The sequence below is a fragment of the Notamacropus eugenii genome, chromosome 2, assembly GCF_028372415.1.
Source record: "Notamacropus eugenii isolate mMacEug1 chromosome 2, mMacEug1.pri_v2, whole genome shotgun sequence".
NCBI lineage: Eukaryota > Metazoa > Chordata > Mammalia > Diprotodontia > Macropodidae > Notamacropus > Notamacropus eugenii.
Window position 1 is genome coordinate 301,847,841 of NC_092873.1, and position 278,439 is coordinate 302,126,279.

The window sequence follows — 278,439 nt, forward strand, 5'->3', positions numbered from 1 at the left end:
TTGGGGTCATGTCTAGGTAGCCTTGACAGTAAAACAATAGCACAGTTCAACCTTATCCAACCAGGTTACTTAAGACAAACGGCAGTGTGAATTATTGAAATGCCCAAGTTATAGACTGGATTTTTAAAGAAAACCAGTTGCATTGCCTTCAGGTAGAATACTTTTGGATTCCTGGTTTCACAGTGTGCAGTTTTCATATACTCATGATACACAGGTCCAAACCAGTAGCCCAAACCCCACAGCTCATTTTTCTTGTTAACATCTACTTGGTAGTTTGGTCCAGAGCCCAGAAAAGCTGGGGGAATCTTCTCTATCCATCACACAGACAATACATTTCCAAATTACAATAGAATGTGTTTTCTGTGGAGAGGGTGGGCTTTCTAAACATAGACTGACTGACACTAGGTAAATAAAATGTCTATGACTTTCAAGAAGACAAAACTGAATGGGGAATCTGATTGCTTACTGTCTCAGTGAGAGGTTGGGTGGAGGGATAGAATTTGGAACTCAAAACCATTTCTTTAAATTGTTTTACCATGTAATTGGGAGGAAAATAAAATATTAAAAAAGAAGATTTTAATGGTCACTAGCAAGATGGTCAAAAGAAACAGTATGCTACAGCAGATAGGGGGTTGGATTAAAAAGAATTTAATGGGGATAAGTTAAAACTTCAGATTTAGTTTAAAAAAAATTTAGTTGTTTAAATATAAAGTGAAGGAAGACCTGCCTTGAGAGCATTTCACATAAAAAAGTTATAGGGGCTTAGTTGCAACAATGTTAATATGAGACAGAATTGTCTACAGCCTTATTATTTTTCCTCACACATCACACTCCATCTCCCATCTGTGCCTTTGCAATGGTTGTTCCATATGCCTGATGTGCATTCCCTGCCCACCTTTACCTATTGAAATCTTAAGTTTCCTTCAAGGCTCAGTTTATAAACATGAAGTCTTCTAGATCCTCCCTGAGTGGCTGGTGCTTTCTCCCTGAAATAATCTTATCTATTTCATGATGTGGTAAAGTCAGGGAGGGTTGAGTTCCAATCCTCTGAACATTTACAAACTGTGTGACCTTGAGCACTTGTCTAAAATGCTAAGTTACAGATTGGCATTAGTGGCGGTATGGTCATATTGGGAGTTCCCTGTGTGAATGAAATCACGAATCTGGGTTTAAAAAAAAAAAAGTGAAGATGGATTACAGAAGGATGATAGTGAAAAGTGTGTTTAAACAGCACTTAGTTTTATTCCCTTATTTTATAATGGGAAAATAAGAACAGGAAGTTAGAGAAGGTGTATTGCAAAGATGATGAGATGAACTAGGTATGAACAGGGTAAGATTTGGAGGAATTGATAGGGAAGGACAACAGGCAAAAGAGATGAAAATCTGTATGGTGGGATGACATTTAGCCTAGAGAAGACTGGAGTTGAGGGGCAGGGTGCATTATGGCTGTCTTTAACTACAAAGCTGTAATTTGAAAGAGGGTTTAGACTTTGTCTTCCTGACATTAGAGGGTAAAATTAGTGGCAGAAGAGAGAAACTGAAGGAGGCAGGTAATGTGGCAATGGAATGATGATCTCCTGGACACAAGCAGCAATTGGTTGATCGGTTGTTGATCTTCTTTCCTTGAAGATGATCAAAATGACACCATGATGTTAGAGTGAAATGACAATGCATCTGGTTATGAATGATCAGATCAATACTAGCTCAGAATGCTTATAGTTCAAAAGAAGGGATAGAAATGAGACTTCTCAAAAAGAAAATGACTAGTACTTAATGACACCTTGCATACAGGAAGGGAAAGAGAGGAATGATGGATATAAAGATGACACCAAAATTTCAAGCCTTCAGAGGCTGGTGTCAATATTGGCAGAGATGGTAAGGTAGGGAAAAAGGGAGTCAGTTTGGAAGGGTGGGGGAAGGTGGGGAGTTCTGTCAGGAGAATGTGACTCCACAGGAAGTTAACAAACAATTCCACAAATCTGTCCCTTGATCTTCCAGCTGGGACATCTATCTCCAAGGGCCTCTGAGCAGTGACTTGAGCACCCTCGTGGCAGAGCTTAGGCTCTTCAAAGTCACCTGGAAAACAGCAGCCAAGTGAACAATTCCCTACAACAAGAGCTGGAGCAGAAGCTGAAGGGCAGTCCTGGCAGCAGTTCCTGCATGACACAAGATTTCCCAGCCACTAGCCCTGGGAACAAGTGGCAATTTTTCCAAGGTAGGGGGAAAGAAACCTCACACAGACATGCTGAGAAGAGTTGGGAATACAGTGGGGCTGTTTTCAAAGAGTCTGTGGTGGAAACTCCTAAACTGAGCCCTTAAGGGCTATAGATGACATCATCATCATCCATCATTCATTACTATCCATGTGGAAGGTGGTCCAGCCTCAGTTTCCTCAACTGTAAAATAGGGATAATGGGGAAAATAATATCCCCTCTCTCCCATGGATGGTTGTTGTAACAGTAAGCACAGGGTACCTACTATCACAGATTCTTAGACCTGCATTCATAAAAGGAAAGGCAACTTTTGAGGGGTTAACAATCACTTTAATCAAGCACATGTATCAATCCTTTGGTGAAGCACATATGTCATTCCCCTAGTTCAGGGATCAAAACCCTGAACCCTAAAGAAATCAACAGACATGGCTTCCTCTGATCATAATTCAAGAGACTGATAGCTGTCTGGAGAGGGAGTTCTCAAATGCAGGGGGCTCCTTAGCGACTTCTCAGCGTCCTCCTCTGGCACTCAAACTTTCTTACCAAAACTAAGCCCCAAAATAAAACTGCACCTCAGAGTCTTTATACACTTTTTAGAGTCAGAGGGCAGCACATCCCTAGAGAACCAGTGCCTCAGTAACAAAAGGCTTGGACCTTCTTACAAATCTTCCCAGGCCTGATAATGGGTGGGAAAGATCCTCCTCAATCACATTCAAATAGAGGCATTATACTTTTTGATTAGACTAAAACAAAAACAGCAAAATATCCAGCTTTACTTGCCTTTACAGTTGTGGTGAAGCTCAAATGAGTTTATAATTGTGAAATGCTCAGCACAGTGCCATACATAGTAAGCACTATAGCAAGCACATATTAAGCACTATATAATATTACTATTATATAATTATTTGATAAACAGACGATATTGTTCTTTTCACTGCAAAGTAGGTAGACTAGTATTATTCCAGATGTTTCACAGATGAGGAAACTAAGGTTAGAACAGCAGGGAGTTTTTCAAGATCAGTCTCCAATTAGTAAGTGGTAGAGGAACAATTAACTAGCTGTGGGACTGTGGGTGAGTCACTTAACCTAAGTTTTCTCATCTGTAAAATGAGTTGGAGAAGAAAATGGCAAACTACTCTAGTATCTTTGCAAGAAAATCCCAAATGGGGTCATCAGACACAACTGAAAATGACTGAATATCAACGATTCCAAATTCATAGTCTTCTCACTGCACCAGGATGTCAGGCTCCAATTTAAATCCAGGTAGAAGGACTATAAATTGATGTTGAGTCCTAAGTGGTTTTCTTTTACCAAGGAGTTAATTTTACTTTTTTTAAATTATTTTTCCAGTTCCACATAAAACAATTTTTAACATTCATACTTAAATATTTTGATTTCCAAATTCTCTCCCTCCCTCCTTCTTGCTCACCCTCCCTGAGGCAATAAGCAATTTGATATAAGTGATTATTGTGCTATCATGCAAAACTTTTCCTTGGGACTCGGAGCCAAGATGGCGAAGTAGAAAGATGCACATACACATAGCTCCGAACCCACAAACCACAGAACGGCTAGAGGGGACCAACCCAGGGTGAATTCTGCACCCAGAGACCATGGAATATTGGAGCGAGGGAGATTTCTGTTCCAGAGAGACCTCCAAACCTCTTGCGGGGGGTCCTTCGCGCTGTGGACTGGGCGCTGGGACGGGGAGCAGAGGGCAGCCCTACTGTGGCCATGACACCGTGAGGAAAAGATCCGAGAGGGCTATGGGGACGGGATCTCCAGCGGCCACGCGGGTCCCCCCACCCACAGAGGGACCTGCAAACCTCTCGCAAAAGGTCCGTCGCGCTGCAGACACGGAGCCCAGCCAGGACCTGCGGCGGCGGCGGTGGCCGCGGCTCTGAGAGGTGCAGATCTGAGAAAGTTCCAGAGACGGGATCTCCAGCAGTGGCACAAGCCCCCCCACCAACAGGTGACTGATGGGGGTACGTGAGAGAGTCTCTTTGGCGGATTGAGAGAGGAGTGGGGTGCCCCCATGGCTTGGGCCCCCCCAGGAGATAGAAGCTGAGAGGTGGCTACAGACAGGGGCTCCCCAAACGGGCAGGAGCCTGGATCCATTGTGGAAGGTCTGTGCATAAACCCCCTGAGGGAACTGAGCCAGAGAGGTGGCCCTGCCCCTGACCACCTGAACTTAATTCTCACACTGAATAGCAGCCCTGCCCCCGCCAAAAACCCTAAGGCGGGAAGCAGCATTTGAATCTCAGTCCCCAAACGCTGGCTGGGAGGACCAGGAGGCGAGGTGGGTGTGAGGAGAACATTCAGAGGTCAGGTCACTGGTTGGGGAGAATGCCCAGAAAAGGCAAAAGAAATAAAACTATTGAAGGGTATTTTCTCGGAGAAAAGACACTTCCTCCCTTCCTTTCTGATGGGGAGAAACAATGCTTGCCATCAGGCAAAGACACAGAAATCGAGGATTCTGTGTCCCAGCCCACCCAGTGGGCTCGGGCCATGGAAGAGCTCAAGAGGAATTTTGAAAATCAAGTTAGAGAGGTGGAGGAAAGACTGGGAAGGGAAATGAGAGGGATGAGGGAGAAGCATGAAAAGCAGATCAGCTCCCTGCTAAAGGAGAACCAAAAAAATCTTGAAGAAATTGGCACCTTGAGAACTAGCCTAACTCAGTTGGCAAGGGAGGTGCAAGGGGCCAATGAGGAGAAGAATGCTTTCAAAAGCAGAATTAGCCAAATGGAAAAGGAGGTTCAAAAGCTCACTGAAGAAAATAGTTCTTTCAAAATTAGAATGGAACAGATGGAGGCTAATGACTTTATGAGAAACCAAGAAATCACAAAACAAAACCAAAAGAATGAAAAAATGGAAGATAATGTGAAATATCTCATTGGAAAAACAACTGACCTGGAAAATAGATCCAGGAGAGATAATTTAAAAATTATGGGACTACCTGAAAGCCATGATCAAAAAAAGAGCCTAGACATCATCTTTCATGAAATTATTGAGGAAAACTGCCCTGAGATTCTAGAACCAGAGGGCAAAATAAGTATTCAAGGAATCCACAGAACACCACCTGAAAGAGATCCAAAAAGAGAAACTCCTAGGAACATTGTGGCCAAATTCCAGAGTTCCCAGGTCAAGGAGAAAATATTGCAAGCAGCTAGAAAGAAACAATTCAAGTATTGTGGAAATACAATCAGGATAACACAAGATCTAGCACCCTCTACATTAAGGAATCAAAGGGAATGGAATAGGATATTCCAGAAGTCAAAGGAACTAGGACTGAAGCCAAGAATCACCTACCCAGCAAAACTGAGTATAATACTTCAGGAGAAAAAATGGTCTTTCAATGAAATAGAGGACTTTCAAGCATTCTTGATGAAAAGACCAGAGCTGAAAAGAAAATTTGACTTTCTAACACAAGAATGAAGAGAAGCATGAAAAGGTGAACAGCAAAGAGAAGTCATAAGGGACTTACTAAAGTTGAACTCTTTACATTCCTACATGGAAAGACAATATTTGTAACTCTTGAAACATTTCAGTATCTGGGTACTGGGTGGGAGTACACACACACACACATGCACACACGCACACACACATAGAGACAGAGTGCACAGAGTGAATTGAAGAGGATGGGATCATATCTTAAAAAAAAAATGAAATCAAGCAGTGAGAGAGAAATATTGGGAGGAGAAAGGGAGAAGTTATATGGGGCAAATTATCTCTCATAAAAGAGGCAAGCAGAAGACTTATTAGTGGCTGGATAAAGAGGGGAGGCAAGAGAAAAACATGAGGTCTACACTCATCACATTCCACTAAAGGAAAGAATATAATGCACACTCATTTTGATAGGAAAACCTATCTCATAATACAGGAGAGTGGGGGACAGGGGCACAAGCAGGGTGGGGGGGAGGATAGAGGGGAAGGCATGGGGAGGAGAATGTAATACGAGGTTGACACTCATGGGGAGGGAAAGGACCATAAGAAAATAGAAGTAATGGGGGACAGGATAGAATGGAGGGAAATATAGTTAGTCCTATACAACACAACTAGTATGGAAATCATTTGCAAAACTAAACAGATATGGCCTATATTGAATTGCCTGTCTTCCAAGGGGAAGGGGTGGAGAGGGAGGGAGCTAAAGAAGTTGGAACTCAAAGTGTTAGGACCAAATGTAATGTTCTTACCACTGGGTAACAAGAAATACAGGTTAAGGGGTCAAGAAAGCTATCTGGCCCTACAGGACAAAAGAGAAGACGGAGACAAGGGCAGGGAGGGAGGATAGAGGAGAGAGCAGATAGGTCACAGGGGCAATTAGAAAGCTTGGGTCTGGGGTGGGGAGGGGATAAAAGGGGAGAAAATTTGTAACCCAAAATTGTGTGAAAATAAATGTTAAAAGTTAAATAAATAAAAAAAAAACTTTTCCTTATTAGTCATGTTGTGAAAGAAAACACAGACCAAAATAAACCTATGAAAAAAAACAAAATGAAAAAAATAGTAAGCTTTGCTCTGCATTCAGACTCCATCAGTTCTTTCTGTAGAGGTCCCTTGGAATTGCCTTGGATCTCTGTATTTCTGAGAACAGCTATGTCATTCATAGTTGTTCACTGTGCAATATTGCTGTTACAGCATACAATGATCTTCTGGTTCTGCTAATTTCAATTTTCATCAGTTCATCTCTCCAGGTTTTTCTGAAACCCACCTACTCATCATTTCTTATAGCATAATAGTATTCGATCACAATCATAGACCATACCTTGTTCAGCCATTCCCCAGTTGATGGGCATGCCCCTGATTTCCAATTCTTCATCACCACAAAATGATGCTATAAATAATTTTGTACAAGTGGGATCTTTTCAGGGAGATCATTTTAAACAAGAGAGTGGCTTGAAGTTGTTCAGAATCATCAAATAAGCTGAGATCCAGAAAAGCACAGAGATTCTTTGGACATCAATGCAGTCTTATTTGAGGTGCGCATGGCCAAGGAAATGGTAGAGCCACTCAATCTCTTGTCTTCTCCTTATAAGCATCTTCTTTTTCCAATAAAACAACATAGCAGTTGCTTTTCTGGAGGGACTGGGGCCATTCTATACAGAGTCCCTCAACTCAGAGCTCATGTATGTTCCAAGGTCAGTCTTGAAGGAAGTCTGGCTTCTAAGCCCTGAGGGGGGTCAGGCTCTTGTTGCCTTTGGATCTCTGCGTCCCCTATCCCAGAGCTCTTGGGTAAATCACCCTAAGGCTTAGATTTGACTTATCTCAAGGGTCTACCCAAAAGGAAGAAGAAAGGTGTTCAACATCGAAAGTAGGTAAGGTACAGGACAGGAATTTATTTCCACTTCTACAAAAGAATTGCCTGTCAAAACACAAAAGACTCATAAGCATACACTGACAAAAGTTAAAACCAGAATCCATAACCTATAAATCCCAAGAGGTTATATTTAAAACATTTTTTTAAAAAGCAAAGTATTCTTTATTTTTTGTGTGTATATTTGCATATTAATAAGATACTTCTATTCTTTAAAGTAAACTCATTTAGGACAGTGATTTATTAAAAATTTGCAAAGGTTCTGTCTCATACAGGATCTAAAACTCTGTTTGCCTTCATGAAATGTTTTCTCATTGCCAGACAGAAAGTGAGTCCTCCCTCCTTTGAAGTCTGGTATTACATTGTGGTTCTTTTATACACTCTATATTATATTCATTTGAGTTTATGTCTTATCCTTCCTCCCCTACTGGAATATAAATTCCATGAGGAAATGGACAATGGCTTTTACCTTTTTAGATATCCCTCAAGTCTTGACGCTGTAAGTTCATTCCACATAATTCATGCTCAAGAAAAGCTATTTGAATTTAATTATTTACTTGAACTTCAGATATCTACATTTCACAGTTTACTTTTGACCTTAAGGGGCCACCAAACAAAAGCCATTTGAGAATCTTGATTCTTACTTAAGGTTGCATTGTGGAGAGGAAATTTTCAAAGTAGGGACCTTTTATTCATCTGATCTTTCTCCAGGAAGGATCCTTCCTCTATCCCACTTGAACCATTCTGAACCATTTGTGCCTAGTAAGCCCTGTGCTATCCTTTACTTAGAGTTGTTGAATAGCTATTTTATCTTCACTTTGACATGGCTCTCTCCAAACAAGTCCCTCAAGGTCCATATCTTTTGTCCAACCAGGGCATAGCTTGGTTCTCTTTTCTGGCAGTAGGCATCTTTGCTGAGAAGAGTGTACATGTTGAAATTCCTTTTGCTACTAGTTAACTCCAACTGAGGAGTCAATGAAATCCTAGATTCTTAATTCATAATGTTGTTTCTAAAACCAAAAATGACCATCTCTAGATCACTGTTCAATCACCCAGGCTCAGGAAAGGAACATAAAGCAGTATCAGCCCGAGGACTGGGGTTCAGGCTCCGGTTTGCCATATCCGAGCAGCTATCATACTCACTTTCTTCCCCCAAAGAAGTCCAAGAGAGAGAGAGAGAGTTTCCATAGAGTTCCCACAAGTTCAATAAATAGGGAGAAAGTACCAGAGGATGGGAGTTACTTCTTTTAAGGTCTACTCTCCAGGATCTCATCTTTGATGCAGCTCCTCTCCTCTTGATGCCTTCATGCGGATCAGAAAATTGCTTTGAAATCCTTCAGCACTAAGCACATATGTGATTGAAAGTGTCTGGGGAACCCAGGTCACCTCTATATAAGCTTCAGCAGTGTCTGCTCCAAACAGAATGTAACAGGGTGGGGCGTGACCACCCTCATTATACTCAAGTCCCCTGCCTTTAAAGGGAAGTGCTGGCTAATAAGACCTAGAACTGCTCAAGTGGCTATGGGCCCAGCCTTATTCTTATAAGGAAAAAGTTCCTCTCAGAATTCTCTACTGCTGACTTTCTAATATTTCATTCCAACTTTTCCTAGGTCACATTCTTAATTTGCTCCTATTTTCCATGCTTGTCCCTGTCTTTCCAGGACTGTCGGGATCTCATCTCTCAGAAGATCTGTTCCCTGATTTCCCCTTAATATTGTTTTATTCTCTAGGGAAGACCAGTTGTCAGGTTAGATTCTCCGTTCTCATCTCCTGTGCACTCATTCCCCCTTTCCTTTTGTGCCAGGAAGTAGCATGACCTCATATCCACTTTCTTGTTTATTTCTGCTTCAGCTCACATGTCACAACGAACTTTTGTAGGAGACTGGGCTTCACTCCATTTGAATGCCAGCAAATTGCTATTTGTTCTGTGGCTTTTTGTTACTGATCAGCAGTAAGCCTCCATTTTGGGTCCTCAATTAGACAAAGTGATGCCCATTCTCAGCTGAAATTCAAGGAGACTCCTGCTGTGATGATACCTTCTTTGAGGCATCTCCATGTTTGTTGGACATAAGTGTGTATGTGTATATGCTGCCACAGTGGTGTGAGCCACAAGTTAGACAGACAGGCGGGGGCAGGAAGGAAGCAGCAGGTGAGAGATGTTCCAGTCTCCTTACTAGGTTGTTTTGTGAATAAGGGGAGGATAGATAGTATGTAAGAAATAAAAGTTTTAATTTTCACTTGAACTTTTGTTTCCTGCTGAATTAGACACAAGTTAAATATGGAAACTGTGCCTCCTTTCTTGAATTTGCTCATTTCATGGTGTTAGAGACCCTCAGCCTTCAACTTTAGGGTACCCTAACTATAGGTCTGAAATGGTGGACTAGGTTTGAGAAATACTCTGTTTCAGTATCTCCATATCCTCATTAAGTGTGCCTTATATACATACCTCATCTCCTTTGGAACATACAAAACAAAACGGTCATCATTTCCCTTCCTTTTCCCCAGAGCCATTCAACAAATGGAAATTTGTGCTTTGGGGTACACCCAAACAATACCCTAGTTCAGGGAAGTGTCCACAGAGATAAAGATGGATTACCAAGACTTAAAAATACTTAATATAGATATCCTTCACTAGTTAATCCTCGAGATAAACAAAATTTACTGGATTCAGCACTTGTCTTAAATTTCACTTCTAGGAATACCTCTGTTAGCCAGGGCTCTCTTGGACACAGTGATACTGATACCACCTCATGTCAGAGTAATTAAATTGGAATTTATCCTTGGCCTTCAGACTAAAGAAAAGTTCTTCTCTAAGCAAAATAAAACCTTGCTGGAAAGCAATACCTCTGGAGGGGCAGAGCCAAGATGGCAGAGTAGAAAGATGGACCTCTCTGTCCAAAGTCCATAAAATACCATTAAAAATGACTCTAAACAAATTCTAGAGCACCAGAAGCCACAAAACAAAAGACTGAAAAAGATTTCCAGCCCGACAGCCTGGAAGGCTGACAGGAAGTGTCTACTGCACTGGGATCAGAGCAGAGAGCTGCCCAGCCTTGGCAGAGTGACATTGGCAGGTACAGGACTGGAGCAGGCATCAGGGCACGGAATCTCGGGTAGCAGCTGCAGTTCCCATATTCCTGAACCCACAAACTCCAAAGACAGATTCAAAGGTCAGTGAGAAAGCTCTTTCACCTGGGTGAGAAGGCAATGCTGTCTGGCCCCAGTCCCAGGGTGGCTGTGGTTGCTGAGGAAGCAGTATCCATTTTAGGAGCCCTCAGCATAAAGCCCCTAGGGGAATCAAGCAGGGGATCTGGATCTCAGTGCTGAGTGGTGGCCCTGGGTTGAGGAACAGCACTGGCCTGGTAGAGTTGGAGACAGTTGTGGAGAGGGAACCCTATTCACAGATCCTGGGCAGAAAAGCTTATTTTTGTTTCCAGACCAGAGCACAGGTTAGGAGCAGAGTAAACTCCTCTCCCTTGATTGTGCCATCTTTGAGTAACTGAGAACTTACAGGTCCCCAGAGTAGACCCTCCACTTGACAAAGGTCTCAAAAGTCAAGTAATACGCTGGGAAAACACTCAAAAAATGGGAAAAATATGACTTTAAAAGGTTACTTTCTTGGTGAATAGGTATATCCCTCCATCCTTTCAGGTGAGGAAGAAGAAAGAATACCATCAGAGGAAGACAACAAAGTCAAGGCTTCTGCATCCAAAACCTCCAAAATAAGTTTCCAGTGGTCTCAGGCCATGGAAGAGATCAAAAAAGATTTTGAAAATCAAATAAGAGAAGTGGAGGAAAAACTGGGAAGAGAAATGAGAACAACGCAAGAAAATCACATAAAGTGAGTCAACAGCTTGCTAAAGGAGACCCCAAAAAATGCTGAAGAAATAACACCTTTAAAAATAGAACAACCCAAATGGCAAAAGAGGCCCAAAAAGCCAATGAGGAGAAGAATGCTTTAAAAAGCAGAATTAGTCAAATGGAAAAGGAGGTTCAAAAGCTAACTAAAGAAAATAGTTTTTTAAAAATCAGAATGGAGCAGATGGAAGCTAATGACTTTATGAAAAAGCAAGAAATTGCAAAACAAACCCAAAAGAACAAAAAATTGAAGACAATGTGAAATATCTCATTGGAAAAACAACTGACCTGGAAAAAAGATCAAGGAGAGACAATTTAAAAATTATGGGGCTACTTGAAAGCCATGATCAAAAAAAGAGCCTAGACATGCTGGAACCAGAGGGCAAAATAAATTTTGAAAAAATCCACCAATCACCTCCCGAAAGAGATCCAAAAAGAAAAACTCTTAGGAATATTGTAGCTAAATTCCAGAGTTCCCAGATCAAGTAGAAAATATTGCAAGCAGCCAGAAACAAAAAATTTGAATATTGTGGAAATACAATCAGGATAACACAAGATCTAGCAGCTTCTATATTAAGGGACTGAAGGGATTCTAATATGATATTCCAGAAGTCAAAAAAACTAGAATTAAAACCAAGAATCACCTAACCAGAAAAACTGAGTATAATACTAATGGGGAAAAAAATGATCATTCAATGAAATAGAGGACATTCAAGTATTTTTGATGAAAAGACCAGAGCTGAATAAAAAATTTGACTTTCAAACAGAAGAATCAAGAGAATCATGAAAAGGTAAACAGGAAAGAGAAATCATAAGGGTCTTACTAAAGTTGAACTGTCTACATTCTTATATGGAAAGATAATTTTTTGTAACTCTTGAGACTTTTCTCAGTATTTGGGTAGGTGGAGGGATTACATATATATATAGACAGAGGGCACAGGGCAAGGTGAATAGGAAGGGATGATATCTAAAAATAAAATAAAATTAAGAGAAGATAGAGGAATATATTGGGAGGAGAAAGGGAGAAATGGAATGGCACAAATTTTCTCTCATAAAAGAGGCAAGAAAAAGCATTTCCCATGGAAGGGAAAAGGTGAGAGGAAAATGTGAAGCTTACATCACATTTGGCTCAAGGAGAGAATAACATGTACACTCAATTTGGTATGAAAATCTATCTTACACTACAGGGAAGTGGGGGAGAAGGGGATAAGCGGGTTGGGGGAGGATGATAGAAGGGAGGGCAAATGGGAGGAGAGAGTAATTAGAAGTAAACACTTTTGGGGAGGGACAAGGTCAAAAGAGAGAATAGAATAAATTAGGATAGGACAGGATAGGATGGAGGGAAATATAGTTAGTTTTTCACAACATGACTACTATGGAAGTCTTTTGCATAACTACACGTTTAGAGCCTATATTGAATTGCTTGCCTTCTCAGTGGGGATGGGTGGGGAGGGAGGAAGGGAGATAAGTTGGAACTCAAAGTTTTAGGAATGAATGTTGAAAATTGCTTTTGCATGCAACTGGTAAATAAGAAATACAAGATAATGGGGTATAGAAATCTATCCTGCCCTACAAGAAAAGACAGAAGATGGGGATAAGGGAAAAGACATGTGTGATTGAAGGGAGGTGTGTGTTTGTCCTTCATTGCCAAAGAAGGTCATGACATGACTTGCACTTGACTTTGTTTTGAGTGAGGGAGGGCTGTGCAGGTCACCAGTCTCACTTCTCCTTCAGAGCCATTTGAATCCAGTGACCAAATATTCATCAAGGATGAGGCAATTGGGGTTAAGTGACTTGCCTAAGGTTACACAGCTAGTGAGTGTCAAGTGTTTGAGGTGACATTTGAACTCAGGTCCTCCTGACTCCTGCACTGGTACTCTATCTACTGTACCACCTAGCTGTACCTGATTGAAGGGAGGGCAGATTGGGGGAAGGAGTAATTAGAATGCATGGTGTCTTGGGGTGGGGGGAGGGGAGAGATGGGGAGAAAATTTACAACTCAAAATCTTGCAGAAATGAATGCTGAAAACTAAAAATAAATTAATTAATTAAAAAAAAACCCAGTACTTCCTTCCCCTCATGCGGCACACTAGGATAGCAACTCAATTCAGTCTAATTTACAAAAGATTTCTCAGGACCTACTCAGGACTGAAAGTCCCAAATCCAAGTCCCAGAATGTCTCTTTCAATGTTAATTTAGGTCTTCGTGCTCCAGAAGGCCTCTTTTTTCTTACAGAAGGACCATATACCCTGCTACCTTGAATAGTGTAGCTGTCCCCTTTGAAGCAAATGGCCTGACCCATCACGAACTACTTTGATACTGTGAATAACTAGTTAGCAACAGCTGATAAACAATGGCAGGCATTTAGCTCTTAAGTTATAACTAAGAATAAACTCATGACCTACTCAGGCTCATATCCTTGTTGATTTATACCATCCAAGCCACTGAGGATTCAGATTTAGAGAAGGTGCTAGAATACTGAATAGTTTATAAACACTTATGTCCAGCATCTGTTTCCCCAAAGAAAACAATGGCTGAAAGAGGCTTCCTAAACCAATGCATTCATTTCATTCCCCCAATTTGACTCTTTCTAAATGTCAATCTTAACTCAGCAGCAGCAGATTCTCCCATGCAGGAAGCAAGAACTTAAGAGCCTCCAATGCACCAGTCTGCTAAGAAAGGAGAAATCTGGAAATGATCAGAGTAGGAAAGAGACTAAAAACCCCCTAGGAAACATGCCTCCTTCCTAAATTTCCATTTGGAAACGTCTAAATTCTTTGTCATGGGGATGGAAAGCTAATTTCTGTCTAAGTCTATGTTAATGAAGGGAGATAGTCTAACATATTTCACCAAACTCCGAGGAGCCATCTAATTATTTTATTGCTTCCATTATGGCTTAAAATATAAAGTCTGTTTTAAGTAATATTTGAAGTGAGTGACCCTGTCTTTAGGAAATGAGTATCTATAGGGAACCCAAAAAGTGAGGTTAATGCACACACAATAGAAGAGAATGTCTCCTCCTAGGTATCACTAAGATCTGGCCTTGGTTTGGGAGTCCGGGTTTCTAAGATTGGCTGAAGATCCACCCGCCCTCGAGCCTCTCATGCCCTTAGGTTGTACACCAGAGGAACCCCAAACTCTTCTGCTCTCCCTTTACCCTACTGTTCCTATACCATGTTCTGGATCTTTCACAGTCCTCCCTCCTTGAAGGACAACCCATTTTGTTAATGTGACAGTTTTCCCTCAGACATTCTGTAATGAAAAAGCTTAAAAGAACCTTCCATTGCCTTTTGCAGCTCATTTCCAAACCTTTATCAGAATCTCTAAGGCAGAAGATAAAGCCATCATTTAAAAATCAGAAGAGGTCATGCTCTAGACCCTTTCTCTCAGACGGCCAAAACCATTTTTGTGCATACTTCTCAGATTCAGGTAAAGTGTTCTAACCATGGAGTAGAGAGTAAAGACGTGTAAAGATAATGACCATGCCCCTCCTTACCAATTCCATTCTAACTAGATGGCTGGCTTCCATCTTCCTTGTGGCTGAACATAGATTTATTTCCTCCAACCTTGGCAGAGTGGTAGCACACACATCACCCAGAATAGAGAATTCTGAACAGAGGACACCACCACAACCCACTATTACTGAGCCTCAGGCCTCTGACCTGAGAGAGAACATGAATATCCCCTTCCCTTCCTCATTTCAGTGCTCTTAGGACTTGTTAGGAATGAAAAATTTAATACATGAATACAGAGATCATTAGATAGGACAACAACTTTGTTCAATCCTATCACAACAAATAACCTGGCAACAGACATCACTGTGTAACAGAAAAAAAAAATCCGAGTTTTCCTTTTCTGACCTATGCAACACTCAATTTATGTTATATTTTACCAAACAAAATTTCAAAGTGTCATGTGATTTTACCTGTTTAAACAATAATACTCCAGGCAAAGGGCATCTGGGCCCAAAGTAGGGTGTCCATACAGGAGTTTTGGTGCAAAGGTAGAAAAGTTTTCAAGTGTCCAATGCTACATAAATTAAACTCAATAATTAGCCAAGTCCCTAATGAGTGAACTCCCATTACCAGGACATACCTGCCCTCGCCACCAAGCTAAGATTCACCCTGGCCAGCATGCTGGGAATGAATAAGGCTACACTCCCAAGACAACAGGTCTTTTCCAAGCTCAGCTCAGCTCAGGATAAGAAGGAGGTAGTCAAAGTGACCTGATGGTGCCCTGTTAGTGTGACAGGGTCCATCCTGCGCAGTCTGGGAGCCCCTCAGTCAGAACAGCTTTGGCTTCTTTGAATGCTAGACAGATGACCTGCATGTCTCTGTAAAAAGGAAAGGACCACTGATACTTGGCAAAATTTCAAGCCTCAACAATATCTTGTGAAATTGGCTCCAGGATTTATGCTAAGCCAAAGTCAAGTTACTTTTAAAATGAGGAGTAAAAAAAAAATCAAGAGTTCAGTGCACTGTTTTTAAGGAACCAAGGGTGCCATCTTCTGTCTTAGCTTCAGGGCAAGAGACTTGGGGATGAAGGAATTCCCTTCTCTACCCAAGGAAGACAGAGTGAACTTACATCTAGAGCAGCATGGCAGAATGGTCAGAGGACTGGACTTAAGGGTTAGGAAGACCTGGGTTCAAATCCTACCTTGGACACTTATTAGCTTTGTAACCATGGGCAAGTCACTAAACTACTCTCAAACTCAGTTTTCCTCATCTGCACAATGAGGTAAATATATACAATACACACTTCATCAGGTTATGAGTCAAATGAGAACAGGTATGTAAAATGCTCTATAAACTCTGAAGCACTACAGGAATGTCAATTATATAATGACATTACATCTATTACACTCTCCCCTCCACCCCCACACATATACATATATATATAACAGTAGGCCAGGGAAGGCTTTCCAAATATAAGTACTGAGGAAGCTAGGCTGAACAACAAGATCTCCCTTTGAGAGCTTTCTCTTGTCTGCCACAGGGAGCTGAGAGTGAGCCTCCAATGAGGCAGAACACACTTTTAGGAACCCTGCCATTTTCAGGACCTTCTGAATGTGCTTCTTCACGCAGAACTAAGGCAAGCCAAGACAGCATCTTGGCACATGGTCTAAAGAGAAAGGGTATCTCTGGACAATCCTATGCCTAAGGCGAGAAACAAGGTCTCCATACCCACTGCCCTTCACAGGGACCCTCACCTGTGTCCCTAAGTTTTGTCCTGAAGTGAAAAGAGTAAGGAATGAGAGCTGGGGAAGGGATCAGCAAGAATGAAGAGTGTGGTATGGGGGGAAAATCATAGCTTTGGGAACTTGAGAAAAGACAAATCCCCTTAAAGAATTACATGATTAAAAGAATTTGTTCTGTGAAGTTTGGATTCAGTCAAAGATCCATACTTGAGGATCTAGAGGGCCATATGTGTCCTTGAGGCCATATTGAGGCTATGTAACACTGTTCTCTTACTGAGTCTGTGGTCCAATAAAACCCTCAGGTCTTTTTCAAATAAAAAAGTCAACATTACCCCCCAAACTTCTACATGTCAAGTCAGTCATTGTAGAAGAATCCCAAGAGTAACCGTTATATCTGGCCTTTTGGGAGACCCTAGCCCCTCCCCCTCCACCCCTTGGATTTCAGAAAATCAATAAACTTGTTAGAGGGGAAGGGAACAGAACCACTTTTGACTTCTCATTAACCTTCAACTGAAATTCAGCATTTCCTTCAATTATTTAAAAACATTATCTTCAGGCAAGAGGTCCATAGTCTTGCTTGTCAAAGAGGTTCATGACACACACAAAAACTAGAATTCCTGATTTAGACAGGCAGTTCTAATTGATGCATAGTTTTCCCTTGCAATCCTCTCAGTCACCCAGGCTTCCAAGTCATCTTCACTTCCACACATCCATCCAATCTGGAGCTAAGCCTGCTCGTTTCTACCTTAGAATCAATTCTCCTATATGTGCCCTTCTCTCCTGCAACAGTCACCACCTGGCTCATCAACTCATGCCTGGACTATTTCGACAACGTGCTGTATTTTCCCCTAAATCTGCAGCCAAAGAGACCTTCTAAAGCCCTCCCCTACTTAGTAAAGTACTCTTCTTCTCACTGTAAGAAAAGACTATCCAACAAGTAGGTCAATTTTTTAAAAAAAATTAATACCCCCTATCACTTCCAGGATATATGTGTATGTGTATAATATATATTATGTGTGTGTATATATACACATATACATACACATGTGTGTACCTGTTTGGTTTTTAAACCCCCTCATAACCTGGCCCTCCCTACCTTTTCAGTCTTCTTACACTTTACCCCCTTCCACCCATTCTGTGATCTAGTGACATTGGCCTCCTTGCTGGTCCTCGAACAAGATACTCCCATTATTCTGACCTGGATGTCCAATACTCTTTTCTACCACCTGGCTTTCTTTAAGATTCTGGTCAAAACCTATCGTTTGCCAAAAGTCTTTCCCCTCCCCTCCACCCTGCTCCACCTCTCCTCTGACAAGACATCCCCTTCAGTTTTCACATTTTGTCCGTACATAGCTGTAAGTACGTTCTCTTCCACTACAATGGATGCTCCTTGAGGTCAAGGCCAACTTTGGGCTTCCAGGATGGCCCCTCCAGGCGCTTGGCTTAAGAGAGTTGATTGAGCCGGCCAGTTCTTGCTCTAATTCATTTTCCACCCATAACAGTTCTTCAGACACTAGAAGACCGCTCCCACGGAAGCCTCGGCAGACGCCAAGGCCGAGCACACCGCGGAAGGGCAGCGCGTCCAGCTTTCTGCTGCAACTGACCAGAGTAGAAATTGACCAGTCTAGAGAAACTTCACAGACTGGAGAAACTATGTACCCAGAAACTGCGCAGCCTCTGAGGCAGACAGCCCGGGGAGCGGGGCGGGGCGGAGGGGGGGCGGGGCGGGGGAGGAGGGGGAGCGGGGCGGGGCGGGGCGGGGCGGGGCGGGGCGGAGGGGGGGGCGGGGCGGGGCGGGGCGGGGCGGAGGGGGAGCGGGGCGGGAAGCGGAGCGGGGCCCCACGCCCCACACCTAGGAGTCTGCAACGCTGAAAACGCTGCGGTCGTCCGTGCTGTCCATCCTGATCCTGTGCGGGAGCTCTTTGCGTGCGCCTGGTCACCTGCGCCATCGGTGCGGTGGGACTTGGAGCCGTGGCGTTCCCCTGGCACCCGCTCGCTCCTGATGTTGCCCATGGGGGCTCTGGGGTCCCCAGCGAGGGGGGTGTGTTTGTTCTCCGCCGCCCCTTCCCGGACCTCCTCAGGGCACCACCCCTTCCTTCTCCGAGGAAAACGGCGAGCAGGAGCCCGGGATCCCTTGCTTTCCTACGACTGCTCTCCGGAAAACCCACAGGACAGCCCCCCCCTCCCCCAAGATGCCGCCCCATTAGCCTCGGCACTTGCCGTCCTCCCGGTACGGGGAATGGTAGGAAGGCAGCCGCACGTGCGCAGAAGTGGTTGCTACACTGGCCTGGGGGCTCAATAAGATGTTATTGAAACACCCGGGCTGTGGGTTCCCGTTTCCTCTGAAAATGGGGAGGGAGCCGACGAAGGCCCTCCTCGCCCTTCTCCCGCTCGTGACCCTCAAGCTGGTGGTACGGGGTGGGGCTCTGTGGGCGTGGCTCTGGGGGTGGAGCCCGCGGAAGGGAGGGGCAGCCTCCGCAGCCTCACAGTCTGAGTGTGGAACCTGGTGAGGTCGTAGGGTCCAGGCCGCCCCTTGGACAGAGGGAGAAATTGTGGCCCCGGGGGAGGGGAAAATAGGCGACGGTGGCAGTTCTGTTACCCTTGTCTCGTTTTTTTATTTTCTCGATCTTGCTTAAAAAGTCCAGGGTTTATCTTATGTACTACCACTACTTTTATTTCGTTAACTACTTCCCCATTACATATAAAAAATATTTTTAACATTCTTTTTTTAACTGAATTTCAAATTCCTTCCCACCCCTTTTAAGAAGGCAAGCAAAGTGGAACTGTTTATACGAGTGAAGTCAAGCAAAACATTTGCACATTAGCCACGTTACAAAAAATAATAACCAGAAGCAAGAAACAATGAAACGTAAAAAGTCTGCTTTAATCCGCACTCAGTTCGCCAGTTCTCTCCCTGGAAATGGAGAGCATTTTTCACAGTCAGTCCTTTGGAATTGCCTTAGATCAGTGTATTGCCATTTTCAGCTAAGTCTTTCATGGCGGCTCCTCATACAGTGTGTGCCAGGTTCATTTTCCCTTATCTTTCTTTTCACATTCAAAAACGTGCCAGGATTAAGAATGCAGAAAGAAAGGGTTTTTTTACTTCCTTTTCTTTCACTTATTTCCCCCCAAGTTTAATAAATTCTCTCTCATCTTAAACATATTAAGAGTGACACATTTCACCTTTTTACAATTCCTACCTGAAGGCTAAGTATTCTACCAGGTTGAGGTGAGGGTAGCTAGAGAAGGAGAGGGATCCACCTGTGCTAAGGCCAGGTGAGGAAATGTCACCTGCAGAGAACAGGTACCTGGTCAGCTTGTAACAGAGAGTGGGAAGGAGAAAGATATGAAATCAAAGTGAAAAGGTAGATGGGAATCAGACAGTGGACAGGTGCATGTGTGAGGCTAAGTATTCCATACTCTGTCCTTGAAAGAATAGGGAGCCACAGTTTTTGAGTATGGCCAGATGGATCAGATCAAGACATTGTTAGATCTGTGTTTGAAGGCTGACAGTTTGGAAGCTATGGAGAGAATATATTCAATAAATAAGAGACTGGGAGCAAGGTGGGGAGGGTAACTGTGGGTTCTTCCTAGAATCCAGATGAGAGATGATGAGAACCTGAACCAGGGTGGAGGTTTTGAAAGTGGAGAGGAGAAGAGAGAAAGGTTGGTTGGGTAGAGATGAAAAGGCTTAGCAACTACTGGGGTCTGGGAGCTGAGGATGAGGGAAGAGTCAGGAATAAGGACAGGGGCAGTTTCCTTTTTGTCTCTGCATTGCCAGCACCCAGCAGGGCACCTGGCACATAATAGGAGAGCACATAGGGACTGGACCTGTGATTTCACTAGTATAGGAAATTCTTGTGGTCTCCTTCCTTTTATTTTCCCTATGGTGCAGCTAGGTGGTGCAGAAAATAGAGCACTGTGCCTGGATTCAAGAAATCCTGAATTCAAATTCTGCCTCAGATACTTACTAGTTGTGTGACCTTAGGCAAGTCATTTGACCCTGTCTGCCTCAGTTTTCTCATCTGTAAAATGAGTTGGAGAAGGAAATGGCAAACCATTCTGTTGGGGTGTAAGCACGTGAACAGTCTCGGGTCAGGTAAAGGTGAGGGCTTCTAAACTGCAGAGCTCTCACGAGGCCCCCCAGGGAACAGCTGGGAATTGAGGAGTGAAACATGAGCTATCTTGTTTTTCCACCTCTTTTCAGTGGAAACTTGCTGGGGAGAGCATCCCACCCTTGAGATTGGCCCATGGTCTGAGCACACCTGTTGTTATTTGGCTAGGGGCTGAGAGCATGCACGAAGTCCATGAGCGAGCAAACTAAGCAGCTGGGAGAGTTTAAATGGGGACAAGAAAGCCTGGAGGTTGGGTTCCTCTCTCCTCCAGAAGGAGGAGGGGGCTCCATGGGGAGAACTTGTCCTGTATGTTGACATGTAGCTGGTATCTGGAATAAAGCCTACACTTGTTTGACTCTGGAGGTCTCTTCTCTCGTACATTTATCCGGCTGATCACCGAAGACCTGAGTTAGGTAAGAAGGACCCAGCAGCCCACGGCAGTTAGGCCGGACACCATTCTAGTATCTTTGCCAAGGACACCACAAAAGGAATCACAAAGAGTGGGACATGACTGAACAAAGTTCCCTCCTAGGCAGTAAGTAAATGCAGTGCATTGTCTTTGGAGAACCTGTTCTTTGCTTTTGTTGTTTTATAGAATGACAGACTTCCTGACAATAGCAGCAGCAGTCTTTTAAAAACGCTTATTATGTGTAGGACAGTGGGCTAAGCAATGGGGGTGGTGGTGGGGAATATAAAGTTTAAAGAACATATAGACCCCACCCTCTCAGGGACCTGACAGAGCACTGCTTCTCAGCAATCTGCTGTCTTGTGTTTTCTAGTGACACTAAGATGATTTAGCAGGACTGCCACTTACCTGGAATTCCTGACAATCTGATCATAACAAGGCAGGTGAGTCCTCTCAGGTATTCTGTGCTAAAGCTATGACTGTCTTTCTGGGTATCATTTAGCCCTCTCACAAATCCAAGGCTGAGATCATTGAGAAGTTTTGCAATGTCGATAAAATTTTTCCAAAAATTTCTAGTAGTGATGACTTAAAACCTAGACACACTCTTACCTCATGATAGTTCTCTGAGGGTGGCCAGTGCTTCTTTTTTGCCCTCCAAGGTCAGAAATTACTCATTATTGTCAAACTGTGAGATACCACTCATTCGAAGATATTGGACAAAACTGAAGCATCTCAGTGGATAGCTTTAGACTGGTCACCTCCAGTCTGCCTTATGCATTCAGGAGTCTCTCCTCTGGCTCGAACAACTTCTTTTCATCCAGGTAGGGTAGCCCTTCTAAGAAGCTCATATTGCCAATCACTTTTTCCCATGAATTGTTGAAAAGTAGTCAGTGTCTGAGAATTCTTTTACTTGAAGCCATTGCTTAAATCAGACCCCCTTAACCTGGGGTCCAAGGACCTCTCTAGGGTCTATGGATGGATTTCAGGAGACCCATGAATTTGGATGAGAAAATAATTACATTCTTATTTTTACCAACCACTAAAATTTGCATTTCATTCTATTGTGACTATAAGCCACAAAATATTATTCTGTGAAAGAGTTCATAGGCTTTAGTATGCTGCCAAAGGGCATAAAAAAGGCTAATAACCTTTTGACTTAAGTAGGTAGAAGTCTACTGGGTCAACATAGTCTTCATGTCATGAGATTCTGAAGGCTTTCTCTCTGGAAATCTAGTATGGAGAATCACTGAAAACCTAATAAGCAAACCAAGGCAAAGAGGACTCTGTGGCATAGTGACTGGTCTATCTTAGTACAAAGTATTGTTCTTCACCCTATCATGGCTCATTTGTACTAAGGTCATGAACCTTTTCATCAACAGTATAATTTATTTTCCAATCTTTCCATGTAACTGGAAGATGTTTTTTACTCACTTCTTGGCCTGTAGTTTAGAATTCAACACAGAGGTCTTTAGCATGGTCCATGTCCCCCAAGACACAATTCAGGATCCTCAAGCAATCATGTGCCATACCAGAATAAATGGCTTTCCATTTTGATTATGAAACACATCAGATTCAGGTCTTCTGAGATTCTCTAGCTGTTGGCTTAGCTTCTGCTTTTGACACCTATGATTTCCTTAACTATTGGAAATTCGTATTTCTCCACTCTTTCTAGGATAATAGTATCGCCTAAATAGAATGACCATTTCCTGGGGCCATCCATTCAGGGTACAATTATCTGCCTCTATGTCTGTCTGAGGACCTGTCTATGCCAAATGGGGAAGAACAGTAAGTATACCATGCCTCACACCTCTCTCTTTCAAAAATAGTGTAAAAGTATTTTTGCAAGATCCTAGATCAAAGCCTCTGGATCAATCAGCACGAGAAACCTTCTCTGTCTTTAACTATCAGTTCCTAAAAAAATACAAATCCCTTTTCCTCCTAGTCAAAGTCCTAATCCTTTCCTCTGAAGAAATTGAATAAAAAGATCAGAAATTCTGTTCTCCAGGATGACAAAAATCAGGCCCTTTATAACCTTTCCAATCTTCTTAGGCCCATCTCCCTTTCCATGTTCTATGCAATCCAGTGACACTGTGGCCATACCCCATTCCTGCGCTTCCTTCCCTCCTCAGCTCTGCCTCCTAGCTTCCTCTCATCATTAGGAAGCTGTTCTTGACATTAAGCTTCAATGTGCTTCTTTATGATTTCCCTCCTCCTCATTCCTGGTTCTACTTTCCATGGCTTAACGTTCTCTGCTCTCTTCTGCACAAACTTCCTTCCAGTACTTGAAGACAGTTCCCATATTCTTGGGTCTTCTCTTCCCCAGGCTAACCATTCTCAATTCCTTTAAGTGAGACTAATATGACATAGATTCAAGGCCCTTCCTTATCCTGGTTATCATCCCTCACATAGTCCATCTCATCAACGTCCTTTTTCTACTTTGGTGATCAGACTGAACACAATACTCTAGGGGTGGTATTACTGTCACTGTCTTGTTCTGGGAAATGTTTTTGCCTTCTATATCATAATGCTGACTCATACTGAGCCTGCGATCTACTGAGTCTCCAAGGTCATTTTCTGACAAATTCTTGTTCAACCTTGACTCCTTATACTTACATTTCAGTTTTTGAGCTTAGGTAGAAGACTTTACATTTATCCCTATTGAATTTTATCATGTTGTTGCTGCTCAGTAGGCCTGACCCTTTGTGATCCTGTGGGCACGCCAATGCTGTCCAGGAGATTTTCTTGCAAAAATGCTGGAGTGGTTTGCCATTTCCTTCTCCAGTGGATTAAGGGAAACGGGTTAAGTGACTTGTCCAGGTTCACACAGTTAGTAAGTGTTTGAGGCAAGGTTTGAATTCAGATCTTTCTGACCCACCTAGCTGCAACTTTATGTTATTAGATGTAACTTTTCAAGATTTCTATAGATCCTGACTCTGTCATCCAGTATGTTAAGTATACCTTGCCATTTTGTATCACCTGTAGATCTAATGAACATTCATTTCATCTATGCCTTTATCCAAGTCATTGATAAAAATACTCCACAGGACTCTCTCTCTGGCGCTCTCTACTGGAGACCTCCTGCTAAAGCAACAATAAACTATTAATGAAAACTCTTGGAGTCTGGCAAGTCAATCAGCTTCAAATCCATTGAATTGCATTACTGTCTAGTTCATGTTGATATTCTTGACTCTTATATCCCTACTCAGGAAACCTTAGGAAAATCTGCATGCCTGACTCTCCAGTAATCTGAAACCAACTCCCCACTTGTGGGTATTCAGTTTATAACTTTGGGACAGAGTGTTGTATTTAGAGTCAGTAAAACTCATCTTCCTGAATTCAGATCTGGTCTCAAACACTTCCTAGCTATGTGACCCTGGGCAAATCACTCACCCCTGTTTGCTTCCATTTCCTCATCTGTAAAATGAGAAGGAAATAGCCAATTATTGCAGCATCTTTGCCAAGAAAACCCCAAATGGGGTCATGAAGAGTTGGACACAATTGAAAAACAACTGAACAATGAAGTTTGTAACATTATAGTACATAACATGTTGAAAAGAAAAAAGGGGATGAGAAGGAAACCTGTGAATGAATAACTATTGATTCCAAGTAGTTATGTAAATCCTCACTCCCTTATTATCCCATAAATGGTCTTCCACTAGATGGTTTTGAGTGTGACTCTCTGCTGCCCTCTCCTGTCCACCTAGTGCTCCTTTTAATTTTTCTCATTGATAAGGTTCCTTTGGCAGTTAGGCTTTGCCCCTAGCCAGGTATGACTCTTGCTCAGTGGCCCACTTGTCTGTTGACCAAGGAAGCCCAAAAAATGGTTTTGAGGAGGCCAAAATTCTCCTTTTCATTGGGTTTAAAAACTACCAAGTTCTTAAAATATTCCTTGCAGCTCTATCTATGTAGGGCCAGACCCAGAACTGTTTTGCCCCTGCCTTCTTGCTCAGAGGCAGGGTTTGCCCCTTGTCTTCCACCTTCTGGAGAGTTTCAATCCCATCACAAATTTGATGTTCAGATAGGTGCAGAGGTATGCTGATCAGTGTTTAACAACTGGTTTTCCCCCACCTCCAATATACCCAATTTACTTTTAAGTTCAATCGGCATTTTAAACATTTCTTGCATCCCTTTCTTAAGTTAAGACAACTAAGAAAACAACAAATCAACTTGTGGCAACTTCGGATTTCTAAAGTGCAAATGCTTTCACTTATAGTTTAATAATCAACTTTTGATAAAAGCCTGGCTCCAGCATACCCCTAGATGGGTAACTAGGTGTTGTTTTGTTCTCTGCTATCCCAGCATCATGGGGTATTAGGAGTTATAAGGAAACTGAAGCCTAGAGAAGGGAAGAAACTTTCCCACTGTTTTATAGATAGTAAGTAGCAGAGCTTAGATTTGAACTCGGGTCCCCCCAAAACCAGAGCCAAACTATGTAGCCTCTCATCATACCATCACACTAGTCCTGGCCTGTGGGTGTGGCTCTGATTTTGTTTTTTCTTCACAGCAGAACTAAAGATGTGGCTATATAACTTCTGGCAAGGTACAGGCACGGGTGGAATGGGGGACAAGGGGGAGGGGAATGGCACATGTCCCCAACCCAATGAACTCGCTTCATTTTCTGTATTCTCACTGAGTAGCTGGCAAGCCCACTGGCTTCCACTGACTCTCCTGGATGTCTGTCATCCTCATGCTCCTGCTAGGAAGGACCCATAAGCTCGATCACCTGTTGGATACCTTCCCCAGAAAACCTCCCAGCTCTTGCACCATGACTCCAATCTTGAACGAACCTCCATTCCTAGACTCCCTGTCAATGAGAGCACCATCTACCCTGGCTCTCTTCACTTCTCATCTGAGTCTCAGCTGAGAATCTTGTCTTATCTTTCACTGGAACACTGAAACCACTTGCTGAGTTCCCCCTTCATCTCACAAGATTCAGATACCTTCTACCCCTCTGTCTTACATGAGAAGGTGGCCCTTCTTGCCATGGCAAACTCTGCTAAAGCACACACGTGATCCTATCTCATCCCATCCCATGTTGTCTAGCAGATTGTTGCTGTTTCTGTCATCTTCACCGTTACTTATTTTCAATGTCTCCTTATTTAATAGCTGTTTTCCAACTTCATATAAACATGCTTATGTCTTCTCCATCCTCAAAAACCCCTCACTGGATTTGTTCATAACTCCTGACTGTTGTTCCAAATCTCTCTCTTTTCATGGCTAAACTTCTTGAGAAGACTATCTGCAATTGATGCCTTTACCTCCTTTCTTCTCAATCTTTCATAACTCTCTGCAGTCATCATTCAACTGAAACCACTCTTTCCAGTTATCAAATCTAATGTTGTTGTTGTTCAGACATTTTTAATTGTGTCCACTTCTTCATGATCCCTTTTTGGAGTTGGCAAAGAGACTGGAGTGATTTTAAATTTCCTTCTCCTATTCCTTTTACAGATGAGGAAACTGAGGCAAACAGAGTGAAGTGGCTTGGTAGTCATACAGCTAGTAAGTGTCTGAGGCCGGATTGGAACTCATGAAGATGAGTCTTCCTGATTCCTATTGGAGGTGCTTTATACACTGTACCAAGGGAGATATAATGGTGTTCACATCTGTGTAGGATTGTCCCAGGGAAGCGGTCTTTGACTTGTTCTATTTTGGCCCCAGAAGTCAGAAGAACTAGGAGTAGTAGGTGGAAATTGGTAAAGCAAAAAAAAAAAAAAAACCCGAAGTAAACAAAACCAGATTTTTGACTGGATCTAAGCCTAAGGAAGCATGCCCTAACCCAGAAAGCTGTCCAAAGGTAGAGTAGGCCACCTGAGAGATAAGGTACCTGAGGCTGCTTATCATTAAGGTCTTCAAGAAGGGGAAGGCAGAATCACCTGTTTCGGGGATATTGTAGGGTTGTGTGTTCAGATAGGGATTAGGCTCTGAGGTCTCGGCCATCTTGTAAGCCCTTTCCAACTCGGAGATTCAATAACAGTATTTTTCTTATCATGTTATCTGTGTACGTGCCACAGTTCCCTCTTCGACTCACTGGTCCACAGTGACAGTAATGGTAACTTCATTTAAACTGTGGACTTCCCTCCAGCTCCTGGCACCACGCTCTGTACCCAGAAGATGTTTAACAAGCATTATTGAACAGGATTTCATAGATGAGAAGGGAAAGAGAAGAGAATAAGCATTTTCATAGTGTCTACCATGCGCCAGGCCTTGTGTGAATGCTTTACAATTATTGTCTCATTTGACGGCCACAATAACCTTGTGAGGGAGGTGCTGTTATTAGCTCCATTTATAGTTGAGGGAAGTGAGATAAACATTGCTTAAAGGACTCTCCCAGAGTCATACAACTTACAAGTGTGTGAGGACAAATTTGAACTCAGGTCTGTTTGATTCCAGGACCAGCACTCCAACCATTTGCATTTATTTCTTGTCTGTCAAAGTTCCCCAGTTCCACCTAGCTTTAGGAGGAGGTTTGTGATAGAGTGTTATTCATCAAAACGAACAAAAGTACCAAATAAATTGCACTGATTTATTTATACAGTTTGGATTAAAGGGGGGAAAAGACATAGATCAAATGTCTAATGTATCTCATTCACAGAGGAAATTGTGCTGGTGTTACGACTCTAAGGCAATTCCAGAACAAAATCTAGGCACTCACTTTTCAGCTTTAATCAAACATATCATGATTGGGTAAATAACAAAACCTCTCCATGACTAAAGTAAACCTCTACATGATTTGATGAACAGATCATATTAATACTCATTATTCCTACCAGTACAAAACTATAAAAGTTCTATCTATGATTAAAATACCTTTGTTGCCACATTATAAGCATTCATTACTTTAAATCTTCATGTATAACTTGAATTGAGTTCTAGGAAGACGGTGGTCTCTTACTCTGAGAAGATAATGAGTTAATGGATCCTCCAGAAGAAACATCTTTCCTTCAGAGCAGTGGTTCTCAAATTTTTTGATTTCAGGACCCATTTATACTCTTGGAAAATTATGATCAGCCCCATCCAAGAATTTTTATGTGGGAGATATATATATATATATATATATATATATACACATATATATATATGTGTGTGTGTGTGTGTGCGTATACACACACATATATACATATACATGAATACATGTATTACATATTTCTAATTTTTAATGTGGTAAATTTCTAATATGGTAAATAGTAAGATATATACACAGTATACATGTGCATAAACATGTTAGAGACTGTGTATATTATACATACATATGTGTGTTTGTTTCGTTGTTCCATTGTTTCAATTACGTCCAACTATTTGTGAACCCATTTGGGGTTTTCTTGACAAAGATACTAGAATTGCTTGTTACATCTTTCTCTAGCTCATGTTACAGAGGAGGAAACTTAAGCAGATAGGGTGAAGTGACCTGCCCAGGGTCACACAGCTAGTAAGTGTCGTGTAAGGCCAGATTTGAACTCTTTCTCTCTCTCTCTGTCTTTCTTGCTCTCTATGTATGTATACACACATGTATAAGCACACACATGTTGCATATAAACGAAATCTCAGTATTTACTATATTAGAAATTAAAATGTCTTAATTTTATTATGAAAATAATTTTTAATCTCATAGATCCCCTGAAAGGGTGTGAGGACCTTCAGGGTTCCCCAGATCATACTTTTAGACTTTGAGAACAGCTGCTTTGGAGAAAATCCTTAGAGAAGGAATTCTGAGTAGTATTTCAAGTAAGAAAGGTATCCTTTCCCTTGGGTTATTAGCACAGCTAATCAGGCTAATTTACTTACTAAAAGATAGCTTCAGAAATGTAGAACAAAGGTAAACAGAACTAAGGTGCAATTTGTTTCCTAATTACATAAATCAGTCAATAATCTAAAGGTCAGCCTTGAAGATTATTACATAAGGTAACTGAGAAAGGCCATAAATGGATTAGGAAGGATGGTGGAAATGACAGATCAGCTCTGATTCCAAGGAAGTTGTAACTCTGCCTTCCAGTAATCTTCTGAACAGTCATCTCTTCAGCATTTACAAAGTGTTGTTTATTTAACCAGTCCAGTGTTGGACGCTGATCCCAGAAGTTATGTATTATTGCACAAGAGTTTTTTGCAAACAAAAAATCAGCTCACGATGGGATGTGGAAGGAAATCCTTTCTTAAGGGAGGCCCATGGATCTTTGAAAGATCAGTTACCTCCTAAGGGAGGCAGAGAGACGGAGGCTTAGTGATGAAAATTCTGCCTAATGATGGTGAATAAATGAGAGGCAGTGCTGGGACTCAAATCTGGGTCCCTCATTTATATACCTCACCTCTTTATTCTTGGGACCACATAGGACATCTGGGTTGGAATGGGAGACAAGTAAGCCAAGGTCTTACATTCTCCTCTGCACTGGCTAATTCTAATCACCGAATGTCTTTCATTTTCCTCCTGGTTAAATGAAACTATGCAATTAGCCTGAAATGGTTCAGGCAACAGTTTGTCCCAGTCATCTTTGTTAAGCCTGTCAGAAAGGTGCAAAAGGTCTGACCTGATTAGTAGAAAATTTATCTTAGAATCTCAGGGGCTTCAGCAATGCTAGATGAAGCTTTTATTTGGGTTTCAACAAATTCCAGGACACAACTTACCATGGTCCCTTTCAATTTCATGGTCGCACCTGACACCTGGGATAGTTTGTTGCTGTGCTGTCATTTTTCAGTCATGTCCACTTCTTTGTGGCCCCTTTTGGGGTTTTCTAGCACAGATACTGGAGTGGTTTGCTATTTTCTCCAGTTCATTTGACAGGTGAGGAAACTGAGGCAAACAGGGTGAAGTGACTTGCCCAAGGTCACACAGCTAGTAAGTGTCTGAGGTTGGATTTGAACTCATGAAGAGGAGTCTTCTTGACTCCAGGCCTGGTACTCTATCCAGCATGCCATGTCACTGCCCTCTCAGACAGTTACTGACTGTATTAAGGACAAATCATTTTGGCTGAGCTCCACTAACAACCTGCCAGGTTGTCTCAGCCAAAGTAAGCATAGGGGCTCTGCCCCAGAGCTTTGGGTCAAACTCAGAATGGGGTAAACAAAAAGAAAGGAATCTGAACCAACACAAATGGGGGAAAGAGGAACAACAGGGGGAGAGGTTGTGGGAGCCATCGGAAGGATAAGCCCTGAGGGGAAGACAGGAGAGGAGCTCCCCAAGTTCTTCTTTTGGCATTCTGAAGGCACTTTTGGATCCAGCTACCCCACTAAAGCTGCAGCAATGAGCTCCAGTGCTAAAAATATGCTAAGATAATGGAAAAGAAGACTACAGCCAGCATCCATTTGCCAACCACCATCGTTATCGAGGGCCTGTGGCTATTTTTTCCCATCTCTCTTGTCTTCATTGGCTTCTTGATACGGTCATTCACTGTAAGGATGGCCTCTCGGGCTCCATCCCACTTTCCCCGGCCCTGTAGACGATACTGGACCGGGGTACATGGTCCAAAGAACATATGAAATGCCAGTTTGGGATCAGTGAAGACCAGGGGCAGCAGTTTGGGCCTCACACCCACCAATTCAGCAAGGTCCTCCATACATTCCATGTAGTCTGTCTGGATAGTATGGCGGGGGCTCTCCACATACCTATGGGGAAGGAAGACAGAAGCAGTGGCCCTTAATCAGTCCAACCAGTCAATCAACAGGTACCTACTGTGAGCTCAACCCTGCTCCTAGAGTTGTGGGAGATACATTAGTGATCCCACCATCTGGGAGCTTATCATCCTTGCTGGGGAGATAGAACTGAGACATGCGAAACAGACAACAGCACCCAGACACCGATAATGGAATATCAAATGCTGCTTCAGCTATGCCTCAGGATATCCTGCTGTAGCTTAAGCCCAGAATGCCTGCCCTGCACGCTCACTTTTCTCTGCCTAATTCCTAGATATCTTTCAAGTCTCAACTTGAATTCTCTCTCCTATTAAGCATTTCTTGATTTGGCCCTGCATGAAGAGATTTCTCTGCTCTGAACCACCATTGAATTTGTCTGAATCTTACTGCTCATTTATTCATAGTCCATTTCATATTAATGTTTGATCATTCATATCAGTCAGTAAGCACTGAGGCAGCTAGGAGTCATGGGGAGCCTAGAATCAGGAAGACCTTAGTTCAGATTTGGCCTCAGACTCTTAGTAGCTGGGGGACGCTGGAGAAATTGTTTAATCTCCATTTGTCTGTTTCCTCCTCTGTAAAATGGGAATAATAACAGCACCTACCTCCCAGAGTTGTTGTGAAGATCAAATGAGACAATGTTTGTAAAGTGCTTAGCATGGTGCCTGGCAAATAGTAGGAACTCTATTATTGGTGGTGGTATTTGTTAAATACCTGCTATGTGCCAGGCTTTGTGCTAGGGGTACAGAGATAAAGGACAGTCCCTGTCCTCAAGGAGCTCACCATCTCATGGGGGAGACAACATGCAAACAATTACGTACAAACAAACTATATCCAGGAACAATGGGAAATGTTTGACAGGGGAAGGCACTAGAATTAGGAGGGACTGTGAGAAGCTTCCTGTAGGAAGGAGAATTGTAAATGGGACTGGAAGGAAGCAGAGGAAGCCAGAAGGTGGAGATGAGGAGGGAGAGCATTCTAGGTATGAGAGACGGCCAGTGAAATTGCCTGAGAGGTAGTGTTTTACTCACACAACAGCCAGAAGGCCAGCATCACTGGACCAAAGAGTACATGGGGGTGCATAAGATGTAAGAAGACTAGAAAAGGAGAGAGAGGAGAGCACTGGGTTATGAAAGACTTTGAACACCACAGGACTTATATTTGATCCTGCAGGCCATAGGAAGCCATTGGAGGTTAGTGAAGAGGGAGGTGATTTGTGTTTCAAAAAAAAAAAAAAATCACTACAGTGCCTAAATGGAGAATGAACTGATGTGGGGAGAGGCTTGAGGCACCCAGCCCCTGACTTTTGCTATAGTCCAAGCATGAGGTGACAGGGGCCTGCTATGGTGGGGGTGGCTGTGTGAGAGGAGAGAAATGAACATGTAGGAGAGATGTTATAAAGATAAAATTGTCAGGATGTAGGGGAGTCGGGGGGTGAGAGAGACAATGAGGAATCAAGAATGACTCCTGGGTTGTGAGCTCCCTGGGGACTAGGGAGGATGGTGGTGTTAGTGATAGAGAAGTTTAAAGTGGAGACAGTTTGCAGAGAAAGTAATGAGTTCAGTTTGGGACATGTTGAGTTTAAGATATCTAGAGGATATCTAGTCAGAGATATCCAATAGACAGAGATGACCCTGCCACCAGTTCTCCTTTGGGCTAGATGAACACACCTGTAAATCACAGAGGGGAGGCCCTGCTAAATTAAACCCATCAGACTTAATTCTTAAGCCCACACTTGCTTCCTGGCTTACCCTCCCAAGTAGCATGTCAATGGGGAAGACCAGTGCCAGAGATACTGATGAAGATTTGGAGATTACTTCTTACTGCCTGAGGCTTTTCGACCTGCATAGAGCAGTATTGCTTCAGGCAAAACATAAACAGAATTACAGGCTTCATTTCTTCCTCTCACCCTTGCTTGTGTTCATGAATTTCAGGTATAGGATTTGAAAAACTTCTCTGACTTGTCTTCCTTTATCCCTCATCAGTTTGTTGGTAATTATACCAGACTTTTCTTTGTTCAGCAACCTGTTGTTTTGTCTATATTTTTAAAAAACCAACTAGGTTTATAAGGGACAACATTCTGGACTATAAGGTCATCAGGAGCCAACTAAATATTGCTCCTATGAGATCTAAATTACATATGTAATGAAATGAATAAATACCCTATAGACTCATAGGATATTAGCATTGGAAGGATCCTTAGAGATCATTTTGCCCAATCTCCTAATTTTAAAGATGAAGAAAGTAAGACCCAGAAAAGTTGTTGCTTGCCCAAGGTCGGATAGCAAGTAAGTGACAATTTTTTTTTTTAATTTCTTACCTGTTGGCCATTTCTTCCTTAGTTTTAGTGATTTCTTCCATCATTTCACTTTTTGAAGGCAAGGTCTTTAGTCCTAAATCATAAACGAATAAATCCTCAGACCCCCAAAGGTCAGATTCTCATTCAAGATGAATCAGTCAACAAATATTTACAATATTTGCTCCCTCCAATACAAGAATATAGTAGCCATGCTTCCCAACTTCAAAGAGTTTATCCTGTAATAGTTCAAGTTTGAACCTAATTAACTCTCTCTTGACTTTCACAGGGCTTCTCTGAAAGCAAAAAGTATAACAGTGTTTTACTGGGAACAACTAATTACCTATACCTGTACCTATACCTGTCCTGTTTGAACAGGTATTTCTTTTTATAGTTAATTGCCTGTAGTATATATCATTCATATCTTATTTTAATTGTTTATGCCACATATCATGTATTCTTTTTTAAAGTGGATTTTTTTTTTTAAATCATGAATTTATTTTTCTGTAGTTTCATCTATTCCTTTACCTGAGAAGGCAGGTGGCTCTAGGCCTGGAATATTGGAAGTGAGGAAGATGTGCCTTGGAAGTGTTAGCTATGTGACCCTGGGCAAGTCACTTAACCCTGATTTCCTCCTCCCTCCCCTACCCCCAATGAAATAAAATACTCTACAATAACGTGAACTGTCATATTTGGTTTCAAGAGGAAATGCAAAGAAGCAAAATCAGCTCTCTTACAGGAGTCCACCTCATAACAATGGGGCTTTACATCAGTGAGACAAGGAGCAGTTATGTAAAACCACAATCTAAGCCTAAATTCTCAGGAGACTGATAACCTTCACCTTACAGCTCATTCTTCAGGTGAAAGGCCAAAAGACCCCTCACAGGACATGCACTTTGGAGATGGAAGTCCCAGAGACCAAGGGGGCAAGGTCAGAAAGAAGTCAAGAGGATTCTAAAGGAAATGGCTTTAAGCATTTTAGCTTTGAACCCATATTTCTTGGTATTCTACCATGTAGATTTTACCCCTTCAGAGTTTACTGCTTGAAAACACTTATGAAATACAATGCTCCCACTCTGTGTGGTTATGAATTTCCCATAGTACCTGAGGAAGAGTGTAAGTTTTATGACTCAGTCAATTCACAAGCATTTGTTAAGTGCCTGCTGGATGCCAGGCCTCCAGCTAGCCTCTGGGAATATAAGAAGTGAAACAATTCCCAATTTCAGTGAGCTTTCATTCTGACCCAGCAAAACAACACAGAAGTCTAAAGATGCTCCATTTAGGATTTATTTAGTAGCAATGGAACCTAAAAGCCTCCCTTCCCCCATCCTAACCCCAAACTCACTCCATCTGAACTCCCCTCTTATTATTAATGGCACCTAAAAATAAATAAATTTTATATATATATATATATATATAATGTATATGTTTATGTGTGTATATATACATATGCACATATACACATACAAACACATGCATATATGTATATAGACATATAACAGGTTTATCCATTATATTTTTAATTAAACATTTGAAACAAATATACTCAAAGCACCACGTCATAAACGCTGTGGCATTTGCACTTTTGTTAGACATGGATGGCCCTGGGCCCTTAGTCAAGCAGGAATACTAGGCCACCTTTACAGTTGTTTTGCAGTTTTCTAAATGCTTTCCTGTCAAAGAGGCAATCAAATCGTGTTCCTGTTTCGTAAGAGAAGAAACGGAAGCCAAATAATTTATGACCCACCCAAGGTCACACAGCCTGTTCATATCAGGGGCAGAGTGCTTGTGGACTGCTAGCAACAAACCACAGACCGAATTCGATGTCATGGCAGAGGAACTTGCAGTTGATCCTTGGATTGAGCCAGGCCACTTCCCAGGAAGGGAGGCCTTCTCTCTCTGCCTTGGCCTTTCACTTTTATTTTTATTTTCCAAATCACAGTGTGGTGTGGCCACTAACCAGCTTCCCCACCCTTCCATTCCCTTCTGCATGGATAACCACTGCATAAAGTTAAAACTGTGAGAGGCACTCAGATGCAAATTTCCTTTCAGAGTATAGAGAGTACACATCATTTCACTTGCTCATAGATTTACTGGCATTTTAAAGACATATTCCTCTGACTTGTTCTCTACTATCTTAGTCTCAAGTGTGGACCTCTTCCTGGACATTTAGACAGTTTTCCCATTCCTACCATCAATTCAGTTTATCTCAGAGGTAAGGTTCTAGACAATCTAACAACCTATTTAAAATTGGGATTGTTTTAACCCAGGTGTTCTTAACCTGTGTTTGCCTTTTGCAGTTTTGTGAAGGCAGATCTCTTTTTCAGGATAATGTTTTTAAATAATTGAAGGAAATGTAAATTTTAGCTAGAGATTAGTGAAAATAACAATGTGATTTTCCCCCACCCAAGTTCACAGACCCCCCACCCCCCCAAAATCTAACTGCCATCCATGAAAACCAGGTTAAGGTGCCCTATTCTAACACAGTGCTCTCTTTTTTTATCAACCCACTTGAAAAAGTTGATTGTCCAACAGGAAACTGGACTTCCAGGTCCATGCTATTGGTGGAGAAATGATCCATCATATGATTGTACTTTAGGGGAATAAATCGAATCTTGGAAAATCCTTCCCTACCACCTGCTACTCCCTTTTTTGTGTGTTACCACAGACAACTAAATGGGGGATGGGAGGAGGAAGAGAAGGCTTTTCTTAAATAGTCCTTCCCAGAGCTGTTCCAACCCCAATTAGGGATCCCTATGGTGGAAGAATTCAGCACCTCATAGGAACTCTGTAGGTGATGAGGTTTTATGAAGTTAGCTAGGTTTCTTGGAAACCAGATAGTCTCCAGGCCTGTACAAAAAGGATTTCTAGCATCATAGACCCTTCCCTAGCTTAGGCTCTCTCTAGCAAAGACTTTGTGAATGCAGGTCTATTGTCATACCATGATGAGATGTGGTCTTCATGTGAATAAAATTTTGTTGTCACCGATTTTTAATGAAGGATGCAAAGTCATTTTCTCAATAAATGACTTAAGGAAATATGGCTAATACAATGATAATGATCATTGTGATGATATTAATAATAACAAAGGTGCAGCTAGGTAGTGCAGTAGATAGAGTGCTAGGCCTGGAGTCAGGAAGACACTTCTTTGTAAGTTCACATTTACCCCAGGCAAGTCACTTGACCCTGCTTGCCTCAGTTTCTTCATCTGTAAAATGAGATAGAGAAGGAAATGGCAAACCACTTTGGTATCTTTGCCAAGAAAATCCCTAATGGAGTCGTGAAAAGTTGGACATGACTAAAATGCCCAAACAACAACAAGAAAATAATAATAAAAGGAAAGTGATAGAAAAAGGAAAATTTAAAGACTGGAGATCTAAATTCTTTGAACTTTTGCTCCTGGCTCAACCAGGTTTCACTCTGTATTTGTAGCAAGCCTCTACTTTGGTTTTATATACTTGTAACATTGGTTAAATAATACCGATTTGCTTTGCAAGAATGTTGTGAGATATAACCAGCTAAGCTGGGTCATTATTACCTTGGAGTTGATTAACTTTAAAAAAAAATCTTGATAACAGTATTTCATTATAATTGCTTTCCTTTGTAACTCCAAATATTTTATTTTAGGCATTTAAAAATATTATTCTGAGAAGGCACAGGGTCCACAACACAAAAAAATGGGTAAGAACTCCTGAGCTAAGCAGTAAATAATCGTATAGCTTCTAGCTACTTCTAGGCAGAGTCTGAAATAGAATTAAATTCAAACAGTTTCTTGCTATTGTACCTGAAAAATCCATATAATAAGATTCCTTCCCACAAGCCTGTTATCACTTACCCTTAAATACCTGTGTGGCCCAGCGGCCCTGGAGTTCCGAAATGGGCATGATGGCTCCGAGGGGCTGGATCAGGCCAATAATAGCTAGTGTTGGTTTCTCTAGGTTGGGAGGGAATACATTCTTGTACAGGGAAATCTTATTCTTGACCACTCTGACAGAGTCTTCAAGGAAGGGGAAGTCAAAGCTATAGCCCGTGGCAAAGATAACAGCATCAATATTATCCTCTCTTGTGCCATCTTCAAAGATGGCGGCTGTTTCTGTGAATTCCTTTACATTTCCCTTGATTATCACTCGGCCAGAAATAATTCTGTTGGGCAAGTCATCGTTGACTGTTGGGTGCTGGCTCAGAGCTCTGTGTGGATGTAACAAGAGGACAGAAGGAAGATAAAGGAAAAAGAAAAACATGAAAGAGAAACATTATTTAATACCAAGTAGATGAGATTTTGCTTGAATTGAGGGGGTTTCACTAACATTCTAGTGCATCTCAAGGGACATGGAAATAGTGTGTGCTATTCTGTCATCTGTCCAGTAAGAATATACCAGAATGACATAAATTAGAGCTTCTTGGTAGAAAATATGAGGTTACTGAAGCCCCTACATGGTCTAGAACCTGAATACAAAGCGGGGAAAGTAAGAGGAAGACTTGAAATGAAACAGTCTTACTTAAGAGACACAATAGAACTAACCTGGGTTTGAATATCACCTCAGACACTTACCAGCTATAGGGCAAATCACTTAATCTTTTAATTTTCTTATCTATAAATGGGGATAATAATACTTGCATTATCATTCTATTAAACAGGGTCAATGTGAGGAAAGTAATTTGCAAAATTTAAAACATTATATAAGGGTAAGTGGTTATTATCGGAGATTGTTTATGGGATCTGCCTAGAAGGCAGACTGATATTATTCAACTCAGATGCAAAAAAAATCAACTGTACAACGTGCAGTGTTGGGAGGATATGACTAGAAAACAATTTGCTGTGGAAAAATCCTGGAGGTTTTCATCGACTGTAGTATTATGAGTTAATTGAGCTACCAAAACACACGCATGCACACACACACACACACACATACACATACATACTCACACACCTCATGTGATTGATTTTGAGCTGCATGAACTGAAATAAAGTGTCCAGAAATAAGGAGGTGATAGACCCACTGGACTCTGCACTCCAACACCTGGGGTACTGTATTATACCTCAGTGGAAGAGGTCATTGAGAAGCTGGTCCCTGTTTACTCATCACCTTCCTGGTCCACTGTTTACTTATTAACTGGGCAGCACAGATGGTCTGATCATTCTACTTCTGGGAATGCCTCTTGATTCCATCTACTCAGCTCCTACCTCCTGTTTAACAGGCTAGGAGCATACCTGTGCATAGGCTTCAGGCCATACATTTCATGGTCAAACCTTGCATTCATCTTCTTTTCCATATATGAACTCTTTGAAGATAGGCTGAAGAACTGTGCAATAAAGTTCAAAAATCGGCGATTGAAGATAGCATCAAAAGGATATCCATTATCTCCCACACGATTGAGTATCCATGCACCTCTCCTAGTGCTGAGGAAGACCTGGGGAGACGAAAACATCAGTTCTATCAAGTCCCTGCTCAAAGGCATTCAATGACTCCCAACTGCCTACTGGATAAAATCCAGACTACCTTTCATTTGATAATCAAGACACTCCAGCAGTCTACCTCCAACCTATCCATCAATCCTAATTTTTATTTACTTATCTTTCCAAACTTCCCAATTCAGCCACAGTGTTCAACTCACTGTTCTCCCATCACAAACTCTACCTCCTTGATTTTACTCATCCTATCTCCCCTGCTTAGAATCTTCTCCTTACCAATCTCTGCCTATGCAAACCCTAGTACGATCCAGCTCAACATGGAGGAGAGCCTGCTGATGTCTTCCCAGATCACTATAGGCTATAGGGATTTCTCTTTCTCAATAACTCCCAAAACATTTATTTTGTTTAAATCATTTGTCTGGGAATTGATTATGCATTTCATTATAATATCTCTTATAGTGCTGTTTTGAATGATTATCTTTTGTACAAATGTATTTATATTTTATTTTCCCAACTAGACTGAAGGTCTTTGAGAGCAGTGTCTTAGACTTCTTTGTGTCCTCTACAGAGCCTAGCACAGTAGCTCGCACAAAGCAGATGTCAAGAAATACTTGTTGATTGATTGTCTGATGGAAAAATCAAATTTCTAGTAGGACCTCAGGAAACTAGTTAGGTTGTGTGTGCCCACTATTATTCTGCCTCTGTTATCTCTGTCCCTGTCTGTCTCTGTCTCTCCATTTTTCTTACTACTACCCTAATTCAGTCCTTGTTACCTTCCGCTGGTCTCCCTCCCTCTCTCCTCTCTCCAATCCCTCCTTCATTACAGATGCCAAAATAACCTTACTAACACTCAGCTCTGAACATTGACTCCCATCTTAAAAAACCTTCAGTGGCTCCCTATTGCCTTTCATATAAAATAAAACTCCTCAGCCTGGTCCTCTATAACATGGCCCCACTCTGCTCTAATCTCCCCCTCCTTCCATTCTTGTACTGTACATTCCAGACAAACTGGATGACTGGCTATTCTCTAAACTGTTTTTGCCTACTTTTGTGCACTCATACATGTCCTCATTCCTGGAATGCCCTCCCTCCCTTCCTTCTTCCCTGCCTATTGAAATTCATTTCCTTCCCAACTTGGCTCCTACATTGTGTTCTCCATAAAGCTTTTTGTGATCCGTATTCCCTCTTTGAATGTTTTCTCTCCCTGCTCAAATTTTTCTAGAGTGGATCTCTCTTTTGCTCATATCACAAGCTACCTTCTCTACCTTCTTTTCTCTCCAGTCCGTTGCCCTTTTAACTTATCCTAATCTTGTTCTGCTAATATCCAGCATTCGACTACTCCAACCCATCCACTTTGCTCTTAGTCACATGCTGCTGAAAGAAGCTAGAGAAAACCATGAAATCATGTTGACTGAGCCCATTATGTATCTTCTACACCATCTCATTTGGAGCATGGCAATCCTTTTAGAACTCCTTCATCAACTCCCTATTCCACCCACCACAGTGGCCCTCCTTCAACTTCTCATTGCCTCCCCTTCCCTCATCCAAGACCTTAGAACTTTGTCTCATATTTTGCTGAACAAAGTCAAAGCTATTTGCCAAGAACTCCCTCTTCTCTCATCCTCCTCATGTCCCATCACTCAGATGCTTCCCATCACTATGTTCTCTTTCACTCCTGCCTCACATGAAGAGGAAGCCTTTCTCCTTGTCAAGAAGGATCTCTATGTGCACAAGTGATCCCATGTCTTCCAACAGTTTGCTTCCTCCATCATTTCATCTCTCTCCCTTCTCTTCAAAGTTTCTTTGTCTGCTAGCTGCTTTCCCGCTGCTCCCAAATATGCCTTTGCCTCTCTTACCCTCAAAAAACCTTTCCCCATTTTGTGACTAAACTCCTCAAGGTGATCTATCATAGAAACCTCCACCTCCATTCTTCTCACCCTCTTCTTACCCCTCAGCAGTCTATCTTCTGACCTCATTATTCAACTGAAACCACTCTTTCCAAAGTTACCAAAGATCTCTTAATTTCGAGATCAAATGACCTTCTCTTAATCCTCATCGTTGTTGACCTCTTCTGTAGCCTTTGCCTTTCAGAGACCTGCTTCTCCTTGCTACCTTCTGTGGTCAAGGACACTGGCCTCCTTGTTGTTCCTCACATAAAACACTCCATCTCCTGACACCATGTATTTTCACTGGTTGTCCACCCAGCCTGAAATCTCCTCCTTCCTCAGATCTTCACCTCCTGGCTTCCTCCAGTATAAAATTCCTCCTTCAGTGCAAAATTCCACCTTCTACAGAAACTCTTTTCTGGCCCTTTTTCATGCTAGTACCTTGGGTCATCTCCAATTTATTCTGAATGTTTTGTATGTACGTAGTTTGCAAGTCATTTCCCTCATTGAAATATGGACTTCTTGTATTCCTCCACCCCCACCCCTGGGCTTAGCATAATGCCTGACACATGGTAGGTGATTAATAAATGATTGACTTAACTTTTCATTTCAGTCTACCATTTTAAAAAATCTACATTAGTAGACTTTACTTCAATACAACCCAATACATGAAAATCTGGATTTAGAAAACATAGGAATTAGGAAATTATTATTACTTTTTAAAAAAAGATTTTTTTAAATAAAAGCATTATGCCACCAGATTAAAAAAAAAAAGCTTTTTCCTGTGTATAAAGTATGATTTTATGATGGAAAGTCAATATCTAGAATGAATGTTCATTTTTCATATTTCTTATTACTTATCTACAGTATTCATACTGCTATATGCCCTCCTTATGAGGCCTGAAGAACTATGAAGCTGTAATAATATTTTTTCCCTGCTTTTGAAATATTTTGACAATATGGTTAAATATTCTTTAGTCACTGCCTGGTATTTAAAAACACTGATTTGCATAGTTTTTCAGGATCTCCTCTGCTATAAAAGTAAGGTATTATCACTGACTTGATGTCAACCGGATTCCACATATTGTATCCATTCACAGGTGACTATGCTTGACAGCTGCCTGATGACACAGGTTTTGCCCTTTTTGTGTGTGATGATGGGTGGGGTCAAATAAAGCAAATGATTCATTGACTCAAACCTGTTTGGCTGTGTGGCTGATCTCCACTGCTAGATCTCCTCCAGAATTCCCAATGCCAATCACAATGACTCGCTTTCCAGTAAATCCCTGTGGGTCTTTGTAGTCCCGGCTGTGGAAGTATTGACCTCTGAATTTCTCTATCCCTGTGAACCAAAGGCAGAGTGATTCCATGGAGGGGGGCAGAGACCATCCAAGGCTTATTTGATATTATTACTCTTGTATGTAAGAACATTGGCCAGTGATACATTATCCTCTTTCTTCCCATCTATAACACAGCTACTCTATAGAACTTTTTGCACATTCCTTCTAGCTCTACTTTCCATTAGCCTCAGCCCAGAGCTCCATAGTTTCCACATCACAAATAGGTTACTTAAACTATCATTCGTCTTCTGTGGGAAACTTTCTTCCCTCATCTCTTTTCACTTTACTCCTTATATCCCTTTTGCCTTTTTTGAAGTCCTTTCTCTGCAGATCTTCAGAAACCTCTTACCTGAGGCCAATGAGGGATCACTCAATATTTTCTTCTGGCATAGAAGCTTTTTTTCTTCATAGCTGACAAATACTAAATTTCTCTACATTCCTACAAACATACATCTGTGGCCACATGTGTTCATAAAGATTTAAAGTTGAGCTGGATTTCAAGTAAGAAGACCTGGGTTCAAATCCCTTGCTCTGCCACCTACTACTTATTTGACCTTGGGCATCTTATGGGACCCAGTGATCTCTATGATTCCTTCTAGTTCTAAATCTGTGATCCTATGATATTTCATAGCCCCAATATCTCAGTGGGAAAGGCAATTCTATAACATCTTCTCACTACTTTTTGTTCCTCAAGAATGTTAAGGTAATAGTGAGATAATATAGGTCAATTTCTGATCTTCCTTGCTCTTGATAGTGAAAGCCTTGACAAAGGCAAGGGGATAGTCATCTCACTAAGGTCAAATATAGAAAATCAGGGTAAACTGCAGCTTCCTTGCCTTAATTCTATTTCTACTCATTGGCACAGGAAATATTGCTTGGTAGAATTTGGCCACAATCTTTTCAGGTCTGTACCTAAAAGGGTCAGGTAATTTACATAGAAAGCTCAAAGTCCTTTCTTCATAGATGACTTACCAGGGAAGCACTCCAGGGGCATATGAGCATTGGTGTGATGGCCAGTGCAAACCATGACTCCATCAAAGACCTTCACTTCCTGCTTCCCATTAGATTCAGTGACTATGTCCCACTGGCCTGAAGTGGGAAAATCAGGTCGCTTCTTCACACTGCACACAGTAGTCTGGAAAGAAATGGGATATAAACTAGTAGTTAGACTTCCACCCTGAAAAAGGATGAATATCCAATCACAGTGTTAAATTCCTTATTGCAGAGAGCAAAGGCATCCCCAGTACAATGGGGAGCCTTGAACAGACAGCATCATAGGCCAAGAGTTAGAATCTCATGCCTTATTCTGATGAATGTTTTTCTTCTCTAAGGTCAAAATGAGACAATTTCCATAAAGGAAGCTGTGTAAATTCTGATAGCACTAATCCGCTAGGTTGAATTTCTAGGAAGAGCAGACTAGTGTTGCTCCTTGTTCTTTCTTTTCTCACTTAATTTTTAAATTATTTTTTATTTTAAAACAATTTATGAATTACTTTTCCAGATATACCCAACCTGCACTTATCCAGTGAATTTTTCCTTGTTAAAAAGGTAAAGCTAAGAAAATGAGGAGATCATATTTGGAGCCTTCATGATTCCAAGTCAATCAAATCTACCTACTACAATTAGTTTAGCCATTCCCCAATTGATAGGGATCCACTTTGTTTCTAGTTTTTTGTTCTCATAAAAACTGCTACCATGAAGATTTTGGCACACATAGGACTTTTCTTTCTTTGACCTCCATGTGGAACATGTTTATGAACAATTTCATCACTTTTCTGTATAATTCCAAGTTGTTTTACAGAATGGTTGGGTCAATTCAAAGTTTTTAATGACAATGCATCGATGTTCCTGACCTCCTTCAATCCCTCTAAATGAACTATTTCTATTTTTCGTTATTTTTGCCAAATTTCTAATTGTGAGGTAAAACCTAATATTTATCTTATTATTAGGACTCTGGAGCATATTTTTACCAAGTTGTTGAAAGTTAGCAATTTTTCTTTTGAAAACTACTCATATTGTTTGGCCATTTATCTATTGGGCAATAGCTCTTGGTCTTATATATTTGTATTAATTCCTTACATATTTTTGATATTAGAATTTTATCAAAGATGACTGATCTAAAAATTCTCCTCCAAATTAGTTTTCTTTTCTATCTCAGCTATATGAATTTTATTTGTGTAAAAGCTTTTAAAATTTTATGTAGTGGAAACTGTCTATTTTCTCTTTTAGGATCACATCTCTCTCTTGTTTGTTTATGAATTCTCTATTTTATCATAGTTGGGAAGGATATATTCTTCTATTCTCTATTTTAAATGAAATATTCTTTTATATTTAGGTCTTGTACTCAATAATATAGGATGCTGATCTGAACTTTTTTTTTTAATGAACTACTTTCCAGTTTTCCTAGTTAAATAATGGGTAGTTTATGCTATTGAATTTATTGAACCCTGGGCTACTGAATTAATCTGTTTTGTATTATTTCTACCTCATTTAATCTATTTAATTTAATTTATTTAATCTAGTGATCTACTTTTCTGTTTTTAAACTAAGTAATGTTGATAATTACTACTTCATAATATTGTTTAAGGTCTAGAAGTCCCCATTTATTCATATTTTTTTCATTTTTCCCACTGAGATTTTAGAACTTTTGTTCTTCTAAATCACTGCCATAGCACTACATTCATAAATTATTTTTATCACATTGGCATAGTCCCTACTACGAACAAAAAAGATTCCTCTAATTATTCGTCTTTTTTTTCTGTAAAAAATGTTATGTAATTTACATACAAAACTTGACAATATCTTCATGGATTCTCTGGTATTTTATGCTTTTTTAAAAATTTACTTGACTATTCTCCCACTGCTGGAGAGAAGACATTTGCCCACACTCTATAGTCTTCCTGCCAGTGTCAAGGATAAATACAGGAAGAATATTCTGGCAAGAGGACTAGAAGAATGTCTTTGGCAGTCATATTTATCCCATGCAAATACCTGAAAATATTATATTACTTCTAATCACAAGTACCTCCTACCTTGAAACGAATATACTTTAAGAGATCAAAATCTCTGGCATACATCCTGTAGTACTCCATGATTTGAGAGTTGTGCATGAAGTTAGGAAAGTGTTCAGGGATGAGATAGTCACTAAAACACATCATTTCCTTGGAGGTGTTGATGATCACCGATTTGTAAATACTGGCTCTTCCTTCTTCTGGATTCTCCTGCAGTAAAGATTAAATACACAAAATCTTTAGCATTTATTTCATGGAGGAAATTTTCCTCTGCAGTTAGTAGGGATGCCATCTTTCCTAGACAGTCAATGACACCGGGGAACAAGTAAAAGGTCAGAAAGATCAGACATTGGGATCCATGGCTGTGTGCCGGTAGCTAAGTGTCCTATTTGTTCCTCAGTTTCATCAGCTATTATTTAAATTTTAGCCAAAAGGAGGAAAGGGTAGTAAGAAGAAAGGAATGATTCTCTCCATCCTATAGAGTTTTATAAAGATGCCTACAAACAAAATTGAACTTCTTGAGAAACAGATGTTATATCAGTATCAAAATGACTGATGACTGATGTTCTGCAATTTTCTGATTGGTCATAGTAAGAAGAATAAGGAAAAGTGATCAGTTGGTAATGTTGCCATTACCAGGTATAGGCTAATGTGGTTTGACAGGATAAAAGTACTGTGCATGGGTGACCTTGGGAAAAAGTGAAATAAGGTTTTTCTCTGGTCTTCAGGATCTTCTTTATACTTTTTTCCCCACAGTGACTTCCTGTCACTTATCAACAAGCATTTATTAAGCACTTACTATATGCCATGTACTCTGCTTTCTACTGGGGATACAATGACAAAAATAGAAATATCCCCTGCCTTCAAGGAACTTACATCGTATAGCGGTATAGCATATGAATCTATGAGCATATACACAATAGACATGGTAGTTTGGGAAGGAACACTACAGGCTCTCCACATCTGAAATCACTCAACCCTTCTAGCCCCAACTTACACTGCCTTTTGTGAATTACACACTTCAGTCAAACTTAGCTATTCTATACCCTGAAGATGTCCTATGCTTTCCTGACTCATGCCTTTGCTCACACTTCCCTTTGTATGGAATGTCTTCCTTGCCTTTCTGTAACTACTGAATTCCTTCCCATCTTTTAAAAGCTAGTATAAATATCACCTTGATTATGAAACTTAACAATGAAGATCTTTCAATAAGAAGTATCTCCCCTACAAAAATCTCACATAGCAGTTTGTTATATAATTCTCCAATGCATTTGTCTATTATTGTCCATTATAGTTTTCTATCTTCTGATGCCTTGTTGTAGCATGGGAGGCAATTCTGGGTTCTTAAAGTCTATGCCAGCTGAACATGAGCTCTGATAGGTCTTACTAAGCTAGAAAAATTTTCTGAATTTGTGTCTGGAAATGGATTGTCTGTCTGTCTGTCATCAGGGGGCCATCCTAGCTAGGTTCGAGGAGGCTCATCATCAATTTGTCTATAAGATGATGTTTTGGTCACATGAACTCACAAAAATCAGTTTGGTCTGTGTCACAGAATCTCAAGAGAATTTCAGAAGAATTCAGAATTTATCTAGTTTAATTCAGACCTAAATAGAGCCCAGAGACCTGAGCAGGCATATCGACTGATAGAGGCAGATAGGGGCAAAAGTCTGAGCCACAGACAACTCCTGGAAGATGGAGCCATGAGAAGTGTTCTAGCTGAAATGAAAACCTAAGGACTTGAGCTATCTGTGGAATGTTTCCACTCCTCTAGGTGGTAGATCTCATCACTTTTCCTATGGAGATAAAAGTTCTCTTTGCTATTTTGTGATTTGATGATGTAAGGTTCTTGATCTATTCATAAAAGATATAGTGGATAGAGGCTTGAGTGATATTTACATAACTAGTATTACCCCAAATACTACATAACAGAACTTGAAGATTCTATAATCATATGGGGCCCAGGCTACATACTTAAATAGGAGTGTCTTCTAAAAAATACAGTTGATAGAGCACCATTCCTGGAGTCAGAAGGGCCTGAATTCAAATCCAGCCTCAGACACTGTTTAGTCATGTAACCCTGGGCAAATAACTTAACCCTGATTGCCCCTAATACATACGTACATGCATACACACACATACATACACAGACACACATGTCTATGTATGTATACACATATGTGTATACACACACACATCTTATTGACAGTCATCCAGCTTTGATTTGAAGGCCTCCAAAGAAGAAGGACCTATTATGTTCCAAAGTAGAATATTACAGTTTTAGAAAAATGTAAGCATTAGGAAGTTTTTCCATAAATTGAGTCTAAACCTGTGCCTTTATGATTTCTACACCTTGCTCCCAGTTCTGTCTTTTGGGGCCAATTACAACAAATGGAATCCCTCTTCCACAGAATAATATGCTTAGACTTTAGCATCAGGGTCCTGGCTGTGTGATATGAAGAAACATGAATGGTGTGGAGTGAAACAAGGAAAAAGTGACTGAATGACAGTAATATACACAGAGAAGGTCTGTGCTGGTGGTAATTCTGAGTGCACTGAGGGATCAGTTCTCAAGATATACAAAAGAGGGGATGATAGCAAAGATGAGGAAAGAACTCTCATTCTTTATTATTTTTAAAAAGATGATAAAAATATGAGTTCCTACTGACTCACACATTCCTATTTTATCATTCATATAACATTTTTATGAGAATAATCTATACATAAATCTAGGGCATCATCCAAACACATGTAAGAATCATACACGTTTCCTTGAAAGATAAAACAACTCTGACTTTGTTCAATGAACCTCTGATTATTAAGTGATGCATAAAGTAGGAACATGTCGTCACTAAAGGTGTTTGCCATTGACAAGGAGAAAATTCAACAGAAATACAAGTTGAAGAGGAATTGATTCCCTGTAGAAGGGGAGGTCCTCCAATCCTATCCTTTGTGGATGATATAACTAAATCCTGAGCATTTCAGAGCACCATGGATAAGATCCACCGGGATTCACCTAGGTAACTAGGTAGTACCGTGATTATGGGGCTGGAATTGTAGTGAGGAAGACCTGAGTTCAAATCTGCCCCCAGACACTTAGAGTAAATCACTTCACCTCAATCTGGCTCAGTTTCTTAATTTGTAATGCAAGGGTAACAGCATCCAACTCCCAGAGTTGTCATGAGGATGAAATGAGATAAGATTTATAAAGTGCTTTGAAAACTCTAAAGCACTATACAAATGCTAGTTACTATTACTGTAAATAGTGGTCAAAAGAATTGGACTTAACTCTCCACATGGGAGAAAGCAAGTGGATAAAGACTGAATGTTGTCCACACTCTGATATACAGCTGGATGGACAGCCCACAGAGCTAGTGACTCAGTATACATATCTTAGATAGGTACTGCAAAAGCATAATGAGCTGGGCTCAGAATTGACCAGGCAGAGAGAAGTAGGATAAATTGCCTTTGGTAAAGGACATAATTTTTTTTAAAAAATGACTTCAAGTTACTCCCTTTAAACACCAACATTTTGTCTGGCTGAGAGTCATAGAAAACTAGAGATACCAAGGATCTGAGGTGGACGACTTGTCAAAAGGCAATGGAGATTTGCACAGTGGAGATGAGCAGGCAGCCACATGTTGCAGAGGGATAATTATGAAGCTGTATAAAGTTTATCAACAGAGAAATGTATGATTGGAAAAAATGGGCCAAGTAATTGATGTAATGAGAGTGAGGAATAACATACAGAGAGAATTCATGTTTCCATTGGTAAACATGCAGTGCCAAGATAATGTAGAAGGCCTCTGGCATATTGATGAATGTATGGGAGGACTTGGATGAGATTGGTATGAGATGTGTGATATGGATCAGTTGTAATCTGTGTTAGAGAGAATGATGACATTGATGAGTTCAGAGAGCCGTTGGAGTAATTGACATTCATATCATTCCCTAAGGTTTGAAGGCACTTACTCCACAACTCTGCAAGGCAGGTAGTGAAATTACTATACCCACATTTTACAGATGAGGAAACTGGGAGCTTCTGAGAGACTGTGATTTATCTATGGGCATACAGGTGGAAAGTATCTAGGAAAGGAATCAAAACCAGGTTTCCAGATTATCACTCTTTCTTATTTCTTGTCTTGTCCTATCTATTTATTTGCTTATTCATTCGCTTGTTTATTTTACTGTGTATTTCTCTACTAACAGATGATAATTCAAAATCAAATCACTGTAGAATTGAACACAGTATGGTTCAACTAGGACAGAGTACTCTCAGTTCCCTTATTTTGAGTACAATGTCTCTCAATGCCAGCCTAAGACTGAACTCATTTTTTTTTAGCTGCTAAGTCACATCAGTGACTCTGATTGATCATAAGATTCACTACACCCTCACTCCTCCCCATTGTTTTGACATAAACTTCTGCCTAGCCATGGATTCCTACTTTTATTTGTGAAGCTGATTTTTTTGACTCCCATGGTAGGATTGTAAATTTGTTTCCTCTAAACATCATATTATATGACTTATCCCAACAATCTAATTTTTCTGTACCTGACTTTATCATCCAAAATGTTAGTTTTATTTCTGCTTTAAACTGACTAAAATTTGATAATCATGACATCTAGACTATCTCTGCTTCTAATAACAATTTTCAACTGCACAGGGTCAAGGGAAGCTTCCTGGGACTCTACTTTAGAAACTTTGCTCCAAGAGGAGATCAACCCACTAATGACTATGCCTTTGGTCCAGGCATTCAGAGAGTTCTCAATCTATCCAACCGTACTATCATTTAACCCGCATCTTTCCATTGTGCCCATAAAGACAGTACAAAAGATTCTACAATTGTAAGCCCTGAGCTTATACAGCATCCACACCTTCATAAAACACTAAACATAGGTCTTAAATTACTGCTGTTACCAACACAAGTTTTGAAAAGCTTTTGCCTTTCCCTAGTCCCAGATGAGAGCACCATGCTGGGATTGCCTGCTCATCTTGTTTCCTCCCCTAGTTCCCTTTTTTTCTTTACCTACCTACCCTCAAAGCATTCTCTCCCTTATCAATCCTCCAAGCTTGTTTGTTTCTATTAGTTGTTAATAGAAACGACTCTCTGATTCCCCAGTAGGAAACACTAAGGTATTCTATTCATAGGAGGTATTTATAGGAAGTTGTAGCCAACTAGAAGGCTGGGACAGCAGTGTGCTCTTGCTGTTTTTCTCCAAGGAATCCATGCAAGTGAAGAAGGGGAAACCAAAAGGTGTAACCTGTGCATATATGTGTGCTGGGGAGATAGGCAGGGTGAACAGAGGAAGGAAGCTAGGTATTTACCTGGTCAGGGGAAACACTTTTTACCTGAAGTTATTATCCAGGTGAAAAAGTTATGGCATCGAGGAAGCTAGATGGCTGTGTGTACAGAGTATAGGACCTAGAGTTGGGAAGACTTGAGTTCAAATCTTGCTTCAGATACTAGTGCTGTGACCCCACACAAGTCCCTTAGGTTTTCTCAGCCTCAGTTTCCTCATCTGTAAAGGGGATAATCATAGCACCAATCTCAAAGGGTTGCTATGAAGATCAAATGAGTTAACATATATAAAGTTTTTTGCAAACCAGAAAGGGTTAGATTTCTTCTTTCTCCTTCCTCCTCCTCCTCCTCTTTCTTCTTTTCTTCTCTTCCTACTTCTACTTGGTTGGTTGGTTATTGTCTTTCAGTTCTTGCAGAAGACCAAAAGGATATCACTGTGTTGGAGTCAAGGTACAGTGAGTCTGACTGTGTCTGACCAGACTAATGCGAGCTCGGAAGGCTCTACCACAGGGCAGGCACAAATAATACTTCTCCTTATAGCTCAGTGCTACAGAGGAACTATATAGGGCTGGAAAGCTGAATTTAGATGATGCAGAAGGACCTAGCTGCTGAAAACTGGGTCTGTCAAGTGGATAAATCAGGTATATTCCAGAAAGAGCTAGAAGATCACTAGTAAATGGTCTTCTATCATTTCTGACCTGGCTACCTTCCTGGACTTCATGACCTCCAGAAACTTGTCATTCTGAAAGATGAAATAAACTCTGAAACTCACATGTCCTCAACTCCCCTTTACCCCTGGAGCCCCTCCCTCTCTCTGATTGGAGAGAGCTCCTCCCTGATGCTCCCCCCGTTTCCTAGGGCCACTATCAGACCCAAGAGGACTAGTCATGATCCAATATGGATGAAACAGCTACTGTCTTGTAAACTGGTACAAAATATCACCTGTGATCTACTAAGAGTCCAAGACATTTCATTAATCTTTTTTGCTCCTAAATGGTGTTTAACACTGATGCCTGCCAAGTACTTGTATTATTGTTTGTGGGTAAGATGTCATTGAGTCAGAGGGCTGAAGCAGAAAAGGGGTTACTGCTACTGGGTTTAGCAATGCCTTATCTCTGTTGTTGCTATTTGGACCTGTCTGAACCTAGATGATCCCATGGACTTTGTCCATGTACTTTTCTTGGCAAAGATACTGCAGTGGTTTGCTATTTCCTTCTCAAGTGTGTCCCCATTTTATGGATGACGAACTGAAGTAAATAGGGGTTAAATGACTTGCCCAGGGTCACAGAGCTAGAAATGTCTGGAGGCTGGATTTGAACTCAGATCTTCTTGATTTCAGGCCTGGTGTTCTCTCTACTATACCATCTAGATGCTTTACTGGTGAACCCTTCAGCCAGAACCATAATGTCATTTTATACCTAGGCATAGGGACCCTATTTGTGGACAGGAAGTCAAGAAAGTAAAAGGAGGCAGGATTGGTAAAATCAGTATAGGAAAGTGGAAAAGAACTGTTAAGAGGATGAAGGTCCTAATAAGAGGAGAATGGAAAAGAAAAACAGAGACCTCCAATCAGAGGCCTCAATGTGAATGAATACATGTGTGGTCTGTTTCACCTCCAGGCAGATTATCAGAAGGAATGAATAATCACCACTGACTTTCTTTTCTCCTAGGGTGGGAAATTTTCATGGAGGCAGGGGATTTGCCACAATTTTAGTATGCTTTTATAACAATATATCACCTCTGAACACCTTTCAGCCTGAAACCTCAAGCTTTACAACTGTGCTATTAATTATTTCACCTGGGAAAACTGAAGTAGGAGCCTTAGAGACATGGTACAGCTCCTCCAGCAGCCTAATCACTGCCACTGTCTCTTATGCATTGGATGGGAGTATTGACCTTGCTGTGGTCAGCTGAGTCTGATGGGGTCCGCACTCATCAAAGGGAGTTGAAATGTTTTGGAAGAACCTCTCTGAAGGGATCTTCCCTGACAATCCACCTGAGTTAGTGGCTGAGAATTAGGTAATTACTTTGGGCAGAGGATTCTTTAAGAGAGCTATTGCAGGTAGCTGGAGTAGCAGCCACCACTGCATTATCATAGTAACTGTGTCCCGATAAAGGAAACTTTTCAAGGATTAAGGACATGGGCAGTTTACCTGAAACCTCCAGAGTCCTCCAATGTCATTGGTCCTCTCAAAGCAGACTGGTTCTAGACCTTCATCGAGGCAACATTTGATAGAGCTGAGCCCACTCACACCTGCTCCAATCACTGCAATTCTCTTCTTGGTCATTTTCTCTGGAGAGATGCTCTGAAGGAAGGCAATTCCACCTGTCAGGGAGAACAGGAGAGGAGTCACTAACCCCATTAGAGAACCAAAGGATGCTGGAGTTGCAGTGGGTCTCACTGTTGTAAATCAACAACATCTTAGCGTGGGAGAAAAATCTATCTAGAACACTCTCTACTTATCCCCTTTGCAAATTCCCTTTTATTTAACCGTTTTATTTAACCGTTATCAGACACTGAGGAGGGCAGCAGATTTGAGAGGCCCTCTTTAGTCTATGGCAGATGAAAGAAGCTGGACTGTGGGGACATGGGGCCAGAAAGCCTCTGAACTCACCTCCTTTCAAGATCTGGCCTCTTCTGGTCTCTAGGCTGAGCTCTTGTCCTCTGGTACTCACTGGTGGTGAAAAGGAAGGACATAGCCCCACTGCCAATGCCAAAAAAAAGGTTGGGGTGGAGCTGCTCTGCCCCACCTACCTATTGATGCCTCCCACTTCTTCAGTCCAGGGGAGAAAATGATTGCTTCCAGAAAGGAAAAAAATCCCAAACGGTAAAAAAATGTGTTTTTGGTTTGGTATAAGGAACTCTAGTGAGTAAACTGCCTCAGTAGCTGCTCTGAAATGCAGAGCCTAGACAGGATGTCCTGAGTGCTGAAAAGTTTGGTGACTTGCCTATGGAATGTAAATGTAAAGGCACAACTTTAACCCAAGTCTTCCTGACTTGGAGGGTGGCTCTCTGTCTCATACCTCATACTGCCAAGTTGGAGAGAGGTAGGAAGCGGAAGACCTTTTCAAGCATAAGGAACAGCATGAACTAAGTCAAACAATGAAGGAAAGTGCTATGTGTTTACAAGGGACACACTGGATCACAGTGAACATGGAAAGGAGGGTGAAGAAAGACTCAAAAGGTTAAGAGTGGCTTGATTATCTGGACTGAATTCATTCAGTAAACAGGCACCAGAGGGCACTGAACTGACTAGATCTGCTTGAAGGACAAATGAGCCTGGCAAAAAGGTGTGAAGGAAGAGTGAGGGGCTAGATCAGGAAGCCTAGTTGGGAGACTGCTACAGTAATTCAGGGAAGTGATGATGAGGGCTGACACTAGGGTGGTAGCAGTGGGTACCACTGCCAAAACAGGGAAGATTCCAGATATATTGCAGATGCTGAATTTTAGAAGAATCCTACCCCAACCTAGCGCCTCTAAATTTGTCAGTGAACACCCAGAAAGGTCCTCTCCCTGGGTGGTCTTAAGCAAAAGTCTGAGAAGTGAAAAAGTCATAAGATTATAGATATGGAGCTTGAAGGGACCTTAGAGACATCTAATAGGACCCCCTTAACTTACAAATGAAGCTCAGAGAGGGTAAGGGAATTGTCCACTGTCACACAGACAGTTAGCAGCAGAATTGTAATTTGAACCCAGGATCTTCGCCTCCAAATTCTGCACAACTTTGACCGGCTCACCCTTCTTCCCTAGCTTTCCCTTTCTGTATCCTTTGCTCTCTCTGCCTCCTGCCCTCTGCTTTCCCTTTTAAGCACCCAGTGTCCTTGTTGTATCCCTTTCTTCCTCTCTTATTGCATCTTCTCTCAAGAAAAAAAAAGTTAAAATTGTTCTTTTTCACACCTTACTGTGGCAAGTTTGATAGTTGCTCTAGAAGTATGTGTATTTTACCCTCCCCCCCTTTTTTTCCTAATTAAAGGAAGAAAAACAGTTACTATTTAAGGAGATTTCAGGTATTAGCGAGTAAACAGGAAAGTGGCAAGGGAGCCTTCTTGGAGCCTTTGAAATTATACTACTTAGGCAATAACCAGTTAGTGAAATCATTTAAGCCTCTTGGCTATTTCTTCATCTGTAAAATGAAGGGGTTGGATTAAATAATGTTTCTCAAACTGCAAAAGTGGTGTGGAAGAATACCAAAACCAGCTGTTTTTTGGGTTGGTAGGGCTTAATGTAGGTGTCCTCCAATCAATACCTAGCTCAGAAATCAATAGAAATGATAAATTTCCATGCTGTGATACACAAGGTTGAAAAGTCAGCTGCTTCTTGGTCTAGAATCAACAAATGAATTTGTCTAAAAACATATGTAAACTAGGTTTACAGCCAAGTCTAGAGCATTTTGCATAACACTCTTCTGTGGAAATCTGGGGTTTCCTATGACACACAATTGTGGAATCACAGAATTTAAGAACTGGAAGAAATTACATCAGTCAATTATCTAGCCTAACCCAAGAAAAGATCCCCTAAAACATACTCAACAAAAGGTCATTCAGTATTTGCTTAGAGAGTTCCAGTGAAGAACATCCCCATATCTTCCCCCACGCAATCCATCCCAGTTTTGTAGATTCCTTGGCTATTCATGCACATGTGCAGAGAGAGAGAGAGAGAGAGAGAGAGAAACAGAGAGACAGAGACAGAGAGACAGAGAGACAGAGAGACACAGACAGAGAGATAGAGACAGAGTGAGAGAGACAGAGACAGACAAAGACAGAGAGACAGACACAGAGAGACAGAGACAGAGAGAGAGGCACACATCTAAATCTGCCTTTTTGAGACTTCTAGCCATTGCTCCTGGTTCTACTCCTTGAGTCTCCTCTTCCTCAAGGTAAAATCTACAGTACCTTCAGTTGATCCCTACAAAGTATGGCCAACCAGTTGATTGTCAGGCTGGCTCAGCAGGTTGCCTATTAAATGATTTGGGTCCTCGTATAACAATGCTAGATTCATAAGAGTATGTGTATGTGTGTTTGTGTTTTGGATAAAGAACTTTGAAGGATTGCAAAACTTTTAAAATACATTATCCCATTTGATTTTTACAACAACTGTGTGACACAGATACTGTGGATATTCATAGACCACAGCACTCAGGCTCAGATCTTTGCCAAAATCACATTGATCTGGGAGTATGAGAGGTGTCACTCAAAACCAGAACTTCCTAATTCCAAGCCTAGTACACTATCTGCTAGGTCATGTTGCACTCGTATTGAGACAATATCCAAAGAGATGCTAAATCTTGTTGTTTCTGCCTTTCACCATGTCTCTTCACTCAGCCACCATCTAAGATCAGGCTTTCATTACCTTTCACCTAAACTATTGTCATAATTTTTTTTTAATTGGGCTCCCTGCCTCAAGCCTCTCCCCACTCCAGTAACTGTCAAAGTGATTTTCCTAAAGCACATGTTTGATCACATCACCTTCAACTCAACAAATGCCAGGGGCTCTCAGTTGCCTCTAGGTTCAATAGAAACTCCTCTGTTTGGCCTTGAAGGAACTTTACACCCTGGCCCCTTTCAGTCTTTACCGTTATCCTTATACACCACTCTTGTCCATGTCCCCATGGTCCGGCCACACAGACCTACTTGCTGTTCCTTACAGAGAATCCTCCATATGCTGTCTCTGTTTCTTAGAACTGCCACCTCATATGTCTGGAATGCTCTCCCTTCTAACTCCTGTCTCCTAGAATCTCTGGCTTCCTCCAAGACTCAGCTCAAAAGGCACTTCTCACAGAAGGCCTTTCCTGGTTCACCCAGGTGCTAACTTCCCTCTAAGTTTACTTTGGACCTACTTCATAAGTATCTTGTATGTATTTATAGTTGTACATGTTGTACCCATTAGAATAGTAAATTCCTTCAGGATAGGGTAGGCAGACCTATTTTCCCTTTTTTCTTTGTAGCCCCAGTGCTTAGAACACTGTGTTGAGTAGTGCCTGACTCTGTGACCCATGGACTTTGCGCATGGGATTTTCTTGGCAAAGATATTGGAGTAGTTTGCCATGTCCTTCTCCAGTATGCCCCCATTTTACAGATGAGGTACTGAAGCAAATAGAAGTTAAGGGACTTGCTTGGGGACACCTAACTTGTCAGTGTCTAGGGACAAGATACGAACTCAGATCTTCCTGATTCTAGGTTCTGTCCACTGGTGTTCTATCCACTGTACCACCTAGCTGCCCCAGTAGTAAGTATTTAATAAGTGCTTTCCAATCGATCAACTGAGCACTACTCTTGAAGCTAGGAAGCTCTGAGTCCAAGTCCTTCCAGGGACAAATCACTTAACGTCCTCACTACTTAAAATTACAGATGTATCTATGGAGGAGTTTCCAATCAAGAGCTTCTTACAAATTAAACCAAATTAAAAGACAAACCACAACTCATCCTCCCATAAAAAGTGAACCCCCAACTTTCTTCAATGACCTGTGACTTCATTGATAGAGGGACTTCCTTCACTCACAAAGAAAGCAACATTTCTACAATGTGATTGATGGTCTTTGAGAGCTATTGTTGTCCTAAGATTCATCATGTCTCAGTTGTTCCAGCTATTGATAATTAACCAGAGCTTAGCTTGGTTTGATTCTGGGATGACATAGTCAGTCACAGGGCCCTGCTGAAAGCTATTCCATCTTGGAGGAACATAAGCTTAGCAGGAATAGCATTTGGAAGCCGGAGACATCTATATTATAACACTTGGGATGTAGGGATACATTCTTTTGAACCAATGCCCATTATGGATAATTATAATAGTTGGGAGATGAAAGAGACATGTCCACATGTTCTAGTACCAAATACCCAATATAGAAGGATCACACTTGTGGCCATTGCTTTCTTCAATTCTTTTAGTAGTTGTGAAGTGTATTTTGGGTACATTATCAAATTTAGGGGGTAAAAGGGTTAGTTCTATATTCTAACAAAATTGCAAAGACAAATAAAACTCTTGATTTTCTAAAAATCTAGTCTGCTGAACTGAACAATCTGTTTAAAGGCTGGCTTATCCAAGTTCCTCTTCATTGTGTAAGCCAGAACCTTCTGAAGGACCTCATAAGGTGAGCTATTGCGTCTCCTGTTGTTCCCAACAACCCAAATCCCTATGGATCAGAAACAATGACATTTTTCTTATCAAGTAAAACTATTGTTAGATTAGGTATAAATTAAATTTGTTTGAAAATTTGAAAAATTCAGCTTATTGTTATTTGGTAAGACGAATATCATGCATTTTAAAATAACTCTTTTTAAAGATTAGACTCTAGCTGTTTTTCCAAAGATTTGCTGGTGAAGTAAAGTGTACAGAGTCTACAGAGGGTTTGGAAATCCAAGGGTTAAATGATTCCCCAGGTCCCTTTCAATTTGAACATTCTGGGATCGATCTGATTTGACCTCAGTATTGAAGGTTGCATATCTGAAATGTGACTGTCTTTCCTTGTTCTTTCTCTCTTGCTTCATTTTCTTCTCTCTCCCTCTTTTTCTCCCCGTTGCTTATCATGCCTTTGTACTGTCAATGGCGCCCATAGGTGTTGCTGAACCCCTCTTGAGGCCCTGTGGGTTAAGGCTTGCACTTACCCCTGCTCTGCAGCCTCCAGGTACCTTTTTGGATTCAGTTTGCCAACCAAGTTTCAGTTGAATTCTGTAAATTGGTTTCAGTTTACCAACTACCACAGCCCTGAATGTCCTTTGACTCCAAATAATGTTTACCCATCATCTGATTATCTCCCTTGAGAAATAGCACTCACACATTCAGTTACTGATAAAAAAAGATATTTGCTCTGCAAATAACTCCAATTTCCATCGATCCAATTTAATCCAACAATCATTTATGAAGAACCAACAATACACAAGGCAGTGTACTAGGGATACCAAGAAAAAACCAAGCTCCTGCCTTTGGAGAGCTTATATTCTGCATTGTATCTGACAGGATACAATATGTGCATGGTTATTTGAGGAACTCTAACAACTAGGGACATAAGGCAGGTCGTCCAAAAGGAAGTCACAGAATCTAGTTAGTAAAGGTAAACAGTAGGAATGCCTGGGGGAGCATTTGAACAAAGGGCCAAGAGGAAGGAGGTAGAAGGTCAAGTCTGGGGAATGGTAAGCAGGTACAATTGATGGGAACAGACATAATGTCACAGGGAATGGAAGCTGAATAGGAAGGGCTCTAAATGCCAAAAGGAGGAACACAGAAAGGTGGGAATGCCTGGGATTCATTCAGCGAAGGGTTCTGGAACTATTAGTGAGCTGACAGCATTGTCAAGGGGCCTGGTGAGGACCCTCTGATCTTTGATCAGAAGCAGCAAGGCACCAATGGAGGAAGGTGGACCAAACCACCACCATTTCCCATTAGGCCCCAGTAGAGAATTCTATTCATTAAAGAATTCAGGCTACTGGCCCTAACTCCACTCTGCTCTTGCTGCTACAGTCCAGGGTAGCAACCTCTGAGACACTAGTCCCTCTGTCAGTGCTGAAAAAGAAAATTCTCACCCACAAAGCCCTTCACCTTCATTGCCAAAGAATTCAACGTTTTTATCAATTGATATAACTTTCAATTGGTCAATTATTCAACAAGAATTTATTAAGCACTTACTCTGCATCAGACTATGTTATGCACATCAGACTATGCTATGCTAAGTGCTGGGAATACAGAGACAAAGCTGAAAGAATTCCTCCCCACCTCCCAGGAAGCTGACATTCTAGTGGGGGAGGCACCTTACATATGCCGGCAGTCCTAAAAGTCTATTTAGCTTTAGGAAGCTTAAAGTTACCCTTAGACTTTTAAAATGCTCTGTCTCCAAGACATATGACTACAGCAGATACCTTTCTCTTCCTTCTACATTCTAGTCAAACAAGATTACTTGTTCTCTGGACTACTGAACTTTGCCTCTGTCCAGCTGCTGCATCTTGAGGATTCCTGATTTCTCAATTACTATTTCATCAGCTCTTAGATCTTTGTTGGAGTAATGGGAAAAGGGCGTGGAGTGGTCTGGGCTGTACTACTTCCTCCCATTCCATGTTGCAACACAGGACCCTCCTTTGTGTTGACTCACCCAAGAATAACGTGAGATCCTTAAGAATAGGAATGTTCTTAGTGCTTGATGATGATGATGATGATCATGATAGCTAACATTTATATCACATTTACTATGTGCCAGGTACCATGTTAAACACTTTACAATAATTATCTCATTTGGTCTTCACAATGACTCTGGGAGGCAGGTGCTATTATTGTCCCCATTTTACAGATGAGGAAATGGAGGCAAACAGGGTGAAATGACTTGCCCAGGGTCACACAGCTATTAAGTGTCTAAGGCTGGATTTGAACTCAAGTCTTCCTAACTCCAGGCCCACTGCTCTATCTACTATAGTGTTTTGAATGTAGTAAGCACTTAATATTTTAAAAAATTTCCCTTTCATTCATTCATAGAATTTAGATCTGTGAGAGGGACCTTGAGAAATAAATTAATCCAACTACTTCACTTTGGGGATAATGAAAATGCAGCCTGAGAGTGACTAGTAGCAGAGTTAGGATTGGAACCCAGGTCATGTGATGCCCAAATCAGGACTTATTGTACTCTGCCATGCTGTTCCCCACACCAGGTAGGGATCAGGTGTTTATCTCCCAAGCTTCCATTCTTTGACTGCTCTTCCATCCAGTACTCTTTCACCTCTTTTATCCCTCTCGCTCTTCTACTTTCTCTACTTCCTTAATTAACTTCTGTTCTTAGTGTCAGCAGCTTATCACAGGAAATAGGGCTGACTAATAGAAAAAAGCAGCCAGGTGATCACTTTATGAGGCACCAATGAACACTCTGAGTGAACTAAAAATGGGAGAAGAGTGAAAGGTCAAGCCCAGAGTAAACTTTCACCAGGTTCACTGAGTCAGGCAGATCTGAGGAGGAGCCCACCTCCAGGAAGAAGACAAGGTTAAAGGATGGCCAAGTGTAGGAAGTTATGGCAGATGGCTGAAATGGAAGTTGTTAAAGAGCCTCCATCAAGTAAAGAGCATGGAGACATCAGGAAGAGGCAAAGAAAAGGGGCCAGGATTCTAGTTTGATGTTGCTTGGGCCAATGGTGCCCAAGCTATGTCAGGATTCAGGTTTTGTTGCTTAAACTCCCCTGGACCATGGACTCCAAGAGGGTAGTCCTGAATCTCCTTTCACTCCTCGAGTTCCTTCATGGGAAGGTGAAGCCTTTCTCTCTCACTAGGAGGGTGAAGTTTGTTTTGTTTTAATATTTACTTTACCTTTATCCCTGGTAGGTTTTTTCTCAGCTCTACCTAACCAGAGGGTTTTGACTCAGTCACTTACTAGCCATTTACTAGCCATTTACTAGCCGTTGGGCAGATATGCCTGTGATCAAGCTAGATTATGAAGTACAAACCAAGAAGCTACTAGAATGAATGGAAAATGCATGAATGGAAAATGTCACCTGGGACAAACACCTGACTTTTTGTTTGCTTTAGGTATCAGTTTCCCCATCTGTTTTGTCGGGATAATATTATTCATGCTGCTTATGTCATAGAGTTCTGAGTTGTAAGGATCAAATAAATCTGTAGCACACAATCTTTATTCTGGTCAGGCAGATTTCCTTGATATTTTTTGCCTTTATTCCTGATTTCATGACTTTGCTCATGTGGACAACCTTCTATGAAATGCATATCTGCTCATCCAGTTCTACTCACTTTTAATCTCCAATAGAAGTCCCACTCCTTTCAAGATTTCCCCACCAATTTCCAACCAATATTGATCTTTTTTCTCTGAACACTTATTATATTTATAATCAGACACAGTTTTGCCCTTAAGTGGCATGTTATGGGTATTTTTACCCATGTTATTTTGTCTTCCCAGATACATTGTAAGTACCTTGAGGGCAGTTACGATGCCTTTTCCCAGACATCTCCTAAAATACGTATTCTACTGTTGAACTTGTATATTCTATAAATATTTGTTAATTAATTACTGAAAGAGAAACAACACTCAGAATCAAAGTCTAAAGATCTACATTTGAGGGTCCTCTACCGTTTAGCACCAGTATCACTTTTGGCAAAGTCTCAAACTTATTGAATCTTAGTTTCTTCATCCTCTGTCCTGGTCATACCACATCTAGGGTACTGTGTTTCAGTTCTGCCCTCTATATATTTGAAGGGACAGCCAGGATGGTGAAAAGCCTTGAGTCCATGATATAAGGATTGACTAAAGGAATTGGGTGTGTTTATCTTGGAGAAGAGAAATCTCAGGTTGAATGAGATAGCTGCCCTTGAGTCTAGAAAAAGAGAGGTTCTGATAAGATAAAGGACAGCATAATCAGCAGAAAGTACACTTAAAGAAAGACTTCCTTTCCCCCCTTAAAGAAAAACACCCAAAATACAAAAACAGTAACAGTCCTGATGACCTGTGATCTCCTGTCAGTCTCCTAGATCTTACATGGAAATTTGGAAAGAAGGGGGATGTAGGGTAAAAATTGCTCCATGTAATCCAATTTGGACCAGAAATACTGTTTTATAGATACCATTACCAAACAGCTACTAAATTTCTTCCCTTCCCTCCACAAAAATCCATTACTCTTCTCAGCTTCCCCACTTCAGTCAAAGGTATGGCCATCCTTCCAGTCACATAGCTTTGAAATCTTGGTCTCATCCTCTAATTCTCTTCTTTCCCTCCCCCATCAGTTGGCAAATCTTGCCATGACATCTCACACTTGTCCCTCTTTTTCACTCACATGGCTCCAACCTTAGTTCATACCCTCATCACCTCTCACCTAGACCACTGTACCACCTTCCAACTGGGAAGGGAATAGGCATTTATTTGGCACTACTATGTGCCAGGCACTGTATTAAGCACTTTTAAACAAACATTTCATTTGATCTTCACAATAACCCTGCAGGGTAGGTGCTATTTTTTCACTCTCATTTTATAGTTGAGGAAACTGAGGCCATCAGAGATTAAGTGAGTAACCCAGGGTCATACAGATGGTGTCTAGGATTAGATTTGAATTCAAATCTTCCTGACTCCAGGTCCAGTGCTCCAGCCACTGTTCTGCCAGCTGCCTCAATTGTCTCCCCCAAAACCTTTCCTTGCAAAGTCAAGGTGATTGTCCTAAAGTTTAGGTTTGATCATGTTATCCTGTTATTCAATAAACACCAGTGGCTCCCTATCAACTCTAGGATCAAATATAAACTCTGACATTTAAAGCCCTTATAATTTGCCCTCAACCTACCCTTCTAGAATTAAACATACATGTGCAGTCTGCCAATGGTACCCAATCAATCAACAAGCATTTATCAAGAGCCAACTATGTGTCAGGCATCGTGCTAAGCAGCAGGGATCCAAGAAGAGGCAAAAGACAATCCCTGACCTCAAGGGGCCTACAATCTAGTTGAGGAGAAAATATTCAAATACATATATATGCTATATATATACATATATATAGCAAGCTACATACAGGATAAATAGGAAATAATTAATGGAGGGAAGGCCCTGTTATAATTAATATAATAATATAAATAATTAAAGGAGGGAATTAACTAGAATTAAGATACGTTGGGAAAGACCTACTTTAAAAGATCGAATCTTAGTTGGGACTTAAATTAAGTCAGTAAAGTCAGTAGGTAAAGTTGGAGACATAGAACATTATAGGCATGAGGGACAGCCATGATCACTTGATTTGTTCTCATATTTAATCTTATCTCAAACTCCACAGTAATCTGGGAGTATGTTTATATATTTTCATATTCAATTTTGTAACAATTTCTTGACTGATATCTCATTAATCATTTGGTCTGAACCCCTACTCTAATTCATTAAATGTTATTTATTGAATAAATTAGAGAAACCTCCTTTTCCAATACTAGTTACTTATCCCTCTGTGTAGTAAATCCTTTAATTTCCTATGATTAAATATCAAAATTACTGAATATATCTTAAGGTGAAATAAATAATAAAACAAACACATAATTATTTATCCTGTTGTAGCTGTGAGAAAGATTGTAGTTAGTCACCTGAAACTCTCCCTTTAATAACAGATAACTGATTTTTAAAATTTGTTCATTATGAATTTAAATACTAAATGAAATGGGCTTTCCATAATCACAGTAAACAGAAAAAGTCAGTCATGAAATTGTCCATGAAATTGGAGGTCTGTATTCTGTCCAGTTTACTTTCCTTTTAAAGAATATAATAAATTCTGTAATTTTGCCTTCAAAGTGGTCTTGCTTTTTCTATGTCCCTTCTCTTCCTCTTTACTTGTATATTTTATGCTAATTACTAAAATTTTAACTTCTTTTTCATTAATCAGTTGGCTTAAACTCCTACTCCAATTTATCAAATATTATTTATTGAATAAATTGGAGAAACATCCTTCTCAATATTACTCGTCTCTTTTTATATATATTAATTCCTTTAATATCCTACAATTAAATAAGTATTAATTACTGAAGACAGTTTATTAGCATGGAATCCAATAATAAAACAAATACACAGATATTTTGGCTATGAGAAAGATGTCATTTGAAATCCTTACTCTAACAAAAGATGACTTTATTTTTTTTAATAAGTTTTTATTCTGAATTTAAACATTAAATTGAAGCACCGTGGTGTAACTCATTGGAACACTGGGCCTGGAGTCAGAAAGTCAGAAAGTTCAAATCTAGCTTCAGACATTTACTAGCTCTGTGATCTTGGGCAAATCACTTAACAACCTCTGTCAGCTTCAATTTCCTCATCCATAAAATAGGAATAATAATATTACCTACCTCACAAGGTTGTTGTGAGGATCAAATGAGATAATATTTATAGGCATTTAATAAATGCTTGGTTCTTTATCCCCTTCCCAAATGAAATGGGCATTTCCATATTCTTAGTAGAACAGAAAAAAGAAGATTGTACATGAAACTGCATTTCTCTATGAATAGCTTGTTTTTCTTTTAAAGTATGTAATACGTTCAACTGAAATTTTTCTTTCAGAGAATTCCTGCTTATCTGTGCTTCCCTCTGGTCTTTTACTTATTTTAAAGAAAGATAGCATTTATTAAGCACCTTTCGTGTGAAAGGCACAAAGACACAGACATTCTGCTCTTGAGAGGGCTTAAATCCTAATATGGGCTTATGTAAACACACACACAAAAAAAAGACATAAAAGAACAATGACCTCTATTCTTTACTGTTCCAAGTCTTGACCAGCTGTCATTCCCATCTACCCCTAAATATAATATCAGTTTTCAATTAACAAGCCATCCCTTTGATGATCAGGTATTTCAATCATGATTAATTAGTTTTCCATAAAAGAATAACTCAACCCAAAAAGATATGGGAAGTCACTTCATTAATATTCTGAAGACAGGGTACAAATGAATTTTCAATTAATAATCCATCCCTTTAATGACCAGGTAATTCAATAATTATTAGTTAGTTGTCCACAAAGAAACCTAACAACCCAAATAGATATGGGCAACACTTCATTAATATTTTGAAAACAGGGCAACCCCTGACTTAATTACTTTTGATTTGCTGAAAACCTATAAAATAGGGGCTAGCTTTATTACTTTGTATCCCTAATTTCCCCACTCCCAATCTGCCTGATAATTATAATGTTAATGGGACTCAAGATCTTCCCCACCTATTAAAAGGCCCTATTGAGCTCATTAAGGGAAGTTTACTTAGGGGAAGCTTGCTTCTAGGAAGACTTTCATACCGTTGGCTGGATAGGATATGGATCCAATTAGAGACAGTTATATAATTTATTAGTATTCTGTCCAAGGTTAATCACACCCAATATTTGTTTCCTTTTTTTTTTTTTTATAAACCTTTAAGAAAAACATAAGCAACCAGTTGGTGTCAAGCAACCATTTTAGCCTAAGGGTAAGCATGTCAGGGCTGCTGGTCCCATCTCACCAAGACCTAGCAAAGTGGATTGATAATGGCTGTGAGTTTTGTTGAAATTGTCGCTGTTGAAGATGGTGGAGTAGAAAAATGTATATACTCTAGTGCTTCCCCTACAGCCCACAAAATATCTGTAAAAAATGACTCTGAACAAATTCTAGAGCAGCAGAACCCACAGAATGACAGAGTGAGAAAGATTTCCAGCCAAAGGTAACTGGAAGGCCAACAGGAAAGGTCTATCCCACAGGACATGAGCAGAGTGGGGTCCAGCCCTAGCCATGCAGCACCAGGAGGGACAGGACCTGAACAAACCTCCAGGGCAGAATCTCCAGCAGGGAGGGTCCCAGATCCCTCAATCCACAAGCTTCAAAGAAAACTTCAAAGGTCAGTGTGAGAAGGTTTTCCCAGCTGGGTGAGAGGGGAGCAGGGTCCCCCCAGCACTGGCCCCAGGTGGCGGCAGAGGCAGCAACAACAGTAGGCAGCAGGCAGCTATAGTGCCACGGAAGCAGCCTGGGTCCACTGTCCAAGAGGCTCAGCTTAAAACTTCTGGGGGAATTGAGCAGCTGATCTGAACCTCAACCCTGAGTGCTGGCCCCGCCCTCACCCAAAGCCCCTGGGGGAATTGAGTAGTTGATCTGAATCTCAGCCTTAAGCACTGTACTGGGGGGAGGAGGAGCACTAGGACTCTCCTCTTGACAAAGGATTCAGAAGTCAAGTAACTGGCTGGGAAAATGCCCAAAAAAGGGGGAAAAAAATAAGACCATAGAAGGTTGCATTCTTGGTGAACAGGTATCTCCTTCCATCCTTTCCAGTGAGAAAGAACAAGCATACTGTCAGTGGAAGTCAAGGCTTCTGCCTCAAGTACCTCCAAAATGAATACGAAATGGGCTCAGGCCATAGAAGAGCTTGCAAAGCAAGTCAGCAGCTTGCTAAAGGAGAATCAAAAAAATGCTGAGGAAAATAACTCCTTTAAAAATCGGTTAACTCAATTGGAAAAAGAGGTCCAAAAAGCCAATGAGGAGAAGAATGCTTTGAAAAGCAGAATTAGCCAAATGGAAAAGGAGGTTCAAAAGCTCACTGAAGAAAATAGTTCTTTAAAAATGAGAGTGGAGTTCAGGGAAGCTAATGACTATACAATAAACCAAGAAGTTACAAAACAAAACAAAAAGACTGAAAAAATAGAAGATAATTTGAAACATCTCATTGGAAGAACAACTGATGTGGAAAATAGAACCAGAAGAGACAATTTAAAAATTATGGGACTACCTGAAAGCCATGATCAAAAAAAGAGCCTACACATTATCTTTCATGAAATTATCAAGGAAAACTGCTCTGATATTCTAGAACCAGAGGGCAAAATAAATATTGAAAGAATCTACTGATCACCTCCTGAAAGAGATCCAAAAAGTGAAACTCCTAGGAATTTTGTAGCCAAATTCCAGAGTTCCCAGGTCAAGGATAAAATATTACAAGCAGCTAGAAATAAACAATTTGGGTATTGTGGAAATACAATCAGAATAACATAGGATCTGGCAGCTTCTCATTAAGGGATTGAAGGGCTTGAAATAGGATATTCCAGAAGTCAAAGGAACTGGGATTAAAACCAAAAATCACCTACCCAGCAAAACGGAGTGTAATACTTCAGGGGAAAAAATAGTCATTCAGTAATCATAGAGGAGTTTCAAGGATTGTTGATGAAAAGAACAGAACTGAATAGGAAATTTGACTTTCAAACACAAGAATCAAGAGAAGCATGAAAAGTTAACCAGGAAAGAGAAATCATAAAGGACTTTCTAAAGAGGAACTGTTTACATTCTTACATGGAAAGATATTTGTAACTCTTGAGATTTTTTTCAGTATTTGGCTAGGTGGAGGGATTATACACACACACACACACACACACACACACACACACACACACACACACACACACACACATAGACAGAGAGTACAGGTTGAGTTGAATCAGAAGAGATGACATCCATAAAATAATAAAATAAAATGAAGGGGTGAGAGAGGAAAATTTTGGGAGGAGAAAGGGAGAAATAGAATGAGGTACACTATCACTCATAAAAGAGATAAGAAAAATCTTTTTCAATGGAGGAGAAAAGGGAGGAAGTGAGAAGGGAAAAGTGAAGCTTACTCTCTTCACATGGCTTAAGAAGGGAATAACATGCTCACTAAATTTGGTATGAAAATCTATCTTACACTACAGGAAAGTAGGGGAGAAGGGGACAAGTGGGGTGAGGAGGACAATAGAAGGGATGGCAAATGAGAGAAGGGAGTAACTAGAAGTAAACACTTTTGGGAAGGGACAAGGTCAAATGAGAGAATAGAAGAAAAAGGGGGGACAGGGTAGGATGGAGGGCAATTTAGTTAGTCTTACACAACATGACTATTATGGAAGGCTTTTGTAAAACAACATATATATATATATATATATATATATATATATATATATATATATATATATATATATATATATATATATATAGCCTGTATTGAATTGCTTGCCTTCTCAGTGGTGATAGGTGAGGAGAGAGAGAAGTTGGAATGCAAAGTATTAGAAACAAATATTGAGAATTGTTATTGCATATAACTGGAAAATAAGAAATACAGGTAATAGGGTATAGAAATTTATCTTTCCCTACAAGAAAAGAGAGAAGATGGGGATAAGGGAAGGGTGGGGTATGATAGAAGGGAGGGTACATTGGGGGAAGGGGTAATCAGAATACAAGGTGTTATGGGATGGGGGGAGGGGAGAGATGGGGAGAAAAATTGGAACTCAGAATTTTGTGGAAATGAATGTCAAAATTTAAAAATAAACAGATAAAACTACTTTTAAAAAAAGAAATTGTAGCTGTTTAGTTGTTCTTTTTTTGGCACTAGAGAACTCCTGGCCTCACTCATACAACTAGGTAATCTGATAAAATGCTTTATAAAAATAATACCCTTAGGAAAGGTGAATAAATATGACACAAAGCTAGGAGTTAATGAATGGATTGGGGCAATGAACTGGGTAATCTGATTGAAAAATCAAATTTATCCTCCAAGAAAAGAGACATAGACCTGGGAATTGTCCATGAGGGAGAAGAGCTAAGGAGTGACTGGAATCCAGTACCCTCAGATCCTGAGAGAGAGAAATTGGAAATCTGGTTGATATCCAGAGCAAGTCCCAGTATTGAGTGGACCATGTTTCAAGTGCTACATGTTTCAAAAGCTGATATGAGAGTTGTGGGGTAAACTTGGATGGAGGAGCTAGCATTTAAAGTGAGTGTTATGATAAATATTCAACTAGCAAAAAGAACAAAGAGGTCATTCTAAGCATGGGAGACAGCAGTAGCAAAGGCACAAAGTTGGAAGTGTCACAGTGTTTTCAGGTGACAAAGAATAGCCTACTTTCACTGAATCACTGAGTTTAAGGAGAAAGATTTTTGAATGGATGAATGGCATGGTAAAATTGCTGCATAAGGAATATTGACCTGGAAATAGTCTGTTGATGGATGGATTCGGGGGGGGGGGGGGGAAGGGGAGGAGGGAGAAGAGGACGAAAGGAGGAAGACTTGCAGGAGTCCATACAGAAAATGATGAGTGCATGTGTGAGGGTGGGGAGAAGCGAAAGAATTTGTATGGATAGGAAAGATGCTGTAGATGTTGAGATAACAGGATTTGATAATTCATTCAAGGTGAAAGAAAGGGAAGAGTTGAAAAAGAAGGTTTTGAAGAAGGGAAATTAGGTAATAATGACACCACAGATAGAAACAGTGAAGTCAAGAGGAGGAATGAGTTTAGTAGAGGAGAGAATAAGCTCAGCTAAGGACAGGAGGTGTTTAAATGTCAATGGGACATTTAGAAAGGGATGTCCTGTGGGTAGCTGGAGATGGATGTTTGGAGAGCAGAAGAGCTTAGGATTGCATAAATAGCTTCAGAAACTCACCTACCTAGAGACTGAGGCAACAGGATTAGATGGTCAAGATTAGTCAGTCAGTCAACAAAAATTTATTAAGTACTTATTTCATCTAAGCACTGTGCTGAGTCCTTGGGCTACAAAGAAAGGCAAAAAACAGAAACAAAAAACAAACCCCCCTACAGTTCCTACTCTAGAGAAACCCACATTCTAATGGAGGAGCCACCATACAACTAATTATTTACGTGCAAGATAGGTACACTGAGGGATTCCAAAAGACTTCATGTAGTTTTAAGCTCTTAAAAACAATTTTAAACTATTAAATCTTGAGACTGCACTAAGATTTTTGGGAGGCCCTGAATATAAAACATCTATGAAGTGTTTACTATGTGCCAAGCACAGTGCTAAGTGCTAGGAATACAAATAGAAGCCTAAAAAAATTACAATTCCTGTCTTCAAGGACTTCATATTATAATGGGGGAAGACAAAAATATAAAAAAGAAAGGTGGGACAATGTGAGGAGGGGGGAAATTAAAAAATTCTGGAGATGTATGTGTGGGGGTTAAAATTGTCCAACATCTAATAAAACACTGAGCCAGAGCTCTGAGGCAATGGCACTTTATGAAAGTGGCAATGAAGTAGATCACAGATCTTCCTCACGATCAGTGACCCTTCCTTCCTCAGGTACCTTATTTTTCTAGGGTTTGATACTTAAATATGCAAAAGAGGCATGGCAAAATACAGAGTCTCATTGGTTGATAGACCTTACTCTTGAGGGCCCAAAATTACATATCAGCAAGGGGGAGTCACAAGTTGGGTGAGGCATAGGGCATCTCCACTGAATAAGTGTAAAAACAAGCACTCTGACATACACAGGAGGGCCTGCTATCACAGGTTCTTAGACCTGCTTTTCTAAAAGGAAAGGCAACTTTTGAGGAGTCAACAATCATTTTAATCAAGCACATATATCATTCACTTAGTTTAGGAGAAAAAGTCAGCACCCTGAATTCAGAGAAAATACAGAGAAACAAAGATGAACTAACAGACAGCACTTCCAGTTGCCTGATCATAAGCAATACATACATCACAAATCAACAGGCATACATACATAGTTACCAGAGAGAGAAGCACCAACATCTGGGTTTTCAAAGTCAGGAGGCTGCTTAGCAGCTTCCCAGAGTCTCATCTGGCACACAAACCTTCTTCTAAAACCTAAGACCCAAAGTAAAACCTCACCTCAGAATACTTATACATTTTTCAGAGCCAGAGGGCATCACAACCCTTGAGAACCAGTGAAAACCAGTTAATTTTCTTTTTTTTTTTTATTAATTTTTAACATTTATTTTCACACAATTTTGGGTTACAAATTTTCTCCCCTTTTATCCCCTCCCCCCCCCAAACCCGAGCTTTCTAATTGCCCCATGACCTATCTGCTCTCTCCTCTATCCTCCCTCCCTGCCCTTGTCTCTGTCTTCTCTTTTGTCCTGTAGGACCAGATAGCTTTCTTGACCCCTTAACCTGTATTTCTTGTTACCCAGTGGTAAGAACATTACATTTGGTCCTAACACTTTGAGTTCTAACCTCCTTAGCTCCCTCCCTTTCCACCCCTTCCCCTTGAAAGACAGGCAATTCAATATAGGCCATATCTGTTTAGTTTTGCAAATGATTTCCATACTAGTTGTGTTGTATAGGACTAATTATATTTCCCTCCATCCTATCCTGTCCCCCTTTACTTCTATTTTCTTATGGTCCTTTCCCTCCCCATGAGTGTCGACCTCGTATTGCATTCTCCTCCCCATGCCCTCCCCTCCATCCTCCCCCCCACCCTGCTTGTGCCCCTGTCCCCCACTCTCCTGTATTATGAGATAGGTTTTCCTATCAAAATGAGTGTGCATTATATTCTTTCCTTTAGTGGAATGTGATGAGAGTAGACCTCATGTTTTTCTCTTGCCTCCCCTCTTTATCCCACCACTAATAAGTCTTTTGCTTGCCTCTTTTATGAGAGATAATTTGCCCCATATAACTTCTCCCTTTCTCCTCCCAATATTTCTCTCTCACTGCTTGATTTCATTTTTTTTTTAATATATGATCCCATCCTCTTCAATTCACTCTGTGCACTCTGTCTCTATGTATGTGTGCGTGTGTGCATGTGTGTGTGTGTGTACTCCCACCCAGTGCCCAGATACTGAAATGTTTCAAGAGTTATAAATATTGTCTTTCCATGTAGGAATGTAAACAGTTCAACTTTACTAAGTCCCTTATGATTTCTCTTTGCTGTTCGCCTTTTCATGGTTCTCTTCATTCTTGTGTTAGAAAGTCAAATTTTCTTTCCAGCTCTGGTCTTTTCATCAGGAAAATTTGAAAGTCTTCTATTTCATTGAAAGACCATTTTTTCTCCTGAAGTATTATACTCAGTTTTGCTGGGTAGGTGATTCTTGGCTTCAGTCCTAGTTCCTTTGACTTCTGGAATATCCTATTCCATTCCCTTCTATCCCTCAATGTAGAGGGTGCCAGATCTTGTGCTATCCTGATTGTATTTCCACAATACTTGAATTGTTTCTTTCTAGCTGCTTGCAATATTTTCTCTTTCACCTGGGAATTCTGGAATTTGGCCACAATGCTCCTAGGAGTTTCTCTTTTTGGATCTCTTTCAGGCGGTGTTCTGTGGATTCCTTGAATATTTATTTTGCCTTCTGGTTCTAGAATCTCAGGGCAGTTTTCCTTGATAATTTCATGGAAGATGATGTCTAGGCTCTTCTTTTGATCATGGTTTTCAGGTAGTCCCAGAATTTTTACATTGTCTCTCCTGATTCTATTTTCCAGGTCAGTTGTTTTTCCAATAAGATATTTCACATTATCTTCCATTTTTCGAATCTGCGCGGTATGTTCTGAGATATCTGTCTTTCTCGAAAAGTCCTTAGCGTCCATCCGTACCATTCCAGTTTTGAAAGATCTATTTTCTTCAGTGAGCTTTTGAATCTCCTTTTCCATTTGGTTAATTCTGCTTTTGAAGGCATTCTTCTCCTCATTGGCCCCTTGCACCTCCCTTGCCAGCTGAGTTAGGCTAGTTCTCAAGGTGCCAATTTCTTCAAGATTTTTTTGGTTCTCCTTTAGCAGGGAGCTGATCTGCTTTTCATGCTTCTCCCTCATCCCTCTCATTTCCCTTCCCAGTCTTTCCTCCACCTCTCTAACTTGATTTTCAAAATTCCTCTTGAGCTCTTCCATGGCCTGAGCCCATTGGGTGAAACCAGTTAATTTTCATTAGAAAATTAACAAAAGGTGTGGGCCTCCTCTAATAAAACTTCTCATAGTAGGCAAGTTCATTAAAGGGTGGGGAAGATCTTTTATCTCATTATCATTATACTGAGTGGTCATTAGATGGTCACCTGTTCATATTGGACTAGAGAGAATGGTTCAGAGGTACAAAAATAAATTGGGGTACTTTTCAAAGCATCAAGGCATCCCACTCACACTGGGTTTAGACATGGAATTTGAGTAAAACAGGATGGATATATCTTTGTTAGCATTCTTGTGGTTATGCAAGTGAGCCTCATCACTTGGTAAATAAGTAACAAACATTAAAGTTTGAGGTCGACTGTAAGAACTTATCTATCCCTATGTGATTTACGTAGAATATCAAGCCGATGAATACTGATTGGAATACAGTAGTGGTTCTGTTGCAGTCTAGGGGTGCTAGGAACCTCAAAATACAATGGTACAGCTCACAGGTGTGACTCAAAAGCATTTATCACTCAAGCCTTCCAGACAAAGTAGCAAGTTTGTTTATGATGTCAGTGCAAGCTGGTCAGACTCGTACTGGGTCTGCACAATTTATGGCAGCAAGATTGATACTTTTATAGAGGAAAAGATTGTGGAAAGATTTGGATGTGATCTAGGAAAAGCAAGTAGCCTGGGTGATCCAGAGATAACAGAGGGGGTCTGGATTGGATTAAGGAGTGGGAAGTCGAGAATGGAGGGCTGGGCTGGATCTGGTTGTTGTCCTTTGTTCTTGAAAAGGACCAAAATGACATCACCTTGATAAAGTCAAGTTTCAACGAGTCCAACATTCAAAATGATCAAGTGTTCAAAATGATCCAACGGATCAATACAAGCTCAGAATGCTCTACCACAGACCAGGCACAAATAGTCCATATGAACGTTTGGGGTGGATATTCTAAATTTGCACATCCTATGTTTCCTTTGAGCTGTTTCAATTCTGTTTTGCTCATACAACACAGCACCCTTTCTGATGTGGGCATGCCATGCTGAGCGGTTCTGTGCCAGTGTCTCCCATGTCACACAATCAAATCCAAAGTTCTTGAGAGTGTACTTGTATCACTTCCTCTGACCACCATGTGATCACCTGCCCCATATGAGTTCTCCATAAAATAGTCTTTTTGGCAAACATACATTTTGTATTCGAACAACATGGCCAGTCCATCGTAGTTGTGCTCTCTGAAGCATAGTTTAAATGCTTAGCAGTTAGTTTGAGTAGGACCTTAGTGCCTGGTACCTTATCCTTCCAGGTGATCTTCAGAATCTTCCTAAGATAGTTCAAATGGAAGCGCTTCAGTTTTCTAGCATGGTGTTGGTAGACTGTCCATGTTTCATAGGCCTATAATAATGGGGAATCCCATCCCCATCAGTCCAAATGAATTACTTCTCACAATTGAGAAAAGAAGCAAGCATAGGTGGCATGGGTATTCCATTAAGTGGTGGTTCTGGGCAGGAATTGGAGGAGGGGGTCCCAGGGATAGAGGCATCTTAATTGTCAGAAGGAAAATCCAGGGAAGCATAAGCAGAGATATAAGTGAGCATGGATAACCTGGATATCTCCTTAAATAGTGGTTTTGTTATATACAGTGTAAACAGAAGGCAATTTCAAAGGGAAGGCATGGGCAGGGGGTGGGAGACTAGGAAAGGTCTCCTTCAGGAGGAGGAGTTTAAGCTGAGTCTTCACAGAATCCAAGGAAACTAAAGGGTGAAGATGAGGAGACCTGGCATTCAGACATGGGGGCAGGTAGTGCAAAGTCAGGAGACAGAATGCCATGTTCCCAAAACTGCCAATAAGCCAATGTAGTTGGATCATAGAGTGCATGAGGTGTAAGAAGACTGGAGAGGTAGGAAGAGGCCAGGTTATGATGAGCTTTCCATATCAAACAGAGGGATTTCTATTTAGTCTTGGAAATACAGCTCCTAGAGAACAAGTTGCCACTGTCATATTCATGCTTAAGAAAAGTTGACTTGGAAGCTGAGGGAAGGATGGATTGGAATGGGAAGAGATTAGGCAGAGGTGTGCTGCCAGCAAATACAAAGGCTTTATCAAGGTAACTAGAAAGCACAACCGTTCTACCACGCTTGCCCCACAGAGCTGATGCCTAGCATTCCAGGTGGATGCAACTCCTCCCCTGGGACTAGAAGTAGGGCTAAAGTCACCCCAAGTGTATGCAATGGAAGGCAGCAGAGGCCTCGTGGGTTATACCTTCACTCCTGCCCTGCAGTAAATAGAGTTATAACACTGGTTGTAACCAGTGCTGAGTGTACCCTCATCTGTGGGAATGTCATCCGATTCCTGGGGCCCAACAACTATCTCAAGAGGGGCACTGAAGTAAAGCAAGGGGGGCTGATTATGCAAATAGGGAGGCTCCCTCCCAGCCAGTATTTGGTTTTTATTTTACCCATTCCAGAATGCATCTTGAGGATTTCCACAGATAGAGTTTGATTCTACACAAGAATATAAGTGAATTAGACTCCAGGGTAGAGAGATATAAAAACTGTTTTGCAAGGTGAGCCAGATGGGAACTGGATTCTCTATCTGCTCCAAGGTGAATAGTCACAACTTAGCAATCCTACCTCCCTGGTGAACACTAGAAGATAGAAGAGACAGTTGAGGAATTATATGGAATGGGTATACTGCAACCTGCCAATAGTGCCTTTAACAGCCCTGGGTAGTCAGTCCGAAAGCCAGAGTCATGAGGGTGACTATAGGTTATAGAGAGTTTAACAAAGTAGTAGTACCTTCATTCATGTTGTTGTACTAAACATTTAAGATATCTTGGAGTATTTAGCAAACCACCCAGGTACACACCATGCAGTTCTTGACTTGCCTAATGCCCTTTTCAGCATCCCCTAGGCCCAGAAGCCCAGAGCCAATCTGCCTTCACATGAGAGGATCAGTAGTGTTCTTTCCAGGTCCTGCCTCAGGCCTGTTTGTATAACCCAACCATCTGCCATGGCACAGTAGCCTGGGAGTTCAGTTTGTTCCATTCTATGAAGACATCCAAAGGACCCATTATATTGATGATATATTAACCTGTGAGGCTATTTCTCTCTTGCAGGCTTCAAGGCATGCAAGTATTGCAGTGGGACCTGAAATGGTCAGATCCTCCTGGGAGAATAAGATGGTATATTCCACTGGGCATAGAGGACTTTTCAGGTTTTATTCTTTGTAAGTCTTAAAGGGAGGGCCTGATATACTATTTGTGGCAAGGAGCTAGGACCATTAACAGAGGAGAAACAGGTGTTGTAGAATGGTTCATCCCTACCATGCATGCATGCGCACGCACACGCAGACACACACACACCAGTCACACTGATATGCCCTTCATCCACCCTCTCCAGGCAACATGTGTGGTTTGCCTCACCTAGCAAAATGCCAGTTCCAGTCACTATATTCTCTACATCAAATGTGTCTACCACCTGATATGTTTCTGGTCTTGTATAAGTCTGGGTCACTTTAGAGTTGGGTCACCTAGCACCCTTATGCCTGGAGTAAAAACATGCTCACATGTCCTCCCTTTGTGATAATACTTCCCTATCCCAGCACCACAATTGTATCCTATGGGTCAGGTGCCCTATGAGCTGCCTATAGGTTGGATCAAGGTCTCACCTTCAATGGAACCACACTTTAGCAACAAATGAGAGAATATGGCTGGGATCTAAGAACTAGTCCTGAGAAACAACAGTGTGGCCACCTTCAAATGGCACCCACTGGGTATGTGGCCCATACTTATGGCCATGGTTGCCACATGGTTGGGTGGGACACAGCACATTAGGATATGTATTTGCCCCAGGGACTATTGTAGAGACCCTACCTACTAAACCTATAACTAATCAGCCCCTTTTTAAAGCCTGCTGGACAAGAACTGTTTTCTACTGGTAAAATCATCATTTGTAAAACATTACATCCTGTACTGGACTACAGGTTTTAATGACCCAAGTAGATACAATTCATACAGAGTGCCTTTACTGATAGTATAGACGCACAGGAGTTGCTAACATCAAAAGAAATGCAAATACATAAAGTAGTGTTACAAAATAGAATGGCACCAGATATCTTGACTGCTGCTCAAGATAGAACCTGAGATGTAATACAAACTTCTTGTGTGCCTTTATCCCTGATGAGTCACCAAAACTTATGCAGATCCAAGTTTCTGCCCTAGAACACCCATACTACAGAGTCCTTCTTTGCCTCCCTAGGGATGGGATGAGGGAAATTGTAAAAATTGTGGCAGTTTTCCTATGTTATATTGTTTTCTTGCCTATATTTGTCTTATTCTTATGGATTGGGCCCCCGATGTAGCTCATTGTAGAGCTGCTCAGCCTCCTCCATGCTAACAAAACCACTTGTGCACCACTCAGGGAACCTTGCAGAAGATACAATATAAGAAAGGAATGTATGAGCAGGTCATGATGGGTGGAGTATGGTGGGAACAAGAGGCTAAGCACATGAACTACCCATGCTTATTGTAAACAGTAAAACTGCTCCTATGGGGAAATTTATGTGTCCCCAACCATGTGACCATGGGTCATCTGTTGGCACTAAGCCCTCTTTGTTCAGTTTCAATAGAATATCTGCCCTGGTCTCTTATCTACCACTGTTCTGTCACCACCCAGGGCTGGTCTTGTGAGCAAATTCCCCTAGTAAAGCTATATCTATATCTATCTATATCACCATGTTGGCATGGACTGTTTCCTTTCTTGGTATCTCAGTGCCTTCTCTTTATGGTGGGACCATCCCTCTAGATGGTCAGGTTATAAGAAGTGATATTAACAGGTATACCAAAGCGCCTAAAGACAGTGGCAGAGCATGGGGTACAGAAGAAGCCAGGAGCCTAATGTAAGACTGAGAAAGTTTGGAGAATGAAATGGAGGTCTGAAGATGATGGCAACTGGGATGTTTTAAAGTTCTGAATTAATATTCTTCCCTTGAATAGGCTGTTGCCTTTTTAATTTGCATATAGATTAACTTTTGGATGTGAGTTAAAAACAAACAAGCGGGACGCGGAGCCAAGATGGCCAAGTAGAAACACACACATACGCTAGCTCCGAACCCACAACCCATAAAATATCTGTAAAAAAGAACTGCCAATAAATTCTGGAGCAGCAGAAGCCACAGGACAGCGGAGCAGAGGAGATTTCTGTTCCAGAGAGCCTGAAAACCTCTCGCAAAAGGTTCTTCATGCCGCGGACTGGGAGCTGAGCACAGCCCTGCTGTGGCCGCCCGGCGCCGAGAGAAGCAGATCCGAGTGGGGAGCAGATCCGAGCAGGCTTCAGGGACAGAATCTCCACAGCCGCGTGGGTCCCTCCACCCACAGGGGACAAGGGTCGGTGAGAGGGTCTCTTTGGCTGGTCGAGAGGGGAGTTGGGTGCACCCATAACTCAGGCCCCCTCGGGAGGCAGCAGCAGAGGCGGGAGCAGACCAGGGCTCCCCAAGCAGGCAGGAGCCCAGATCCATTGTTGAAGGTTTCTGCATAAACCCCTTGAGGGAACTGAGCCCGGGAGGCGGCCCTGCCCCTACCTGAGCACCTGAACTTAATCTCACACTGAATAGCAGCCCCACCCCTGCCCAAAGCCCTGAGGCTGGGGAGCAGCATTTGAATCTCAGACCCCAAGTGCTGGCAGGGCAGATAGGGAGGTGAAGTGGGTGTGAAGAGGATATTCAGAAGTCAAGTCACTGGCTGGGAAAATGCCCAGAAAAGGGAAAAAACCAAGACTATAGAAGGTTACTTTCTTGGTGAACGGGTATTTCCTCCCTCCCTTTCTGATGAGGAAGAACAGTGCTCACCATCAGGGAAAGACACAGAAGTCAAGGCTTCTGTATCCCAGCCCACTAAATGGGCTCAGGCCATGGAAGAGCTCAAAAAGAGCTCAAAAAATTTTGAAAATCAAGTTAGAGAGGTGGAGGAAAAACTGGGAAGAGAAATGAGAGATATGCAAGCAAAGCATGAACAGCAGGTCAGCACCCTGCTAAAGGAGACCCAAAAAAATGCTGAAGGAAATAACACCCTGAAAAACAGGCTAACTCAATTGGCAAAAGAGGTTCAAAAAGCCAATAAGGAGAAGAATGCTTTCAAAAGCAGAATTAGCCAAATGGAAAAGGAGATTCAAAAGCTCACTGAAGAAAATAGTTCTTTCAAAATTAGAATGGAACAGATGGAGGCTAATGACTTTATGAGAAACCAAGAAATCACAAAACAAAACCAAAAGAATGAAAAATGGAAGATAATGTGAAATATCTCATTGGAAAAACAACTGACCTGGAAAATAGATCCAGGAGAGACAACTTAAAAATTATGGGACTACCTGAAAGCCTTGATCAAAAAAAGAGCCTAGACATCATCTTTCATGAAATTATCAAGGAAAACTGCCCTGAGATTCTAGAACCAGAGGGCAAAATAAATATTGAAAGAATCCACTGATCACCACCTGAAAAAGATACAAAAAGAGAAACTCCTAGGAACATTGTGGCCAAATTCCAGAGTTCCCAGATCAAGGAGAAAATATTACAAGCAGCTAGAAAGAAACAATTCAAGTATTGTGGAAATACAATCAGGATAACACAAGATCTAGCAGCTTCTACATTAGGGGATTGAATGGCATGGAATAGGATATTCCAGAAGTCAAAGGAACTAGGACTAAAACCAAGAATCACCTACCCAGCAAAACTGAGTATAATACTTCAGGAGAAAAATTGGTCTTTCAATGAAATAGAGGACTTTGAAGCATTCTTGATGAAAAGACCAGAGCTGAAAAGAAAATTTGACTTTCAAACACAAGAATGAAGAGAAGCATGAAAAGGTAAACAGCAAAGAGAAGTCATAAGTTGAACTGTTTACATTCATACATGGAAAGACATTATTTGTAACTCTTGAAACTATTCAGTATCCAGGTACAGTGTGGGATTACACACACACACACATGCACACACACATGCACACACACATAGAGACAGAGTGCACAGACTGAATTGAAGAGGACGGGATCATATCTTAAAAAAAAATGAAATCAAACTGAGAGAGAAATATATGGGAGGAGAAAGGGAGAAATGGAATGGGGCAAATTATCTCTCATAAAAGAGGCAAGCAAAAGACTTCTTTAATTTAGGGAAAAAGAGGGGAGGTGAGGGAAAAACATGAAGTTTACTCTCATCACATTCCACTAAAGGAAGGAATGAAATGCACACTCATTTTGGTATGAAAACCTATCATACAATACAGGAAAGTGGGGGATAAGGAGATAAACAGGGTGGGGGGGGACGATGGAAGGGAGGGCATGGGGAGGAGGGAGCAATTTGAGGTTGACACTCATGGAGAGGGACAGGATCAAAAGAGAGAATAGAAGTAATTGGAGGCAGGATAGGATGGAGGGAAATATAGTTAGTCTTATACAACACGACTATTATGGAAGTCATTTGCAAAACTACACAGATTTGGCCTATATTGAATTGCTTGCCTTCCAAAGGGAGGGGGTGGGGAGGGAGGGAGGAAAAGAAGTTGGAACTCAAAATTTTAGGAACAACTGTTGAGTACTGTTCTTGCCACTAGGAAATAAGAAATACAAGTAAAGGGGTTTAGAAAGTTATTTGGCCCTACAGGACAGAAGAGAGGATGGAGACAAGGGCAGAGAGGGATTATAGAGGAGAGAGCAGATTGGTGATGGGGGCAATTGGAATGCTTGGTGTTTTGGGGGGGGAGGGGATAAGGGGGGAGAAAATTTGGAACCCAAAATTCTGTGAAAATGAATGTTAAAAAAGTTAAATAAATAAATAAATTGAAAAAAAACTAAACAAGCAAAAAACCCACATACAAACATACGCAGAGTGACTTTTCTATTATTCTTACTCATGGGAGGGAAGGAAAGGGAAAGGATAAAACATTTACAGAGAACCTACTATGTGCCAGGCACTGTGCTAAGTATTTTTTTACAAACATTATCTCATCTGATCCTCTCAAAAAACCTGTAAGGTTGATGCTATTAATTATTCCTATTTCACAGCTGAGGAACTGAAGCAAAGAGAGGTTAAGTGACTTAAACAGGGTCACACAGCTAGTGTCTTGTCTATGGCAGGATTTAAACTCCTCTCTTCAAGATTCTTGGCTCAGTACTCTATCCACTGTGATGGCAGCTGCTTCTAATGCATCTCAAGGAGTTGAAAAGTGAAATAAATAATCTGAAAGGATAATTAATCTCTAAAAAATACACACCAGGAAATTCTTTTTGTTTTTACATTTAAATATAGCTCTCTGATATTCTGAAATTTTTAAATTCTTGAAAACTAATAATGAAATCATCCTAAAACGGCTGAAATCTGGAAAAACTGAAGAAAGTTTTCCATATCTCCTACCAACTCAAACCCTCTCCTATTCTCCATTTTCTGCCCTGAATAGATGATAGGTGTACAATAATCTTTCTTTTGTTTAATCTTTTTTATATGAAAATTTATGTCATATGAAACACAAACTTGATAAGATTAACAAAGGTAGAGGAATTTAAATTTAGCAAGGTGTTCTGCTACATCAGTACCAACCTCTCAATTTATACCATGTAATGTATATTTCAAAGGAGTGGTGTTTTATTTAAAAAACCAAAATCAAAACCTGTGGTATTAACTTCATATACTGTTTGAATTTTGTGCATTGGTATTTCCATATGTACAAATGATTGACAAAAATCTTTGCATTCATAGCATATGACATGCTGTCCTTAGGAAGAAAGTCCTGGATCTGAGATGGTTTTTAGCAAGGTCAGGTATGAGGGACTCTGACTTGCCAGTTAGCGAGCAACTAGCCATTTCCTCAGGGATGGAAGAAAGTGTTCCAGGTAGTCTCTTTTGGCCAAGTCATTGTGACAAGACCTTTCCCTGATTCCTTGTGAGAGGAATCTTCAGGTAGAGAAATTTCCAGTTGTGACAAGTTGGGTGTCAGAAACATAGATTCTGTAGCAGCGCAGGTAACCAGTTCATCTAAAGCAGAGAGGTTCCCAAACATATTTGTCCTACTACCCTCCTTTCAAAAATAAAATTACCCAGCATCCCCCTGGAAATAGACTTTCTTTAAACCTTTAATGTTTTTTTAAATTTATGGCATTTCAAAAAAATATAATATATATACATATTTTAAATGACATCTTAAATTTAATAATTTATTGTGAATTTGTGGATTTTTTTCTGCATTGAAATGTTGATGACACAACACTACTGACACAATACAATAATGGTATAGTCTCGTATTGTAAACAAGTCATTACACACACACATATTCCTGCCCATGCATGCTTGACTTCCCAACAATTTGTGAAACCCTTGCCTGCCAACAACTATACATTAAAGCCCTTTTGGACTTGACCACTGATTGGTTATAACTTGGATTTTGTGTGTTTATTTGGAAAATAATGTAATCACTACAACTTTTAACTGTTACACAACAGATAAAACATGTATGAATGGCTTTTCAAAATTTTCTTCTTTCCTTTCCTTTCCTTCCCTTTCTTTTCCTTTCCTTTCTTTTCCTTTCCTTTCCTCTCCTTTTTTAAAAGACTGGTCTAGAACAAAATACAAACTCTTCTATTTGACATTTAAAACCCTTTGCAATCTGGCTCCACTCTATCTTTTCAGGTTGATTATTATTATTACCTATCATAAAGATAGCAACAACAGTTATTTAAATAGCACCTTAAGGTTCGCAAAATGCCTTGCAACTTTGTTATCTCATTTGATTACAAATTACTTACCCTGAGAGTTCTACAGTCCAGCCTATCTGACCTACTCGTGATTTCTCATATGTGATATCCCACCTTCTAGCTCCATACCTGACATGATGCCTTTCCCTTCTACGCCTTTGCCCAGGCTCTGCCCCATGCTGAGAATGACCTGCTTTTTATTCCTCAGCTTTGTCTTTTAGAATCCTCTCACTCCCTTCAAGTCTCAGCTCAGGTTGTACCAATTATATGAGGCCTTTTCTTTTAGTGTTCCCCTGCTTAATTACTTTATGTTTATTTTGCATTTAAGTATGTGTGTGCATATTGCTTCCCTATTATAGAATGTAAGCTCCTTGAGGGCAGGCAAATTTTTGTTTTATTTTATGTGGTGCTTAGCATAATAGATGCTTAATAAATTCTTCCTGAATTTGGGGAGAAAAAAAAGATTGCAAAAACCTGGGTTTAGAGTCAAGGAACTGAAGTTCAAATCCTGAACTTAAACCCTTAGCAAGTAACTCCCTAGATCTTAGCCTCAGTTCATTGTTGTTGTCATTGTTGGACTTTCCAAGACCCCATGTATGTAAGGTGGATTTCTGTTGTTCTTTTTAAGATGCTAGCTGCCAGGATCCATGGCTGTAACAATCTCTGGTTCCCAGGCTCATGGTTTGTAAACATCTCCACCATGCTTGTGTATCATATTGTATAATCTTAAGATAATGCAAACATTTGAGTTCAGCAGGTAAATACCCACTGCCCTTGTACTGTACTAAGTCATTATGATATTGTTAAATTTAATGTAAACTTGTGAGGCTATTGCTAGCACATTGCCTTCCTTGACTGTTACCCTATAAATCAAATAGGCATTGATCAGTAACGGGGAATAGGAATGCACAAGGGGAATGTGCATGCATGCTTGTCTCAACCGATCCCCATCAAGGCTTAGGGGGATTTGTTAATGTGTGTTAGTCTCAACAGACCCCTATCCAGACTAGGGGGACCTGTAGGAGTTGTAGCTCCTACTATATTCTTGAACACACCTGTGAGAAGAGTAGTTAAGGGATGGGTTGGTGCTCCCATCATCTGCAGCCCTTTTGAGAACACAAGAAATAGCCTCTTATTATTCTCTGATACTGTCCTTCTGGCTGCCCAGATCAAGAGTGAACCTGCTGGGACACTTGCTAGAAAAGCTCCTGTTCCCATGGCTCCCACTTGACTCCCCATTTGGGGTTTCCTTGGCAAAGATATTAAAGTGATTTGCCATTTTCTTCTCTAGCTTGTTTTATAGATGAAGAAAATAAAGCAGAGTTAAGTGACTTGCCCAGGGTCACAAGCCTGTAAGTGTCTGAGGTCAGATTTGAACTCAGGTGTCCCTGACTCCAGGCTCAGCACTTATGCAGTCAGTCTAACCTCTTCACTCCCTAGCTACCCTTAACTTCAGCTTTCCACATCCAAAAACTGAGTGGACTGAATTAGGTGATTGTTAAGGTCCTCTACAGCTCTCTAACTACAGCCAATCAATCAAATTTATTTATTATTTATTTATTTATTATTATTAATAATTATTTATTATTATTTATTTATTAAAGTATCACCTATGGTCCAGCCATTGTTCTGGGCAATATGAACTATGTGAATATGAAGAATATGATCTTGTGAATAAGTCACTTAGGTCAAATCACTCATTCTATATGAATATGAACAATAATATATACATATGTATGTATGTGTATATGTACATAGTTTAGCAATTTGTCAGAAGCTATACAGAATAGAAAAATACAAAAGCATGAGCAGGTCTCAAAAATTAGTGTCAGAAGTAAAAGTTCAGAATAAGCTGAGGCTGATGAAGAAAGTTAACGATTCAGGGTTGGATTTTTTTAAGCTATATTGGGGAAAAGGAGAGGCTCAAGAAGGGCTAGGAATGCTCAGGTGTATGAGATAGCAACAGATAATGGAAAGAAGGAAGAGCTGCTCAGTAGCTCTTATTTTTTCCTCTTTCTTTGCCAGAGAAAAGATGTTTGGACTAGAAAGGACAGACCAAAAAAACATTAGTCAGGAGTTGATGCCCAAGGTAAGCAAGAAGACAAGAAAAAGGCATATAGTTGGCCAAGATGAGTTTCAGGCAATGGGACTTATCAATGAGCCAACATCAGTGACCTTTGAAAATCCAAAGAGAATGAGAAAGAGAACATAGAAATGAAAAAGGGCATATGTATCAATTCTTGTATATTTCATTCCAAGAGGGCAAGAATAGTATCTACAAACTATAGGCCACTGAACTTGAGTCTGATGCTAGAAAAGTTTTAAAATGTACTATTCAAGATACACTTTTTCATGAGGAAATTTATGAGAGTTGCATCTAAATGGAAGGATGGCTCACAGGTACTCCTTGATCTGTGTTACAAAAACAAAAAACAAAAAACAGAGAAAGCAGAATTAAATACTGATGAGAAGTCAAGAAGGATGAGTTCTCAGAAAAGATCATTATATTTGACAATTGGCAACTTTGGGGAGAGTAATTCTAGTTGAATGATGAGTTTGGATGCCAGAATGAAGAGGGTTTAGAAGAGAGAGGAAGTTGAAACACTAAACATAGATGTCTTTTTCAAGGTTCAATGTGAAAGAAGAGATAAAAGATGATAGCCAGTAGAAGTGGTGGGATTGAAAGACAGAGAGAAAGAAATACAGAGGAGCCAAGATGGACGAGTGAGAGCTCACCTAAATTCTACCACAAATTCCTTCAGATAGCTCTAAAAAGAATCTGAACAAATTTTAGAGTGGCACAATCCACTAGGAGACAGAGTGTGGCAGATTTCCAGCCTAGGATAGCCCAGAAGGTTGATGGGAAGGATCTGTCACACAGGGATAGAGGAGTGTACCTGCACAGATCCTGCCATAGCAAAGCCAAGCAGGAACCACAGGGCAGACTGAATCAGAAGCAACAGTGCAGATTCTCAAACATATCAGCCCAGGATGGGAGTCCAGTGGAAGTGAGTGAGAGAGAAGAGTAGAACCCCAGGTAATAGCAATATTCACTCCTGAGACTATCAGCCTGCACATTAAATGTCTGTATGTCACCTACTTGAATTTCTGGAAGCCAAGATGGCAGAGTGATGTGTAAGTGTTCTCCCCCTCCCCTTACTGACCTTGAAAAATGCAAAGAATATTTCCCCAGGAAAAATCCTGGAATAGTGGGATCAGCTGAAGGGGCAAACAGTCTCTTAGTTCAAGAGGTTAGGAAAATTGTTAAGGAGAGATCATCTTGCTGTGGCTGAAGGGGACCAGTGCAGGACCTAAGCTGTCCCAAACAGGAGGAGATCCTGAGCTCAGGGGGGTGGACCCCCAAAACACCAATATCAGGACCCCAGGCATGCCTTAGCACAGCCAGAGGAATTGGGAAGACACTAGCACAGATGAGGTGCACCAATTGCTAAGTCTGCCTGTGCTCTAGCTCAGGAGAGGAGACCTCCTGCCTCCAGACCACCCCTCCCCCATACCTTACTCAGAGAGCTCCAGGGTAACTCCTGGGAAACTCAGAAAGACTTCACCTGGCCTCAGCCTTGGCACACCAGCCAGCTCAGTAATAGGTAAGCTACAGCACTCTAGCTTCTAGCTGAAAGAACCAGAGGCCAGAACACACAAAGTTTCAAGTTATCAGCACAAGAACTGTGGGACACAGCCCCCTTGTGCTGCAGAAAGAGAGATCCACTTTAAAAGCCAGGAAAAAGGCAATCATCATCAGCAAGAAGCAAAGTGGAAAAGAAAATACCATAGAATCTTACTATGGGGACAAAGACCAAAACACAAATGCAGAAGAGGTCAGCATTGAGACTGTACTCCCATCTGAAATCTCAGAAGGGAATATGAACTGGTTTCAAGCCCAAAGAGCATTTTGGAAGAGCTCAAGAAGGATTTTAAAAGCCAAATTAGAAATGTAGAAGAAAAATTGGCCAATGATTTTAAAAATAAGAAAAAAAAATTCAAGGAAGAATTTAAAAGGAAAATTGGGCAAATGGATAAGGAGACACAAAACCTAACTGGAGAAAATAATTCCTTAAAAGGAACAATTGGACAAATGGAAAAGGAGATGAAAAAGTTAACTGAAGATAACAATCTATTAAAAATTAGAATTGGGCAAGTACAAACTAATGACTCTATGAGACATAAAGAAGCAGTCAAACAGAATCTAAAGGATAAAAAAATAGAAGAAAATGTCAAATATCTCATTGATAAAATAACTGACCTGGAAAACAGATCCAGGAAAGAAAATCTAAGAATTATTGGTCTACCAGAAAGCCATGATGAAAAAAAAGAGCCTGGACAATATCTTCTAAGAAATCATTAAGGAAAACTGCCCAGAAGTCCTAGTTCAGAAGGCAAAATAGTCATCAAAAGAATCACTTCCTGAAAGGTATCCCAAACTGAAAACACCAAGGAATATCGTTGCCAAATCCCAGAACCATCAAGTGAAGGAAAAAATACTGCAGGCAGCCAGAAAGAAACAATTCAAATATTAAGGAGCTACAGTCAGGATCACACAGGACCTTGCAGCTTCTATATTAAAAGACAGGAGGGATTGGAATGTGATATTCCGTAAGGCAAAGGATCTTGGACTACAACCAAGAATCAATTACTCAGCAAAATTGAGCATAATATTTCAGGCAAGGAGACGGACATTCAATGAAATAAGGTATTTCCAGACCTTCCTGATGAAAAGGCCAGAACTCAATAGAAAGTCTGATCTTCATATACAAGTCTCAAGACAGGCATAAAAAGGTAACAGGGTAAAAAACAACAACTTGTTATTCAATATGGGCAAACTGTTTACATCCCTATAAGGGAAGAAGATATTTGGTAATCTTGAGAATTGTATACTTATTATGATATTTAAAAAAGATATACATAGATAGAGGGAGTGGGTATAAATTAACTGATGTGATGACAAAAAATGTGACTTATGGATGCAAAGGGATTGTAACAGGAGATGTGAAAAGGAGAAGGCAGAAAAAAGGTAAATTACATCACAGGAAGAGGAACAAAAACATATTATAGTAACGGGAAAGAGAGGAGGGGGATGAGCATTGTCTGAGATTTACTCTCATCTGATTTGTTTCAAGGAGGGAATAACAAACTCAGTTAAGTATAGAAATCTAACTTGTCCTATAGGCAGTAGGAGGGGAAAGTGGAAAGAAAAGGGAGGGGAGGTTAAAAGGGAGGGAAGAAGTAGTAAGGGAAAGGGAGAATAAAGGGAGGGGGTTGATAAAAGGGACTGAAGACAGAGGGAGGTGGTGGTCAAAAATTAAAACTCTAATGTGGAGGGAACAGGAGAAGGGAGATCTAAAAGCATAAATGGGAGGAAATAGGATGGAGAGAAAGACACAGATAGCAATCATAAATGTAAATGTGAATGGAATGAAGTCTCCCATAAAACAGAGGCAGATAGCAAAATGAATTAAAAACTATAATCCAACAATATACTTGAAACAGGGGGTAAAGGTTGGAGCAGAATATATTATGCTTCAGCTGATGCAAAAAAAAACCAGGGTTAGCAATCCTAAGCTCAGACAAAACAAAAGCAGAAATAGTTCTAAACAAAAGAGATAAGGAAGGAAACTATATTCTGCTAAAAGGCACCAGAGACAATGATGCAATATCATTACTAAACATATATACACCAAGTGGTATAGCATCCAAATTCTTAGAGGAGAAGTTAATGAAGTTACAGGAAGAAATAGACAGTAAAATTATACTAGTGGGGGCCCTCAACCTCTCCCTCTCTGAACTTAATAAATTAATCTCAAAATAATCAAGAAAGAAGTTAAAGAGGTGAATAGAACTCTGTGGAGAAAATTGAATGAGGATAGAAAAGAATATACCTTTTTTCCCAGCAGTACATGACACATATACAAAAACTGACCATGAGCCTATCACAGTCTAGTGCAGAAAGGCAGAGATAGTCAATGCATCCTTTTCAGATCATAATTCAACAAAAAATATGTAATAAAAGTCCATGAAAAGATAAACCAAAAATTAATTGGAAACTAAATAATCTAATCCTAAAGAATGAGTGGGTCAAACAACAAATCATAGAAACAATAACTTCATTCAAGAGAATGACAATAATAAAACAACCTACCAAAACTTATGGGATGCTGCAAAAGCAGTTCTTAGGGGAAGTTATATGTCATTGAACATCTACATGAATAAAACAGATAAAGAGGAGATCAATGAATTGGTCATGCAGCTGAAAAAAGCTAGAAAAAGAACAAATTGAAAATCCTCAAGTAAATACCAAATTAGAAATGTTGAAAACCAAAGGACAGATTAATAAAACTGAAATTAAGAAAATTATAGAACTAATAAATAAAACAAAGAGTTAGTTTTATGAAAAAGACAATAAAATGGATAAATCTTTTGATTTAAAAAAAGAAGAAAACCAAATCACCAATATCACAAATGAAAAGGGTGACCTCACCTCCAACAAGGAGGAAATTAAAACTTTGCCCAAATGTATGCCCATAAACTTGACAATCTAAATGAGATGGATAAATATTAAAAAAAAAAAATACAAATTGCCCAGATTAACTTGAAAGATTAAGTTAAGGAAGTTAAATACTTAAATAACCCCATCTCAGGAAAAGAAATTGAACAAGCCATCAGTGAACTCCCTACAAAAAAATCTCTACGGCCAGATGGATTTACAAGTGATTTCTATCAAACATTTAAAGAACTGTTAATTCCTATTCTATATAGACTATTTGGGAAAATTGGGGAAGGAGTCCTCCAAAACTCTTTTTGTGATACAAATATGGTTCTGATACCTAAACCAGGAAGAGCCAAAACAGAAAGAAAATTATAGATGAATTTCTCTAATGAATATAGATGCAAAAATTTTAAATAAGATATTAGTAAAAAGAATACAGAAACTTATCATGAGAATAATACATTATGATCAAGTAAGATTTATACCAGGCATGCAGGGCTGGTTCAATATCAGGAAAACTATCAGCATTATTGATCATATCAACAACACAACTAACAGAACCCCTATGGTTATCTCAATAGGTGCAGAAAAAACTTTTGACAAAATACAACACCCATTCCTATTAAAAGCACTGGAGAGCATAGGAATAAATTGAGCCTTTCTTAAAATAATAAGCAGTATGTACCTAAAACCATCAGCACACATCATATACAATGGGGTTAAGTAGATGCATTTCCAATAAGATCAGGGGTGGAAAAAGGATGTCCATTATCACCATTGCTATTCAATATGGTACTAGAAATGTTAGCTTCAGCAATAAGAGAAGAAAAAGAAATTGGAGGAATTAGAATAGGCAAAGAAGAAACTAAGTTATCACTCTTTGCAGATGATATGATGACATACTTAGAGAATCCCAGAGAATCAAGTAAAAAAAACTACTTGAAATCATAAACAACTTTGGCAAAGTTGCAGGTTACAAAATAAACCCACATAAATCATCTGCCTTTCTATATATTACTAACAAAGCCCAACAGCAAGAGATAGAAAGAGAAATTCCATTTAAAGCTATAGTAAACACTATAAAATATCTGGGAGTCTACCTGCCAAAACAAACCCAGGGACTATATGAACATAATTACAAAATACTTTTCACACAAATACAGTCAAATCTAAGTAAGTGGAAAAAGATCAGTTGCTCAAGGGTCGACTGAACTAATACAATAAAAAATGACAATTCTACCTAAATTAATTTACTTATTGAGTGCCATAATAATTAAACTACCAGAAAATTATTTTCTAGAACTGAAAAAATATCAAAATTCATCTAGAAGAACAAAGGTTCCAGAATACCAAGGGAATTAATGAAAAGAAATGCTAGCGAAGGTGGCCCAGCCCTACTGGATCACAAATTGTATTATAAAGCAGCAATTATCAAAACCACTTGGTACTAGCTAAGAAATAGCGGGATAGACCAATAGTATAGATTAGGTACTCAAGACACGGTACTCAATGAATGTAGCAATCTACTGTTTGATAAACCCAAGGACTCCAGGTTCTGGGATAAGAACTCACTGTTTGACAAAAATTGCTGGGAAAACTGGATAACTGTGGCTGAAACTGGGCATAGACCGATGCCTGACACTGTACATAAGAATAAAGTCCAAATGGATAAATGATCTAGTTATAAAGGCTGATAATATAAACAAATTAGGGAAGCAAAGAATATTACATTTGTCAGATTTATGGAGAATGGAGAAATTTATGACCAAACAAGAGAAAGAGAACATTATGAAGTGAAAAATGGATAATTTTGATTATATTAAATTGAAAAGTTTTTCCACAAACAAATCCAATGTAACAATATTAGGAAGAAAGCAGCAAACTGGCAAAGAATTTTTGCAACTAGTGTCTGTGATAAAGGCTTCATTTCTAAAATATACAGAGAACTGAGTCAAATGTACAAGAATACAAGTCATTCCCCAATTGATAAATGGTCAAAGGATATGAAAAGGCAGTTTTCAGAGGAAGAAATTAAAGCTATTTATAGTCTTATGAAAAAATGCTCTAAATCACTATTGAGTAGAGAAATGCAAATCAAAACAGCTCTGAGTTACCACATCACATCTATCAGATTGGCTAACATGATGAAAATGATAAATGTTGGAGAAGATGTGGGAGAGTTGCAACACTATTTCATTGTTGGTGGAGATGTGGGCTGATACAACCATTCTGGAGAGCAATTTGGAACTGTCTAAAGAGCTACAAAAATATGCATACCCTTTCACCCAACAATATCACTTCTAGGTCTGTATCCCCAAGAGATCATAAAAATGGGAAAAGGTCCCACACATACAAAAATATTTATAGCAGCTCTCTTTGTGGTGCTCATCAATTGGGGAATGGCTGAACAAGTTGTGGTATATGAATATAATAGAATACTATTGTGCTATAAGAAATGATGAACAGGAGGCCTTCAGAGAGGCCTAGAAGGACTTATATGAACTGATGCTGAGTGAAATGAGTAGAACCAGGAGAACATTGTACACAGTAACAGCCACAGTGTGCAAGGACTGTTTCAGGTAGACCTAGTCCTTCACAGCAATGCAAAGACCTAACATTCCCAAAGGACTCGAGGCAAAATGCCATCCACATCCAGAGAAAGAACTATGGAATCAGAAAGCAGAATGAAGCAAAATATTTTCTCTTGTGCAATGTTTTTTTCTCATGGTCTCTGTCATTCATTTTATTCTCCTATGTAACATGACTAATGTGAAAATGTGGTTAATAAGAATGTATGTGTAGAACCCACATAAGACTGCATGCTGTCTCAGGGAGGGACAAGAGAGGAAGGGGAAGAAAATCTAAAACTTGTGGAAGTGATTGTAGAAAACTGAAAACAAATTAATTTTTAAAAAGGAAAGAAATAAACAGAGGTAGGAGGAAGGATGATAGTGGGAGCAATCTGCTGGGGAAGGATACATGTAGATTACATAAACAAGCCTATGCTTCAGTTCCTGCCCACACTCAGTTCCCTAGATTGTCATCAGATTTTTGACCTTTAGCCTTATAGTATCAGGTCTTAAGAACATTATGATACTTCGAATTTCTCTCCATTCTAATGATCTTAGGGCAATTTTTGACAGTGGAAGAATGCTCTAAATCACTATTGAGTAGAGAAATGCAAATCAAAACAACTCTGAGTTACCACATCACATCTACCAGATTGGCTAACATGATGAAAATGAAAATGATAAATGTTGGAGAAGGTGTGGGAGAGTTGGAACACTATTTCATTGTTGGTGGAGATGTGAGATGTGTTCTTCAATAGAAAATTAAGTACGTGGAAAACGAGTTAATTTAAGGAGCAAGTTCATGCTGGGAGCTACACACTTGGGGCAGCTGATTTTTTTCTTATAGAACATAAGAGTAATTTATCCTGTCTGTATGTTGATAGATAGATAGATAGATAGATAGATAGATAGATAGATAGATAGATAGATAGATAGACAGACAGACAGATAGATATATGTAGAGTTGTTTATATATTGTATCTGCAACTAGATTGAGCTCCTTGAGAGGAGGGCATGTCTTTTTTGCCTTTCTTTGTACACACAGTGCTTAACACAGTGCCTGGCACACAGTAGGTGCTTAATAAATGCTAGGTGACTAACAGCAATAGGGGAAACCCCAAAGGCACATCTACTTGTTGCTCAGCAAAAACACAGGTTAAGAAAATAATCCCAAACTGACTATGCAGTTGAACAAATAATTGATACCACACATACCTTTTTTCCTTACCTATTTTTGTATTGCCTCATTCTTTACTATCTTCCTTTATCAGGCAGTGTAGTGTAGTGACCAACAATCAAAAGACCTGGGTCCTAGTTTTAATTGCCACAGAGGGCAGATGATTTAAACTCTCTGGGCCTCAGTTTCCTCATCTATAAAATGAAGAAGTTGCCCAAAGTCACTAAATTGTATAGACTTTTAGACATAGTGACAGCACTACTATTAGGCATATTCCCCAGGAATGTCAAGGCCAGAGGGAAAGAACCTATTTGTACAAGCTTGTTTATAGTAGCATTTTTGGTAGTAGTGCAAGACTGGGAACAAAACAGTTGTCTATCAATTGGAAGGTAGCTAAATAAACTAGAGCGTAGGAATAGAATACTATTGCATCCTAAGAAACATTCAGTGCTGACTTTCTCCAAATCCAGATCACCCAGCCACCAACAGTCTATACAAAAGGATCTATTCTCCACCCAGTAATACCAGAGTAGAACAATAGGCCAGAATTCACTTGGATTAGACCCTTTAATCAGAATTAAACTCTCCCAATTGGGTGGGATCACACCCAAGATTGAGGAGACTGTCTCATTGTCAGCCCTGTCCTTCATAAGGAAGTAAAATGAAAAAAAACAAAACAAAACCTTTTTTGAGTATAAAATTCATTATTAATATAAGAAAACAATCATTTTTCTCATGGTTGAGTTGAATCAAAAGCCATGTACTATGGATTCTTGGTCATTTCAAGAGGATCTCTTGTCTCTTTCCTGTGTCATGAACTTAATGGTCATTTTCTTCATCTCTTATCCTTATCTAACATTTTTGTTATTCAGAATTTCTGTGTAGAGTGCATAGAAACTAAACAAATCAATTTCTTCTGCTGCTTTCCTACTATCAACACCCCAGCATTATCTCATGCCTTCTAATTGATTTAGCCTTTTCCCCTGGCAAGCTATTACAGAGTGACAGTCTTGAAATCTTGAAATCACATTCTATTTAGAAAAATTTCCACGATAACCACCTAACAAGTGGTTATCCAGCCTTGACTCAAATAGGTAAGGGTAACTCAGTGCCTCCCAATTTCATTTTTGGATAATTGTATTGCAGGGACTCTCATAATTTTTTTGTATGTCATAGACCCCTTTGGCAGTCTAATGAAACCTATCGACCCTTTCTGAGAATAATGTTTTTAAATGCATAAAATGAAATATATAAAATTACAAAGGCAACAAATTATATTGAAATACAGAGCTAGAGAATGAAATGGCAAACCACTCCAGTAACTGCAAAAAAAAAAAATAAAAACCTAACTGGAGTTAGGTAGAGTTGGACATGAGTGAAACGAATGAACAACACAACTATCAAAATATTTAAGAAAATAAAGTTCAGCCTTGGTGACCCCAGGTAAATATTTTTTTGAAAGTTTTCACTTAATTCAAACCGAAATCTGGTTAATCAACTACACTCACTGAACTTGGTTTGATCATTATCTCAAGTCTAATCCCAATCAAAAAGAAAAAGTCAAATCCTTCTTGAGAAGGACAATTTATCAAACACTTGAATACTGTTATCATGCCTCTTCCCCTCAAGTCTTCCAAATGTTTTTTTGGCTTGATAGTGTCTTTCCTAAAATGGGGCCAAATACCTTCTTCACATTACCCCCCTGATCTAAAACCTCTAGGGCCTCTAACTACCTGCCAGAAAATGCCCACAATTCTCAGCCTGGCACTCAAAGTCCTCCATGTATTGGCTCCATTCTCCTTATTGATTTTGACTTTTTACTATTTCCAAATATAAATAATCCATTCCAGCCAAGCTGCCCTCTTGTTTCTGGAGCACGTTGTACCCATTCCATTTTCTCTAATGGGGCATGTGTACATCTACTGTACCATTATTCCTTTGATGACCATTCAAAACCTCCCCCTCCTCATTCAAGACTCAGATGAAATGATGTCTCCCTTGATTGACCTAGCTTACCATCATCTCTCCTTTCTTGGAACTCATGTCGCACTTATTTACATCGCTCATTTGAGTGTTTAACCATATGTTGTCTGTGTGACCTTGCGTAAGCCACTTAACCTCTGTCTGCCTTAGTTTCTTCATCTTTAAAATGGGGTTCTAGGGGTGTTGTGAGGATCCAATAATATTTGTAAAGTGCTTAGCACAATGTTTGGCACATGATGGGCATAGAAAAGTAAGCTATTATTATTGTTTTAACTCATGTATATGTATCTTCTCTCTTGATCTCAGCTATAAAATTCTAAAAAGAAGAGACCATGCCTTACATTTCTTTTGGATTACCTTGAGTGTCCATCATAGTGGAATGCCCATAAAAGGTATTCAAAAATACTTTTTGAATGAATGATCATTATTCATGTCTAATTATATATATATATATCAACTAGGCATGCAAACACATATGTATGAATCACACACATGTGATTATATTACACACATGTGTATACATACATATATGTATATATTTATACAGACAGGGTGTCCCCAAAGTCTTAATGCACTTCTAAACAGTGAAAAGCTTTAAACTGCACTAAGCCTTTAGAGACACTCTTTGTGTATGTGTGTATGTGTGCATTTGTTTGTGCATGTGTACAGAGAGACAGACAGCAACCTGAGTGTTCCTCTGGTATCCATGAAATGTCAGAAGAACTAAATCACACTGGGTAGATTCCCTATAGGGTGAGAGGGCATGGATTGGTTGCTATTTGCATCAATGGAGTGAGTATATCTAGTATCAGTGAAGTCAAAGATCCATCAATATGTCTAACTTATGAGCATTTGTTGTAATTAAAATTATGTATTACAGTCCTTTAAGGGAAGACACAAATGAAAGTCCCATAGAATGGGTAGTCAGGTATGGGTTATAATTGACAATGGAGGTGGTAGCACCTACATCAATAAGATCTCAGGTTTAGGAAAATAACAAAATAATTTATAGACAATCTTGTACAACTGAAAACTAGCATTCTAAGTATTTGACACGGAAAACAAATCCATCCGTGGTCTTCAGTATTGCCGATGCTCCCTAAGAAATCTCTAACAGGTCAGCAGTCACTCAAAAACTTGAAGGTCAAAGAATTTGCATCTCCCCAAAATAATTTACTCTCTGGCCATATGAATTAATGAATGAAGCAAGCAATTATTAATTGCTTACCGAGTACAAAGCACTGTGACAATTCATGGACATACAAATAGAAAAGAAAGACAATCCTTCCTTTCAAGCATCTCACCTTCTAATGGGGAGACAAGACATATCAAAGGATTCAGCTACAAGTCAGAAGAGAAAGTCCCATGGTCATTAGGGTGTGATTAAAGTAGGTGATGCCTCTTCTTCATGTCATTTCCACTGATGAAATCACACCAGTTTCTAAGATCAAACAGTTTCATAGGATTTTGGTGGTAAGAATTTCTTCCCTTTAGCTATGGTAATGACACCCACAGGAGCAGTTACCAGGTTGCATCTCCCCAGGGGTTACTTGCCAGGATGATGTCTGAGGGCACGGGGCTGGAAACGTTTCCAAGATGCTTGGGTTCAGGATCCTGGGCTGTCTCCATCAGGGTATGGGGGGGGGGGGGTGGTGGTCAAAGTATTGGTAGGGATTTGTTGTACCTGGCACATATTAGCCTCCTGCCTCTCCCTTAGGGCACCTTGCTGATTTGCCTGCTCTGTGAGAAACAGCTGGTTGCAGCTGTTAGGGATAGTTGACCTCTTCATTCCAGATGATGACTGTGAGGGAGGGCTAAGCTGGAAGTAGAAATGGTGGTCTAGAGGGTGGGAGCTCCCACTGCCAGGATCCCTGTGCCTCAATCCCCATTGTTGGCAGTTGGTCAGCAGTTGTTACTGGTGGTAATAAAGAAGGTGGGCCACTTCTCCACAATGATTTCTCCCCTCAATGATGGCTATAGGAGTTGGGCTGGAACTAGATATGATGGTTTATGGGAGAATTTTGGGTTCAAGAGTCCTGTGTTGCCCCCTTCGAGGTCTGAGGCGAGATGCTGGTCAAAGTGATGATGGTGGTTTGTCTTGCCTGGGACATGCAATCTTCTTGTCTTTCCCTTAGGGTGGTGTGTGTGTACATGGGTGGGCGCTTCAGGTAGGCTGGCTTTCCTAACCTGTGTGGAGTAGTTTGTCAGGATCCTTCTTTACAGGAATTGCTTCCCTGGATAATGACCATGCTGCCACATGGACACATGTGTATGCATGCATGTACATACACACACACATCTCATCTGTTTCCTTTTTAAATTTTTTTTAAATTTTATTTTTCATTTTAAACACAGTTCATATCACATAAAACAATTCCAACTTTTGGTCAGATGATACTTTTTTTTTAAAGCATTTACAATATAGACCACAAAAGAATTTTTTTTAAACATTAACCAACCGAGACACAAATAATATTTATGTATGCTAACTTCACAAGCCCTTGACCTAATTATCTCCACAGTATTACTAAGAATTAAAGGACCCTAACTTATTATTGTTGGTCTAAAGTCCTAAGCCTAACAGCTTAATTTTAGACTTAACCTCAGATGTTCCCCTACCAACAATCTATAATTTAACAGATCTGGTATTAAGTTTACACACCTTTTGACTACAGGAAATTGCCACTAAGAGTAGGAACATTGCAGGGAATCAATATCTCCCCAACTTCATGTCAGTTCCATGGAGGAGTAGACTGTCAACTTACATTCAGTCAGGCTTAAAGTCTGCCAGGTGTCAGTGGGGAAACAGAGTCAGGAAAATCCTACTTCAGCCCAGGCTGAGCAGCTGCTCTCTCACCCTTCCCATGAGATCACCTTTTTTCAGTTCATACCAGCATCTCACAGGCTTACTGGCATCATGGAATGGAGGCTCAGATCGCCTTTCTTGCTATCTATACCTGGAGTTAGACTCAGAAGAACAGTCATTTAATAGTCCCATAGCATCTTAAAATAGCAAGTGCCAATAACCAGGTTTCAAATATTACTATAATTTCACTTTGGCTAAGGAACATCTTTTGAGGCAAGTCTTAAGTGGCTTACATGCCTTTCTATACATGTTCTAATTTCTGATTAAATAGCAATCATAAAATCAAATTTACCATTAAAACCTTAACTTTTCCATCAATGCCAAATTTTACCCAAGGTTACCAGATTCTAGGAAATTTAGACTAAAATTCTTTTCCCCAAACTAAAGATGTCTTTGATTTATTCTCAGTAATTAATTCAGTCAATTGCTTTAATACTAATTGCTTTTACATCACTTTGTAACATGTCCAATTTTTCTCCCCATCATCCCCCTCCCCCCATTTCCTAATACCTTGCATTCTGATTACTCCTATCCGCAATGTACTCTCCCTTCTATCACATCCCACCCTTCCCTTCTCCCCATCTTCTCTCTTTTCTTGTAGGGCAAGATAAATTTCTATACCCCATTCCCTGTATTTCTTATTTCCCAATTATATGCAATAAAAATTCTCAACATTCATTGCTAATACTTTGAATTCCAATTTGTCTCCCCCCTCCCTCCTCAACCCCATTGAGAAGGCAAGTAATTCAATACAGACTAAATATGTGTTGTTTTGCAAGAGACTTCCATAATAATCATGTTGTGTAATACTAACTATATTGCCCTCTATCCTACTCTGTCCTCCCTTATTTTATTTTTTATTTTTTTATTCCCTCATTTGATCTTGTGCCTTCCCAAAAATGTTTATTTCTAGTTACTCCCTTCTCCCATTTGCCCTCCCTTCTATCATTCCCCTCACCTACCTTGTTGCCTCCTCTCCTACTTTCCTGTGGTGTAAGATAGATTTTCATATCAAATTTAGTGAGCATGTTATTCCTTCCTTCAGCCACATGTGGAGAGAGTAGCTTCACTTTTCCCCTCTCCCCTTCTCCCTTTTCTCCTCCACTGAACAAGATTTTTCTTATCTCTTTTATGAGTTATAACCTGCCACGTTCCATTTCTCCCTTTCTCCTCCCAGTATTTTCCTCCCTCACCCCTTAATTTTTATTTTATTTTTATTTTGTGTGTGAATATCATCTCTTCTGATTCAACACAACCTGTATTCTCTGTGTATATATGTGTGTGTGTGTGTGTGTGTCTATGTACAATCCATCCACCTACCCAAATGAGAAAAGATTCAAGAGTTATAAATATTTTCTTTCCATGTAGGAACATAAACAGTTCAGCTTTAGAAAGTTTTTTTTATGATTTCTCTTTCCTGTTTACCTTTTCATGCTTCTCTTGATTCTTGTGTTGGAAAGTCAAATTTTTTATATAGTTCTGGTCTTTTCCTCAATATGAATGCTTCATAGTCCTCTATATCATTGAATGACCATTTATTCCCTTGAAGTATTATACTCAGTTTTGCTGGGTAGGTGATTCTGGGTTTTAATCCCAGTTTCTTTGACTTCTAGAATATCCTATTCCAAGCCCTTCAGTCCCTTAATGTTGAAGCTGCCAGATCCTGTGTTATCCTGATTGTATTTCCACAATACTCAAATTGTTTCTTTCTAGCTGCTTGCAGTATTTTCTCCTTGACCTGGGAACTCTGAAATTTGGCCACAATGTTCCTAGGAGTTTCTCTTTTTGGGTCTCTTTCAGGAGGTGATTGGTGGGTTCTTTCAATATTTATTTTGCCCTCTGGTTCTAGAATATCAGGGCAGTTTTTCCTTGATAATTTCATGGAAGATAATGTCTAGGCTCTCTTTTTGATCATGGCTTTCAGGTAGTCCCATAATTTTTAAATTGTTTCTCCTGGATCTATTTTCCAGGTCAGTTGTTTTTTCAGTGAGATGTTTTACATTATCTTCTATTTTTTCAAACTTTTGGTTTTGTTCTTTAATTGCTTGGTTTATCTCACAGTCATTCATTTCCCTGAACTCAATTCTCTCTTTCAATGAATTATTTTGTTCAGTGAGCTCTTGCACCTTCTCCTCCATTTGGCTAATTCTGTTTTTTAAAGCCTCCTTCTCCTTATTGGCTTTTTGGACTTCTTTTTCCAACTGAGTTAGCCTCTTTTTAAAGGTGTTATTTTCCTCAGCATTTTTTTGGTTCTCCTTTAGTAAGCTGCTAACTCTCTTTTCAAGCTCTTCTATTGCCTGAGTCTAGTTTAAGATCCCTTTGGAGGCCTTGGAGGCAGGGGCCTGGACTTTCTCTGATAGTATGGCTTGTTCTTCCTCATCCGGAAGGATGGGAGGAGACACCTGTTCACCTTCCATGGTATTATTTTTCTTCCCTTTTTTGGGCATTTTTCCCAGCCACTTACTTGACTTCTGAGTTTCCTCTCCACAACAAGCTCGCTTTCAGTTTCGCCAAGCCAACACTGGGCTGAGATTCAGATGAGCTCCTCCAAATCCCCAGGGGCTTTAGGGAGGGGCAGGGCTGCTATTCAGTGTGAGATTAAGATCAGCTGCTCAGGTTGGAGCAGGGCTGCCACACAGCGCTCAGTTCTCTCAGGGACTTTATGATGAGGCCTTCAACTATGGATGCTGGCTGTTGCCTGCCTTGGGAGCCCTGGTCCACTGCTGCCTCCTGAGGAGGTCTGACACCCTGCTCCCTTCTCAGCCAGCCAAAAAAACCCTCTCACTGACCTTTACCACCTGTGGGTTGAGGGATCTGTGCTGCCTCTGGAGATTCTGTCGCTGAAGCCTGCTTAGTCCTGCTCCTCCAAGGCTGGGCTGGGCTCTGCTCGCATCCAGTGTGACAGACCGTTCCCTTCAGTCTTTCAGGTCACTCTGAGATAAAAATCTCCTCCACTCCATTGTTCTGTGGCTTCTACTGCTCTAGAATTTGTTGAGAATCCTTTTTTATAGATATTTTATGGGCTGTGGGGGAAGAGCTAGTGTATGTGCATCTTTCTACTCTGCCATCTTGGCTCCACCCCAACCTCATCTCTTTCCTTCAGAGGTAAACCAATCGGCCAAATTAAAGTGTTTGTGAATGGGGCAGCTTGGGGATGGAACATTGTATAGGGCCATCTATTTAGAGCAAGGAAGGGTCTTCGCAATCTTGGTTTTGCTCCCTCTTTTGATAGATAAAGAAAATGAGAATCTCCAGAGAGACAAAGTGATTTGCCCAGGATGAACAGAGTAAGTACCAGAACTGAATTTGAATCCAGGGCCTCTAATTCCAACTCTATCACTTGTTCCACTGTGTCTGTGTAGTCTCAACGGTAATAGATCCATTGTTGGTGGAGCTATAAATTAGGACAGTCATTCTGGAAAGAGATTTGAAATTAAGCAAAGAAAGTGCCTAAAATGCTCATAGCTTTTGACCCAGACATTCTGTTAGGCTTCAACTCCTAGGAGGTCAATGATTAAAAAAAAAGCTTCATATGTCCTAAACATTTAAAGCAGAACTTTTTGTAATAGCCAGAAATTGGAAACAAAGTAGTTATCCTTAGATTAGGAATGGCTAAACAAGTTGTGATATATGAATATGGTGAAATCTTTGTTGTAAGAAGCAATGAATATGATGAACGTAAAAAACATGAGATTACTTATATGAAATGATGCCAAGTGATTACAGTAATGTAATTGAAACAAAGACAATTAAAACAACTGTTATTGACAGGTCAGGACACTTGGAACACTGTGTTCTGTTTGCTACATTTTAGAAAGGACATTGGTGACTTGGAGCATGTTCAGGAAAGGGTAAATGAAATGACAAGGGGATTCAGAACCACACATACCAAAACAAATATTGAGTTAGGAAGCTGAATGATCATTTACCAGTTGTGTTGTAGCAAGGATTCTTGTTCAGGTATAGGTTGGAATAGAGGGGCTACTGGGGTACAGCAGTGATTTTATGAACTGGAAATTCTTAGCCTGGGGAAGAACAGAAGATTTGGGAGAGATGGGAGGGAACATAATCTTCATCACTAAATATCTGAGGGCCCCCGGGGTCTTTTCATTTCACTCCAGTGAGCAGAATGAGGATGGAGTAATAGGGAGAGAAATTATATCCTGCTATAGGGAAAAATTTCCTAACAATTAGAGCTTTCCAAAGTGTAATTAATGGGCTGCCTGCCTCAAGCGCTAGCTGCATTATCTACCTGGTTACACTGTACCATTTGTACTTCATTTTGACTGTCCATGATACTCTTTCCTTCACTAATTGCTTCATATGTATATTTGATCTGTCTACTTATGCTCTAAGTTCTCAGCAGGCAGCATCTATTCCTTACACATTTTTGCACATTACAGTGTAACAAAATGCACAATATATTATATTGTGTCTAGAATGTAATAGATAATATCTATTGATTGAAATATATGATCACATATGACATAAATACAAGACAAACTCATGACAATGACAAAAATACCAGTTTCAAAAAATATTTCTTTTGCTTAAAAAGCAGGATGGTTTGAATACTGATACTCAAAGTGTGATCTGGGGGTCTACTAGGCATACTCAAGATGCTTTCAGAGGATAGAGAGGTCAAAACAATTTTCATAATAATGCTAAGGCATTTTAATTTCAATGTGGTAAATATAGACAAATACAACATGTAACAAAAGTTCTTGGAGGGGGTCCTCTATTTTTAAGAATGTAAAGGGGTCTTGAGACCAAAAAACTTGAGAACTACTGGTGTAGTAGAAAATGAATTGGAACAGGAGACCTAAGTGGGCTCTAGTTATGGGCCCCACTGTGTTACCTTGGGTAAATCATTTTACCCTTTGTGTCTCAGTCAGAACACGTATAAAATGGAGATAATACCAGTCCTACCTCCTTTACGGTTGTTTTTTTTAATCAAATGAGATAGGAGATGTGAAATAATTTCGAACCTTATAAATATATATATATCTCATTCTTCCAATTTTTATTTACCCTCTAGGTTTTCACTGCTATTCCTGTGTCCATGAGGGAAAGAGATAGAAGACAGGATTTTTTATCAAAATTGCCTCTAAAAAAAATCTTACTGAATTCATCTCCAGTCCATCAGGCAACTGTGTCCCTTGTTTCTTTGGAAGCCCCTCCCATATCCATCAAGTCAGAGAAGTTAGCTAGATCCCAAGTAAGGGTATCTGGGTAGGCTCAAACTGGGTCCTCTGGGGGTGGGGTTATTCCTTCTTTATCAGAAATGGTATTATCATCCCCATTTTATAGATGCATAAACTGAGGTGCAGAGGGTAAAATGATTTGTTCAAGGTTAACACAGTGGAGGGGCGGGCCAACAGTAGTATCCACCCAGGAATCCCATTCCAAGTTTCTTCTACAACACCAGCAGTTCTCAAGCCTTCTGGTCTCAGGATGCCTTTTACACACTTAAAAACAGAGTACTCCCCCCCGAAAACTTGTTCATACGGGTTATACGTGTCCATGTAGAGGCTCACATGGCCAACCATCTCTGCAGTCTAGCTAACGCACTCCTAACGATTTCCTCAACCAGACTGTCCCATGACGTCGCTGGGTGGAGCAGAGAAAGACGCCACAAAAAGGAATACCAGCCATTTTTGGCCTAAGACTTTCTACAAATAACCTTTCCTCGGTGTCACACTGGTTTTCTTTTAAAGTTTTCGAGCCAGGGGGACGGAACTCCCCCGTTTTAGGTAATGCACTAAAACTCGGTGCTGATGTCTCAGGAAAGGCTGGACTGCGGGTGACCTTGGTGCCGAACAAAAAGCCAACTACGCACGTAGCGATCAGCAGGCGCTAAAAGCAAAGCCCAGCCAGAAGCCTAAGAAACAAGCGAGGCACAGCCCCCAGCACGGGAGCCTGGGCTGCTCCCGAGAACGCACAGCATCCCGCACCCGTACCTGTCTCAAAACTCGCTCAGAATTCGCACCCCTTCCTGCAGCTGGGCAAGCACCAATCAGCTACTGCTAGCCACCAGCCAATCAGAAGCCTTACTCTCTTCTTCCCAGAGGGGAGGAGAAGGGGGCAGGGAAAAATAGTCAGCAGAGGGCGGGAGAACTTATTAGAGACAACCAATGGAGAGCCGCTTCACGGCCCGGGAAGCCAATGAGCGTGTGTTCTCCGAAGGCCGCCAGTCTGGAGGCTTGCTTTCGCTGTGGACTGGAAAGTTTCCCGGGAAGCCCGAGGACAAAATGTCCGCGTTCCTAAAGGCCCTACAGAATAAAGCAGCAGCGGGGGCCGGAGTTGAGGAGGAGAATTTGAGGAAATGGGGTTTGACAGGTTAGTGAGGCCCGCGCTCACGTGGTGTCTGAGAGCCGCCAACTTGTAGTCAAGTTTCCCTTCCGCACGGAAGTCTCGCGGTATCTGTAACTGCTCTGCCTCTCTTCCCCCGCTCCCCAAGCCCCCCTTCTGCGGCTCCGCTGCTCATTTCTTCTTGAAATTGACAATCGCTGTGCAGTGGTCCGGAGCAGAGACCCAGACCTTGTGGAATGGGCACGTAGTCATTTTGGGGGGAAGGAAAGAAGCCCAGTTTGGGAGCTGAGTGTCCATTCTTAGCCAGCCGGACACCAGCCCTCATGGCCTGGTCCCTCATGCTTGAAGGAGGGCGTTAAGGAAGTTAAAGCGGGATGTCTGCCCCACGTCCCCAAAACCCAAGAAAGGCTTTTCGTGAAGAGACTTTGCAGCAGTTTTAGGGAAAGTCATCTTAAGAAGGAGCCCTTCCTTTACTAGGTGGAGAACCACCCGGCTGTCGTGGGCTAGTTCACTCTCCCAGGTTCTCCCTAACTAGCATTTTTGTTCCTTCTCCGGAATGGAAGTTGTATAAGTTAATATATAACAGTTGTATAGCCTATATATGTATACATGCATACACACGCATATATAGCGTGTATATAATTGTGGATAATATGTAGCACAGTTAATAAACGTGCATACATTACTTGGAGTGCAACCACTGGTTCTTGACTGTCCTTAGGAGTTTTCCACAAATGCTCATTTTTGCCATATGGGATCATTACTGTGTATCTCTGGCCCTTACTTGCAAATCAAGCAGCCCTAGGACATACAAGGTGGAGAGAAGGTTGAGCTCTGCCACTCTTTAGCCAAGTGACAAGCTGCTGGGCAGAACCCTAAAGTCCTAACTTCCTCACTATCATATGAAACTACCTTGTATTTTCTTCTATATATTCTTTTGTGTGTACACGTTGACTTCCTCGGTAGAACATAAACTCTTTGAGAGCAAGGACCATTTATTTTGGTATCCCCAGGATTAGCATAATGCCTGGTACCTAAGAGGTCTTTAAGTATTTGATCTATTAATTTTTTTAAAAGAAGATATTAATACCTCATATACCTCACAAGAGTTGATCAAATACATGGTTTTCTTTATTTTAAAAGGTTATCAATGCATTTAATAGATTTTAGTTGACATCTTTTGTTTTTATATCACCTAGACTTGCTCCTGTATGCTACCTTCCCTCTAACCTGACCTTTCCTAGAGAGCCATTCCTATAAAAGAATTAAAAGAGAAAAGAAAACTCAGCAAATCAGTACACCCTTTTGTCTGTCTATGTATGCAGTGCTCCACAGAGTATAGGGGGTGGAGATGGGTGTTATTTTCTTATAACTCCTCTTTGGATCCAAGCTGATTCTTTGTAACTTAGCTTCGTTAATTTCCTATTGTTTTGTGCTTCTTTTCATTTGCTGTGATTTTGTATTGTCGTCCTCGCTCTGTTTACTTCACTTTGCTTCAGTTCATGTAAGTTCATGCTTCTGGATTCATTGTGATCATTGTTTCTTTACATGGTAATATTCCATTACATTCATGCATTACAGTTTGTTTAGTTAACCGTTCTCAGGATGGGAATCTGCTTTAATTCCATTTCTTTTCTCCCACTAAAGAATGCTGCTAAAAAATATTTTTAACTCGTGTACAAAGCCTTTCTTTTTGCTAGTGACTTCTTGGGGTATGCTCCTAGTGTTGAAAACTTTCTAGGTCAAAGTATGTGGACATTTTAATAATTTCATTTTCATAATTTGAAAATGCTTTCCAGAATGCTTGCACTAATTCACAACTCCTCCAGCAATGTTCAGGCATATTTTCAGGCAGATCCCTCTAACACAGTCTCTTCTGTCTTTTGTCATCTTTGCCAATTTCTTGAATTTGAGGTATAAGGGTTGTTTTTATTTTTTTCTCATATTAATAATTTGGAGTACTCTTTCACATGGTTGTTAATTGTTTCCGATTCTTTTGAGAAGTGTCTGTTTATATCCTTTGGCCAATTATCTATTGGAGAATGGCTTTTTGGTTATATATTTCTGTTGCCTATGTATCTTGGATACAAATTCTTATAAGAGCTGTTTGATTCAGAGATTTTTCTCCTGATGCAACCACTACCTTTCTTGTCCTAGATACATTAATTTTATTTGTGCTGAAGCCTTTTAATTTTCTGTCATTACAATTATCTTAAGTAGATGATTGGTATGTGTTAGAGGTGCATAATGAGGTGGATAAAGCATCACATTTCTCTGTCTCCTTTATCTACAACAAGTCTGAAACTGTAAAACAATCTTGGATCTTTGCAGTGTACACAGGGGTAGCAGTGCCTGCCTCTCCTACCTCACAGGGTTGCTGTTGAGACTCAAAAATGAAAATTCTCATAAAAGCATTTTAAACAGTAGAGCTTCATTCAAACATAAGACATCAAAAACCAACAAGCACACTTCTTATTTTCTTCTAAAAGTAAATCCATCTTAAAAGGAGGATGAACCAAGAGAATAAATAAGAGGAAATCTTATTGTTATTGTTATACGAATGTATACTGTTTACTCTCCGTGTGTGTCTATATGTAAGTACCTGTGGCAAAATGTGTTATCTGTAGCCTAGCATAGCATCTTGAATAGAATAGGCACTTAAATGTTTGTTGATTTAAAATATCAGTAGACATTTATTAAGTGCCTACCATGTGCCAGGTATTGTGCTGAACCTTGGGAATACAAGGAGAGGAAAGACAGTCCTCGCCCTCAAGGAGCTCTCCAAATTAATAGGAGAGACAACAAGCAAATAGGTATGTACAGACAAACAATATACAGGATAAATAGGCAACGATCAACAGAGAGAAGGCAATAGAATTTAGAGGGATTGGAAAAGGCTTCCTGGAGAAGGTGAGATTTTAGTATTTCTTGATTGTATCTGTTTTCTACCTGTGTATTCTATTGGGGTTAAGAAGCCTGGACTTACTGGCTTTGTGATCTTGGACATGGCATAAGAACCTCTCTGTCCTTGCCTTTAAAAAAGGAATAATGGTGCTCCTCTCCACTCCCCCTCCTTCCACCTTTTGTATTTCACAGACTTGCTGGGAAGATTAGATGAAATAATGGATGTGGAAATGGTTTATAAACTACCACTCAGATATACTCTTGTATGAAGATAATTATGTATGATGTTGACTATATATATATTTTAGTGGGTAGGTTAGCTCATTGGTGTGGGCATTCCCACATATCATAACATAGCCCAGTTTCTGATTCTGTGTCCACTGTCTATGCTGGAGGCCTTCCTCTCAACCTTAAAAAGCAAAACCAGAAAACCAGTTTTGTGGGTACCTGGGCAGCATTTTGACTCCTTATTACTTTTCCTTTGTTCTTGGTGCATCTTCATATAAATGATAATTAAGATATTATAATAATCACTTACCAAGTTCCCACTAGCCCTTTCCTCATTCATTAGTGTCCCAGTAGGGATATCTGAAAGACCCTCGAGGCTCAGTAACCCAGTACAGTACAGTAGGGTTGCAGAGTCAACCTGAGATTCCTGGAAGATGAAAGCCCCTTGCATCTCCTTGAATGTACTCCTGCTGCCTCCTCTTTTGCCCTCTTTCACTGCTCCCTAGCTTACACTCCAGTTGTGGGTTTGGGAGGGAAATAAAAGAAGAAATTTCAGACCAGCAAGTTGGGGGATTTTTTTGTCAATAGAAGGTTTTTGGGGCAATTTTTTTGTTTTTTGTGTCAATAGAAGGTATTTTTGATTTTCCTTTTTTATCAAAAAGGAGATTGATTGTAAGAATTGCTTCAGGGGAGGAGCCAAGATGGCGGAGTAGAAAGACGTACATATGCTAGCTCCGAACTCACAGCCCATAAAATATCTGTAACAAAGAACTACCAACAAATTCTGGAGCAGCAGAAGCCACAGAACAACGGAGCAGACGAGATTTCTGTTCCAGAGAGCCTGAAAACCTCTCGCAAAAGGTCCTTCGTGCACCAGGTCGGGAGCAGAGCCCAGCGCTCCTTGGCCGCGCGGCACCGAGAGGAGCGGATACGAGAAGGCTTCAGGGACAGAATCTCCAGCGGTCACGTGGGTCCCTCCACCCACAGGTGACAAGGGTCGGTGAGAGGGTCTCTTTGGCTGGTTGAGAGAGGAGTGGGGTGCCCCCATAACTCAGGCCCCCTCGGGAGGCAGCAGCAGAGGCGGGAGCAGACCAGGGCTCCCCAAGCAGGCAGGAGCCCTGACCCATTGTTGAAGGTCTCTGCATAAACCCCCTGAGGGAACTGAGCCCGTAAGGCAGCCCTGCCCCCACCTGAGCACCTGAACTTGATCTCACACTGAATAGCAGCCCTGCCCCCGCCCAAAGCCCTGAGGCTAGGAAGCAGCATTTGAATCTCAGCCCCTAAGTTCTGGCTGGGTGGATCTGGAGGCCAAATGGGTGTGAAGAGGACGCTCAGAAGTCAAGTCACTGGCTGGGAAAATGCCCAGAAAAGGGAAAAAAAATAAGACTATAGAAGGTTACTTTCTTGGTGAACAGGTATTTCCTCCCTTCCTTTCTGATGAGGAAGAACAATGCTTACCATCAGGGAAAGACACAGAAGTCAAGGCTTCTGTATCCCAGCCCACCCAATGGGCTCAGGCCATGGAAGAGCTCAAAAAGGATTTTGAAAATCAAATTAGAGAGGTGGAGGAAAAACTGGGAAGAGAAATGAGAGAGATGCAAGTAAAGCATGAAAAGCAGGTCAACACCTTGCTAAAGGAGACCCAAAAAAATGCTGAAGAAAATAACACCTTGAAAAACAGGCTAACTCAATTGGCAAAAGAGGTTCAAAAAGCCAATGAGGAGAAGAATGCTTTCAAAAGCAGAATTAGCCAAATGGAAAAGGAGGTTCAAAAGCTCACTAAAGAAAATAGTTCTTTCAAAATTAGAATGGAACAGATGGAGGCTAATGACTTTATGAGAAACCAAGAAATCACAAAACGAAACCAAAAGAATGAAAAAATGGAAGACAATGTGAAATATGTCATTGGAAAAACAACTGACCTGGAAAATAGATCCAGGAGAGACAATTTAAAAATTATGGGACCATCTGAAAGCCATGATTACAAAAAGAGCCTAGACATCATCTTTCATGAAATTATCAAGGAAAACTGCCCTGAGATTCTAGAACTAGAGGGCAAAATAAGTATTCAAAGAATCCACAGAACACCGCCTGAAAGAGATCCAAAAAGAGAAACTCCTAGGAACATTGTGGCCAAATTCCAGAGTTCCCAGGTCAAGGAGAAAATATTGCAAGCAGCTAGAAAGAAACAATTCAAGTATTGTGGAAATACAATCAGGATAACACAAGATCTAGCAGCTTCTACATTAAGGGATCGAAGGGCATGGAATAGGATATTCCAGAAGTCAAAGGAACTAGGACTAAAACCAAGAATCACCTACCCAGCAACACTGAGTATAATACTTCAGCAGAAAAATTGGTCTTTCAATGAAATAGAGGACTTTCAAGCATTCTTGATGAAAAGACCAGAGCTGAAAAGAAAATATGACTTTCAAACACAAGAATGAAGAGAACCATGAAAAGGTAAACAGCAAAGAGAAGTCATAAGGGACTTACTAAAGTTGAACTGTTTACATTCCTACATGGAAAGACAATATTTGTAACTCTTGAAACTTTTCAGTATCTGGGTACTGGGTGGGATTACACACACACACATGCACACGCACATGCACACACACACATAGAGACAGAGTGCACAGAGTGAATTGAAGAGGATGGGATCATATCTTAAAAAAAAAAAATGAAATCAAGCAGTGAGAGAGAAATATATTGGGAGGAGAAAGGGAGAAATTGAATGGGGCAAATTATCTCTCATAAAAGAGGCAAGCAAAAGACTTCTTAGTGGAGGGATAAAGAGGGGAGGGGAGAGAAAAACATGAAGTTTACTCTCATCACATTCCACTAAAGGAAGGAATAAAATGCACACTCATTTTGGTATGAAAACCTATCTTACAATACAGGAAAGTGGGGGATAAGGGGATAAGCAGGGTGGGGGAGATGATGGAAGGGAGGGCATGGGGAGGAGGGAGCAATTTGAAGTCGACACTCATGGGGAGGGACAGGATCAAAAGAGAGAATAGAAGTAATGAGGGACAGGATAGGATGGAGGCAAATATAGTTAGTCTTATACAACACGACTATTATGGAAGTCATTTGCAAAACTACACAGATTTGGCCTATATTGAATTGCTTGCCTTCCAAAGGGAAGGGGTGGGGAGGGAGGGAGGTAAAGAAGTTGGAACTCAAAGTTTTAGGAACAACTGTAAAGTACTGTTCTTGCCATTAGGAAATAAGAAATACAGGTAAAGGGGTATAGAAAGTTATCTGGCCCTACAGGACAAAAGAGAAGATGGAGACAAGGGCAGAGAGGGATGATAGAAGAGAGAGCAGACTGGTGACAGGGGCATTTAGAATGCTTGGTGTTTTGGGGGGGGGAGGGGAAAAAGGGGAGAAAATTTGGAACCCAAAATTTTGTGAAAATGAATGTTAAAAGTTAAATAAATAAATCAATTTAAAAAAAAAGAAAAAAAAGAATTGCTTCAAATTAGTGGTAGTGCTGGGGATTTATGGTTCACTTATTTATGTTTTCCTTCTCCGTTACCACAGAAAACTGAGTGCAGTTTCTATTTCAGTAAAAACAAACTTTCTGGGAAGATATTTCTGCAGGATCTGGCATAATTTTTTTTTCAGGTTACTGGGGCCAGATCTCATTTAGATGGCTGCTTTTAAGCAAGAAGGTATCCACGGCCATTGTCTTTATAGATTTGTGTTTATATAGCATCTTCCCTCCTAGAAGATTTTATGAAGGCAGAGACTGTATCTTTTCCTCCCTTTTAAAAATCTTATTTTTTTTAATATCTTCTGTTTTAATATTACTTCATTTTTGAATGTTTCCCTCCCCCATTTCCCACCCAGTAAGTCAACCCTTATAACAAAGGTATTTAAAAAGAAAGAGAAAAAAAGCAATTCAACAAAACTAACCAATCTTTTAACCATATCTGTTGGCACATGCAACATTATACCCTCATAGCTGCCTACTTTTGCATATAATGGGCAGGTACATTTCCTTGGCTCCTCTCTGGAAGATTTGTTTCTGTTTTTGTTTTTTCCCTTTCAGATGCTTTTTTGTGACTGTTGCTCCAAGGACTGTCTTACTATCTTTCTACCTCTGTGCTTTGTATGTAGTTGGTGCTTAATAAGTGAATGAATGGATCCATTGTAGTTTGAGAGACAGCCCAGCTTCCACAGCCTATAAATGAGTATGGAAATATTGATGCACTGTTACTGGCCTTAAATGGAAAAAGATCCTTTGGTCTGACCTCTTAATTTTATAGATGGGAAAAACTGAAGTCCTGGCACTTTGAAAATTAAATGGTTTAACAATTATCATTTCCCCACCAATGATCGAGTCACTTGTTCTGTGGATTGAGAAGCTGGGGTGGTTTGGGTCTTGGTTCTGTACTTCTCTGCTATCATATTTCAGGAAGTTTTTCATCTTGGACTTTTATTTGTAGGGATCCATTTGCACTCCTATCAGCTGGCCGGAGTCAACTGGCTGGTGCAGCGTTTTCAGCTTCAGCATGGTTGCATTCTTGGTGATGAGATGGGCCTGGGTAAGACGTGCCAGGTAAGCATCTGTGACTAATCCAGGAGATATCTCTATTTTAAAAACTTGAGCATCCAGACTTACAAAGGCATAATAAATTTTGTGGGATTTATGCCAGCACTAACAGCCAATCAGCATACTAGAGAAATGGCAATGGAAATCCACAGTTGTAGAACTGTAAGGGGTCTTTTGGAGTGAGAGAACTAGAAGCAGCTAAGTGGCTCACTGGATAGCCCACTAGCCCTGGAAGTCAGGAAGACCTGAGTTCAAATCCAGCCTCAGATACTTACTAGCTGTGTGACCCTGGGCAAGTCACTTAACCTCTGTTTGCCTTAATCTTCTGGAGAAGGAAATGACAAAACCTCTCCAGTATCCTTGACAAGAAAATGTTATAGACATCATTGGCATGCTGTGGTCCATGGGGTCACAAAGAGTAGGACACGAATGAATGAACAACAGCTACTTAGTGACCTTGGGCAAGCTATTTAATCTTATTAGCCTCATCGTCATCTGCACCTGAGGGATTTGGAATTGATGCCTCCAAGGCCCATTCCATTTCGACACATTGTGATTCTGTGTACAAAGATGAGACCAAGGATACTTGCATAAAAAAAGAGGTGAGATCTGGGTTGTTTTCCTGGTCACAAAGATGAATTTCTGATGAGACATCTCCATTGTCTTATGACCAGCGGCTCATTGTGAGATCATGACCCGGGCTTAGGGTTTCAGGCTATGGCCTAGGACAGGACTTTTCTTTCCCCAATCTTCTGATGCTGCCTGCAGAGTATCCCTGATCGTCTGACTTCCTTAAATGCTGTAGTCTAGCTGGCTGTGCCACAGTGAAAGCCAATTAAAAACAAATTGAATTAAAGAAGATCTTTTCCTGGGGATTTCCTGCAAATAGAAGGAGCCATTTCAGAGCCCATCTCTGCTTTATCCTCAGAACCTTCTTTATTTATTTCCAAAGCATTAGCTCCTTCTGTTCTCCTGACTTCTCAGTCTTAGGGTGTGGGGACAAAAATCACTCCGAATGAGTAAAAGACAAAACCGAGGCAGACCTCCCAGCCAAAACACTTTATTAAGCCCCCTCTAATGAAGTGGACTTCAGAGCTTACTCACAATCTGGGATATCCCCTCCTTCCAGGGCCCTATTTTTATAGGTTTAGATACCTAGACATTCTAGAGCAGCTCTACCAAATACAGAGTAATTCCACTAATTGACTTGATTCATCAGCTAAAATAAGCAAAATAATGTCTCAGCAAGGTCATGGGTTGGGTGAAGCAAGAATCTCTGCTGAGCAGTTGGTTACAAAATGGATGGGCTCCTCCTTAGATTGGACAAGAGGAGATGGTACAAATTATACATATGCTCCAAGAAGATATCATGGGGAAAGGTTCCATGCTACCACCCATGCTTGGTTTGGTCATGGAATATGAGGCAAACAGGATGGAGATATTCATAGCAATGTTCTTGCTCCATAGCTACTATACTAGTGTGAAAATCAGAGGCTTATTATAATAGGGACCTACTATTAGAATCTATATTCCTATATAACTTATACAAAATAGGGATTAATACTTTGCTGCTTCTTATACCTGTTATTGATTAATTGATTAAATATATATTACTAAATGAGTATATTAAAATAATTGCTACCAACGATTACCCCTTATAGGATCAAAGTAGGCTAATACTGATTGGAATTTGAGTGAGGGTCCTTAACAAATCAATTTTCTATTGACCTCTCCCTGCTCTTGGATGCTGTGTTATCCTTCCTTTCCTGTATCTCAGTGTTTCTTACCTGGGGTCTGTGATGTTGCTTTTTAAACTATTTTGATAGCTAGGTTTCAAGAGAATGGATTTCCTTTGCAATCTTATGTATTTTATTTTAAGCAGTCAGTGACATTATTCTGAGATGGGGTCCATAGCCTTCACTAGACTGTGTCAAAGGGGTCCATAACACAGAAGAAAAAACATGAGAATCCCTAGTCTACACTGTTATTTCACTGGGAGCAGAGTGAACTGATCTTTTATGGTTCAGTATTGAATATATTTGAATAATTTTATACTTTAGCAGTGAATCATTTTCTATTTTCCCCACATTATGATTGTGATTATTAATTATTCTCTGAGAAACTGTCTTTACCCAAGAAAATTATTGGGCTGGGGAATGTGAGGGGGAGAGAATCTATATTCCCAGGCATGCCCCTTATGAGCTCTTATTTTGGCAGTTTTTTCCAAAAATATAGGATGTCCCAAAAAATCTTAGTGCAGCTTCCAGCAAGAACACTGCAGAAGCCTGATTTAGAGACCAGGCATCTGCCCTGAATCTTTGGGGACACCCATATACTTTTTTTTTCCCCTTGGCTTTCCTTTCTGCTTGGTCTCCAAACCAGGTTTCAGCAGTGTTTTCACATTTCTTTGTCATGGTAGGAAGGAACAGAGGAAATGTTTAATACCATGCATTTCCCATAATGCCCCTGCCATCTGAGTAGAGGTGGAGCAGCTACAGTGGAGCCTAAAAAAAGGAAGCAGCTGAGCTTCTCAGCATGGAGCATCTGTTGCTAGATGATGGTGGCCTGGGTAGAATGACTTGCTCTGTGTCATGCATCCTGGGATCACCACCCTGATTCTGAAAGCCCTTTGGCCTCCTCGGACCAGGAGTGTCCACTTGTCCTCAGGCTGTACCCAGTATGCTTGGAGTATGGCACAGCTCAGTCCTTCTATGAGAGAATGTAACTGGAGATTGGTCATGGGAGTCTGGTAGTTGTTATACGTGGATGGGGCAGGAGGGATAAAGCTGTTTCTTTTTTTTTCCTATTTCAGACTATTGCCCTTCTCATTTACTTGACTGGAAGTTTGAAGAAGAAAGGACCGTTTCTGATTCTTTGTCCCTTGTCTGTTCTGAGCAATTGGAAGGAGGAGATGGAGAGGTGCGTGCTATCAAAATCCCAGTGACCTTTGGATGTTTTAAAATGTGTTACCTTGAGGCTTTTTCCTTGGTCATAAGCATGCATAAAAATCTGCAGTAGAAAAAAATTATATTTCTATCTTATAATGATCTTATTATAATGTGCTAATGATTAGGATGGCAGTTCAGGAAGAGAGAAGGAGAAAGGAGGAATGTGTGGTGCGTTGTTGACTTTTGTTGGGGTTAAGAAATGGGCATTATTTTTAGCATTTGGCCATTTTGCTAGAACCAGTCTCTAGCCAGTCTTGTGGAGGAACCGTGGGGTGACTAGCAAAGGGAAGGATCTATCAATATCTGGGGCTAGTCCATGACCCTTCTAGATGTGCAGGTTGGCTCCTGGGTCTCACACACTTGCCCTGATGGTGGGCCATCTTCTGAATCTCAGGGCCTCTTTAAGATGGCAGCAACCATGTCTGCCTACCTACCATGAAGGATGTTGGAAGGTTTAACAGATGTTTTGTTTGAGAAGCACTCGCCATGATATCATCTTTGTTATAATAAAAGAGCTGAACAGCCTGCAGGGTTTTCTCATCTTAAGGCTTGAACACCAAGAAGTAGAAATGACTTTAGATACCTCTGAGAAGGTGGTATTCTCCCCTCCAGCACAGCCCCCCCTTGACACCTAAATATCGATCTCTCTTCCTTTGCTCTGTCCCTTTCTTGGATTTAGATTTGCTCCTGGCCTTTCCTGCAAAGTATACACAGGTGACAAGGAAGAGAGAGCTCAACTGCAGCAAGATCTGAAGAAAGACTTCTCTTTTCACGTGCTGCTCAGCACCTATGAGGTACTTATTTGTTCTCTAGCCTAAGCTGATGTTTCTTCTACCAGTGGACAGATGGCTTCAGCGGGGAGGGACAAATTCTTAAGCTAGGTAGTCTAGTCTCCTGGTTTAGTCCTTAGCGAAGCATCAGAGAACCTTTACAGCAGGCCTTCCAAAGCCAACCTGGCAAGTTTGGGCTCAGATATGTAGGGTCACTGAGGTATCTTGGCTGGAAGAATGCCCCCAGGGCACCCTCTCTCCCCTTTTATTTTACAAGCCTAGCCCCCATCTAAGCATCATGACCCAAGTCCAGCCCTGTTCGAGGCAGGCCTTGCTGGGGAGGGATTATCCTCTAACTGCCCCTTCCCCTTACATATAATTTGCTATCTGACCATTCCTGGAATGTGCCTGCATTGACTCTTTTTCCCTACACAGAGCAGGGAGGGTGATGCTTTACTACATGATTGCTGCTGAGTCCATATTTAACTCTAAAGTCAGCCATTTTGTGGCTGGAGGAAAGAGAAAGGAACAAGCCTTTATTAAGCACGTACTATGTGCCAGGTACTCTTCTTAGCGCTTTATAAATCTGATCTCTTTTGATCCTTACAAGGACCCTGTGAGGTAAGTGCTGTTATTATCCCTGTTTTACCTTGGAGGAAACTGAGGCCAACAGGTTAAGTGACTTGCCTAAGATAACAGAGCTAGTAAGTGTCTGAGGCAAGCCCTGAATTCAGGTCTTCGTGACTCCAGGCCCATTGTGTCATCTAGCTCCACATATTTAAGTATCTCTTTCTGTCTTTTTCTGATTTGCCCTAATTTGTTTTTCTCTGTTTACAAATTTGTGAACATAAATTTGGGTTTTTATGTATTGCTTGGCAAAGACACTCCAGATACCTTGAAAATATACTTCCTGAGACATAGGGAGTTCTTCCTGAAGTAAGAAGTGTTGTCCATGAAAGAAATGACCAGTGAAGGCCAGTTAAGCAGAGAGATACCCTCTCCTTGCTGTTTTAATTCAGAAAACAAGCTCTCCAGAAAACAAGCTCTCCCCACAGACTTTGTATTTCCCCATGGTCATACTTTGCCCCTCTACAGCTAGGGGTAACTGGCAGGTCACCTCAGTAGCTGCAAGGAGGCCTCAGCAGGTACCAGGTGAGCCTAGATTTGGAACAGGAAGGGGCTGCAGGCATCATCTAATCTAGCCCCTCTCATAGCTTGGGCAAAGAGGGGTGACTGGGGCAGGATTAGGACCTGGGTTTTCTGATTCCATCTACCTGACCCACCCTGCCTCATCATCTTTGGAAAAAAAGAGGGGATCTCTCTTGCCAAGCCAGCTTCCTACCGACTCCTGTGGGAGCAAGCTGGCATCACAAGGGTCATCTATTGTGTACAGTGACATACACCTTACACAACACAGGAGGTGCAAGGCCCATGCTGGATGACAAAAATGCCTGTAGCCTCATTGGACTGCCACACCAGCAGGGCTGTGGGAGCCCTTTTCTCATGACCTCCCAGAGCTGTCTGTTGGGTGATAAAGATCCAGGTACAGGGAATGTGTTGGTTCTAAACCCTGCCTTCCCTTTTTTACTTCGCCCATTAAGATAAGAGGTCAGAGTAGAGGACAGGGCATCAGGAAGAAAAGAACTGGTTTCAGGTCCCGCCCTTGACATTAAGTATGTGAGACCATGGATCCCTCCCAGAGCCTCAGGCTGATACTGAGTTATTGAGGAGCTGCCATTTGTGTTGGGGGAAGTAGTAACTATTCCTGCATCAATGAAATCATAGGTCTTTGGAGACTCATCGAAGCAGGTCTGTCCTGTCCCTCTCTGTCCTGCCTCTTCCTACCTGCATGTAAAAGTGCTTATGTGTTCAAGATTCTTCTTTTTAAGTAAAATTAGTGATTTTTTTTACATTTCTTTATTTCCAAATGTATCCTTCCTCCCACACTTGCCCAGCAAAGAATAAAAATGAGAGTTCAGCCAAAGAATAATTCTGAAAGCATATGCAGGGAATGATTGGCACCTGTAGTGCCCTCTCTCTGCAGAAAAGAGAGAGAGGAATTTGTCTTGTCTCTTTCAGGGCCAGCCATGGGCATTATACTTACCTGGGATTTAGGCGATGTTCTCTCTAAGGATGTTATTGTTATTACTTTATGTAACTTTCCTGGGTCTGCTTAAGTCACACACCATCTTCTTTACTATGGGACCTATAGCATTGCCATGGACTGCCCTGAAACTTCTGTCATTACATAGTTCACTTCCCTCTGGGTCCTCAGCATTCCTTCATTGATTAAATAAGCATTTATTAAGCACCTGCTATACGTGCAGCTCTGCATCGGAGAGGTAGAGAGCACAAGGGGGAGCTGTGAAATCAGGCCTCAAGGGGTGGACCTTTCTAGTGGATCTCTCTTCTTCAGACATAAAGCCCCTTCCTGAAATTGGGGTGAAGGAGATTATGTGGGAGAGTAGAAGGAGAACTGTCCCTAGACTTGGGAGGCCTCAGTTCAGATCATTTGTAATTGGGCAAGTCATTTGACTGCCCTTGGCCTTAGTTTCCTCATCTGTCCAACAAGATGGTTAGATTAAGTGACCTCTAATGACTCCTCCAGCTCTGCATCTGTGATCTGACAGTGTTAGGAGGAGTGCTGTTTGTATCAGGGAATTTACTTTAGATAAGCATGACCCACATCTTCTCAGTTACAGAGAAATGGGACAGGTGCCAGTGACTCAGTTAACTTGTTTCTTTCCTGTATGGGTATGACTACATGGTTCCTGAGGTCCCTTCCAACTCTCAGATTCTGTGATGCTGTAGTTCAGTAAATCTAATATCTAGACAGGTCTACTTGTTATCTTGGTAGTTGAGTTAACCCTTGGTTGTCTCCGTGGGATGCCGAAGATTATACTGATCGATTAGTGGAAGTAGGCATTGAATCCTGCCCTCATTTGCCAGATTACTTTGACCATGCCTCTGCCCTGATGTCTGCCTTGCTTCTGTTGCTTATTTCTACAGTGGTCTTCCTTAGAGCTCCCTGGTTGGAAATCTTTATTACTACCCTGGCCGCTGTAATTACTGAGTGAATTAACCAGCACTTTACTCAGTGGTGTCAAACTCAGAGAGCATTGACTTTGAAAACCACAATTTAATGTTATCTGTGTTATATTGTACTGTTTTTTATTTTGCTAAATGCTTTCCAATTGTATTTAATTATATTTTAATCTGGGTCCTCCTGGGGAGTTTTGCAGAGCTGGGCTCCAAATTGGACACCTTGTTATTAGGTAAATTTTTTTATAGTTTCCTGAGACCCTAAGGTAAAGACAAATAACACAGAGGGAGAGACCATCACTAACTCATCAGTATAACTCATTTGAGTAACATACATTGTTTAATTTTTCAGATTTGCCTGAAAGATGCAGCATTTCTAAAAACGTGAGTAAATGGTGTTGCTTCCAAAGTCCACATTAGCTAACGCATCAGAGACACATCCTTGAGTCAAACCTCACCAGTGCCTCTCCCTTTTCAAAGCATTTTGCCCCTTGTGGTTGTAGTTTGTATCTTTCCACTGATGATAAGTACCCCTTGGAATGGACACTTCCAGGCCTCATGCTTGAGGAAAAGCAAAAATAATCTGTTACAATGACTCAGAAAGTGAACATTTTGAACCAGTTCATGAGTCATACCCCAGTTGCAGGTAACTCGTTTCTATTTTTAGAAGGTAAGGACTAAATTAAAGTAGTTTGCATTCAGACCCATCAGCCCCTAAAATGCAGCAGTAAGAGTTCTTGAGAGGCAATGTGGCTTAGTGGATAGAATATTCACCCCTCTGAGCCTCAGTTTCCTTATCTGCATTATCTGTTTCTTAGGGTTATTTTGATTGCAAACCTTAAAACACTGTATAAGTATGAGTTGCCAAACTCCAATCCTGGATTATCCACCACTACCTGCTTCAATTGTTCTTACTGACCTACAGCTGAATAGAGCTGGAAAAAATCATGCATGAGCATGTTAACTCCAGAGACTCCCTCTTAATTCCAGGATCAAGTGTAAAGTCCTTTACATCCTGACCTCTTCCTCTCTTTCCAATCTTTTTACCCTCCAGTGCCTTCTGCACACCCTATGGTCCTGATTCACTCACTTACTTGCTGCCTGTCACACACGACACCCCATCTCCATCTCAGCGCCTTTACACTGGCCGTCCCCCTATCTGAGATTCTTGCCCTCTTCACCTCTTCCTCATAGCTTCCTTTAAGACTTGGCTTAAGCTTAAATCCCACCTTCCATAAGAGGCATTTCCAGGCATCCCTTTCCTTCACCCCTTCCTGCTTCCAGTGCCTTCCTTCTGAGGTTACTTTTCATATAATCTTTACTTATCTTTTATGCATATAGTTATGTATATGTTGCCTCCTCTAGTAGAATGTGAGTTCCCTGAAGACAGAGGCCACATTTTTGCCTTTCTTTGTATCTTCACCACTAAAGTGAAACGTTATAAATGCTTAATAGATGCTTGTTGGTTGATTAACTGACACGATTATATTGTCATGTTCTTGTCTGTGTAGTCAGGTCCTAGGAACAGTAACATTTTCACTCTATCAGCCTTCTTCCTTTAGGTCAAAAAGATCTGTTCATATTGTCTCTTTTGATGCCGTGTCTCGCTTTTGAGTACAAGAGATGTTCTCATTTGTGAAACCTTTTGTCATTATCCTATCCTCTCACGGAAATTTGGCTCTTTCTAGAAGATACTTCATCTTGAGCTTTTCTCTAGGGCTTATGGCTCCTTTCTCATGTCCCCTGTGAGCTCTGAACCTGGAGGAGAAGCTGGCACGCTCCTTGCTACCTAGTATCCTTCTGGACCCAACTTCTGTCTCTGGCACTTAGCCACCTCTCCTTCTCTGAAGTTCTCACTGTCCATCTGTGACTTTTATTCAAGTTCCTCATCACAGGGAGCCTGTGGTTTCTTTTCCTCAGGTGTTCTTTGCATGGTTTCTGGTCTTTCTCTTCAACTCTGTCCCTGTGATCAAGAATTTAGAAATTCACATGAATGTTCCTCAGATGCCTTTTGATTACTTATGTTCCAGGACTTTAGACTTCACCTGTACTCCAGTTACTGCCAGGGATGGCTGTGCCTTAGTGCGTACACATCATCCTCCCTAACTGCCACTCCTGTGATTCTGAACTCAGAATATCCCCTCTGCTCAGTCTCCTGTGTCCTTACTCTCTTTGTCTTACTCCTCCTTCAAAAATTATTCTTAATTGTCTCTCTAACTTCCAGTCCTTCCAAATTTCCTTTGTTTTCCTAATTTGTCACGCTTCTTCTAGCCTCATTTGTCATCTTTTTCCAGTCTTGACACCATAGTTCAGTTAGACACTGTTCTTCCAGGATTACTTTTGCCTCTTTGTGCTATGCTAATCATGCCCTGAGGAACCCCAAACTCTCTCCTCTGCTCCTTTCTGCACTGCTGACCCCTGCTGGAGAGAGCCAGGACCCTTTACAAATTCATGTGATCCCAACTTCAACTGGGCCCTCACCATTGCCTGGCAGGACTTTTGTTCTTCCATAAATGCCTGCTCATTTCCATTAGTGGCTATTCCAAATCTTTTCTTTGTTCCTCAAACCTCCAGTTGCCTCATCCACCATGCTCCTTCTCAGCAGATGCCCTGCCCTCCTAGCAGACCATCTACCCCAAGATCCCTCTTTTCCTGCACTCTTCTCCTCATCATCACACATGTCCTACTGTTCTCCTCCAGGGCCTGCAGAGGAGGACATTCTTCTCACCAGCCCAACTCTCTGACTTGTGCCCTGAGTCCCATCTTCTACTGTCCTCCTCAGGAGCCTCCTCATCAGTCATTCCCTCTGTCTCATCTTCAGGTGCTCACTATCTACTGACCTCCCTTGCTACTAACAAGCGTGCTTAGGTCTATCCTATATCCTTGAAACAAAACAAACCTCACTAGATGCCATCATTCCCTCAGACTGCTATGCAGTATTTCCCTCTTCTCTTCCATTGCCTAATTCCTAGAGAGAATCATGTACGCGTGCTCCCTTTACTTTCCATATCCCTCCTCCCCCCTCCACCACTCCTTAGGCTATTTCAGTTTGGCTTCTTTGTCACCCTCTCAGTTTGAGTCATCCTTCTGGGGTTACAGATAATCTCGCCTGATTGCTTAATCCAGTGGGTTTTTCTCTGTGCTCATCCATTGATCTCTCTGTAGCTCTTGACCCACCTATCCTTGTAGGACTCTGTCCTGAGCCCTTTCCTGACTCTTTGGTTAGCTTATTAGTTCCCATGGATTTAGGTATCAATGTTATACAGTACAGTTCCAAAACTATATACTAGCCCTAATCCCTCTTCTGACCTCCAGTCACATACTATCATCTTCTCCTGGGGCCCCAACATATCTCAAACTCAGTATGTCCATTATTTCCCCCCTTTGACTTGCCCCTCCCCCAAACTTCCCCATTTTTGTTGAATATACTTCCCTTCCAGTCACTCATAACCTGGGAATCATCCCTGTCCCCCATCACCAAAACTGTTACGGTAGACTTCTAATTGGTCTGCATCAAATATGTCTCTCCCCTCTGTATTTTGTCCTCCATATTGGTGCCAAAGTCATTTTCCCAGTGTAGATGTTCAAATGCACACACACATACACACGCACACACTTCATATACGTACGTATATGTGCAAAGATATAGATACACACAAAAATATATACACACACATACATGCACATCTATGTACGTCTGTCCGTGACCTTGTCACCGTCACACTCTCTATGGACCAGCCAGGTTGTCTTTGTTGCTGTTTTTCATGTATAGGGCCTCATCTCCCAGCTCAGTCTTCACGTGGGCCCGGAAGGCATTCCTCCCTCATCTTCGCCCCTCAGAATCCCTGACACATCTCAGCTCAAGCGATGCCTTCTGCACAGTCCTTTTCCTGATCCCCTCACCTGCTTCCAAGGCCCCCTTAATTACCTTCTATTTATTCTGTACTTACTTAACTATGAACAATAAAATGCAAGCCTTTTGGGAGGAGGGACTGTTTTGCTTTTGCCTTTGTATCCCCAGCACTTTGCACATAATTGCCTCCCAGATAATCAGTTCTTGTTGGTTGGTTGATTGATATCCAATCACTTACCAAATCTTATTTATTCTACCTCTAACATCTCTTGCGTCTTTCCTCTTTTTTCCAACCACACCTTGGCTAGCCTGGGACCTTCTTGTCTGGATGGTTGCACTGGCCTCCTAATGCCCCTCCCTTCTCTGAGCCAGCTTCTTCCCATCTGCCAAAATGAACTTGCTGAAGCACTGGCCTGAACCTGACTCCCTGTTCAATAGTCTGCACTGGCTCTTCATGCCTACCAGGATAAAACAGAAAATCTTTAGCCCAATATTTAAGTTGCCCTGAATCTGCCCCCCAGCTTTCTGTGCAGTTGTATTTTATTCTTCATCTCACCAAGTCTACATTCCAGGCACTATGGACTACTTACTACCTGTTCCCCAAGTTAACTCTGTATCTCTCACCTCTGCATGTACACAGCATTCTCCATGTCTGGAGTTTGCTGCTTCTCCTTCCCACCTCCTGAAATTCCTTTAAGGTTTAACTCATATGCTGTGTCCATTCTTTGTGAAGCCTTCTATGTACCCCCCTCTACCACCCCCTAATAAATACACACACTCAGACATACATGTACGTATGCATATATGTAAGTTTCCTCTGTGCCTTAGTTTTTCCTGTGCACTCCTATACTTCTTTGTAAACATTGTGTCTTCTCAGAAAAAATTGAGCCCCATAAGGCCCATGACCCTAATGCCCACCTCCTGGTGTTTAAGACCACATCATGCACATAATGAGTAATGAATGTCTGTGGAATTGACTAGCTGTGATCCCAGCCTTGAAGACAAGGATGGCTCCTTATATGCCTTTGTATCCCCCTTAGGTCCAAATGAAGGCTTTTTGAGTAAAGGAATGAATGAATGAATGAACAAATGAAGTCTTTGACCTGCTTTTGATCCATTTCTGTTAGAACTGGCCCATTGTTAGTCTTTCAGCTGCTTGATGTGGCTGGGAAATAAGTTAATTAGTGAAAACACACCAGATGGTGATCTGTATTTGGATTAAACAGAGATGTAACATTAATTTTCTTCTCACAGTTTCTCTTGGAGCGTTCTGGTTGTGGATGAAGCCCACAGATTGAAGAACCACAGCTCGCTGCTGCACAGAACCCTCTCAGAGGTAAACACAGGATGGTCTTTCTTAGTCCTTCCATTTTAGCTGCTGTCCATATAGGGTACATCAGAAAAAGGACTCAGTCATTTGATTTGTCAGATTTCTGTCAAGTGAAAGGATGGGTATCTAGATATGACATTTTCTGTCTTTGCTCCTTAGTAAAGAAAATGAAGTTTAGGAAACACCTCGGTGCTTGGTCTTTCAAGTGACTGAGGACCTCAAGCCTGGCCCCTACCGTAACTGCCAAAGGAGATGGGCTAGATTTCCAACTGGAAAGAAGATGGAGAATGGGTTTCCCAAGGGAGGGCTCCAAAGTCACAGATTTGTATGTGTCAGGTCCCAGGAGTTAGCGCTGCTTGAGACTTTGATCATAGTTTTCTCCCATGAGTGTGTCTTGACTCCCAATTCAGAGGTTCTTTGGCCAGAAAAATTTCGGTGATGTCGTTTTGCTGGAGGCGAACTCATTTCTCCTAAATTTGGTGATCTTTCAAGTACCTGAGTCAGTTTTAGGTATAGAATTTCATGATGGAGAGGGAGCATCTCCTCTTCCCTGTGAGCCCTCCTTCTTTCCTCTTTGCTCCAGTGCTATAATGACAATGATGGTTGTCCTAGGTGATTCATACCTAAAATTAACGTTGGTGATGATGGTTGGTTCATTGGGTTCCTCTTCCCTGGAGAATTTCAAGCAGAGACTGAATGACCACTCATCAAGTGTGGTTTGATTAGCTGGCCTCTGAGGTCTCTTCCAATTCTGATATTCTGCAGTGACACTTAAAATAATTTTTAATTCTACTATATATCAACCACTTAGCTCCTGCTCCCCAGATTTACATTCTTGTCGCAAATAGTCTGTAAATGACTCACATTACCTACGTTCGATGAAGGGTGTAGTTCTCTCTGGTTTGGGACAAGTGAGACACTCGGAGCCATGGTATTTAAACTGAGTAGTGCTTTTATTGAGTTTTGACTCCCTGAAGGCCTTCCAAAGCCTGCTCAGGGCTCCCCAGATAAAGTAGATCTTGTTTATCTTCTGTTGGGTCTCAGGGTATCCCCTGAATGCTCCCATGTGGGCTCCTGTGCCTGCTCCTCTGGGCACTGCCCAGCCTACCAGCTCATGCCAGCCATGCTGTGTATTCTTGGGGCCTTGTTCCAGTCTTCCCCTTCTTCCTTGTTTTTGTTTGTTGGGTTTTTTTTTTGTTTTGGGAGTTTTTTTTGTTTGTTTGTTTGTTTTTTTACCAATTTCACGGCTCGTGATAAAGGATAGATTTTTATACCTCGGAATGTTCCCACAGTTTCTGTTCTGTTTCTCATGCCTTCACTCAATTCTTTATTCTGTTTCTATCACTGGATATAGATAGCCAACCTGGACAGACAGACCTTCTCTCACCCCAAGCCCATCCGGTAGTGGTTCTGAATGAATCCTCACCTCCTGTGGTACAGCTGATTAAGGGGCACTGGTTTTGGTCCTGTAACCCATCACTGTCAGCACTAGATTGTCAGGGTCCCTACTGGCCACCTACTTTATGCAGCTGTAGCATCCAGTCATTTCTGACCTTTTTTGCCCTGGAGAATCTACGAGGAATACCTGAGGTAAAGTCTAAATCAGTGAAAAGTCTGATTAACTGGTGATAATCCAACAATTAAAGTTTGTTTTTTAATTATGTGAGCATTTGAAATGCTAGCAGTGTTCTTAACTTGAGACACTCCTGAGCTGACATTAAGGGACAGATAAGACTTTATAATTAACAGCCTGCAGTTTCTTGCAAACAACTTAATGCTGAATCATCAAGGCATTGTGTTGGTTAGCAGGTAAAACATAGCCTCTGTAATTGTGTTCACTGGGTTGCAACATAGCATGACTAAATGACTTTGTTCAGCCTAGCATTATGGGTACCTCATTATGATCATCTCTGCTCCTGAATATGGTCCTTAGCTTTCCAGTCTAAAAACTCAGTGGGGTTACTTCACCCAGGGGTGATAGATTCTGTTAGTAAGTTGAGACACACTAAGCAAACAAACAAGAAACCAATTTGTGAACTCTGGTACCATTTTATTGATTGATATACTTGGGGACTAGCCATCTGCACAAGAAAACTCCCTGGCCTTCCCGGTGAGTAGGTCCATGCAGGAGACCAAATTATAGCACAGAAATTTCTTGGGTAAATGTCGAGTCAGAGTAAAATGAGTTAGATGTCCTCTAAGGCTCTTTATTTTCCAAGCGATGTTAGCCTAACAAATTGTCCTTCTTTACTTCAGGGATATTACTGTCCGAATAACTAGGTCTGATTGTTTGGAAGTGGGGTGCATTCTCTCCCTGACAGGAATACAGAGGTGCTGGCCAATTCTACTCTCCATCTTTATTTCTAGACTTTGGGATGATCATCTCCTTTCTGTTGGAGTGAAGAGACCTGAGTTGTAGTTTGGCCTCAAGGAAAACCTCTTGATTTCTGTGTGCTTTAACTGTTTATGGGCAAGGGGACATGGTGGAATAGGACAGAACTCTGGGTGTAGAGTCAGAGAATCTGGGTTCTAATCTTGGTCCTGCTCCTTAGCCACTTTAGGTCTCTAGGCCAGCCTTTTCTTCTTTCTGATAAGTTGTGTATAAATTACTGTTGTTTCTTATTGTTCAGTCATTTTCAGTTATGTCCTACTCTTCATGGCCCTTTTTGAGGTCTTCTTGGCAAAGATACTGGAGTGGTTTGCCATTTCCTTTTCCAACTCATTATACAGATGAGGAAACTTAGGCAAACAGGGCTAAATGACTTGTCCAGGGTCACTCAGCTAGTATGTGCCTGAAGCCAGATTTGAAGTCAGGCCTGACACCAGGCCTGGTGCACTATCTACTATTTCATAGTAGATATGAATTTCATATGGATGACTTTTGGGTTACAACAGTGAAAAGCCCCTTAATGTCATCAGTATTGTCACCATATCATCCTGTGTACAGCAGGCTGGCTGGAGTATGGATTCTTGTGAGCATCAATCCCAGACGGCACCTCCCATCCTACCACATCTCCTACATATTGCCTCAGTCACTGCTTAGGTCAAGGGGCTTGCACCTTTAAGCTCTCCCCTGCATGGGGCCAGCTTATGGTATCCGGCCCAGGCAGCTCGATTTCAAATTTTGAGTGGTTTCTTTGTTCTTCTTGCTTAGATCTCTGTAGACTTCAGCCTTCTGTTGACTGGCACCCCCATTCAAAACAGCCTTCAGGAGCTCTACTCCCTCCTGAGCTTTGTGGAACCCAATCTCTTTCCAAAGGATCAGCTGGAAGATTTCATTCAGCGCTACCAGGGTATTGAGAAAGAGGCTGATTCAGGTAAGTTACCTCCTCTGTCTCCTCCAAAACCACTTCTGTGAAGCATGAAGATTGGGCCTAGTAGTTGACCTTAGTATTTTTGATGTTCTATACTCCAGATCACTGCTGGGCTGTTATTTTACATTAGGGATTCTTATGCTGAGGTCTGTGAACATGTGTGTGTGTGTGTGTCTATTTTGTTAGCTATATTTCACTATAATTGGTTTTCTTTGAAATCCTATATATTTTTTTTATTTTTGGCATATAACAACATAATCCTGAGAAGGTGTCCATAGGCTTTACCAGGCTGCCAAAGAGGTTCATGACTCAAAAAAAAAAAGATTTAGACCCCTGACTTGGAGAGTCTAAATCAGGGATTGGGAACCTGCAGCCTTGAGGCCACATGTGACCTTCTAAGTCCTCAAGTGGCGCACTTTGACTGAATCCACACCAAAGGGCTGCACTTGAGGATCTAAAGTGCCACATATAGCCTTGAGGCCGATGTTTGGATTCAGTCAAAGGGTAGCACTTGAAGACTTAAAAGTTCATGTGTAACCTCGAGGCTGCAAGTTCACCACTCCTGGAAGCATTACCTAGAAACAAGCAAAGTTGTCATTGCCACCTTCCAGGGGGGTTGCAGGTGGTGAGGATGAGGAGCCCCACCTGCTCATTAGCCATATGACTTCACTTCCTAGAGTCCCACATTTCTCCCCTCTTACTTATGGGGGTGGTTAAAAGACGTTCCTTTCAGTAGACCCCAGTCATGTAGTTGCTCTGAGTTTGAAATGCCTACCCTTTAAAATCGACTTGTCTAAGGTTGTCTAAATGAGTTAGCATCAGATTTCCCCAGAATCCCCACAGTTTTGTAGCACTTCAAAATCTAACCAGGTTTCCTTGAGAAGTACTGAGTTCCTCACTGATTGCTTCAGGCATTCCCTGCTCTTGCTTTCCACCTTGCAGCAAATCTTAAAACCTGGGTGGAGTAGAATGCAGGAGGTGAAAGAGGTGAGCTTACTACATGCATTCGACTCAGTTCAAGCACTTATTAAGCACATGCTGTGTGCCGTGCATGATGCCACATAATGCAGATACAAAGAGAACAGTCCCTGCCCTCAAGGAGCTTTTTTTCTATCAGGAAAACCATATATGCACGAATAAACTCATTCAAAATATATACAGTGTACATAGTCACTGGTGTGGATGGGTTACCACACCACTCTTCCAAATGCCTGTATTGCTGAGTGTATCTGTTGCAATAGCCATCTAGTGGTCTCCATGGCAACCCTTCTCTGCCCACCCTGCCCACAGACTCCCTCACATAATTGTCTGTCCCCTGAATACTGCCCTGTTATTAAATACCTGCCGTGTGCCAGGCTCAATGCTGAGTGCTACAGATCTAAAGACAAAAGGAAAGCAGTCCTTGTTCTTAAGGAGGCTAGTTATTGGAAGAGGCAAGCAGGAGGGGAAAGAGAGAAAGAGAGAGAGACATGAGTAGAGATAGGTGGAAGGACAGAGGGATGGATGGAGGTGAGCAGGAGGGCAGAAATGGGCAGAGATAGGCCAGAGGGACAGAAATGAGCAAAAGTGGATAAGGAGACAGAGAGATAGGTAGAGGTAGGTGGAAGGAGAGATGATTGGAGGTGGACAGGGGAACAGAGGGATGGGTGGAGGTATGTAGAGGGACAGAGGAACAAGGAAACAAAGAGATAGGCTGAGACAGGCAGAGGAACAGATCGAGAGATTGGTGGAAGTGGGCAGGGGGACAGATGTGATTCCTGAACACAAACAGTAGAATGGTGTTAGACCACGGGTCTTTAATCTTCTTTGTTCGTGGACTCCTTGGCAGGTTGGTGACACCCACAAATCACCTTCTCTGAATGGTATTTTTAAATGCATAAAATAACACTCTTAGGATTGAAAGGAATCCAGTTATATTGAAATGAGAGTATTGTTTTTTAAATCACAAGAAGAAGTTCTAGAGCCCAGGCCAACAGCCCCTGTAGAAGGACATTCCACAGCTTATTCAGCCCAGACTTATTCATGTTTGCCTTAGATCATCTCTCTGCTTGTTTCTCCTTTACTGAGCACCAGAGGGCGTGCCTGGCATTCCATACAGAGCCTGGCATTAACGGAGCTCCTTACCAACTGTGTTAGTCCTGGAATAGAGATGGATTGATGCATCCCAGGCAACACCACTCAGGGCTCTGAGTGTCAGGAGACCAACCTCCTCACCCTGACTCTGCTGCTGTTTCTCTTGGTGACCCTGGACAAATGACTCCATGTCCCCATTGGTTTGCTCAGCATTCTAACAATTAGGTAACCCTCTAGGCATACCAGTTAGGGATCGATAAAATGTAAATTAAAGCAAAAATACTCTTTGGGGATGGGAAAGATTGGGAACCAAGTAGACCTAGGACACTTACTCTCATCTCAGGGAGGTGACTTTTTATTTGCATTGGCCCCTAAAATTCAGAGAACCTGGGGAATAACTAACCTACCATACCATACTGGGTGGTGGTTGTAATAAAGTGAGATAATCGGTATGAGAGCAGTTGTTAAGTCCAGAATGCCATACAAACGTAAAAGGGTTTTGTTATTTCAGATAATAGGCTTATTTGTCATGCCTCCAAGGGGACTCAGTGGTCAGCTAATAATTTTCCTCTAAAATATGAACTCAGTCTCAGAGTTTGTGGGGGTTTTTAAAGGAATTTCTACTTTAGATTGTCAGTTATTCTTTAAATGTTAATTAGCCTTTAACAACAAATAAAAATGACTAGTCCACATAAAAGTTTTTTCCTGCCTATGCTCCCCCAAGGAGAAGGGCTGGAATGGGAAAGTCTGAAGCTTGGCAGCCTTTCCCATTGTCTGGGATGAATCGCCAGAGCTGTGCATAGATAATAATGGGACTGATCCATTGTAGTTGTGAGTTTGGGGCATTTACAGAGGGTGGGAGAGGGGCAACAGAGACTGTGCTAATCGGGACAGTGGCTAGCAGACTCAAGCGCCCAGGGGAGCGGGCCCAGAGTTCACCAGGTAACTCGCCCTGCATCCTCTGGCAGTTCAAAGCAGTGGTTGCATTGAACTCAGCTCACTCCTGTCTGACCTTTCCTCACACAGCAACTGAACTGCATCAACTCCTGCAGCCCTTTCTGCTGCGTCGAGTCAAGGCTGATGTGGCTCCAGAGCTCCCCAAGAAGACAGAAGTGGTGCTGTACCATGGCATGTCGGCCCTGCAGAAGAAGTACTACAAGGCCATTTTGATGAAGGATCTAGGTAACCAAAGGACATCTCTTTGCTTAGAGGCAAAGCTAGGATATAGCTTTTCAGGAAGAAAATGTATTGGTACTGTGGATCACCATCATCATATTTCATGTAACAATTTAAAAATACTCAACAGATATTTCATTTTATCCTTACAACAACAGCAACAATAATGATGATTATAATATAATATAATATAATATAATATAATCTTACACGATAATTTTATATATTATCATTATAGCATAATTTAGTTCTAAGATGTAATTAATATTTTATTTTATCCTTACAACAGCAACAATAATGATTGTAATATTACATCGTAACTGTATATGTACTCATATACATTTAGTTATGTTATAATTTATCTATAACTTAGTTATAAGATATAATTAGTGATAATTAATAAGATATAATTAATGTAATATAATTACATGTTATGTTAAGTGCTTTAAAAATACCTCATTTGATCCATATGACAACCCTGGGAAGTAAGTGCTATTATCATCCCCATTTTATAGTTGAGGAAATTGAGGCAGGCCAAAATTAAAGTGACTTGCCCATTGTCACACAGCTACTAAGCGTCTGAGATTGGATTTGAACTCAAGTCGTTCTGAGTCCAGGTCCAGCACTCTACCTACAGTGCCCCTGATATGCCTATATGAAGAATAGGTGTGAAATGAAGTCCTTAGCATTCTGATCAACTTTTACGTAGCATAGTTGGTGTAATTGAGGTTTTCTTCACTGCCCTCATCATCATCATCATAATTTTTCTTGATGGATTTTTTCTTTCACCCAACTTTATTACTTATTTCTGGTCCCATGATGGGAACACTAGGATGGAAGTCACGGCTTTCAGTGTTCTCTCTTTTATCTGTAATTTCTCCACCTGTTATGATCCACCAGAAGTCTTATAGACCTCAATAAATCCTTGTCTAATCAAGTTCACTCTTTAATTGACTGACTGTGGTGGGAGTTCTCTATTATTTGACTTGCATTTGTCTAATTCGTTGTTCCACCATAGCCTTGACAGGAGTTTACTCATTTTGACTGAGTTTGGAACTCTCTTAAGAGGGCATCAAGAGACACCTTCAGATCAACTGGAAGTTTGGTCCACCATCTTGAAACTCAATATTTGATAGCAAAACTTTCCAGATAGATACTTTTTCCTGTAGTTCACTTAGCATTAAGATATTCCAAGTAGAAGTATAATACAATTATAAATGAGGACTCTAGTTCACTGGTCCCTTTATATTTCAGATGCATTTGAGAATGAAATGGCCAAGAAAGTGAAGCTTCAGAATATCCTATCCCAGCTCAGGAAGTGTGTGGGCCACCCTTATCTGTTTGATGGTAAGAGACTGCTTCTGTTTCTCTTAATAGTTTCTGTCAGTCAGTGGTTAGCAGGTTTATATTGATGGGGGATATAAGCTTATGTGGACCTCCTCTTAGGCTTCTCCGAGCCCCAGATCCAATCTTGGTTCCACAGCCAAGATGAACAACCTTTTTTTCACCTACCTGTAGATTTGGGGCTAAAATCAAGATGAGTCATCCTTGCAACCTGGTGGCCAGAAGAACTAATGTGATTTTAGGCATCTTTAAGAGAAGTATAGGATCTATATCTATTTATATACATACACATATATGATACAAGAAAGCCTTTATTGCATACCAAGAAAAGAATACGAAATAGTATAGAGAAGTCCTAGTTGCCCATTAGTAATCAAATACCTTCCTCCCTCTTTGGAGTTCTTCAGCTCCACTTTCCCTTCAGAGACCTGAATAGCCTTCTAGACTCTTGTGGTCACTCTGGGGTTTGGACTTTCTCCCTCCACTCCATGAGCTTTAGTAGCATGTTAGCTCCTTGAGATCAGGGCTTCTTCTTTTTATATTTCTGTCCTCTGTGCCTAGCACAGTGCCTTGTACATTGTTGGCCCCAAATAAATATTTATTAAGTGTCTTCCCTCTCAGCATTCACATGGTCCTTCAGCAAGTCTGGCCCACCAAGAAGAAAAAAATTCTTAATTAGTTCACATTAAAGTGTATGTGATGGATAAAGCCCTTTAATCCTCAGAGAGACATTTGCTTATTAAAAGAGGCCACTTGTTAATCCACATCAATCTCCAATAATGTGCTTCTAGTCCATGGGGTGTTTGGGAGTGGCGTTTTCAGACGAGGACAGCTTGCCAGAGGTTTGACTTCCTGTGGAGCCAGGGGTTCTGCACTTTTCGTGTGTCACGGACCCCTCTGGCAGCCTGGTGGTACCTATGAACCCCTTCTCAGAGTAATGCTTGTTTTTTATATTTATAAGTGGAGGAGATGCTGAATTTCAGTTAGAGATGAATAAAAATAAAGGTGGTTTTTTTTTTGTCCATATCCAAGTCCACAGATTCCCTGAAAATCCATAGATTCATTAGGAGGCCATGGACCCTTTGTTCAGAACTCCTAGGTATAGGTTATGGTAATCTAGGAATCCTCAGACCATAGAAAGCTTTGTACACTACACCCTCCCCTCCCTACCAGCCCCCCAAACCAAACAAAAGAAAAGCAAACTTCGTAGGAAGGTGAATGAGCTTTAAGATACTGCAGAATACGATGTAATTTAAGAGTCCTTAAATCTGATCTTCTTGCCAGGAATAGCTTAGTTTCCCCCTTTAGAAGTATAGCTAGGAGCAGCACCAGGGCTCCGCTCTGGCCGGCAGGAGTTTGAGATCCAGGACTCTCTTTAGTTCTCCTCACAGGAACGATGCAGGAAGGCACATGGGACATTATCCTCTTCTGGGCCATGATGACCATCCCAGTGACTTCTCTGTTGCAGGTGTTGAGCCAGAGCCTTTTGAAATTGGAGACCACCTAATTGAGGCCAGTGGAAAGCTCCATCTGCTGGATAAGCTGCTGTCATTCTTGTATGCCAGGTATCCATTCTCTGCCCTGGAACCATCCCTGGCCTCCCCCATCCTGCTGCAGTGGTCTTTCCCTTCCCTAATGTACTGTTTATCCTTGGGCCTTGAGCGTCCTGTGATCTCTGATGGGAACATCTTCTGGTGCCTGGGAAATCTCTCCCTCAGACCCCAGCCTCTTCAGTTACAGTTTCACCTTCAAACCAACCAACTTTTTCCTAGCTCAGTGAGCACTGCCACACCCCAAGGTCTGTGAGGCTCCCAGACCTCTGGCCCTCGGTTTTCCCCTGAAGACAAGGGAAGGCAACTCAGAGTCACAATGGATAGTGCATCTGGACTTGGAGTCAAGAAGACCCGAATTCAAATCCACCCTCCAGCATTTATTAGCTGTGTGACCTTGGACAAGTTGCTTAACCTCTCTCTGTCTTACTTTCCTTATTTGTAAAATGGGAATAGCACCTACCTCCCAGAGCTGTTGTGAAGATCCAGTGAGATAATACTTGTAAAGCACTTAGCACAGGACTTGGAACACGGTAGACTCTGTGAATGTTAACCATCATCATTATTATTATAACCCTGCTCGCCAGTAATAGGTACATACATTTTCAAAGTCATTATTTATTTCTCCCTCTTCCCTCCAATCCTTGTTGCTGCTTGGGAAATTTAACCTTTATCATTTTCATTTTGTTTTCTTTTACTGTGACTGTTTCAGTTTTTCTTTATGTCATCCCCAATGTCCTTTCCCATCAAATTCTTCTTTTTAATAATGAAAGTCAGCTAAGCAAAACCAAATAACAGCAACTTTTTGAAGGTGTGTACAACTTTCTATACTCATCCCTTCTCCCACCCTTCCCCTTCCCCCACCCCCAAGTAGAAGAAGGTGTACCTTGTCATCTGTTCTCCAAGGCCAAGGTTGGTCAATGCCATTGGCCAGGGTTGAGTTGCCTTTTAGTTTGGTTTTCATTTGAATTATTGTAGTTATTGCATATGACCAGGGGCAGCTAGATGGTGCATTAGAAAGAGCACCAGGCCTGGAGTCAGGAAGACTTATCTTCCTAAGTTCAAATCTGGCATCAGATACTGACTAACTGTGAGGTCCTGGGCAAGTCACTTCACCTTATTTACCTCAGTTTCCACACCTATAAAATGAGCTGGAGAAGGAAGTGTATTGTTAGGAATATTTTGGTATATGTGGGACCTTGCTTTTTACCTTTGACCTTTTATGGCACTTTTGAAAGATTTACTGCAGTGCTCCTAGGGGAACATCCAATTTGATAGGAAGTTGACAGTTAATATGGATCAGTTAATCAAGAAATCTTCATTAAATACTGACTCTGTACCAGATACTGTGCCACCTGTTGAGATCAAAAGACAAAAGATATGAAAAGGGCAATAGCGATATGAGATACAAGGAGTCTTAGTAGCTGCAGATTCATCAGTCTTGGACTTCCTCCTGCCCAGCTTTTGCCTTGTCTTGGCCTTAATATTCGCTTATTTTTTGTTTCCTTGCTGTGGAATTGATTAGTCAGGGCTACTGTTTCTTAGCTCTTCCAAATCCATCTCTATAGTCTTCAGTGGCTAGACATGGGAGCCAGGGGTTTAGTCAAGTACATGATACCTCTAAGAGAAATTAGTTCCTGGTGTGGAAAAACTGGAGCCTTTGGGATGGCCATGTCACTATCATAGACTTGTGTTTGGGGAGGCAGGGAAAATGGAATGTCCTATATACACCCGAGTCTTTGGGAAGGTGAGTTTACAAGAGTTCAGAGGAAGGAGAAACAGATTCCCATGAGCTGAGGTTAGACCAAGGCAATCAGCTCTGCAGGGGTGAGGCGCTGCAAAGAGTAAGATCCTGATGACATAGTGGCAAGTGATTCTTATGAGGAAGAGATGACCAAGATGATCAGAATAACTGATGGGGTGATTCAGGGAGCTTGTGGACAGACTCAGATTTTGAAAAGACAAAAGTGGAAGCAAGAGGTCAGATACCTGAAGGTAAATATAAAAGTGTGGCGAGGTCCTAGAGTGTGAGAAAAGCTCATTCATCCAGAATCAATGAAGTTTTGCCCCTGATGCTAAGGACAACAAAACGACTTTGTGAACTGTGGTGAGGGAGACAGTGGAAGATGAGGGAAACAGTGGAAAGTAGGGGACCTCTGACTAGTGGGGATGAGATCATGACAGTGGAGCAGCAAAGATGACTCAGCACCCAGTTGGCTACTGGTTTCTTACCAAGGAGAAAGGATAACAACCAGTCCATCAACGTATATTTATTATGCACCTACTGTGTGGCAGGCACTCTTCTGGGTGCTGAGGACACAAGTATAAAAAAATGAAACAATTCATACTCTCAGTGAGCATACATTTTAAAGGAAAAGACATAGTGTGTGGATGTATACATATATATGTATGGGTGTGTCTATATATAAATATGTATTTGTATATATGTGTATATGCACACACACACACACAAATAGAATGTGACTAAATATAAAATTAAGTAATTAAATCCCAGGCAGTTTTGGAGGGAGGGTACTAGCCTTTGGGGGATCAGAAAAGGTAGCATTTATCATATTCTCTCATGACATCCTTGTGGACAGCATGGATGTATTACAGGTAGCTGGGTTTGGAAGAGATTGAACCCCTAAGAGTGATGATTAATAAAGTGATGTCATCATGGAGAAAGCTCTGTAAACGTTTGGTCAGTTTTCTCTCTGACTGATGAAAGTATAAATCACATTCCTATTAAATTTGTGGATTCCATAAACCTCAGAAGGATAACCAATATGCTGGATGACAGGCTCAAAATTCAAATAGATTTTGACAGGTTAGAACAGTGATTTTAGCCACTGGTAAAATTGGATAGGGAGATATGCAAAGCCCCACACTCGAGTAAAAACAAAATCTCTTGCATCCCTGGGAGATGGGGATGACAGAGTGGTTTGTGCAGAAGGAGATCTCTAGCAGTTTGAATGGATTGCAAGCCCAATATGAGTCACCCGTGTGATGCGACCCACCGAAAAGACTAATATTATCTGGGGGGCTTGCACAAAAGCAGAGTGACCAGGGTCTGGGGGATATTCCAGAGGTCATTTATTCCAGTTAGTCCCCATTTCCACCTGAAGGAAGACTGAGGATTTTCAGGAGCGCAACCTAGAAATAAAGGAGATAAGGGGAAAAATGTCCTGTGAGGATTTGTAAATTAATTGGTGATTTTTAAAACTGAGAAAAGAGAAGACAGTGGATGAAAGATAGAAGTGCACAGTTATTTAAAAGGCTCTGACGTGGAAGTGTGACTGTCGTTGTTCCTCTTGGCTCTAGAGAGCAGTATCAGGGCCAAGTCATAGTGAAGCAGATTTTGTATGAAACATGTAGGTTTTAGGACTCTGACAATGTAATATAGGTGTTGTACTGCTGTAGGGAGTGGATTCTCTCCCTCTGGGGAAGGGAATCAGCATTTACATAGCGTCTGCTATGAGCTGGGCACTGTGCTCAACACTTTACAGATATCTCATTTCATCCTCACAACAACCCTAGGAGGTAGGTGCTATTGTCCCCATTTGCTTTTGGGGAAGCTGAGGCAAACAGGTTAAGTGACTTGCCCAGGATCACACAGCTAGTAAGTGTCTGAGGTCAGATTTGAACTCAGGTTTTCCTGACTCCAGGACCAGTGCTCTATCCTCTGTGCCACCAACTACCTCTAGGCAACCTAGGCAAATGTTGGGTTACCACCTGTCAGGAATAAAGAAGGTAAAAATTGAATTAAATGGCTCCTGAGCCCTCTTCGACCTTTAGAATCCTTTGGCTCTATTAGCCTCAGCTGGAATGTTGTTTCATTTCTGTCTCACATTTTTAGTCACTCATTTAATAAACACTTTTGACTATTTTACTATTTGGAGAGTATCATGTTAGATGGAAATAAGTCACAGGGGTGGGGAGCCTGTGGCCTCGAGGCCACATGTGGTCCTCTAGGTCCTCAAATGTTACCCTTTGACTGAATCCAAACTTCACACAACAAATTGGATGCAAAGGGTCACACTTGAGGGCCATGTTTGGCCTCGAGGCCACAGGCTCCTCATCCCTGAAATAAGACATTTAGATAAATGGGTGAATAGTCTCAAACCCAGATAATTATAGTAGAAAATATTGAATAAGTGCCTCAGAGAGATGCAGAAGACTCCAGAGCTTAATGAATCCAGAAAAGGAAGTTTCATGTAGGAGATGGCGTTTGAGTTGGGCTTGAAAGAATGAGTTGGAATTTTGTAGGTGAAAATAAGGGCACTCCTGGCAGGAGGAACAGTGTGAACAAAAATACAGAGGTGGGAAGGGGAAGGGTGGGCAGAGAATCCAGTTTGGCTGAATTGTAGGATATACAGCTACAAAAACAGAGGTGTCAGCTTGTGGAGGACCTTTAAGGAGACAGTGCTGAGGGGGACCCAAAGGTCAAAGAAGGATTTCTTTAAAGCCTGCTTTGCTGGATCATGCTGGAGCACTGCCATGGGAACTGACAGGATTGTCTTTTCCCTCTTTTGGCAGAGACCACCGTGTTCTGCTGTTCTCCCAGATGACCCACATGCTGGATATTCTTCAAGACTACATGGATTACAGAGGTGATTTCTCTTGGCCCCCACACTGGCCAAGCCATGATCAGACCTCACAGTTTGGTTAGACTGTCCACGGCACAGGAGTGAGGATAGAGTGAGGGGGCGGGGGAAGAGAAGGAATGGGAGAGGGAAGAGAAAAGAAGCACTAATGAACACCAGCTGAAGACAGGAAGGTGCTCTGCTTTGCCCTCAGGAAACACTTAGTGGGCTGTTACTTAATGAATGAATGATTGACTGAAAGAGGTAGCTTAAAACCAAAGGAAGGTAATGATTAAAGAGAAAGTAGTGGGAAGGATTTGTGGTAACCCAATGGTGGAAGCTTAAGCAGAGATCAGCATTTAGAGATGTTGTTTGGGGCCCTTCAGGGCGGCTCTGCTCCTTTTTCCCATTACCATCCCACCTCTCTGGTCATCCATTTCTCTTTCAGGTTATCATCTGCTGCTGTTTCCCCAGTTCACTAGGGTTCCCTGAATTTCAGGACACCCACCAGGCAAAATCACAGGGGTCTCTTACACTCTCATCTGCTTTCCTATTCCTCAGTCATTGCATACCAGTATCTTTTATGTTGACACAGAATTTGCTGTGTTCCCTGGGAGACTTCCCCAGGAAATCTGAATACACACTCGTCTCACCTGGGCTGCCTTAAGCAGAAATGAACAGGATGAAAGGATCCAATGTGTGGAGGAGGAGTGCATATGGTGGCCCTTGGGGCAGGAGGATGCTGCTCACCAAGGATCCCAGTAGCAAATACAAGGGTTAACCATTTCATAAATTACAAATTATCTTATTAATAATTGTGGTCCTTAGCACCAAAACCAGAACATTCAGCTTATCCACCTGGGTGATACACCACCTAACATTTTTCTGCTCTGATTTAGCTATAATGTCAACTCCCATTTCTGTTTCCCACGTAAGGGATTGGATGACCAGAGCTTACTCCTCTTTTTTAGCCTTACTGAATTGGCTTCTTGGCCCACACTTGTTCCTTGGACCAGAATTTTCTTCCTATAACCCTCAGCTCAGTCCTCCTTGGGTACCTTCCTTTCAGTCTCCTGACCCGGGAAAATACCCTGAGCTTGTGCCTCCTGAATGCACTTAGCGTAGTGCCTGGCACTGTGTTAATATATGTTCATTGATTGATGATGTATGGTTCCCTTACCCAGAATAACTTACTCTCTACTCCTCTACCCACACTCCCAATTTTGTACTCTTGGCCAAGCTAAATTAACGGTCAAATCAGAGAGCCAGTATTTACTGGATACTTACTCCCCTTTACCATATCAGGGGGACAGTTTGGATACCATCTCCTTTTTGTGGATGCAGAAGACAAAGTTTATTGCCATAATTATCAAAACTAGCATTATAGCAGCTGGTGGCATTGCCAAGCCTTTCTCACCTTCTCAGGGGATGGGCAGGGACATTTTATCACAATCCCAGAGCAGATACTTCAGAGTAGATCCCCAGAACCTTAATTGTAGAATAAACAGTACCATTTGAGAATAAGGACATGTTAAGCCTCCTTGTTTAGCATTTACACCCACTAGGTCTTTTCTGTTTGTGGATCCGAATCCCTATGCCTAGTTAGGCATAGAAGGAAAAAAGAAGAGTAACTTCATTATTAGGGACAGTGTTGGTGAAAGAGGACAAAGGCATGGGGATAGGGAAAGGAATAGCAAGGTAGTTGGTTGTTGTCCTTCATTCTTGAAGAGGACTAAAACAACATTACTGTGCTGAGGTCAAGTTTGAATGTGTCGGCCATGGCTGATCAGACCACTACGAGCTCAGAATGCTCTACCATAGATTAGGCACAGAGAGTCCATGTGGACATTAGGGTGGATACTGTAAATTTGCTCATTCTGTGTTGCCTTTGAGCTGTTTCAATTCTTCTTTGCTCATAGAGCACAGCATCTTCTCTGATGAGGGCCATCCTGTACCGTTGTCTCCCATGTCACACAATCAGTTCCAAAGTTTTTGAGAGAGACCTTGAGAGTGTCCTTGTATCACTTCTTCTGACCACCATGTGATCACTTGCTCTGTGTGAGTTCTCCTTAAAACAGTCTTTGGCAAGTGCACATTTTGCATTTGAAGAATATGGCCAGTCTATTGGAGTTGTGCTCTCTGAAGCAGAGTTTGAATGCTTGGCAGTTTGGTTCGAGTAGGGACCTCAGTGTCTGGTACCTTATCCTACCAGATGATCTTCAGAATCTTCTCAAGACAATTCAAATGGAAACGATTCAGTTTCCTGGCATGGTGCTGGTAGACTATCCAGGTTTCGCAGGCATACAACAATGAGGTCAGCACAATGGCTCTGTAGACCTTCAGTTTGGTAGTCAGTCCAATATCTCTTCTCTCACATACTTTCCTTCAGAGCTTCGCAAACACTGAGCTAGCTCTGGCAGTGCATGCATCAATCTCATTATCAATGTGTTCATCCTTGGAAAGTACACTGCCAAGGTAAGTAAACTTATCCACAGCATTCAAAGTTCCATTTGCTGTAGCCAATGGTTCCACATATGGATGGAGCACCTGTGTTTTCTTGGTGTTAATTATTAGGCCAAAATTAGTATAAGCGGCAGAGAACTGATCCATACTTTGTTGCATCTCAGCTTCAGAGGCTGCATTGACCGCACAATCATGCACCAAAATGCAAAGACCCCCTGATTGTTGCAGGATAACCTATTTCCTTTACCTTTATAGAGATGGTTCAATCCTTGAACTCTTCTTGTCACATAAGCTGGAAAATTTCTGTCAGCTTTTGTATGAGCATGGACCCCCAGCAAGTATAGTGTATGGAATAATAGACTTGGAGTCCAGAGATCTGAGTTCAGATCTTGCTCAGGTACTTAGGAGCTATGTGACTCTGAGCAAATCACTTAATCTCTACCTTCCTCAACCACATCATCTGTAAAATGGGGGTAATAATAGTACTTACATGCCAGAATTATTGTGAGAATCAACATTTGTAAAGTTCTTCGTAAGCTTTATAGTGTCATATGCATGTTAGCTATCATTATCATCATCATTATTGGCCATTTCTTAATTTTATGAATTAACAGTACAATTGGAGTCATTTATTCAACATTCAGGAACCAAATGTTCCCTGTAGGGAAGGTGCTTTTGAGCCTCGACCTAGCACATCATGTAAGTCATAGTAAAACAATACAGATAGGTCACTTATGTATAATAGTTGAGACCTTAAAAGTTGTGCGTACATCAAAATCTTATAAATTATTTTTTAAAACTGGGACAGTTCACTAGGATCAAATCTTTTTGTGAATTAAGGTATCCTTTTGCAAAATGAATCATGACTTTTTTAATCTGGATTTTCATTTTGGGTTTGATTAAAGCTGAGATATATTTATGTAAATAAGTGGAAGGAGGAAGTTTTGAGATAAACACATTTTTTTTTTTTTTTGCTATTTCTTCTTCTTGAAAAGGTATTTTTTTCTCCTGTTTTCTTTCTGGAAAGGCTACAGTTATGAGCGTTTGGATGGGTCAATAAGAGGAGAAGAAAGACACCTTGCAATTAAGAACTTTGGACAGCAGCCCATATTTGTTTTCCTCCTGAGCACCAAGGCAGGTAAAGCATAAAGTAATTGATGTCCAGTTATTGCCACTTAGCTTCCTCGTTCTCTGACCACAGACTCCACCCCAGCCCCACTCAGCTGTCTCATAGATGTGTGATTGGTCACAAAGGGAACCATGTGGATAACTGTGAATAAGTCAGAATCAATCCATCACAACAGCTGATGATGGGTCAACACTGTCTTCACTTTCAATAGCTTATATGTTCTTTGAGGACAGAGATTGGTTCCATTTTGCCATTGTATGCCCAGCACCTAGAGCAGTGCCTGGTATGTAGTGGGAGCTTAATAAATGCTTCTGGACTGATTAGTTATGACATCATGTTTATGAAATGAAATGAGGTCTGGAGAGAAAGTTTTTCTAACTGCATCTGTGTAGGGTGCAGGTGAGAACATGGTCCTAGAGGGAGTGAAGACAGAATTGATTGTACCAAGAGCTGGAACCATCCTATCAGGCAAAGCCATTCCTAATCACTAATTGTACTGTTTGTCATCACTTTTAAACTTTAGGATGGCACTTTCAGTGTTTGAAAGACTTAAATACTTAGCATGAAATTCAGTTATTATGTATCAGTGATGGTCCAGGTAGTCCATGATAACATTAAAAAAGTTATCCTTACAGAGAAAGGTTTTTAAAGGCATTAACTAACAGGCACATTAATTACAAGGCATTGTGCCCCATGCTTTAAACAAACCTTCACCTGACTCCACTGTTCTCTTAAGTTATTTTCTTATATCTTTTCTTCCTTTCACTAGAAACTATTAGACTAACTACAGGAAGAAGCAACTAGAAAAAACTATCTATACATTGTTTCCACTTTCTCACTTTCATCCTCCTATAATATCAGCTCTATCCCCACCACTCAACTGAAACAGCTCTCTCAAAAGTCCCTAGTCATCTGCTCTCAGTCCTCATCCTTCTTGACTTCATTGCAGTGTTCAACCGTGTTGGCCTTCTCCTCCTGTCTATTCTATCTTCCTTGGGTTTTCATGGCAGGATGCTGGTGTTCTCTTCCCACCCATGCAACAGATCTTTCTTGGTCCCTTTGTGCAGTGTCCAGGACTCTCTTATCTTTCTATACTTTCTCTTGTTCCATTGTTTAGATTTATCAGTCTCCACGGATTTCACCATCATTTCTGTGCTAATGGCTCCCAAATCTCCATATCTAGCACTCATTTGTCTCCTGGTATCTAGTAGGCATCTCCATCTGCCTGCTAGCTAGACATGTCTACCTCGATATCACATAGTCATCATGTGGACATGAGCATGTCCAAAACAGATCTCATCTTTCCCTCTTTTCTTCTCCACCCCTCCATCCCCTTTCCCTGTTTTTAATCTCAAGTGCCATCATCTTTCTAGTCGATCAGGTTTACAACCTATGAATCAACCTTAACTCTTCTCTCTTTCACTGTCCCTTCTCACCACTCATATCAATCAGTCTTATTCATTCTTTCACCAGACATCTCTCAAGTCCACCCCCTTCCCTCCATTCATCTGGCTACCATGATAGTTCAGGTCCATTGCAGTAACCCAGATTTGATCATGTCACTCTGTGCTCAGAAAATTTCATTGGTGCCCTTTTGACTCTAGATTCAAATGCAGACTCCTCTCTTAAGCATTTAAAGGCCTTCACACTCTGAGTCCAGTCTGTTATTTCCAGACTGATTTACACTTTACTTCTACTCATACTTCCTAACCAATGTGGCCCATTTGGTGTTTCCTGTACACTATATTTCATTTCCCACCTCAGTATCTTTGCACAGGAGTCTCCTATGCTTAGTATGTCCTCCCTCCTCACCCTCAGCTTCCTTCAAGGTTCAGTTCAAGAGTCATTCCTTCACCTTCTCTTAAAAAAAAAAAAAAAACAAATCCTTGTATTTATTTTGGATATACCCCAACTTTACTTCTCTCTGAACATTTATAGCCTCAGCAAAATGTAAACTTCTTGAATGAGGGCAGGCTCTTTCTTGTTTTTGTGTTTGATTCCCGGTGCTGCACTGGAGTGCCTGGCACATAGGAGGCAGAAGAGGCCATTCTGTCTGTTAAGGACTTAAACTCCTCCGATTAGGTTCTTTGTAACCCAGAAAAAAGTAATTTTCTACTTTCTTCTTGGGTAACATTCCCCCCTCCCATCTGGATGGGAACTATTTATTACTTGTGTTTAATGCTCAATTTAAATAAAACAATGCTTTTCTTAGCAACACCTCAGTAGTACTACCTTTATTATGAAATTTCCAGAACTGTTTTCTGAAAGAACTGTTGTCTACCATGGACCACTTTCAACAAAACTTAAATTAGCTTTGTTTTTTTTTAAATGTATATTTCAAGTGGTTTCATGATGCCAACCTAGGATGTGTTGGATACTTCTGCTCCTTTCCTCTTTCCCCTTCATCTTGGCATAAGGGACACAGAAGGAGCTCAGTCAGCATTTTGGAACCTCCTGAGTTCTGAAGTAGGGATGGTGGTGTCAGTGTGAGAGATGAACCGGCTGCTCAGAGTGGGTTTTTACATTATCATTCTGCCTTCCTATCTGTCACTGATCCCACTCTCGCTCTTCTGCTTTCCAGGTGGAGTGGGCATGAATTTGACCGCCGCAGATACAGTTATTTTTGTTGACAGTGACTTTAACCCTCAAAACGACTTGCAGGCGATCGCCAGGGCTCACAGAATCGGTCAGAAGAAGTGAGGAATCAGAGTGGCACCAGTGTCCTGATGTCCTGGTCCCTTCCCTTCATTTTGGGTTCCCAAGCTTGCCTGTTGTTCTGTTTGGGGGAGGGATGTGAGGGGTGAGGATGAGGTGGAGAAGGGAGCCCTAGAATTAAAGCCCCAGCTTTCCTGTTGACTCCACGAGTTATTTCATTAACCTGTGAGAAGAAGGAATGAAATAATAGACTTAAGTGCTTGAAAACCTCCAGAGATATCCATTCCCAGGTAGATTCTACTTAATAAGTGAGGTTCTGTGACTGGTAGGCTGTTAAAAATAGCTCTCCCCATTTGGGGAACTCCCATAGGCAAAGGTTTTCCTGGGTGATGGATAAGAGGAAATTCCAAAGCCAAAGAACTTCCGTGGCTTCCCCTGACCTGTGTGAGAGAAATGCTTGAGTAAAATAAATTCAAGATGGAAAGCATATAGACCAAAAGTGTCTGTATACAGAAAAGTTGAGACCATTTTCCAACAGGAGTGCCAGCCTTATAAAACATTTCCCAGCATTAACTGCCCTGAACAGACCTTCTTATTTCCTTTAAGAAATATTGGACTTCAATGCTTCTTGCATTTGCTCATAGAACCTTCACAGAAAGCATTTCTCATGTGTGCCTCATCCAGGTCTGTGAAGATTCTTCGGCTTATTGGCCGAGATACGGTAGAAGAAATCATCTACCGGAGAGCAGCATCCAAGCTGCGGCTCACCAACGCCATCGTAGAGGGTGGCCACTTGACTCTGGGAGTGCAGAAGTCTCCAGCAGCCTCTGACATGCAGGTAGGACATATTCGGCTGCCCTTCACATTAAAAGGTGATGTTAAGAGCCTCTGTTTCAGCTTATGTAACCAGCATTTTATTTCATCCTATTTAATTGGATAAAACATGGCCTGAGCATTGTGATGGAGGACAAGAAGTGTTCAAGATACCATTCAAGAAATAAGGAATCCAAAACAAATTAAAAACTCTTAGCACTGAGAAACTGATGGAGAGTTTTAGGATGGCCTTCTCTAGAAAGATGAGGAAGAGGACAAAGATCATGTTTTATTATTTAGATAAGCGGGTAGAGAATTGGCAGTGATGGCATCTCTGCTTCTCAGGTCAGGCCAACTTTCAGCATCCTATTGCTGAGCATGAATATTAACATCACATTTTGGATGAAGAAACTGAAGCCCTGTACAAGGTCTTATGGTGACCTAAGGGCAGAGTGACTTGCAGGCTGAACACAACAATATCATGAGATTTGGGATAGAACCAGTGACTGAGCATAGACCCACCACACTGGAACCAGGAACCAGTAGGAGCCTGCCTATTGCCAGGACAGCCTACCAATGCTGATCACGTTTCCCCTCTAAGTTATTACTTAGGTTGTCAGCTGTTGGGCTAAGTGCTAGAATGTAAATTCTTGGTTAAACTGCATTACCATATTGTTGGACTTTAGGCAGTGCCTCAGTTTCTCTCTGTGTAATAGGGCAATTGATTCAGCAAATATTTATGCTGAAAACAAGTTACATTTACATAATGCCTGAGTATCGTACAGGATACAGAGATGTGTAAAGTGTGGTCTTTACCTTCAAGGAATTTTCAGTCTTAGGGGAGAATGGACAGTATTGTTTTTACTGCACCACGTATTGCTCCTTCACTGGTTTTCTTCATTACTTCTTTATAAATAACTTCATTATTCTGGAGCTCAGTTTTCTCTGTTTTAAAATAAGGGGATTGGACTGCTTGGACCTAGTGTTTTCTTGAAACCCCTCTGTAGATAGGTGTAGAGGCCCATAGCTAATCTGACTTCTCATTTTCAACTATCTCTCCTTAGGTCCTTGGTCCCCACGTTCTAAGTCAATGAGAACCACCCTTCTAAGGCCATAGGGGGTAAAATAGTCCAGAAAAGGAAATTTACATAATTGAGCTGTCTTGGATATAGTTTTAAGTTTGGAAACAGTGGTCTAGATCAGTAGTGTCAAACTCAGGTAGAAACAGGGGCCACTGAACTGTACATAAGGATCCCACTGGGCCACAGATTGAGTTAGAAAACCACCTATTAATATTTTTTATTGTTTAGTTGTTTCAGCCACATCTAACTCTTCATGACCCCATACAGGTTTTGTTTTGTTTTGTTTTGTTTTTTTGGCAAAGGTACTAGAGTAGTTTACCATTTCCTTCTCCAGCTCATTTGACAGATGAGGAAACTGAAGCAACTGAAGGGTTAAGTGACTTGCCCAGGGTCATACAGCTAGTTAAGTTTTTGAGGTCAGATTTGAGCTCAGGATGATGTGTCTTCTTGACCCCAGGCCCAGTGCTGTGTGCATGATGGCACCATCTCACTGTCCCAATATTAATATTATCTGCACTTTATTGTATTTTTATTTATTTGGTTAGATATAACACTATTACATTTTAAGCTGATTAGGGCTGCACTGGGGAGTGTTGTGGGCCATATGTAGTCCGTGAGCTGCATATTTGGCATGCTGAGGCTAGGTGATCTACATAAGATCTTTTTAGCTCTTCCATTAACAGCCACATCCAGAAATATGAATGGCAAAATGTTATCTCTATTTTGAGACTCAGAGGGGCTTTGACATGCTCCAGGTTTTTGTCTAGTAAGTGACAGAGCCCCAGCTGTCCCCCCAGGGATCATGGCTTAGTGCCGGGCTGTTTCCACCACACCTTGCTTGAACCCAGGCTTTGGGAGTGGGATGGGAGAGGTATCAGGTGTGCCTCCTGGCGTGTATCCAATTACAAAGTCAGCCACTTGGTCTTTTTATTTGCTTTCTCCATGAAAGTTGAGTGAGATCCTCAAGTTTGGCTTGGACAAACTGCTCTCTTCTGAAGGAAGCACCATGGAAGACATTGACCTGGAGTATGTCCTGGGTGAAAGCAAGGATGGTACGTGGACTGCAGATGCCTTCCCTGCTTCAGAAGACGAAAGCCAAGAAGAAGAGACTGAGAGTAAGTCCTAGAGTGTGGTGGGAGCACATTGTCCGACTCCCAACCTTTGAATCTGAGCCTGGACTTCAGGGTTACATGTGCCAAGTAGATGCGATTCCAGGGAATAGGGTGGGGCATTCTCTATTATTGCTTGGGAGCAGCTCTGGAACATTTGCTCCCAGCTTTGAAGTTTGGTGCCTGCTGGCTTTGTTTAAGGTGCCTTCGGTTTCCTCTCCCCCAAATCCTGTTCTTGCAGAACTGTACAGCACTATATAATCCAAACTCACCACGAATTCCTTCAGCATCCCCAACAAGTGGGTCTCCACGCCTCTGCTTCTGGAGGCAGCCTATTCACTGTTGAACAGCCCTGGCTGTTAGGAAATGTGTCCTGTCCCAAAGTAGAATGGACCTCCTTAGGAAACAGTTCAGTGTTACTGAGAATCTTTGGAGGAGGATGAAGAGCTTGTTTAGGGTTTTATATGGGGTGCCTGCTTGGGAAAGAGAGGGACTAGACAGCATCAGGGGCACCTTCCAACATCTCTGAAATTCTTTGAGAATGGTGCTTAGTTACTCTCCAGTAATAAGTCCTTTCCTGGGCTGCATTTGTAGAAGGATATTGTCAGGAGAAAGTGATGGGTAGTGATCCCAGTGTATCCTGCTTTTGACTTCAAACATATCTAGTGTGTTGTATCTAGTCTTGGAAGGCATATTTTAGGAGATTTGTTGGCACAGTGGTGCATTTCCCAAATGAGGCTATTCAGAATCATGTCATAGAAGGGATGGTTAAATGAATTACTAGTGATTACCCTGTAAAACAGGGAGCCATGAAGTGCGTCTTCAGATATTTAAAGAGCTGTTGTGTGCAATAGGAATTAAAATTGTTCTTATAGCTCCAGGGGACATAATGTTTATTAATTACTGTTGTTTGTTGTCATTCAGTGGTTTTTTCAGTCATGTACAACTCTTCATGACCCTATTTGGGATTTTCTTGGCTAAAGATACTGGAGTGATTTGCCATTTCCTTTTCCAACTCATGTTACAGATGAGGAAACTGAGGCACACAAGGTTAAGTGACTTTCCCAGGATCACACAGCTAGGAAGTATCTAAGGCTAGATTTAAAGTTATGTCTGCCTAACTCCAGGCCCAGCACTGTACTCATTATGTGACCTAGCTGCCCTTAAGTTATGGAGATTTTATGGAGATTTTGACCAACATAAGGAAGAATTTCCTAACAATTAGAGGTATCTGATAATAGTAACATGGGCTTTCTTCAGAGGTAGTGAGTTCACTGTACCTTAAAAGTGTTCAAGCAAAGGCCGGGTGACCATTGGTTGGAATATTTTTAGGGATTCATGCATTTAGCAAGGTATTGGAATGGATATCCTCTTAGGTCTTTCCTCTCTGTGAGATTTGAGCACAGACAGTAAATAGTATTTGTTATTTCATTGACTCATGTTCCTCTATTGGTTTGTTCAGGTATGTATCACTGAACATCATACCAGCCAGAGGGTTGCTGAGTATTTGTATAATCTTACAAACTATAACAAATAGGTATATGTCTTCTTCAAGTTCATTTGCAAATTGGCTCTTTGCAAATTGAAAAGCCAGTGGAGGTTAGCTTCTAGAGTTGATCCATATTTTAACAGGTCAGAAATTTGATTTTGCTGACATAGGAACCCTTTTCACCAGTATATGCAGTGTTGCATCCCTTCTATAACTTAATAGGAAAGTTGTAGGGAGTAGCCTGAGCCTCCTTGGCAGCTCAGTGATCTGTCTTAGGTCACTGGTCAACTAGTATCAGAGACAAGGATTTGAACCCAGGTCAAGTCTGTCTGACCCTCAGGCACAAAATTTTATCCCTATATAACAGTGCCTCTTGGCTTACTCATCACATAGCCAAACTGCTGTACATTGCCAGCAAAAAAAAAAAATGTGAAAACAACATAGTTGTGCCAAGTATAGTGTTACATGCCTGCAACTACTGCTACTGGGGAGTTTGAGCCTGGCAGAGTTGCTGGAAATTTCAGAGTTGCATTTGGACTAACCTAATTGGGTGTCCACACTGAGTCAAGCACCATATGATGAGTCCCAGAGAAGAGGGAACCAATAGGAGAGGTAAACTGTCTCAAGTCAGAGAAACAGAAGGTCAGAGCTTCCATGCCCATCTCTGGTGGGGTTGGTCCAGTGAGTGATCTCAGCACTTCCAGCCTCTGGGTGAGGTAGGAAGACCCAGTCTCAAAAAAAACAAAACAAAACAAAACAAAATCCGGTTGCAATGTAAGTAATTACATAAAACAGAAAAACCATTAAATTTAATAAGCTCAAGTTTTCTATTTGTCTTGCTTTAGGAGAAATAAATTTCCAAGTTGGGAACTGTCTGCATCATGTGAACTATGTGTTCATCATGTTTGGGGCTTCCCTGCCCTTCATATTTTCACTTGTTGACAGGGAGCTTTATCGATGGTTCTTGTGCTGATTTAATTAGAGGGTGCCAATTAGAGTTACAGCTAGTTGGGCTTGGTTATAAGTGTGAAGCAGTTCCTCTCTTGGGAATGAAAATGTTTTGCTTTCTTAGTCTTTGGAGAAAACATACTTATAGCTGATTTTAGTGTGGCTATGTAACATATGTAAATGTAACAGTCACTTAATAAATTGTACTATCGTCTTTGGAGAAAACATACTTATAGCTGATTTTAGTGTGGCTATGTAACATATGTAAATGTAACAGTCACTTAATAAATTGTACTATCATACATTGTCTGCTCCAGAATCATCTCTGAGCTTCTGTTCTTGCATAGAAAGTGCATGGGGCCCCACTTTTCCTCATGCTTGGACCATGAGTACAGACTGACGTGTGTATACACTCTTAGCCACAGTCTGGATGGATTGTTTTGCTTACCTGTACTTTGAGGTTACAAGAGAAGGTTCTACTGTGTGGACAATTACTGGCAGGCTGTATAGTGTTTTGGGGTTTTTTAAAGCATTATTAAAGACTTTCTTTTAAAAAATAAAGTTCATAAAACTAGGAGTCAGAAGATTAGGATTCTAATCTCACCGCTTTCACAAACTTAATGTGTGACCCTGGGCAAGTCATCTAACTTCCCTAGGCATCCATTTCCTCCCACCTAAAGTAGATATCTGTAGCCTCATAGGGTTATTGGGAGGCTCAAATACAGCTAGGTGGTGTGGTGAATAAGAGCCCTGGGCCTAGAGTAGGAAGAAAACCTGAGTTCAAATTTGGCCTCAGATGCTTAGCTAGCTCTATGACCCTGGGCAAGTCACTTCATCTCTGTCTGTCTCAGTTTCCTCTTCTGTGAAATGGGGATAATAATGGCTTCTACATCCCAGGGTTGTTGGGAAGGTGAAATAAGGTAATATTTGGAAAGTGCTTTGGAAGCCTTCAATGGCTGTTTTGTTGTTCAGTTGTCATGTTCAATTCTTCATGACCTCATTTGGGGGTTTTCTTGGCAGATACTGAAATTGTTTGCCATTTCCTTCTCCAACTCATTTGACAAATGAGGAAATTGAGGTAAACAGGGTTAAGTGACTTGCCCAGGGTCGCACAGCTAGTTAAGTGTCTGAGGCCAGATTTGAACTCAGAAAGATGAGTCTTCTCAATTCCTGGCCCCAGCACTAGCCATCATGCCTCCTGGCTGCCCAAGATTGCTATAACGATGCTAGTTATTATTGTCTAGAAATTTATAAAGTTCTCTACAAATGTGAAACATTATCATTATTATTATTTCTTGGCCTCTCTGCATTCTGTCTTGGTGATCTCCCATTTTTTCTTAAGACTTATTACTTACTCCTCTAATTTTACAGGAGGAAGGACACCCTATCTAGACATTATATCCTAGTCTATATAAAAGTTGTAAAAGAGCATACTTTGGCTGTCAAGAGAACTTCACAACACAGCATGTGTTATCTTGTGGATCTTAATAACCCTGAGATTTGAGCTGTTATTTGTTGAAGGGACAGTCCTTGGAGTCTCTGAGGAGCCCAGTAATCCATCCAAAGTCACCCTGTGAGTCCAGCCAGTGGACCAGAGAGTAAAATGCAGACCTTGTGAATCCTAATCCAGCCCTCTGGGCTGTCAGCCATGCTGTTTACATTCAAAAGTGCCATCAAGAGGTAATTATCATAAAATATAAGCTCTAGTAAGTGAGAGTGTGGCCCAAGGCTGAAATATTCGGCTCATATTACACAGGCAGGCTCCATTAGGAAACCAGATTCTTTGCTTATCTGCGGAGATGCAGCTGAGTTTTCATGTTTCCCTCTGTCTTATCTTTTACAGAAATTAAGTTGTTTTTCTTTTGTTTCTAGCTTTCCTTCATTTATGGTTTTTGTTTGCTTTTTACAAGGTCATATGTATTTATATGAAGGTAAAGATTATTCTAAGGAGCCAAGTAAAGAAGACAAGAAATCATTTGAGCAACTTGTGGATCTTCAGAAAACCCTTTTGGATGAGATCAGTCAAGAGGGGAGGGCTCTCCGAAATAAAGGAAGCGTGAGTTTCTTCTGCTTTGGCAAAGGCTGAAGTCTTCTAAGCTACAGTTTAGAAAGAGGAAAACTGGATTCTGAAAATTGAAAATGAAGTGGGTGACAGGTTTTAGCACTGACATATTTGTGAGAGAGAAATTGATTATTTAAATTTATTTAAATGACAACATATTTTACTGGGAGGTCAGAGTTCCAGTGAGCCCAATGCCTCAGAACAGTGAAAAACCAAAAATGTACAAAAAATCCTAGGAACACTAAAGTTGCTATCATAAAAACCCTTGCCCCCTAAATCCATGAACTTTACTCTGCAAGCTAGGCCCTCAAACCTCACCCAGACTCTCTGCTTTTACTTTACATACAGTTCTAACCGGCATGGATGACCATTACATTTCCCAACCCACGACAGGCTAGAAGTAACATATTAGAAGGGAATAACAGTTGAAGTCAAACACTAATAGCTTTGAAAAGCAGCAGCTGATAGCAAGATAGAAGATATTATAAAAAAATTAAAAGCACCATATTCTGATAGCCTATAGCATAGGTACAAACAGCCCACTGAATCCTGGTAGTTTCTAAGGAAAGATAGTCTTTTATTAAAACTGATGAGCAGAGTGATACTATTGATTCATCAATAAAAGGTTAAATTGTATTTGGTAACCTTAAAAAGTTAAGGAATGGCATAATATATTGTAGAAATTTTCCAATAAAAATAGTTAAACTTAAAAGGTTTCAGGTGTTAAAGGGTAAGCTTCAGCCATCTAGAAAATCACCTTCTATTAAATGCCTCATTACTCAGTGATATGAGAACAATGAGGTATTGCTATACTATCTTTGCTGGTGTTTTGGCCTAATTTAACATTTTGGGTAGAAAGAATCCCCTTGGTCCATCTGTTCTGCACTCCTTCCACCCCATCCCCCCAAAAACCCCATCACAATAATCCACCAACAACTAGGCATCTTTTTGGCCATAATATAGTACCCATCTATCATATATATTTATAGTTAATATCATCCAGGATCTCTATTCCTCATTTCCTTTCATTAACTAGTGTAGACCTACTGTGCTCCTGTGAAGTGTTTGCCTTGCTGCTCCTGAGTCAAAGCCACTGCATTTCAAAGATAAGAGAGATTCCTGTGGCATCTGGGTAGTTCCTCAAGGCTCCCATCGTGGGAAATAACCACTGGTCTCTTTTCATCCTCATGTATAGACTCTCGTCCCAGGACTTTTGGAAGGCCCTACCAAAAGAAAGCACATCCTGAGCCAGGAAGAACTAGAGGAGAGACGGAAGAAAAGACAAGAGGCAGCAGCTAAGAGAGCAAGGTTGATAGAGGAGAAGAAGAAAGAAAAGGAAGAGGCAAAGCATAAGAAAAAGTATGCAGGTGTCCCGCAATGGACTCAGAGTCAAGCCTTCTGTGCTCTGATCTTAGAAGGAGGGAGCGCCGTGATGCTGAGAATGATTTGTAGAGGACAAAGCACGCAGATAATTTTAGCTGCTGTCCTACTTGGGGAAGAGGGATTGAATGACTACATTAAAAGACATAAAGGCAGGAATACCCTATTTAGCTCAGGGCCTTAGATGGTAGAGGAATTTGCCAAGGGATTGGATTCTGTTGTATTCACCCAAGAGTAAATGGCTGTGCTATTTATTCCTATTTTAAAGGTGCAGGAAACTTCTATAATGCTTTGGGGCCCCATTGGTAGTAGGATAAGTGATTTCTTAAAGGTTGAGCCAAAAATAACTCTCACAGTTCAGTCTGCTTCAGCAAAATGGCCTGAATACTTGGGGGATGCTAGCGCATCCTGCTGAAACAGACAGATTTAAAGATTGTGTTGGTAATGCCATGACAAAAAGAAGTGAAGAAATTTATATAAACAGCCTTTACTTCAGGTATGTTTTTAAAGACCAGTGAGAAATAGAGATAGTAGGCACCATCTAAAAATGAATCATTTGGGTATTAGACATATCAGAATTATTTCTTCTTTTACTTACTTGCAGGAAGACAACAAGGGATATCCTTTATCTGTACAGGTTTCTAGAATTGTCAGATTGCATTTGTGTTTGGCATTTATTATTAGTGAAAGAAGTATGAAACAGGCCCTAAGGGAAAAACATGTCAGGGATTTAATTTGCTCTTTTCTTTTATGAATTTGTTGTAGGATGGCATGGTGGGAGTCAAACAATTACCAGTCATCTTGCCTGCCCTCTGAAGAAAGTGAAACAGATGAAGTTGAGGAAGGAAATGATGAGAGCGACATTGAATTCAGTTACGAAGACCAAGACTCAATTTCAATCAATTATGTTAGTGGGGATGTCACCCACCCCCAGGCAGGAGCAGAGGATGCCATCATTGTTCATTGCATAGGTATGAAAAAGTGGTGTGTGTGTGTGTGTGTGTTGGGGTGGGGTGGGGTGGGGTGGGGTGGGGGGGAATCCCACCACTTCTTTATCATACACAGCACTAATGAAATAGAGAGATCAAGTGCTTATGGGTAGAACGCTGACCCAAGAGACCCAGGAGAAAGGATGCCAGAGACTTTACTGCAGTTATTGGCATTTAGATAATGATTAAATAAGAATATGAGATTGGAGTAACAAGAGCCTATCTAAGTACCACTTGCCAGTTTGGAATTGAACCAACTTGACCTTCTGGACAGAAATCATTGGTTTGTTCAACAATCCTAGATTCACTCTCAGCCAATCAGGAAGCCTCCAGGATGAAGGCAAATATTAGTATCCTAATCACTTTCCTTACTGATTCATAAGCAGTTGCATCCTCTCTTGATCATGGAGGGCACAGGGAAATAGAAGCCCTTTTAAGATATTGTTATAGTCTTTCCCAAAGTCACTTTTTTCACAGGGCATTTTGAAGTACTGGTTTCTAGACATATCTGGCAAGAACCCAAGTCTAAATGTTAGGTTGGAAACCAACCCAACATCCATAGAAAATCATGCCCCTCTCTGAAATGGAAGGAAATTCATACTGTGAACCCATTAGAAATGAAGTTATATTTGTGGTGAATTTGACTTCATTTTCCATTAATGATCAGTTATTTTCTTTTCCCCACCAGATGATTCTGGACGCTGGGGCAGAGGTGGTTTGTTCACAGCCTTAGAAGTTCGATCAGCCAAACCAAGGAAAATATATGAACTAGCAGGAAAGATGAAGGGTAAGAAATAAAGAGAAAAGAATCAGGTACTCAGTAAAGCAGAAGGGGACCCCCTGGTACCCCAGATCCTGCTTGCTGTACTAGTGGAAAGAATGCTAGAATGGTGGTGGGGAATCAAGAACTGTCCCAGGTTCTGGTTCTAGTTCTACTCCTTACTTGTTATGGGTCCTTGGACCTCTTCATCACTGTGTCATGGAGATGATTACATCTGATCTGCCTACTTTATAAGGCTATTACGATATCTTGAATCAGAGTGGATTTGAAAATGCTTTGAAATGTAGTGGTCTGAGGTAGAGAATTAGCTTGGGAAAGATCTTGAACTCTAGGCTAAGGAATGTGGGCTTTAGCTGGCAGGCACTTGGGAGCTCTTGATGCATCTTGGTCAGAAGATTTATTTGATTGGACCTGTGCCTAAGAAAGATGAACCTGGCAGTGATTTGAAGGGAGGATTTAATGTGCAAAGTAGACTGGAATCAATTAGGATTCTGTTGCATTAGTTTTAGGCAAATGGTTGTATGGGCCTTGGCAATTGACTGAATATGGCGGGGTGAGAACAAGAAGGAAGAATGAGTCAAAGATAATACCAGGGTTTCAGGCATTTGGGAAAGAGTGAATGAATGGTGCTGTCAGTGACAGAAATAGGGGGGTTAAAAGGAGAAGCAGGTTTTGGGAGAAAGAGGACAAGCTGAGTTGTAAACAGGCTGAGTTTGGGACACTAGCAAGAAATCCAGGTAAAAGTGCCCAGCTGGTGGTTGAAACCATGGGTCTGGAGAGTTAAGTTCTGGAGATACAGATCTAGAGATAAGTGCCTCGGGGGAGAGCAGGTGAGACCATCTAAAGTGTGGAGACCTTTGAGAGGAGAAAAGAGTACCATTAGGGTAGGATGGAATAGAATTTGGAAATGCCTGTGTAAAAATGTTGAGAAAAGGAGCAGAGTACTGTGGGGGATACAGAAAAGTATGGGGCATGATCCCCTGGGGCGCTAGGCCAGTTTAGAAGCCAAGACATACAAATATAAAAGCTAAATTACCAAAAAAGAAGGTATTTTTTTGAGTACCAGGAAAATGGCTTCCATGGTCCCAAGGGAGGAGATATTACTTATTTGAGGCCAGAGTGGTTAGGGAAGTCTTGGCGTTTGGGGTAGTCAGCAAAGGTGGGAGATATTTTCAGTGGTGAAATGGCATGAGCCAAGGCAAAGAAATGAGAGAGCACAAGCAGAGCAGTCTGACTGGTTCAAAAGGAAGCCCTTTGTGGAGCAGTGGGATGACTGAGGAGAGGTAAGTTTAGCCCAGACTGTAGAGGGCCTTCAGTGCTAATCTGAGGATGGTGAATTTTGCTCTGTAGTAAATGAACAACCAGTATTAAAGCAAAGGACTGACATGAATGTGGTGTTTAAAAACAGTGGTGTCCAATTCCAAAAGGTGCCACATGTTGACTTAGAAAACCACAAATTAATATTGTCTACGCATATTATATTTTCATTTATTTGTTTAGATATTTCCCAATTACATTTTAATCTGGTTTAAGCTATATTGGGAGTTTGGGGGTGAATTTGGTACCTGCTTTAAAACATTTGTGCAGCATGAATTATCAAGAGAGAGACTAGTGAAAGGAAGATCAACATGGAGAGTATGGCAGCAGTCTTAGGAATGAGGTGACAAGTGCCTGGACTAGAGTAGGGACAGTGGGACTAAGAAGGTATGAAATTCAGGAGACATTTTGAAAGAAGACTTGCCAGAACTTGGGCATTTGTTGGAAGTGAGGGTGGAAAGATTGAAGGAAGAGTCAACTGTGAAAGGTCGTTATGTGCAGAACTATTTTCATTCCAATAGCTAATTGAATGAATTTAATGCTCTGTGGTTCATTCACAGATCTAAGTCTGGGAGGAGTCCTTTTATTCCCTATCGATGACAAGGAGTCTAGAAACAAAGGACAGGACTTGGTAAGTATCCTGTCATCTATTATTTTTTAATTTTGGAGACCAATACAGAGTCCTGGGAGATTTGGAAGACTGTCATAAAACATATTGTCAGAGCTTGGGCTGAGTTTAAATGATTAAAATTAAAAATGCTATCAAGACATGTTATTTTCCAGCCAGAGTAATGAATGCCAATGTGATTCTCCTCTGTGTCTCAGGGGAGGCATGGGTAATTCACTTTCCTAGAAACAAAAGTGGAGAAAACTTATCCATTACTTACCCTGCTACACACTAAGATTCTAACCTTTGAGCCTTAAATGGGCATTTCCCCCTCATCCATCATTTGTAGTTCTTTTATTTTTTTTACTTAATACTATTTTTTCCATGTAAACATAGTTTTTTCAACATTCCATTTTGTAAGATTTTGAGCTCTAAATTTTTCTCCCTCCTCCTCAAAGACAGCAAGCAATCTGATATAGGTTATATATGTACAATCATGTAAAACGTATTTCCACATTAGTCATGTTGTGAAAGAATCAGAACCAAAGAAAGAAACCACGAGAAAGAAAATAACAGACAAAAAAAGTAAAAATCATCTGCTCTGATCTGCATTCAAACTCCATCATTCTTTCTCTGGATGTGGATGCCGTTTTCCATCCTGACAAGTCTTTTGGAATTGTCTTGGATCATTGTATTGCTGAGAAGAGCTAACCCTATCCTCGTTGATCATCACGCAGTGTCACTGTTACTGTGTATGACGTTCTCCTGGTTCTGCTCACTTCACTCAGCATTGGTTCATATAAATCTTTGCAGGTCTTTCTGAAAACCACCTGCTCTCCATTTCTTACAGCACCGTTGTATGCCATTGCATTCGTATGCCCATTTGTAGTTCTTTTGATGTATTTTTAATCATCTATTTTATCTCACTCTAGGACCTTTAGGCACAGTCTCAGTCACTTAAAGAAACTTTAAACTAGTTTTTATTTACTCTGAGAAATCATTTGCTCAGGAAGCATTTGTTAAGGGCTTACTATATGCTAAGTACTGTCCTAAATATGGGGATATGAAGAAAGGCAAAACTATGGCTCCTTCCCTCAAGGAACCCACATTCTCAGGGGGGAAGCCACATGTAAATCGCAAGGTACATACACGATAATGAATGAAGAGATAAAGATATCAATATGATATATTTATAAATATAAAGAAGAGATAGAAGGCAGTCTCAGTGGGTTAGGTGCATTTAGTGGTGGACACAGGTAGGGCAGACATGTGGGAAAAGGCCTCCTGAAGAAGGTGGGGTTTGAGCCAAGTTTTAAAGGAAGACACGGAAACGAGGAGGCAGAAGTGAGGAGGGAGGGTTCCCCAGGCATGAGGGACCTAACTGCAAAGGCACAAGGTTAGGCAGGAGAGTCATATGAGAGAGCTGATACCTGGAACAGTATTGCTGGATCATAGGGTGCATAGAGGGGGACAAAGTGTAAGGAGACTGGAAAGGCAGGAATGGGCCAGCTCTTAGTGAGCTTTACATGGCAAAGAGAAGAATCTCTATTTTGTCTTGGAAGAAAGAGGCAGTCCTTGGAGATCACTTTGGGAGGGGAGACATGATCAGATCATGGCCTTCGTAGCTGAGCGGAGGATGGATTAGAGTGGGGAGAAGTTTGAGGCAGGCTAAGCTGGAGGGTGGTGGCTGTGTGAGGGGAGAGAAGGGGAGTTACTGTGAAGGTAGGGTGGACAAGACCCGGCAGAGGATTGGGTATGTGGGGTGAGTGAGGAGTTGAGGACAATGCTGGGGTTGCAGGCCTGGGTGGATGGGGAGGGTATTCTAGCAGTATTAGGGACATTCAGAAGAAGGAATGTTTGGGGGAGAAAGAGAATGACTTCTGTTCTGGGTAGGTTGAGTTTGAGATGCCTCTGGGACAGCCAGTCTGAGACGTCCAAAAGGCAATTGGTGATGCAGGAGAGACTAGTGATGGTTATGTAGATATGGGAATTATCTGCCTAGAGATGGTAATTGAAGCCACTGGAGCTGATGAGATCACCAAGGGAAGTAGTACAGAGTGAAAAGAGAAGAGGGTCGAGGTCTTAGGGCATGACCTGGAGGCCTTGGAGGAGAGCCAGGAGAGAGCAGGGTCGTAAAGATCTAGAGAGGAAAGAGTTTCCAGGAGGAGGTGATCAGCAGTGACAAGTACTATCACCCAAGAGATTGGTCAGCCCAGCTCAAGGAGACATTGGCCTTCTTGATTTTGGTGGCCTATGTGGCTGCCATCAAAACAATCACCCCAAAGAAGCTGCTCCCAGCTGCACTAGGAATGAGAGGGTAGTTTATCCAAGGCAGCCACTGGTCCATTCTGAGAAGAGAGTGATGCTGCCTGGCATATTGGCAGCATCTCCACCAGATAGCCCAGAGTACTCAAAACTTTCTGCCTTTCTGTTTCTGATTTTAATGGTTATCCTGAAAGGGGGAGGGGAGATCCTATGATTGATCTCAAAGCAGGATAAATAAGGAAAGATAGGGGCGAAGGTGATGCAAATACAGATGATGTGGGGAGTGATGAACAGAGAATTCAGAACATCCAGAAGAGACCAAACCAAAACAATGAGCAGCCACTTCCCTGTAGCCAGGTGGTACATCTCCACTCCCTTACCAGTGCTGTCTGTGGGCTTTTCTATCTAGTTGGCATTGATTGTGGCTCAGCATCGGGATCGCTCCAATGCCTTGTCTGGTATCAAGATGGCAGCACTAGAGGAGGGTTTGAAAAAGATATCTTTAGCTGCAAGGAAGAAGAAAGGTGAGTGTGTTTATATTGGTGTTTTAATAATATCCATGTTTCTGTCCTCTGGGTAAAGCAGACTTAGTGTACATGTGTATAGTAAACCCCACTCATCATTCATGGTAGAGTTGAACCCTGGGACCAGGGAACTCACCTGACATAATGCCAACAAGCTTTCATGTTTATTATCTCATATAAGCCTCAGAGCAACCCTTCAAAATACTTTTATCCCCATATTACAGAGGAGAAGACTGAGGCACAGAGATCCAGTGAGTACTTAGGGTCACATATCAAGTTAGTGACAAAGCTGGAATTAGAATCCTAGGCTCCTGATTTTAGCCTAGTTTTTTTTCCCCTCCATTGCAGACCCCTGCCTAGTAATTTTTCCACATTGAAAAAAATCTAGAAACTTTAAGCCACTCTGCCCCCATTTCATGAAATGAAGCCCTAAGTGAGGTGGTGGGACAAGTTTTCTGTAACTTATTTGCAGGTTCTGGGAGTATTAGGTTCATCTTAGTATTGTTTTGACTACCAAAAAAGTGTATGATAGAATGACGGTAATGCAGATATTAAGCCTGATGGCAAATCTTTGAAGCAAACTCTTGAACTAATTAAATCTGGCTTCTGTGGATGCATCTCTCACAGTTGGTTGAGTTGATTGACTCATAAGGAAATCACTGTGTATCTTAGTTAACATCTCTAACTTTATTTCCGGTAGCACTTTGGGTTTTCAGTGCATGTAGACCTATTTCAGTCTTTCTTGGGTTCAGTAAAACATCACAATTTCCCCCATTAAAGTGCCTTCCAGAATGTTAGGGGAGTTACCTGTATGAGCAGGGTCTGTTCCTCAGAGGCATGAATGAAGCACATCGTGATCATATAAATGTCTGTCCATAGGAAGTCAGAAAATGACTCTTCCAGTGCAGTTTTTGTATCACCTCTTGCCTAGACTGCACGTCCATTAGTCAACTTCAGATGAATTGGTTTATTCAAATTTGTTTTTTTCTTTTATAGCAAGCGTCCATCTTCCACGCATCGGACATGCTACCAAAGGGTTTAACTGGTATGGTACAGAGCGCCTTATACGGAAACATTTAGCGGCAAAAGGTGTCTCAACTTATGTGTATCCTTTCAGTTGGTCATTATGAATACTTGTTCTCCAGGGATGAAAACAGTGTCATCTGATTGGCAAACATAATGCAAATTATTTCTATTGAGACAGATGATATAGTATATGCATATTTGCTAAAAAGTCAGTTAATGAAAATTATATATTGTGTCAGTATCTAAACAATGCCCTACAAATTAAAATGGAATTTTCAGTGCTCTACAGAATGAGCCATTTGTGGTCCATCTGTAGCCCTCATTCCTGCTGAGTGTTTCACTGATTTCCAGCAGCTGAGCTGGTCACTCAGAAATTGCAGTAGTCAGGGTAGAAAATTCTGCATTTGAAGGTGGTGTGGTTATACCAGAATTATCTCCTCCTCATTCTTCAGAGAGGGAAACCAAAAAGCATCTTCTGACCTGGAAATATGTAGGTGGTGTCAGTCCACTCAGGCGCCCCTTGGGCAATGGTGGGGTGGGAGACATGAGGTTCAGTGGATGGGGTCTTAAACCAGCCTTCGTGATCTAGGACTTCAGTGCTTTGGACAAACGTTACGTTTACATAACGTAAAGATGGCAGGGCGAGTTTTATATTTGGGGAAAAAATCTGACTTATCTGGCTATGTTTAAAAGTGAAAGGATTAAGACAGCTGATGTTCATGTCTCCTGAACTGTTGTTCATTCATTCGTGTCCAACTCTGTGTGATCCCATTTGGGGTTTTCTTGGCAAGGATACTTCAAGTGGTTTGCCATTTTTCTATTCCAGTTCATTTTACAGATGAGAAAGATGAGGCAAGCAGGGTTAAGTGATTTACCCAGGGCCATACACTTTGGTTGGTGGGCCATATTCACTTTCCTCAGTCCAGTGTTAAGAAGGAGCAGAGAGTTCTCTCCAACTACCATTGTATAGGTAGAAGTGAGATTTGATCCAATTATTACATAGATTCAGTGTACACATCCTTTTACTCAGTATAGTTAAACCACTAGAGTACTTAGCAAAGAGATTCATGTACCTTTCAGCTCATTATGCAAAATTATTTCAGTGCACAAGATGTACTTCAGAGCCCTGAGTACTTTCTTCACAAGAGATCACAACTTCTCCATAACTTGGGAAATAGATTTTAGAAGTTGCCACTGCCAAAAACTTAGTCCCCTTTCAGCCAGTCTTCTGATGAGCTTTTCTGAGCTTGGGTTTGTCCTCAGGTAGCAGACATACAGTCTGTCATTGGACACTTGCTAGAACTTGTAGTATTTTTGCAAATGGTAGAAGAACCCATGGTTACCAGCATGCCACAATGAGGCATCAGAATGCAATTTAATACATAATAGTAATAATAAGTACTGATAGTAGATGCCAACAATAATCCTAAATTAAATTAAAAAGAGACTTAAAAAGGAGTCAACATTTTGGAGAAGGTTCCAGAATTTCATACCTAAAACACTGGTTTTATTATATTCTTATGTTACATTCTGTAGCATTTCTTCCTTAATTACCCTTATCAGATATTACTTTCCTAGGAATAAACCCCTTTCTACTTATTCACAACCATCAGCATCGTCCACAAAGCCTATAGTGCCGTGACACTTGCCTGGGCCCCCAGATCTCTTTCTGAAAACAACAGTAAGACAAGCCATGACCTGTCTGGAGCTGCTGAAGAAATATTTCCAGAAGAAAAGCAAAATTATGAAATGTTTTATTTTCTGAATTCTAAATTGTTTCCATTCTGGCTTGGTTTTTGTAACATAGTTCACAACCTGTTAGGGGTAACCATGTTGGCAATTTCCTAGGGGTCCATATTCAACACTTCATTTCCATAAGTATTTGCATACAGTAATAATTTTGCTAATTTAAAGTTGCCCTTGTTTTTTTCCAATCCTTTCAGGCTATTTTCCCATCAATGGCTGTAATTTCCTCAAAAAGACAAAAAGAGAGAAAGAAGTTGTAGGAGAGGGGAGAGACATTTAGAGTGCCATTTTCATGGCTTCCTCTGCTTCTGTCTAGAGCATTGTGCTTAGGTGATGCTGGCACAGTTCTCTTCTTGATCACCTTTACTTTTGCAGTTATTTCTGCCTATGCAACAATCACCAGACATCCCCTGAGTGATCGGGTATGTGTTGATATGATCCACATTCACTGTATGATTTTGTAAACAATGAGATAGCCACAACAGCTAATGTGAATCAGAGTTCCCCTAAAAGAAGCAGACAGACCAAGGAATGTGATGTTCCTGCATTGTTCTGTCCTGGTCAGGCCACATCTGGAGTCTCATATTCTGTTCTGGGCCCTGCACTTTAGGAGAGACCTTAATGAACTAGAAGAAGAGTGAGACCAGGATGATGAAATCACTGGAGACCATCTCAGAAGTGGGTCATTTGGAGGAGGGGGGGATGTCTGCTCTAGAGAAGAGGCTTCCAACTTGATTGACCTGACCCTAGAGGATAGAACTAGGGGCAGTAGTTGGAAGTCACAGAAAAACAGATGAGACTTGATGTAAAACAAACCCTCCCAGAATGAATGGGCTGCCTCAGTAAGTCATGAAATTCCCTGTCATCGGACATCTTTAAGCAGAAGCTCCTTGACTACTTCCAAAGGATGTTGTAGTAGAGACATTCCTGTTTAGGTAGGAGTTGGACTAAATGGTCTCTGGGGGCTCTTCAAAATATGAGATTCTGTGAAAAACTGCGAAATCTGAGAAAAGAGATTTTGCCAGAGGTACAGCAACATAAGTAAAGAAGCAAGAATATGAGATGAGGTTGGCCTCTTTGAGGTTTGCCAAGGGTCCAGAGAATTTTGCATGGCCTTAGTAGCCAGAGGGATGATAGCAGTAGAGTGGAATATATGTATTCCAACCTAAATATTGAAGGATTTCCCAGGAGAATTTCAATAGCAGAGATGGTGGTGCTGGTGGAGTGAAATAAAGGTATAGTAGTGAGTGCTGATGAATAAAATGTCTGGCCTAAGGGATCTTTTTTCTGTGCTGGCCTGGCACAGTTGTGGGCCTGGTCAAAGGAACTGGAAATATATTGATTAGCCCTAGGCATGTTAGTAAGTCTCATAAAAGAACAGTGAAATGAACTTTAAGGAAGAAATCAGCAACCAAAGATGAGTCCAGGAGATAGTAGCAACTTATCCAAGAAGAAGCAGCTTGCCAACAGCTCTGAGGAGAAACAGGAGGTAGAGAGGGATGACTGAGGGAAGAAGATGGAGCCAGGAATAGGGATCCCGACAGGATGCAGCCTTGGTAGTGAGAGGGGGTTAGTATCTCTGTGTATGGAGAGGAGGATGGCATTTTTCCTCTATCTCAAATGAGATAATATTTGTAAAGGGCTTAGCACGGTGCCTGGAACACAATAAATTTATTCCCATCCCTCCTGGTCTGTTGGTAGGGAATATGCTAGATGAGGAGCTTAAGTCCCATTTGCATAACTCATATAACACCTCCCATCGAACCTGCGATAGGTTTGTTAGAGCCTGAGTCACATGATAGGCTAAAGCCTTTGTCACTTACCTGAAAGTAGATGCCTTCCCCTCAACCCATCTCAGGACTGGGATTTCAGGGTTCCTTTCCCTCTCTCCATTCCTCCACTTCCCTGGAAGCTACTGCAATTCTGTCCTGAGTGACTGCCCTCCATTATCACTGAACCAGGACCAGAGGCGGAGTCGTAGCTAGTGAGAATGGCCTCTAAGGGATTGAGTTTGAATATGTCCTCCCTATCTGCCCCCATTTCCACCAACCTTCTGCCCTGAAGTCCACTACTACTATACTTTGAGTCATGGCAGCAGTTCTCCTGTTATGACTGAGCCTGAACTTGAAGCTCTCTCATACTTCACCAAGCCATGTAGGATGTACAACAATGACTTGGTCTTCCATAACCATGGAGCACCCAAGCCACCCAGGGGTGGGGAACCTGCAACCTTCAGGCCAAATGTGGCCCTCTGAGTCCTCAAGTGCAGACCTTTGAATCCAAACTGCACAGAACAAATCCTTTTATTAAGGATTATTATATTATATTTATAGATTTATATAAGGATTATTATATTATTATATAACCCCTTAATAAAAGGATTTGTTCTGACATTTGGATTCAATCAAAGGTGCACACTTGAGGATCTAACAGGCCACATGTGGCCTCGAGGCCACAGGTTCCCCACCCCTGCCCCAGAACTTCCACCATCAGGACCAGAGTCTCAGACACCAGGTCTTCCCTTTTTTTTGGAACCTGTCCTGAATGCCGGGCCTCCAACACCCGACTTCCTGTCATTAGGACTTCATTTGGCCGTTGGGCCTCAGACATGTGGCCCCACAAGGAACAAAGCGCATGATCTGTATCCAGGTGTATATTCTATATAATCTTATATGGTGTGATCTCTCACTATCTTGAGATGAGTTCTGTTGAGAGGATAGGGAGAACTGTATGATCACATCCTTAGGAACTGATGAAAATGGGAGCTAATGATAGCAGTCAAAAGGGTCCTGGAGAGAGAAGAATTTAGAGGAGACCTAGGTCATGTGAGGATTATTCATTTCATTCACCTCACTCCTAACTCATAGTCAGGAGGAGGGATGAGCCTTGTCCTTGCCCCCCACTGATGCTTGTGAACTATTCACTTTTGAAGTCTATCATCCTCTCCCCATCCTTGCTTCTATGACTAACAGACCTTCAGTCTATTTTTCAGTCATGTCCTTCCTTTGTGCCACATCCCCTAATGTCAGCCTTGGGGTCTTCAATTTCATGTAGATTATCTCTAATAGTTTAAGCATGCAGTGTCTCAAAGCCAATGCCCTTTTCTATCCCTTTGTAGATGTACATCTCTATGGTCATAAAATGGACCAACACTGTCTCATAAAACTGCCTGAGCTTCAGGGTCCTTTGAAATTCCATAATGGTCACCAGCTCTGATCCTTCTGTCTCTCTTTTCTTTCACTCAAAAAAATCTGCTTTTTGCTCTCATCACTTCTGGGACCTTTTCTTCCAGTGCATCTGTCCTGTTCTAGCTTCATTTGCTTCCATTGTCTGCCACTTAAAGGATTCATTAGCCGCTCTCTAAGAATCCCTCATTATCAGGAGACTGTTGGCTGTTCCTGAGCTGATCATCCTTAACCCAAGATAACCCCCACCACCGGATTCTTCTGAAAAATCACAAAGTCCTGCTGATTTCACCTAATTAGGAATTTTTGCGGTGTCCCCTCAGCTGTGGCCTCTATGCTGCTTGGTAGTCCTTTGTTCTTCCTGACACCCCTAGCTGGTTTTCCATGATGCCTGTCCCAAACTTTTTCCTCTCTTCTTGAGCTTACTTCTGGTATAATACATTCTTTTTCTTTCTCAAGGAAGTCAAATCACTTCACATTCATTTAACCATCCTTGTGAGGCTGGAATTCTTAATCTGTTTTACAGATTGTCAAAGTGACCTGTAGGGCCAGAATGAGCCTGGGTAATAAGAGCTTTGTCCCTAGTACTGCTGAACTTGGAGGGTGCCAAAAGCCATTCAGAGGACCAAAAGCCATACCTCCCCCTAGCAGGTACGAAGGAAGTAGCTTTAAGTCTATATGGATGAGAGTGAAGGTAGGAGGGATACTCCCAACTCCTCTGACAGGTCCATATGGATGCTTGCCATAGTCAGTACTCCTGCGCAACCCCCCCCCCCCCCCCATTGTTCCTTCACCAGGATCTGGGGGAAATTGAAAATGAACATCTCTTCCCATTTGCTTGCTGCTGGCCCAACACCAGGGTTGCCTTCTAATCAAGAGGGGGATGATAGAGGATGTGGGATATTGGTAGTAGGTGATCACTAAACCTTTAAACCTCCATGTTTAGATGTATTAGGTATGTGGATAGAACACAGGGGGAGGAAGGCAGTAAAAGAAAAGAAAAAGGTAGTAGGGCAGGAAGTATGGAGTTTACTTCTACCAAGAGGTAGATTCAAGAATGTTGTTATCAACCATTTGTCATGGTGCCCTGCCCCTCTTTTTAGAAGGGAGGCTTGAACTAGGTGAGGGAGAGTACAAGATCTAAGGATTCATGGATCAAAGGTACCTTATATACCTCTTCATGTGTAATAGATAAAGGAGAAAAAAGTGGAAGAAAGGTATCTTGGTGATGTGAGATGAGGAGAAGGAGAAAAGAAATAGCTTATGGTGAATGGCCTCAATTTTTTCAGGGAAATGGGAGGCCAGGTTCTCAGCTGAGAACATTTTGTAATAGGGGTCTTGACAATTATGTCAAATGAGATAGTATATGTAAAGCACTTGGTAAATCTTGAGCACTATATACATGTCCACCATCATGATTACTATTATATCTCATTTCCCTGAGGAGCAGAGACAGAATGGGTAAAAACCAAGTAGAAAGGAAGGAAAGAAGACCTCAGGGACAGCATCCAACTGAGTGCCATGGTGGCTTGACCACTTTACATCAGAGCAGAAAGGGACATATGCTTGGCATAGAGGACATAGCCACCCATTCCGTCTAGCCTCAAAAGGGTCCCAGCCATTTTCCTTGCAGTTAGATGTCCTGGAAGAACAAGAAGAGGAGGTAGATGCCACAGAAATCATGGGGGAGCAGCGTCACCCACCATTGGTGGAAATAGAGAAAGATAGGTACCAGGTTTTCCCCCAACACTCTTTGAGACTCTAGACTGGCCTAACTCTAACACCTCCTATATAGTAAGGATAATTAGTGGGAGTTGTAAGCTATCAGATTGTCCATCGTGTGAACTCCTCTCTAGCAATAGCTTTGGTCTGGGTCTTCAGGATCACCATCTCTGCTGCTGCCCACTCACTCACTCCCCACCCCCACCCCCACCCCACAAAGTCCCTTTCATACCTATAACACCAGGCACAAATATTCTTAGCCATGGCCTTTATGGCTTAGATTGTATTGATGCTAGAACCTGAGCCCAGGCCACCATGGCACTCAGTTGCTGCTCCCTTCTACTTGGCTGTCTCTGATCTTCAGAAATAGGATATAACAGCAGCAGCCATAATGGTGGACATGTATACAGTACTCTAAGGTTTGCAAAGTGTTTATATGTATGTATATATATATATATATAAATATAATCTCATTTGATATAATTGTCAGGATCCCTACCACATAATCTTCTCAGCTGAGAACCTGACCTCTTATTTTCCTGAAAAAATTGAGGCCATTTCTCATAAGTTCTCTCTTCTTCCCTCTTCCTCATCTCATGTCACTAAGATAACTTTCTTCTACTTCTTCTTCACATTACATATGAAGAGGTAGTCCTCCTTTCTGAGGCTAACCCCTTTACGTTCACAAGTAATCCCATCCTATGCCTACTTCTCCAGCAAATTGACCCCTTTGTTATCCCCAATCTCTCACTTATCTTTAATCTCTTTGTTTATTGGCTGCTTTACTACCTCCCCCAGACTTAAAATAGCAATCACAAAACCACTAGAGCCATCCATCCCCACTAGTTATCATCCAATATCTCTGCTGCCTGTTGGGACTAATGTCCTAGAGAAGGCTGTCTATAACTGATGCCTCCATTTCCTTTCCTCTTACTCCCTTAACTCTAGCTTCCAACCTTACCACTCTACTGAAACTGCCCCTCTCCAAAGTCACTAGTGATTTCTTAGTCACCATTCTAATGACCTTTTCTCAGTCCTTATCCTTCTTGAGCACTATGCAGAATTTGACACTGTCATTCCCCCATTCTCCTCAACACTGTCTTCCCTCTAGGTTTTTGTTACACTGCTCTCCTGGTTCTCCTACCTGTCTGACTATTCCTTCTCTTTTGCAGGATCTTCATCAAGACCACACCCATTAAGCTGAGTGCTCCCCAAGGCTCTTCCTGGGCCCTTTCTTTTTTTCCCCTCTATGCTATTTCACTCAATTATCATTTCCACTCCAATGATTTCAACTGTCATCTCTGTGCAGATGATTCTTAGACTTATTTGTCCAGTACTGCTCCCTTTTGACCTCCAGTCATGAATCTGCCACTATCTATTGGACATCTTGTTCTATATGTGTAGACAAACTCAACCCAAACTAAAGTCATTATCTCTCCCCCTCAACTTCACTAATGCTGTGGAGGGTACCACCATCTTTCCAGTCATCTGGGCTCACAACCACATGTCAGCACTGACCTCTCGCTCTCTTTCACCATCCTCCTTGCCCTCCCTACCCTCCATATCCAGTCTCTTGCAAGGCTTGCTGATTTTACCTTTGTAACATCCCTTGTGTACCCCCTTCTCTCCTCTGGTACTACCATCACCCTGCTGCAGGTATGTACTGCCTACTACCTGGACTATTTATTGCAAGAGCCTGTTCCCTGCTTTTAGACTACCCATCCTCCATTCAAATGCCAAAGTGATTTTCCTATAGAGCAAATTAGATCATGTGTCTTCTCCACCCCCCCACCTCGCTAACCGTCCAGTTTGTTACATCCCACTGGCTCCCCATTACCTCCAGCATCAAATACAAAGTCCTCTGTTTGGTTTTTAAAACTCATCATAACTTGCCCCCTCCCTACTTTTCCAAGATCCTTACACTTATCTGTAATCCAGGGACTCTGGCCTCCTTATTATTCCTAGAATAAGATACATTATCTTGGAGATCCCCATGCCTGCAATGCTCTCCCTACTCATCTCTGGCTCCTGACTTCCCTGGCTTCCTTCAAGTCTCAGCTAAAGTTCTGCCTTCTGCAAGAAGCCTTTCCTGGTTCCTCCCCATGCTAGGGCCTTCCCTAAGGAATATCTCCAATGTGCCTTGTAGACAACTTGTTTTTATGTAATTATTCACATGTTGTCTCTCCCACTAGACTGTAAGGTCCTTGAGGGCAGGGCCTCTCTTTTGCTTTTCTTTGTATCCCCAGCATTTAGCACAGTGCCTGGGACATAGCATAGCTTCATAAGTACTACCTGAGGACTAGTTCCTGCAAGAAATGTGACTAATGGAAAACCTGGAATGATTCCTCTTCCTTATGCCCTTCCATTCTCTATCCTGCTCAGGGTTGGCTCTATGCTAGGCAGCTGCTCCTGAAACATGCCCTATACAGCAAGAGCTGGAAACACCGCCAACTGTGCGTGTGAATTTTAATGGCCTATTTTCATTAGCCTTGTGTGAAATCACCTGTCTTTATGTTGTTACCCAACTTAATTGTCAGTTATGATGATTAAGTGTAGCTTTCACTATGATCACTGGTAATCATTAGTATTACCTCTGTAGCTGAGGATAGGAAGAAATAAATTCGGAATAGGAAAAAATTGATGCCAAGTCAAATATTATGACAGCAGTGAACAGTGCGACATTGTGCTTATGTAAAGTACACAAAACACAAATGTTTGCTTGATCTGCCACTCTGGCTTTGAGGTGAGATGGAGTGGGGTGGGCTGATACAATGGAAGAAATAGATGGTAAGACTCAAGAGACCCAGGTTTTAGTCCCAGATTCACCACCTACTAGTCATACAATGTTGAACTTGAAGTATTGTGGTGTGATTGAAAATTCCCTGACTAATACTGGAGTGAGAGGTCCAGTATTCAAACTCCATCTCTGATACTTATTTCCCAGGCCTCAGTTTCCTCATATGTAAAATGAGATGATAGGACTAGACTAGATAGCTTTTGAGGTCCCTTCAAATTCTAAGCATATGACTCTGGGACAAGGCAATCTTGTTTTGGGGTTGAGAAGTCTGGAAACTGCCACAGCTGCCAGTGATTTAGTGCCCTGAGGCTTGCTGGCACAGCCCATGCTGGACTGCATTCTTCTCTCATATAAGTGCAACAGACCTTTCCTGTCGACCCTCTAGATCGTCTTGGGCTAGAAATTTGTTTCACTCTGTCATTTTGTGGGTTCTGCTGCTCTAGAAATTATTTAGAGTAATTTTTACAAGTATTTGGAGAGGTTTGGGGGAGAGCTCAAGTAAGTTCCTGCTTTTACTCTGCCATCTTGGCTCCACATCCCCCTTGCACCTTACTTTTGATGCCTTCTTAGAGACAAACTAACTATCCTGTTGTAAAACCCTGTGACATTCTCATTTTTCATTTAGCAGCTTCTGAATTTCCCCATCATTTTCATCAAACCATGTTTGGGATGTGTTTGTGAGTGTTCTGGCCCACATGAGTAAATGCAGTGCTGCATACCAAATCTCTGAAAGCTTCCCTCTCCTTTTCTGTTCCACTCTTGCCAAATGTGTGTTGGCTCCATTTTTCCTCCAAGTTACCAAGACCTATTCATTCTCAGAAAAACCCTCTAATCTGTTGACATGAAGTCTTCTGGATGTTGTCTTGCCTTGGGGCTGCCACTTTTGTTGAATGCGAATATTTAACTTGGGGAGGATAAATTTATGATCAGTACAGCACTCTACAACACTCTTACATCCTGTCTCTTCTCTCCTTACAATGACATAGCCTACTAAATGTCAATGTTTGATATGAGGGTGAATCCACAAAGTTTTATTGCCTTTAGGTAAATGGAAGACAGTGCTGGTGCTGAGAAGGCCATGAGAAGCATAAGTCTGCAGTAGTAAGTGACCACTGTTGCTGCTCTTTCTGATTTCATTCCTCCCAAGGACTTGCCTGCCATGTTTGACAGTCTGGACCTACTCTGGTGTTAAAGTCACCTCAAGTTCTGAACTTATCCTCTTTTGGCATATGGATGATGAAGGTCTCCAGGTCTTCATAAAATTTTTCTTTTACCTCATCGGGGTTCATCCTGGTAGGAGCATATGCGTCGATGACAATGGCATGATACCTTCCTGCAAGTGGTAATTGCATTGTCATGAACTTGTTGACTAGATTAGTTTTGATTGCAAAACCTAAGCCTACTTCATGGTGCTTCCCCTCACTTCAGCCACTCCAAAAAAACATGTATCCAGCTTCAACTCTAGTAAGCCACCTTCATTTGCCAGTCTTCTTTCACTTGGGGCTGCTATTTGGATGTAATACTTTCGGAGTTTTCTCCAGAGCTGTTGGTCTTTCAGATCTGCTAGATTTTGCATCATCAATGCAATTCCATGTACCAATGATGAGTGGAATTATCTTCAAAAAAGTTTTTGTTCATATTTTTGAGTGTTTCAGCTGCAGTGTGGGATTCCCATCTGCTGTGCTAAACAGACCAGGGTTAGAATTGGTGAAGCAGACAATTTTTAGGGCACTTGCTCCTTCCTCATGCCAAGAGGTGAGCAGTGAAGTCCTTAAAAAAGGCTGCTCAGACACCTGGGGACTGCCAAATCCTACTGCTGCTTCAGTCCAGTGAGAAGATCCTACATACTGTGCCACATTTGTGCAGGGTTGTGACTACAGTTCCCATTGTATCCATACATACTGCTTTATCACTTACCTGTCACTACAGGATTTTGAGGTAGGTAAAAATGGTAAAACTCTATGGGTGATGTCTTTTGACTCAAGTATAAATAGGATTGAAGGGAAGCAGAGTTGTTTAAAGACAGACTTCAGCCTCATTCCCTTGTCAGAGTCATTGAAGTTCAGGGGCAAATCAGAAGTTAAGATAACTAGTGATGTCTCAGGATGCAATGGATGACCTTGGCATTGTCCATGTCCAACCAAGCTCTAAGTGCTCCACAGCGCGTGCTTCAGCTCTCTTCTTGGCCATTAGAGCAAATTGTTCTCATCTGCCCATTTCACCAGAGGAAATTTTCCTGTGTTTAGGGTATACAGGCCCCCTTAGCTCACTGAAGGATTTGAGATCCTTTAGTTACCCCTCAACCTGGTTTAGCCCCTCTGCCAACATGGTTTACTAGAGTGTGGTCACTGTACATGCTACAGCTTCTTGGAGCCACAGCTGAGAATTAAGTTTATCAGATGGACACCAAAGGTGGCAAATAGCCCTAAAAAGAGCTCAGCAGCCCTCACACCAGAGATAACTACTCTTCCTGAGCATCCCCATACCCCTAAAGTGAAGTACTATCTTTACAGAGGAGAAAGAAATAAAAAAGCAGATCTCCCCAGAAATGTTAAAGACAAATGGGGAATCTATAAACTTAAATCTCATAACTTCAAAGCAAATGAATTAAACAATCCATGAAAATGAAAAAGTGAGAGATTGTATAAGAAAATAAAGTCTTACTGTCACTAATAAGAAATACACTCACTTATATGCTGCCAAAACCAAGAACACAAAGGAAAAATTTTAAATACCCATATTAGCAGGAGACTAAATAGAAATCTAAATAATACTTTCTCAGAAAAAGAAATAAAACCATCTATAAATATGTAACTACCAAATATGTGTGTCAGGGGTGGGGGGAACCTACTAATCCAAATTCACAGAAGAATCCCATTAGACCTTTAAAGAACAATTAATACATTATTACAAAAATTGCTGTCAAGAATTGATACTATGACAGACTCTTTTAATTAGACAAACATAGTTTTATCCTTCCCTAAAACAGGAAGGATAAAGCACAGGAGAACTGTAGATCAATATCATCAATGAATATTGATTGACACATTTTAAATAAAATCTTGTCACAATACATCCAAGAAGTCGTAGTTATGTCCAAGTTGGATTTATTCAAAGAACCTAAGGATGTTCCAGCAATGGAATGTTGATGGTATCAACAGAATAAATGATATCTATTAAAAAACAAAAAAAGATCCGAAACCTCATGATTATATCAATGGATGCAGAAAACTCTGACAAAGTACAATACTCATTTATGCTAAAAACTCTACAAAATATAACACAGAAACTACTTTTAAAAAATATTAAAAGTGTCTACCTAAGATCAAAGGTAAGCTTAAATAATATGCAAGGAAGGTACTTCAGAAACCTTCCCCAATAAATACAGGCATAAAGTAATCACCTCATTATTACTTGATATAGTTTTAGAAATGCTAGCAATAGCAGTAAGACAAGAGAAGGAAATTTAAGGCATAAAGATAGATAAAGAAAAGATAAAACTATCCCTATTTGTTGATGATATGATGAAAATACTAGGTAATCAACAAACATGCTAAATGAGACAATTAACAGCTTCCGCAAAGTTGCAGGCTACAAAATAAACCTGAAAAAAATCAACATTACTTAGTAATAGTACATAGTAATAAAATTCAAGAGTCAGTATAGAAAGAAAAATATCATTCGAAATAATTACAAAATACATAAAATACTTGGGGATCAATTTACCAAAGAACATAAAAAACTTGTATAGATTCAATTACAAAGTATTCTTTTAAAAAAAAAGAACAATTTAAATAACTGTAGGAATAGTCGATACTCATGGCTGTGCAAAACCAATATTATAAAAATTACAATATAGTTTAAGTTTCAGTTTTGATGCTAAACCAAATTGTTAACCTGAAAACTTGAAAAATAATAACTTGAAAAAATAATTTCAAAAATTAATTTCAAAAAATGCAAGTTCTGTAATATCGAAAGTAGTAATTTTTCAAAAAACAGGGGTGAAGTGAGAATAATACTTCCAGATTTCAAACTATATGATAAAGTAGCAACCATCAAACTAATTAGTACTGGTTTAAAAATTGAGAAATTTCTCCTCCCCACCCCTATTCTCTAACTCTTCTTCCTCAAATCAGAGTTAGTTTATTGGTATGTAATGATTAAGAAATAGCAAAACCGCATTTCTGACAAAGATAACACAAATAGACCATATGCAATTTTCATATAGGTTTTAAACAGTTCTTTGATTCAGGGTTTCCCAGATAAAAGCTTCAAAGTCCTTAAAAACAGTCATATACTGGATAACTGCTTTTCCATCAGTAAGTACTTACACTTCGAAAGAACTGCTTTGACTCAGGTTCACTCAGAACTTCTGCCACTTTTCATACACTCTTATCTGAAGGGATGCTTTTCGCTAGGGTCCTTTTATAATTGTCTGTATTTCTCCTTGAGCTACTTTTCTCTGGGTTTTTTTCACAACCATGTTTTCATGTTGCCCTTTTCAGTAAATAAAACATCCATGTAGAAAGGGGCAATACCTTACAAATAAATGAACTCAAATAACTTATTAGTAACAATAGAAAATGTAACAGTCTTTACCCTCAAGAAGATTGTCTTGCCTTGTGGCTTTTCCTACTCCCATTCATCTTTTATTCAATGGACAAAATTATTTTCTTAAAGCATAGATTTAATCATGTTACTCCCTCTTCTCTAATCAATAAACTCTAATGGTTCTCTATTACCTCTAAGATAAAAAATAGGCAATAAATTACATACCTTTTTACGTTATCTTTCTCTCCCATTAGAATGTAAGTTTCCTGAGGAAGCTCTTTGTTTTGTTTCATTTTGGTCTCCTGTGCCAGGTATGTAGTAAGCACTTAATAAGTACTTGTCAGTTAATTAAATGATGGATTGAATGTGAAATGTAATTGCTTTAAAGTCTATATGGGATGAAATCAGTGCTGTGCTGTACCTGATCTGTTCATAGTATCCTTGAGCAGCTTCTCTCCCCCACATCTGTGGAGACCTAGTCATTAGTTGTATTTGAGTCATATTCTGAAATTTCCCAGAGGTGATTCCAAGTAAGGGAAATATAAACCCAAGAGCTATAATTTTTGGAGTGAATTCCCAAATTGAACTCTATCCATGTAAGCCCAGAACCTGGGAGTACTAGACTCTAGTCCAAAGGTGATACTTACATTCAGAAATAAGGTCATAGCAAGTGAGGGGCAGAGGTAAGATCAAAATGCCCAACTCCTGACTTGTCAGTCAGCTATATAACTCTATCTCTCATCCAGGAAAAATAAAATGATGGCAGCTGGGTGGTGCAGTGGACAGAGCACTGGGCCTGGGGTCAGGAAGGTCTGACTCAAATCTGCATCAGATACTAATTGTGTGACCTGAGCAAGTCATTTAATCTCGTTTCCCTCAGTTTCCTTATTTGTAAAATGAGCTGGAGAAGGAAATGGCAAACTCCTCCAGTATCTTCACGAAAAAGGGGTCGTGAAGAATCAGACATGACTGAAACAACTGAACAACAACAAGACTTAGAAGTAAAGAAGAAAGTCATTGGTTTGAATTAGCTAGTATCATACCAGATATGACTCAACTAGGTGGTGTGGTAGATAGAATGCTGGACCTAAAGTCAGGAAAACCTGGATTCAAATCTAGCTTCAGATACTTATGAGCTGTGTGACCTTGGGCAAGTAACTTAATCTCTGTCTGCTTCAATTTCCTCATCTGTAAAACAGGGATAATAATAGCACATACCTTCTAGGGTTGAGGTCCTATTTGAAAAGGGCTTTGAAAAACCTTTAAAAGTACAATTTAAATCCTAGTTATTATTATTAATAAACTTAACACACTTTCATTCTGTAGTGTGTTAGAGTTCCCAAAGATCTTTCTTCACTAGACCCTTTAGTTTCGATAATATAAGTGGCATCCCTCTGTAGTGCCTAGAATAGTGCCTGGCACATCATAGTTGATAAATAATACTTCTTGACTGATTGGAAGTTACACCGTTAATAAACAACAGAGCTGAGACTCCAACTCAGCTCTCCTGACTCCAAGGCCAGTGTTCCTTCCGATGTACTTATATCTAACCACAGGCATGCAGCATAACGTACATCATGGTGAGGATGATTCACTGCTAAGATGGGCAATTCTGAAAGGAAGCAATTGAGTTATCCTGGTTGTGCCTTTTTTTTTTAAACGTGGCCATTCCCATGCATACATACATATTCATCATTTTTATGAACAGAAAATCAACTCCCAAAAGGCAGCTGTTTTTTAAATGAATGGCAAGCCTTTGCAAAGGAATCCCACAGACTGTTCTTCTCACTTGAGTGAATGTGCTCTGACATCAGTGCATACCAGGCATTTGCTTTTTTCTTTTCCTGATTTGGTTTTATTATTAATCTATTCATTATGTTTATTGACTATGTCCATTATTTGGGAACCTCAGTACATATTTATAAAGGCAATAAAAAGAGACAGCCTCTCTCATCATGGCTGACAGTCTAGTGAACATCTAAGAAAGAGGGGAGTCATTCTCTTCCTGTTACTTTCTTTGACTGGGTTTACCTGGGGCTGCCACATTGGCCATTTTGACTAAATCAACAAGTTAATTTGACCAGGAAATATAATCTAAGCAGTCAGTTGGACAGAGTTCCATGATATTCCTCCATCCCAACTCCATTCTTTTTTAACACATACATAAACATACATACATTTATGTGTGTGTATATATAGGTTTATATATGTCTGTATACACACTTACACATATATATGTATGTATGTATATGTATATATATATATGTCTAATATACACACACAATTTAGCAGATAAAGAACCCTAAGTTTTAGTCCTTTCTCTCCACCACTCAATCAATCAATAAGCATTTACTAAGTGCCTACTATGGGCAAGGAATTGTGGTAGACACAGGAGATATAAGTACATAGAAAGAAACAATCTCTTCTTGTAAGAGGCTTACATAGGGTAGACAGCAACTATGTATATAAAGGTATATGGTATAAATACAAGTCGATGCAATAGATAGAGATAGGGATTATGTGTTGCCCACTGTGTATATCCAGACTGGATCATCCTAAAGGAAAGGGGGTTGGAATCTAGCTAGGGTCAGTACTGTCCCACCAAAAGCAATTTGAGGCAAGTACCAGTGTAGGTGAAAAGTAAATTCCTCAATATGTAGGGAGGCTGAGACAGCTTTGTGATACAACTCAAGTGTATAATCATCATCAAGGCGGGGAGGAATCAGCAATTGAGTGGTAGAAAATATAAGAGGAAAAGGGCTAAAATCACCAACAATTTCAAAAAGAAGAAAATATACTTTAAAAACTAGAGCACAACCAGATAAACCAACAGAGAAGCTACTGAAATTACAAAGATGAGTACTAAAAAATTTGAAAGATGACAAACTTCTCTAAATAAATATTGTAAGAAAAAAAGTGAATTGAACCAATACCTACTGAAACTCAAGAGAGCATGAAAATGGAACAGGATGATCCAGAATTCTTCAAAAGAAAAATGATCATCTTTTTTTAAAAAAATAGTATATTATTTTTCCAATTACATGCAAAGACAATTTTAACATTCATTTAAAAAAATTTGAGTTCCATTTTCTCCCACCATTTCTGTTCCCCTCCCTAAAATGGTTATATATGTGGAATCATGTAAAACATATTTTCATATAAGTCATGTGAAAGAAGAAACAGGGCAAAAGGGGAAAACTATGAAAAAAATGAAGTGAAAATAGTATGCTTTGATCTGCATGCAGTCTCCATCAATTCTTTCTCTGGATGTCAATAACATTTTTCATTATGAGTCTTTTGGACGTGTCTTGGATCATTTTATTGCTGAGTAAAGCTGTGATCATTTCAAAATGTTGTTATTATTGTGTATAATATTCTCCTGGTTCTGCTCATTTCATTTTGCATCAGTTCATGTAAATCTTTCCAGGTTTTTCTGAAATCTGCCTGCTCCTCGTTTCTTATACATCACAATAGTGTTCCATTATATTCATACACCACAACTTGTTCAGTCATTCACCAGATGATGGATATCCTCTCAATGAAAAATGGTCATCTTAAAAGAAAATATTTGAAGAAAACAAAATGTCAGACTTCATGGCCTATGTAGCAGAAATAATTAGAAAAAGAGGAAAAATCTTGATTCTCTGAGTCTTTCTAAAGAAGTGAAAAGAGAGAATAAGAGATTGGGAATACAAATATGTAGATGTGAAGGGCTATCTGGAAGAACAGAAACAAGGCAGAACAAATGATCTCCACATAGGCAAAAGTCATTGATCTCAGAGACAAGATGGAAAGAGACAAGTCAAGAATCATAGAATGCGAGAAAAATATGACAAAATGCAAAACAATGAACATGACTGTACAGAGGATAATGCAAGGAAATTGCTCAGAATTTCTAAATATAGAAAACAAAGCACCAATCAAATAATGCACAGATTGTCTCCAAAAAACAAACAACTTTATGTTTCAAACTCCAATATTCAATCCATTGATTATATTGAGCAATTCTAATGACAAATGGTAAATTCTGCAAGCAGCCAAGAAAAAAGACTTTCAACTATAAAGAAATAACACAAGATTATTTTGTAGCTACTAAAAGTCACAGAAGGGAATGATATATTATACAATGAAAGAAAGGAGAGAAGAACTCAAGATGTGGTATAATGCCAAATGACATGCCCTACAAACCTGAGCCTAACCATCAGTAAAAAAGGATGGAGATTCAAAAACAAGATGTATTTGAATCATTCCTGAAAAACAAAACATCAAACCAAAGAACAGATACAAGCACATAAATAAAAAATTTAGTAAGTGCCTACTATGTGCTAAGCATTGTGCTAAGTGCAGGGAGATGTAAATTCAAGCAAGCAGGATGATTTCTTCCCTCAAGAGTTTCCATTTGAATTGAGGAAAATAATACATAAATGGGAGCTAGAAAGTGCATAAGAGGACGCACCTGAAGCATGGAGATGGCTATGAAGAGTCATGGATATCTACTTCTAAGTCAAATTAGGTGAAACTTCACCTATCAGAGCCAGGGAAGACAAGGGGAAGAGGACAAGTCTCCAGTTGGGAGACAAAAGATGAGGATGACAACTAAAATACAGATAGCACAATAAGGAGATATCTGAGTAGTTAAATACATGGTAGTTTGGGGGATCACTCACTAGTTATGTGATCTTGCGTATGTAATTTCAACACTTTGGAACTCTATTTTTTCATCAGTACAATGAGGAGCTATGTGATCTTAAAGTATTCTATAGCTTCAACATGATTTGATTTTTCTATTTTTTAAAATAAAAATTTAATTGACCAAATTGATTGTTTTGTTACCTATGGCCCAAGGAGGCCTCTGCCCACAAAGGGTTCCAGTTCACAAAGACTAAGTTCAATCCTAGGGGGAACAGACTCTAAAGACCAGGTTTGTTTGTTTCTCTTCTCCCCCACCCCAACTCTCTGGCTCATTAATCCTCAACCTGGAAGAGGACTCTAAGGAAAATCTCTTAATCAAAGCCTGTGTATGGCTCACATCTAGCATCCACCCTGGATTAACAGAATCTCTTCTAGAAAGGTACTTGCTGTACAAATGTCAAGAAGAGTACAACTATTTAGTTCTTCCAATACAAAAGAAATGCCTAAAACACAAAAGACTCACAAGCACACATTTAAAAACACTTAAAATATGAAGTAGAACTCTATTGTCCTATTTATACTGTTCAAAGAGACAATTTTATAAGAATGCTTAACAGATGTTTCACCTTCACTTTGGACCTGCATTGCCCCCACAAGTCACAAATGTGGATCTCCTGGTAAGTCAGGTCATGACTTGGGCTATCTTAATCCCTTTAAAGATCCTCTGGTGGTGCACATTTTCTCCTAGAAGCCATTGAGATTGCTCTACAAGATAACCATAAACAACCAAAGAACAATAACTGAAAATGTTGAAAAATTATAAAGAAGATTGATTACAAAGAATCAATCATCATTTTGCAGAGGTGGGAGGTCCACAAGTGTACATTGTGTAGATTTTCAGGCTTCTTTTAATGTGTTGATTGGTTGATGATTTTTTTTTCTCTTTTTTTTTCTTTAAAAATGTTCTTTCTCGTAAAGGATGACTCTGATAGGAGTAGGAATCCTGGGTAAAATTATGGTGTAAAAAAGTAAAAGATCAATAAAAAGGTTTCTTTTTTTCCCCTTAAAATGCTATTTTGGAAATCCTAGGTCTTACTAAGCATCTAATTGTAGATCTTTCATTTGTAAGACTATTAACAAAATTGGAAACATCCATTTTTAAAAAATATTTATTTATTTATTTTTGGTTTTTAACATTCATTTCCATAAGATTTTGAGTTCCAGATTTTCTCCCCATCTTTCCCCTCCCCCACTCCAAGACACTGTGCATTCTGATTACTCCTTCCCCCAATCTGCCCTCCCTTCTATCACACCCCTCCCTTCCCTTACCTCCATTTGCTCTCTTTTCTTGTTGGGCAAGATAGATTTCTATACCCCATTACCTGTATTTATTTTCTCCCAGTTGCATGCAAAAACAATTCTCAACATTTGTTCCTTAAATTTTGAGTTCCAACTTCTGTCCCTTCCTCCCTCCCCACCCATCCCCAATGAGAAGGCAATCTATTCAGTATAGGCTATATGTGTGTAATTTTGCAAAACACTTCCATAATAGTCATATTGTGAAAGACTAACTATATTTCCCTCCATCTTATTCTGACCCCCACTTATTCTGTTCTCTCTTTTGACCTTGTCTCTCCCCTAAAGTGTTTACTTCTAAATACTCCTCCTTCTATTAGCCCTTCTTTCTATCATTCCCCCCACACCACACTTATCCTTATCTCCCCTACATTCCTGTAGTGTAAGACAGATTTTCATAACAAATTGAGTGCCCATGTTATTCCCTCCTTAAGTCAAATGTCATGAGAGTAAGCTTCACTTTTTCCCTCTCCCCTCCCCTCTTTCCCCTCTATTGAAAAAGCTTTTTCTTACTTCTTTTATGACAGATAATCTGCCCCATTCCATTTCTCCCTTTCTCTTCCCAATATATTCCTCTCTCACCCCTTAATTTTATTTTTTAGATATCATCCCTTCCTATTTAACTCACTTGTGCCCTCTGTCTATATGTATATGATCCCTTCAACTACCCAAATATTGAGAAAAGTCTCAAGAGTTACCAATATTATCTTTTCATGTAGTAATATTCAACTTTAGTAAGCCCCTTATGATTTCTCTTTCCTGTTTACCTTTTCATGCTTCTCTTGATTCTTGTGTTTGAAAGTAAAATTTTCTATTCAGCTCTGGTTTTTCATCAAGAATGTTTGAAAGTCCTCGATTTCATTGAGTGACCATTTTTTTTTCTTGAAGTATTATGCTTAGTTTTGCTGGGTAGGTGATTCTTGGTTTTAATCCTAGTTCCTTTGGCTTCTGGAATATCATATTCCAAGACCTTTGATCCCTTAATGTAGAAGCTGCTAGATCTTGTGTTATACTGATTTGTATATCCACAGTACTCAAAATGTTTGTTTCTGACTGCTTGCAATATTTTCTCCTTGGCCTAGGAACTCTGAAATTTAGCTACAATATTCCTAGGAGTTTATCTTTTCAGATCTCTTTCAGGAGGTGATTGGTGGATTTTTTCAATGTTTATTTTACCCTCTGGTTCTAGAATATCAGGGCAGTTTTCCTTGATAACTTCATAAAAGATGATAGCTAGGCTCTTTTTTTTGATCATGGCTTTCAGGTAGTCCCATAATTTTTAAATTGTCTCTCTGGGATCTATTTTCCAGGTCAGTTGTTTTTTTCAGTGAGACATTTCACATTGTCTTCTATTTTTTCATTCTTTTGGTTTTATTTTGTAATTTCTTGGTTTCTCATAAAGTCATTAGCTTCCATCTGCTCCATTCTAATTTTTTTAATATAATCATTTTATTTATTTTTAATGTTCTACAATCACTACCATAAAACTTAGACTTTTTACCCCCTACCTACCCTCCACAACCCCTCTCCCTCCCCAAGACAACATACAATTTTGTATAGGATCTACACATACATTCCTATTGAATACATTTTCAATATAGTCATGCTGTGTAGAAAAACTAATATAAATGGGAGAAATCATATAACAAACCAAAACATAATACACAAACACACACACACACACACAAAATGAACTGCTACATTCTGTGATTGAATTCCATAGTTCTTTCTCTGAATGTGGAAGGCATTTTGCCTTAGAAGACCATTGGGAATTTTTTTTTTATGTCCTTGCATTGCTATGAAGATCCAAGTCTACCAGAAAAAACTCTCACACACTGTGGTCGTTGCTATGCACAAAGTTCTCCTGGTTCTGCTCCTTTCACTCAACATCAGATCATATAAGTCTTTCCAGGCCTCTCTGAAGTCTTCTTGTTAATCATTTCTTATGGCACAATAGTATTCCATAACATTCATATACTATAATTTATTCAGCCATTCCCCCAATTGATGAGCATCCCCTTGATTTCCAGTTTTTGGCAACTACAATGAATGCTGCTATAAATATTTTTGTACATGTGGGACCCTTTCCCATTTTTATGATCTCTTGGGGATACAGTCCTAGAAGTGATATTGCTGGGTCAAAGGGTATGCACATTTTTGTAGCCCTTTGGGCATAGTTCCAAACCACTCTCAAGAATGGTTGGATGAGCTCACAGCTCCACCAACAATGTATTAGTGTTCCAACTCTCCCACATCCTCTCCAACATTTATCATTTTCCTTTTCTGTCATGTTTGCCAATCTAATAGGTGTGATGTGGTACCTCAGAGTTGTTTTGATTTGCATCTATCTAATCAAAAGTGATTTAGAGCATTTTTTTTTATTTTTATTTTATTTTATTTTTTTTTTAATGTTTAACAATCACTGCCATACAATTGCGATTTTATCCCTCCCCACCCACCCCCCACTACCTCCCTCCCTCCCCACGACTGCATACAATTCTGTATAGATTCTACATATACTTTCCTATTGAGTATATTTTCACTATAGTCATGCTATGTAGTCAGACTAAGATAAATGAAAGAATCCGTATAACAAATCAGAACATGATACACAAACAGATACACATACACAAACATGATCTGCTACATTATGTGAGTGACTTCCATATTTCTCTCTCTGAGTGTGGAAGGCATTTTGCCTTGAGGTCCACCATTGGGATTTTTTTTTTTTTCAGAAGTTCTTGTGTTATTACAAAAATCTAAGTCTACCAGAAAAAACTCTCACACACTGTGGTTGTTGCTGTGCATAAAGTTCTCCTGGTTCTGCTCCTTTCACTCAGCATCAGGTCATATAAGTCCTTCCAGGCCTCTCTGAAGTCTTCTTGTTCATCATTTCTTATGGCACAATAGTACTCCATTACATTCATATACCATAATTTATTCAGCCATTCCCCAATTGATGGACATCCCCTTGACTTCCAGTTTTTGGCAACTACATAGAGTGCTGCTATAAATATTTTTGTACATGTGGGACCCTTTCCCATTTTTATGATCTCTTGGGGATATAGTCCTAGTAGCGATATTGCTGGGTCAAAGGGTATGCACATTTTTGTAGCCCTTTGGGCATAGTTCCAAATTGGTCTCCAGAATGGTTGGATGCGCTCACAGCTCCACCAACAATGAATTAGTGTTCCAACTCTCCCACATCCTCTCCAGCATTTATCATTTTCTTGTTCTGTCATGTTTGCCAATCTTATAGGTGTGATGTGGTACCTCAGAGTTGTTTTGATTTGCATCTCTCTAACCAATAGTGATTTAGAGCATTTTTTCATATGATTATAGATAGCTTTAATTTCTTCCTCTGAAAATTGCCTGTTCATATCCTTTGACCATTTATCAATTGGGGAATGACTTGTATGATTATACATTTGGGTCAGTTCTCTATATATTCTAGAAATGAGGCCTTTATCCCCGAGCTTAGCTGTAAAAATTTTTTCCCTAATTTACTACATCCCTCCGGATTTTGGTTGCATTGGGTTTGGTTGTGCAAAAACTTCTCAGTTTAATGTACTCAAAGTTATCCATTTTGCATTTCATAATGCATTCTATCTCTCCTTTAGTAAAGAATTCTTCCCTTCTCCATAGATCTGATAAATACACTATTCCTTGCTTCTCCAGTTTATTCATGGTATCAATCTTTATACCTAAATCATGTACCCATTTGGACTTTATTCTTGTGTACGGTGTCAGGTATGGGTCTATGCCTAATTTCCGCCACACTGTTATCCAGTTTTCCCAGCAATTTTTGTCAAACAATGAGTTCTTATCCCAGAAGCTGGGGTCCTTGGGTTTATCAAACAGAAGGTTGCTATATTCCTTGCCTACTGCATCTTGAGTGCCAAGTCTATTCCACTTGTCTACCTCTCTGTTTCTTAGCCAATACCAAGTGGTTTTGATAATTGCTGCTTTATAGTACAGTTTAAGGTCTGGTAGCGCTAGGCCACCTTCCCAAGCATTTCTTTTCATTAGTCCCTTTGATATTCTGGACCTTTTGTTTTTCCAAATGAATTTTGATATTATTTTACCCAGCTCTAGAAAGTAATTGTCTGATAGTTTAATTGGTATGGCACTAAATAAGTATATTAATTTGGGTAGAATTGTCATTTTTATTATATTAGCACGGCCTACCCATGAGCAACTAATGTTTTTCCACTTACTTAAATCTGACTTTATTTGTGCAAAAAGTGTCTTGTAATTGTGTTCATATAGTCCCTGGGTTTGTTTTGGCAGGTAGACTCCTAAGTATTTTATACTGTCTACCCTAACTTTAAATGGGATTTCTCTTTCTATCTCTTGCTGTTGAACTTTGTTGCTAATATATAGGAATGCAGAGGATTTGTGTGGGTTTATTTTGTACCCTGCAACTTTGCCAAAATTGTTTATTAATTCAAGTAATTTTTTACTTGAATCTCTGGGATTCTCTAGGTAAATCATCATATCATCTGCAAAGAGTGATAACTTAGTTTCTTCTTTGGCTATTCTAATTCCTTGAATATCTTTATCTTGTCTAATTGCTACAGCTAACATTTCTAGTACCATATTGAATAATAGTGGTGATAATGGACAACCTTGTTTCACCCCTGATCTTATTGGGAATGCATCTAGCTTATCCCCATTGCATATAATGCTTGCTGAAGGTTTTAGATAGATACTGCTTATTATTTTATGGAAAGTTCCCTTTATTCCTACGTTCTCCAATGTTTTTAGTAGGAATGGATGTTGTATTTTGTCAAAAGCTTTTTCTGCATCTATTGAGATAATCATGTGGTTTTTGTTAGCTTTGTTGTTGATGTGATCGATAATGCTAATAGTTTTCCTAATATTGAACCAGCCCTGTAGTCCTGGTATGAATCCTACCTGATCATAATGTATTAATCTCGTGATAAGATGCTGTATTCGTTTTGCTAAAATCTTATTTAAAATTTTTGCATCTATATTCATTAGGGAAATTGGTCTATAATTTTCTTTCTCTGTTTTGTCTCTTCCTGGTTTGGGTATCAAAACCATATTTGTATCATAGAAAGAATTTGGGAGGACTCCTTCTTCCCCAATTTTCAAGAATAGTGTATGTAGTATTGGAATTAACTGTTCTTTAAATGTTTGATAGAATTCACTTGTGAATCCATCTGGCCCTGGAGATTTTTTCCTAGGGAGTTCATTGATGGCTTGTTCAATTTCTTTTTCTGAGATGGGGTTGTTTAAGTATTCAACTTCCTCTTCTGTTAATCTGGGCAATTTGTATTTTTTAAAATATTCATCCATCTCGTTTAGATTGTCGAATTTGTGGGCATAAAGTTGGGCAAAGTAGTTTCTAATTATTGTTTTAATTTCCTCCTCATTGGAGGTGAGTTCACCCCTTTCATTTTTAATGTTAGTAATTTGGTTTTCTTCTTTCTTTTTTTTGATCAGATTAACCAAAGGTTTATCAATTTTATTAGTTTTTTCATAAAACCAACTATTGGTTTTATTTATTAATTCAATAGTTTTCTTAATTTCAATTTTATTAATCTCTCCTTTGGTTTTCAGTATTTCTAATTTGGTATTTACTTGGGGATTTTCAATTTGTTCTTTTTCTAGCTTTTTCAACTGCAAGCCTAAGTCATTGATCTCCTCTTTCTCTATTTTATTTATGTAAGCATTCAGAGATATAAAACTTCCCCTAATAACTGCTTTTGCAGTGTCCCATAAGTTTTGGTACGTTGTCTCACTATTGTCATTCTCTTGAATGAAGTTGTTGATTGTTTCTATGATTTCTTCTTTAACCCAATCCTTCTTTAGAATTAGATTATTTAGTTTCCAATTGATTTTTGGTTTCTCTTTCCATGGCCTTTTATTACATGTAATTTTTAATGCATTATGATCTGAAAAGGATGCATTGATTATCTCTACCTTTCTGCACTGGATTGTGAGATTTTTATGTCCTAGTACATGGTCAATTTTTGTAAATGTTCCATGTACCGCTGAGAAAAAGGTATATTCCTTTCTATTCCCATTTAATTTTCTCCAAAGATCTATCATATCTACCTTATCCAGAGTTTTATTTACCTCCTTAACCTCTTTCTTGTTTATTTTAAGGTTGGATTTATCTAGTTCAGAGAGGGGGAGGTTGAGGTCCCCCACTAGTATAGTTTTGCTATCAATTTCTTCCTTCAGCTCCCCCAACCTCTCCTCTAAGAATCTGGATGCTATACCACTTGGAGCATACATGTTTAGTAATGATATTGCTTCATTGTCTATGGTGCCTTTTAGTAGGATATAGTTTCCATCCTTATCCCTTTTGATTAGATCTATTTCTGCTTTTGCTTTGTCTGAGATTAGGATTGCTACTCCTGCCTTTCTTACATGAGCTGAAGCACAATATATTCTGCTCCATCCTTTGACCTTTATCCTATGTGTATCCCCCCGTTTCAAATGTGTTTCTTGTAAGCAGCATATTGTTGGATTATGGCTTTTAATCCATTCTGCTATCCGTCTCCGTTTTATGGGAGAGTTCATCCCATTCACATTCACAGTTATGATTACAATCTGTGTATTTCCCTCCAACCTCTTTCCCACCATTTGTGCTTTTAACTCTCCCGTCTCCCTTCCCCTCCTCAATAGTATTCACTTTTCTCCCCCTCCTCCTGCAGCCTTCCCCTCCTTCTTTTAGCCCCCCTCCCTTTTAGTCCCCTTTACTCTTATTGCTTCTTTCCTCCCTTTTAGCCACCCTCCCCTTTCTTCCCCCTTCCCCTCCTACTACCTATAGAGCTAGTTAGGATTATCTGCTTAAGGTTATTGTTCCCTCCTTTGAACAAATCAGATGAGAGTACCTCTCAAACAATGCTCATCTCCCTCCCCTCCTTCCCTCTACTGTAGTTTTGTACTTCTTCCTGTGATATAATTTGCCATTTTCTGCTTCCCCCTTTCCACACCTCCTATTACATTCCCTTCTCATACTTAAATCATATTTTTGCCATGACATCATTTACTTTATGCCCGTTCCCTCTACATATATCCCTTTTATCATAATAGCTGCACAGTTCTCAAGATTAACAGGTATCATCTTCCCTTACAGGGAGGTAAACAGATTGCCCTAATTGAGTTGCAAGTTTTAGTTTTTGTTTTTTCCCCTCTGTTTACCTTTTTATGATTCTCTGGAGACCTGCATTTGAAGATCAAATTGTCTATTGAGTTCTGGTGTTTTGGTCAGGAAGCTCTGGAAATCCCTTATTTCGTTGAATGACTTTCTCCTTGCCTGAAATGTTATGCTGAACTTTGCTGGGTAGTTGATCCTCGGTTGGAGTCCCAACTCCTTTGCCTTACGGAATATTGGGTTCCAATTCTTTCGATCTTTTAATGTAGAAGCTGCAAGGTCCTGTGTGATCCTGACTGTGTGACCTTGATATTTAAATTGTTTCTTTCTGGCTGCTTGTAGTATTTTCTCCTTCACTTGATAGCTCTGGAATTTGGCAACTATATTTCTTGGGGTTTTGAGTTTGGGATCCCTTTCCGGTGGGGAACGGTGGATTCTTTTGATGACTATTTTGCCCTCTGAGTCTAGTACTTCTGGGCAGTTTTCCTTGATGATTTCCTGGAAGATATTGTCCAGACTCTTTTCTTCATCATGGGTTTCTGGCAGGCCAATAATTCTTAGATTTTCTCTCCTGGATCTATTTTCCAGGTCAGTTGTTTTTCCAATTAAATATTTTAGATTTTCTTCTATCTTTTCATTCTTTAGATTTTGTTTGACTGATTCTTGTTGCCTCATTGAGTCATTAGTTTCTACTTGCCCAATTCTAATCTTGATCGTATTGTTTTCTTCAGTTAGCTTTCGCATCTCCTTTTCCATCTGGCCAATTTTTCCCTCTAAGGAGCTATTTTCTCCATTTAATTTTTGTACTTCTTTTTCCATTCGACCAATTTTCCCAGTTAGGTTTTGGGTTTCCTTTTCCATCTGATCAATTTTCCCTATTAGGTTTTGAGTTTCCTTTTCCGTTTGATTAACTCTTCCTTTTAGGGAATTATTCTCTCCAGTTAATTTTTGAACTTCCTTTTCCATTTCTTCAATTTTCTTTTTCAGATTGATGTTCTCATCAGTGAATTCTTTTTTTATGGTTTTAAAATCATTGGCCAGTTTTTCTTTTATATCCTTCTTCAGACGTTCCAGGTAATCTAGTTGTGCTTGCGAGAAATTCATAGTCCCATCTGAGGTTTCAGATGGAAGTACAGTCTCAGCTCTGACCTCTTTGGTGTTTGTGTTTTGGTCCTTATCCCCATAGAAAGATTCTATGGTTTTTTCACTTTTCGTCTGCTTTTTCCGATTCATGATGTTGGCTGAGTGTTGTAGCTTTTGGTTCTTTCAGTTAGAAGATACAGATCTTTTAAGTTGAGTTGATGTTTGTCTGGGCTAAAAGCAGGCTTTTTTTGTTGTTGTTGTTGTTGTTGTTGTTGTTGTTTCCCAGATCAACCCTGGGGTTAGCTTGATAGGTGTGTGCGAGGGGTGGTCTGGTCTCAGGATATCTCCTCAGCTGGCCTGAGGCAAAGGCAAGGTCCGGGGATGGTGATCCCAGCTTCCCTATTGTCTTCCCTTTTCCCCTGGAGGGCTGGGGCACGCCTAGAGGCTAATGCGTGTTCCCGCCCCTCCTGGGGCTCGTCTCCCGGGCTGAGGCTTGCTTGGGTCTCAGTGCGAATTTTTCTCTGCCCTGGGTCGTCTGTCCCTCCAGATAGCCTCCGCCACGGTAGGAAGAATCCCCCTTTGCCACCTCTCCAGCCTCTGGTGTTATGAGACCACCCGCCCCCTTCTGCTGCTCCCACTGATCCAGGATCAATCTGGGGAAGAATTTTATGGTTCCCTCACGGTCATCGGGGGGGAGGGGAGAGCACTTACTGATCACTCCGGCATCCCAGCTCCTGGATGTTCAAGTAGTGACCCACTGAAGTCCCGTCTTTAGGCTGAAGATTTCTAAGGCTGTTGCGCTGATATCGTTGGCTCGGCCTGGCTTATCTCCTGCTCCGCTGGTCTCACCCGCCACTCTCGGGCCCCTCGGGTCGCCTCCGCCCTGCCGCGCCGACCGCGCTGCGCTGTGCGCCGGGGTCTTACCCCCGCGGAACAGATCCCTCCCGTGGACCTTCCAGTCCAGCCTGGGCTCCGAATCTGTCAAAGTCCGTCTCCCACTGGATTCTACACCTCCAAAGTCTGGTCAGACTCTCCCCCCAGATATATCCAGAGGAGTTTTTCCAGGAGCTTAGGTGAGTCGTTGCTTTCACTCCGCCATCTTGGCTCCGCCCCCGATTTAGAGCATTTTTTCATATGATTATAGATATCTTTAATTTCTTCCTCTGAAAATTGCCTGTTCATATCCTTTGACCATTTATCAATTGGGGACATTCTAATTTTTAAAGAACTATTTTCTTCAGTGAGCTTTTGAACCTCCTTTTCCATTTGGCTAATTCTGCTTTTTAAAGCATTCTTCTCCTCATTGACATTTTGGACCTCTTTTGCCCTTCAGGTTAGTCTACTTTTAAAGGTGTTATTTTCTTCAGCATTTTTTGGGTCTCTTTTAGCAAGTTATTGATTCACTTTTCATGATTTTCTTGTATCACTCTCATTTCTCTTCCCAATTTTTCCTCCACCTCTCTTACTTGATTTTCAAAATCCTTTTTGAGCTCTTCCATGGCGTGAGACCATTGCATATTTTTTGGAGGCTTTGGATGTAGAAGCCTTGACTTTTATGCCTTCCTCTGATGGTATGCATTGTTCTTCCTCATCTGAAAGGATGGAAGACAATACTTGTTCACCAAGAAAGTAACCTTCCATAGTCTTACTTTTTTCCCTTTTTTGGGCATTTTCCCAGCCAGCTACTTGACTTGTGAGTCCTTTGTCTAGTGGAGGGTATGCTCTAGGGACCTGTAAGTTCTCAGTTCCTGCAAGATGGCACAATCAAGGGAGAGGAGCTTACTCCTCTCCTGACCTGCACTCTGGTCTGGGATCAACCCCAAACTTTTCTGCCCAGGATCTGAGAGTAGGATTCTCTCTCCCAAACCTCCACCAGCTCCACCATGCCAGTGCTCCTCCAAACCTCCACCAGCTCCACCACACTAGCCAGTGTTCCTCCACACCATACAACTGCCACTCAGAACTGAGACCTAGATGGACCACTCAATTCCACCAGGTTCTTTAGGCAGAGGGCTCCAAATGTGGATGCTGCTGCCACAGTGGCTGCCACTACAGTGGTTGCTGCCACCCTGAGGCTGTGGTAGTGCTGGACCCTAGATTTCTCACTGACCTTTGAAGCTGTCTTTGGCATTTGTGGGTTGAGAAATCTGGGAACCACAGTTGCTATCTGTGATTCTGCGCCCTGAAGCCTGGTCCAGTCCTGTGTGTGCAGGGCTATGCTCCACTGTGAGCCCACTGTGATAGACTTTTCCTATCATTCCTCCAGGCTTTATTCAGCAGGAAATCTCTTCCACTTTGTCATTTTGTGGCTTCCGCTGCTCTAGAATTTGTTTAGAGTCTTTTTTTTTTTTACAGGTATTTTATGGGCTATGGGGGCAAAGTTAGAGCAGGTCCATCCTTCTATTCTGCCATCTTGGCTCCACCCTCGAAACATCCATTTTTTAGGGTTGTTATTTGATGACTTGGACTCAGAAATGCAGAACAGAAATGTCAATCAGGGACTTGGGGTCAAGTTTGTGTAGGCAAATACAGGTTCTTACCTCCATGTCATGCCCTTGCCATTACTGTCAGGGTGTAAGTAGTGGGGAAGGGAGAGAAATCCCCTCCCTTCTTTCAGAAGTTTAAGGAAGATACAATGATGGCTGTTTCCCAACAAAGAGGTCTTGTCAAAAGATATGGAAGCTGTCTCTACTCAAATCCTTATAGCTCATTCCTTGGATGGCTCTTCTTGGTTTAGTTACTAATTTTCTTTGACACAGCCCTATATCACATGGCTCAATAAGAATCCATTAGCAAGAGGTCATTACTGGAGGGTTCTGGAAAGATGGTGGAGTAGCTCGGAAAACTTTAGGTTCTCCAAATTTCCTACACACAAAAAAAGACAGAACATTTCCTAAGGACAGCAGAAATAAATACAGGGTAAAAGCGGTTGTCCTCCTAAGACAATGTGAGAAGACCCTGGGAAAGACCCAGCCTCCAGGGGCTGAGGTTTCACCTGAGTGAAGTGCAAACAACTCCAGGCCAACTCTGCATAATCAACAAACAGAAAGCCCTGGGGGCAGCTGGGTTGAGAGGCAGCCTCAGTCATAGAAACTTTAATTTTGTAGATAGTGTAGGGCCCAATGGCAGAGAAAGAGAAGACTGAAGGACCTTCCACTGTTGAGGGAGACCAAGCACAGCTGTGCTGATCAGATGGATCCCAAGCTGTGTTTTTGGGGGAAAGGAGCTAGCACATACTTGGTGAGGCAGTAGTGATGGGCAGGGACCTTGCTGGCCATGGGCACTTGCAGAAGAGCAGAATCCCTGGTTTCAGTTCCAGGGCAGAGACGACAGCTTTAGTTTGCAGACACCAGAGGGACTGAAGGGAGCAAGATCATTTGTGCGTCAGTGTGGCTAAGGGCCCTAGCTGTAGCTTAGGAGTGGAGAGGAGAGCCCAAGGTTGAGCCCCACCCAAGACAGACCTCCAAAAATAAGAGTAAGAAAAACCTGAGACTTGGGGCTACAACTTGATTATGCTAATAGCTGCTAAAAAACAAAATAAAACCAAAAAAATTAAAAATAAAAATAAGTAAGCAAGGGAGAAAGAACCTTACCATAGATGGTTACTACAGGGATAGAGAACATCTGGAATCATATTCAAAGGAAGATAATTGAGCTAAAAAAGCCACTCCTTTTTTCAATGAGAAATGTCAAATGGTTCCATGCCCAAAGAGTTTTTGGAAGAGAGAGAGCCTGAGGAAAAATTAGAAAGAAAAAAAAATAAGAGCAATCCAAGAAAATTATGAAAAGAAAGTCAACCAACTAGAAATAGAGAATCAAAAACTTAAGGAAGAAAATAATAACTGGAAAACTAGAATTGGGGAAGGGGAAGCTAATGATGTTCTAAGGTACCAAGATAACATAAAACAAAATCAAAAGAATGAAAAAAAATAGAAGAGAAAGTGGAACATCTCATCAGAAAAACAAAAGCCCAAGGAGAAATATGTAAGTATAGTTGAACTACCTGAAAATTATGATAAAAAAGAATCTTGCTAGAATGTTAGAAGAAATTATCAAGGAAAATTGCCCTGAAGTTTTATAACAAGAAGGCAAAGCAGAAATAGAAAAAAATCTACCAATCAGCACCTGAAAGAGATCCCAAGAGGAAAACTTACAGGAATATCATAGCCAAGTTTCAAAGTTCCCAAGTTAAGGAAAAAATATTGGAAGCAACAAGAAAAAAATATCATAGAACTACAATAAGGATTATACAAGACCTAGCAGCTACTATGTGGAAGTACTATAGGTCTTTCAATACTATATTCTGTAGAGCAAGGGTTAACACCAAAGGTAACATTACCCAGCAAAGTTAAGTATAAACCTGAATGGAAAAAAACAGCACATAGCAAACCAAAAGGTTTTCAAGTTTTTGTGACAAACCTCCAGAACTTGAGGGAAAATTCAACAATATGTTGCTTTCAGGAAACATTATAAAAATGAGAGATAGACACAAAGATAAAATAAAGGGCAGGAGTAGAATTCAGCATGTAAAAAAAAAGCAGGGATGGTAATAATGATCTCAGAAAAGTCAAAGTTAAAATACTTTTAATCAAAAGTAAAACATAGAGAAACTATACTGTCTACAATATTATTCAATAATGTTTTTAGACCATTTAAGATAACTAGACAGTATAAGATACTTTGCATATGCCTGCTAAAACAGACACAGGAACTTTGTGAACATAAACATAAAGCACTTTTTATACAAATAAACTCAGATCTAAATAATCAAAGTAATATTTATTGTTCATAGGTGGGTAAAACCAATATAATTTTTAAATGACAATTTTATCTAACTAATCTATTTATTCAATATCATCTCAATTAAGCTGCTAAAAAATTATTTTACTAAGTTAGAAAAAATAATCACAATGTTCATTTGGAAAAGCAAAAGGTCAGGAACTTCAAGGAAACCAGAGAAAGAAAAGATGTAAAGGAAGTAGATTCAGCAGTATCAGACGTTAATATTATAAGGGAGAGCATTGTTGAAGTGTAAAAAGGATAATTTCAATTACTTTAAATTAAAATTTTCTAATATAAATAAAATCCATGTAGCCAAGAATAAAAGGAATGCAGAAAATCGAGGAAAAACTTTCATAGACAATCCCTCAGTAGGATGTGATTGGGTTGGTTTATTGCTGTGGTGTAGGAAATGATGAGCTGGTTGATTTAGAAAAATGCAGAAAGATTTGGACTTAAGAAGGAAGATGCTGTCCACCTTCAGAGAAACAGATGACAGGTGGAAATAAGACCAGTATGGTCTTACAGATATGTGTTATGAGTGTATATGTGTATGTCTAATAGATATCTATATATATGCATATATCCAGGCTTAATTGTGACTTTCTTTAGTGTAGATGGAGGGGAAAAATAAAGTAAAAAGTGCACAGCACAGAACAAAAGAAACCAACAAAGAAGCTGAGCAGCTTTGAAAACAATGTGTAGTATTTGTTGTTTAGGTCTTCTTGAAATGAAAATGTATTGTTTTATATGGAATCCTCTCTTATGGTCTGCTGTGTACATGGCAATGTTTTGTTTTTCTTTTCTCATTTTGTATTTAAGTTTAAAATAAAAAAAATATTTAAAAAATATGAGGCCACTACCTATGCACATCTCTGTAGACTCAGAATCCATTTTCCATTCATATGTGTTTCTCTTCCTTTCCATGTTTCTATGTCTCTCTTTCTCCAAACCCAATAGAATAGAATAAGTTCCTAGAGGGCAATGACTGCTCATTGTTTTGTCTTTGTACTCCCAATGCCTTACACATTTGCTCTGTTCAGTCATGCCAGACTCTTTCTGACCCTATTTGAGGTTTTCTTGACAATTTGCCATTTTTCCTTTTCCAGCTCATTTTACAGGTAAGGCAACTGAAGCAAACAGTATTGCATGACTTGTCCAGGGTCTAGTAAAGGTCTGAGGCCAGATTTGAACTCAGGAAGATGAGTCTTCCTGACATCTGGCCTAGCATTCTATTCACTTCACCATCTAGCCTTACACATAGTAAACCCTTAATAGATGCTTATTGGGTTGATTGTATTTTTTTTTTTTTTTGGATTTTGTCTATTTTCTCTTTGCCTCTACTTCTCCTCTTTGTCTCTGTCTTTCTGACTCTCCATCTCTCTCTGTCTCTTTCTGTATTTGTTTCTTTCTCACCCTCCCTCCTTACCCCCTCCTTCCCTGTCTCTCTGTATCTTTCCTCTCTCTCTGTCTCTCTCCTCTCTGTATTTCTATCTCTCTGTGCCTCTTTCTCTCACATTCATATATGCCCTCCTCCCCCATCACACACAAATACTTTCTCTCTCTTTCTCTCTCTCTCTCTCTCTCTCTCTCTCTCTCTCTCTCTCTCTCTCTCTCTCTCTCTCTCTCTCTCTCTCTCTCTCTCTCTCTCTCACACACACACACACACACACACACACACACACACACACACACACACACCAGAAAAAATGTAATGCATGATTTCCCTTGTAACCAGCGGGAGCCTTAAAGTTAATACCATTTCTTAAAGTGAGAATGGTCCTAGCAGCAATTTCAATAGTCAGGTGTCCCACCCAAAAAAGCAAATCAAGATAAACTCTGCACATCTTCTTCCTGGGGTGCCTCATTCTGCACCTTCTGGCAGGCTGAGCTAATACCATCTAGTGCCAGCATAGTTGGATGCAACAGGTTAATGTTGGTAAGTATTTAGGCCTAAATAGCCAATTAGAATGCAGATCATCAGGAGCTTGCTTCTTGAATCAACAAGAAAATAAAATGGAAATGTGGAAATGGAGTTCATTTATTCATTCATTTCATAAGTATATATCAAACATCTATTATGTCTAAAATATTATGCTAGGTATATTGCAAATCATTGAAATGTGAGCTTACTGCTTCTTCAATCTCCCTAACCTTTAAATAACAAAAACAAAAACAAAACAAAAAACCCTTCATCTGATTCTTCTATTTCCACTATTTACTGTCCAAAGTCTTTGCTTTTGTGGCTAAACTCTGTACTCATGTAGTTTAATGACAAATGCTCCTGTCTGTCCACACTTTGTTTTCTTAAACCCTTGTAATCTGCTTTTGGCCCTCATGGCTCTGCTAAAAATGTCCTCTTGGGGGGCAGAGTCAAGATGGTGGAGTAGAAGGATGACCTGTAAGAGTTCTGCCTCCACAATCCATAAAATACCTGTAAAAAATGACTAAACAAATTCTAGAGCAGCAGAAGCCACAAAACGACAGAGTGAAAGAGATTTCCAGTCCAAGGCAGCCTAGAAGGCTGACAGGAAAGGTCTATCTCACTGGTCTCAGAGCAGAGGGCAACCCAATTGTGGCTGCCCCACATGGCCAGGACAGGACCACAGCAGACCTCAGGAGGGCAGAATCCCTGGCAGCAGCTGCAGTTCCCAGATCCCTCAACCCACAAATGCCAGAGACAGCTTCAAAGGTCAGTGAGAAAACTCTTTCACCTGGGTGAGAAGGGAGCAGGGTCCTCCTACTCTAGCCCCAGCCCCACGTGGCCCCAGGTGGTGACAGCATCCATTTTTGGAGCCATGGGCCTAAAGCCCCTGGAGGAATTGAGCTGCTGATCTGGGTCTCAGCCCTGAATGGAGGTCCTGGGGTGAGAAGGAGTGCTGGCCTAGTGGAGCTGGTGGAGGCTCTGGATAGGGAATTCTACTCATAGATCCTGAACAGAAAAGCTTGTGGTAGCTCCCAGACCAGAGCACAGGCCAGGAGAGGAATAAACTCCTCTCCCTCGACTGTGCCACCTTGGAGGAATTGAGAACTTACACATCCCCAGAGTATACTGTCCTCTTGACAAAGGACTCAAAAGTCAAATGACTAGCTGGGAAAATGCCAAAAAAAAGGGGGAAAAAACAAGACTATAGAAGGTTACTTTCTTGGTGAACAGGTATTTTCTTCCATCCCTTTGGATGAGGAAGAACAATGCATACCATTAGAGGAAGACATAAAAGTCAAGGCTTCTGCTTCCAAAATCTCCAAAATAAAAATGAAATGGTCTCAGGCTATGGAAGAACTCAAAAAGGATTTTGAAAATCATTTGAGAGAGGTGGAGGAAAAACTGGGAAGGGAAATGAGAGCAATGCAAGAAAATCATGAAAACCAAGTCAACAGCTTGCTAAAGGAGACCCCAAAAATGCTGAAGAAAATAACACTAAAAATAGAGACTCAAAGGGCAAAAGTCCAAAAAGCTAATGAGGAGAAGAATGCTTTAAAAAGCAGAATTAGGGGTGGAGCCAAGATGGCGGAGTAGAAAGATGTACATACACATAACTCCGAACCCACAACCCATAGAATATCTGTAAAAAAGAACCCCTGGCTAATTCTGGAGCAGCAGAAGCCACAGAATGGTGCAGCGTAGGAGATTTCTGTTCCAGAGACCCCTGCAAACCTCTCACAAAAGGTCCGTCATGCTGCGGATGCGGAGTCGAACCCAGCCCTGTGGTGGCCGTGTGGCACCGAGAGGAGCAGATCCGAGCAGGCTTCAGGGACAGAATCTCCAGTGGCCATGCAGGTTCCTCCACCCACAGGTGATGGGGGTTTGTGAGAGGGTCTCTTTGGCAGGTTGAGAGGGGAGTGGGGTGCCCCCATAACTCAGGCCCCCTCGGGAGGCAGCAGCAGAGGCGGGAGCAGACCAGGGTTCCCCAAGCAGGCAGGAGCCTGGATCCATTGTTGAAGGTCTCTGCATAAACCCCCTGAGGGAACTGAGCCTGTGAGGTGGCCCTGCCCCCACCTGAGCACCTGAACCTAATCTCACACTGAATAGCAGCCCTGCCCCCACCAAAAGCCCTGAGGCTGGGAAGCAGCATTTGAATCTCAGACCCCAAGGGCTGGCTGGGCGGATCTGGAGGTGAAGTGGGTGTGAAGAGGATATTCAGAAGTCAAGTCACTAGCTGGGAAAATGCCCAGAAAAGGGAAAAAAAAATAAGACTATAGAAGATTACTTTCTTGGTGAACAGGTATTCCCTCCCTTCCTTTCTGATGAGGAAGAACAATGCTTACCATCAGGCAAAGACACAGAAGTCAAGGCTTCTGTATCCCAGTCCACTCAATGGGCTCAGGCCATGGAAGAGCTCAAAAAGAATTTTGAAAATCAAGTTAGAGAGGTGGAGGAAAAACTGGGAAAAGAAATGAAAGACATGCAAGCAAAGTATGAAAAACAAATAAACACCCTGCTAAAGGAGACCAAAAAAAATGCTAAAGAAAATAACACCCTGAAAAATAGGCTGACTCAATTGGCAAAAGAGGTTCAAAAAGCCAATGAAGAGAAGAATGCTTTCAAAAGCAGAATTAGCCAGATGGAAAAGGAGGTTCAAAAGCTCACTGAAGAAAATAGTTCTTTCAAAATTAGAATGGAACAGATGGAGACTAATGACTTTATGAGAAACCAAGAAATCACAAAACAAAACCAAAAGAATGATAAAATGGAACATAATGTGAAATATCTCATTGGAAAAACAACTGACCTGGAAAATAGATCAAGGAGAAACAATTTAAAAACTATGGGACTACCTGAAAGCCATGATCAAAAAAAGAGCCTAGACATCATCTTTCATGAAATTATCAAGGAAAACTGCCCTGAGATTCTAGAACCAGAGGGCAAAATAAGTATTCAAGGAATGCACAGAACACCACCTGAAAGAGATCCAAAAAGAGAAACTCCTAGGAACATTGTGGCCAAATTCCAGAGTTCTCAGACCAAAGAGAAAATATTGCAAGCAGTTATAAAAAACAATTCGAATACTGTGGAAATACAATCAGGATAACACGAGATCTAGCAGCTTCTACATTAAGAGATCAAAGGGCTTAGAATATGACATTCCAGAAGTCAAAGGAACTAGGATTAAAACCAAGGATCACCTACCCAACAAAACTGAGTATAATACTTCAGGGGGAAAATGGTCATTCAATGAAATAGAGGACTTTCAAGCATTCTTGATTGAAAAGACCACAACTGAATAGAAAATTTGACTTTCAAACAACAAGAATCAAGAGAAGCATGAAAAGGTAAACAGGAAAGAGAAATCATAAGGGGCTTACTAAAGTTGAACTGTTTACATTCCTACATGAATAGATAATATTGGAACTCTTGAAACTTTTCTCAGTATTTGTGTAATTGGAGGAATTGTACACACGCATATGCACATATATAGAGAGAGGGCACAGAGTGAATTGAATAGGAAGGGATGATGTCTAAAAAATAAAATTAACGAGTGAGAGAGAAATATATTGGGAGGAGAAAGGGAGATATGGAGTGGGTCAAAATACCTCTTATAACAAGTCATTCCCCAATTGATAAATGGTCAAAGGATATGAACAGGCAATTTTCAGAGGAAGAAATTAAAGCTATCTATAATCATATGAAAAAATGCTCTAAATCACTATTGGTTAGAGAGATGCAAATCAAAACAACTCTGAGGTACCACATCACACCTATAAGATTGGCAAACATGACAGAACAAGAAAATGATAAATGCTGGAGAGGATGTGGGAGAGTTGGAACACTAATTCATTGTTGGTGGAGCTGTGAGCGCATCCAACCATTCTGGAGACCAATTTGGAACTATGCCCAAAGGGCTACAAAAATGTGCATACCCTTTGACCCAGCAATATCGCTACTAGGACTATATCCCCAAGAGATCATAAAAATGGGAAAGGGTCCCACATGTACAAAAATATTTATAGCAGCACTCTATGTAGTTGCCAAAAACTGGAAGTCAAGGGGATGTCCATCAATTGGGGAATGGCTGAATAAATTATGGTATATGAATGTAATGGAGTACTATTGTGCCATAAGAAATGATGAACAAGAAGACTTCAGAGAGGCCTGGAAGGACTTATATGACCTGATGCTGAGTGAAAGGAGCAGAACCAGGAGAACTTTATGCACAGCAACAACCAGTGTGTGAGAGTTTTTTCTGGTAGACTTAGATTTTTGTAATAACACAAGAACTTCTGAAAAAAAAAAAAAAATCCCAATGGTGGACCTCAAGGCAAAAAGCCTTCCACACTCAGAGAGAGAAATATGGAAGTCACTCACATAATGTAGCAGATCATGTTTGTGTATGTGTATCTGTTTGTGTATCATGTTCTGATTTGTTATACGGATTCTTTCATTTATCTTAGTCTGACTACATAGCATGACAATAGTGAAGATATACTCAATAGGAAAGTTTATGTAGAATCTATACAGAATTGTATGCAGTCGTGGGGAGGGAGGGAGGTAGTGGGGGGTGGGTGGGGAGGGATAAAATCGCAATTGTATGGCAGTGATTGTTAAACATTAAAAAAAATAAAAAAATTAATTAAAAAAAAAAAAAAAAAGGGTGAATCCCAAAAAAAAAAAAAAATACCTCTTATAGAAGAGGCAAGGAAAAGCTTTATCAATGGAGGGGAAAGAGAGGGAGGTGAGAGGAAAAAAGTGAAGCATACTCTCATCACATTTGGCTTCAGGAGGGAATAGCATGCTCACTCTATTTGGTATCAAAATCTGTCTTACACTACAGGAGAGTAGGGGAGATGGGGATAAGTGGGGTGGAGGATATGATAGAAGGGAGGGCAAATGGGAGGAGGGAGTAATTAGAAGTAAACACTTTTGGGGAGGGGCAAGGTCAAAAGAGAGAATAGAATAAATTGGGGGCAGGATAGCATGGAGGGAAATAGTTAGTCTTACACAACATGATTATTATGGAAGTCTTTTGCAAAATTACACATATATAGCCTATATTGAATTGCTTGCCTTCTCATTGGGGATGAGTGGGAAGGGAGGAAGGGGCAGAAGTTGGAACTCAAAATTTAAGGAATGAACGTTGAGAATTGTTTTTGCATGCAACTGGGAAATAAGAAATACAAGTAATGGGGTATAGAAATCTATCTTGCCCTACAAGAAAAGACAGAAGATGGGGATAAGGTAAGGGAGGGTTCTGATAGAAGGAAGGGCAGATTGGGGGAAGGCGCAATCAAAATGCACAGTGTTTTGGGGTGGGGGAGGGGAGAAATGGGGAGAAAATTTGGAACTCAAAATCTTGTGGAAATAAATGTTGAAAACTTAAAATAAATAAATAAATTTTTTTAAAAAAAGAAAAATTTCCTCTTACAGGTTACCAAGGATGTCCTCATTTCTTTTTGACCTCTCTGAAGAATTTGACCTTGAGGCTTTTATCCCCTGGGCTAATAAGACAAATGGTTTCCCTTGGTTCTCCTCCTGTTTTTGATTATTTCGTTTCTGACTTTTTACCTAGCTCCTTTTTATATCCCTAGGTTCTGGCTCTGGACTTTTTATCTTTCTCTGTCTGTGTGTGTGTCTTTCTCTGACTCTCTTTCCTCTGTCTCTGTCTCTCTTTCCTTTTGGTCTCTGTCTCTCTTCTTTTCTGTCTCTTTGATTCTGTCTCTTGGTCTCTCTCTCTGTTTCTTTGTTTTTCTCTTTCCTCTGCTCTTTAACCTTCTGTCTCTCAGCATCTCTCATTTGTCTCTGCCTTTATTTCTGTCTGTCTGTCTCTCTATCTCTCTTCTCTTTTTTCCTCTTCTCTATCTTTTCCTTGGCTTCAACTATTACTTCTACTTAATCAACTCCTAAATCATACGTGGAGTACAAGGTTAACTTAAGAGTCATCTCTCAGTTTGCCACTTGGCTCATAAATATTTAGGGGCAACTAGGTGATGTAGTGGATAGAGCACCAGTGCAGGAGTCAGGAGGACCTGAGTCCAAATCTCACCTCAGATACTTCACACTCACTAGCTGTGTGACCTTGAGAAAGTCACTTAACCCCAATTGCCTCATCCTGGGCCATCTCCAGTCATCCTGATGAATATCTGGTCACTGGATTCAGATAGCTCTGGAGGAGAAATGAGGTTGGTGACCTGCACAGCCCTCCCTCTCTCAAAACAAAGTCAAGTGCAAGTCATGTCATTATTTCTCTGATGGTATGGGCTTCAGCAACGAAGGATGAACACACACACATAAATATTACTTACTTGAAAGTAATGTAGGGTATGTTTATATGTTCTCTCATTAATTAGCAAAATTTCAACATCTCTTTCAATTGATTGAGGTAGCTAGGTAGTACAGTTGAGAAAACACTGGACATGGAATCAGGAAAATATGAATTCAAATCTGAACATTTACTGCCTGGGTAACCCATGGAACTCACTTAACCTTTGTCTGTTTCAGTTTTCTCATTTGTAAAATGGGGATAATAATGACATTTACCTCCTACAATTGTTGTGAGGACTAAATGAGATATTTGTTTTGCAAACCTTAAATATATAAGTGCTAGCTCTCATCATCATCATTATTGGTGATGGTGGTGGTGTTTTTGCTAACTAAAATATTATTTATTTAATAAATTAGAGAAATTTCCTTTCCCAACAGCAGTTACTCATATTCAAATGTATTTATCATCTCCTTGATTCAGGAGTTTTGACTAATGCTGCTGATCAAAACTCCTCCATGCCTGTTCATCCTGTGTGATTCGTGACCATGTTCTCTCAAAAGTCTACCCAGGGGGAGGTCCCTGATTATATAAAAAGCCTCCTTTGCTTTCTCTCTACATCACAAGAGTACTGTGCAGTCCTCTAGCCATGCATCTCTCATCTGTTGCTTCTCCCACATGATCAGACTATCTTTTCTTTTGGTGACACAATTCCTGGATGGTGTCCTTTATTCCTTCTTCATAACTCCTCATTGGTTATATGTTACAACCTATTCGTACTCACCTGATTCATCTGTGTTGCCCTTTGTGTGATTTTCACCTTTACTTCCTTGAAACTAGTGGTGTTCTAAATATTAGTTTCACAATGGCATGCTTATAAAGGTTCAGAATAGTGGATAACACTCTTGTTCTTTCCCAGTGACCAATGGAGTGAAGCAAGGCTGTGTGATTGTTCCCAAGCTTTTTAGCTTTTCATTGATGTTGTCAGATGCCTTCAACAAGGGTGAAAATGATATCAAGTTCAATTTCCCCACTGAGGGTTAATTACTTAACTTGAAAAGGCTACAAGCCAAGGCTAAAGTGGAGGGAGAGTTAGTGCATGACTTTGTTTGCAGATGACTGTGCACTCAGTGCAACTGCTGAGACTGAGATGCAACAGAGTATGGATCAGTTCTCTGCTGCTTATGCTAATTTTGGCTTAACAATTAACACCAAGAAAACAAAGGTTCTCCACCAACCAGTATCATGCTATCCGTATGTAGAACTATTGGCCATAGTGAATGGAGAAATTTTGAATGCTGTGGTTAAGTTCACATACTTTGGCAATGTACTTTCCAGGGATGTACACATAGATGGTAAGGTTGACACACACATTGCCAGAGCTAGCTCAGTGTTTGGGAGGCTCTGAAGGAAAGTGTGGAGGAGAAGAGATATTAAACTGCCTCTCAAACTGAAGGCCTACAGAACTGTTGTGCTAAACTCATTGTTGTATGCCTATGAAACCTAGACTGTCTACCAGTGCCATGCCAGGAAACTGAATCACTTCCATTTGAGTTGTCTTAGGAAGATTCTGAAGATCACCTAGCAAGATAAGGTACTAAAGACTGAGATCTTTTCTTAAGCTGAACTGCCAAGCATTCAAACTCCACTGCAGAGAGCACAACTGTGATGGTCTAGCCACACTGTTTGAATGTCAAATGTATGTTCACCTAGAAGAAATTTTACAGAGAACTCACACAAGACAGGCACTAGCATTGTGGTTAGAAGAAGCGATACAAGGACATTCTGAAAGTCTTTCTGAAGAACTTTGGAATGAATTGCATTTTGTGGGAGATGCTGACACAGGTCTGCCCAGCATGGTGTGCCTAGATCCAAGAAAGTGATGTCCTCTACTAGTGAAGCAGAATTACAATAGCTGAAGAAAAAGCCCAGACACGAGATATGCAAATTTAGAGATATCTCCACTCCAGATGTTCACATAGTGTATTTGTGCCCTACCTATGGTATAGCCTTCCAAATTCCTATTAGTCTATCAGCCACACTCAGACACACTGTACTTTGACTCTGACATAGTGATATTATTTGGTCCTCTTTGAGCAGGAAGGACAAGAACCAGGTTCCAAATATTGAAGACATATAGTAGTACCTGTAAAATGTATTGATAAGATAGGTCTTTATTTTTCATGAGAAATATAAGGAAAGGAATAGAATTTTGCAGTTTCTTGAAATAATCCAGCCTATTCTCCCCTTCCTTTTTCACTCTGGGTCCAGTTCACTGTCCATCTGTATATCTTTCTGATATACACATATATACATACATACATATGTGTGTATACACACATATATCTATATAAACATATATGTACATACACACATATATGTATGTATATGTGTGTGTGTATATATTAGGGTATACATGTAGTGGGTCTGCTCTCTTTGATGGAGAAAACACTTCATAAAATAGGTTTTTTATTTATTTTATTTATTTATTTTTTAGTTTTCAACATTCACTTCCCTAAGATTATGAGTTCCAAAATTTTCTCTCCATCTCTCCCTTCCTCTCACTCCAAGATGTCATATAATATGTAAAGAAGAATTAGAACCAACAGGAGAAACGATAAGAAATATGAGAGAGAGAGAGAGAGAGAGAGAGAGAGGAAATAATATGCTCCACAGTTCCTTTGGTGGATGTGGACAGCATTTTCCATCAGGAGTCTTTTGGAGTTATCTTAGATCCTTGCATTGCTAAGAAGAGATAAGTCTGTCAAAGTTAGTCACTGTACAAAATGAAATAGTTTTTGCAAGGCTTTTCTATCCTTTTTCTGTTTGTAGGCTTCCTTCCATTTTTATCCTTGGGATGACTGTTTAGGTGGTTATCTGGTCAAGCTTTCTCTGGTTCTACCTGCCACGGCTTCTCCGTGTTCCACATTACTGCTCATTAATTCATTTTAATTCATTTGTAAGCTCTTATGAAGAAAGATGATAAATAATCTATAATAGATAATATCATTATAGCTCATATAACTTATATAATCTATACTAGATAATCAGTTTTCTTCATAAGAGTTTACAAATGAATTCATATTCTAACCCAGTGCTGCCTTTGGCAACCATTTCCCTCCATATGGCAAATAAACCAGGTATTTTTAACTATGGAGTCTTCTGGGCTCTTTTAGTTTCTTTGCTGTGGCAATTCACTTACATTGGCTTAACTTTCAAATATAATTATCAATATTCTTTCTATTGTCCATTTTTCAGTTTTGATTTTCAACTATCTGTTAAAAATGCCAGGATTAAATCTTTTTAATTACATACCATTTCTTTGTCTATTAATATCCCTTCTTCTTTGGTTTTTTACACATTCTGTTCTTTGCTGTCATGAGTCAGTGATCTAACAGCATATTGCCAGATGACTCAGGAAGACGTTTTAGATCAATAAGTCTCTTCCTATCTTTTAAAATGCAGTCAGTTTCATTCTTAGTGGTGTTGTTTGGAGCTCACCATATTCAGCACCTGCCAATTCTTGTTCTTTTCTTTTTTTTCAAGAAAGTATTTATGATTCAGAAGTATGATGCTTTTGTATAAGCTACAAGTCTTTGACTCTCTGATTCCTTTTTCATAAACCATGCTTTATTCATATCTCCCTACATATAGTCCCTTAGGCTCCTTGTATTAAATACATATTTATAACACATTTGCAATGAAATCAATTAAAATAAAGACACAGATAATTATTTATAATATTTTACTATAAGGCAAATAACAGCCATATTTACCTCAAACCCTCACTGAACTACAGAAGCCCTCTCTTCACTTCTGAGAACAGTGTCACACCATTTTGTTCACTTAGAATAACTAAAGTCTCTTTGCAAGAATCATTTTCTTCCTTTTTGCAAGACAAAGGTTATAATCATTTCATAAAGAAAGAAGATGAGTACATCTTTTTTTCTTTGTCCAGCTTATTTCAGCTATGATAGGAAAATAATCTCTTTAGCTTCATAGAAACCCTTAATAGTCTCTCTCCAGATTGATTCCTCATAAAATTCTCTATATAATGTTTCTTTATAAAAGATCAAATAAGACAGTTTTAAAAGGAAAGAAGTTTCTCTCTACCTTCTTTTTTTCTCTTCTCCATTTTGTCTTATACATCTGGTAGATTAAAGTTAAACTCACATAGTTTCCTTGCCTCCTTAGGAAGAAGCCCATCATAAAATAACAGTTATGGCTGTAATTTTCATAGCTACTTTCCTTAAACAAACAGTAATCATTCCTATAACCTTTGTAGAAGAGGCTTTTGGAACATGAGTCACATCGACATGATCAATTCTCACCTTTCACCTGTATTCATTTCCCATCCTTCTTGCTCCCTGAAGTTTGCCTTTACTAAGATAACCAGCAGATGACTAAACATTGTTTAGAGTCAGCAGATCATTCCAATAAAAATGCTGCCAGAATGTGACCAAGCTGATTTGCTCAGGGCAAATAGAAAGGTAGACTACCCTTACATGTTGCAGACATTGCAACATGTAGTATCTATAAAAAGCTGAGTATAGCAAACTGTGAGAGAACTCCATTAGTGAACCAACCATTTATTAGTTATTATTTACTTAATATTTTTATTATTACTGTTTATTATCAAGCATTTATTAAGTACTAGGCATTGTAACAATGGCTGGGGATAAAAAGAAAGACAAAAACATGGTTCTTGCTCTCAAATAGATCACATTCTAATGGGGGAGATGACATGAGGATAACAACATACATACACTGGATCAATTTCAATGGCAGTTGGTAACAGTGGTGGAAGGGGCAGTTGAATTCTCTGTCTTGAAGGAGAAGTTAATGTTAGAGTGGGTTAGAAATGGTTCCAAGGTCCACGTCCAAACCACAGGAAATTCTCAATAGTATTGTTCTCTGTCTGCTTGAAACTACCAAGTATTTATCATGGTGGATAATAGAATTCCAGTGACTTTATCTCCTGCAACTGAACAAAACATTTATATTTTCCTTTACCATCTGTCCTGACTTGAGCTTTGCCAGCCTGACAAGCAAATAATGACACTTTGAGAACAGAAAATATTGTGGGTCTCTGTCTTCTTAGTATTTGCTATATAGGTCTCACAGGCTGAACAAGAGTATTTAAAGGGACACTCTGTTAATTGTGAATATTGAGTCCCTTATAACACTTGTATTCTTTAAAACATCTTGTCAATACTTATCCCTTATTAGATCAATAGGAATAACCCTCTATTGGAAGTAACTTCTCCTAGCTCTAGTTTGTCTGAAAAAGATCTGAAGGTTTTAGTGGATTTCAAACTTATTATGAGTTAATCGTGTGATATAGGAGCCAAAAGAAGCTAATGCAACCTTAATTTACATTAATAACAATAATAATGGCTAGTATTTATGTAATGATTTAAGGTTTGCAAAACACTTTAATCCTCGCAATTATAGGAGTACTATTATAATTCCCATTTTACAGATGAAAAAACTGAGGCAGGCATAGGTTTAGTGACTTGTTCAGACTAGTATATGTCTGATTCAAGGTTTGAACTCCATTCCTCCATTGTACCACCTAGCTGCAATAGGGAGGTGTTATTATATGCTGTCCTGCTCCCACCACATCTGGAATACTGATTGTGTTGAATTCTGGGAACTACATCTTGTGAAAGATATTGATAAACTAGAGAGTTTTCAAAGGATCACTGAATATATTCTAGGCTGCCCATAAGTACTTGATAGTGGATTAATGGGCATCATCAATTTTACATTTTGTGCCTTACCTAGTCCTTTTTCCTATTTATCTGGGAGACATACCTATAGGCAACACCACAAATCTGGATGGTAGCCATTAAAAATGCTATATGCTGGTGACTACATTCTTAAGGACACAATGCAAGAAAAAAGTTTGAATTGAGACTAGGGGAGAAGAGAGGAAAACTCCAGATAAAAATGAAGAACCGGTAGGTATGGCAGTTATTTGAGCATGACATTAGAAGAAGAACAGTGGATGTGGTGCCCAGTAGTGCAAAGGAGAAAACCAGAGAGAATGTCAGGAATAGTATTTATGGCCTCAGATGTTTAAATAACCATTTAGGGAGTATGAGCATTAAGCAAAATGAACTTAAAATTTTAAAATAACAAGATAATTCTGAGCTCATGGGTACTAGGGAGACTTAGTGGGATGTTGTTTGGTGATTAGAATATGGCAAGAGACTGATAAACTTTGGTAAAAAAGGAGAAAGAACTGACACATGGTCCCAGCAGAGTAACCCTATCTAAAAAAGAAGATACATACCTGCATAGCTATCCATACAACCAAGGAAGTATGATCAAGAGTAATTAGATAAATGTAATATCTTTTTGGAAGTTATTATGAATCATCTGGTCATATGTAGAATATGTACAATGCTTTCCTGAACACAACTGCCAAATAGGTATTTGTTGTTTAGTCAGGTCTGATTCTTTATGACCTCATTTGGCAAAGCTAATGGAGTGGTTTTCTTTTCTTTCTCCAGCTCATTTTACAGATGAGGAAATTGAGGCAAATAGGGTTAAGTAACTTGACTAGGGTCACATAGCTAAGCAATGTCTGAGGCCAGATTTGAACTCTAGAAGAGGAGTCTTCCTGACTCCATTCCTGGCACTCTATACCACTGTACCACCTAGCTGGCCCTAGAAGATGTTTAATAAATGGATATTGACTAACTGACTGATTACTTTCTTGGTCCATGGAGAAAGTAGACTTTTTGTGGTATTTGTGAAACATTTCCTCTAGCAAGTTCACTTCTGGCTGTGATGTAGTCACAGGGCAGGTCACTCCCTTGTTTGCAGGACAGTGTCTTGGCTGCAGCTTCCCATCTGGACTGGATAAAGCAGGCCGCTCTTCAGGGTTGCCTTGTCACTGGACTTGGCTACTACTGCTGTGGGCTGCACTTGCTGAAGGGGACTGTTGAGGCTTCTCCCAATCTTTGGAAGCTCATAAGGTCGTCATCTGCTCATTCTGTCTCCAGTACTCAGGAAAGAATGAAACATAAGAAGCAGAAGAGAGATGACGTGCATCCTCTCTGCATTATGGTATCCAGGTGGGGAGAAAGGACTGTGCTTACCTCCCCTGTGACCTAGAGGACCTATTCATTTCTTCTTTTTCCTCACTTGAAAGTCACCAAGGGAAAGAGAGAGAGAGAGAGAGAGAGAGAGAGAGAGAGAGAGAGAGAGAGAGAGAGAGAGAGAGCTTGAGCACACACAAGCCAATTAAAAGGCTTTTGTCACTGTGCAGTAGACAGACTGAAAATAGAGGATACTTGTGTGTGCTCTCCAGCAGGGAGGAAAAGGACCCCTCCAGAAGTAGTCACATCAAGCCTCCGCAGGTTCACTGAACATGCTCTAAGGTCTTGGCCCATATTGACAATTTTTCCCTCTCCCCACCTTACATTACAGATGATATTCCCCAAATCAGGTGGGCCTAGGGGTTGAACTAATGCTCTTGTTAAGTAACAGCTGCTGCCTCCCCCAGCATCCTTAGTTCCAATACGTTTAACTCTAGTCTACCTCACACAAACCCAGAGCAGTGACCAAACCTTAAGCATTCTCCCCACCCCCTCCAAAATCTTTTGTCCCAGATGTCAGAATTCATGCATTTTCACTGGCTGCTCTCATGGCTAATACACTCCTCTTCCTCACTTTTGCCTCCTGGCTTCCCTGCCTTCCCTTAAGTCCCAGTTTCTGCAAGAAACCTTTCCCCCATCCTACCATAATGCCAGCACCTTCCCTCTGAGATCATCTCCCATTTTATGCTGCCTATACCTGGTTTGTGCAAAATTGTCTGTATGTTTTCTTCCCCATTAAACTGAGTTTCTTGAGTGCAGGGGCTATGCTTTTAAAGCCTTTGGTTCTGCACAGTGTCTATCATATAGTAGGAGCTTAATAAATGTTTGTTGCTTGTTAACTTGACTGCTGCACATAACGAAGCCTTGGAAAATGGCCAGACTACTACCACTAAGATAATATTCCTGAGTACACAGCATGACATGTAGAAAAATCAAATGCTGGCTGAATAACTGAGGAAGTACTAAAATCTAATCCCCAGCAAAGACTAGGAAAACATAGTATTTGACTATGAGTTGAGGAAACAGCTCTGGGAAAAACAATCACTCTTTTTGAATAAAGCCTTCCTGTGGATTAGGGACAGAGCTGAAGACAGTTACAGACTTGCCAAATGTGTGATTAAGGAAATTTATGGTTCAGATTCGCACCTACAATAAGACACATTTGAGAAGAAGAAGCTAGATATTTTATTGATTTACAGAAAAGGCAAATGCATGAACAGTTTAGAGCTATAGCAGAAATAATTAATATAACCTAATACTAATATAATTATAGCAATATTAATATAGATATAAGAGGAAATAGAAAAACAATTCAGGGAAGCACCAACACCTGAATTTTCTCAGCTAGAGAATCCCGGGATACAGCTTTCAGGGTCTGAATTGGGAACAAGTGGTCCCAGGCAGAGCGTCCTCTCCATGGGTGAGATTCCGAGGACTTACACTAAGCAAGGAGAGTTTATAGGGGCCTAGACAAAGAAGGCTTTTTGCCAACAGCTCCGCACACTGTTCCAAGCCGGTCAGGCACATGGCCGTGGGAATACAGGTTTTGTCCATCAAGGAGATATCATACGAGGGCCACAAGATATAAGTTAATTAATCATATACTGGGAGGATTAGCCAAATCTTCCAAGTATTATCTAGGTGTTCCGGGAGTGGCTAGTTCCCGGAACATTAATACATGGCCAACTCACATATGTTATATTCCTTGAGAGGTCACCAAAAGGACAGAGTGAACTTACTTTATTCAGGGGATATGAAATATTCCTTCACCAAGCTATGGTAGATCCCACAATCCCAATGTTTTTGCACCAGCAAATCCAGGCTACTTTGTTGTTGTTGTTGTTGAGTCTTTTCAGTTGTGTCTGACTCTGTGGCCCCATTTGGGGTTTTCCTGGCAAAGATTCTGGAGTGGTTTGCCATTTCCTTCTCCAGCTCCTTTTACAGACGAGGAAACTGAGGCAAATAAGGTTAAGTGACTTGCCCAGAGTCATATAGCTAAATGTTTGAGGCTGGATTTGAACTCAGATCTTTCTGACTGGTGCTCTATCCATTGAGATATTCATCCTAACAATTGCCACCACCTGCCTTTGATTTTATAGGATCATAGATTTAGAGCTGGAAGAATCCTTTAGAAGTCATCTCGGCCAACCCTTTCATTTAACAGATGAGATAACTGAGGCCTATAGATGTTGAGTGATTGATTCCAAATCCAGTGCCTACCCACTAAAAGATGCCACCTAGGTAGAATTCTTAGGTTCCTAATTATAAGCTGGTCATGGGAAGGGACTTGATTGCTTTCCTCAGGTCCTTGCTCCCCCCCATCCTCTAAAGTCATCCTTCTCTGTCTTTCAGAAGATTTATTACTTTGCGTTACAGGAGGATAGAATAACAAAAGGAGACTTTTAAAAGCCAATTTGGAAATCATAGGATCACACAATCAGGGTTAGAAAACTCTCAACATTCCTCAGGCCTCAGTTTCTTCATCTAAGAAATAGGAGGGCCAGACCTGGTGATCACTAAGGTCCTATGTACCTCTAGAAATCTATGATCTTTCTGAATCAGCCCTCCCCAAAGTTTGCAATTCTGTTTATCTTGAGCTCCTAGAATTCCCCTTTTTCCTTCCCTTGCAGCTAGAAATAATTTAGTGCCCCCCCCCTCCCCTTTCCCTCCACCCTTAATCTCAAACTGCTAGCATTACCGTTCCCAGGATGGAGTAAATGAGGTGGAAATGAGACCCACCGAGGTCCAGGCAGAATGAATTTAAATCTCAGAGAATTTTTTTCCAACGGGCAGAGTTTATATTAACCACCGCCCGAATGGAGAAGGGGTGGGGGCCCTATTGGGCATTTCCTCATCCCCAGCTGCCTCTTAAAGAACAGTTTTCCCATGTGCTCAGTCTGCAGAAGACCTGTGGGTTACACACTGGGCTGCTCAGCCCCATGGGAGCCCAGAGAGCCTGATCCTCGGCATTAAAGGCATGATCTTTGAAAGTGATGGAAAATGTGGCTTACCAAATCTGACAGTAACTACACAGTAGTTACCCAGGATCCATCAGTGGCTGTACAACAGTAAGAACCACATGGTTTGACCCTGGAAAGTAGCTATTCTGAAGCTGGGAGGACCTCTGCCACTAACGCCAGCTGTCATGAGTTATTTCACTGATGCTTCTATCTCTGAGAGGCCTCAAATGTCCATTTCAATGACCATAATGACTTGAAGATGATGTTAAAAGCAAGAATCTTTTTTTATTGCTGGAAGAGAGGGAGAGAGAGATGGAAACAGAGACAGAGACAGAGAGAGAGGCAGAGAGAGAGAGAGACAGAGAGAGAGACAGAGACAGACAGAGACAGAGACAGAGACAGACAGAGAGATTCTTCTCCAGGTGTCATCTCTTGAGAGGAGAGATGGGGAGTCTTAGTCACGGTCTGAGACAAGGACCTAATTAGCAGAGGTTGGGAGCAGTTTTGGCACCAGCTGCCATGAATTCCTAGCAGTCTTCCATCTCATACCAGTTTTCTGGTATCAGCTCACTATCCATAAACAGGCACAGATGAGAGGGGTCCCTAACTAGGGGATTACACTCTCCCTGGAACATAAGACATGACTGCCTCATGTCAATCCTGAATTGGGTATAAATAAGAAAGCCTTCATGTACTCTGCCACAATAATAATAATTATTATATTAATTATTCATATATATATATGCACATAGACATAGGTAGACAGATAGATATGAGGGAGACAGAGAGAGATAGAGAGAAACAGAGAGAAAGAGAGAACACTTTATACATAGGATATTACCACTGTGACCATATGGTCAAAAGAGTCAGCAAAATATAAAGGACAGGCACTGTTTCATTTTTGCTTTTGAGTCCCTGAACACAGTACCTTGAACATTATAGTTGCTTTCTAAACGCTAGTTGAATTGAATTACAATTTAGATTTAATTCACTACTCTTTGGTTCATTATGTATACTATCACCTAGGATTTATTCTTGGTAATCCATTTGTGGAACCATCAGTTACAACAAATGGAGAAGTTTTGAATGCTGTGGATAAGTTCACTTACCTTGGCAGTGTACTTTCCAGGGACGTACACATTGACAATAAGGTTGATGCACCCATTGCCAGAGCTAGCTCAGTGTTTGGGAGGCTCCAAAGAAAAGTTTTGGAAAGAAGATGTATTAGACTGGCTGCCAAACTGAAGGTATACAGAATCACTGTGCTGACCTCATTGTTGTATGCCTGCACCATGCCAGGAAACTTAATAGCTTCCATTTGAACTGTCTTAGGAAGATTCTGAGGATCACCTGGCAGGATAAGGTACCAGACACTGAAGTCCTTGATCGAGCTGAACTGTCAAGCATTCAAACTATGCTTCAGAAAGTGCAACTTTGATGGTCTGGCCATGTTGTTCGAATGCAAAATGTACGTTGGCCAAAACAACAATTTTAAGAACTCACATGGGGCAGGCAATCACATGGTGGTCAGAAGAAGCAATACAAGGACACTCTCAAGGTCTCTCTCAAGAACTTTGGATTTTACTGTGCAACATGGGAGACATTGGCACAGGACCACTCAGTATGGCGTGCCCACATCATTTGCTCTATGAGCAAAGCAGAATTGAGGCAGCACAAAGTAAATGCAGAATGTGCAAATTTGGAGTATCCAACCCAAATATTCAAATGAACTATCTGTGCCCAACCTGTGGTAGAGCATTCTGAGCTCGTTTTGGTCTGATCAGCTGCAGTTGGACATACTGAAACTTCACTTTATCATGGTGATGTCATTTTGGTCCTCTGAAAACGAAGGACAACAACCAACCAACTCTTGGTAACATCTCAGTATAATGCATATCTAGTTTTCACAAGCACAAGTAGTGAGTCCCCTAGATTACAGACAAGCACTTAAAGTAAACAGTGCATATTGAGTATAGGACATCTTTACTTCATTTTGTTGAAAATACAGATGAGAAGGATGAACAGGAAACCATAAAGAAATGTAAAAAACACATAAAAGGTTCATAAAAATTGACAATCCATCAATATAATTATTCTCCTTCTCTGATGGACCCCACCTTTCCACAGGTTCCTACACAGTCTTCTCTCTTAGTCAATTTATATAGTCATCCTGTGGTTTAGAATCTCACTGCAGAAGGAAAACACCCTTTGGGGATGATAGGCAATTCCTATCCTATCAAACCCTATTTTTCTTTATTAAATTTTTAAAACATGTATTTATTATCTCTCCTCCCCACTCCTCCCCCAATTTAAACCCTAAAAATAAACTTTCATAACAAAAGTGCATAAGACAACAAAAGTCCACCATGGCTATGTCTAAAAATGTATGTCTCCTTATGCATTTTAAGCATATTATTTCTTTGGCAGGAAGTAGTTTACTCATTTTCAGTCCTCTGGACTCACAGGTCACTCTTTCCTAATAACTTATAGAAATGGCTGAGAGCAAAGTCAAGTCAAGTCAACTAGCATTTATTAAGCACCTTCTGTGTGTGTTCGTCCTTCATTGCTGAAGAAGACCATGCCATCAGAGAAATAATGACATGACTTGCACTTGATTTTGTTTTGAGTGAGGGAGGGCTGGAAGGGTCACCAGCCTCACTTCTCCTCCAGAGCTATCTGAATCCAGTGACCAGATATTCATCAGGATGACTGCAGATGACCCAGGATTAGGCAATTTGGATTAAGTGACTTGCCCAAGGTCACACAGCTAGTGAGTGTCGTGTCTGAGGTGAGATTTGAATTCAAGTCCTCCTGACTCCTGCACTGCATTGCTTATCCACTGCACCACCTAGTTGCAACAGAACACCTGCTGGATAAAAGGCTTACCACCCTCTATGGTCATCAAATTGTTTGGAAGAGTCCATCCACTACATGAAATAATTTATTTGCATAATCCAATTTGATTGTCATGTACAATATTACCTCCACTTTATAACTTTGTCCCTTCCTCCCTTTCTGATCTTTTTATACCTTGCACCCAGTCACACACTCTGATTCAGTGACACTGGCTTCCTTTCTGTTTCTCAAACATCTTTGGATTCTGAACATTTTTAGGGCTGGCCCTCATGCCTGGAATTTTCTCCCACTTCATCTCTACCTCCCATCTTCCTTGGCTTCCTTTAAGTCTCCAATAAAATCCCACCTTCAGCAAGAAATCTTTCTTAGTCCTTCTTAAAACTATCTGTCTCCATATGGTCACTACCCCCAGTGATGTAGATGATATCTTGTCTTGGTGAAGAGTTTCATGAATTGCTATTGTCAAAAAATTTCATTACTTGGTGAATAATTTCTCTGAATTTAATCACCACCCTGCCTCCACTGGAAAAAAAGATAAAAATTTTACAGTAGCTACCTATTTCCTCTAAGATAAAATATATATTCTTTGGTTTAGAATTGAAAGCCCTCCACAATCTTCCTTTTACCTATCAGTCTTTTCATTTCATTTTTTTTTGTTTTTTTCACTTCCTTTCTTTCTTTGTAGTAATTTCATTTCTCTTTGTGTCCATTTGGTTCCAGCCAAACTGACCCACTGTTTCCCACATATGACATTCCACTTCCTGTCTCACTCCATGTCTAGAATGTACTTCCTCTTTCCCTCTATTTCATGGAATTCTGAGTTTTCCTCAAAGCACAGCTCAGGCACTATAGTTATCAAAAGACCTTTCTTGATCTCTCTGATTCCCTTTTGAAATTGCTTTCTATTATTGGTATACATTATATATTTATTTGTGTACAGGTGACACATCCTGAGTAGTATGTAAGCTCCCCGAGCGTAAAATCTGCTTGTTCCAATTTTTACATTTTCCATTTTTGTTTTTGTTTCAGTCCAGTCCAACTCCTTGTGACTGCTTTTGGGGTTTTCTTGGTAGAGACACTAGAGTGGTTTACCATTTCCTTCTCTTGCTCATTTTACAGATGAAGAAACTGAGGCAAACAGAGTAAAGTGACTTGCCCAGGGTCACTCAGTCAGTAAGGGTCTGAGGCCAGATGTGAACTTCTGAAGATGATTCTTCCTGAATCCAAGCCCAGGGCTCTATCAACTGCATCACCTAGCGGTTCCATCCTAGATCAATTCCTTACACATAGTAGGTGCTTAATAAACATGTTTTGAATTGAATTAAATTACCTAGGCTGTCCTCTGAATGCAAAACACCTACTAGGTCTCCATGACCATACTCACAACCTTTCTAGCTTAGTATGAACTTCCAAAGCTTGAGTTCTACTTGATGAGCCCCAGAGTCACCTTCACTATGAGTAGGCATTGAAGTAGAACTTCAACAAAGGGACATTAACCTAATGTCTACAAAGCCACTCTGGGTCCCCAGGCAAAAGGATTAAATTGTACCAAGCATCATTATGTTGGTTTTCACCATAAAGCTATTATTGAAGAGACTGAAATAACAAGATGCTTTATGAGAGTTCTGGGCTTCCTGGGCTCTCCTGTGGCCAATAACTAGAGCATAATCACAAAATTATTCCAGGGATTTTTTTTTTGCACCCAATAAAAAAATGACACATTCTCTGAGAGTCAGAACTGGCAAACAACTTTTCTTGTCCCTACTGTCATTTACCTGCACATGGTACAAGAGCTTATTTTTGGTCCTTAATGAAGACTCAGAGCTTCTAATTATGTAGGGATGTGATTAAATGAGTTTCCTAGTGACTTACTGTCACTGGAGAAATCTTTTAATTTGCACACTGCTGCTAGGGAGGCATCTTACAAATAGTGATGCCTTAACAATCCCCATTGCCACTTATTTGCCACAGCGACTCCTACTCATTGACTTTGAAAGTTTTAATAGTGCCCCATGAAACTTTTAATTGCCATTGATTAGTATTTGGCATCAAGAGGCAAGCACTAAGGGATCAGGCTTCATTCTGCAAAGAACCATATAGATCTCAAATGGAGATCAAATGAAAAACAGATTTTTTTTTTATCTTTTGTAATCTCTCCTATCTCTCTGCCCTTCCCTATACCTGGACAGGGTCTTCTCTGAAGTCTTTAAGCTCTGATAGCAGAGCCATCTCCAGTTTTCCTGTTCTATATCTTGTCACTGGACCCACATGACTCTGGAGGAGAAAGTGAGGCTTGTGACTTTGCACAGCCCTGCTTCACTCAAATACAATTCACTTGTAAGTCATGATATCACCTTCCTGATATCATGGTCCTCTTCAAGAATGAAGGACAAACAACAAGTTCTGAGACATACATATACAAATGCATACATATATACATATATATGTATGTATAATACAACTCAATATCTGGGTTTAGAAAAATACTCAGCTTCCTTTTGCCTGAACCTCGCTAGCCCTACTGCTTTACCTGGCATCTATCCCAGAGCTTCTACTGATCTTGAAATCTCAGCTGGTTTGGTAAGAACTGGAAACATTTATGTATCATTGAAAAATGTTTTGAGTTTATGATTTATAACCCAGCTTGCAATCAGTGGAATTATAGGGAACGTAAATGGGGCAGAAAAGAAAGAACAGAAATAGTAAAACCTAGGTGTTCTCAAAAGATCACATAAGGTCATAGCAGGGAAGGAACATCAGAAGTAATCTAATCTGACCCGTACCTCAATAAGAATCCCCTCTTCATCAAGAGATCATCCATTTATAAGCACTTTAAGTACTTTTGCTTAAAGATTTTCAGTGAAAAGGAATCTCCTGCTATACACTCTTCCTCTGGGGGTGACTCATTCCACTTTGGGGTAATTCTAATTGTTGGAGAATCTTTCCTTACATTAAGCTTCAATTTGTTTCTTGGCAACCCATAGTTCCTTGGTACTTCCTTTTGGAGATAAGCAGAACAAGTTCAGTCTCTGTTCTACTTGACGTCTCTGCCAATGATGAATGATGAATTCCTGGATTAGAATGAATTGAGGAGAGGAAAGTTCCTCCGGCCTGCTGCCAGCACTTTAAGGACATGCAATTTTGTCAGGGTGAGCATTTCCTATTATACATCAGCAGATGCTCTTCAGATGAACTGTCACGACTGAAAATTTCATCACCCTGAGGTCAAACTGATGCTAAGCCTCTGAATTTAGGAAGGCCGGACCTTGGATAACAGGCACACAAAGCATCATGCCATTCGTACTCAGTCTTTCCAGCTTGCTGGAATAAGCCATTCTTTTGACCCAACCTTTGAAAACCCAGGTACACCTCTATATGACAATAAGCCATTAGAGCAGGACTTCAGTACAAGTCTTTTTGAATTTAAAAGGGAAAATTGAGGAAGAAGCAGGAAATGTAAGTATGCAATTGTGGAAATATGCTAGGACTCCTTTGAGGAGGGAAAAAGTAAATAGCTGACAGGTGAAATAGAGAGAAAGAAAGTTCTACAAGGTGGGGACTGATTTAGAAAAGCCTTCACTGATTCTACACCAGGACACCAAATGGAATCTTTTCAGTTGATCAATTTTTATATGTATTTTCCCGTATATATATATATTATTTTTTTCTCCTTTCTCCAATTGCATGATAAAACAATTTTGTAATATTTTTTCTGTTTCAATTTCCAAATTCTACCTTAAAATGCTATATCAAACAAATTTATACAGTTAGTCAGATTTGTTGCATTGCTGCTATGGTGTTATGGTAAGAGCACATAATAAAATTGAAAAGCCTCTACACAAATGAAATCAATGCAGCTAGAATGGACAGTTAACATTTATATCAAGTTTTCAGGTTTGCAAAAGACTTTACGATATCATTTCATTTGATCCTCACACCATCTTGTGAAGTAGGTACCATTATTTTCTTCATTTTATAGATGAGGAAATTGAAGCTGGGAGAAATTATGGGACTTACCTAGAGTCACACAGCTAGAGTACATGGGATGTGAAGGCAGTGTGATATAGGACAGAATTCTGGACTTGGAATGGGAAATGCCAACTCAGGTCTTAGTGAGTGTAGCATTCTATCCACTATGGAAGAAGAAAGAGTTAACCAGTTTAAAAAAATTCTTTGCCACTGAAAGAGTAAGAGTTAGTTGGTTAAAAGAAAATCTTTGTGGCAATATTGATATATGTACAAGTCCAAAGTTCCTTTAGGTTTTTATTGGCTCCATCTCTACATGTAAAAGGCCAAGATGATGAATAATAAAGGAAGACAATAACCTTGCCCAGGTCTTTGATTTATTCCTGTGTCTTTCCCTTGATTCTCACTCAAAGTGAGAATGCTATAAGATCTTAGTTTGAAAGGGCCAGGGTCTCACATTGCATCCTGGGCCATCTCCAGCCATCCTGATGAATATCAGGCCACTGGACCCAGATGTCTCAGGAGAAGAAAGTGAGGTTGGTGATCTTACACAGCCCTCCCTCACTCAAATTAAAGTCAACTGCAAGTCATGTCATCATCTTGATATCATGGTCCTCTTCAAGAATGAAGTACAAACACAGCTTCTACAAGGGAGATTGGAAGAAGTTTGTAACTAGAGAACTGGGGAATCCTGAACCTCAGAGCTATTTGCTTGGTTATTAAGCAATGAACCCTTATGTAACTTAAAATGTGACCTTCAGAGATCAAAATCAGGAAAAATATGGAATGCTTACAAAGGGCCAGAGTGAGGTCATCTATAGAGACATCTGTCCAAAGACTAAGTTTAATATCCTATTCCCCTCCCCCCAAAAAAGATAAAAACCAAGGGCATTTATTAACTAGAAGGACCCTGATCTAGGTAAAAATGTATTGCAGGTAAATTCCTTCCAGCCAAGACTTTATGGACAGGGATAGACAAGTGATTCCATAAAGGAAAAAATGAGTCAAGAGAGTTCCAGTTCTCCTCTCCTCTCCTTTCCCCTAGGAGGTGAGGATATGCTGGTTTCTGACAGGAGAGTTTGCTTTCCTAGAGGGGAACAGCCTCTGACTTTTGAACCAAAAGAATATTGCTGAGTCTACTCTTTTTGGTTTTTTAAAATAAACTAAATCTGTGATTTCATCTATGTAAGGAACTCCTTCCACTGATGGTCTTACAGACTTGTAATCTTGTACAGCTTATTCTCTCTCTCTCTCTCTCTCTCTCTCTCTCTCTCTCTCTCTCTCCTCTCTCTCTCTCTCTCTCTCTCTCTCTCTTTCCCCCTTTTAGGCAATCAGGGTTAAGTGACTTGCCCAGGATCACACAGCTAATAAGTATCTGAGGATGGATTTGAACTCATGTTCTCCTGACTCTAGGGCCAGTGCCCTATCTACTGTGTCATCCAGCTGCCCCATTACAACTTTTCTAGTCTTACAGAGAATGATCTGGTATGAGCCAGGTTAAATGAATTGCCTAGGATCACACAATCAGCATATACAGAAAGTGGGGCTTGAGCCCACCTCTTTTTTTTTTTAATTCCAATTCTAGTACATTATCAATTATGCCATGATTGCTTCTCTTGAACCAAGAATTTCAGTTGTTCAGAAGCTGGAGAAAGAGGAAAAATCTCTGCCTATGTAGAGAATGCATTTCCAATGGAGGTAGATACAGAAATGCCCTATGTCTACTCTTTCCACTGATGATGAATGGATTTGTAGGAATGTGTGCCCTAGTCTTTTGCTTTGAATTAATCATGTCATCTAATTGACTACTAGAAGTAAACACATTTTCAGGAATTATGATTCTGGTTTTGAAAGGATGCAAATCCATAGGATATCTTGGATGTGGGTAGCCAAACATGGTAGACTTGTCCTGTGAGTTGGAGGTGTGCCCCTAGTTGCTTCTTCTCTGATAGAGGTCTGGTATCTGAGATATGCAGTGTTAAAACAAATACATAAGAACTAGAGCTATTCCCCTAAAGATAAGTGGTCACAGGATATTAAAAAAGAGTTTTCAAAAGAAGAAATATGAACTATTAATTACCATGTGAAAAGATGTTCCAAATTACTAGTAATAAGAGAAAAATAAATTAAAACAACTTTGAGGTTTTACCTCACATTTATTATTTTAGCAAAGATGACAAGAGATGAAAATTATAAATACTGGATTGGCTTTGGAAAGATAGGCATTTTGATAAGCTATTGGAGCTGTACATTGATCTAATCATTCCAGAAAATAATCTGAATTTACACTAAATTTACACTAAAAAAAAGTCTTTAAGTTATAAATACTTTTTGAAGCCAGTAATACTACTACCAGATATGTACTCCATGAAAATCAAAGACAGGAAAAAGTACCACAAATACAAAAATATTTATAGCAACACTTTCTGTTGTAGCAAAGATGGAAGGGAAGTGGAAGGGTTCATCAATTAGGAACTTATTTAACAAACTGTGGTATGTTAATTTAATGAAATATTATGCTGTGAGAAATAATGAACATGGAAAAATTAGAGAAACTCGGAAGATTCATATGAACTGGGGCAGAGAGAAGTAAAAGATAGGAGAACAATTTGCATGATAACCTCAACAAAAGTAAAGGAAAACAACCCTGCTTCTTAACACTAGGAAGAAAGATAATGAACATAGGTGAGAAGAGCCACACAATTTCAGGAACAGCCAACGTATTAATTTGTTTTGCTTAACTGTTCTTATCTGTTGTTGAAGAAGTGTTCTATGGAAGAAGAGGTCTGTCCTGTCCTGTCCTTCATTTATTCCATTCACTCCCTTGACCTGTCTTCCCACAATAGTGTTTGCTTCTGATTATCCTTTTCCCCAATTTGCTGTCCCTTGTATTATCTTCCCTCTCCTACCCCCTTCCCCCTTGCCTTCCTGCAGGATAAAATACATTTCCATATCCAACTGAGTGTGTGTTATTCCCTCCTTAAACCAAATCCCATGAGGCTCAATTATTTCCTTTCATCTCCCCCTTCTTCCCCTCCATTGTAAAAGCTCTTTCTTCCCTTTTATGTGAGATGATTTGCTATATTCTATCTCTCCCTTTCTCTTACTCCTAGTACATCCCATTCAACAGCAAATTTTATTTTTTTAGGTATTCTCCCTTCATATTCAGCTCACCCTGTGCCCTCTGTCTATGTATGTATATACATATATATACACATACACACATATATATACATACCTACACATATATAATATACACATACATACATACCCATACCCACCTACATATATATATATTCCCTCTAACTACCCTAACACTGAAAAAGGTCTCATGAGTTACAAATAACATCTTTCCATGTAGGAATGTAAACAGTTCAACTTTAATGAGTTCCTTAAGGCTTCTCTTTCTTGTTTGCCTTTTCATGTTTCTCTTGATTCTTATATTTGAAAGTCAAATTTTATATTCAGCTCTGGTCTTTTCAAAAAGAATGCTTAGAAGTCCTCTATTTCACTGAAATTCCATTTTTCCCCAGAAGTATTATACTCAGTTTTGCTGGGTAGGTGATTCTTAGTTTTAATCCTATCTCCTTTGACCTCTGGAATATCATATTCCAAGCCTTCAATCCCTTAGTGTAGAAGCTGCTAAATTCTGTGTTTTCCTGATTGTATTTCCGCAATACTTGAATTGTTTCTTTCTGGATGCTTGTAATATTTCCTCCTTTACCTGGGAACTCTGGAATTTGGCTACAATGTTCCCAGGAGTTTTTATTTTCAGAATTCTTTCCATTTGTATTTTACCCTCTGGTTCTAGAATATCAGGGGAATTTTCCTTGATAATTTCATGAAAGATGATGTCTAGGCTCCTTTTTTGATCGTAGTTATCTGGTAGAACAATAATTTTTAAATTATCTCTTCTGGATCTATTTTCCAGGTCAGTTGTTTTTCCAGTGAGATATTTCATATTGTCTTCTATTTTTTCATTCTTTTGGTTTTGCTTTGTAATTTCTCGGTTTCTTATAAAGTCATTAGCTTTCATCTGCTCCATTTTAATTTTTAAAGAACTATTTTCTTCAGTGAGATTTTGAACCTCCTTTTCCATTTGTGCCCATTCTGCTTTTTGAAGCGTTCCTCTCCTCATTGCCTTTCCCTTTTGCACTACTCCACATAACAGTAAGAGAAGTAAGACAGAGAATCTTCCTGTGCAAGTGGAGATGTCTATATTTTCCTCTCAACAATGATTTAACAACAAATTCAAAACTTGCAAGTACGCAAGCATTTATTAAGTATGCCAGGCACCATGTGAAGTGCTGGAAATATGTACAAGAAAAAAGACAGACAATCTCAGTCTGGCTGGAGCTTACATTCTAGTGAGGGAGGACAACATATAAAGGGAAACAAGTTTTCTATGGGTTCCCTCTTTGGATCTGTGTCAAGTGTCTGTTTGGGCCCATCTCATAAATGCAAGTCCCTGAAATACTGAACAAAACCCTTAGTGAATGCTAATAACTTTAATGCATTATAATACATGCTTTAAAGTTTGAAGGTCAGCTTGGGAGAGATAAGAATTAAGTTGTGTACTTGGGTCATGGACACACTTAATGACACCTCTGTCTTTTTGGCTATCTGCTTACTCCTTGAATTCCTGACCAGTCAGAGACCTCCTAACAAGATCCCATTACCAAGAGTTATGGGCTTATTAATAAGTGAATACCCTTTCCTTTAAAAAATATTATTTTTACCCTTCCTTAACCTTTGACTATCTGGAATGCACCAAGATTGTGAAGCATAGAGACAACAGATAACACCTTATATACTCACCAATTAAAATGCTCTAAAGTCCATAGTGAGATTTTTAAAAAGCAAGGAAATAGATTACTACTTCAGAAATCAGGTTTGCTAAGTTTTAAAAGGTTACTGTTTGTTCTTTGTTCTCAAAGAGGATCATGCCATCAGGAAGGAAATGTCATGACTTACAAATGAATTAGATTTAAGTGACGGAGGTCTATGCAGAGTCACCAGCTTTACTCTCCCCTCTGCAGCCATCTGTGTCCACTGGCAAGATATAGATCAGGATGACTGGAGATGGCCTCAGAGAACCTGGACCATTAAACTCATTGATTGCCCTTGACTGACACTGGAGGTCACTATTGATGTGCACATCTAAAAATTTGTCACAGGCCTGGGAGACTCATTGGAAGCAGTTGTGTACTAGGACCCTTTCTGCATCATCATTGGTCCCAGACAGACATGCTTTAGCTCTCAATAAACCTCTTAGGAACATCAGTTTTGTGTATTAACTCTTTGATATTGTCTGATAGGACTACTGACATCACAAAACCATCCTCTTTTAAAGTTTTTGCTACCAATTGGTTAAAAAAGGAACAGTAGAACCTGGTCGTCTCTCTTTCCTCCAGAGAGCAACTTGATTGTTGCTGATACATAATTATGTGCTAGGTTCTGTGTTAGGTATTGGTGATACAAAAATAAAACAAAACAGTTCTTATCTTCAGAGTTTACATTTTATTGTAAACAGATAAATAAATAAATTGTAATTTTATGTGGGAGAGAATAGTCTCTGGATTATTTAGTCATTGGACTAAAGGGATCAAGAGTATTACAGTGGAAGTGATCCTTAAAGTGCAGCACGTACCCTGAGAAGATGAGTCAGGTGTCCAGAATAGACCTACCCTGTCTCCCCTCTGGGTTATAGAAGTAACCCCAAGGGTTAAGGTTGCACTAATACTATAGAGCATATGAGCTCCCACCAGTATGTTTCCATGTATGTAACTAGTGTGCAACCCCATCAGAGTGTAAACATGGTTGTTAGATAACATATTTAATCAGTCAGATTCAATTAGCTTTTAGAAAGGGGGAATTTAATAAAGTGGTAGAGTAAGAACATTTGGTACCAAAACCTCCTCTTAAAGTCTGTTTCTAGTCTTTGGCTTAGGTGAATTACATCACAGGATATTGAAGGAAGTGGTCTATATGATTCCTGAGCCACTGTATGATATTGGAACCAATATTTGAAAAATGGAAGAGAAACTGAAAGACTTAGGAAGGGTAAATGTACTGATTAAAAAAAAAAAAGAGGATAGATTCTGCCATCTATAGGCAGAACTTGACTCCTATAAATTGGGAAATTATAGAATAGATCATTAAAGAGATGACTAGTGAACAGAAAAGGGAGTTACATATTCAGGAAAGGAAGCAGAAGTTACATATTTTATAAACGGATTTAAGCTTTCGGGAGTTACATATTTTGTAAGTTGATTGAAGTTCTCATATTTATGCCAAAATTCATGTTCTGTTCCTTTCTGTAAGTGAACTGCTCACAGACTACCTGAAAACATTTTTATGCACAGATTTTAGTAGTTTTTATTAACCTAAGTTCTTTTTGTGTTTCCTCTAGGCATCAAACTGTTCACCTACAAAAGAGGAATCCTTTAGCAGTTAATTTGATTATTTTTATTTGTGCATTCTTTTTTTTTTTGTCCCTTTCAGGATTTGAATCCTCCATATGAAAGGGTGCATGAGATACTACCTTACACTTGGATAAAGGCTTTTCCAATTAGCAGATGACAAAAAGTAGGGTGGGATGACAAACATACTGAATGGCAGACCCAAGAGCCAAAGATCTTGACAAGTTAGCGTATCAGTTCAAATTTAATAACATACAATTTGATAGAGATAAATGTAAAATTTTATATTTTAGCTTAAAAATCAACTTCAGAAGAAATGGAGGAGTCATGGGTAGATAATAGTTTTGGGGTTTTTTTATGAGATTTTGGTAGATTGAAAGCACAATATGAGTCAGTAATGTAATATGGCAGCCAAAATATCCAATGCCATCTTTGTCTGAATAAAGAGAGGCATGTTGTTGTTCAGTCATTTCAGTCATGCCCAACATTTTGTGACCCTATCTAGGATTTTCTTGGCAAAAATACTGGAGGAGCTGGCCATTTCCTGTCTACCTCATTTTACAGATGAGGAAACTGAAGCAAACAGGGTTAAGTGATGTGCCCAGGGTTGCATGGCTAGTTAGAGTCTGAAGCTGGATTTGAACTCAGAAAAATGAATCTTCCTGACTCAGGCCTGACACTATCTACTGCACCCCCTAGCTGCCAAAAGAGGCATAGTTCCCAGGAATAATGAGGTGATCATCCTGTTACATACCCTGTATATTTGGATGACCACAATCAGTTCTGAATGCCACAGTTGATGAAAAAAAATGGTAAACTGGGGAACATCCAGAGGTACTTGGCCAGGATAGTGAAGAGCCTTGAGATCATGTCATATGGGGATATGTTGATGGCTGCCAGAGTTTTTTTTACAACTCTAAAGTTCTATGATTTTGGGATACTGTGACTGAAAGTTGCCCTTAGTAGACATGGTAAATTTTCGAAGAAGCATGGGTTTAGAGGATGGAAAATTATTTAGTTCTGTTTTAAATATGGTAGGTTGTAGACCTACCTCTTTCAAAGACCAGCTCAAGTGCCACCCAGTCTCTGAAGCTGAAGTGATCCTTCATTTAATTTCTATAGTACTTGTTCCAGTTACTATATTATGTTAAATAATATTTACTATTATATTTTTCCTCTTATTAAATTATAATCTGCTTGAAGGCAAGAATATTTTTTGTGTGTATCTACCACTACACCTAGCTCTCTCCTTCTTTCCTTCTTCCTCTTGCCCTCTTTCCCTTCCTTTAACTCTTCCTCCCTCTCTTCTTCCTCTGTCCCTTCTTCTTCTCCCTCCTGCTTTCTCCTGCTTTCTCTATCTCTGTCTGCCTGTCTTTGTCTGTTTCTCAGTTTCTCTCCATATATATGTACACACACACACATATATATATGTTGATTGAATGAAATGATTGACAAGACTTTATATATTTGAGAACAACTCTCATGCTTCTGCTTAGTGTTTTTCCTCCAGACTAAATATATCCAGTCCCTTCAGCCCTTACTAATATGATTTAGTTTTTAGATCCTTCATCACTTTGATCACTGTCCTTTGACTTCTGCTCAGAGACAACATCTTTGGGTTTCGGTTTTTATCATCTATTAAAATGAGGGGTTTGGAAGAACTGATGTAATGCTCTTTCCAGCTCTTTGGATTCTATACTCTATTTTCTATTCAAGTTCACCAAAATGCCTCTTACAACATGCTCAAAATGGGACACAATACTGTATACATGGTCTGATGATTACAGAATAGAGTGAAACTGTGGCCATGGAGAGTAAAAGGAGAGTAATCAGTCTACCTCAGATGGCTCCCTCCACAGCGCCATTGGGTTATAGTGCTATTATGTATAGTCTGTCACAATTTTCAAGTGGTTCTGAAGAGCTCAACAGAATAGATGAGGATAAAACTGTCTCTCCTTCAATAATCCTTCCACGTTCTTGGTTCAATTTGAGAGATCACTCAGCTTTGGTGAGAGGTCACCAACGCTTTAGAAAATATCCTGTCACACAGACAATCTGGGTTTATATTGAGTCTAGGTGAGCAGCAGAGTCCAAGTGTAGAATGTTCATCTGCTTGTACTTCTTTCGCTATCCTCACGTTAGTCTAGCCATGCCATAATTTCATGTGGCTGACTGATAGGGAACTCCTGCACTAGAATACATTTCACACAAGGGAATATGGGTTAAGACATTCCTTTTTTTCTATCTGTTGATTAATCAGTCAATGAGTAAGCATCCAGCCAGTTAGTTGGTGTAATGGATAGAGAGCATTGGATTTAGAATCAGGAAGACCTGAGTTAAAATCCTGCATCGGACTCTTACTAGATGTGTGACTGTGGGCAAGTTATTAACCTCTCTCAGTCTCAGTTTTCTAATCTATAAAATGAGGATAATAGCTCTCATCTAACAGGGTTGTTGTGAGGATCAAATGAGATAACATAGGTTAAGTCCTTTGCAAACCTTAATGTTCTATTTGAATTATTTGTTTAAGTGCTTATTTATTAAGGTGCTTATTTATTAAGCACTGCCTATGCTGCGTACTAAGGATAAAAATGTAAACATGAGATTGCCTTCCCCCTAGAATAGCTTACATTCTACCAGATATATAGGGCTCTCTGCTCAACAGAACAGGAGTCAAGCTCACAACTGGATAAATCAGGTTGATATGATATATTGGTATCAACTTTTCAGAGTTTTCCAGAAAGTACAGCAACCCCATCATTTTACAGAGGAAGAAACTGAGGACTTGAAAGAGGGGGAAGTGACTTGTCCAAGGTCACACAGTCAGCATGACTAGAAGATCTGGGAATAGAAGCCAGAGGTTCTAATTCCTTCTCTGGGGTTCTTTGCATTCACTATACCTGTTGCCTTTTGCTGTCCCAGATTTCTGTCCATCACCATTGGCTGTATAGAAATGGCTCTCCCTGGAGGAAGGACACATTAGCTTCCCCATGGCCATGCTTGTTGGGGAAAGGGAAGAATGTTTACTCAAGGACTCCCAAAAGAAATCACTTGTGGAATGGCTATTAATCAATCACCTTCTGGTGTCACAAAAATCTCCCCCACCTGTCTAATTGCTGCCTATTAGATCATGATTAATAATATGTCTTGCCTATTCCCTTCATTCCTAACTTTGATCACATTGTTCCCTTTGCTTGGACTGTCTTCCTTCTGACTCTCTGCCAATTCAGTTCCTATCCAGCATTTAAAACCCAACTAAAATGTCATGTCCTTCATCAAAATCACTCTTACCCTCCACCCCAGCAGGTTATCATTTTTCCTCCTTGAACTTCACATAACACTTGGTTTTTCACCTCTTCAGCTTACTTAATGTTTCATATCTTATATTATACTTGGTATAATGAGTGCAATCATTTAGTAGATGGGACAGACTGGGAGGGGGTGTAGGCAAAGCCACCAAAACCACCTCTCAATTTGGCTCCCTAAGTCATTTACATGAAGTACAATTGGCATTGTGACATTAGAAAAGAGCTGATAGTTCTTTGTCTGATGGCAAAGAACTGGAAATTCAGGGGAATGCTCTCATTAATTGAGGAATAGCTGAACATGTTGTGGCATATAATTGTAATGAAGTACTATTGTGCTGAAAGGGGTGGTTTCAGAAAAACATGGTAAGACCTATGTGAATGGAAGCAAAATGAATTGAGAAGGACCAGGAGATCAATGTGCACATTATAATGTTGCAATGATGGTCAGCTGTGAAAGACGAGGGATACTCTGATCAATGCAATCATCCAAGACAGTTCCAAAGAACTCACAATGAAAATATGCTATCTACCTCTAGAAAGAGAAAACTGAACTCTGAGTACAGATTGAAGTCTAATTTTCTCTCTTTATTTTTCTTCCTTTTTTGAAATATAGCTAATATGGAGATATGTTTTGCATGATTTCACATGTATAATGGATAGTCTACTGTTTGTCTTTGTGGTGGGGGAGGAGTGGGAAGGAGGGAGAGAATTAGGAATTCAAAATTTAAAAAGAAAAGAATTTTAAAATAATTTTTTTTTAAAAAAAGAAATCGATAGGAATTTAACAGAAAACTCAGACTGCTATCCTGAGGAACACTAAAGGGTCAGTCTTAACCAAATTAAGCTTTTCTTAACTGGTTCAGTCTTAATCAGAGGGTTTTTTGCTAGCTTTTGCCAGCTGCCTGGCTATCAGTAGGTGGCACTATCCCCTAGGGCTGTCTACATCTACAAGTTTGGAGCCCTGTCTTTGCTGGGAAGAGATAGCATAGAAGTTGCAATTCAGAAGACAACCAGTAGAGCCCCCAAATGACTCACATGGAACAAGGCATCAGAGAACCCCAGGTTATGCAACATCAGAGAACACTGATGGCTCTTCAAGTGAGTTGTCATTGAGTCATTGTTCAGTCATGGGCAACTCTTCATGACCTCATTTGGTGGTCTTCTTGGCAAAGATACTGGAATGATTTGCCATTTCCTTCTCCAGTTCATTTTACAGATGAGGAAACTGAGGCAAACAGGGTTAAGTGACTTACCCAGTCACACAGCTAGTAAGTGTTGGAGGCTGGATTTGAATTTAAGTCTTTCTAACTCCAGGTCCACCACTCTATCCTCCACGCCACCTAGCTGCTCCCTTCAGGGTAGTAAACAATGGCAAAAACATAAATTTTGCTGGCCAAGTACGTTTCATGTGAGTTCGCTGGCCATATATATTTCCAAGCTGTGTGTTCTTTGAGCGTGTCTTTCTCACTGGTTCTGGTAACCTGCTGTAGAATATTGGAAAATTATTTCCTGTTATCCATTTTGCTATATTGTATAATTTCTTTTGCTTTGAAATAATGTATCATCTGGTTGGTTGGTGAAAGAAACACAACAGTGGAGACCCATGAACTATGGATTTTGAGTATATGTTGACTAAAACTCATAATTTGCTATAAATCTGGGGTATTATTCAAACAGGAGGAGAGAACCCCAGGTACTATATTTGTGCATAATATGTATTCTACTAGACCACAGGTGGATTAGCACTTTGGATCTTCCATCTCCTGCTGTGTGCAGCATGTTTCCCAAGGAAGAGCTATTAGGAGCTGGGCTAGGTATGTTCCATCTCTACAGCAAGTCTATGACTTCCTGTTGCCACCTCATGGCCAGTCTTAGCATGGTACCTTACGCATAGTAGGTGCTTAATAAATGTTTATTGAATTGAATCTCCTGCTCCATGCACTGTCTCTTAAGGGAAGACTGCTAGAGGCAAGTCAGGCATCTTCCATTTGTCCCATAAGTAAGTGAATTTTAGTATGTGTAAGGTGGATTTCTGTTACTCTTTCCTAGAGTTTTCGTTTCCCAGGATCCATGAACATAACAATATCTATTTCCCAAACTCATGACTTGCAAACATCACCATGCTTATGCAGCTTTATGCAGTGATAAATAACGTAAATATTTGTGCTTAAATTGCAAATATCCACTGTGACTGCACAGTGAGATAGAACAGTGAGATAATGTAAACTTGAGGCTATTGCTGGTAATATGCCTTCCTTGTCTCTTGCTCTATAAAGCAGGTGGGCACTGGTCAGTGAGTGGGGAACCCTTAGGGTTGAATGCACAAACTGGAATGCTATGTGTGCCTTGATCAACCCCCATCAAGGCTTTGGGGGAATGTATGTGTGTATCAACTGGCCCCCATTGAGACTTGAGGGAATTTAGGGGAGTGTACAAGCTGTACCTGTCTCAATTGACCCCATTGAGATGTAGGGGTAATTGCCCCCCTTCTTTCCAGTCCCTGTGAGAAGGGTGATTAGAAAATGCTCTAGGAGTTGGGGCTTCCATTATCAGCAACCCTCTTCTGAGAAGACTAGACTAGAATAAACCCCTCTGAAGTTGTCTTAGTGTCCTTCCTTTATGACCAGATCAAGAGTGAACCTGTGCTAGCAGAACTCCTGTGTGCTAGTGTTGCCTGCCTTATATGCCTCTATGCAATGACTTCCATCCAGACCAGAATAGAGCAACTAACACCTCCTTCTGCTATCCCAATCTCCCAACTGGGACATGGAGAACCTCCAGTGCAAAGAACAGCCCTCCCTTTGAATTTAAGCCTCCTAAACCTGCTGTGTCTCTTGCTGAGGGAAGAGAAGAGGCACCCTCCACTCATTCTCTTACCTGGTCATACTTTTCACCTCCCAGTGACTTTGTACTCCTATAGACCATCATCCAAACTCCATTCCATACCCCCTCCCACCTGATTCCTCATTCCTATCCTTCTCAATCCTCCCACTCCAAAGTTTTATCCTAACTCTATTCAGTCCTTTTGCTATGCCCCCTGGAATGTCTGTCCCATGGGCAACAAGCTTTGTTTCATCTTAAATCTTTTCCTCTCTCACTCCTTCCATACTAGCTCTTACTGAAACCTAGCTCCTCCCTGATGACATAACCTCCAGGACTACCCTTTCCAGTACTAGATTCACTTTCACTCATTGCCCTTAGCTCACTGCTTAAGGCAGGGGAGTTGGAATACTTTTTACTCCCCAATGTCACTTCCAGATTCTCCCTCTTCCTCCATCACTAAGGAACCTCTCTTCCTTTGAGGTTGATGCTATTCAAATCTATCCCCCAATCAAAATCCTGGTAACTGTTGTCTACAGATCCTCAGGTCACTTCCCTTCATTCCTTAATGAGTTCCACACTTGACTCTTCTTTCTTCTCCAGTTGTTATCCTCTTTCTAGGGGACTTCAACATACATATTGATTCTCCCTCAAATACTCCAACCACTCAGTTCCTCAACCTATTCACCTCCTAGAAACTACTCCACCCAACCTGGGCCACACATAACGACTGTCATACCCTTGATCTTTCCATCACTCACAAATGTACCACCTCTATGTTCAAGAGTTCTGAAATCTCCTTATCTAACCATAATCTATTGGCTTTTCATCTCTCTGCCTTCCCTTATAAAACCCTACTCATCATCCATACTATGACCTCCAATCCAATGACCTTTCAGTTCTCTCCCAGGCCATATCCCTGGCACTAGCCACTCTCTCTTCTTCCTACCTTGACTCCAACTCTACACTGTTCTCTCTTGAATTCCTAGACCATTATCATATAGTCAATCACACCTGCCCAAGCCTCAAGCTTGGGTCACTCCCACCATTTGTTGAGCAAGCGTATGTGCTACTGAAGAAGTCAGAAAAAATCATTCACCCATTCTGACTAGATCTACTACAAATTTATGTTACACAACCTCAACTGGGTCCTCACTGCTGTGCAGCAACCCTATTCTATCTCCCTTATCAACTCACTAACCCATTCTCCATAGTGATTCTTCCAAACCTTTTCATTCTTCCTCAATCCTCCTATGACTCCCCTACCCCTCACTCTCTCAGCTGAGAACCTTGACACCTTGAGGCCATTCACCATGACCTCTTTCTTCTCCCCTATTCATCTCCCATCACTCAGGGTTTCTGCCTCTTTTGTCCTCCTTCACCCCTGTCTCATATGATGAAGTGGCCTTACTTCCTACCAAGGCTAACCTCTCTACTCATCTGACAGATCCTATTCCATCCCATCTCTTCCAACAGACTGACCCCTCTATCATCCCCTCTTTAACTCATTTTCAATCTCTCCCTCTCAACTGACTTATTCCTTATTGCCTACAACACTCTCATGTTTCCCCTACCCTGAAAAAACTCCCATTCAATTCTTCCATCCCCACTGTTGTCCTGTATCTGTTCTGCCCTTTGTAGCTAAACTCCTTGAAAAGGTCATCTACAACAGGTGCCTCCGCTTTTTCTTTCATTCTTTTCTTAAGCCCTTGCAATTTGGCTTCCAGTCTAATCATTCCATCAAAACTGCTCTCTCCAAAGTTACCAATGATTTCTTAGTTGCCAAATCCAATAGCCTCTTCTTAATTCTCATTCTCCTTGACCTCTCTACAGCCTTTGGCACTGTAGATCACTCTCTCCTCTCTGATTCTTTTCTCTCTAGGGAATAAAGTCTGCTTAGGCCTCTGGAGCTTAACCAAATTAATAGAAAATAACCTAGTTTATAACTTGGAAGTCTCAGGGTTGATGTCCCTCATCTCACACAGGTGTAACCCCTCAGATGAAGTGAGAAGTTAGAGCAGGTAGAGGAGTGATGATTGAAAAGTCTGAAACACCCTGTTGTAGGCACAGGGTCAGGAGCTGTCAGAGGCTGGCTCCCCTCCTGGTCTCACACTAAAGCAGGAGCTTTTTATATTTGCTCACGAAATTAATTTCCTTTCCACTCCAGAAACCAGAGCTCTTCCATGTATTTTACATCCTTTGCAATCACTCTCCTTTGTTTTTGTTTCTTTAAAGAAAAAAATTACAAGGAAAGAGGTAAGTGAACTTTGTTTAATCAATATGAAATTCTTAATTTTTTTCTGAGTTTTCTGAAGGCATTAATTTTTTTATCTTAAAGATTATATGAACTAAAAAATGTCCTTATCACAGGTGAAACATAGGAGTAGTCAGGGTAACAGTTTTGTTGTAGCAGAGTCTATGTAAGGTCAAAACATCTGGTCAATTTAATTTTTTTTTAAAAATCAGTTAAACTAATTATTTGGTTGAAGGCTGACCAAATAGACAGAGACTGACTTGAGTTTTTCATTTTTCACTGGGATTTTCAGCAACATGAGCCAAAGCCTTGGTCCTTAAATTGTCAGATTTCTTAACTTTAAAAAGATATTTTCTTCTTGTAGAAGCCACAGGGTCACACAATCAGCCCATTTCTCTGAACTTATGCCAAAGGTTGTCCCTGGAAACATGTTTTCTGTACATTTACATGGAGGCGGGAGAAATTTTCATTTGTTTCTCTAGGAACAGCACTTTCTTGCCCCGGTGGTGAGGGGAGGTATATGTTTCAATTCAACTCAGCAAATATTCATGAGCATCTACTGTGTGCAGAGCACCATGTTAGGTGAACTTTAGAAAAGACATTAATCCCTGCCCACCCTGGTGATTATAATCTGGTAGAGGGATAAGATACATTCTTTTCTATTAATTAATTTATTTTTAATCTTCAACATTCACTTCCATAAGTTTTAAATTTTCTCCCCCTTCCTCTCCCCTCCTTCCCCAAGACGGCCTGCAATCTGATATAGGTTTTACGTATACATTCCTATTAAACATATTTTCACATTAGTCGTGTTGTAGAAGACACATTTCAGATAACTTAACATGCAACAACAAACAAAATAAATACCCATGAGAGATCCTAGGCAGGAAGGTCAATACCACCTGAGCAAACAGGAAAGCTTCTCGGAGGAAGTACATTTTAGTTAGGCTTGAAAGCATAGGAAGAAATGAAACAGGCAGAGAAGCGACCGGCAAATTTAGGAATAGGTAATCCAGGGAACAAATCTAAGGATGCATTTAAGTGCAGGCCATATTTGGGTAGTAAACTAGTCCAGTTTGGTGGGGAGTGTAAGGCACTTAGAAAGGAATAAAAGGAGAAGGCTGAAAAAAAAGCATGCCACTAAATTGTGTCAGGCTTTGAATGCCAGACAAAGGATAGTAAATATTACTCAGTAGGTAATAAAAAGGCACTAAAAATCTTGAGTTGAAGGGTAACATGACCAGATCTATATGTAAAGAATATCAGCCGCATATAAAGGCTGAATTGGCAGGAGGAGAGAGCAGAGGAAGCAAGTTCTGTTTAGTTGTTGAGTGATCTGATTCTCTGTGACCCCATTTGGGGTTTTTTTGCAAAGATACTGGAATGGTTTGCTATTTTCTTCTCCAGCTCATCTCACAGATGAGGAAATTGAGACAAACAGGGTTAAGTGACTTGTCCATGGTCACACAGTCAGTAAGTATCTAAGAATGAATTTAAACTCGGGTCCTTCTGACTCCAGGGCAGGTGCTCTGTCTGCTATACCATCTAGTTGCTCCAAGATCTGTTTAAAGGCTTCTGCAATACAAGCACTGCCCATACTGTACGCAAATATAACAGGATGATGGCCCATTTGAGATAGGGAAAAAAGAAAGAGACAGATGTAAGATATTTCCAAGGGAGAATTGATGGGTTTTTGTTTCCCAGCCAACCTTGAAGGGGAGAACAAGGCTGAACAAATCCTACTCCTGGTTGCAATTCCCTTTAATCTGTCTCTCAGAATCAAAAATCATCCCATAAAACTGCAGCTCTAGAAAAATGTTTAAATATGGCGAATACTTATTCCATGTACTTTAGTCTACTTCCATAAACAAACTCTCACCAAGAGCTGAGCATGAAGCTCTCTCAGCCTTGGACCCACAGGGACAAATCTTCAAGGATGTGAATGGAGATACTCCACTGCTTCTCTGACCTTTCAAAAAGAAAAAAACAGCAATTTTCTGTCCCTAGAAAACAATGTGGGACCCAGAGATGACATTTAAAAAGAAAACTTGACCTTGAAAAGAGAATATCAAAGACAGAATATTAGAACTTGAAGGAGCCTTATAAATCATCCTCATTCAAAGGGCAGCTTTGTGGTACAGTGAATAGAGCATCGTCTCTGGAATCAGGAAGACCTGAGTTCAATTCTGGCCTTAGATACTTATTAGTTGTGTGACACTGGGCAAATCACTTAACCTCAATTGCCTCTAAAAAAAAAAAAAAATGAAAGAAAGAATCCTAGTTCAATTTCTTCCTCATTATGCAAATGAGGAAATACATCTTACCTTGATTATTAGGTGTGGGATCATGGTGAAGTCATATAACTTTTGTGAGCCTCCATGTCCTTATCTGCAAGGTGGGGCTAATAATATTTTAGAGAGGGAACATAGTTCATGGGGTTGGAGTTGGAGGACCTGGTCTCAAATCCAAGCTCTGCTAATTTGCTACCTGTGTGAGGTTAGACAATTTATTAATCCTTTCAAAGCTTTGGTTTTCTCATCTCTACTTCGAGGGGGTTGGACTAAATGATCCCTAAAACTCCTATTCATCTCTGAATCCATGATTTTGACCACTCCTTTATAATACAGGTGAGGGGGGAGGACCACAAATGAATAACTACAGACAGCTGAAAGCCATCTCTGACAAAGCCTTTCCTCTTTGTGAATGTAACAGGTATATGTTTATATGCTGAATATTGAAGGAAAAAGAGAGAAAGACAATAAGCTGATTTTTAAAAAATGATATCTGTTCTTTTTACTCTATCATTTACATTTCTCAATGCATCCCTCCATTCCCCCACCCCCAGAGGGCAATATCTTATAACGAAGAATAAAAAGAAGAGGGGGAAAAAAGACTAGCTTGATGAAACTAACCAATATATTTAAAAAAAGTTTGACATGTTCAATGTTCCATACCAATAGTCTTCAATCTCTAGAAATAAATGATGGGAGCTGCCTTTGCCTATCTCCTCTTGGCGGCCAAGAAGACCCTTATTTTTGAGCATGATGAGCTTGAGATACCAGAACACCATCTGCCTTAGATGCAGCTGGTGATACAAAAAAGGTTGTCAGGTCTGCACACAAGAGATTTAGGAATCATCTATAGAGATGCTGTAATTGGAAACCATGAAGGAGAATGCAATTGCTAAGGGAGAATGTAGAGAGAGACTAGGGCCAAGGACTAACACTTAGAAATACCCACTTTAAGAAGTCTGGGAACAATGGTTGTTGTTGTTCATCCCTCATTCTTGAAGAGGACCTATGGCATCATGAGGAGTGGTCATGAGTGAGAAATGGAAGGACCAGGAAGAAAGTCATGGCATGGCAGAGGGAGTATCCAATCAAATGGAGTGATCCACTGTGGTCACATATAAATTTCTCTTATTTGACATTTAAAACTCTTCATAATCTGGCTCTTTCCTACCTTTCCAGTCTCTTTACTCTTTACTCCCTTCCACACACTCCATGATTCAGGGACTTGCATTTCCTTGAACACATCATACCATCTCTGGTCCTCATATCTGGAATACTCTGCCCCCTTTTCCCTGGCTTTCTTTAAGAATCAGCTCAAATTCTACCTTATACAGGAGGCCTTTTCTGGTCTTGTCAACCCCCATCCCACGGTTAATGCATTCCCATTCCTCTATACCCTCCGTGGAACTTAGTTATTTAAACTATACTCTCTATAGAACCAGTTATTTAAATGTTGTCTCCTCCATCAGAATGCATACTTTCTAAAGGCAAGGACTGCATTATTTTTCCTTATTTTTATCCTCTGTACTTAGCACAACACCTGGCACATAGTAAATACTAGATAAATACTTGTTGATTGACTGTCAAGCAGCAGAGGTCAAGGAGAATTAGGCCTTGGAAAAGACAATTGTAATTGTCAATAAAGAGGTCATTGGTGACCTTTCTGAGAACAATTTCAGTAGAGAGCTGGGGATGGATCCCTGACTGCAAGGGTTTGAGGAGGGAGTTTACTGTGAGGAAATGTAGTATTGGGGAATACTGTAGGAGTTTCTTAGTCTGGGTTCTATGAGAGCTCAGGGAAATTCTCACCCACCGGAAGATCTGTAAGACTAGGAGTCAAAAAGCGAGTGGTTTGACTGAAATGAAAATAAATTTATTAAAGCACCAAGGACCACTGTTCCCTAAAAGAAACTCTAGTTTCTTAGGGAACAGATTGGGCTTTTGTAACTTTTTAGGGCCCATTTAGATTACAAGGCTAATCAGTGGCATTTCAGGCAGAATGGAAATGGGGGAGTTTGTAAGCCTTGAGCTCATAGGAGATAGTAAAGATCAGGTTTATACCTACAGGAAAATCTATTTCTTCATGGTTAGTCTTATCAGAATAGCCTGTATTGGCAGTAATTCCCTTTCAAGAGAGAATCAATCAAGTTTATCTTCTTGTTTCTAATAAGGAAGGAGATAAAATATATTTTGAAGGGCTCTATTTACATAACTTCTTAGCTTTATTTTTTTGGCCTCTAAGGTTATTTTATCTTTGGGGATATATTTCTCCAAACTCACAGCACTCAGATTCATCACTGCCTCCTCAGGAGATTTTTTTAAGAGGTTGAGCAGTGAAGGAGAGATAGCAGAGGAGAGGTTAATATGTGGAAGGACTAGAAGGATCAAGGGAAGGCTTCTTTTCAGCACTGAGACCTGAACATGCCTGTATAAATAGATGGATGGGAAAGAACCATAGAAAAGTAGTCATTTTTATTATTATTATTATCTCTGTTATCAGAGATAATATTATTATAATTATTATAACTTAATATTAATTATATCATTAATATTATAATTAAGTATGATATGTAAAATTGTTATATTATGTTATAATATATCATCATGTATAATTATTATATATTATATAATATTATTATTAATATTGTTATCTCTATTATTTATATGTCCATTATCTATTAAATTCCCTTTGCTGATGCAAATTTACCTGGGGTTACATCATTAGAAAATGTCAGAGGCAGGGCTTATTAGTATAGCGAATGGAGTACTGAGTGTAGAGAGGTCTTATAAATGACTCTAAGGGCAGTAAGAATAGATGTCTCCAACATCTTCTTCTCCTACCCTTCTCTAAGGAAGCCATTCACTCCTTCCAAAAGGGGAAGCAGGAGATTGGGGCTGGAGGTCATTCTGCTCTCCTCAGAGATAAAGGTTTCTGAGACTGAAGCATATCTCTCTGCTCCTTTAATGTTGTCCATCTAGGGGGTATGACTGGGTTCCATCTGACTTCTGATCTTTTTGTAAATTGGAGGGGTTCAGGGAGGATCCTAAGCTCTATACCCAAAGCTTGACCCCTTTCCTACTAAATACCAGTTCCACAGTGAACCCACACAGAGAATAGCAAAGAAGACCATTTATCCAAATCATAGCAAGGCAGACATCAGAGAAGTTATATATAGGAGAATATAAACTACTAGACAATACAGAGTGAAGCAGCTCTCTCAGTGGGAGTGAGTTAATTCAGCTCAAGCAAGAGAAAGGATCTTGGATCTCACCCAAGAGGAAACTCCCCAGTTTATAAAAGTTGGAAGCTGGGAATAGGGACATGACGGAGAATGCCAGCTCTCCTCATGTCTTCCTAGAGTCTTTTCTTTCTGCAACCTAAAGTGGAATTGGTTTCTTCCATCTTCTCTCTCAAAACTAGAAGCCAACAGTGCCCTAAGGGGCTCCCCTGGAAGCTTGATGAGTCCCAAAGGGCACTGGTGCTTGGAAAAATCCCAGAAGGGAACTGGCTGAGAATGGAAGCTCTTTAGTCTCTTGCCAACTCTTCCCCACCTCTCCTGCAAGGCAGGGAGTTCATCTCCATCAATAAGGAGAGAATCCCATACCAATGGGCTTTGGGGCAAGGGTTACCTTCCCTCTAGCTTTTGAATGCTTTATGATTGATCCACTTTGAACTGTGAATTCTATGAAAACCAAAATAAATTCTTATACTGTTAGGCAGCTCCAACAAACTCACAATGGATAGGTATCCCCACCTCCTTTTATCCCACTACTGATCCATCCATAACTCTCCCCCAACAAGGCATGACTCTTTGCATGCAAAAATAACCATTGGAATATGCAGCCAGAGATCCTGGTCTTCTTAAATCCATGGTTACCCTCCATCTACCATATGATGCTTCCTTGGGCTTAGGTTGTACAGCAAGAATGAAAGTTAGTTCATGATTTTTTTTTTCAATGTTACTCAGGCCCTGGAGCAGGTACAGAGAAATCAAATTGGGGGAGGGGCTGGAAGGAAGGTTACATAGACATAAAGACTCATAAGTTTGGAATAGTCAAAATCAAGAGAGTATAAGAATGAAACAGCAAATAGTGAAACATTAAAATAGACCATGTGATCAAGGCTAGTTATAACTTTGATTCAATCAGTCAATGGTCAACAAGTATTTATTAAACATTTGCTATGTGATGGACACTAGTTGGTACTAGGGACATAAAAGAAAAAAAATGACAATCTCTGCCCTCAAGAAACTAATATTCTAATGGAGGAAGAAAATACATAAAAGAGGGGCTGAAAAGGAAATGAGGAATTACCCAGAGAGGGACATGGAGTCAAAATCTATCAAGAGAATGTAAGAGGGTTGCTCTGGACTCTTCCTCAAAATAGTGATTTGGGGAAGAACTCACCGATGAAAGAAAGGGCCATTACCTATTATATTTAATTAATTAGTTAAATATAAGTTATGGAGATAAAGGTCAACAGTGACAAAATGGACTATAAAATATAAGGTTCTAGGTAGAAGTAAGTTCTCCAATGGTCTGTGCGTGAAGAGAGGTTATGGAATTGAAGTAAAGTTGATAGAAAGTATTGATGAAAGTTCTGAAGCTCCCAGGATGTTGGTAGGGGAGAAGAAGAAGAACAAGACAAAGCCCATAAGTAAGCTACTTAAGTCAGGGCAAAATTGGGAGAGTGCTCTGGAGACTGGTGGAAGGCAGCAACAAGAAGTGAGTAGGGTGGTAACAATAATACATTATTATTTATTTGTATTATACTTTAGAGATTACAAAGCACTTTGCTATGTTAATCTCTTCTGAACCTCGTAACAGCTCTGTGTAAGAGGGAGCTTGGCTCATACTAGTAGATAAAGGATCTATCTTGGAGTCAGGAAGACCTGGATTCAAGTCTTGTCTCTGACACATATGGACTGTGATCATATACAATTTAATTAACCTCTCCTTGTTCCAAGCAACTCTTTAAGACTGAGAATTACAAATAGATTATCCAGTTTCATTAGTGGAAGGAGTTTCTGTACTGAGAATTCTCTAAACTGATGAAGTCACAGATCTTGACTACAAAAACAAGCCAAGCAATCTGGATGCTATAGGGTTCATTATCCTCATTTTACTAATGAGAAAATTTAGGTTCTCAGAAATTACACTCCATGTTCACTGTCATACAGATAGCAAGTGTTAGAAGTAGGATTCAGACCCAGGTCGTTTGATTCCAGTTCAGCCCTTTTCCTACAATATACCAGCATTCCCTAGACACATGGAGTAACATGTATGGAAGATGACTGAAAGATTGAGGTGGAGGAATAGACTGGAAGCATTAGAGGAAAGCCCTGGCTGTGTGACAAGGTGCCACTTAGCTACCCCTGAACTCCTACAGCAGAAGACAGGTTCTCTGAAAGCTGATTTTAACCAACAGAATACTTGTCTAGTTCATAGTATTATAGGATAATAGTCTTGAGCTGAAAGGGACTTCAGAGGCCATCTGGTTCAACCTCTTATTTTACATATGAGAAAGCCAAGGAATTTAAGTGATTTGTCCAAGGTCACACAGGTTAGAAGGGTCAGGGGTAGAATTTGATTAAATCCTGATCCTCAGATAGCTGAGTCTTGCTCCTTCAATCCTACCTAATCCAACTATTGGGAAAATAGATTTGAAGGATATACTTTGTGAAATAGTCTTAAGTTTTTAAAAACTGCAATCAATAACAAGTCATAGAATTGAATTGAATAGAATTGAAAGAGATCTTCCATTCACCCTCTACCTAAAAAGTCTGAATCCTGTCTATGCCATCCCTGCTAAGAGGTCATCTTGCCTCTGTTGGGAGATGTCTAGTGCCAAGGAAGTGGCGGTCCCCTGGTGCATCGCATTCCACTTTTAAATCATCTTATTTTATTCCCTGACTGAGCAGAAATCTGCCTTCCTGGAATTTTCACTCAATGGTAAAATCCATTCTTCAGAACCAAACAAAACAAGTTTTTTTGCATGACAACCCTTCAAATACATCATTGGAAGAAAAATGCCATATTTCCTCTTTCAGGCAAAAGATGCCTGGTTCCTTTGCACCATTCCCATTGGGCATGATTTCAAATGCATTTACCAGACTGGTCCTCTTCCTTGGAATGAGCTGCAGATGGAACATTGTGTAGTAGGCTCTTAAATCAGGATCTGGGTTTGAACCTGATCTCTGCCACCACTGTTGTAACCTTGGTCAAATCATATATAGGCAGCTATGTAGTGCCATCCATAGCATGCTAGACATGGATTCAGAAAGACTTGAGTTCAGATCTCACCCCAGACAAAATACTTACTGGACAAGTCACTTAACCTCTGCTTGCCTGTTTTCTCATCTGTAAAATGGGAATGATAATAATAGCACCTATTTCAAAGGGCGATTATGATGATAAAATAAGACATTAAAGCACACTATAAATGCTAATTATTATCATTATTAAATATTTTGCTGCTTTAAGCTTCAATACTTTCATCTATAAAAGTGATCTAGACTAGCTGATCTGTAAGGTTTTTCTAGGTCTAAGTCTATGTTCCTATGATCCTTTCTAAAATCTGATGTCCAGAACTGAACAAAATGCATTGGATGGCTCACCAGGACAGAATAGAGGGAGACAGTTACTTCTCTGATAATCAGATGAAGTTGAGCGATAATTAATCAATTAATTAATTACCACTTAAGTACCTACTAAGTGTCAGGCATTGTGCTAGGGGCTCACTCTCTCTCACTCTCTCTCACATTCTCTCACTCTCTCTCACACACTCTCACACACTCTCACACACTCTCACACACTCTCTCACACTCTCTCACACTCTCTCACACTCTCTCACACTCTCTCACTCTCTCTCACTCTCTCTCACTCTCACTCACTCTCACTCTCTCTCACTCTCTCTCACTCTCTCTCACATTCTCTCTCACTCTCTCTCACATTCTCTCACTCTCTCTCACACACTCTCTCACTCTCACTCTCTCTCCATACACACACACACACACACACACACACACACACACATGCAGAGTAATTAAATTCAAGGAAGTTAGGAGTTGGGAGTGATTAGGAAAATCTTCATGTACAAAGTGGTACTTGAACTGGGTCCTGAAGGGAGAGAATTCTATGGAGTAGAAGTGAGGGAAAAATTCAGGACCAACTCTTAAGACTGACCTCCCAGTAGATAAAAATGCTCTACTATGGCATTCCCATTAAGTACTCTGTTGACAACTGAACATTGGGCAGGATAGACCATGAATTATACCTGGTATGTCAATTCAAATGTTTCTATATTCCCATACCTTAAAAAGAGATGATAATTTTTAACGCTTTGAGAACCACCTTTATAATCACAACAAAGCTTCTGTCTTGCCTCATCAATGAGGCAGGACATCAATGTTTTCTCAAGCATCTTTTCTTGATCCCTTGGGTTCTCATTTCAGATTCAAATGAGATGAAGATAAATTTGTTTCCATCAGTGGATGATCTAATCTGAACAATGGACACAGGTCAGCCCTTTCTAACAATTCTGATAGATTTGTCTAAAGTTTGAGTTTGCAGTAATCAGTTGTGATTAACCATTTTTATTCTATCCTTTCTAGTCCAAAAATCTTTCTCCTTGGGAAAGAGAAAAGCAAGATGAACTCAACATCTCTGCCGTCTTTCTTTCTGTACCTTCTTAAAGTTGTTCTGTCCAGCTGTGATGATTAGATCTCTTCTCTGATCCCCCTTATTTCCCAAAAGTAGCCTGAAAAAATATATTTTTGTATCAAGCTTTCCATGACAGATTGAGGATATTATGAACACTGTATTCTTGACACTGTTTAAAGAAATGATTTTATTGATATTTTTGCTTTCACATCACTGACATTTTCTCATGTAGCCCTCTCTTTAACTCCTCCCAGATAGTCACTCCTTATAGTATATAACACTCTTCATAACAGAGAATTTTTAAAAAGGAAGAAAAAAAAATTCGGCCAAATCAATCAGTAAACTGAAAAAGTCTGACATTCAATGCATTATTTCATGTCCATGGATCCCCAGTTCTGCAAAGGACTTGTTTCTCATATCTATTCTTTGGGGCCAAATTTGGTTATCATAATATCATAACATTCAGTTTCAACTGTTTTCTTATGGGATGTAGGGTGTATTGAGGGAAGACTTGTACTTCTGGTGTGAGGGTTGCTGAGTCCTTTTCAGGGCTCCTCCTCATCCATCTTTGGTATCCACCTGAGTCACCCAATTCTTTCCACAGGGTTTATCTCCAGGATAGTTCATCCATATCTAAGAAAGCAGGGTTTATCTCCATCAAAAGTAAAGCATAAGTGAAGCTAAGAAAGATACAAGATTCTTGGCTCAGTAAGAAAGCAGATGAAATTTAGTTTTACGTTGATAGTAATAATCCAAAGTGCTTTTATGGTGCCCTGAAGGCTATTTATGGGCTAAAGACCAATGATACATCTCAACTACTTGGTGCAGATGGAGCCACATTGATCAGTGATTAAGGACATGATCCCAGAGAGATAAGCTGAACTCCTACATAGCATTCTCAACAGAGCATCATCAATCAATGCTGAAACCATTGACTGTATACCTCAGGTTAAAGTCAATCCCAGTCTAGCTGAATTTCCAACTGAAGAAAAGGTTTTGAATGCCATTAGGCTCCTCTCATGTGGCAAAGCACCTGATGCTGATTCTATTTCAGCTGAGATTTACAAAGCAGGGAGTCCACTGCTCATACAAATGCTGTCTGAAATTTTCTAGCTTACATGGCAAGAGGAGTTTATCCCCCAGGAATTCAAGGATGCCTCCATTGTCCATCTATATAAAGATAAAGAAATAGATCATCTTGTGACAATTATAGGGGAATGTCTCTCTTAGTCATTGCTGGCAAGATTCTTGTCAGAGTCCTCCCTAATAGGCTGATTCTTAGCCTGGAGGAAGGTCATGAGAGTTAGTGTGGCTTCAGAAAGAGCCAAGAAATGGTCAATACAGTCTTTGCTGCTTGAGAATTCCAGGAGAAATGACAGGAGTAGAACAGAGGTCTGTATTCAACATTTTTCGATCTGACTTTGTCCTTTGGTACTAACAGTCATGAGGGCTTGTGGAAAATTATGTCAAAACTGAGTTACCCAGAGAAGTTCATCAGTGTTCTACATCAGTTTCATGATGGCATGCTTGGCTAGGTTGTGGATAATGGACAACGTTCTCAATCTTTCCCAGTCACCAATGGAGTGAAGCGAGGCTGTGTGCTTGTTCCCATTCTTTTTCATGACACTTTCAGCAATGTTGCCAGATGCCTTCAATGAGGACAAAAATAGTCAACTACTGCCTCAAGGTCAACTACTGCATTGATGGTAAATTATTTAATTTGAAAAGACTACAAGCCAAAACTAAAGTAGAGGGAGAGTTAGTACGTGACTTTTTGTTTGCAGATGATTGTGCACTTAATGCGGCCTCTGAGGCTGAGATCCAACAGAGTATAGATCAATTCTCTGCTGCCTGTGTTAATTTTGGCCTAACAATCAACACCAAGAAAATAGAAGAGAACTCCACCAGCCAGCACCACACAATCCACATATGGAATTATTAATTATAGCAAATGGAGAAATTTTGAATGCTGTGGATAAGTTCACTTACCTTGCCAAATGTTCTTTTTAGGGATGTCCACATAGATGATGAGACTGACACAGGCATTGCCAGGGCTAGCTCACGTTTGGGAGGATCTGAAGGAAAGTGTGGGAAAGAAAAGGTGTTAGACTGTCTACAAAACTGAAGATCTGCAGAGCCACTATGTGAACCTCATTGTTGTATGCTTGTGAAACCTGGACAGCCTCCCAGGAAACTGAATCACTTCTATTTGAATTGTCTTAGGAAGATTCTGAAGATCACCTAACAAGATAATGTACCAGATCTTGATATCTTTTCTTGAGCTAAACTGCCAAACATTCAAACTCTACTGCAGAGAGCACAACTCTGATGAGCTGGTCATTTGTTAAAATGACAAACAAGAAGACTGTTTTATGGGAAACTCATATAATGTAAAAATTCACATGGTGGTCAAAAGAAGTGATACAAGGACTCTCAAGGTCTCTGAAGAACTTTGGAATCGATTTCATGACATGGGAGACACTGGTAAAGGATCGCCCAGCATAGTATGCCTGCGTCAAAGAAGGCAACCTGCTCTACGAGAGAAGTCGAATTAATTTTAGTAGCTCAAAAGAAATTTGAGATGTGCAAATTTAGAGACCTCTCCACTCCAAACATTCACATGAACTATTTGTGCCCAACCTGTGCTAGAGTCTTCTGAGCTCCTATTGGTCTGATCAGTCACAGCTGGCCACGCTGTACCTTGACTCCAATATAGTGAGGTCATTTTGGTCTTCTTCAAGAATAAAGAACAACCACCAACCAACTATCATTGTTTTCTCCTTTGCTACTATTGTAGGCATTGTGTATGTTGTTTTCTTGGTTGTACTTACTTCACTCAGCATCAGTTCACACTTCTTTGTATTCATCATGTGTACCACGCTTGTTTAGACATTCCTCAATCGATAGGCATCTTTTTATATATCTATTTTCCTTTGCTTGCCTTTGTTTCAACAGTCTATTCCTACATTTTAAAAAAATGAAAAGGTTGAAACACTGCCTTTGCAACTAACCACATTATTCTGTTTTGATGACCCCCCTTCTTTTCTTTTTCATCGTAATTGGATAATGTATGTCTTTAGTATTATGGTTCAGATAAGGGGACTAGTCCAGGGTAGTACTTCACTGTGTACTTTGTCCTAATGGTGTTTTAGAAAAGAGAAAGTGTGAATGCAATGTTGGGACGGTGAGGTCGATTCTACTAACTGCTGTTACTATGGTGGGGATGGGGGCAATTTTCATCTTGTGAACTCTTCTCATGTTTGGTCTCAGTTTCCGTTGTCCAACTATTATATCTTCTTTTCTTTTCAGCCACCAAGGCATTCAAAGACAGGGAAAACCAAACAATTGTCATGGAATTCATCTTCCTGGGATTTTCAAACCACCCTGACCTTCAGGGATTGTTTTTTCTGTTGTTTTTGGTTATTTACTTGATAACAATCCTGGGAAACACTCTCATTTTAGCTGCAATTAGAATCAATCCTGTTCTTCACACCCCTATGTATTATTTTCTCAGCAACTTGTCCTTCCTGGACATCTGCTACACCTCCACCACTGTCCCCATCATTCTGGTGAACTTCTTCAGAGAGAGAAAGACCATCTCTTATGAAGGCTGCCTGTCCCAGGTCTTTTTCCTTGTTACCTTTGCAGGCTGTGAGTGTGTGCTGTTGGCTGTTATGGCTTACGATAGGTTTGTAGCCATTTGCCATCCATTACGTTACCCAGTTCTCATGAGCAAGAGGGTCTGTGCATATTTAGCAGTTGGGACCTGGTTGTATAGCTTCGTGAACTCACTGATGCACACAGTGCTCATGGCAACTCTCACTTTGTATGGTCCTAACCAGATCAGTCATTTTCTCTGTGATATCCCTCTCCTCTTGAAGCTCTCCTGCTCAGATACTTCAGCCAATGAGGCTGCACTCTATTTATCCAGTGCCACTGTTGGTCTGAGCCCCTGCCTGTTCACTGCTGTGTCCTATATACTCATTATCTCTGCCATCTTGAAAATCCAGTCTGCTCAAGGGCGAAAAAAAGCCTTCTCCACCTGTGCCTCTCATCTCACTGTGGTGGTCATCTACTATGGAACCATAAACTTCAACTATGACCGGCCCAGCACAGGCTACTCTCTGGATGTGGACATCCTGGCCTCTGTCATTTTCTGTATTGTCACCCCCATGTTAAATCCCATCATCTACAGCTTGAGAAATAAGGAAGTCAAGGATACCCTAAGGAAACTGTTTGAAGGGTGTATGTTGCCCAGTGGTTCAAGTGTTTAGATCAATGTGTCCCATACTATGGTGGGAATAAAAGAGAAGTTATAAAGTAGGTCATTATAAAGGACAGAAGTAATACATGTAACATGACCATATGTGAGACATGATATAGACATACAAATGTGCTCCACTAGATTTTCTGTTAACACGGTTGTTTTTTGAAGGGCAGAAAGGCAAGGAAATTGAGGTTAAGTGGCTTGTCCAAGGTCACACAGCTAGTAAATGTCTAAGGTCAGGGGGTTTTTTTGTTTGTTTGCTTGTTTTTTGAACTCGGATCCTCCTCACTCCGGGGCCTGTGCTCTATTCACTTCACCACCTTTCTGTCCCTGTCAACATGTTTTAAAATTGTTTTTAATAATCAAGTTACTAAATGCTATGTAGTAGTAGTGTCCTTACTAATAATTTTATTGGTCTTTGTGGGTCTTCCATATTTCTACAACAGCAGATTGTTTCTTTTAAATATAGATACTCATCTGTCCTACAAATACCCTACATATGGATAGGAACTTGGCTGGTAGTTTAACTCTCTACCTTGATCACTACACTCCTTTTTCCATGAAGTTTCTGGGGATAGCTAGGATGCCTAACTATTCCCCTAGTTGCAGGGGATATTTGAGATCCTCCTAGGCAATGCTGAAGATGTCAAGGTAACTTCTGACTTCCCACTCTCCTTCCATAGTCTCAGAAATCCCACCCCTACTGTTGTGACTGACCCAGGAGTGAGGGAGGAGTCCTCTGACCCATTCCCAGAGTCACAGAGTGAGACAGAGTCCTGAGTGAAAAGTTCAAGTAAGCCTTCCTGTAGAAGCAATGACATACAGAGGTTATTTCATTCACTGAAATTACTAGTGTTTGCCTGAATTTACTGAAAAGAATTGTTTCTTTGGTAACATTATGTAGAAGAACCTAAAGAGAAACCCAGTACATTTAGTTCAACTCCCTGCAATACATTTATCAAAAGTCTACTTTGTGCAGAACACAGTGCTAGGCACTGAAGGAGATCATTAAGAGCTGAATGCAAGTTCAATGTGAGCCCACAGTGTGATAGGGGAAGCCATAACACCAAAGGCAATCTGAGGCTTCACTGGTTTCAGTACAAGAAAGGTAATGGTTCTATTGATCATATGACAGCCCAAATATTATTTTCCATTTTTTTGTCTCATATTTTAGGAAGGACTGACAAACAGGAGCAAGTCCAAAAGAAGATAACCAGCATAGTAGGAGCACTGGAAACCATGGCCTTGGGAGCATGGGTCAAAAGAACAGGGGATAGTTAGCCTGCAGAAGGGAAAGCTTGATGTGCACAAATAGCTATACTCAAGTATTTCAAGGCTGTGGGATGGAAGAAAGGTTAGGTTTATTCTGTTTGATTCCAGGAGTAATGGGTGAAAGCTACAGAGAGTTCACTTTAGTCTCGATGATGTAGAGAAAAACTGAACAATGAGAACTAACTAGAAATAGAACGGGCTGCCTCAGTTGTAGTGAATTCCTTGTTATGGAATCGTGTTCATCCTTTGTTGCTGAAGCCATCAGAGAAATGATGACATGACTTGCACTTGACTTTGTTTTGAGTGAAGGAGGAGGGCTTCAGGGAAAGGTCAAACAGCTATGGGATGCCGTAGAGGGATTCCTATTCACGTATGAATTGTTTTAATATGGCCTTTGCGGTCCCTTCCAGGTCTGCGACTGTTGTTCTTATGGAATTTACAGTAGAGTTTGGAGGTAAGGAGTAGAGATTGATGAGACACGTGTACTAATAAGTATAATATTCACCAATACATTTTAAGTTCATGAAAAAGACACAAGAGAAGTGCTACCTGTGGTCCAAGGAGGAAAGATTATTATAAAGTAGGAGTATATAAATGTCTAACCCACTCTCCTCTGCTGTAATATTTACAATTTATGGGACTGTGTCTAAAATATCACATTTCATACTCCTCTAGTCCCACAGTTCCAAGCCTTCTAATGAGCATCATTTCTGTACTTTAGTCTCTTAAATTAACATAAGTTGTTAATGGGCTTCCAAGCTTTTGACTCCTTACATGACATTTTCAGATGATTTTTATCCCAGTTTAGAAGCAATAAAATATCATGAAAAAATGCCACATATTTGCTTCTTTTCACTTTAACTCTATGGATCTATGGACTGTCTCTGATATCTAATGGCATTGATCTTTGGTTATCAAAGGCAGCAAGAGGGGCAGAAAGGCCAAATGAAGAGAATCCAAGAACTGGGTGAAGCAAGAAGGGTAAGGCAAAAAAACAAAACAAAACAACTATTTTCAGTTCACAGTGAATCCATTAAATATGGAAAGTTGTAGGATGTGGATGTCATTGACCATTGAATCAATCAACAAGCATATATTAAGTGCTTACTATGTGCCAGGCACTTAGAAATACACAGAAAGGCAAAAATAATAAAAGCTTTCAAGGCTCTTACATTCTAAAGTAGGAGAGAACAAGTATGTAAAAAAGAGAGAGAGACACCCCCAGTTGGAAAGTATCTCAGAGGCCATCTAGCCCAAACTTCCCATTTTACAGATGATGAAGTTGAGGTTAGTTGCTTTGTCCAAAATCTCACAGGGAGTAAGCATCAAAGACAGGATTTAAACACAGGTCTCCTGACTCCAGAGACAGTCATTGTACAGTCATTCACTGTACCAAAGAATGTCTAATCCATTGGTTTTAAAAGTGTGGTCTGGGAACTCCTCCATATCCTAGGGACCTTATTAAGGAGTTTGAGAAGTCAAAATTCTTTTTACAACAATACAAAGACATTTTAATTTCTAATTTAGTAAATATCAGTAGATATAATCCATTTAAGGATCAGCTAGGTGATGTGGTAGATAAAGTGCTGAATCTGGAGTTAGGAAGATTCCTCTTCATGAGTTCAAATCTTGTTGCAGATACTTACTGTGTGCAGACACTTGGGCAAGTCACTTAACTGTGTTTGCCTCAGTTTCCTTATATGTAAAGCAAGCTAGAGAAGGAAATGTCAAATCATTCCAGTATCTTTGCTGAGAATACACCAAATGGGTCGTGAAGAGTTGGACATGACTGAAAAATGACTGAACAACAAATCACCCGCTTAAATAAAAGCTCTTTGAGGGACTTTTGACAATTTTTAAGCATGTAAAAGGATTCTGAGACCAAAAAGTTTTGAGAACTACTCTAGTCCAGTCCTCTCCCTTTGCAGATGGGGATACTTAGGATCTAAAAGGTTATGATCTGTGTAAGGTACCTAGGTGGTCCAGTGATAATAAACTCTTGCAACAAACATGAATATTTAAGTAAAACGAATTCCTGAATTGGAAATAATTCAATCCCAATAATCAAATACTTGGAATAATCAAATAAGCAATTGGAATAATAAAACAATTATATGTGTTAATCTGAACTCTGTGTCCATCCCTTCATTGTCAGTATCTTGGTAGCATGTGTCATTGTGAATCTTCTTGGATTATGACTGGTCATCGTATTGACCACAGTTTTTAAATCTTTCAAAATTGTTTGTCTTTATAATATTATTGCTATTGTATACACTGTTGTCTTGGTTCTGCTCACTTCACTCTCCATCAGTTCATACAAATCTTCCTGTATTTCTCTGAAACCATACCCTTCATCATTTCTGATAGTGTAATAGTATTCTGTCAGTCACATGCCACTTGTTCAGTTATTTTCTAATTTATGGGCAGCTTCTCTCTCTTAAATTTTAATCATTTTTGAACATATAGATCCTTTTCTTCTTTTTCTGATTTCTTTAGAGTATAGGCTTAGGAGTGGTATAACTAGTTCAAAAGGTATACACAATTTAATAATTTCTGGAACATAGTTCCAAATTGCTTTCTAGATTAGCTGAACCAGTCCACAGCTCCACCATCATTTCATTAATATACCTATTTTCTCTTATCTTTTGCTTCTAGTTTTGTGTTCTGGAGCCAAACAGAAAAAATCTATACACATTTACATATGATAATTCTTCATATTCCTGAAATTAGCTATTGTATGTCTCCTGTCTGAACATTAGATTCACCCGTATAGGGCATCTTAGCAAAAGTTACTCTTATTACCACCATTATTGGGTTTCTTTTATGTAAAATTCATCTAAATCCAGAAATAAGATAGTACCAGGGGCTTAGAATTTGTCATATTTTATATCCAGCGCACTCTACAATCTTTATTACTCAATTAGATGAGTCTTATACTTGAGACAATGAAGTAGCTTCATTTGAGAAAAGGAGTAGCTAGCTATAAATAGCTTTTAATTGAATTTACATGGGTTGGATTACCTTTTAAGACTCTTTCTGCTGTGAGATTCCATGAATCTGAGATCTCACAGAACCATTAGATTTGTAAATAGCAGTTGTATACAGTATAGTGAAGAATCTAGAGATCATATCATAAAGATCAATTGAAGGAATTGGGGATGCCTAGTCAGGAAAAGAGATGGCCTGGAGTAAGGATAGGGATAAGAAGGACTTGTTCTATAAAACTGAGCAATGGGTAAAAATTCTAGAGAAGATTCTGCTTCCATGTTAGGATGATATTCCTAATGATTCAGCTCACTGTAAGTGGGATAGGTGTCCTCACAAAGGAGTAGCTTTCCTCTCAACAGGAATCTTCAAGTCAAGTCACTATTCTCTTATAGGTTAGACTTCATTGGGACTGAAATTCCTTCCAAGTCTGAAAATCTGTGATTCTACGTATGTACTCTAGGCAAGTAGTTCTTTTAGGAAAAGAGAGCCAAGGGCACTTGGGCAATGAGACTAGATTTCCTCTTCAATTCAACACTTATTTCTGTTCTTCAGAGGTGCAATGGAATATAAGGTTCCTTGAGGGCAAGGATCGTTTAATTTTTTAAATTAAAGTGTCTGGTACATGACCTAATGAATGTAGATCTTCCTCTACTGACTCATTGTGGCATGTAGATGATCCTGAGCTTTGGAGGGCGATCCCCAAAAAAGATTCTGTGATAACATTTACATCTATCACTGAGACAAGAATAAGAATTCAATATGAATTTCACAAGTTAGACTAATGAGAGGCAGGGGATTATAGATCAATGCTTATTTAATTTTCACAAGCTAAATGGAATGCTGTAGGTACATGTATACATTACTGAATTATTATGGAAGAAAAATAAAGACCTTTAATCCAGGAAGGAACGTTTGGCAGGATGGAAGGTGTTGTGTTGTGATTGCAAGAGCACTCGCTGGACTAGCAATCAGGAGAGTTAGATTCTAGACCTGACTCTGAGATTTACCAGGTGGGAAAGCACACTCAAATGGGGAATGAATGTGGCCAGGAAACATATCTAGCCAAAATACATGTGTGGAGGGGCAACATGCTCACTCCAACACTACTAATGGCTTCCCGTGATGTCATTGTACTTCTCCTTCCAGGTCTCTTTCCCACCAGTTTCTGCCAAGGTTCTTTGTGGAGTAAAGGGGATGCAAATACAAAGAAAGAAACAATCCCTTCTTGAAGGAGCTTACATTCTAATGGGGATGATCACAAATACAGACCTATATTTGCAGGTAGATGCTACTTCCCTGGACAAAATTCCACAGGATGTGTTCTGTCTCTCAAACGCTACCCTAATATACCCATGGCTGGGGAGATTCTCTCTGCTTCTAACAACTGGGCGATTACAGTCTGTCTGTTGCTGGAGTTCCCTGCTTATTCCCACCCCTATTTCTGGGCTCCAAGGTGTTTTGTCAACATTGTCAAAAGCAGGATGTGCCAGGCATACAGTTGGCTCAATCACCTTGTCAAAGCAATGGCTCACACAAAGATGATAATTGATTTTTCTATGATGCAATAAATATTTTTTCAATCAATTCATTAGCAAGCATTTATTAAGTATCTACTGTTCATTAAGCTATTATGGCACCCAGGTGGCATAGTGGATAGAGTGAGGGTCCTGGAATGAGGAAGACTCTGGGTTCAAATCCTGCCTTAGATACTAACTGTGTGACCTTGAGTGAATCACTTAATTTCTCAGCCTCAGTTTTTCCATCTGCAAAATAAGGGTAATAACAGCCACTCACAGAGAGGCATGTTGTACAGATCAAGTGGAATTATAAGGTAAGGTGTTTCGTAAACCTTAAAGCACTACAGAAATGTTAGCTATTAGTAATAGTTGCATCTATCTGATAAGACTAAGAAAAATGATTATTTCTCTTGTATGAATAATTATTGATTAATTATAATATATGATATATTAATATAATATATATTAATAACTAATAATTATTGCATTAGGACCAAGGTTTTTCTCCTTACCTACTTCCTCATCCAGACATCAACCAGTGTGGAGAAATCTTGGGTAAAGACTTACCCAATTAGGCTGAAGAAACTGGTGAATTCCTGTTCATTGGGTTGTGTCTGGGGCAGAAGTGGATTCTCTTTTTGATAGAGGGACCAAGACTAGGCTATCCAAGTCATATACTTTCAAAGCCTTCATTAGAATAAGCTCACATCTCATGATAATATTCATTTTCTCACTGGTAACCAATAAGAGTTGATTGCCACCCTCAGGAACACCCACTCTTCCATGGGCATATGAACTGTGAGCCTATGAAGGGTCTTTGGCATTTGAGAGTGCCAATGACCTCTTTTTTTTTTTTATTAATAAACATGCTAGCTTTATTAATAAAATTATTAGATGACTCAGAAATTTTCTCTTGAACTTTTTAAATGTCACAAGGTTGTCATCAGCATCACACATGTAAAGTGTTTTGTAAAACTTAATGTACTATATAAATGCTAGTTATTATTTTATTCTTTGCCAGGCACAAAAATATAACAATCCCTAATCTCAAGGAGCTTATCGGTGTCCTAAAGCTGACACCCTTGCTCCTCCATTTCCCTCCCTGGGACTGAGACTTGAAAAACAAAATGGAAAAATACTTTAAACTTTGTTTCACAAAAACATTATTAATACATTATAACTCCTTTAATGCATTATAACTCCTAACATAAACTCCTTCAGAAAGTTACAGAACCCCACTGTAACATCATTGGGATGGAAAATATCAACATGTTTTGTGGATCTGATGTCCCCTATAAATTTGTTCTAAAGTTGTGTCTTTGTAGATCCAAAGTACAGTGGCAGACAGAATTGTGCATTTAGTAAGTGAGATGCCAATTGGGCATAAAGAATTGGCAGGGAGAGTTCTTCTGGGATGAATTTACTGAGCCAGATTCAAGCATCTGTTAAGCATTTTGAATCAACTCAACAAGCATCTATGAGGGTCTGGTCTGTATGAGGCACTGTGCTAGGTATGGAGGGAGATGCAAAGACAAAGAGGACTCAGCCCCTCTTCACGAGGAGCCTGTAGTCTTGCAGGGGAGATGATATATAGGGAACCCTTGGTGGCTCTTTGTTGCCATATGTGCTAGATCTATACAAATAACTAGAACATCGTCATGAACTAATGGTTTTTAAACTGGGGGAATAGCATAACTAGAGCTATTCAAGAGTTTGCAACGCATTAGAAAAGGGCAGTCTAGTGTGTTGATTGAACTACCTTGCTCTCCTCAGTCTTTTCTGCCCATTTTTTGGTAGTCTGAAATATAAGAATGGACTAGAGGTGTGTCTTGCTGGTTTACAAAGAAATGAACCCCTCAGTGAGGGAAGGTCAGCTCAGATCAACAACTTCCAACTCATTATTGGACATTCCTCAGAATTTCACCTGAAGTGCTAATCATAGAATCTATCCTTTTTCTTACAAATTAAGTTTTAAACTTAGTAATCATAAAAAAAAAATAAACATTTCAATGTAAAAAGAATGAGAGCATTTAAAAGCTGAAATTTTATTACATATAGTTTTTAGGAAATATATGTCACATATAGAATTTAACAAAGTAGTAACAAAACTTTGTTTTTGCTTTCTTCTATACTTTTTATTTTATTCTGTGAATTTTAAAATGTTTTATTATCTTTTTTTCTTTTATTTATCACTACTGACAAACCTGGTACCATTCCCCAGCAGAAGCCCTTTCTTGTAATTAATATGTATAGTAATGGCTAGCATTTGTATGCTGCTTTACAGTACAGTAGGGTGCTTTACAAATACGAGTTTCACAACAACCCTGGGGGATAGGTGTCATTGTTATCCTCATTTTACAGTTGAGGAAACTGAGGCAGCCAGCAGTTAAGTGACTTATCCAGGGTCACACAACCAGTAAATATCTGAGGCTAGAGTGAAATTTGTTTTCATAGGAAAACAACCGTGTTAAAGAATGCATGTCTAGTTTATCAACATTCCATTAAGAGGAGGTATGTTTACTCATTAGTTTGGGGTGGGGCAGGGAGTTTGGTTTGCTTCTAGAATAGATTTTTAAGGTTTTTTAAGAAGTTGTTTTTCTTAATTTTATTGTTGTCATCACATACATTATCTCCTGGTTCTGTTTATTTCATTCATTGTACAAATCTTCCTGTGGTTCTCTGTATCCATCATATTTGTCATTTCTTACAGCACAGTAATATTCCATTACAAGCACATATCACAAATTCTTCAGCTGTTCTTCTATGAATGACTATCTATTTTGTTTCCAGGTCCTTCCTACTCATTAAATATGTTTTCAGTCTTTGTCTATGTACATACACTCTTCCCTCATACCTCTTCCAGGTTTATATTTCCACACTATTGAGATATTTACATTGGGAATTCTGAGTCAAGGTAAAAAATCCTTCTTTCTTATACAATTATAATGAATTAACTTTGTCACTGCGACTCTGTATCTTTGGCACTTTCTTTTGACCAGTTGCCCACAGTATTAGTTTTGGGGATCCTTAAAGGGAAAAAAAAACAACTGTAACACTCTTTAGTATGACTCATAATGGACAGAATACTGGGATTAAATAGATTTGAGTTTGAATCCCCACTCCCATATTTAACTAATAGAGTGATTGATTATGGCCATGCCCCTTGGCCTCTATGAGCCTCGGGCAATTCTCTAAAAAGACCTAATAAATCAGTGGTTCTTAAAGTGTAGTCCAGGACTAGAGGTCTCTAAGATCCTTTCAGGAGCTCCCTGAGATCAAAACTATTTTCATAATAATACCAAGACATTTTAATTTCTGATACATTAAATATTGATAGATACACCACAACACAATAAACAAAAGCTCTTTTTTAAAAGTATAAAGGGGTCCAGAGACTAAAAAGTTTGAGAACCAATTTACTAAGTTATAGAAGTGTCATCACACATCTGACAGGTGGGGAAAGGTATAGATCATTAAAGTAGAAAGATGAAAATGCAGTTTAAAAATCTGTCCAAATTTGATACTCTACTTAGTGAGTTTATTTTTATTAAAATCATAGTGGAAGAGATTTTTTTCCCCATCTATGCTCCAAGGGTTTACACAGTCAAAGCAATTACACTGATTTATTCCCATTTTGTTATTGCCTTTGAGAAAGGAAACCCCTTAAGGTTAGTCAACAAAACATTTCCAATTTTCTTAATGCAAATTATTCTTGTCTCTCTTAAGACCTTTAGGCTGTTAACTTTCCAGCATAAATTTACATTTATTTATTTATTTTAAAATTTATTTCTTAGCTAACTTCATTGCTGAGTCTCAACTGAATCTGAAATACTTTAAGTTCCATGAGGCTCTAAGATCTGGAGTTTTGAATGAGAGGTGTATTGAGGAGATGGTGCTGGGTAAATGTTTAACAATCCATCCTCCGGAGGAAAAATTGTACCTGGGACACATTTTTAAGCTTAATATGCATTATTAACATTCTCTCTACTACTTTCTTAATTCCAGTCAACAAAACAGTACATCAAAGTTAAGATTTGTAATTTGCCGATTTCTGAGTTATAAATGCTCATGCAGAAAATTGGCTTACCAGATGATTGGAGCTGGTTCCAGAAAAACCCCTGGATGTATTTCTTTCTGTAGCTAACCAAGTGTCTATTCACAAACCAGTCTGAAAAAAATTGGGATTGAACTCGTCAACAATATCATTGTGCATATTTAAGTGTTAGACCTTTTTAATTTTTTTTAAAACCGAATTTGATCAGTTGTTCTGTATGTGCCCCCTTTTCTTTTCTGACACTTGTGACCACCCTATTGTAGGCTTTCATCACTTCAGGCTGGGACTAGTTCAACAGCCTACTGGTTGATCTCCCTCCCTCTCCCCATGCCAGTCCAGCTTCCATTCAGCTATCAAATTGGTCTTTCTAAAGTTCAGATCTGGCTATGTCACCATCACCCCCTAATCCCCTACTCAATCAACTCCAGTGGCTGCAGGTTACCTTCAGGATCAAACATAAAATTCTCTATTTGACTTATAAAGCCCTTTATAACCTGCTCCCTTTCTACGTTTCTAGGCTTCTTACACCTCACTCATCCCCATGGACTCTATGATATAAATACACTGACCTCCTCATCTTTCCTCTCACAGGATCCTCCATCCCCCAATTCTAAGAATTCACTGGCTGTTGGCCAATATCTAGAATTCTCTTCCTCCTCCTCTCCATCTCCTGGCTGCCTGTTCTGGCTTCCTTCAATTTCAGGCTAAAATTCTACCTTCAGCAATGAGCTTTTTCCAATTCCCCTTAATGCTAGTGCCTTTCTTCTGTTGATTATATCCATTTTCTCCTGTCTAAATCTTATTTGTTATTTTCTTAGTCTCTATTAGTTTAAGGGCAGGGAGTGTTTTTACATTTTTGCCTTTGTATGCCCAGTATTTAAGACAGTGCTTAGCACATAGTAGGTGCTTTGAAAATGTTGACAGTTGACTTTCATTTCTAACTCCAAGTTTCCTATTCAATGTGAATAGGTCTCAGTATCCTGCTCCCCTTTACTTCCAGGAAAGAGTTGGGGATCCCAATCTTAATTGATGTATATGTACTACCTTTCTCTGGTAAGACCTCATTACCATCTCCAAAGTTCTTCCTTGGAGATAGTCTGTATACCAGATAACTTGAGACTTTCTTACCTAGATAATTTTCCACAGACTTTGTTCTTCCTTTCCTGTGGTAAAACTGTAATGGATCAAACTCAAAACTTTGATACAAATGCCATATGCTAGCCAACTACTGTGCACCATTGGAGGAGATTGGAAGCTACTAGAGGATTTGATTATTGAAGGCAATTAATGCATTTGTTTTAATGACTCAGTCTGACCACAGTGCCATCACAGTCCAGCAGGACCTACTCTTCTTCCCCAAAATGATATTAACTCAGAACCCTAATTAGGTTCAAAGATTTGCTTGATGAGAGTATAATCAGAGATTAGCCTATGAAATGCCATCAAAATTATCAAGCCCCCAAAATCACCATCATCCATAGCTCTCCATCATCTATGACTGCATACTCTTCTTTGTGCAGGGCCATTTGGCGCAGTCAACCTAGGCACTTAAGACTTTTTAATAGTGCTATTTTCCATTGTTCTACCCAACTTCTTAAAGCATTTTTTCTACTTTCACTGCAAACTGAACATGTCCAAAACCAAACTCATCATAGATATAGAGCTGAAAGAGACGCTAGAGATCATACGGTCTAAACTCTTCATTTTAAAGATAAGGAAACAGAAGCCTAAAAAGGTTTAAATCGAATCCCTCCTCCTTGCGACAGCTATTACTGTTGTGTCCTCGCTGAAGTTTCTGTTCTTTAGCCTAAATACGTTGAGTTCTTCCCTTTTATTTTTATATGTCATGATCTCAAACCCCTTCACTCTCTCTTCCTGGCCTTTTGGGCTTAAGTTCGCTTGTACTGTTGTACTATCTCTATCTTTCCATCTTCTCCACAAGATACTTTATCAAAAGCTTTGCTGTAATCTAGATAAATGGTATCTACTATATTCCTCTTATCCATCAGTTGAGCAATCTTGTCACAAAACAAAACTGATTTATTCTTTCAATTCTGTACTGCCTTCCAAGTACACATAAAAACCACTCTCCCTAGGGTTAGGTTTCTGGGATTCTGGCAAATCTGCAGCTAAAAACTTAGAAAGTAAAAGTTGCTCTCCATGGGCAACATTCACATGAATTCAGTCAATAATATTTAGACAGAAAGGTTGTTGTTTGTTCTTCAAACAAAACAAATGACTGATGTGAATTTATTTGTGGAAACTGAGGAGTTCATAATGTCAATTTAGGATCAGGTTATTGCCACCCAAAATTATAGAAGGGTCATCCTTATGGAGCTCAGACTTTTTGGTAAATGAATATTATGCAAAGAAATAGAAACTAAGCAACACATGGCTGCAGGCTACAAAAATTAGCATCTACAGAATATCTAAGAGGCAGTTGGGTGGTACAATGGATAGAGGGCTGGGCAGGCAGACTCATCTTCATATGTTCAGATCCAGTCTCAGATACTCACTAGCTGTGTGACTCTTGGCAATGCACTTAATCCTTTTTACCTCAGTTTCCTTATTTGGAAAAAAAAAAGTTGAAGAAGGAAATGGCAAACTACTCCAGTATCTTTGCCAAGAAAACCCGAAATGGGGTCATAAAGAGTCAGAGGTGACTGAAAAGTGACTGAATAACAAGTACACAGAATATCGAATAAGACATAGCCCGGTAGCTAGAATTATACATCAGAAGATTTCTATCTTTCAAGGACTGACAGATGACAAATTCTCACATACAAATACGGATCTCAAGATACCCTGGAGAACTCATCCAATAAACTGTACTAGAATTGGACCATTTGATCACAGACCAAGCTGTTGCCCACAATTTCCCAGTCATAAGACTGATCCATAAAAATTTAAGAACATTTTAAATTGATGTCTCCATACCAAATATCCATAATCTCTGAGCTGTGTGGAGGGGAAAGCTTTCAAAATACTGAAATCTAGAATAAATCAAATTCATGTGGGAATAGGATGAGATATATAGCATTCCAATCATCCTATATGATACTGCAAAATGCTCTTAGTGGGCCTACAGAAGATCAGCTTAAATCCGCATATTTTCATTCAGCTACAAAATGTGTTTATTTTATCTACCTGTACAATAATCCACAGAACTTTAATATAAAATAATAATAGCAACATAATGGCTTGTCCTGGGACCAGGAACATGCTGGGGCTAGCTTGTAATAGCTTGTGAGACCTGTTTGTTAAATTTTCACTATGAGCACTTACATCTCAGAAATTGGCAAATGCTACAAACCACAGCTTGGTTTATTGCTTTGTTGATTATCTAAGCTTGATAAAGTGATGGCTAAAATATTAATAATGCAGATTAAATTTTAGAAATATGTCTACACACATTTTCCCCCTTGAGAGCTGGTTGTTAAACATAAACCAGAAAACCCCTACCCAGGATTGGACTTCATTAAACAAGATTAAAATTATTTTTCTTTTTAAAAAAGTTTTATTGATATTTTCTTCTTACATTATAAACATTGACAGATTATTCCTAATCTGTAAGAGGTCTCTTTTAACAAAGCAAAACTAACAATAGTTCATCTGAAAAGAGATAACAACAGAATATTATTTTTCTCCAATAAATTGTAGCATTAATATAGAACCTCAAGATTGGCAAAGCACTTTACTTATGTCACTTGAGTTTCATAACAACTCAGAGAGGTGGATATTATAGACCTCAATATCCCTATTTTATAGATATTCCTCTTGCTAACGCTACCCTTTTATTATTATAGTTTTCTTATCAACAGACCTTGCAACCCTGACCTGTTTGGGAACCTGATCAGTGATTATGTTTATGTTCCCCATATGTTGTCTGACTCCTACTGCATTCTCATTGCTAGAATTTTGTGTGCTCACTGTGCTTGTACCCTGGTCAATCTGTCATAATCTGTGCTGATAGATGTTATGACTATGATGTCTGTTATGTATTCTCTTTAACCAGGTGATACAAAGGATTCTTACATCTGCAGGGACATCTCTCTTCCATGGTTCTTTGATAAATGAATTACTTGCTGTCTTTCTCTTGTCTTGTATCATTTCAATCACTTGGTACAAAGTCCATAGCATAGGTACCAAAGAGGTCATGACTGTGGATACTGAAGTAAAAGCTGCCATTACCTCTGACTCTTCATTCCCTTTTTGGTACAAAATTCCTCATTGACCTCTTTGCCAACTCTCTCCTTCTCCTCTCTAGCCTCACTCTAGGATGAAGCACCTAAAGGTGAAAAAAAGATTTGGTCCAAGTTGGATACTATCCCTGACTCAGAGATATCATCTGGAAATTCCCTGATGGTCACCCAATGACCCTTTGTTCACTCCTTCCCACGTTGGAAGTTCTTTCTCACTCAGTTGTGAGATGTCCCAAGGTGGATGCTCAGAAACATCCCCTAAAGGGGGATGAGGGGGATGTTCAGTAACATTAAGAAGTCTTGATTTTCCCCAGGCTTCTCCTCCCTCACAACAAAAATCTACTTTGTTTGCCACATCTTCCGCCAGCATAACCCTGGGGAACTCTTCTCATAGAATCTTGCTTTATATCCAAGGGTACTTAGTCTTTCTCCATACACATTTTACTGACCTGCCCTAATCTCAGAGATACAAACCGGCACTGCTCATGATCTGCCTCTTGGTGGGTGACCTGAAACATTGCCCTGCTAGAAAGATAACATCGTTATGATGACCAAGAGGTTGCTCCCTGCTTTGGATATGGACAGTGACCAGGGGTCCCATTTTACAGGTTAAATGCTCCAAAAGGTTTGTGCCATTCCAGGTATCCCTCAAAAATTGCCTAGCTCATACCACCATGGAGCAATGGAAAAGTGGAGAGAACCAACCAAGATAGACAGACGGACAGATAGACTGGACAAGGTACGTGCAAAAACACTGCATACAAGAAAACATCTCCCGGAACATCAAAGTGTACCTCCTTTCTAAGTATCATGAGTAAACCTCATTAGCTTTTTCAGGATTGTAACTTCTAGATGACATCTCAGACCTGTCCACCTCCCTAAAATACTACTGCATTGTAAGAACCAAATTTATAAGCTCTATCTTGTCACAGACAAGGTAGGAAGTCTCTTCTTCCTATCAGTAAGGTCCTATACATAATCTTCATTAAGGTGACTGGACCTGTAACTTTGTTAAAATGTTCTATGACATATCTTAATCTGTAAGGATCCCTTTCTGTCTAAAAACCTAACACCTACCTACTTCTTACAGAAGGTAGGATTTGAGGTGAGTCTTGAAGGAAGCCAGGGAAGCTGGGGGTGTAGATGAAGGCATGGGGAGCAGCCACTGAAAAGGCATGGAGACAGGAGATGGGGTATCCTATGTGAGAAACAGCATGGAGACCTGTATGCCTGTATCCTAGACTATGTGTAGAGAGGATTAAAGAGTAAGAAGATGGGAAAGGGAGGAAAGGGCTATGGTCTGAAGAATGTTAAAGGCCAAACAGAGGATTTTAATATATGGGGGAAATACCCTAAAATGGTAAAGCTTTTGTTATACTAAGATTATAATTCCCAGGGTCTATATGCAGAAGAAAAATTAGGTGACACATCCACAACAAAAGGAATGTCTCCTCACCCAAAGGGTTGCCATATCTTGATAATTTCCAAGAAGGGATATAAACTAGTTTTGCCCCATACTATGCTGCAAAGACCATGCAGACACCTCCCCAAGAAAAGCTTTTGAAAAATTCATCAATGAGCCCAACACAAAAGTCCATGATATTTCCTTTGCAATCCTGGCTTTATGACAAATTGCCCTTGAAAACTCCATGGCCTTAGATATGTGCTGGCCCCTAAAGGGGTGATATACAAGTCATTCTGCTCTGAATGTTTCATTTACATCTTCATACAGTGAAAAAACTGAGGAACATACTCCTTCTTTGCAGAAAGACCTAGAGGAATTGGAGAAGTCCAAATTCCAACCTATAGATTACCTCCTTTGAGACTAGTTCCTGATTCCCAAATCTCAGTAACTGGGTAAATTCATTTGTCTGAATTCAGTGACTCCTTTCCTTTGTAGGATTTGTATGTTGCTATTATATGGGGCTATATTCTGTCTTATATCATACTTGACTAAGAAACCTTAAAACTGGAATAACTGTTCAAGGAATGAATGATGAAAAAAACAAAAACAGAAATGAAAAGCAACAATGATTAAGCGATCGCAACTTTTATAGGTGACCAAAAGTGAGGAGGAAGGAAAAAAAAATCCTCAAAGAGGGGATGACAGAGTTAAAGCTGTCCTGCCCTTGACTTCACAAATGAAACTAAAGGGAACACCTAGAGCATATCATTAAAATGTCTAGGAAGCCTCTGAAGACCTACAAGAACTGCTCAGCCAACAAGTCTTATCTAGCTTGCTTTACTGATGTGTAGCTATTATTAATAATAGTACTCATTGTGCATGTCCATAACATTTCCTATTGGAAGACAGCTCATAATCTCTTTAATCACAGAGAAATTTAGTCTGCTGCCTCTTGTTATGTATTAAATAGATTTGTTCCTAATACACAACTCTTGGTGCCTCCCAACTATACTTTTCTGTACAATTTCAAGAAATTTCTCTGACAAAAGAGAATAAAGTTATTCCCCTCCCACCATCTATTAGACTCTCTTCTACCCATTTATTTTTAATTAGCATTGAGGGAGGGAAGTGTCTCCGTGGCCAAAACACTGGAATTGGAGTTATGAAGATCTGAGTTCAAATTCAAACTCAGACACTTCCTAGCTTTCTCCCTACAGAGCAGAGGAAGCATAACCTCTTCAATAAGGCATAAGAGCAAGCAAGTCATTTAACATTTGTCGGCCTCCATCTTTTCATATGTAAAATGGGGATAGTGATAACACCTACCACTCAGGCTTGTTCTGAGGATAAAATGAGATATTTGTATAGCACTTGGTGCTTATGTCTTTCCCTGATGGTAAGCATTGTTCTTCCTCATCTTAAAGGATGGGAGGAGATATCTGTTCACCAAGAAAGTAACCTTCTATGGTCTTATTTTTTTTCCCTTTTCTGGGCATTTTCCCAGCCAGTGACTTGACTTCTGAGTATCATCTCCACACCCACCTTGCCTCCAGATCCACCCAGCTAGTGCTTTGGGTCTGAGATTCAAATGCTGCTTCCCAGCCTTAAGGCTTTGGCAGGGGCAGGGCTGCTATTCAGTGTGAGATTAAGTTCAGCTGCTCTGGTGGGGGCAGGGCCGCCACACGGGGCTCAGTTCCCTCATGGGGTTTATGTGGAGACCTTCAACAATGGATCTGGGCTCCTGCCTGCTTTGGGAGCCCCTGTCCACTGCTGCTGCTGTCTCTCAAGGGGGCCTGAGTTATGGGGACACTCCACTCCCCTCTCTGCTGGCCGAAAAGACCCTCACACTGACCTTTGGTGCCTGTGGGTGGAGGGACCTGCGTGGCTGCTGGAGATTCTGTCCCTGAAGCCTGCTCAGATCTGCTCCTCTCAGTGCCGTGTGGCCAAGGCAGGGCTGGGCTCTGCTCTGGGTCCGGTGTGCGATGGACCTTTGGTGTCAGTTTTTCAGGTCTCTCTGGAACAGAAATCTCCTCTGCTCTGTTGTTCTGTGGCTTCTGCTGCTCCAGAATTTGTTGGGAGTTCTTCTTTACAGGTATTTTATGGGCTGTGGGTTTGGAGTTAGCATATGTGTATCTTTCTACTCCGCCATCTTGGCTCCTCTAGATGAATTATCTTGCTGGTAAATCCTGTGGAGTTCTCATTTTTCATTTAGCAGCTTCTGAATTTCTCCATCATTTTCATCAAACCAGCCTTGGTGTTTGCAAGTGTTCTGACCCAGATGAACAAATGCAGTGCTGTACACCAAATCTCTGAGAGCTGGCCACTCCTTTTCTGCTCCACTGTTGCCAACAGTGTGTTGGCTCAACTTTCCCTCCAAGTCAGCAGCAAACTGTTCATGCTCAGAGAACAGCTCTAATTTGTTGACATTAATTCTTCTGCTAGTCATTTTGCCTTGGGGGTGGCGCCTTTGGAATGTGAATATTTAGCTTGGAAAGGATAAGTCTAATGATGTTTTCAGCCATGTTGACAAATGCTTCCAATGAGGATGAACACAGCATCAAGGTCAACTGCTGTACTGATGGTAAGTTATTCCATTTGAAAAGGTTACAAGCCAAGATCAAAGTGGAGGGAGCGTTGGTGCATGATTTTCTGTTTGCAGATGATTGTGCACTCCATGAAGCTTCTGAAGCTGAAATGCAACAAAGTATGGATCAATTCTCTGCTGCCTGTGCTAATTTTGGCCTAATAATTAACATAAAAAAACACAGGTGCCCCATCAGCCACCACCACACCATCCATACATGGAACCATCAGTTACAACAAATGGAGAAGTTTTGAATGCTGTGGATAAGTTCACTTATCTTGGTAGTGTACTTTCCAGGGATGTACACATTGACAATGAAGTTGATGCATGCGTTGCCAGAGCTAGCTCAGTGTTTGAGAGGCTCCGAAGAAAGGTTTGGGAGAGAAGAGGTATTAGACTGACTACCAAATTAAAGGTCTACAGAGCCATTGTGCTGACCTCATTGTTATATTCTTGTGAAACATGGACAGTCTACCAGCACCATGCCAGGAAAATGAATTGTTTCCATTTGAACTGTCTTAGGAAGATTCTGAAGATCACCTGGAAGGATAAGGTACCAGACACTGAAGTCCTTGTTTGAGCTGAACTACCAAGTATTCAAACTATGCTTCAGAGAGCACATCTCCACTGGACTGGCCATGTTGTTCAAATGCAAAATTTACGCTTGCCAAAAAGACTATTTTATGGAGAACTTGCATGGGGCAGGTGATCACATGGTGGCCAAAAGAAACGATACAAGGACACTCTCAAAGTCTCTCTCAAGAATTTTGAATTTGACTGCACAACATGGGAGACACTGGCACAGGACCACTCAGCATGGTGTGTCCACATAAGAAAAGGTGCTGTGCTCTTTGAGCAAAGCAGAATTGAGACAGCACAAGGTAAACACAGGATGCACAAATTTGGGGTATCCACCCCAAATATTCATATGGACTATCTATGCCCAAACTGTGGTAGAGCATTCCAAGCTCATATTGGTCTGATCAGTCACAGTCAAACACACTGAAATTTCACTTTACAAGGGTGATGTCATTTTGGTCCTCTTTGAAGACAAAGGACAGCAACCAACTAACCAACCAACTCCATCAATTTCATTACTCAGAGTGTATGTTAAGTAATGGGGAAGGAAGACAAGGCAAAGTCAGTATCATCCAGACCATATTGAAAATGGAAAGGAGTTAAAAGGAACTTTCTTATTCTAAGTTAGAAAGTACACTGAACCCACAGAGAGGCTGCCTAAAGATGTTAAAAGATCAACAATCTAAGCCTGAAGATGTCTGCCTAAAGCTTGGTTGACTGTGGCTTATGCATAGAGCCAGGGCTCCAGAAATAACTTTCTCCAAGCAGGAAGAGATAGCATAGTCCCTCCAATAGGGCAAAAGAGGGACTGAAAAGGCTTTCTAAAACCAAGCAGCTGAGTCCCTAGCTCAGTCAATAAAGCAGTCTTCCCAGAGACATCGTCAGAGGATATCAGGGGCATTTCACAGGAGCAAAGAGCAGTATCGGGATGCACCATTTGTCCTTGCCATGTCTGCTCCATCCACAAATGCTCCCTTTGTGTCTTCTCTGCCCATGCATGTGTCTTAACTATATGTCTGTTCACTCACACTCGGGTATATGTCCTCTTTCCCACAGGTAGTCTGGTTACCTATTTGCAAGTGTCCCCTGATTTGTCTGGGGACACTTTGGTCACTTATTTTGCCATGTTGTTTGATTTCAATTAGTATTTCCTCTTATTGGCTGATAAAAGAAATATATCAAGAAAGGATCATGAACTCTGATTTTGAGTGAATGTTGTCCCACACTCAATCTGATATGCCTCCAACCTGGGGGAAACAGTCCTGAGAGTTCACAGGTGAAGGAGAGCTCCAGGTGCTATAAGTATACGTTGAGACTAGATTGTAAGGTCCATTAGGGCAGGGGCCTCTCTCAGTGCCTGGTGCTGTGTGATATGGATGGCAGGCACTTAATAAATCTTCACTAAATTGAAATTTAAAGCACCAGAATTGGCTAGGGCATGGGGGGGCAGGGGAAGAGGTTGTTGTCCTTCATTCTCAAAGTGTACCAAAATGACATCACCATGTTGGAGTCAAGATACAATGTGTCCAGCTATGGCTGATCAGACCATAAGAACCCAGAAGGCTCTATGATATATTGAGCACAAATAGTCCACATGAACATTTGGAGTGGAGATGTCTCTAAATTTGAGCATCTTGTTTCTTTTGAGCTATTCCAATTCTGCTTTGCTCATAGATGTGGCATGGTACAACTGGCAATTGTATTGTCATTCATTCCTTTGGGGAGGCATACAAGCTTAAAGACTAGATTAGTTTTGATTTCAAAACCTTTGCCAGCTTCATCATGCTCCTCTTTGCTTTGGCCAGTCCAGAAGAGCATGTATCCAGCTCCAACTTCAATAACTTAACCTTCATTTGCCAGCCTTGTTTCACTCAGGGCTACTACTGGGACATGATACCTACTGTGTACTCTCTCCACAAGAAATGTTCATCTTTCAGGTCTACTGGATTTCATGTTGTCTATACATATGGGCACATTCCATGTACCAATGGTGAGTGGAATCATCTTCACAAAAGTTTTTGTACTTTTTCTTTTTGTGTGTGTTTCAATGGCAGGGTGCAATCTCCACCTGCCAAAGTCGGCAGGCCAAGATTGCGTAAAGCAGACAATTTTTAGGGTGCCTTTTCTAGTCCCTTTCTTACACCAGGAGGTGAGCAGTACAGTCCTTAAAAGGCAGCTTAGACACCCAAGGGACTGTGGAATCCCTCTGGTGCTTCCAGTGAAAAGACAACCCTATGGCCTAGGCTGCCAATGGGCAGGGTTGTGACTACAGTTCCCAGAGTATCCACATCTGCTGCTTCATCACTTGCCTGTCACCACAGGGCTTTGAGACAGGTAAAAATGTAAAATGGTATGGGTGATGTCTTGATTCAAGCGTAAATTGTATTTGTGTGAGACAAAGCTGGGCAAAGTCATTGCCCTCACTCTCTTCCAAAGTAATCAAGGTTCAGTGGCAAAAAAGTCAAGATAATTGGTAATGGCTTGGGATGCAGTGGAGGACCTTGGCATCTTCAATGCCTAACCAAGCTCTAAGTGTTCCACAGCTCCTGCTTCAACTACCTTCATGACTGTGGGGACAACTTGTTCTTATTTGCCCATTCCACCAGGGGAAGTCTTCACATACTTAGGGCAGACACCCCTCTAACTCATGAAGGGTTTGGAATCTATTACCCTCAACTTGATTTAACTTGTCTGCTAAAACAGATTACCAGGGTGTGGCTACAGCACGTGTTCAGTTTCTTGGAGTCACAGGTGAGAGTTGGGTGTATGAAGTGGACACCAAGGACAGAAAGCAGCCCTGCAAAGCCCTCACCAGCAGAGATATTAGTCCTCCCTGAACATACTCTATACTCTAGGGAAAGAAAATAAAATGCCAGAACTATATCATAAGTGAAACTCAGAAATGTTGACAAAGAAATAATGCTGGAAAGGGTTCAAAAAGATGATTCTCAGGGTCCCTTTGCTCTTGAACATTCTGTGAACCTCTGACCCTGGGGGAAAAGGAAAGCTTCATTGCTTGGGGCACTAAAGAGGAGCTAGTCCAGAGATTCAAGAAAATAACCTCAGGGACTAAAGCCTGCTCTGGCCTCTAGGGATTGACCAGGCTAATAGGAAACAACCAGGTTTGTAAATTGGAGCTCTTCAAGTTGATGTCCCTGATCTCACACAGGAGTAACACCTGGGGCGAGGCAAGAACTTAAAGCAGCCAGCAGAGGAGGACCTGAAAAACTCAAGTCCTGTCACTGCAGGCAGAGGGGCAGCAGCTCACTACCAGAATTTGATTCCACCTCTGTTCTCAAGACTGAAGTAGGAGCTTTTCAGTGTTATACTTATGAAATTTATTTTCTTCCCATTCAAGAAACCAAACCTTTCCTTTCTGTTTTACACCTAGTTTCTTGTACCTATTGTCTTTTTCTTTTTTAGGGAGAAAATTCCAAAGCAAGAGGTAAGTCATATTTGTTTAATTAACATGAAACATCTCATTTTTTTCCTGAGTTTTCTAAAATCATTTAACTCTTTATCCTAGGAAAGTCATGGGCAAAACAATGTTCTCACCACAGGTGAAACCCAGGAGCAATAAGGGCCATCAAATTTATTTTCTGCAGGGTTTATGTAGGGTAAAAACATGTGATTGTTTAAATTTTTTAAAAAGTAAGTTATTTTAGTCATATACAAACTCAGTCATTCTCAACCTTTGGTAAGATGTCAATCACACAACTCATTCTTCAGTGTTTACTGGTTTATTTTGGTGACATGAATCACCCTCAGCCTCAGTCTTTGTGTATCTTGCTTTCAAAAGACATTTCCTTAAAGCTGATGCTTCAGAGTCACAAAATGAACCCCTTTTTCTAATTTCATGTCACAGGTTGCCCTGAGAGAAGGATCTTCCATATACTGACATCAAGAAAGAAGAATTTTTTCATCTCAATGGGAGGAGTGTTTTCTTGCCCTAGTAGACAAGAGTGGCACACTTTTCAATTCAATTCAACAGATATGAGCCCATACTGTATGCAAAACATTGTAGTAGATGAGCAGAGACAGGGAGGTGCAAAGCTTTGTTAAGGCACTGGTCCTTGTCCACTTGGGGTTGATAATTTAATAGAGAATAAGACATCAATAGGTAACTTAATATACAGTAACAAGTAAGTGTATTATCAAAGCACAAATGAAAAGCTATGTGAGCTCCAAAGGGGTAAGTCAGTGCCAACTCAGGGATCAGGATGGCTTCATGGAGGAGGTGGCATTTTAATTGGGCTTTAAAGCATAGGAAGAAATGCCGTAGCCAAAGAGAATATGCTAACTGTAGATAACAATATGAGCAAAGCTACGGATGTGAGAAAATGCAGCACATATTTGGGCATCTAAGTAGTTCATGTAGCTGAAATGTAGAGTTCATAACAGGGAATAACATGAGAGACAAGGATGAAAAGATAAGGAGCTGCTAATTTGTTAAAGGCCTTGAATGTCAGGCAATTTTCTAATTTTACTAATTACTAGGAAACTGATTTAGTTATAATTATCATCTATAATGGTAATGATACCATCATAGATGGTATAGCAGAATAATGGTTGCTGTAGTATGTCTTTCATTTTTAAAGAGGACCAATGACATCATGGGTGATGCCTTTACTTACACATGAATTGGATTGAAGTGAGGCAAAGTTGCACAAAATCATCAGCTTTACTCTCCCTTTCAGAGTCATTGATGTCTAGTGGCAAGACAAGAGTCAGGATGACTGCTGATGGTCCAGAATGCAGTGGATGACTGATGTTTTCCATGTCTGACCAATCTGTAAGCACTCCACAGCACCTGCTTCAGCTGCCTTCATGGCTATTAGAACAACTTGTTCTCATTCGCCCATTCCACCAGGGGAAGTCTTCACAGGCTTGGGGGTAGATGCCCGTCTAACTCACCAATGGATTTGAGAACAGCTGGTTATCCTCAACCTAGTCTAGTCTGTCAGCTGAATGACTTTACCTGGGAGTGGCTGCTGCCAAAGAAACACCTTCTTGGAGCCACAGGTGAGAACTGGGTGACAGATGGACATGAAAAATAGATGAATAATCCTGAAAAGGATTCAGCAAACCCTTATACCAGAGGTACTGGTCCTTCTTGAACAACCCATGCATAGCTAGGTGGCATAGCAGATAGAGCACCAGGCTTGAAATCAGGAAGACTCACTGTAGTGAGTTCAAATGTGGCCTCAGACACTAATTGTGTGACCCTGGGCAAGTCACTTAAACTTGTTTGCCTCAATGTTATCACCAGTTCAATGGATTAGAAAGATGAGGCTGTGCCAGCGTGAAGGCTCCTTTGGAGGAAGCAGAGAACACAGGAAGGAAGACCTGCTTATGGGCTGCAGACAGGCATTTGGTGGTGAGGGCCTGTGGGAGCTGTGGGAAAAGCAGGAGAATGGAAAGGGCAGATGTGAGAGATGTTTCAGAGGGGAATGGACAGGACTTGTTTCCCAAAAAGCCTGTGAGAGAACAGAAGATTAAACAAATAAAGCTACTGGCTGCTGTTTCCATTGATCCACCCCTTGAGCCAATAATTCCATTAAGCCAGAAGCTCCAGCCACTTGTGTGTTGGTGAACACGCTCTTTCTGTGTAAGACTACCTTGCAGATAAAATTTTCAAGCCATTTGCGCAAGTATAGTTGAATCCAGAAGACTGAATGATATTTTCAAGAGGCAAAGAAGTGGCCAAGAACAGATCCTTCAAGAATTCCCTTTTTCAAAGGTCTATAAAGGATACAGGGGGCAGCTAGCTGATGCAGTGGATAGAGCACCAGTGCAGGAGTCAGGAGGACTTGAGTTCAAATCTCACTGCAGACACTTCACACTCACTAGCTGTGCGACCTTGGGCAAGTCACTTAACCCCAATTACCTCATCCTGGGTCATCTCCAGTCATCCTGATGAATATCTGGTCACTGGATTCAGATGGCTCTGGAGGAGAAGTGAGGCTGGTGACCTGCACAGCCCTCCCTCCCTCAAAACAAAGTCGAGTGCAAGGCATGTCATCATTTCTCTGATGGCATGGTCTTCTTCTTTGGCAACATTGGATGAACACACATAAAGGAGTAAGGTAGAGAATGTAATAGTTATGATGATGATAATAACAATAATAGTAATAGCTAGCATTTACACAGCACCTTCTATGCACCAGCACTGTGCTAAGCAGTTCACAATTATTGTCTCATTTCATTCTCACACCCACCCTGCATGGTAAGTGCTCCTATTATCTTCATTTACAGTTGAAAACAAACAGGCAAACCAAGTGTAAGCAACTTGCCCAGGATCACATAGCTAGTACGTGTCTGAGGCTGAATTAGAACTCGGATCTTCTTGACTCCAAGCCTGGCGCACTATCCACTGTGATACCTGGCTGCCTTGGCTATAAAGCCAAGGAAGTGTATGCAAAGGTATGCAATAGGAGTGAGGGAGTTAAAAGCAATGGAGAATTCAAAGATAAGGCCTGAAAAAAAGGCCAGATGGTCTGAAAACAAGAATCACTGACGGTCCTTGAGGAGATGATCTCAATAGGGAGATGGGGATGGAAGCCCAGTACTAGGGGGCTGAGGAAAGGATGGGTTTAGGAGTAAAGGGAGGCATCTGGGGGAGACTTTTATAAGAAGGTTAGCAGTAAGAAAAGTTGCAGGATGGCAGCTTCATAAGATTAAGTGAACTTGTTTTTTGTTTGGTTTTAAGTTTTAGAATTAGGAAGACCTGAGCATGTCCAAACACAGAGGGGAAGGAAAGATTGATGGTAAAAGAGAATTGTTGCTGTAGTAAGGTCCTGAAGGAGGAGATAGATAATGGGGTCAAAGGCTCAGGAAGAACTAGACTGTGTTGGGAGAAGGAATATCTCTTATTCTGAGAAAAGATAAGTAGAAAAAAATGAGTGGGGGCACTGAGACATGTTAAGGAAAGGGAGAGTATAGCTGTCTGAAGGGTGAGTTGATGTTTGATGTCCTCAATCTTCTTAGTGAAAAAGGCAGAATTGCTGACTTGAGAGTGAGAAGGGACTTCAGTGGTCATCTTATATGATTTGCACACAAAAATAAGCCCCACTGTAATACACCAAACAAGTAGGCCTTGGGAGATGGTGGCTTGTCTTAGGCACCTAGATACCCTAATGAGGATAATGCTGGGCCTGGGGTCTGGTAGACCCAAGTTTATCTCAAATTTGATCCAAGCTGCCTGACCTTGGAATCATAGAAAGCAGTCAACAAAGAAAGCAGGATGATTGAACTTCCTTTTTTTTTATATTTATATCCTCAGTTCTAAGCACAGTGCCTGGCACATAGCAGATAGTTAATATTTATTGATTGAATGAATGAATATCACACCCATAGAGTCTTTTATAAAATAGTAGTTAGTCAATCACTGAGCTCAGTACAGAGGGGACAGTGAATATTGGTGAAGCAATTGAGGAAGAGAGAACTCCAAATCCATGAGTTGAGGATTCCAGTTCAAGACAAGTTTCCTCCCTTGGGTGAAGTTATTCTTTGGTATTCACATGAGTTTCTCACTCTCAAGCTCTCTGAAGAACTCTGGAATCCATTGTGTCACATGTGAGACACTGGCAAAAGACTGCCCATGGTGTGCTCTAATCAAAGAAAGTGCTGTGTTTTATAAGCAAAGCAGAATTGCAGCAACTCAAAAGAAATGTGAGATATGCAGAGTTAGAGAATCTATCCCAAATATTCACGTGGACTCTAAGTGCTTGACCTGTGGTAGAACATTCTGCGCTCAGATTGGTCTGATCAACAACATTCAGACACACTGTAACTTTAACATACTGATGTTATTTTGATCCTAAGGACAACAACCATTCATATGAGTATGTGTTTGTCCACCTTTGTCCTTCCTAGGTGCTCGCTCTCCTCGGTTAAGTACTTCCCATTGGTTTCTGTAGCCAACAGAAAAGGTAAAGTGAGGTGAGATAGAAGAAGGGGTTAACTCTCTTCTCCCCTAAACAATGATATCTTCTATTTTCATTTCAGCTATGAAGGACATTAAAAAAAAGGGAAACCAAACGGTTGTCACTGAATTCATCTTCCTGGGGTTTTCCAACCACCCAGAACTGCAGGGATTGCTCTTCCTGGTATTTTTAGTTATATACTTGGCAACTCTCCTGGGGAACCTTCTTATATTAACAGCAATCAGAATCAATCCTGTTCTTCATACTCCTATGTATTATTTCCTCAGCAACTTGTCCTTCCTGGACATCTGCTACACCTCCACCACTGTCCCCATCATGCTGGTAAACTTTTTCCGAGAGAAGAAGACCATTACCTATGAAGGCTGCCTGTCCCAAGTCTTCTTCCTTGTTACTTTTGCAGGCTCTGAAGGTGTCCTGTTGGGTGCTATGGCTTATGACAGATTTATAGCCATTTGCTATCCATTACGTTATCCAGTTCTCATGAGCAAGCAGGTCTATGCCTACTTAGCAGCTGGGTCCTGGTTGAGTGGGTTAGTGAATTCTCTGACACATACAGGGCTCACTACAACTCTCACTTTGTGTGGCCCCAACCAGATTAGCCATTTTCTCTGTGATATCCCCCTACTCCTGAAGCTCTCTTGTTCAGACACTTCAGTCAATGAGTTCATACTCTATGTGTCCAGTGCCACTATTGGTCTGAGCCCCTGCCTCTTCACTGCTGTATCCTATATACTCATTATCTCTGCCATCTTAAAAATCCAGTCTTCTCAAGGGAGGAAAAAAGCCTTCTCTACCTGTGCCTCTCACCTTACTGTAGTAGTTATCTTCTTTGGAACTGCCAACTTCAACTATGATCAGCCTACCTCAGGCTACTCCCTAAATGTAGACATCCTGGTCTCTGTCCTGTTCTGTATTGTTACCCCTATGTTAAACCCTATCATCTATAGTCTGAGAAACAAAGAAGTCAAAGTTGCCTTGAGGAAACTATGTGAAGGGTATATTTTACCCAGTGATTCCAGCGTTCAAATCCATTCTTAACTTGGAGTCCACAAACTTGATCTTAAAAAAAATTTATTAACTATATTCTCAATATTATTGGTTTTCTTAGTGATTCTATGTGTTTTATATATTTAAGAACCCTTAGTTTAGGTCAATATATCTCTTCCTATATACTATTCCTATGGCAGAAACAACAGAGAAGGTTTGAAGGAGTACAAACCCAGACGGTGATGCAACAGTATATGACTGTGAGCTTCAATAAGTGGATCCTTGAGAACAAGGACTTGAATTTGTTTTGGTTTTCTCTTTTTTTGATATTTCCAACCTTTAGCACAGTGCATGGTATATAGTAAGTGATTAGTGAAGAGGCAACTTTAATCTTCTAGAATATCAGGGCAGTTTCCTTGTTAATCTTCTTGAAAGACAATGTCTAGGCTCTTTTTTGATCATGGCTTTCAGGTAATCCCATCATTTTTAAATTGTCTTTCTTGGATCTATTTTCCAGGTCAGTTGTTTTTCCAATGAGTTGTTGTCTGCTATTTTTTCATTCCTTTGGCTGTGTTTTATAACTTCTTGATTTTTCATAAAGTCATTAGCTTTCATCTGCTCCATTCTAATCTTCAAGGAATTATTTTCTTCAGTGAGCTTTTGGATCTCCTTTTCCATCTGGCCAATTCTGCTTTTTAGTGTATTCTTCTCTTCATTGGCTTTTTGGATCTCTTTTGCCATTTGGGTTAGTCTATTTTTTAAAGTGTTATTTTCTTCAGCAATTTTTTGGGTCTCTTTTAGCAAGCTGTTGACTCATTTTTCATGATTCTTTTGCATCACTCGTTTCTCTTCCCAATTTTTGCTCTACTTCTCTTACTTGATTTTCAAAATCCTTTTTGAGCTCTTCCATGGCCAAGACCAATTCATGTTTTTCTTCCAGGTTTTGGATGTAAGAGCTTTGAATTTGTTGTTTTCTGTTTGTATATTTTGGTATTCCTTGTCACCAAAGTAAGATCCTATAGTCTGATTCTTTTTCCATTTTTTGCTCATTGTCCCAGCTATTTACTTGACTTTTGAGCTCTTTGTCAAGGTAGTTAGTTCTCTGCTTCCAGTGGGGGTGGGGAGTTTACTGTCAGCTGCTTGATCCCCCCACAATCTGTGAGCTTAGAGCTCCCTAAACAGTTGAGGCAACTTTAATCTTGATGTCTTGGGAAGAAAGCAGAGGAGTTTCTTGATAATCTGAACTTTCTAAAAGTGGAATGAACTTTCTAAAAGTGGAATGGGTTAAATAATTATATGTTAAATTCATTTTTTTTAGAAGTACCAAAACTGAAGGGGAAAAAATCCTCACTAACTGGTGCCGTAGAGCTACCTAATACATTATCCTGTGATATTTACATTTTGGGAAACTATATGTCTAAAACATTACACATTTCATACTGTTATAATTCTACAATATCAAGTCTTCTAATGAGCACTATTTCTGTACTTCTTTTTCATCTGGGAAATTAACATAAGTTGTTAATGTGCTTGTAAGCTTTTGACTTCTTACATGAGACTTTCAGATGATTTTTATCCTAGTATATATGCTATAAAATATCATTTAAAATATGCCCATACAATTGCCTTCCTACCATTTGGCAGACACTTTATCATCTATAGAGCTAAGGACTCTCCAGAAACTATATACTACCTTATGGCATCAATGATGAGTTAACACTGGCAACAAGATAAAAGGTCAAAATAAGAAAAGTCAGGAACAGGACACAGGTGAACATGACTGGATAAGTTGTAAAAGGTAGCAAAGGTATGAAGGAAGGAAAAAATGACTGAATGTAAAAGCATTTAGTAAGCACTTACTATATGTTAACCATTTTGCTTAATCCTGGGGACAAACATAAAAAGAGAGACAATTTCTGCCCTCAAGAAGCTTGTAAGGGAAGATAGCACATATAGGCAAGTGCTAGCCAGGGAAAAAGAGGTAGAAAAGGATTGGTGTGGGAAATGAATAGGTATGCACATGGCAGGCAAATGATAAGATGGCCTGGGGTAGACAGGTAGATGGCTGGTTCACTTGATGTGATATTGAGGTAGAGCATGCCCAGCATTTAAGACCAGTAGATATAATGGGCTAAGAGGGCTAGTCTAAAATATAAGTATTATACTATGAAAGAAAATTAACCAAACATCTCCAATGGAAGAGAGAAAAATTTTATTCCACAGAGATCCCTGAACAACACCAAAAAACCCGATACTGATTCCAAAGAAAAAGAAGGTATTTGGACGGCAACAAGGTCAGAACCAAAACCTTTCATAATCACAAAGATAAGCATAGACAACTTACAACATAATAGAGATTCAGAGGGCAACAGAGGGTTCTGCAAAGGAAAATAACAGACAGGCAATGCATAAAAATAAATCCAGAAGTATAAGATAGTCTGTAAGAAGAGAAGAAAAAGAAAACAACTTTGAAATAATACATGAATTCTATATAAGTTGAAGTTACTGACCTTAAAAATAAGATGCACAGAGATATATGTTATAGATTTAAAGAACTTAAATAATTTTAAAACCCATAATTATAATGCTGAGAGTAATAATGCATGAAAACTGTCCAGAACTTTTGAATACATATTACAAAATGCTTTTTGATTGAATTCGTTGATTACCCTCAGAGAAAAACTCTACACTTGAAAGCCCAACGTATGTCATAGTTTAATTTCGTCATTCCAATGTCAAACAACACATTTTGTAAGCAAAATGAGTCAAGGTTTTTGATAAAGAACTATCAAATCAAATAGCTCATGAGTATTTCATAGCTTTGAGAAATCAGAAAATATCCTGCAATGAGATATTCCAAAAAACAAAGAATCCAAGATGGAACCTAAAATTACCTATCCTACAAAAGAGCTCTAATAATCAATTTAAAAAGATAGATCCTAAGCAGCAACAAAATGAAAGTATTAATGACAAAACAAACAGAAGTAGAAGAGAATATTTAACTTACAACCACATTAAAGGAGATAAGTATAAAAAAAGTTAAACAACGACCAAGAAAAGACTAAGCAATGAAATCAACTTCATTTACTTTACTAAAAGTGAATCTGAATATTTGACGATTAATCACTTTGTCAGGGAGAGGAAAGAAAATGAGAAATGAGGACTAAAAATATACTTCCACTGAGTTTAGGGATGAATAGGAAAGGGACAGCAATTTCTTTAGTCTCTCAATAAATATGTGGAACCATGAAAGAATAAAGTAATGGAAGGAAGAGAATGGGATGCATAGGAAACATGGGGAGGTAGGGTTTTTATAAATAAGATTTCACTTGAGAGGAATAAGCAAACTAGGAGACCACCTTCTTTGAGCAAGGATTGTACTTACCAGGATTTTATCTCACCCCTGGATTGGGGATGAATAGGTAGAAACTAGCACTAACCATAAAAAGAGAGACCAAAATCCAGTGATAGATCCATACCAGCCTTAGGAGAGGTGAATAGTGATGGTAATGGCAGGGGTTAGGGCTGGCATGATTTCCTTCACACTTTACTGCTTCTTTCATGAAGTGATACTTCTGAAGGTGATGTACAATAGAAGCCTCCACCAAAAAAAAAAATAGATAATATTAAGCCAATAAACAAACAAGGGGAAGGTAAAATGTGGAGAGATCTAAATATACTTAACAAAGAAATGAGACAGACAAGGGAACTCAAATTTGGTACTTCAAAAACTCTACTCATTGGTGACAGAATCAAAAAGACTACATACACATAGGCGTGTGCTGGAGCCAGCTCTAACTGGCTGGTGAGAATCAATTTTAACATTTCAGTGTGACCATTTATACCTCAGAAATCACTGGCTTCATATTAGGGCTTCATTTATTGTTCTGTTGGTTATCTAAATCAGGTCCTAGCAAATGCCCCCAGAGGTCAATTCCCCTTCCTGTTTGTTTGTTTATTTTTTTTAATGACAAAAGCCAAGAATGGTTTTACATTTTTAAATAATTGAAAAAAATCAAATGAAGACTATTTCATAATACATGAAAATTACATAAAATTCACATTTCAGTGTCCATAAATGGAGTTTCATTGGAACACAGCCATGCTTATTCATTGAAATATTGTCTATAATAGCATATGTGCTACAATGGCAGAACTGGGTAGTTACACCAGAGACCCTATGTGACCCTCTCCTGATCTCAAACTGTTGCTCACTGCACTACAAATCAGTGATGCAGTTAGAACTTGACAGCATTCCAATTACCATACCATGACATTAATTATTTTTTTTACTAGGATAAACCCATTATGTCAAAACAAGAAGAGGAAAAAAAAGTTTTATGATGA

The 278,439-nt window shown here is 40.3% G+C and overlaps 4 protein-coding genes and 1 long non-coding RNA gene across 11 annotated transcripts; 4 read left to right on the forward strand and 1 right to left on the reverse strand.

Annotated features, from left to right (window-relative positions):
• Positions 1-20,874: 20,874 nt before the first annotated feature.
• On the forward strand, positions 20,875-33,691 carry LOC140527571 (uncharacterized). 3 transcript variants are annotated; one of them, XR_011974860.1, is made up of 6 exons: positions 20,875-21,104; positions 21,471-21,540; positions 22,770-22,882; positions 26,546-26,596; positions 33,304-33,392; positions 33,525-33,691. It is a non-coding gene; the product is annotated as an uncharacterized lncRNA (long non-coding RNA). The 3 variants fall into 3 exon arrangements; XR_011974859.1 differs by lacking the exons at positions 33,304-33,392; positions 33,525-33,691 and having other exon boundaries at positions 26,546-27,920; XR_011974858.1 differs by lacking the exons at positions 33,304-33,392; positions 33,525-33,691 and having other exon boundaries at positions 20,884-21,226; positions 26,546-27,920.
• FMO5 (flavin containing dimethylaniline monoxygenase 5) lies at positions 30,130-102,883 on the reverse strand. 3 transcript variants are annotated; one of them, XM_072644595.1, is made up of 9 exons: positions 102,796-102,883; positions 52,115-52,287; positions 44,686-44,874; positions 42,626-42,788; positions 41,513-41,655; positions 38,227-38,426; positions 36,850-37,202; positions 33,039-33,111; positions 30,130-30,691 (listed from the first exon to the last, which is right to left on the reverse strand). In XM_072644595.1, exons 2-9 carry the CDS (start codon positions 52,247-52,249, stop codon positions 30,343-30,345), a joined length of 1,605 nt encoding a protein of 534 aa, XP_072500696.1. In that variant the 5' UTR covers positions 52,250-52,287; positions 102,796-102,883; the 3' UTR covers positions 30,130-30,342. The 3 variants fall into 3 exon arrangements, with proteins under 3 accessions (XP_072500696.1, XP_072500697.1, XP_072500695.1); XM_072644596.1 differs by lacking the exon at positions 102,796-102,883 and adding an exon at positions 57,564-57,630; XM_072644594.1 differs by lacking the exon at positions 102,796-102,883 and adding an exon at positions 52,577-52,668.
• A 90-nt stretch (positions 102,884-102,973) lies between these two features.
• Positions 102,974-161,375, forward strand: CHD1L (chromodomain helicase DNA binding protein 1 like). Of its 3 annotated transcripts, XM_072644591.1 has the most exons (23): positions 102,974-103,174; positions 110,734-110,846; positions 113,653-113,759; positions 114,468-114,582; positions 117,953-117,984; positions 122,708-122,789; positions 125,938-126,100; positions 129,197-129,352; positions 130,601-130,693; positions 132,159-132,255; positions 136,777-136,850; positions 140,314-140,424; positions 142,997-143,111; positions 143,755-143,908; positions 145,915-146,080; positions 150,422-150,567; positions 151,769-151,932; positions 152,719-152,924; positions 153,631-153,729; positions 155,601-155,671; positions 158,322-158,436; positions 159,433-159,541; positions 161,026-161,375. In XM_072644591.1, exons 1-23 carry the CDS (start codon positions 103,087-103,089, stop codon positions 161,102-161,104), a joined length of 2,655 nt encoding a protein of 884 aa, XP_072500692.1. In that variant the 5' UTR covers positions 102,974-103,086; the 3' UTR covers positions 161,105-161,375. The 3 variants fall into 3 exon arrangements, with proteins under 3 accessions (XP_072500692.1, XP_072500693.1, XP_072500694.1); XM_072644592.1 differs by lacking the exons at positions 102,974-103,174; positions 110,734-110,846; positions 113,653-113,759; positions 114,468-114,582 and adding an exon at positions 115,999-116,101; XM_072644593.1 differs by lacking the exons at positions 102,974-103,174; positions 110,734-110,846; positions 113,653-113,759; ... (1 more) ...; positions 117,953-117,984; positions 122,708-122,789 and adding an exon at positions 124,151-124,373.
• Positions 161,376-243,936: 82,561 nt separating this feature from the next.
• Positions 243,937-267,996, forward strand: LOC140522991 (olfactory receptor 5V1-like). The gene is made up of 4 exons (XM_072638105.1): positions 243,937-243,997; positions 245,601-246,557; positions 247,202-247,321; positions 267,863-267,996. The coding sequence occupies exons 1-4, from the start codon at positions 243,937-243,939 to the stop codon at positions 267,994-267,996; spliced, it is 1,272 nt and encodes a 423-aa protein (XP_072494206.1).
• Positions 267,997-273,168: 5,172 nt separating this feature from the next.
• Positions 273,169-274,143, forward strand: LOC140523929 (olfactory receptor 5V1-like). Its single transcript, XM_072638492.1, has one exon. It carries the CDS (start codon positions 273,169-273,171, stop codon positions 274,141-274,143), a length of 975 nt encoding a protein of 324 aa, XP_072494593.1.
• Positions 274,144-278,439: the final 4,296 nt, after the last annotated feature.

What these genes read in the sequence shown, in the direction of transcription:
- CHD1L (XM_072644591.1), top strand. Translation starts at nt 103,087, where the DNA reads ATGTCCGCGTTCCTAAAGGCCCTACAGAATAAAGCAGCAGCGGGGGCC. An exon ending in CATTTTGATGAAGGATCTAG is followed by an intron (nt 129,353 to 130,600) that starts GTAACCAAAGGA and finishes TTTATATTTCAG; the next exon opens with ATGCATTTGAGAATGAAATG. An exon ending in CCTCCTGAGCACCAAGGCAG is followed by an intron (nt 140,425 to 142,996) that starts GTAAAGCATAAA and finishes TCTGCTTTCCAG; the next exon opens with GTGGAGTGGGCATGAATTTG.
- LOC140523929 (XM_072638492.1), top strand. Translation starts at nt 273,169, where the DNA reads ATGAAGGACATTAAAAAAAAGGGAAACCAAACGGTTGTCACTGAATTC.
- FMO5 (XM_072644595.1), bottom strand. Translation starts at nt 52,249, where the DNA reads ATGACCAAGAAGAGAATTGCAGTGATTGGAGCAGGTGTGAGTGGGCTC. An exon ending in TAAAGTATATTCGTTTCAAG is followed by an intron (nt 42,789 to 44,685) that starts GTAGGAGGTACT and finishes ATTTCTTTCCAG; the next exon opens with ACTACTGTGTGCAGTGTGAA. An exon ending in GCCCCTGGAGTGCTTCCCTG is followed by an intron (nt 41,656 to 42,625) that starts GTAAGTCATCTA and finishes TTTGGTTCACAG; the next exon opens with GGATAGAGAAATTCAGAGGT.
- LOC140522991 (XM_072638105.1), top strand. Translation starts at nt 243,937, where the DNA reads ATGCCTTCAATGAGGACAAAAATAGTCAACTACTGCCTCAAGGTCAAC. An exon ending in TATGTTGCCCAGTGGTTCAA is followed by an intron (nt 246,558 to 247,201) that starts GTGTTTAGATCA and finishes GCAATGCTGAAG; the next exon opens with ATGTCAAGGTAACTTCTGAC. An exon ending in CCCATTCCCAGAGTCACAGA is followed by an intron (nt 247,322 to 267,862) that starts GTGAGACAGAGT and finishes CTGCTAAAACAG; the next exon opens with ATTACCAGGGTGTGGCTACA.